This window comes from Cricetulus griseus, chromosome 2 (genome assembly GCF_003668045.3).
Source record: "Cricetulus griseus strain 17A/GY chromosome 2, alternate assembly CriGri-PICRH-1.0, whole genome shotgun sequence".
NCBI classification, from domain to species: Eukaryota; Metazoa; Chordata; class Mammalia; order Rodentia; family Cricetidae; genus Cricetulus; species Cricetulus griseus.
In genome coordinates this window covers 398,825,231-399,111,026 of record NC_048595.1, presented here as the reverse complement: position 1 = coordinate 399,111,026, position 285,796 = coordinate 398,825,231, and the positions used below count along the sequence as shown (strand labels likewise).

At 43.5% G+C, this 285,796-nt stretch overlaps 9 protein-coding genes, 1 long non-coding RNA gene and 1 pseudogene across 55 annotated transcripts in view; 5 read left to right on the top strand and 6 right to left on the bottom strand.

Moving 5' to 3' along the window:
• Positions 1-8,170: 8,170 nt before the first annotated feature.
• LOC100768405 (calcium-binding and coiled-coil domain-containing protein 1) lies at positions 8,171-23,630 on the top strand. Of its 3 annotated transcripts, XM_027396747.2 has the most exons (16): positions 8,171-8,297; positions 10,690-10,869; positions 11,154-11,256; positions 12,275-12,465; positions 13,958-14,116; positions 14,425-14,573; positions 16,919-17,009; positions 18,988-19,143; positions 19,313-19,567; positions 19,822-19,947; positions 20,230-20,325; positions 20,681-20,789; positions 20,958-21,157; positions 21,498-21,604; positions 21,803-21,874; positions 22,652-23,630. In XM_027396747.2, the coding sequence occupies exons 2-16, from the start codon at positions 10,714-10,716 to the stop codon at positions 22,827-22,829; spliced, it is 2,148 nt and encodes a 715-aa protein (XP_027252548.1). In that variant the 5' UTR covers positions 8,171-8,297; positions 10,690-10,713; the 3' UTR covers positions 22,830-23,630. The 3 variants fall into 3 exon arrangements, with proteins under 3 accessions (XP_027252548.1, XP_027252549.1, XP_027252550.1); XM_027396748.2 differs by lacking the exon at positions 21,803-21,874; XM_027396749.2 differs by lacking the exon at positions 10,690-10,869 and having other exon boundaries at positions 8,178-8,297.
• Positions 23,631-55,777: 32,147 nt separating this feature from the next.
• Positions 55,778-65,818, top strand: Atp5mc2 (ATP synthase membrane subunit c locus 2). The gene is made up of 5 exons (XM_027396746.2): positions 55,778-55,873; positions 59,235-59,303; positions 61,832-61,909; positions 62,483-62,676; positions 65,552-65,818. The coding sequence occupies exons 2-5, from the start codon at positions 59,265-59,267 to the stop codon at positions 65,664-65,666; spliced, it is 426 nt and encodes a 141-aa protein (XP_027252547.1). The 5' UTR covers positions 55,778-55,873; positions 59,235-59,264; the 3' UTR covers positions 65,667-65,818.
• Positions 65,819-95,045: 29,227 nt separating this feature from the next.
• On the bottom strand, positions 95,046-95,849 carry LOC107977169 (annotated as a pseudogene).
• Positions 95,850-100,910: 5,061 nt separating this feature from the next.
• LOC118238417 lies at positions 100,911-113,507 on the bottom strand. The gene is made up of 3 exons (XR_004768646.1): positions 113,174-113,507; positions 101,894-101,992; positions 100,911-100,969 (listed from the first exon to the last, which is right to left on the bottom strand). It is a non-coding gene; the product is annotated as an uncharacterized LOC118238417 (long non-coding RNA).
• A 57-nt stretch (positions 113,508-113,564) lies between these two features.
• On the top strand, positions 113,565-199,487 carry LOC100764874 (cyclic AMP-dependent transcription factor ATF-7). 5 transcript variants are annotated; one of them, XM_027396715.2, is made up of 12 exons: positions 113,565-113,688; positions 137,300-137,368; positions 170,587-170,683; positions 176,002-176,120; positions 181,981-182,118; positions 186,429-186,586; positions 187,691-187,790; positions 188,291-188,404; positions 188,990-189,142; positions 192,201-192,398; positions 195,219-195,327; positions 198,269-198,486. In XM_027396715.2, exons 2-12 carry the CDS (start codon positions 137,321-137,323, stop codon positions 198,484-198,486), a joined length of 1,452 nt encoding a protein of 483 aa, XP_027252516.1. In that variant the 5' UTR covers positions 113,565-113,688; positions 137,300-137,320. The 5 variants fall into 5 exon arrangements, with proteins under 5 accessions (XP_027252516.1, XP_027252517.1, XP_027252512.1 ...); XM_027396711.2 differs by lacking the exon at positions 113,565-113,688 and adding an exon at positions 113,705-114,013 and having other exon boundaries at positions 198,269-199,487; XM_027396714.2 differs by lacking the exon at positions 113,565-113,688 and adding an exon at positions 114,120-114,142.
• A 7,121-nt stretch (positions 199,488-206,608) lies between these two features.
• On the top strand, positions 206,609-209,374 carry Npff (neuropeptide FF-amide peptide precursor). The gene is made up of 3 exons (XM_027396745.2): positions 206,609-208,729; positions 208,967-209,088; positions 209,198-209,374. The coding sequence occupies exons 1-3, from the start codon at positions 208,403-208,405 to the stop codon at positions 209,298-209,300; spliced, it is 552 nt and encodes a 183-aa protein (XP_027252546.1). The 5' UTR covers positions 206,609-208,402; the 3' UTR covers positions 209,301-209,374.
• A 157-nt stretch (positions 209,375-209,531) lies between these two features.
• Tarbp2 (TARBP2 subunit of RISC loading complex) lies at positions 209,532-214,740 on the bottom strand. 5 transcript variants are annotated; one of them, XM_027396742.2, is made up of 9 exons: positions 214,306-214,436; positions 213,849-214,018; positions 212,638-212,740; positions 212,019-212,111; positions 211,436-211,508; positions 211,132-211,249; positions 210,689-210,816; positions 210,170-210,371; positions 209,532-210,037 (listed from the first exon to the last, which is right to left on the bottom strand). In XM_027396742.2, exons 2-9 carry the CDS (start codon positions 214,006-214,008, stop codon positions 209,880-209,882), a joined length of 1,035 nt encoding a protein of 344 aa, XP_027252543.1. In that variant the 5' UTR covers positions 214,009-214,018; positions 214,306-214,436; the 3' UTR covers positions 209,532-209,879. The 5 variants fall into 5 exon arrangements, with proteins under 5 accessions (XP_027252543.1, XP_027252541.1, XP_027252542.1 ...); XM_027396740.2 differs by lacking the exon at positions 214,306-214,436 and adding an exon at positions 214,547-214,740 and having other exon boundaries at positions 209,533-210,037; XM_027396741.2 differs by lacking the exon at positions 214,306-214,436 and adding an exon at positions 214,547-214,740 and having other exon boundaries at positions 209,533-210,034.
• A 3-nt stretch (positions 214,741-214,743) lies between these two features.
• Positions 214,744-233,180, top strand: Map3k12 (mitogen-activated protein kinase kinase kinase 12). Of its 7 annotated transcripts, none has more exons than XM_035440901.1 (14): positions 214,744-214,940; positions 227,192-227,670; positions 228,093-228,276; positions 228,443-228,634; positions 228,875-229,033; positions 229,121-229,279; positions 229,895-230,003; positions 230,202-230,311; positions 230,416-230,532; positions 230,619-230,756; positions 230,882-231,506; positions 231,658-231,728; positions 231,808-232,081; positions 232,428-233,180. In XM_035440901.1, exons 1-14 carry the CDS (start codon positions 214,891-214,893, stop codon positions 232,521-232,523), a joined length of 2,763 nt encoding a protein of 920 aa, XP_035296792.1. In that variant the 5' UTR covers positions 214,744-214,890; the 3' UTR covers positions 232,524-233,180. The 7 variants fall into 7 exon arrangements, with proteins under 7 accessions (XP_035296792.1, XP_035296793.1, XP_027252511.1 ...); XM_035440902.1 differs by having other exon boundaries at positions 230,392-230,532; positions 231,808-232,073; XM_027396710.2 differs by having other exon boundaries at positions 230,392-230,532.
• A 543-nt stretch (positions 233,181-233,723) lies between these two features.
• Pcbp2 (poly(rC) binding protein 2) lies at positions 233,724-259,982 on the bottom strand. 30 transcript variants are annotated; one of them, XM_027396717.2, is made up of 15 exons: positions 259,827-259,981; positions 257,246-257,385; positions 256,613-256,636; positions 256,492-256,524; positions 255,925-256,041; positions 253,340-253,471; positions 249,529-249,657; positions 248,579-248,665; positions 246,713-246,805; positions 245,644-245,685; positions 244,409-244,481; positions 243,864-243,902; positions 242,892-242,947; positions 242,165-242,334; positions 233,724-234,162 (listed from the first exon to the last, which is right to left on the bottom strand). In XM_027396717.2, the coding sequence occupies exons 2-15, from the start codon at positions 257,312-257,314 to the stop codon at positions 234,126-234,128; spliced, it is 1,101 nt and encodes a 366-aa protein (XP_027252518.1). In that variant the 5' UTR covers positions 257,315-257,385; positions 259,827-259,981; the 3' UTR covers positions 233,724-234,125. The 30 variants fall into 30 exon arrangements, with proteins under 30 accessions (XP_027252518.1, XP_027252521.1, XP_027252522.1 ...); XM_027396720.2 differs by having other exon boundaries at positions 242,892-242,944; XM_027396721.2 differs by having other exon boundaries at positions 233,729-234,162; positions 248,579-248,653.
• A 6,274-nt stretch (positions 259,983-266,256) lies between these two features.
• Positions 266,257-269,623, bottom strand: Prr13 (proline rich 13). Its single transcript, XM_027396703.2, has 4 exons — positions 269,507-269,623; positions 268,681-268,719; positions 268,110-268,459; positions 266,257-266,863 (listed from the first exon to the last, which is right to left on the bottom strand). Exons 2-4 carry the CDS (start codon positions 268,697-268,699, stop codon positions 266,819-266,821), a joined length of 414 nt encoding a protein of 137 aa, XP_027252504.1. The 5' UTR covers positions 268,700-268,719; positions 269,507-269,623; the 3' UTR covers positions 266,257-266,818.
• Positions 269,624-278,838: 9,215 nt separating this feature from the next.
• Positions 278,839-285,796, bottom strand: part of Amhr2 (anti-Mullerian hormone receptor type 2) — an 8,993-nt gene continuing 2,035 nt past the window's right edge. The window contains exons 7-11 of the mRNA XM_027396699.2: positions 281,444-281,558; positions 281,134-281,306; positions 280,791-280,938; positions 280,540-280,676; positions 278,839-279,414 (exon numbers count right to left, since the gene is read on the bottom strand). Coding sequence (XP_027252500.2) covers positions 279,118-279,414; positions 280,540-280,676; positions 280,791-280,938; positions 281,134-281,306; positions 281,444-281,558 — 870 coding nt within the window. The 3' untranslated portion in view covers positions 278,839-279,117. The remainder of the gene's footprint in view (positions 279,415-280,539; positions 280,677-280,790; positions 280,939-281,133; positions 281,307-281,443; positions 281,559-285,796) is intronic.

The window sequence follows — 285,796 nt, the reverse complement described above, 5'->3', positions numbered from 1 at the left end:
GTTAGTAACATTCTATGGGCTCAGGGCCCTGGATTGAATAAAAAGGAGAAAGCTGGACTGGAGTGTAGCTAAGCAGCCCAGTGTTTCCTTATCAGGTGTGAGTCCTTGGGTTCAATCCCCAGTAAGGTAGAGAGCTGGGAGGAAGGGAGAGGGAAAGGGAGGGAGGGAGAGAGGGGACACACACACGCACACGCACACGCACACGCACACACACGCTCAAGCTTTCATCTGCTCTGCTTCCTGACTTGAGACACAATGTATCTAAAGCCTCTCTACCTATTACCTACCCCACCCCATGATGAACGTTCATAGAAGTATAAACCAAAAGTAACCCTTTCTTCCTCAAGTTATTTTTGTAGGTGTATTTATTCGCAACGACAGGAAAAATAACTAATACTAGGACCAAAAAAAGAAGCCATTCATTGGATAACAGTCCAAAGCTGGCCAAGGAGGACAGACAGTAATCTCAGCATTCAGGAAGTGGAAGCAAAAAGAGCAGGAATTCTGGGTCATCCTCAACCAAATGCTGAGTTCAAGACTAGCCTGAACTATAGGAGACCCTGTCTATAAATAAACCCATACACAAATAAACAAATGTCTGAAAGACAAACTTTGAACTAAACTTTGTGTCTGGGTCCCCAGTGACATGGAAGGCTGAGGCAGGAGAATAGCTTGAGCCCAGAGATTGGAAATCAAGCCTGGGTAACATAGTTAAGACCCTGTCTCAAAACATTATGGTAGCCTGGCGGTGGTGGCACCCGCCTTTAATCCCAGCACTCAGGAGGCAGAGGCAGATGGATCTCTGTGAGTTAAAGACCAGCCTGGTCTATAAGAGCTAGTTCCAGGACAGCCTCCAAAGCCACAGAGAAACCCTGTCTCGAAAAAAATAAGAATAAGGCAAAGAGCAAAACAAAACATTATGGCAATACTTTTATTTTCCTTAAGAGTCTACAGCTGGAACTGGGCAATGCCTTTAATCCCATCACTTGGGAGGCAGAAGCAGGCAGATCTCTGTGAGTTCCAGGCCTGCCTGGTCTACATAGCTAGTTCCAGGACAGGTAGGGCTGTTACACAGAGAAACCCTGTCTCAAAAACAAAAACAGAGAGAGAGAGAAAGAGAGAGAGAGAGAGAGAGAGAGAATCTGCAGCTGGGACACATTAGCAGTGTCTGTAATATCTGAGAGGCTGTTTCCCTGTGTCTTACTTTTTCTTCCTTTCTTTAAGATTTATTTATTATGTATGCACTGTTCTGCCTACATGTATGCCTGCCTGCCTGCCAGAAGAGGGCACCAGGCCTCATTGCGGATGGTTGTGAGACACCATGTGGTTGCTGGGAATTGAACTCAGGACCTCTGGAAGAGCGGTCAGTGCTCTTAACCTCTGAGCCATTTCTCCAGGCCCCTCTTCCTTCCTTTCTTTCTGAGATAGAACCTTATTCTGTAGACTCAGGCGGCCTTTTAATTATGCAGCCCAGGCTGGCTTCAAACATCCAGTAACTGTCCAGGAGCTTTAAAGACCCATGGCTCCTCTCTTTGACTATCAGACAATTCAGACAATGGTCCCAAAGCCCCCAAGAAACTGGAATTTTCCAGGAAAACTTTCCTGCTGGGAAAGGAAGGCTGGTGCCAGCCAGAGGAGGAGCTTGCCTCTCAGAAAGAGATTAGCTCAGTTCTGACCTATTGTCAGATCTCCTTGCGGAATAGACTGGAGCCAGATGAGGACGGTGAGCAGGGCCACCACTTGACCCGGACTTAGTTATGAATAGCTTTTGCTCTGTGTTTATGCTTCATATCAGGACCCCAAGATGGTGATTGTTTCTCTATTTGTTTCTCTTCCCAACGTGGCCACATTGAATAAATCTCCTTTCTCTGTTCACTGTTGCTTATCTCTCTTGCCTCTTAATTGACTTATTGAGCACAGGCTGCCCAGCCCAGGCTCTGACCCTAACAACTCTGGTACTAATCCTCCTGTCTCAGGCTTCCAGGAGCTGGGTCTGTAGGTCAGGCTGGCCTTGAACTGACAGCAATCCTCCAGTCCCACTTTCAAGAGTGCTGGAATTTCAGGTGTGCACCGCCACACCCAGCCCAGGTTACTCACAGTCTGTCTTTTTCTGTCTTTGTGGAACTCAGACTGTACCTGGCATGGGATTGAGATGAGAGGGCACCTCCCACGCAGCAGGCACTCGAATAACAATGGCTCCTCACTGCTTAGAGGCCAGAGCCAACTTCCATTCAACACACATCATGTTGGTACAGGCACTGCGCTAGATGAGGCAAAGACCAGAGTAAGGAATTTTACAAAAGAGATATAAAAGTTCAGGAAAGGGGTTAGAGTTTGGCTCAGTTGTAGAATATTTGCTTAGTATGTATAGTACCTTCATTCTATCCCAAAACAGGAGGGATTGGGGAGGAACATACTTCAGGAAAATGTGATTTGTTTCACAGCTGCCCCCCCCAGCCTCTAGAGAGCCCACCAATGTCACCTTTCCCCTTTCCCTTTGTCAGAAGTTAATCCCAAGACTGCATCCCAAGAAAATAAAAGACCCCAAGTCTCCGTCCTTACTCAGTATTCTCTGTTCTTCACAAACTCCATCTGTCCTCAGAGAGTCTCTCTCTGTCTCTGTCTCTCTCTGTCTGTCTCTTTCTCTCTCTCTCTCTCTCTCTCTCTCTCTCTCTCTCTCTGTGTGTGTGTGTGTGTGTGTGTGTGTGTGTGTGTGTGTGTGTGTGTTAGGGTTTTCTTTTGCTGTAAAGAGATACCATGACCATGGCAACTCCTCTAAAGGAAAACATTTAATGGGTAGCTTACAGTTCAGAAGTTCATTCCATTATCATCATGGTGGGACATGATGAAGAGCAGCAGACATGGTGCTGGAGAGGTAGCTGAGAGTTCTACATCTTGTGCAGGCAACAGGAAATGAACTATCGCACTGGATGTGGCTTGAGCATATATGAGTCCTCAAAGCCCTCCTCCATTCCAACAAGGCCACACCTCCTAATAGTGCCACTCCCTTTGGGAGCCACTTTCTTTCAAACCACCACACTCTTCCCCTTAAAAAAAAAAATCCAGTGGTGGGCATGGTAGCACACAGTTTTAATCCTACCACTGAGAAGGCAGAAAGATCTCTGTGAGTTCAAGACCAGCCTGCTCTACAAATCGAGTTCCAGGACAGGCAAGACTACATAGAAAGCCCCTGTTTCAAGAAATAAAAAATTAGCCGGGCAGTGGTGGCGCACGCCTTTAATCCCAGCACTCGGGAGGCAGAGGCAGGTGGATCTCTGTGAGTTAGAGACCAGCCTGGTCTACAAGAGCTAGTTCCAGGTCAGCCTCCAAAGCCACAGAGAAACCCTGTCTCGAAAAGCCAAAAAAAAAAAAAAAAAAAAAAAAAAAAAAAAAAAGAAAAGAAAAGAAATAAAAAATTATTTTAGTGAGTTGTTGGCTTAGCCTAACTTAGTGGGTAAAGGCAAGCCTGATGACCTGAATTTCATTCCTGGGAGAAAACTGACTTTTCAAAGTTGTCCTCTGACCTCCACATGTACACTGTGACCCACATTAAATTAAAAAAGAAATCAACTGAGCATGGTGATGCACACCTTTAATCTCAGCATTCGGGAGTCAGAGGCGGGGAGATCTCTATGAGTTCTAGGTCAGCCTGGTCTACATAGTGAAGGGACCAGGCCCCTGCTTTAGCAGCCATGACAGGCTGCAGGAAAGACTTAACATGTGCTTGCCTGACCTTGCCCCTCCTGCCCCAGTCATTAGATCAGATATCCTCCTCATGGCAAGGAACCAATCAGAAGTTAGCTGGCAGGGCTATGCTTTATGGCTCTATGCTTTATATACAAGTGCACACCAGTGATATGCAGAGCCTAGCAACCGCCCTGGGAGGACCTATGGGCCATAACAACCAGTTGACCAATCAACACAGGACAGATCGCCCAAGCCCAGAAGCGTACCAATCCTGAGACTGCTGCATGCCCCTAGACATTCCCCTTGCTCTACCCAACACCCCCACCCACTCCCCCACTCTCCCATCCCCACCCCCCACCCCCATTTCTCAGAGCCTTCCCCAAGCCTGGATGAATGGACGAAGGGACCAAGCTAATGGGGTTAGCTCGTTAAACAACAATAAAAGACTCTTTGCTTTTGCATCGAAATGGGTCTCTTGGTGATTTTGGGGTTTCAGAGTTCCAGGACAGTCAGGAACCTATGAGAACCTGTCTCAAAGAAAAAAAAAAATCATTAGTAACTTCTAAAACGAATGATTCCAAACTTTTGATGAATTAAGAAAACATTTGCTACTACAAAAAATAGTTCCCAAATCTTTAATCTTATAACAAAACAGAAATCAAGGTCAAGTAATGTCCCAAAGCATGGGCCCGAATTAATAGTGACACAGGGAACCAGAGTCCTTCTGTCCTGAGACTGTACTATCTTCAACATGTGAGTTTTCTTATGGTGCTGGGGATCGAACCAAAAACTTTGCAGTGCAAGCTACAACCCCAGCACTCCTTTCCCTTTTTCTATTTGGAGACAGAGTTTCACTCAGTTGCCCAGGCTGGACTTGACTCACTCTGCCTCCAAGTCAGGTTGTGAACTTAAGAGCCTTAGTCTCCTAGTAGGTGGAATTATCCGCCTGTCTAATATATGGTTTCAAAGGTCACTAAGCTTAAGGTCATCTGTAGCAAGTTCAGAAGCAAAGGCTATGAAAAATGCCCCTCAAAATGTTTTCCTTGATTTTGTTTTTAATATTTTAAAATATTTTTATTATTATTATATTTTATTATATGGCTATTTTGTCTGCATATATGTTTATGCACCACATTTGTGCCTGGCACCCTTGGAAGCTAGAACAGGACATCAGAACACCTGGAACTGGAGTTGCAGACAGTTGTTAGCTACTATGTTGGTGCTAGGAATTGAACCCAGGTCCTCTGAAAGGGCAGTCAGTGCTCTTAATCCCTGAGTCATCTCTCTAGTCCTCTTGTTTTGTTTTTGGTTGTTTTGTTGGTGGTGGTGGTGGTGTTTTTTTTTTTGTTTGTTTGTTTGTTTTGGTTTGGTTTGGTTTGGTTTTTGGTTTTTAGAGACAGGGTTTCTCTGTGTAACTTTGTAGACCAGGCTGGCCTCAAACTCACATAGATCTGCCTGCCTCTGCCTCCCAAGTGCTAGGATCAAAGGCATGCACCACCACTGCCCAGCTTGATTTGGTTTTTGGAGGCAGGGTTTCTCTGTGTAGCCCTGGCTGTCCTGGAATACTTTCTGTAGACTAGGTTGGCCTCAAACTCACAGAGATCTGCCTGCCTGCGCCTCCTAAATGTTGGGATTAAAGGCATGCATCACCACTACACGGCTCCCTTTTTTTTAATTTAAAAAACTTATTTACTCTTATTTTATGTGTATGGGTACTTTGCCTAAATTTACATACATATGTAACTAATGTGTACTGGAGTTTACAGAGGTCAAAAAAGGCCATCAATACCCTGGAACTGGAGTTACAGACAGTTGTTATTGGTCATGTGGGTTCTGGAAATAGAACCTGGGTCCTCTGGAAGAGTAGCCAGTGCTCTTAACTTCTAAAGCATTTTCCAGGCCATATTTGAATTATTCATTTATTTATTAGTTTGTTTTGTGCGTGTGTGTGTGTGTGTGTGTGTGTGTGTGTGTGTGTGTGTGTGTGTGAGTGTGTGTGAATTCAAGTGGCATGGTTGCCATCTTATGTGGAGGTCAGAAGATGACTTTCAGTTTTCCTCTTGTTTTCTCCACCTGTGAGGGTCAGGGCAATTCTCCTGTGTCCATTAACCATCGTGACATACAAATGCTGAGATATACATAATCAGCTGTATGTTATCACATCCACCTTTTTCAAATGGCTCCCAGGGGTTGTGCTCTTATTGTTAGGCTTGCTTGACAAGTGCTTTAACCTGTTGAGCCATCTTGCTAGCCCTGTTTGTTTTGTTTTGTTAAACAGGGTCTCCTATAGCTAAAACTGGCTCCCAAGTGCTAAGGATGACCTTGAGCACTTGATAATCCTGCCTCTAACTTCCAAGTTGATTCCAGGTGTATGCTTCCATGCCCCAGTTTATCCAGTGCTGGGGATCAAACCCAATGCCTCGTGCATTTTATTTATTTACTTTTGTTGTTGTTTTTCAGTGTGTGTGTGTGTGTGTGTGTGTACTTTGAAACTAATGTGCTATTTTGAGTATCTCTCTAATCTCTGGTGACCATTATCCAGGCCCTTTTCTGAATTTTGGCTTCATCCTAGAGTAAGCTTTCTCTTCCTGGTCCCATCTTGACAAACTATCCAAATCAAATATATCCTTCAGTGTCTATATTTATCCTTTCAGTGAAATGTATGGAGCATCCAGCATAGTCCTGGCACATGCTTGTTGAGTGATGCTGCTTCCTGTTGCCACGAGCCTTCACCGAGAACATGAAAACTCCATGGATATTTATCCCCTGACTAACGCCACTGCTCCTTACAACAACAGAATTTAAAACCACATTAATATGGTGTGCTGACTACTGAAACTTGAACCCCTGTTCTACCACTTACTGGCTGAATTAACCCATTGAGTTACTCATCTGTCTGTGTCTCATTCTCATCATGTGTAAAACAGGGGTGGTAATAGGGCCTACATTGCATGGCTATTCGAACACACTGTAAACACCCCCAAATGTGAAAATTGTTATTATTTCTAGCTCTTCTTGAGATTGAAATTTTTACAGGCTTTAATTCTGATGGAAGACAAAATTAACATTTGAGACTTGAGTCAGTCTTTGGACAGGCTTCATTCTTAGCTCATCCCAGGACCTTGAGCCATCTCCCCATCCAGCAGCTCGTGCTCTAACTCATAAATCCTGACTAATGACACAGACGTGTCGCCTTAATGTTTGTGCGGCCCAGTGACTTAATGCTTGAAGATCTTCAAATGAAAGGCACCCAAGGACAGCACCAAATACCCTCTTCAGTCTTAAAATTAAAAAAGTACCAAAAACATGGGAAAGGCAGAGATGCCAGAACCTACTGCAGCTAAAACAGGCAGCTAGGAAGAGGACAGCCATCCTTAGAATGTATTTATTTACTTATTTATTTGTGAGACAGGATCTCCTATGTAGCCCACATAGGCACTGAAATCTCCAGGATCCCCCTGCCTCTACCCCTTCAATGCTGGGACTACAGATGTGTGCCACTGCACCTCACCTAATCCTCTAATATAGACATGGGGAGAAGTTTGAACTCTATTCAAGGGTAGGAGGTGGCCCACAGTGGTAAGGAATGTTCAAGTCCTTAAGTGACTTGGGGTGTGGGAATAGTGTGAATCTTTCACCTATTCCAAATAAAAAACATAGCAACAACTTGTATTGTTACTCTAATTAAGCCAGTTTAAAGGCTTGGGCAAAGAGGCCTCTCTAAGTAGCTTGTTTGTGAGCTGTGGCAAGTCCTGCATCATGCCAAGCTCCCTTTTCAACCGCATGCTTCTCATTCCATAGTTTCGGGCCACCACCTCAGGCAATTCTATTCCTAGACTTAGAAGCCACTCTAGAGTGAACACGTGCAGGTGTGTGTTATCAGACTCTTGGCACAGAAATCCTCAAGCTGGAACAAAAGAGTAAGCTGTGGGACTTTTTACAAGATCTGTCAACCCTGAGGTCAGAGTAAGTTAAAAATAAATAACCACTACCACCACGGTGAGTTCCCCATCCCCAACGTGGTGACCCTGGTGACCAGCCAGGGTGTATGTATGTAGCTCATAGCTTGGAATGAGCCCTTGCAGAGTTCTACAGTTTCATAGCCTTGTCACTACACGATTCCCTTAAGCAACTTTTTCTTTTGTATGTGGATATAACACTACGACCTATCTAATAAATAACTTGTAAAGCGAACAAGAAGGCTGTGCTGGAAGCGTTCTGCCCCGCTGAAAATAGCTATGCAGAACGCGTGAGAGCCCTCAACCACCAAGCACGCTACGAACCGGCAGGCACCACTGTATCAACCCGTCCTTCCTGAGGAATTATGGGCCGGGAAGTTCTTTGGTAGCCACACCCTCCTGAACTGCCACGGAAGTGAGAACTACAACTCCCGGGAAGCCTCAATGAGCCCACCCTGGCCCCGCCCTCTTCCCCGCCTCATTGTGCGAAGCCTCTTGGGACTTGTAGTTCAGGAGGTAGACAACTGAGTGGTTTCAGGTCACAGAAGAACCACACGCCCCAGAAGCTCTCGCGCCACTCTTCCCTCCTGCAGTCCGGTGCTGTTTTTGTTGTTGGTGAAAGGTGAGGGGAACAGCTGATCCGTCTGTGGGGTAAGAAACTTGGCCTAACTGAGGGTGGGCTTACGCGGGGGTGGTCAACCCGATTCTCAGCCTGCGAAAGGCTAATCCGAGAGAACTGTAGAAGAGGACAGCAGGAGACTTTGGGTTTTAATACTTTACGCACTGAAGAAGCCAGCCCCATGTTTCGGGTGTTGTTGGTTTCAAGGGGGCCTTGAGGAGGTAGCCCCCGCATTCTTACGGCCTCGCTTTCTTACGAGGCCTTCTCTGTAAAAGTTCGATCCTCTAGTGGAAGCTTGAAGGAACTGAAATATTTGCTTAATCTTTTCCAGGCAAGTCTTTGCCCTCACAGACCTTCCCTCTTTCACCCCAATCCAAAGATCTAAAGGCCTTTACTACGCTGAGAGGAAAACTTGCAACTTGTGGAATGCCAGAACATTTAGAGACCAACCGCGGCGAGGACACACACACACACACACACACACACACACACACCATTTGAAGTATACTTTAGATGGCCAGGACTACCAGACATAGAGAATGTTTGCAGCTGTTACAGATTTTTGGGGGGAGGGGGAGGGGTTCGGAGGTTCTCGACGCGTTGAGCTTTGTAGACAGTTCACACTCAACCCTACCCTCGAAAGAATTGTATTTGAAGAAAACAAACTAGATGTAACGAGGGATTTTTCAGAGATGAAAATAAAAAAAAAAAAAGACATTGAAATAGGGCTTACTCCATCTCTTTTCAAAGAAGAAACTGTTCCCTTTTTCATTGCTAGCCCACCTCTCTATTTACATGGAGTATCCAATACCTTTTAAAGTTTCTCCCCGGCCATCTCAGCCTGGTGTGGGTTTGTGGTGTTTGGGGGCGTGCATATGACTAGTGATGGCTGATTGGACACATCAGCTGCAGCTGACACAGGAAGCAGATTGGCCGGCTGGAGAGAAGAGGGCTGCCTCATAGCCCTGGACTGAGGAGTGGTTTATTTTTAAGTTAACATACAATGAATTTCATTATGACATTTTCTAACACGTACATCATATGTTCTTATTCATCTATGAGTACTGTTTTATGTTTTATTTTACGTGTGTGTGTGTGTGTGTGTGTGTGTGTGTGTATGTATGTGTATGTAGATATGCAGAACTCTGAGAACAACTTAGGGAAGTCTGTTTTCTCCTACTAGGTGACTCCCTAGGTGACTAAGTTGAACTCAAGTTGTCAGGTTTGGTGCCAAGCACCTTTACCCACCAAGCTATTCCACCCCCTATCCTGTACTCTGGATTGTTGTTATCTGTTCTCACCCAATTCATATTTTCCATATTAACTCTTGGCACTTCCCTTTCAACTCCATCCTACCTTTGTATCTTTTGCCACCAACCCAAGCATATGGCAGGATTTAGACAGAATTGAGGCTAAGTGGTGCCAGCAGGAAATAGGGAATAGAGCTGAGTTAACATCCAGTCAATCGCTGGGTTTCTAGTTCTGCTCTGGGCAAGATGGGGCGGGGGTGGGGGGGTGGGGAAGAGTGTTCCATGTTGAACTCTGTCCCTTTTCTCAATAGTGAATGTACATTTCACCTTCTCAGGGCCCCTTATTTACCCAATTTCCAACCTGTCCCCTGCCTAAGGGTGGGGCTTTCCTGGCTCCAGGCCCCCACATTCCATCTCCCCACACCACCACCTTCCTGCTGAATATTTCACTCCACCCTTGAACTGCCACCTCCAGAATTTTTGACTTCCTGGAATAGAACTTGAGGGACAGAACCTGTCTTTCCTATCCTCCTCCTCTTCTCTAGTTCTCAGAGGAGAGCCCAAGCTTGCTTTCTTCTGCTTCCCTGGAGTTGATCAGGATGGACAACTCAAGGGCAGGTATACTAAGAGCTGAGGAGCTAGGATTAGGCTGCTGGTCCCTGAACCTATTCCATCTCTGAAGACTCATTGTCATCAGAGATTAGTAGTTGTTTTGGGGCATCTTACCTGAGTACAGCTTAGGCATATATAAGGGAGCCCTGCTGAGACTGAGAGGGCCCACACATCAGGTGAGTTTTGAATTTTGGAGCCAGAAGGTGGTATGTGGTGTTGGATGGGAAACCAAGAGAATTTGGAATTCCCAAGGATGTTGAGAGATGAAAAGGAGAGACACCTGGAACAGAGACTTGGTCAGTGGGGCAGTAAAAAGGAGTAGAAATTAGACAAATGAGGGCCTATAAGCCAGAGAGGGTACAACATGACAGAGTGGGAAATAGACATGGAAGGTCAGACCTAAGCCCCAGAGATTTAGAGTGATACCTTAAAAAGGTCCCACAACCTTAGGGGCTGGAACCAGGCGTGTCCTGTGTAGACAGGGACTGTGGATGGCTGCATATATGTCAGGGGAGGGAAGCAAAGTGGACAGACAAAAGTCTGACAACCCTTTCTTTCAAAGGAGAACAGGCATCTTGAGGGCAGGATGGAAGAGTCATCACTAAGCCGGGTACCATCCCGGAGTGGAGTCAACTTCCTGAATGTAGCCCGGACCTATATCCCCAACACCAAGGTGGAATGTCACTACACTCTGCCTCCAGGCACCATGCCCAGTGCCAGTGATTGGATTGGCATTTTCAAGGTATCCTTAAACCTTCTGGTGCAGGCTTATGGGACACAGGTTGGTTAGAATATGAGGAGTGACTAGATCCTTAAGATTCTCAAGTTGATGGGAGAAAGATGACACAGATGCCAGAGGCCTTCTGTATAAACTTCATTTCTCCACCTTAGCCTTTCTCTCTCTTGATAGTATAATGTCCCCCAACTTTACCTGAGTCTTAGCATCCTTGGTACCACTCATTCAGTCATGCTGACCCTTCTGTCACAAATGGATGGTGATTCTGTCACTGTAACATTCTCTTTCAGGTGGAAGCTGCCTGTGTTCGGGATTATCACACATTTGTATGGTCTGCAGTGCCAGAAAGTACAACTGATGGTTCCCCCACCCATGCCAGTGTCCAATTCCAAGGTATAAAGATAAATTGGAAACTGGGATGGAGGAGCCACAGAAGTGGTGGTTTAGCCTACAAGGTGGTAGGCTAATAGGCATAAAAAGTACAGAGGATAGCCAGGCAGTGGTGGTGCAGTCCTTTAATCCCAACACTTGGGAAGCAGAGGCAGTGAATCTCTGTGAGTTCAAGGCCAGCCTGGTCTACGGAGAAAGTTCCAGGACAGGCTCCAAAGCTACAGAGAAACCCTGCCTCAAAAAAAAAAAAAAAAAAAAAAAAAAAAAAAAAAAAAAAAAAAAAACCAAAAACAGAAACAAAAAAACACCGAGGATAAGGAAATGTGAATTCGAATAACTCTTAACTGCAGGCCTAATGGTACTCCAGTGTCATCCCAGCTACTGAAGAGACTGGGGGTAGAGGATAACCTGAACCCAGGCTATCAGCGCTGGCCCGAGCAACATGCCAGACCCTGTCTCAAAATAAATAAATAAATAAATAAATAAATAAATAAATGGACCTTGTGAGACATTTTAGCAAGTTATCACTGGGGTGGCACCAAGCACTTGAAGAATCCAGTAGAAGGATGGATTTAGAGGGTGTTAACCCTACTGTTTACCCCAAAGAAAGAGAAACTCCAGTGTAAAACAAGGAAAAGTGTGTGGTAATGTCCAAAAAGAGTGGTCATAGCAGTATGAATGCCCTGGATTCAGATCTCAACAAGCTGTTTAGCATTGAACAGGTGACTTAAAAGAGGGTCCCTGCTTGTAGGAACAATGGAGGTATTTAAAATGATCTGGTTAACACGGGTGGTGCAGTGTGTGGTACATGTTGGCACTCAATAAGTGGCAGCTGTAGTCCGTATGATGAGGAGGGAATGAATTTGAAAAAAAGAAGGTAGCTAGGCAGGGAGGAGGAGGATTCATATCTTAAGGACCAGTCCCAAGGGAGTGGACAGTAGGTAACTTGGTAACACCAAGGGACCTGCTAGCACTTGAGAGCCAGAGGTAATACTGGGGTTCTGGACCATTCTTCCCACAGCCAGCTACCTGCCCAAACCAGGAGCCCAACTCTACCAATTCCGGTATGTGAACCGCCAGGGCCGGGTGTGTGGGCAGAGCCCCCCATTCCAGTTCCGAGAGCCAAGGCCCATGGATGAGCTGGTGACCCTGGAGGAGGCTGATGGAGGCTCTGACATCCTGTTGGTTGTCCCCAAAGCCACTGTGCTTCAGGTAAGAATAGCAGACTTGCTCCTCAATCAGGGATGCCAAGGACGGTATTAAAGGGCCCCTTCTTGCTTCACTTTCCCTCCTCTGTCACCTCAACTGAAGACTTCATTGGGAGTTACCAAAGGTCTGCTCTCCAGAAACTTAGGCTTCACATAGGCACAGTCACATAGGACAGTAGAGCAAGCCATCACAGGCCGGTGTAACTCAAGGTTCCTAGAACTGAGCCAGCCTTTTCAGAGAGACACTGCCTGCCCTCTAAGTCCTAAAGGAGGTCCACAGGGTGGAGAGAAATTGCGCCAGGGAACAGGGGAAGAGGGAGGCTGAGATCTGCTTCTAGCACGGGTAAGGCAGGGCTCTGAACTACCCCATCCAGTACCAGAGGTGCTGACCACATGTGGCTCTTTGGCACTTCAGGTATGACTAATGTGATTTGAAGTATAATCACAGGTAAGATAACACACTAGATTTTGAACACTTAGTATTTTACATTTATTTATTTATTTATTTATGTATATCTGTGTATGTTTTCATATATATATATGTATATATGTGGGTACATATATGCTGTAACACATGAGAAGGTCAGAGATCAACTTATGGGAGTTGGTTCTCTCCTCCTACTGTGTAGGTTCCAAGGGTTGACTCAGGTTTCCAGACTTGGCAAGAAATACCTTTATCTAATGAGCCATCTTGCTGGCCCAGCCATGGGCCACCATCCCTCAGTTACTTTTCCCAGCCTAGGTATATGTACCTGTATGTACATGCAGAGACCAGAATGGAGGGCCGTAGAGCACTCTGGAGCTAGAGTTATTGGTGGTTGTGAGCCATCTGATGTAGTTGCTAGGAACTAAACTCTTGTCCTCTACAAGAGCTGTTTCTCTAGCCTTCCTATCTTACTAAAGTAGATACTAGAAAATTTAAACTTAAAAAACATGCCTTATATAAATGTTTCCACTAGGCCAGAGAGAGTCGTCTTAAGAGCAAAGAGGCAGGTATGAGGAAGAGAGCCCGAGGGAAGGTGAGGGACAGGGGCTGGTGGGGAAGCAGTAATTTCTTCAGAAGGGAGAGCAGTTGCTCAGAAGGTGGAAGTGATTATCTCCTCAGCGATTTAACTCTCTAGAACCATAGTCTGATAGATACATGGATCCACGTGACAGGAAGATGTTTATACCCAAGTGAGAAATAGTGCAAGCTGCTACTGCGTATTCTGTTTTACATCGATTACTCTCATTTAAACCTCACAGATGACTGGTTCAGTGGTTTGGCTAGTAAAAACTGCACTGGAGATTTACCCAGATCTGTGTGACTCTAAAGAGAGAGGCTAAACTTAGAGGAGCCCCCCTTGACACTGAGCCCTGTCAGAGGAAGGTGTCAGGCCTGGGCTGACAGTTAAGAGAGAACTATAGCTGCGCCCTACTGACTTGGTATCTCTACCCTACGATGCGTCTGGAATGGTGCCTCACAGATACACCCCCTTCTCCTCATGCTCATGTAGAACCAGCTGGATGAGAGCCAGCAAGAACGGAATGACCTGATGCAGCTGAAGCTGCAGTTGGAGGATCAGGTAGCAGAGCTGAGGAGCCGAGTGCAGGAGCTGGAGACCACTCTATCCACAGCCAAGCGGGAGCATTTGGAGCTCACAGAGCAATACAAGGTGGGAGTTGGGGCTGGTGGGGAATGGGGCCTAGACCCAGCAAATAGGAGAAAGGAAAGATGTCATTGGAGTTTTTAAGATGGTCCTTGCATCAAAGAAATGGGCTTAAGGGTAACAAGTGAGACTGAACTTTATATGATAAGAGGGATGTTCCTAATTTGTAATAAGACTCAGTTCTTTGGACCCAGGAATACTGGCATAATGCCAGGTAACAATATCTCCATTCAGCTTTTTCAAGGAAGGTGGCAGGACAGAGGTTGGGAATATAATGTTAAGCCTGAGTCTTGCCTTCACCCTCTGTCTTCCAGGGGATCTCTCGGTCCCATGGGGAACTCACAGAAGAGAGGGACATCCTGAGCCAGCAGCAGGGAGAACATGTGGCCCGTATCCTGGAGTTAGAGGATGACATCCAGACCATCAGTGACAAAGTGCTGATGAAGGAAGTAGAGCTGGACAGGTATGAGTACCTCGCCAAGGCCTCCACTCCATCCCCATGTTTCAGATGGACATACCTTCTGTCTGTCTCACTGGTTTCTCTGACCCTTCACAATCTCATACAGGGTATTCTATTTACTAGGGGTTTCTTTCTGCCAGCCCTTGTCCATCTTTCCTAATGCTATTCTATGTTTTTCATCTTCAGAAAGATAAGTTGTATATATTATATGGCAGAAGCTAAGCAGAATTAGAGATGGAATATTTACAAGAAAAGATTAGAGAGGACAGTCAATGAAAGATAAAAAGGTTAATTTCAGACCTTACTACAGGGCATGCATGTGGGTAGCTGAGGCAAGAGCATCCCTTGAGTCTAGCCTGGGAAACATAGCAAGACTCATAATGTAGTCATATAAATAAGTTGTGTATGTATATGCAGTGAATAAATAAATTAGATATTTAAAGCACAGGAAAAGAATTAGATTCCATCCTTGCTATTGGAAATGTTCATTGTCACAGCTCAGCGGTTAGAACACCTTTTGAATGTGTGCAAGGCCCTAGCTTCAGTCCCAGCACTATAAAAAAGAGAGAGAAATGTTAAAGCTCGTGATCTGGGAGTATGACAAAAGGTATAAATCACAGAATCTTTTTATTGGTTTGTCTGTTTCTTTGTTTGTTTTGAAACAGTCTCACTGTGTAGCTCTGGCTGTCCTAGAACTCACTATGTAAACCAAACTGTCCTCGAATTTACAGAGATCTTCCTGCCTTTGCCTCCCAAATGTTGAGACTCAAAACATTGGTCACCATGCTTAGCTAAATCACAGAATCTTAACACTAAGAGTGACATACAGTGTATAAGAGAAAGCCACTCTCAGGACATCAAACAGCTGTCGTTTCTGTGCCTCTTGTACAGAGCCAAGCTCTACCTGTTGAAGATGCGGAGACAGGAAGATCACAAGTTAGACCTTCCTAAGCAACATAGTGATTTATAGACCAGTCTGGGATACATACTGAGTTACAGACTAACCTGGGCTACATAGTGAGTTATAGACCAGCCTGGGCTACATAGGGTATTATAGACCAGCCTGGGCTACATACTGAGTTACAGACCAGCCTGGGCTATGTAATGACTTATAGACTAGCCTGAGCTACATAGTGACTTATAGACCAGCGTGAGCTACATAATGAGTTATAGACCAGCCTGGGCCCTGTAACAAAGAAGTCCCTGTTCTTTAAAAAAAAATGAAGAAAGAAAGAAAAGAAAAAAACACAGTTATCATAGTTATGTTTATCAAATAGTTTAAATACTGATTGACACCCATGCCTGTCTTTCAGATTCTTTTACTATGTTCAACATCCCAATTCTTTTGTTCATCAAAGAACATTATTAGGTTACTTTCATTCAGCATTGTTGGATCTTTTTTTAAAGCAACAACAAAAATCTTTGTAAAGGAAAGAGAAATTCTGCCCAAGTCTTAGGGCAGTAAGTAAAGCTATCCCAGAGGTTGCTCCTTAATGTACTACTAACCTTGCCCTAGGTCAGTACAGAGGTCTATGTTCTCAGAGGCATCTGGACCAAGAGCCCACACACTATGCTTCACGTGCCTCATCTAGCCTACCACCTGTGTTCTTACGTGATTTGGAGGCTGATGATGAGATAAAAGAAGAATGATATTTTGTAATAATGAACATGATAAGAAACTCAAATGTCAGTGTTCACTAAGTAAGGTTTTATTGGGCCATGCACATCTGTGCACACACTGTCTATGGCCTCTCTCAAGTCTGCCCCATCTGATCTACAGCAAGTTTAGAATCAATAGTGATTGTACATTGTCTTTGAAAGATTGGATTTTCATCTCTTAATTGAGTGGAAACAGGGAGCCATTGCCACAACACCCTGTACAATGATACATAAAGAAGGAAGCGGGGGGGGGGGGGGGGGCCTGGAGAGATGGCTCAGTAGTTAAGAGCACTGACTGCTCCTCCAGAGGTCCTGAGTTCAATTCCTAGCAACCACATGGTGGCTCACAACCATCTACAGTGGAATCTGATACAAACAAAAACACATAAATAAAAATATGTACTTCTTTAAAAAGAAAAAAGAAGAAGAAGAAGAAGCCAGGCATGGTGGCACACACCTTTAATCCCAGCACTCCTGAGGCAGAGGCAGAGGCAGGTGAATCTCTCTGAGTTTGAAGCCAACCTGGTCTACATAGTGAGTTTCAGGACATCCAGGGCTATATGGAGAAACCCTGTCTCAAAAAACAAACAAAAAAGGAAAGAAAAGCAGTTTATGATTATGCTCTAGAAAAACATTGGTCTGAGGTCTTAGTATTTCAGTCCAGCACTGTCGTTCCTCTATGTTGACAGGGTTAGAGACACAGTGAAGGCCCTGACTCGGGAACAAGAGAAGCTCCTGGGGCAGCTGAAGGAAGTCCAAGCAGACAAGAAGCAGAATGAGGTAAGAGATCCCAAGTGAGTTTGCTTTCTGTTATTCAGCCAGTGTTCATTGAGTCCCTTCTGAATGCTGGGCACCCATGAAGGTGGAAATGTAGAGGAGACCCTGTGTACTCACTACTCCACAGTACAGTACCTGCCCAAACCACAAAGTATCGACAGAGAAAAACCTAATCTACTCTTACAGGGTTCCAGAGAGGTAGATGAGAACACAGCTCATTAGACTTTAGAAACAACTGTCAAGTGCCCACTTACAGTGATGGCTGGAGAGGATCCCTGGGACTTGGTGACCAGCCAGCCTAACCATTTGGCAAGTAGAAACAATCGAGGAAGACAACCAATGTCAAGGTCAGCCTCTGGTCATGGGTGCACACATGCACATACATGCACACACACATGAATGCAAAGGCTATCAAAAGGGAAACGTAAGGGCCAGGCATGATGGTATGCTTGTCATTGTGATCTAGCATTCAGTAGGCTGAGGCAGGAGGATTTTGAGCTCAAGGCCAGCCTAGGCTGAGACTATCTAGGTAGGAAAGAAAAAAGGAAGGAATTCAAACTTTGAACACCTTGAGTCACAGCAAGTGGGAAGTAAATGATAACAGTTTTTAAGATGTCAACCTTATAGTCCCAGTTTACTCTTAAATTTGATAGAAAATACAAAAGAGATTTCATTCTGAGGATTACATAAAAATAAATTAACCTAAAAGCACACATCAATGGATCGGTGCTCTCCAGTGTATTGCCTTATGTTTTCATGTGCTTCTAAAAACAGTTTTTAATAATTTAGAACAAGGTTAGAGCCAAGATTATAGTTCAGTGTTGGGCAAGGCAAAAAAAATATAATGAATTCAAATAAAGTATTGCAGAACCTTCAGTGGTTTTCTCAGAACCCTGGGATTCTCTAGAAAACTCTCCAGCAGTGAAAAATGGAATTTGAGCAGGGTGTAATGATACTGTAATTCCAGCACTAGAGAGGCTGAGGCAGGAGGATTGCCACAAGCTTGAGGCAGCCTGGGCTATAGGAAGACCTTGTCTTAATAATATAGAACAATACAAGCGAAGAAGTGGATTGAATTAAGTAGAACAAAAGAAAGATGCAAACAGTGTGTGCAGAGTTTGAAGTAAGGTGTACATCATATTGTGGAGGATCTGGAGTTGAGCCTTTTTTTTCTTTAAGTGGTGAAAAATGCCTAAAGAGTTGTACTGAGAAGCACTGATCACCTGCTAGAAAATAACTAGTTACAGCACTATCCAGTCATCCCATGGGAACAGCCACGCCTGAGCTAATGTGGTAAAGGCATAATAGACAGTAGAAGATGGCTGTGGCTATGATGGAGAGTGGAAAAGCTGTTGCTTTCTTCTGTGAACTGCTAGGGAGAGAAGAGAACCAAGCATAGCACTCAAGTGTCCAATTAGATGAATTGAGAATTGCTCAGTACAGCAGACAGAAGTGACAGAGGTCCCAGGAAAGGCTAGGCATAGTAGCATGCATCTGTAATCTCAGCATGCAGTTAACATAAGCAGGCAGAGGATTGTGCATTCAAGGCCAATTTGGACCAGCTACATAGTATGACCATAGTGCAGGGAGAGGGACTAGAGACAGAGACTCCAGGAAGGGAGAGGAGGAAAAGGAAAAGGTCTGTGGTGAGAGGTGCAATATTCCTAGCTTTAGAGGCCATTCAGACTGTTGTGATTCAAAGGAAAAGTAGGAAATCAAAGTGGGTTGTGGGATGTCTCCATGTAAGACCCCAAGCTGTGATGCTCTGGACACTTCATTTGGGACCTGGATACTAGAGGTTCAAGATTGAGAGCCTTTGAGCTGAGGACCCAAGAAGAGCTGGCAAGAGCTGAATGCTTCCGCTTGTATTGAATCTCAGAAACAGACCTTGCCTTCTCTCATCCCAGGGCCAGGAAGGCAACCTGCCCCTGGTACACCAGCACTCATCCCCTGCTCCCTACCTTCTTTCCACTTTCGTCAGGTTGAGCTCCAGATGATCCAAGAGGAGAACCGTCGCTTAACTATAGAGCTGCAGGAGGTCAAGGGCCAGCAAGAAGAGCAAGGTGCTCAGGTTCAGCAACTGAAGGACAAGGTGGCACACATGAAGGATGCCCTGGCCCAGGCACAGCAGAAAGTGGTGAGTGAAGTCATGTAGATGATAGAGAGCAGTGAGAGTACCAAAGTAGTCTAGAGAAAGAGACAAAGATGGCTAAAGTAAACAACACAGTCCTGGGTCCTGATGAGTGGGCCCCCTAATTCACAAGTAGTTGCCTAAGGGATCTGATTTCTGTCCTTTTTCTCCGGAGGCTGAGCTGGAGCCCCTGAAAGAGCAGCTTCGAGGAGTCCAGGAACTTGCAGCCTCAAGCCAACAGAAAGCTGCCCTTCTTGGGGAGGAATTGGCCAGTGCAGCAGGAGCCAGGGACCGCACCATAGCCGAGCTACACCGCAGCAGGCTGGAAGTGGCTGAAGTCAGTGGCCGACTGGCTGAGCTCAGCCTGCACATGAAGGAGGAAAAGTGCCAATGGAGCAAGGAGCGTACAGGGCTGCTGCAGAATATGGAGGTAGAGGGTGACCCTTCCCCCTACCTCAGAGACTCTAACCTGTAGTGAGGTGCTCTGGGAGGAGGGAATAGGGGACGTGATCCTAGGAGGACTTGAGGAGAGGTACTCAATGGAGCAAGGAGCGTACAGGGTTGCTCAGAAACCGTTTAGGCCCCAGACATACAAGAAAGGGTCCCAGTGAGTACAATGCTATTTCCCTGGCATCCCTTGCCACTTCACCTCCTCCCTCCCATCTTTCTTTGTACCATCTCTAGGCCGAGAAGGACAAAATCCTGAAGCTGAGTGCAGAGATCCTTCGGCTGGAGAAGACAGTACAGGAGGAGAGAAGCCAGAGCCACATATTCAAGACTGAGCTGGCCCGAGAAAAGGACTCTAGCCTGGTGAGGTGCTCACAGAGTCACATCTGGGCTGGAGGTATAACATAGGGGAGTTATGGGGTGGCTTCTGGTATTACCAAAGCCTCTTCATCCAGCCTAAGACAGTTACCTGGGGCCATATTGGAGAGAGAGAGTCTAGGACTTGACCTGAGCCCCGGGGGCCAAGACAAGGGCCTTGTGGAAGAAGCACTTTGTGTGTGGAGCAAGAGAGAACCTAGTTTACTTTTGGGCCAGTTTCTTGGTGGCACACTGCAAGCTGCAGGATCCATGACCCTTTCCCCTCAGGTACAGTTGTCAGAGAGTAAACGAGAGCTGACAGAGTTGCGCTCGGCCCTCCGTGTGCTTCAGAAGGAAAAGGAGCAGCTGCAGGCGGAGAAACAGGTGAGACTCACCTGTAGTTCAGGCCCTGGATGCCAAAGCCAAGGGCTTGGAGACTCAAACTTCTGTACCATCTTGGTAATCCCTTGGCTCAGAAACTGGAATCTCTTTGAGAATGCAAAAGCTGAAAAATGGCTCTGACTCCTCTTAGGAACTAACTTTGTACAGGGGAGGAACACCAGAAGGGATCAAGGTGCAGGGTAGAGGAGAGCTCTCAATTAAAGGGATCTGCCATGTGTGACTCCACCCCATGGCGAAAGCATCTACAATGATGTCTGGGAGCAAGGAAAGCCCAGGAGGCCAGCAGGGTTGTCCTCTTACAGGCTTTGACACCTGCCTTTTTCTTCCCCAACTCCAGGAATTGCTGGAGTACATGAGGAAGCTGGAGGCCCGATTAGAGAAGGTAGCAGATGAGAAGTGGAATGAAGATGCTGCCACAGAGGATGAGGAGGCCACTGCAGGACTGAGTCTGTCCCCAATCTTGTGACACCTCTTTCCCTTCCCCCTCTTTGAGGAAAGCTATTGAAGCAGCCTAGCCTTCCCTTCCCATTCCTGGGGCCCTCTGCAGTTGAACCGTCTCCCTCCTTAGATTCCTATGGCTGACCTTTCTTCTCTATCTGAATGCCCTCCCATAGGCTGCCCTGCAGCTCTGACGGACTCTGAAGATGAGTCCCCAGAGGACATGAGGCTCCCATCCTATGGCTTGTGTGAGCATGGAAACACAGGCTCTTCTCCTCCTGGGCTCCGGGAGGCATCTTCCCTTGTTGTCATCAACCAACCAGCACCCATTGCTTCCCACCTCTCCGGGCCAGGGGAGGACAGCAGCTCTGACTCAGTGAGTAGTGAGAGCCCACATGCACAGCTGTAAGCAGGCAGTAGGGTCACACATGAGCCAGGCAGAAAGCATTTTTACTCTGGGCTGCAGGAGGCACATCTGGCCTCCTTCAAGACTACTAACAGAATGATCCCAAACCTAGGCCAGCTCAAGAATCTCAATGCTTCCAGGTCCCCTTCCCCTCCCCCACCAGCCCTGGCAAAACCCTATTCCTGACTCACTCTTCTTACCAACCCTCTGTCCGGCATCAACCTCGGCTTCTCTGCCCTTATCTGCCCCAAGTGCTGCTTCCCCACCTCAGAACACCACCCACATCTAGCCCTGTCTCTCTTGGTGCCAGGAGGCTGAAGATGAGAAGTCAGTCCTGATGGCAGCTGTGCAGAGTGGGGGTGAGGAGGCCAATCTTCTGCTCCCTGAACTTGGCAGTGCCTTCTACGACATGGCCAGGTGAGCACAGCACAGAGAGGGAAGGAGGTCAGTGTGTGCACAGCCACCAGGCCCTGCCCCCAAACCCCTCTTCTTGGCTCAACCAAGAAGAGAAGGTCACAGTGTGGTTGACAGCGATGTCAGCTACCTCCACAAATCCCAGGTGGCTTCATGTTCTCTCACTCTCCCTGCCTTTGACTGGCTTCTATGTTGTTCTAGCGTCATCTTCCGTGGAGCCCAAATTGCCCTGCTTCCCCTCTCTCCTGCCCCTACCCCCTCCCCAACCACCAGGTAGGTACCTAGGTCTTCAGGGAGGAAGGTGTACAAGGCCTCAGAGATGGAGATGGAAAAAACCACCATCCAGCACCTGTATGGCTGTGCCTGAGTTGTTCCTCATCTCTGACTTCCTGGGAGACTCTGGGAGGGAAACCTAGTGGGGGCAGTTGGGGGTGGGGGTCAGGTATCAGGTGGTGCCTTCTGCCCAGCTTTCTAGTCCTAGTCAGGTAGCAGATCCTTAGGGAAAAGAGCATTGTCACCTGACCATGGCTCTGCCTGGAGTGAGTGGGGCTCAGGACAGAAAGGGCCGATGCTGTCATCTCTCCCTCCACTGGAACCAGGATGGAGCAGGAAGATGAAGAACAGTGTCAGCCTCATTTTCAGCCTCATTAGCCAGCAGACAGAGATGGAGGGTGGAAAGTGGGGATGGGTTATGTGCTATAGACACCATCGGGGACTCATGAAGAGAGGACATGGGCATCTGAAGAACTAAGGCATCTAGTATCGTGAGCAGAAAAATGTCATAGGAGAGGCTTAAACAGGGGTGACCAGGATGGCACTTTAGGGACATCATGGATCTTGTTCCCTGAGATTCCCCAGATCAAGAAGGCAACAGAAGTTGGGCATTGTGGTGCCTGCCTGAAATATGAGCCCTTGGGAAGGAAAGGGAGGAGAATCAGGAATTCAGGAGTCACCCTCTGCTACATGACAAGTTTGAGGCCCTATATCAAAGATAAAAATAAAGGCACCAGAGCACCCTGACCCTCTCAAATTTTCCTGCTCTCTCTTTAGTGGCTTTGCAGTCAGTTCCCTGTCAGAGGCCAGCACTGGGGTCTCTGCCACCCCTCCATGGAAGGAATGTACTATCTGTAAGGAGCGCTTTCCTGCTGAGAGTGACAAGGATGCCCTGGAGGACCACATGGATGGACATTTCTTTTTCAGCACCCAGGACCCTTTCACCTTTGAGTGATATCACTCCTCCCTAGTATGTATGTATACACACACACACACACACACACACACACACACACACACACACTTATGTACGTTTGGGCTCGTGCCTATTTTCCATCACACTGGGCTCTGTAATGTTCTGCTCCTACAAACCATGCCTACGTCCCACGCTTTATAACCCCATCCTCTATGCTGACTCCTCTGTCCCAGGCAGGGATCTGTCTTGGAAGGAGTGGCTGAGTTTACTCTGGAAGACAGTTTGGAGGAAACAAGATGAAGGGGGCTTTCCCTTATGGGAACAGAATTATCCACTGCTAGCTCAAGTACATAGCTGCATACCACACACAACACTCCCTTCTGATGCCCCAAAGCCAACTCCTGGGGCACCCACCCTCTCTTAGTCAGAATTTGTTTGTTTACTGAGTCCTTCCCCCCCCCCCCGGGCCTGCATGGAGGCAGCAGCATGACCTCATCGGGTCTTTTTCAGTTCTTGGCTTCACTAGTTCTTTCTGTTACCCACTGCTTTTCACACCCACCCCAGCGTTCCCATAGCCTTAGGTCATAAGTTTGGAAGTTTCTTTTGTATTTTTATGGATTCCTATACCCTCTTAATGCCACCCCACACCCAAGTCCTCAAATGGAAAAGAAAATGTATTTGTGCCTTTTGTGAGGGATGGGGGGACAAGGGATCCCAGGTACCCCCATTTCCCAAACCCTCACCTTCTGCAGGCCCCCACAGCAATAAGAACTCCCCCTTCTCCCTTAAATTGTCCTCTCACCTGTAGTTTGGACAAATATATTTATATGATACGTGTCACTGTTGTCATAGTGTGTTCTGGTCAAGAAGCATTATTACAAAAAAGAGGAACATCAGGATCAACACTGGTGGAAGGGAGGGAGGGGGGATGATAGGTCGGTACCTTCTTACTGGGCCTTCTGGACAGGGAGCTCAAGTGTGACGTAGGCAGAGGAGCAAGTTCAAACATCTGCAGAAGTCCCAGTGTGGACATGCACATCACAGAGAAAGAAACACATGGGTCCAAAAGGAGGAGCAGCTGGACATGCCTGATGTCCACGTGGGGGGCATCAATGTCTCAGTGGGGTCTGGCCTGGAGCACACTTTACGAAGAGAGCATCTGGTGGGATGGGAAGGGAAGAGATATGCAGGAAAGAGGCCGTGTTTCCACTGTTCATGCTTGCATCCTCTGTGATCACCTTTGCTACACCCTGGGCCAGTAGACAGGTGTTACTCCCGTCAAGTGTACACCTTTGAGTAAGGTGTACCCTAAGCTCCTGCTTCTGCCAAGTGTCAGGATTTTATCATCCCTACCCACCTTATGTTCCATCTTCACATACCCCCAAGCACTCTTTGACTGTATAATCACAGCAACACATTCATCTACCCCAACCAGCTGTCTGGGTGACACAAACATCCACAGCATCATAAAGCAAATATTAAGGATCTGTGTGCTCCCCAAGGCTCTGTGTGCCCTGACAGACATAACCTACAGCTCCCTCACTCTGACCCCAAAGCACCCCTTCTCAGCACCTTCAGGTTCACTCATTGGACCACCCCCACAATTCCCTGTCTTCATCCACCCCCTTCCGACAGCACCTGGATGACATCTTACATCCTTCCTTCCTTCTCTCACGTCTCTGTCTCCTAGCAACCACATCTCATTCCCTGAATCCTTTCCAAGGAAATTGGAGATAATGGATCTCTTTCCTTTCTCCATCTCAACCTCTCTTTATTGATCCTCCTTTAATGAAAGTTAATTATAACAATGATTTAATTAATAGAATCCCTCTCTTCCTTTATTGCTTCCCGTATTAAGACTATTAATAAATACGAGCTGGGCTGACAGAGGCATTCATCACCCGCCCGGGATTCCCCCATCCCTCCTTTTCCCCTCCCTTCTTCCCCTCCCTCTCTTGGCCTATAAACTTGCCGGGGTAGTGGGGGTTAATCAGAGAGGAATTATGAGCCAACATCCCCAGCAGGAGGTGCATTTAATGAAATCATTTGTGATTTATGTCTGGGGGAGGATAGGAGGGAAGAATCTAGGACCTACACATTCTGGCTTCCAAGAGCTTGGTCCCCTAGAGCAAAAGGAGAAGGGAGACAGAAAACAGGGATCCAGACCCAGGCTGCCTGCTCCCTGCCAACGTTGCACTGCACACAAAAGCCACATGGCTAACCAAACCAAGCCATTGACACATACTGCCTCACTAGAGGTAGTTTCGAGAACCATACTGTGGGCTTTGTTCCCTCTCTCATTCCCTTCCTGTCTCCCCAGCTCTGTTTCACCCTCCTACAGCTGCTCCACACTTCTCTATGAAGCACACCGCCCCCCACATGGACATCAAGCATGTCCAGCTGCTCCTCTTTTTTGGACCCATGTGTTTCTCTGTGATGTGCATGTTCACACTGGGACTTCTGCAGATGTTTGAACTTGCTCCTCTGCCTAAGTGTCACTTCAGCTCCCTGTCCAAGCATCCCTTTGGAGCAGGGAGAGGGACAGCTGGGCTCTGGTTCCAGCTCTGCTTCTATACAATGGGTGGTGTTAGGCAATTCACCCTTTCAGTACCTCCGTTCTGAAATGGACGGGTTCTTATCTCCCTGTTTCCCAGCTTCTGTGCAGAAGCTGAGAGCTGAAGGCCCTGGAGTGAGAAGCCAGGTGAAGGGGCAGCAAATAGGTCAATGCCTGTCAGTATCTGTCATCAAAGGATGGATCCAGATGCCAGGGCTGGCCTAGCTTGTGCAAGCCCTGGTCAGATCTCCTGGGAACCTTGGTGGCTGCTCCATCTACAGGAACTTGAAGTGTAGATAGCTTAGTGTGCCAGTGCAGGGTCTTCATTAACTAGTCCCAGTGTGCTCTTCCACCTCCCAGCCTGCTCTGAGGAACCCTGTGCTACAGTGGAAAAGAACCGTTTCACAAAAGTATGCACTGTTTTTAAATGACTCTGAGCAGCTGCTTTTCTGTCCACCCAAAGGACGCTTCAAAGCCTGCTTGACTTCTCAGTATATCCTCTGAGAAGAAGCATAGAACATATGTGGCATGTTTTTAAAAATACACTATGTCAGTTTAGCATTCCTGGAATCTCAGGAGCTGGGAAATGGATAATTTCAAATTCAAGGTCAGCCTGAGGTACATCATGGCATCCTGTTTCAAAGGACCAGAGGCTGGTTACGTGTGGTGTCTCATACTTGTAATCCTAGCATCCAGGAGGCTGAGTCAAGAGTATGTTTTCAGGGTCCAAGCCAGCATAACTGCAGATTGAGACCTGTCCTAAAAAAAAAATCCAGGCAGTGATGGCACACGCCTTAATCCCAGCACTCCTGAGGAAGAGGCAGATGGATCTCTGAGTTTGAGGCCAGCCTGATCTACAGAGGATAGCCAGGACTACACAGAGAAACCCTGTCTTGAGAAGGAGGAGGAGGAAATGGAAGAGGAAGAGGGAGAAAAAGAGAAAAGGAGGAGAAGAGGAGGAGGAGGGGGAATAAGGGCTAGAGATAGAACCCAGTGTTGCAAACCTTGCCTAGCTTGGGCAAACCCTGGTCTTATCTACAGCACTGCAGACAACAAAAGTCCATCCTCTATCATGTGCACAAGGTTTTCATCTTTTTGTAAGTAACATGAGGGTAGACTCTGAGTTTATATGTCCTTGTGGCTCCAAAAATCTAACATAGGAACTGGCACAGGAAATTATTCCTTAATATTTTTAATTATAGTAGGGAAAAGGCTACTTCATACATGAAAAATGATACATAAAGAATAAAATGAACATTACACTGAACTCAACAAGCAGTTTTCTTTTTTGTTTTTGTTTTCTAGACAGGGTTTCTTTGTGTAGCTTTGTAGACCAGGCTGGCCTAGAACTCACAGAGATCCACCTGCCTCTGCTTCCCTAGTGCTGGGATTAAAGGCATGTGCCACCACTGCCCGGCTCTTTCTTTCTTTGTTTTATGGATTTTTTTAAAGACTGGGTTTCTCTATATAGCACTGGCTGTCCTGGAACTCTCTCTGTAGGCCAGACTGACCTTGACTGGATGAAAGATATGGAGTACCACATCTGGCTAATTTTTTTCCTCCCTCCCTCCCTCCCTCTCCCTGTCTCTCTTTATTCCTGTCTTTTTTTATTATATTTATTTATTATGTATACAACATTCTGCTTCCATGTATATCTGCACACCAGAAGAGGGCACCAGATCTCCTAATGGATGGTTGTAAGCCACCATGTGGTTGCTAGGAATTGAACTCAGGACCTCTGGAAGAGCAGTCCGTGCTCTTAACCTCTGAGCCATCTCTCCAGCCCCTATTCCTTTCTTTTAAATGTGTATGGGTGTTTTGCCTGCATATATGTCTCTGAGTATGCATGCCTGGTACTGGAAGAGGCCAGAAGAAGACATCAGATCCCCTAGACCTCGAGTTATAGATGATCATAAGCCACCATGTGGGCTCTGGGAATTGAATCTGGGTCCACTAGAAGAGAGGCTAGTGCTCTTAACTGCTGAGAGTTAAGCACCATCTCTCCAGCCCCCATCAATCAGGTTTAAATCACCAAATATCACTATATCACTGAAGTGCTATAGATTGCTTGACAAAAACAAAACATGGTCTCAGTTACTACTGAGATGTTTCTGTTAACTTAAGAAACATTGTAGAGCATTCTTGATGAGTGGAGTGCAATATGCCAGGTGGTGGTGGTGCATGCCTTTAATTCTAGCACTCAGGAGGCAGAGGCAGGCAAGTCTCCTGAGTTTGAAGCCAGCCTGGCCCAGGATAGCCAGAGCTACACAGAGAAACTCTGTCTAATCCCTCTAAGAAATTGTTATTGATGTAATCAGAAAATACAAGAAACAAGGTAAGTGTTACTTTAAAAGCTAGGACCCTAAAGCACATGTGTTTAACCAAGCCTGGGAAACACAAAGGTTCCTGTGGGTGACAAAGAGGGGCCAAGTCTTGAAGGATGAGTAGGTATGAGCCTAGCATGTGTAGGCAGAAGGAACAAAATACACAAAAACCTAACTTCCTCAGGAATCTAGGCACAGGGAAGGCGGCTGAGAGGAGCTCATTGTGGAGTTGAGGCTGAACTGTGGCCTGCTTCTTGTACATTCAATCAATAAATATTAATATTGGGTATCTAGTATGTGCCAGTTGCTATGTTTGGCATTGGAGAAATACATGTGCAAAACAGGAATGCTTACTTGCAATATATACTCTATTGTTGGATGATCAAGGCCCAGAGAATCCAGCTAAAAGCCTACTATAATAATCCAGTTGAAAATTAATATGACCTGGGGATAATTAAATATGAGAAGTGAGCAGAAAGAATCAAGCTGATGCTGTATTTCTGGTATTAAATGACCAGATAGCTGACAATGCCAGTCACTAAACAAATAAGTGGAGAAATATATATAAAGAAAAGATGGATTGGTGCAATTTTGGCTTATAGGAGTCCTTTTATTTGGGAGACCTTCTGAAGGAGAAAGTGTCCTGGTAAGCAATTGGGTAGTTATTCAAATCCTGAGGTTAAGAGAATTCAGAGCTGGAATAGAAGATTAAGATCCCTGACAGTACCAGGCATCAGTGGCACACGCCTTTAATAAACCCAGCACTCGGGAGGCAGAGGCAGGTGGATCTCTGTGAGTTTGAAGCCAGCCTGGTCTACAGAGCAAGCTCCAGGACAGGCTACAGATCAATACAGAGAAACCCTGGCTCAGAAAAAAAAAAGATCCCTGACAGAAAAGTCAGTCTTCCAGCCCCCTTGCATGGAATGAAAGTCAGAGATCCAGGGACAGAACAGAGAACATCACCACGAAAGGGAGGACACAGAGTGATGGAGTAGATGGAAAGGACCAGAGAGAGGTAGGCACTCAGGAGAGGTAAATCAAGGAGAGGGCCCAGCAGAAGCAGGATCAGCACAAATGCCAGGAAAATGACTCCTGGAAGCCCCTGAACTAACAGCCAGGGATCACAGGCAGCAGGGACAATTGACTTTGAGGAGAGTCCTGGGTGACGGTGGCCTCATAGCTGAACTTCACAGAGCCTGTAATAGAAACAGAGTTCTGACCTGTAGGGATTTGGGAATATCTCCAGACTCATAAAAAATGAGGGCTGAGCTAGCAAAATAGCTCAGCAGTTTAAAGCATTGCTGCCAAGCCTGACCAGCAAAGTTTGATCCTTAGGACCCACACAGTTGAAGAAAAGGAACCAACTTCTATAAGTTGTCCTCTGATGTCCACAATTGCAACATGGCACATGCAGACATACATATACACACACAGAATAAATGAAACTTTAATCCAATAAAACAAATGAGGGCCCCTGAACCAAAGTATAAGAAAAAGCAGGAGTAGAAATCAAAAGGTCTAGCACTCCAACCTCAGAGATTCTTTGGCCTCCTGCCAGCAGGCTGTGAAACACTAATTTTTTTAAATCTTTGAAACAGGGTCTGGCTGTGTTTAGCCAGACTGGCCTTAGACTCCTGAGCTCAAGTAATCTTCCTGCCTCAGTCTCTAATCACCGGGACTACAGGAACCACCAAGCCTAAAAGCTAGAGTGATTTAACACCCTGCTCTGTTCACTAGGGAAGCTTCCAGCCACAAATTGCTACATTACTGAATGCTTGAACTGTAACAAGTCCACATTGACATGCTGTGTGTGTAAGTATGTAGCAGATTTCAAAGACTTTAAGAAAATTAATGTCTCAAAACGTCATACCAATTTCAGATTGAAATGATGCATTTTGGGAGTACACACCTTCAAACCATAAGAATAATCAATCATCCATGTGAATCACAAATGGAGCTGATAAACAAATGTTACTCTGGATTATTTTTACTTTTTAAACGAGGCCATTAGGAAACTTTACATTGTGTGTACATCTAGGGTTAAGTTTCTACGACATAGCACTGGCCTAAGTTCTTCCACAGAATAGGACCCTTGCAATCTGGACATGCCTGGACTTCCCCATGTCCTCTAGGCTAACCCTAAACTATCATCATCTTCCTTAGCAGGCTGGAATTCCCAAGACTACAGTCTTTCTTTACGTCTTTTCTCTCTCTCTCTCTCTCTCTCTCTCTCTCTCTCTCTCTCTCTCTCTGTGTGTGTGTGTGTGTGTGTGTGTGTGTGTGTGTGTGTGTGTGTGTGTAGTACATGTGAGTGTGCAAATGTGCCCACTATTGGGTACTTAGGCTCCAGAGCCGGATGCCAGGTGTCTTTGTCTGCCAATCTTCTCCTTGTTGCCTTACAACAGAGTCTCACACTGAATCAGACACCATTTTGGTAAGGCTGGCTGACCAGTGGGCTCTCAGAATCTGCCTGTGTTCACTCACTCTGGGGTTTACAAGCATATATAACCTTTTACTTGGGCTAAGAATTCAAGTTCAGGTCTTCATGTTTGCATAGAAAACACTCTTACCTACTGTCTCTGCCTCCGTGAGGATTAGGATTGCAGACACACATCACCACATCTGTTTTTATATAGTGCTAGAGATAAAACAAAACAAAACAAACAAACAAACAAAAAACAGTTTCTTGCATGCTCAAGTACTTTTCCAACTGAGCTTCATCCTAAACTCGAAAGACTGCAGTCTTGACACACCCCTGAACCACATAACCCAACCTCACAATTGGAGCAGAGACATCCATCTACCATATGCTGTCCCTGGGGTTCTCCTATCCTGGTCCCCCAGACTTTTCTTCTTCTCACTTGTTACTCAGGTGAGAGCAGAGATGTTTTAATTCACAAACATGAGTTTTGGCTAACTGTGGTAGTGCACATGTCTAATCCCAACTGCTCAGAAATCTGCCTGAGGCAGGAAAATTGCAAGTAACTTTGTGAGATCCTGTATCAAAATAAAGTACAAGGGAGCAGTGGTGGAGGACTGCCTAATATGTATGAGTGTCTTATACACCCCCAAGTATCATGTGTTTTGTGTGTGTGTGTGTGTGTGTGTGTGTGTGTGTGTGTGTCGAACACTCTCTCTCTCTCTCTCTCTCTCTCTCTCTCTCTCTCTCTCTCTCTCTCCTGACTTATAGACCAGAATTGGCCCTGCAGCCCTGAATTTAAGAAACATGTTTCCCTGTTTCCTCCATTTCTCTACTCCCTTTTCCCCTTTCCTTTTCATCCTTCCTGAAACTGAAAATTTCCCAATCTGGTAAAAACAAGGAGTTCAGGTCTTAAAGCCCTAGACATGCCCAGACTCCCAGGATTCTGATTCACACCCCAAACTCCCAGTGTCTCCCCTATCAGGAAGACAAATGCCTAGAGCGCATAAGGCTTCATTCTTTTTGGCTTGTTTTAGTTTTGTATTTTGAGACAGTGTCTCACCAAGTTGCCCAGGCTGGCCTGGAGCTCCCTCTGTAGCTCTAACTGGCTTTACTTGGGATCATCCTGCTTCAGTCTTTCAAGTGCTAGGATTACAGGCATGTGTCGGCACGCTCGTCTCAGGCTGCATTCTGGATACACTTCTGTAGCCCACATATGTCATACTTCCTAATCATGTGACCTTGAAAAAACATTCATGGCTCTAAAGCCCTCACCTGAAAAATGCAAATACCACCCCCATGGAAAGTCACTGAGAGGATGAAAGATATCACACAGGCAAAGCTCCTTGTTGGAGCCTGTATCCCAGAAGACCCTTGGTAATTCTGGGCTTCCCACTTTGCCCCTTAACCCTGCAGGTTGGGAGAAGTAAGGAAAGCTGCAGAGTAAACTCTACTCTGTGCAAGTGAACTGGCAGAATCTCAAAACCAAAAGGCTCCTCAAGATGTATTCACAGCTTCTCATTCAGTGTAGAAATTCCTTGGACTAATTCCTCATTGGTAGCCATCCAACCTCTGCTGAAACCTCTCCAGGGGCCATTCACGAGATCACTTAATAAACAAAAGCAAGACTCTGTAGACATTGCAAAGAAGGGCAGACACTGATCATACAGCTAAGGAAGATTATATTTTAGCAAAATCACAGAAGTAACTAAGAAGGTATATATGGTATGTGTCAGCAGAGGCCTTGACAAGCCGTGTTACAACCTTGCAAGTTATTCATGCTCAACAAAGGGAGGCAAAGGGAGGCTCTAATACCCAAATCCCTCCAAATACCATAGCAGTTTCCTATTCATTTCAAGGAACATGAAACAAGATGTTTCTACACTAAATCCAATTGCTCTCAAGGAGGACATTTCTGCAGTAGCTTTAAAACCCCAGGAAGATGTGCGTGGAAGAAGTTAACATGGGGATAACTGAATTGCAGCGCTCTTGTGGGGGGGAAAGTGGGATCCACTGCAAGATAATGGAATGACCTTAAATACATACAGGGACCTCCTACTGGCCATTCCTGAGCCCACCTTGGGAAGCTTGGCACATCCCTGTCCTTGCGGCTTATTCAATGCTCTTCAATCTGTTTTCCTTTCCATCCCTCTATGTAGTCTTCATCTTTGTATCGGCATCCCTGCTTCAGACTGTCCCGCCCAGCATTTTGGTATTTTGGTTTCTAATATTCTTGGTCTCTCTCTCTCTCTCTCTCTCTCTCTCTCTCTCTCTCTCTCTCCCTCTCTCTCTCCATTCTCTGTTTTCTTGGTTGATTTCATTTTTCTATCTCTGGCCTTGCTCTCTTCCCAGCTGCCGCAAAGCCATAAACCTAGGCTGTTCTGCAGCAGGCAGCCGCCAATCACTGGGCTCGAAGAGTTTAAGGGAGGAGATCAGCAAAGAGATGGCGGGTGGGGGTAGCCAGGGCACTGTTGCTACAGCAAGGGAGGGGAGAGGAGCAGAAAAGAACAGAGATGCCCCTCCCAGCAAGCAGTCAAAACTGTCTACACAGCCCTTCTTTGAGTCCCTTTCCTGCAGAAAACAGACACCTGGCCCCTCTATTCCCTGTGACACTGAGTGTCTGATCCTCTTCCTCTACCCCTCAATGGATGACTTCCCATCTAGAACCACTGACCACAGATAACTCCCTGAAAGATTTGCCCTTCATCCTTAGGCACTCTTGAAATGAGGGGAATGGAAGACCTTAGAGGTTTGAGGGGGTTGAAATAGATGGATATTGAGACAAGACAAAAATGGTCAAGGCTGAGTCTAGTGGATGATGCCAAGACAGGTTTGGGGAAACACTAAGGAAGGAAGCATTAGTAGCCTTCAGCCAAGGCTGAACCAAGAGACTGGGGGCGTCAGACTTCTTCTCTGCTATGGGGCCACTTCTTCTCTGCTATGGGTTCCTGGTCCCTTTACCTGGATTGAGGTTCGGGAATATAGGGTGCTGTACTGGAGGGGTAACTGCTCAGTTGTTTGCTTAGAAGTCTCAAAACTATAAAAGGCTGGAAGGGGAAGGAGGCGGGGAAAGGGGAGGAGTCAGCCAGAGATTTTAGAAGAAGAGCAGAGGAGGAGAAACATTCCTGTCCTTTTGGTGCAGGAGACAGACTGGGAAAGCAATAATTCCTGGTGTGCTGGCGACCCCTACTGGCTGCTCACATCACCACCATAGAGCCAGGGAGGTACTGGGGGTCTTCCTGAGACCTGCTGGACATCACACGGCTCTAAGTGTTTTGTGACTGCATCAATGTACAATATTATAGTGTGTATGGCACTGCACATGATAGTGTGTGGGCACCCTGGGTGAAGGCAGTAATGTGACTGATCAGAGGACGCACGAACTTCAAGCTCTTGAACTCCCTGCTGCTCCCTAGGGGACTCTGGGTGTGGAACAAGATCATTGAGCCCAGTCTGTCTCACCACCAGTGCCATGTCAATAGCAGAGACCCACTCAGTGTGGCCCTGGATCCAAGTTGTATTACCAGTCCATAGAGAGTAAAGAATTCCTGCTTTGGAATCAGACTAGGTTAAGTCCTAATTGTCTGGTCCCCACCCTGATGACCTGCAAGTGACTTACAGTGTTTGAGACCAGCTTCCTCACATAAGGGGTGTGTTACGCACCTAACAAAGTTAAGCATTTAATAAATGCTAAATTCTCTCTTCCTTTATCTACCTCCCACCCTCAAGGTCGGGCAGAAATTTCAAAAGGCAAATAAATGGGAGATGATGTTGACCATGAAGATGGTGGTTTATATTTATACCACTCGTGCAAATCATTTTCAACATATTTTAATACAGGGCTTTTTTCCTTTTTATTAGCCACGCGCATCATGATCATGTTTTATTGGGATAGAAATATCCCGACGTTATGTCAGGTATCTAGGAAGGATGGCCTTATGAAGTGATAACAAGGCATGACAAATCTTCCTTTATTGTGATACATTTTCATTACTCAGGTTAATCAGAAATTACCCATTAGAACAAGGGCTTGAGATAAGTACATGACAGTCATCTGTGGAGATCAAAATCTCTGAGTTTCCAATGGGTACCTAATTGTTATTGCCATTGTGGGGGGACGATTAATGCTTAGATTGAACCGGTCTTAAAACATTAGAATAACTCAAAGAGATATGACAGGTAGTTAGAATTAGTATATTCTGAAATTAAAGAGAAGACAGATTTCAATTCCACCGAACGATATCCTCACCCCTACAGCTGTCCAGTGACAGGGGCAGACTGCGCATGAAGTACAGAGCTGCATTTCAGCAGGAATATTGAAACAGGCTGGCTGACTCCCGGGCAAGCTTACCATGAGAGAAATTCGGGCTGCAGAGGGAGATTGGGTAAGAGGCCCTCTGAGGTCCCTCTACACACATACTTGAGTGGATGATAAATACTTAGCACAGCACAAGCATTGCTCCAAACAGCATTACTGCCATAGCCACCATCCTTGTTTGTCACCACGGGGTGAGGATGGGGCACGGCAATATTAACAGTGGTGTTCTCTCCTGAGATTTTCTCCCTCCCAAGGAAAGGCAAGAGTCTGGGGACATTCCCACTCAAACCATCCCTGTGTTTGTCTTGATTTCTTTTGCAATCCTCATCTTTTTCTCCATAAGATCCATCTTCAAGTGCCTTAAAGAAATCTTACTTAAGAGCCTTGTTTGTCATTTAGTGTCCTTGAAGGAGAGAGTGACTAGTAAGCAGTGGAAGAAGGATTCACATTTGTTTAGCTCCTATTAAGTGTAGGCCCTATAAATTTTGCTCTTGATTAAGAGAGGTGTGTATATGCTTTTGTGCGGGTGTGTGTGTGTGTGTGTGTGTGTGTGTGTGTGTGTGTGTGTGCATGAGTGTGTGTATTATGGATGCAAATGTGGGTGGATCTGAAGGAATTCTTTGCTGCTCAAGCCTTATGAGAGGTCTTGGCATATGTGTAGCGTTTTGGGGTGCTGCAATACCTTCTGTTCTCCCACAGGCTAGCCAGGAGACAGCTAGTGCTGTCTTCCCATTTCTAGATGTTTGTACATTGTCCAGGGTTTCTCTGCTCCTATCTTGCATTTTACTGTGTTGACACATCAAGATTTAGCTGCTTCCTTGTCTCCATGTATGCATCATTGCCTTTCTCTTCTCTGTCACAGTGCATGCAGATCCATGTATCCAGCCCCGTATGAAGCCAAGTATGTCTAGTAGCCTCTTCTCAAGGAAGACTCTGCAGAGAGTCCTTGGCACCCTCCCCTTCTGGATGCCCCCACTTCCCACTTTCCATGCCAGGAGAGATCTAATTACACAGAAATTAGTACAGAGAAGGATCGTTTGCTTTTATGGCATCAGCGCCAGGGCAGCTGTAAATCTGGAGCCGCTATTGCAGCAGCCTCTGGGCACTGTGCAAACTCTGAGGGGGCTATCACCTCTCCACCCCCTCTCCCTCCAGGCCGTTACCCCGTCCAGGACTTGACAACCCTTTAAGGTACCCATCTCAGCAAGGGACAAGGTGTGAAAAGGGAGGTAAGTCAAAAGACACATAATAGGTGCTCAATAAATGTTACCTAAATGATGAATTCCAGCAATGTGAACCACTGCCTAACTACCCAGACCCATGACCATAAAAAGAACACTCCTAGTAAAATTCCTTAGAATTTTCAGGTTCTTACCAGCATTCCATACTTTTGTGTGGAGCCAGTTAAAGCTGGTAGGGCAATGTCTCACTCTGACTTCTACTTCAGAGGCCCCAGATCCCTTCTTAGGCAGCTTCGAGTAGTGAAGACAGACCAATCAGATTTTGATTATTCTCTTAACTATATGAGTGACCTTTAACACACCTTCCAGCCTGAGCCTTGTTTTCCTCATTCGTGAGGTAATAGTCAAAAAAATCTCAGCATGTGAGACATCAGAAGCAAACACTGGGCCAACAGAAAGGCCCTCTATGGTCATTATCAAAACACTGTTATTGTATTTCTAGCTATTTCTCTGTCAGTACTTACCATCTTCTGTCGCACAGCTCTTCAGTGTAGCCTTTATCACAACCAGCCCCCAACTCAAAGGTCATCATAGACTTTGGGACATTACAACATGTAGGCACTGTACTCAAACAGAAATAAGTGTTCCTTCATGTTAGAGTCTCATCGGATGAAAAGAGTGAACATAGAAGACTCTAGCAATCCCTGGGCACCTGGAGGCAGCGTTTCACCCATTGCCAACACACTCTAAGCCCCTACCGTGGTGGTGGTTATTTGTGTTTCTTTTTGTTTATGGTACTGTGGATTGAACAAAGGAGTTCATACAATGTAGACAAGTGCTCTCCCTCTGAACTACCTCCCAGTCCCAGCAGTGGCTATTTTGAGCTTCATTATTTCACGGAAGGAATGAATTGGGTCCTTGGGGTACTAGAGGTCCTGATTGTAAAGAATTGAGAAGAATTGAGGATTTAGAGATTTGAGAGGGAAGTGGGAACTGGGGAATTGGGATAGAGATGGGGCTCTTTCTGGAGTAGCAGAATCAGAAGAAACCAACACCAAGACTCCAGACTTCTTGCCTACACAGTCCCCAACCAAGAGGCTTGAGGTCCCCTTCCTCTTGTTCTTTCTAACCATGATGCCTCCACCACAAGGCACTTGAACAAGAAGTCCTGAATTTACTCCTATGTCGATGATTCTGGAAAACTTCAAGGGGTGTGTAGGTCAGGAGAGGATGGGTGGATACATCAGTATTCCCAATGCCAGCCCACCAAGGACTTCAAGGACCATTTGGACAGGACATCCTGTTGCCACCACTGAGGCAAGGGGAGCTGGCTAGAAAAAGTGGAGGTACATTCTGTGTCCTGCTCACCCCCGGATCCGTGTCCCAGAGAGGGTGAGGATTTGGCGTGAAGGGCAGAGTGTGGGTAGGGGGAACTCTGGCCCCCGCCTCGCGCCGCCCCCAACCCCAACTCAGGCTGCAGTCTCTCCTCGTTGTAGCAGAGCGAGAGCAAAGGGACGGGCAGTAAAGATGAGTGATGGCGCGGAGACAAGCAGAAATACACCATCATGAAAATGCTAATGACTCCTTGCTCTCTTTCTTTATGGTTGGAGTAATACAGACTTCAATCATAAAAACAATCTCCCAACATTTTAATGGGCTCCATCATGCCCGCACTTGTCGGTATATTTGAAGAATAAATCACCCTCCCTGCTCGGAATGAATTCGCTGTCAAACTCGGCTCCCTCGGAGAAAATGGATGGGGAAAGAGGATGGAGGGTTGGGTTTTTTTTTTTTTTTTTGGTTCTTTTTTTCTTTTTTAGGGGAGGGTGTCGTCTCCCCCCTTTAACTCCCTCCTAAGCTGGACTGTTGTGAGGGCTGCAAGGTACTGTTGGAACTTGGGAGAGCTGAAGCTATAGAGATGGTTTTAACAATAGTGAGGGACTCCACATGGAGAGAATTCACCCTTAGGATGGACGAGGAAAAATGATAAGGGGTAGGAATAGTGCGCATTGAAGAATAGCGCAAAATATTAATACTGAAATGAGGAAAAAAAGATGCCAAGATTCTGCACATCCATATCATTTCTGCATTATTTGGTCGAATTTCTCTCAGATTGGGCCCCAGCTGGAGCGCAAAAGGAAAAGAGGACGGTGAGAGATCTCTTTTGTGGGGCAGAAGAGCTTAGGGCAAGAAACAGGTTCGGCTCTGAGCTTGTAGGTTTCAGTGCAGTAAGCCACAGGTCTGCCTCGCTGAGAAGGGCCTCGGAGTCCGGGGTAATTCTCATTTCCATACAGGTGGCTGTCAGCCAATGAAAACTTGGGATACGCATACTGCGAACAGCCAATCCCGGTTAAGGATGAGCTGACTTGGCAGGTTTAATTGCATCTTGATTGGTTGAGATGTTGCTAGGCAAAATTGGGTCCTGGAGATTGATGCAGGCCAGACTGGAGAGGCAGGTGAATATGAAAATATCTGGGAACCTAGACTCCTGGGTTGACATTTTTTTCTTCCTGAGTTCTTTCATTCGCAAAGATTTGACAGGCTCAGGAGAATGACCGTCCGTTTTCTTCTCTGGAGTGGGAGAGCCAAGTATAGCTCTAGACCCCCAAAAAAGCTTTCATTAAAATCTGGCTATTTGTAGGGCCTCCTAAACGCGACAGATCCCCAGGGAACTTTACTTGGCCTGCCTTAAGCTTATCTGCAAGCGTTTGAGCTGTAATTTAAACCCAACTCTCTCTAATATGCTCGGGAACTGAAGAAATTGTGCCCCACATTCACCACCATGCGGCTCCTACCTCCTTGCCACTAGGGACCAAAACCCCTGCGAGGGGTCCGATTCTCACCCCAAAGTCTGGGAAGTGGTGTTCCCAAGCCAGCAGCTTCTGAGCCTTCATCTGCATCTGGTTTGCATAAAACGTCCTCCCCTCCCACTTTGAACCACGCACACCGGGTCTCTCACCACCACAGCACCCACCCTGCCCCCCCCGCCGCCTGCAGCGCCCCCTGCCGGCGACAGGACCCGGCGCGCTGCGGTGATCCCGAGCTGCAGCCTCCCGGGAGGCCGAGAGGACCGGGGTGGAGGGGCGGAGGGGCGGATGTGCTCGCCCCGCACGGCGAGCCCGCGGCTCTGACCGACACCGTGCGCGAACAATATGCCACCATTTAAGTCTGAACGCGCGCCAGCAGCCGATTGTGATGTTAATTCGGCGATGATTTAGGGGGGCGGGACAGAGCGGGGCCGGCCGCCTCTCTGTCAAAGTGCTGTCCAGGGGTCTTAATATTAGTAATTGAAGCTGATGAGGACTCCGTCTCTGTTTCTACTGATAAAAAATAAAAATAAAAAGGCAGGGAGGGAAAAGGAGCAACTAAATTATAGGGCCGGGAGAAAAACATGATTAATCAAAGGTTTGAACTGTCGCCGTGCTCGAGGCCCAGTAAATCTCGCCGGCCGGGGCGCGTGGAGGCCGGAGGATAAATCTGAGCCCCGTGGAGTTTGCCGCCCCTTTCTGTTTGCCTCTCGTGTCGCACGTCAATTAATTCGATAATTGGATTTGAAGAGATGTCAGAAGATTATCCAGGGGGAGCGGGAGGAGCGGTTGCCAGGGTCTGTGATGGGCAGCGGAGGCGGGCGAGCGCGCGCCGAGGCCGGTGGAGGGACCGGAGAGCCAGGCAGGCCTGTCCGGATCCTTCACCCAGCTCGCCTGTGCTCAGCTCTGCAGCAGCCCCCGGAAAAGGCGGCTGCCTGAGCTGGGGCCTCAGGTTGGTACCAGTCCCCAGCTGCTATTTGCAGCTCACCTCCAGCACACTGTCCTCTAGCGCAGTCCCTAAGGCCTGTCCTGTGCCACCACAGGTTTGTACCACATGTCTCTTGTCCCACATGTCTCTTGTCCAGCGTTTGTATGTAGGTTTGTAATTGAAGTGTCTCTGTTTACCCAAGCTCTTGTGAACACCTGGTTCACCCCATCCGATTTCTGATATTTTCCTCAAAATGTTGGGAGATCCCAGGAAGACAGGGACCAAGACTTCTCTTTGAATCTGCACTCTCACTGGTGGTAATTATTCTTTCCTTCACTCCCCTCCCATACACTTAGATCATAACCTTTTTTTTTTTTTTAAGGAAAATGCCTTCACACATACATACACCCCAGACCCCTAGCTTCAGTCTGACAAGTAAATGCCACAGAACTTCAGTCCTTAAGCAACTTTAAGTGGATCCCCCAAAAGGCTGAACAGGGGAGTAAACTTGTTTCAATATTGGGGAGCATGGAACTGTCAGTGAGACCTGAGATGAAATCAGCCTACCAGTGTGTGTATGTGTGTGTGTGGGGGGGGTTCAATTATGCTTTCCCCTATGGTGTCTGTAGAATTCTATTCTGGGATAAGGGAAGGAGAGGGTAGAAGCTTACAAGCCAATCAGGAAAAGGGTTCTGGGGGAAAAAATGACAAGATGAGATTGAAGGCTCAAGAAGGTGGTGGAGGCAAAGCTCACAAAAACTGCCTGGCCCGCTGCCTGCAGTAAAGAAATCCTAGGGGAACCACCCAGCAAGACCCTGCAGGAGCCAGCATCCAGAAGTGGCTAGCCTTGACCCTTGAAAGTCAAGCAAGAGCAAGAGCTGTCAAGTAACAGCATGAACAGTATGACAAAGCCAGATTTTGCTTAAGCATGCCGATTTAAAACACTGGCTTGTGCCAGCCAGCTATGCACCCTTGTTCAGATAATCATTCCTTGTCTGCATAAGTGGGAGGCAATATTCTACCTATAAAGGGACAGTGTGGAAGATTTTAGGCAGCTTTTGTTTCTATGTGGGGGCTCCTCCAGGAAGTTAACTTTCTCTGCTCTTCCTCATGACCTGGTCCCATCGGACAGTGGTGATGCATGCCTTTAGTCCCAGCACTCAAGAGGCAGAGGCAGGTAGATCCCTGTGAGTTCGAGGCCAGCCTGGTCTACAGACCAAGTTCCAGGACAGGCTCCAAAGCTACACAGAGAAACCTTGTCTTGAAAAGACAAAAGAGAAAAGAAAAGAGACGAGAAGAGAAGAGAAAAGAGAAGAGAAGAGAAGAGAAGAGAAGAGAAGAGAAGAGAAGAGAAGAGAAAAGAAATTGATCCCATCATCGGTGTTTCAGTCATAGCCTGGTTTTGGTTATGTACTTTCTGAAGGGACCTTTGGTGGCAAGCATTCTGTATGCCAGAAAATACTTTCATTTAAACCAAGAACTGAGAGGTGAAGCCACAGAAGTCTGGGTCCATCTGAAGTCGGCCTATAGCTCTCTCTATTCTCACCTCATTGAAGCCTTGCATGAAATCTCAGCCTGTACATATTGCTCTCAAAAAAAAAAAAAAGACACCCATCTTATAAGAGACAATACAGAACATGTCCCTGGTGCCACTGGGGCATGAAAGATGAGACTTGGGGGACCACCACCAAGATTGGTGGAGGAAGCATTGGACCTCAACTTGGAGGAATTAGCACCAATTCCTGCACTGCCCTGTGACCAGAGGGGGCTGAAGACTGGAAAGTTGAAATGACTTCTGCATATCACATAGTGATGAATGGCACAGCCCCTTGAAGACCTCTATTCTCCACTCTCCTCATCTAAAGTAGACAGCATAATGTAGAATCTGACTTCCTGGGTTCGATACTGCCTCCACTTCCTATCTTTCTCTCAGCTTCCTCTGTAATGTATTGGTAGCAATAATGTCCACCTCATAATCTTCCAGATTGAGTTCATATGGGAGGCATCTGAATCTGTACCAGCGGTTTGTTATTTAGTTGTTCATTAATTCATTCATAGAATGTCTATTTGAAAAGCAATGTAGTTCATTGGTCCATCAAACCTACATTTAAGGCCAGTGTGTTAACATCAATGTGTGTTCAACATTGATAAGCAGTTATGAAACCATGAGTTTGTTACCTCATTAGCTCTAACAGTGGCTCTTAATTGTTTGTTTTCTGACACAGGGTCTCTTTATGTAGCTCTGGCTGTCCTGAAACTTGCTATGTACACCAAGCTGGACTAGAACTCAGAGATCCTCTTGCTCTGCCTCCAGAGTGCTGGAATCCAAGGCATGCACCATCATGCCCAGCCTCAGTGGCATTTCCTTGTATCCCTAGGAATTAACATGTTTCAGGCACATGGGAATATGTTTATTGAATGAATGCACAAACACTACAAGAATAAATGTAGAAAAGAATTTGAACTATGGTTCCTGCCTTTTTTCTTAAAGATTTGTTTATTTTATATGCAATAGTGCTTTGCCTGCATGTATGATGTGTATTACATGTGTCCCTGGTGCCCAAGGAGGCCAGAAGACAGCATCAGATCTCCTGGAACTAGAGTCACAGAGGGTTGTGAGCTGCCATGTGGGTGCTGGGAACAGAGCCTGGATCCTCTGGGAGAGCAGCAAGTGCTCTTAACTACTAAGCTATCTCTCCAAGCCCTTTTTTATTATGCATGTATTTTTACTTATTTAAATAAACTTTATTGTAAAAGCTTGCAAATAAAAAATATCACATATAAAAATCAACCAGACCCAAAGTCTGTATATCTCTTTTTGTTTGTTTGTTTTAATCTTGTTTGTTTAAGACAGGGGTATAGCTATGCTTTTCAATCTGTCTTGAATTCCCAGACTCAAGGGAGCTTCCTATCTCTGATTTCTGATTAGCTGGAACTAGATACATGCTGCCTTTGGTAAGCTTAAATTTCCACTGTGGATCTGTACATACAAAAAGAAAGAATACTAAAAGTGAACACATTTAGACTGTATTAAGGAGATATGAGGTTATACCTTAGTGGTAGAGTATTTGCCTGACATGCCTAAGATCCTGGGTTCAATATCCAGAATTACCAAAAACAAACAAACATATTAAGAAAATATGTCGAGGCTGGAGAGTCAGCTCAGCAGTTAAAAGCACTTATTGCTCTTTTAGAGGACCTAGGTTCAATTCCAAGCACCATATGGTAGCTCACAACAGTCTGTAACTCCAGTTCCAAGGGAATTCAACACCCTCTTCTGACCTCTGCAGACACCAAGCACATACGTGGTGCAGACAAAACATTGACATGAAATAACTCTGAAAACATAAGTACTTCCAGGTATGGTGGCATATGCCTTTAATCCAAGCACTTCACAGGCAGAGGCAGGTGACATCTCAGTGTGATGCTTGCCTGGTATACATAGTAAGTTCCAGGCCAGCCAAGGCCATATAGTGAGACCTGTTGAGAAAGGGAGAGGTGGAGAGAGGGGAGGGGGTGTAATAAAGACTAGGAAAGAGCTCAAGAAACAGGATCTGCATTGGGCAAGGACGCTAACATGGAAGAAATGGATCTAGACAGACTTTGGAGTGTTAGGAGAGAGAAGAGCAGTGCAGCTGCAAGAGTAGTGAGCTTGAAAACAGGGTCCAGGTGTTTGAAAACATGTGCTTCTATGTATCCCTGGTCACTGGATGGGCTGTCGATATGGCTCAGTAAAGTGCTTGCCACACAAATGTGAGGACCTGAGTTTAGATCCCCAGAAGCCACATAAATTCACAAGCAGTAGAATATGTCGGCAATCCCAGAACTCTAATGGCAAAATGGGAAACAAAGACAGGAGAATCACCAAGAAGGAAGCTCAAAAGCCTGCTAGCCTGACATACAAAGCAAGGAGCAACAAAGAGACTCCATTGCAAATAAGGTGGAAGGCAAGGACCAACACCTGAGATTGCCCTGTGACCTCTGCATGAACACTGTAGCACATGTGAGGATGTGCAGGAACACACCACACACACACACACACTGCATGCAAGCATGTGCATGCGTACCTCCACACAGATTTCATGCACATCCTGTACATATGCACACACACACACACACACACACACACACACACACACACACACGCACGCACGCACACACTCCACACATACACACACATTCCACACCTTCATACACACCAAGATTAAAAAAAAAAAAAGATGGTGTTCAGATTTGCTTATTTTAGATTATCCATACTCTATCTTAATCTGAAAAGCAAGAATCAAAACAATAGCCAGCTGCTACCCTCTGCAAAGCAAACAGATTGTAAAAGCAATTACGTTCCGTGCCGCTGTGCTAGCTAGCACCACTTCTCATTTGTCGGCATCCAAGACAACTTCTTCTTCCTCCCTCTCCCACATGGCTCCAGTCTGAGCTAGGATTATTGATGTCTAGATTATTATTGTCTTCTTTTAAAGTGCCCTTTTTTATTTCCAGAACCCTCCTTCAAGGCAGTCTTAAAAAGAAAAAGAAACTCCACGTGCACTGCAGGCATGTGATGTACAACACAGGCTCACATATACGCACATAAATAAAAATAAATAAGTCTAAAAAAATTAAGAGAGAAAGAAAAAAGAAAAACTCCTTTCCCCTCATCTTGCCATGGCTAGTCTGAGGGGAAGGATAGGAACTAGGAAAAGATGAGTCTTGAGTAGTGTGCTGAGTCCTGGAAACCTTACTGGGGCTACTCAGGAATGACAGACACACAGACAGAAAAGCTAGGATGGGGTGGGACATGTTCACTCTGATGAAGGGGATCTACTTCCAACTGGAAACTCAGGGCTTTTCTTATGACTCGAGGAGGAAGGGTTAGGTGGTCTAGGTGGGTGGGCTCTACATGGAAGCAGTCTCAGGTTGTGATCCTCACAGAGGAGAAAGCTGCAGCTGCTAGTTTTTGCACACAGTATAGTCTTTAGTAAACACTCATACTTGAACCAGAGGAAGACGTTGCCATTCCTCTGAGCCTCACTGGGGGAAGGCTTTGTCATTCCCACGGGTCTGGGGGCATTGGGACCCTTGGCTTGATCAGCGCAGACAGTTAACCAGGCCAATGGCTCAGTCTATGTCATACACCTGGCCAGAGAGAGTATCCTGGCATTTGTCTTAGGAGGCCTCTGCCTCCTCCACAGTGAGAATAACTTTAGGCCAAGTGGATGTGTCCACTTAGAGCTCATACTTCCCCTCATACTTCAAGACCATGACTTAGTTATCAGAATCTCTGTTGCCTAGCAGCTGGGAGCTCATTTCCAGAGTTTCTGAGATCACAGCCTGGTCCTGGTGGCCAGAGTGGAGGGCATTCAGATGTGTAGTTACATTGAACACATGCTTCTGTCTAAGCAGGAATGGAATGATAACCTGGGTCAAAGGGCTGAGGTGAGTCCAGAATCCTAAATATAAACCTTCCTTTATATGTCTGATTTATCGGGTAGGGGTAACAGGGAGTGTTTGCCTGCATTGGTACACATGTGGAAGTCAAAGGACAATTTTCAGGAGTCAGTTTTCTCTTCCCACCATGTGGCTATGGAGAGCTAACACACACACTGACAGGTTCAATGGCAAGAACCAATTTTCTCTAACGGCTCCTTAGCTGTGTGATAAGTTCCTACACTTAGACATTTGTCCTGTAGGCCAAGGCTTTTATCTTCCCCTGGGCTCACATGAGGGGTGAGTGGACTCTCTCATGGCTTCCTTTCCTGTCCTTCGCTCTCTGTGCTGCAGGGACAGGCCATCCTTAGACTTGGATGCCAAGCAATCCCCCCCTCTTTATCCTCACAGCTCCAGACATCAATCATCTATCTGAACTTCACCGGCTGTTGCTGACTTCTTCCGTTTGGCCCTTTGACCTTCACTGGATGTTACAGCCTCTGCCATCCTGACCTGAAGAAGATGTAACTAAGTTACAACACATGGCTACATCCCTGTAATCCCTTTTCTTCTGTCTGTTAGGGTCTTTGGGCTGCCTAGGATACTCACTGGTAGCACATTTGAGCAATATTTTGTTCTGATCTCTGTAGGAAGAGCCTTAGGGCTGTTTGGGAGGATGGGGGGTGGTTTAACTATTTTTGTTATTATTTTGAGCACTTTAGGCAAGTGATCTACCGCTGAGCTGAACCTCCAGCCCTATATCCTTATTATTTTCTTTATTCGCTTTTGTTTCTCAAGACAGGGTTTCTCTGGGTAGCCCTGGCTGTCCTGGAACTCTATCTGTAGACCAGGCTGGCCTCGAACACACAGGGATTGCCTGCCTCTGCCTCCCAAGTACTCCAAGTACTGGGATTAAGGGTGTGTGCCACCACCACCACCCCCGCAAGATCCTTATTCTTTGGGACCACCCCCACCCCACCCCCCCCCCCCACCCCCACCCCCCACCCCCCACCCCCCCGCCGCCGCCGCCACCGCCGCCGGTCAGATTTAAAAAGCAATGCATAGTGACTCAGGGAAGGCTGGGAAAACAGGAACAAAAAAATAGGGATATCTAGCTGAGGTTTCTATTTCATTTAGAAGGAAGAAAAACTGAAGTAAAGAAAAGATTAGACAAATACAGAGGCACTGAGGACTGAAATACTGGAAGTTCAGCAGAGGCACACAGGAGGTTATGGAGCCCCTGGGAGTGATTCTTAGAGTTTGGAGATAGGAGGACTAGGTTTGGAGAATCAGGAAATGGCACCACTCAGTGGCCCAGGTCAGAAACTGCACAGCACCTCCACCCTCCATCACAATGAGTCCCTGAGATCTATCATTCCTCCCTTCTAAGCCTGAGCTCTGCCTACATCTTTATCTGGCTATGACCTGAGAGCTCAGGCTACCATCATCTCCCTCCTGGATATGGTAATAGACTCTTATTCCTCTTATACTTGTCTTCAGGTCTTTCTAAAATGTCAATCTGAGGAATTGTGTTATAAATAGCTCAATGTTAAAGCACTTGCCCAGCATGCTCAAGATTCTGGTCTTGATCTCCAACAAGTTTCAGGCTAATCTGGAATATGCAGTACAGTGAAATGCCCTCTTTGAAAAAGAAAGAAAAGAAAATGACATTCCAATCTCCATAACCTCCTACAAAAAAAACGCAAGCTTTTATTTATTTGTTTGTTTGTTTATAGGCAAGGTCTCATGAACCCCAGGCTAGCCTGGAACTCAATATGTACCCAAGGGTGATCCTGAACTTATGAGCCTCCTTCTCTCAAACACTTCGATCAGAGACATGTGCTACCATACCCAACTTATGTGGTGGTTGAGCTCAAACTTAGGGGTTCACACTTGCTGGGAAGCACTCTACCAAATGAACTACTGAACTATGAATGTCCTTGACCAAGTTTATATAGATTATACACTATGTAAGAATAAAAACTTGGGTTGGAGAGATGGCTCAGTGGTTAAGAGTACTGCCTGCTCTTCCAAAGGTCCTAAGTTCAATTCCCAGCAACCACATGGTGGCTCATGACCATCTGTAATAAGATTTGGTGCCCTCTTTGGGCCTGCATACATACATGCAGGCTGAACACTTTACACATAATAAATAAATCTTAAAAAAAAAAAGAATAAAAACTCACCAGGCAGTGGTGGCGCATGTCTTTAGTCCCAGCACTCAGGAGGCAGAGGCAGGCAGATCTCTGTGAGTTTGAGACCAGCCTGGTCTATGGAGCAAGTTCCAGCACAGGCTCCAAAAGCTACAAAGAATCCCTGTCTTGAAAAAACAAAAAATAAAAAAATAAATTAAAACCCTGAGCCAAGTGTGCTGGCATACTCCTTCAATCCCAGTAGTCAGGACATTCAGGTAGATGAATCTCGAGTGTCAAGCTAGGCTGGTGTGTATAGTAACACCCTGTCTAAAACAACAAAGCAAAAATGAAAGGGAAATGGACTCTATATTGCACAACAGGCATTATTTGAAAAACTTCACTGGATAGATTGTCTAGTAAGTACCAGATGTTACTCCAGTACTAAAGAAACAGTAATGAACAAGGTCACTGCCCTGGGGGAACTTATTCTCCAGTATAGAAGAAGAGCAATAAAAATGAAAATAGAAGCAGTGGAGATGGGTCAGTCAGTTAGATGCCTACCATACAAACATGAGGATCTGAGTTAGGAGCCCCAACAACCATGTAAGAAAGCTGCACTGGATGGTGGTGCAGCTTTAGTCCCAGCCTTCGGGAGGCAGAGGCAGGTAGAGCTCTGTGAGTCCTAGGACAGCCAGGAATGTTTCATAGAGAAACCCTGTCTCAGAAAGAAAAAAAAATAAAGAAGAAAAAAGAAAAAGAAAGAAAGAAACCTGTATATGGTGCATAATGTAATCCCAGCTCTGGGGAGGCAGATTTTTGAAGCTGGCTGGCCAGCCAGGCAATAGCTAAATGTATAAACTCCAGGTTTAGAAAGAGACGCGCACGCACACACACACACACACACACACACACACACACACACACACACACACACACAGGTGGAGAGCAAGCCAGAAAAATGTCTGACTGTAACATGAGTAAGTAAAAGACCCAGAGACAGTTATTGGGGTTCAAACTTCAAGCTAAATATCTGAAAAGCAAAGCAGCCAGCCACTAGCTCTTAGCTTACCTCAGGCTGAAAGGGCTGATTCACACACAAGCTCTTTACCAAGTCTCAAACTGCTGCCTCTCCTCAGTGTGGCTGGAGAACAAATCCTCCTATCTTCAGTGTGGCTGGAAAACAAATGCATCTACCAAGACCTTGCTTCTGTCTTATATACTTCCCCAATGTTAGGATTAAGGTGTGAGCTGTAATTCTCACTCTTGTGTAGATCTGGGTGGCCTTGAACTCACAGAGATTTGTCTATCTCTTAATTCTGAGTCCTAGGAATAAAGGTATGTACCACTACCTCCTAGCTTCTGGCTGTTGGGATTAAAGGTATGTGTCTGGCTTCTAAGACTTGTGTCTGACTTTGCTTTTCTGAATCCTCAGATAAGCTTTAATAAATCATATATAATATATCACTATATCTGACATTGACTTCTGACCTACACACTCAACCATACACACACACACACACACACACACACACACACACACACACACACACACAATCCCTAAGTAAACAACAAAAGCAAAGAGGAGCTGGAGAGATGCCTAGAGCAATGGTTCTCAACCTTCCTAATGTTGTGACCCTTTAATACAGTTCCTCCTGTTAAGGTGACCCCCCCAACTATAAAATTATTTTTGTTGCTACTTCATACTGTAATTTTGCTATTGTTATGAATCATAATATTAATATCTGTGTTTTCTTTTCTTTCTTTTTTTTTTCCCAGTTTTTCGAGACAGGGTTTCTCTGTGTAGCTTTGGAGCCTATCCTATCCTGGCACTCGCTTTGGAGACCAGGCTGGCCTCGAACTCACAGAGATCCACCTGCCTCTGCCTCCGAGTGCTGGGATTAAAGGCATGCACCACCAATGCCCGTCGAATCATAATATTAATATCTGTGTTTTCTGGTGGTCTTAGGCAACACCTGGGAAAGGGTTGTTCGACTCCCCCAAAGGGGTTGTGACCCACAGGTTGAAAACTGCTGGCTTACAGGTTAAAAGTACTTGCTGCTTTTATAGAAAATCTAGATTCAGTTCCCAGAACCCATATGAAGCATTAATTCTAGCTCCAGGAGAAGCTGATGCCCACTTCTGGTCTCTGTGTGTACCTGCATTCAGATGATACATACACATAAGCTCATAATTTTTTGTTTGAGAAAAAGTCTATCTACATAGCCCTGGCTGTCCTGGAACTCCAAAACCAGGCTGGCCTCTAACTTACAGATGTGCCTGTCTCTGCCTCCTGAGTGCTGGGATTAAAAGCCTGTGCTCCTGCCTGGCCATAAAACTTTTTAAATTAAAAATAAAGGCTGATGGTATAGTTCAGTGGTATAGCACTTGCTTAGCATGAACAGGGCTCCAGTGTTCAGTTTCCAGCATACAATAAATCAACATACAAGCCATGTATGATGGCTTGCACTTATAATACCAGCATTTGGGAGGCTGAGGCAAGAGGACCATCCATCAGTTCAAGGCCAGCCTGGGTTACAGAGTGAAACACTGCCTTAGTGAAACAAAGCAAAAATAACCAAAAAAGAAAATTTATGAAATCCTAGTAAGTGTTAAAAAAGAAAGCAAAGGAGTTGATAATGGGCTGAGAAGGAAGAACAGTAGTTATTTAGATAGGGAAACTCTGATGAAGTGATCATTGAGATGGCAGTGACTGAAGCATGAATTCAGGGAAGAATGTTCCAGACCCCTTGGTTTGCTTGTGTGTGTGCCTGTTTGTTTGTTTGGCAGAAAACTTTTATTATTTTTCTTCTTTATCATTATTATTGTGTGTGCATGCATGTGCATGCGTGCATGCGTGCGTGCGTGCGTGCGTGCCTGTGTGCGTGCGTGCGTGCGTGCGTGCGTGGTGCGTGCGTGCGTGCGTGCGTGTGTGTGTGTGTGTGTGTGTGTGTGTTGCTAGAGATTTAATCCAGGGCCTCAGCCCCATTAAGAGGCTTAAAGTTGCATGATTTAAGCTTTATTCGGGAAGACTAGATTAGTTACTCATGGAGGAGTTCATGCTGGAATCTAGGCAACCAGCTATGAGGCTGATATTGAAGAGGCCCAGGAGATGTCAGTGGTTTGGACCAAAGTAGATTTTGGAAGTAATAAGGAGTAGTCACACATAGGATGTGTTGTGGTGTTGCACAGACACACATTCAAGCAAAATATTCAGACACACAAGATTTTTAAAAATCTTTGTAAATAAAAGAAAGAAAAGGTGACTAAGGAATGACATCCAAGTTTGTCCTTTGGTCTTCATGCACATATGCACACAAATGCACTCATGTTCACACACACACACACACACACACACACACACACAAATATTCTTCATGATCTGGTTAATGCCTAAAAAAAAAAATCAATGAGGAGATGACAAATAACCCAATAAGAAAACGGACAGCAGACATACATGACTAATCATTTCACAGAAGACAGAACATGAATAGCCAATAAATACATGAAAAGATGCTCAATCTCATTAATAATCAAGGAAATATAAATTCAAACCACCATGAAATCCCACTTTATGCACAATAAATTGATTAAATACCAATGTTGACATGGATGGTGTAGCAACTCAAATTATTTTATATTCTGGAAGATATAAATATTGAAAAACAAAATGAGGCTAGTTAGAAAAGTTAAATTAAAAAAATAATAAATAAGTTTTGTTTTGTTTTCTTTTCTTTTTGTTTTTTGCTTGTTTGCTTTTTTTTTTTTTTTTTTTGGTGGTCCAGGGGATTGCACATAGGATTTTTTTTGGTAGACACGGTTTCTTTGTGTAGCACAGGCTGTCCTGGAACTTGCTCTGTAGACCAGGCTGGCTTCCAACTCAAGAGACTCAGAGATCTGCCTGTCTCTGTCTCCCAAGTGCTGGGATTAAAGGCCTGTGCCACTATGCTTTCCCTGTAACTGGGATGACTGATTTGTACCACAAGGTTCTGCTTGTTTGTAGTTAATACTGGAGATTGAACCAAACATGCCAGGAAAATTATCTACCACTGAGCCACATCTCCAGCCCAATAATTGCATGCCCTGAAAAGGCTCTTCTCCATGTATACTAGGAGACATGTACGGAAATTCTAAACGCAACTTTTTTTAGTGCAAAAATCAGGGAACAGATTTAAATATTGGTCAACAGGAGAAATCAATAAAGTACAACTATGTACATCAAAGTGGAGTGGTCTTACAGAGTGGAATGGAAAGAGTAAGTGGACGAAATTACACTGTATATCACAGCCAGAAAGGTTTACAAAAAAGGACAAAATACAGTCGGAACCTGAGAATGACTAGGAAATGACAACTATGAAATTCAGGGTTACTATAGGAAAGACACACGCGACTCAACAGGACCAGCGACTTGTTGTCTTTGTTTTTGTTTTTCTTAAGCTCAAAGATTGCTTATAGGTGTCCATTCCATTTTATTATTATGTCTCATAGTTTATATAACATTTCAGCTCTCTGGGTGGATAAGGGCTTTTGTTTTGTTTTGTTTTGTTTTGTTTGTGGTGGTGATGCTGTGACTTAAGCTCAGGCCTTCACACATGCTAGACAAGTGCCCTGCCACTAAGCTGTGTTTCCAGCCTCTGGTAAAGATTTCTTTTTTGTCTTTCTTTGTTCACCTCTGTGTTCTAAGCACCGTGAAGAATACTTGGCACATAGTAGATGCTAAAAAAAAAAAAAATAGTGTCTGGGGTACTGGATAGAGAACTTTGCCTGGCATTTGTGAAGCCCTCAGTTCAACCTCCAGTATTGCCAAAAAAACAACCTGTTGAATATATATATATATGTATATATATACATATATATATTGTTTTCATTTTTATAATTTATAAAGAAAGACAATGCCACACTCTACAGAACAGACTGGCCTTAAACTCACAGCAATCCTCCTGTCTCAATCTTCTAAGTTCTAGGATTACAGGCATGAGTAGCCTAGCCTGGCTTATTTTTCATAATTCTTTAAGACAAGGCCTCACTATGTAACTCTGGCTGGCCTGGAACTTGATAGATAAACCAGGCTAGGTGACCTTGAACTCGTGGAGATTCACCTGTCATTGCCTCTTGAGTGCTAGGATTAAAGGCAATCATGACTGGCTCATAATTTTTTAAAGAAGGCAAAAAGCCTACTTTAATCATGATTCCCATTTGGTTATCTGGGCTGGAATTCATTCTTCTTTTTCAACTCCAATTACCCATATACCCTTATATGTAATAAACATATCCTATGCATATTATACACGTATGAGTGATTCTTGGTGATTATAAATCCATAAAGACAAGGTATTCCATTCTCTCTCTCTCTCTCTCTCTCTCTCTCTCTCTCTCTCTCTCTCTCTCTCTCTCTGCCTCTGAAGTGCTGGGATTAAAGTTGTGCGCCGCCATGCCCAGCAATTTTCTTTTTTTAAATATCCATTCACAATAGATGGTACAATAGCTTATAAAGTAGATGTTCAATAAGTGCCAGTTAATCACTTAATGTCACAGGTGACTAGGGCAAATGAGAAATCAAACCTGTGCTCTATAGCATGCATGTAAAGACGAAAAGGAGTTGGGGGACCAGTTGCTGGTTTTCTGTTTTACAAATGAGAAAACTGAGGTCAAAGATGTGTTTTTCTCAGAGTCACACAATAAATTAATAACATCTCCAAATTAGACTTTGCTTGTAATCCCAGCAAGTAGGGGTATTAAGAGTTCAAAGCTACAAGAGATCCTGTCTCAAAAAGGGCATTTGGGGTGAGATTACACTTGAGGGACTTATTTGATCAAAATCTTCCCTTTTTCCATCTCATCACCTGACAACCCTTATTTTTTTTCCCTTCGCTCTGTCTTTCTCTTTTATGTTTCTTCCTGTGAATCCTTCTGTCTGAGGTTTCATATTTAGCAGTGGCCTGCCTGCACGATTTTGATTTTTCTTCTCTGAACTACTGTGTCTCCTGGCCAAAGGCAAATATATTCAAGCCTATCAAGATTCTTTCTTGGTGACCTTTGTGGAAAAGAACTCGTGGAATTTCGATATGAGGGACGCCAAACCTCCTTCTAGCCTACCAGTCAATTAAAAAGAGTCTGTGTCCCCTGAGGGTGGTTAACCAATCCGAGGAGAGGAAAGATCAATCTCATTTCTCCGTCACTCTTGTGCAGGAGGCTGCCAGCCAGTTAGAATCTGCCACTAGAAGTCATTAGGAAAACTGGCCAATCAGGCCAACCTTGTTACATGGCCTGGTCCGAAGAGACTCGGACTGATTGGAAATGATGGTTCTGGCTCCACACCCTTTCCTTCCTGGACCCCAGGTCCCTGGCTGTAGTGAAGACCGATCCTTCCCAAACTCAGGGTTAAGAAAACCCTTAACCCTGATCTTCTCTGGAATCACCCCTCCCTCACATGCCTCAACCCACTTTTTGTCAGGTCCCTGCTCTTTTTATTATCTTATTTCTTGCTTCAAACCTCGTTGCAGGGGCCCTCGGGATTCTCATCCTCCTCACAGATTACCCATTAATATGTCAACTAACTGGTTTTGCATGATTTATGTGATTGAAAAGGTTTTTTTGGTTTTTTGTTTTTTGTTTTTTTTTTGCGATACTTGAATTTCTTTCAGGAGATACTGTGCAAGGACCTTACAATAAACAACCTCACGAGAACAGGGCGAAATTGAACTGCAATGATCCTAACTGTAATGCTGACGATAATGATTATGGCGATTATTGAACTTTTACCGAGTACCAAGCCCTTTGCTAAAAGCTTCTTGTGCATTATATTCTTAATATTGGCTGCAGAGTAAGCGCTGTTATTATACCCAATCTTAAAAGGAGAAAAAAATGATTTAAAAGGGTTAAACAATTTGCCCAAGGTCGTACGGCACGCGATTTGGGAACCCAGGTTTGTCTGAAGCCCACCACTGGGGCTAAGGAAATATCAGACTGCAGGATGAAGTCACTTCTCGGAGGAGCCGGGGTTAGCCCCTCGCAGGCCCCTTCTCTGATCCATCGTCCTCTGAGATTTTTGTTAGCGATATACGAGATTCTCTAAGTTGTCGCAACCAACAGCTGCAACCCCTTTTGGCGGTGGTGGCTCTAAGAACAGTGGGTTGTGCCACTTGGGGTATGAAGGTGAGAGCTGAAAGGAATCCAGTTTTGGCGGGGCGGGGTGTCCGGGGAACCTCAAAGGATCAACTCCTAAACCCTAGCTAGCCGGTCTTCCTTCGCTCACACAGCATCTCACACTACTTAGTACTTGGAAAATACCTGTTGATTCCTAAAGATCCCGCCCCTGCCGGGGTCAACAGCAGGCTCTGGAGGGAGGTTTGGGGACTTCAGGAGAACCTGTGAGACTCCTAATCCAGATGAAATGGAGGGTTTAGGAAAGGCGGGGAGTCACCCCCCCCCAACACACACACACCCTCTTCTTCCATTTCTCCCCACTCTTTCCCTCCCTTTCAGGAGCTCAGGGCCATAAAAATGCAGATGGAGGATCGGTGTGAAATAACGGGCCCATATAAATCCCTCTGCCGCCCGCCTGCAAGATGGATTGGCCGCATTGAAATTCCTCCGCGAGGATAATTAAACTCGGGGCCTCATCCGGGCAAAATTACATTCCTGTAATGGCGTCGCTCGGGGTCCCGGGAAATTGCTCCGTGGGCTTTCAGCGGCGGTTTTTATCGCCGGCCGGGGTGTGCCTGGCTGCGGCTCGCCTCTCCTCCGGGACCGTAAAGCTGCTGCCGTGATTTATCCTCCCCTTCTCCCAAATCCGATTAAATGGAGGAGCTCGGGGCCGGGGCGCCGCGGGGCCGGGGGCCGGGAGGAGGTGGCTGCTGGAAGGACGGGGCCAAGGAGGGGAGGACAAACGGCCCCTCAGAGGGTGGCGGATTTGCCTTTATTTACAGCCGAGGCTTTCTTTTTATTTATTTATTTATTTATTTTTATATGGGTTTGGTGAGCTCTTCCCGTCTTTCTCGCGCTGCGTCCAAGCACCCTGCCCGGACAGCTAGGCTTCGGGGCTGGGTCGGCCTTGCAACCCTCTTCTAGGCTTGGCTGGCCTTGCGTGGTGGACAAAAGGCCTGCTAAGGGCCTGGCGCTGGCAAGCCCCCGCCCACTGCCACCGGGGAAGGGACGGGCGAAAGAGCACTAGAGAAAGCAGGAGCTTGGGGAGAACACCTTGAGGATGACTGATTGTTTCCAGCTCCCGTCCGAGCAAGCCTGGCAGAGGCAAATCGGTTACCTAGGGTGACCTCGCACCCCCTACTGCAGGTCACGGGTGCGGTTATCCCTAGCTGGCTCCAGGACTCACAAGAGGGAGCTTCAGGCCTTGTTTACCCCGTATCTTCTGACTCGCACTTGCTGGTTTTCTCGTGCTCATCAACGAGATAAGAAAAACAGAAAATAAGTTAAAGCCAGCAGAACAGCCGTGGCATTTTGCTATTAGCCCATTGGGTCAGTGCTCATCTCCCACCCAATGATGCCAGGGTCTCCAGGGCCACAAGAAACCACGAGTTCTGTGATTTTATTCCCCTGTCCCCCGCTACATTTTAGGAACCGAACCCCAATCCCTACTGTATACTACAAGCAATTTCCGAGTAGCCTGGGTTTTTTTTTTTTTTCCAATTGCAAATGCGCGTGCTCAGAAAGGGGACTCGAGTCCAAGACTCCAAATGCTGCACAGTTCGCACCGTCCGCCACGTTGCGGATCGGTTTTCCTGGTTGAGTTGGCCGCTCTTGCACGCTGGACGGGCTCCTTTTGTAGTTTCTCCTCTTGAACGCCAGGTGGAGAGCTTGTCCGGAAGGCACCACCAATCCGACAGAGGGTGCTGTGGCGCTGGGACCCAGCCCCGCGCTTGTGCTCACTCTATCCGCGGCCGCGCAACTCGTTGGCTGTGGTCGCGCATGCGCAGAGCCTCCCTTTGCGCGCTCTCCCGCGCCCCCGCCCCTCTCTGTCTTCTCTACCCCGGGAGCAGGTAAGGCCTTGAGGCCTGGCGTCCTCTTCGTGCCGCGCAGGCGCGCGCAGCAGTGTCCCTGGCGAGGACGCGTGGCCACCCTGACCTTGCTAGCTCCCACCCAGGTCGTCGTACCCTCGCGGCTGCTGGCATCCCCGCGCCGAGAGCGAGCGGCCCCTTCCTCGTGTCGGTGACCTCTAACCGCACGGGCCTGGCGCCATCTTGGGTGTCTCACGGGGGTTGGGGGCTCTGCGGCGGGCGGAAGGCCAAACCTGGCGTGCGTGTTCTCGTCGTGCGCGAACCAGGCTTTATGGACGCTCTTTGCTCGCCCTCAGGCCTTTTCACCATTGTCATGACCCCACATTCTCCCCTCCTATCTCTCCTTCCTCCTGTCACCCTGAATCAAAGTAGCCTTAGTTTTTAGAACCCCGCAGACTTTGAACGTCGGAACTTCTGGTGTTCGAAGCAGTCAAGCTAGCTCATCCTTAATAGCCTCCATCACCTGTAGTCACATTCTTCAGTTTGAAGTAAACTGAACCTGGTAGAAAGGAGAACGGCTCTGTGGACAGACAGGCCACGCGTGGCATGGGAAAGCCAGGGCAGAAGAGGGGCCTGTTTCCTTAAAAGCTGGTTGTTACCTGCCTCTGATGAAAGCCCTGACATGCTAGTGAAGTTGGAATAAAATCTTAAATGGTGGGTAGACATAGAGGTTTCTGTTAAGCATTAAGTCTAGAAGAAAGTGGGAGAGGTCCAGGTCTTTAAGAGTTTCTACCTGCCAGGTTTCCTGTCTCGTGCCATTCAGATTTTGGCAGCAAGACAGAAAGGTTTAAAATATGGAATAGTTAAGTGGATACCCTTCTAACTGAAAGGGCAGGCGGGAAGGGGTTACTTAGGATTTAGCTCAGGTGTGGGTTTGCCCAGGTTAAGTGACCATTGGAAGTGTTGTTCTTTTGCTTAAGTTTCCGGCGCACGATGGAACACGAACCAAGAGAGACATTATCCATGGAGTTTATTAAAGGGGGGGGGGTAAAGAGGGAGAGAGCATAAGTGGGCTGGGGTCTGTCTTTTAAAGGGGTCATTTGCACCTGCCTGCAGACTAGTACTCATGGAACCCTGGGCTGACCAGAGTGCTGTCTGAGTTCATTCTGCCAGGTGACAGGGGCAGGCCTGCATAATGCCTGAATCCTTACAGGAAGGAAGGGCTCACCAATTGATACTCTTGGATTTATTACAAGCCAGCAACAGATTATACTATTTAAAAATGTTAGTTTGTGAATTGACAAATTTAATCCCCTTTGGGCTTTTTTTTTTCCTGTTTTTTATAGAATAGTTTATTGAGTACGCTGCAAGCAAGCAGTTGGCTGGATAGTAACTAGAATACTGCCAGAACTACACTTTATAAGTGATAAAGTTAAGACTTAACTGTTCTGAAAAAATGTCTTCCCTCTTATTTTGGTGTTTTGTTGTTGGTTTCGTACCCCTCCCCTCCCCCACAGCATTTCTCTGTGTGGCTTTGGATCCTGCTCTGGAACTCACACTGTAGACCAGGCTGGCCTCAAATTCACAGAGATCCACCTGCTTTTGCCTCCCAAGTGCTGGAATTAAAGACCTGTGTCCAAGCCTAGTTTGATTTCTTGAAGACTGTCTATAAATAGCCCATGTTGGCCTCGAACTCGTGACCCTTCTGCATTAGTCTCTCCAGTGCTAGGATAACATGCATCCATCACCATGCCTGACTTCAGACTTCCCTTTATTCCTGTTAAATATAACGCTGAGAAGTTAACATGGGGGGCATTGCCACTTCACCTTCATTTCTTGAATCAAGACGTTTTTCATCTCTTCAGCTAGATTCCAAGCCAATGAGCTTCAGGGATCTACCTGTTTCCATACACCCAGCTCTGGGGCTTATAGATAGGAACTAGCCCCTGCCTTGAACATGTAGTCTGGTGTGGCAGACACTATCAACTGAGCCATCACCTCAGCTCAAGCCGCCCTATATTCTGGAAGCTTTAAAGAAGTCTTGGGTTTTGACTCAGTAAAACCTGAATGGTTGAATAGCAGATTTGGGTTTAGGTTGCACTGAGGTTCTGGGTTCTACCTCCTGTGCTCTCCCCAAAAGTGAAATTACAGCCAGGTGGCAGTGGCACACGCCTTTAATCTGACCTTCTAGGCACTAGGCATAAATGTGGCACACATGCATTCAGGTAAAACACTCATACATCCAAATTTTAAAATGCCTTCAATTGTTTTATTGTGTGTGAGCATGCTCCATGGTGCACTTGTGGAGATGAGAAGTCTGCTCTTGGAAGTACCTTCTTCCACATGTACTCTAAGGATCAAACTTGTTTTGTCAGGTTTATAGGGCAAGTGTTTTTACCCTCTGAGACACATTGCTGGTAATTCTGGTTCAAGTGGGCTTTTTACTTCATTTGGTAAAAAACATTGTCCTAAATCTTTAACTCGATTTTTCTTTCTTTGGGTCTTAAGGATGCAAAATTTAATACCCCTTAATGGAGTGATGAAATGACTTTATAATTGATGCTGATTCGAGTAATGCCAATGTTCCTTATTGATTGGCTGCATCTTGTTAATATAGAAGTCAGTATTTTTGTTGTTGTTGTTATTTTATTTTTTTGGTTTTTTGAAACAGGGTTTCTCTGTGGCTTTTGAGGCTGTCCTGGAACTCGCTCTTGTAGACCAGGCTGGTCTCAAAGAGATCTTCCTGCCTCTGCCTCCCGAGTGCTGGTATTAAAAGCATGTGCCACCACCACCCAACAGAAGTCAGTATTTTAAGGAGTCAACTGCTTCAGATAATCAATATAAAGATTGTGGGAAAACTTCCAAAAGTATGGGATTCTAGTCCTTAGGGGGCTGGAGATATAGCCAGCACTAGGCTAGTATGATTAAGGTCTTGGGTTCTAGCCCTAATACTCCCCATCCTAAGGTCTTACTCTGTAGCCCAGGCTGTCCTCAGACTTCCAGAAGTCCTGCCCCGGCCTCCTGAGTTCTGGGATTACAGGTGTTAGAGCCACCACACACTGCTAGGACTCTAGTCTTTAGGACGTGCCTTTTCTAGGTCCAGACACTGAGACCAGGAAGAGATGATTTTGAACCTAGAGGTACAAAAAAAAAAAAAAACCAAGGGACACTGGGGGAAATTACTTTGACAGCACAAATCATGAGGCTGTGGAAATGGAAGGTGGTTTTTTTTGGGGGGGGGCGGTGTTGAAACGGTTCTGATGTCACCTGTAGTGATGACATGAAACCCATCATTGTGTTCTATGAGCTAATTATAATTAAGCTTCCTCAAGCCCCTTCTCAGGTATAAGGATGAAATTTAGTGAGCAGGGAGAGTGTTTACAATGCTGCTGCTTATTTCCAGCTCTCCTGCCTTGGCCCCTCACCCCCGAAAATGTATGCCTGCTCCAAGTTCATCTCTACCCGCTCCTTGGTGAGTACATGTTATGGAAGAATCTTAAAAGGAGAGTGCCAGAGGCTTCCAACCTTTTAATATGGGACACGTGACGTTATCAATTATAAATGTGTTGGCTGCTTTCATAGCTACCCTGAGGTGCCTGCAGTCTGGGGCCAGCCATAGGTTGGACATGCCTATTAGAACTTGTTCTTCGTAGATGGGTTGAGGAAGGTGATGAGGGTCTCTGGAAAAGAAGGCCTTTTGCTATGGTTGCTAGCAGGAATGAGTGTTTGCGAGGTATTCCCCTGACCTATACTCTCTGGAGGCCAGTTAATTTACATTCAGATCATGTAATTTCACTGTCATTCCTGGTATTTGAACCTAGCCAGACATGGTGAGCAAATTGTTTGTTACATAGCCTGGACAGAGTACATTGTATGTGGGTTCTTGTCTTGAGTGGGCCTCTGCTAGGACTTTATTCTGGGGCTATAAGTCTTGGAAAGAAACTCAAAGACACTGTGGAAAGAAGTTGGGCTTGGATGCATCAGCATGTAAGAAATTTAAAACTAATAAGATAATGGAGGCTGTTCATTCATCCATAAGTGAAAGGTGCAATGATGTTAGTAGTTGCTGTTACTAAGCACCCTGTGCACCTAAGGCTGTTTACCAGTTTGTATACTTCCCATTCATTCCTCCGAACCCTGAGAGATTGTTCCCATTTGACAGGTGAAGAAATAAGCTGAAGACCATTAAGTAACTTAACCCTCATATTGCATACCTGATAGAAAGTTAACATTTGGGGTTTAACATGGCTCAACAGTTACAAGCACTGTTGCTGTTGCAAAAAACTTCGGTTTGGTTCCTGGCATCCATGTGGCAGCTCATAGCCATCTGTAATTCCAGTTTCAGGGGATCCAGTGTCCCCTCTGGCCTCTGTGAGTACTAGGCATCCACAGGGTACATGTATATACAAGTAGGCAAAGCACTAATACACACAAAAGAAACTTTTAACATTAGAGGGCTAGGGCTATATATAGCTCAATGGAGAGTGCTTGCCTAACATGTACAAAGCCCAGGGTTCAGTCCCTAGTAAAAAAAAAAAAGTCCAGACATAGTGGCTCATGTCTGTAATCTAGAACTTGGGAGTATGAGGTAAGAAGATTAGTTGGCACAAATTTAAGGTGGTCTTGGGCTACAGTGGATCCTGTCAAAAGAAAAAGTATGTATCTGTAAAGGCCTGGCTGTTAGCTACCATGTATCTTGGTCAGAAAAGGCTACCAGGTAGAGATAAATTTTTTTGTTGTTTGTTTTTCAAGACGGGGTTTGTTTGTTTAGCCCTGGCTGTCCTGGAACTCACTTTGTAGATCAGGCTGGTCTCAAATTCACAGAGATCCTCCTGCCTCTGCCTCCCAAGTGCTAGGATTAAAGACATGCACCACTACCCAGCTGAACAAGGTGAATTTTGAACATGGTTCTTTATGTCCATTTTCTAGAGAAGGAGATATGTATGTATGTATGTATGTATGTATGTATGTATGTTCAGGGAAGACTACCCTAATCCTTGGCTTTCTCCTTATGAACTGGCTATTCTCAGTAAACATCTCCCTTGTTGAATGAAGCAGATGCTTCTAGGACTTAGATTTCTTCTGATTCTCAAGAGGGCAAAAGAATATAGCAGAAGTTGTGACTTCCTATGGACTCCTACAAGGAAGTATACTTTCTTTCCTTAAAGCAAAATCTGAAAAGCAAGAGGATAGCGTGACTCCTGAATTCAAAATTTGCTGAAGTCAGGAATGGCACTGCGTGTGAAGTCCCAGTAGAGATGCTGAGATGCTAAAGCAGCAGAGTTGGTGGGTCTGGGGCTTCAAGGCCAGCTTGGTCAATGCAGCGAGATTTTTGTTTCTTTTAAGATATATTTTTTTAAAGATTTTATTTATTTATTATGTATACAACATTCTGCCTCCATGTATGCCTGTAGGCCAGAAGAGGGCACCAGATCTCATTACAGATGGCTGTGAGCCACCATGTGGTTTCTGGGAATTGAACTCAGGACCTTTGGAAGAGCAGTCAATGCTCTTAACCTCTGAGCCATCTCTCCAACCCTTAAGATATTTTTGTAGAAAATTAGTTTATGTATATTTTTGCCTGCATATATGATGTGTACCTCATGTATGTCTTATGTCCAAGGAGGTCACAAGAGGGTGTTGGATACCCTGGAGCTGGGGTTGTGAATGATGGTGTGCTACCGTGTGGGTTCTGGGATCAAACCTGGCATCTCTCCAGTCCCTCTATTACTGTTTTGTTGCTGCTGTTGTTTGAGATAGGGTCTCACTATTTAGCCCTGAAACACTTAGTGATCCACCTTCCTCCGCTTCCTGAGTGCTGGGATTAGAGATGTCTGCCTGTCTCTTAAAATTTGTTAAAGAATGATTCAAGGTTCTGATAATTTTGAAAGAGTGGAAGAAGCATTCAGAGAACATCCTACTATATGCAGTGACCTGAAGTGGTTCTGAAAGTTACCTCCGCAGCTTTCCTTGACCTTCCTGCCCATGTTATTCCACTAGATCAGGAGCACCTCTCAGCTGCTGAGTCGTCCCCTGTCTGCAGTGGAGTTGAATCGACCACAGACATGGACGGATGAGGTGAGGTACCTTGAGGTGGAGTTGGGACTGTGGTTTGCTGGTGAGGTGTAAAGAGGGTTGCCTCCCAGAACCAGTAGGGGGAGTGCTGAGGACAACCACCACAGACTGAAATGCGCCACAGATGGAGATGGAAGCAGTTAATATTAATACTCATATGATAGAAATTGCCACTGGCAGTTCCTATTTTGTCGTGCCACTCTCAACTTCCATCACTCAGCCTCAGCGGAAGAGTTGGCTCAGCAGTTAAGAGCACTTGTTGCTCTTGCACAGGACTCTGGTCCATTACTCAACCTAGTCTACTGACTAGGCATGGGAGTCAAGAACAAGAACAAGCTCATGTCTTGGACTAAACACTTCTAGACTCTACCTGAATCATGAAGGCATTTGAACTCCACCTCTTACATTAAAAAGTCCTCATGCCAGCATTTCAGGAAGGTTTCCAGATTACATGAGTTTCTGTTGAGGGAGAAACATTGTATTAGACAGCCCAGCAGTTTAAAATAATACAAATGTTTCCAAAGCAAAACAGGATTGATAACAAAACCCTGCCTTCTGTCTGCCTCTTCTTCACAGGGCCTCAGCAGCTTGGCAGCCCCTCGTCCTCCAACTTCACTCATCCCTAGCCGCAGCTTCCAAACCAGCGTCATTTCCAGAGACATCGACACAGCCGCCAAGTTCATTGGGGCTGGGGCTGCTACAGTTGGGGTGGCTGGCTCTGGGGCTGGGATTGGGACTGTTTTTGGGAGCCTCATCATTGGTTATGCCAGGTAAGATTACCTGGGCCCTCTGTTAGCTCTGCTATGTGTTTCAAAGGTCAGGTCTAGAACTGCACTTTCCTATTCAGAAGTCCCTAGCTGTGTGTTGTTATTTTTTATTTAAATTTCTTTTGTTGTTGTTTTTCAAGAGAGGGTTTCTCTGTAGCTTTGGAGGCTGTCCTGGAACTTGCTCAGTAGACCAGGCTGGCCTCGAGCTCACAGAGATCCACCTGCCTCTGCCTCCTGAGTGCTGGCATTAAAGGCATGCACCACCACCGCCCAGCTTTATTTAAATTTCTATTATTTTGTTTGTTTTTCTTTTTTGAGCTAGTGCCTCACTCTAAGCAGCCCTGGCTGGCCTGGAGCTTGCTGTATAGACCAGGCTGACTCGAACTCACAAGGGTCTACCTGCTTCTGCCTCTGCCTCTTGAGTGCTGGGATCAAAGCCATATAAAACCATGCCTAGCTTTATTCAAAATTTTTGTTTGTTTTTAGACACAGGGTTTCACTGTGTAGTCCTTGCTGTCCTAGCACTCATTCTGGCTTCGAACTCCCAGAGATCCACCTGCCTCTGCTTCTCAAGTGCTGACATTAAAGGCATATGTCACCATTGCCCTGCCTCAAATTTTAGTTAATTAAAAATACAAGCTAAGAAGCCGGGCGTTGGTGGTGTACGCCTTTAATCTCAGCACTCGGGATGTAGAGGCTGGCGGATCTCTTGAGTTCGAGGCCAGCAAGTCTACAGAATGAGTTAAAAAAAAAAAAAAGAAAGAAAGAAAGAAAAAGAAATACAAGCTAAGGGCTGGAGAAATGGCTTAGGGGTTAAGAGCACTGACTGCTCTTCCAGAGGACTAGGGTTTAATTCCCAGCACCTATGTGGCAGCTCACAACTGTGTGTAACTCCAGGATTCAACACCCTCACACACATACACATAGGCAAAGCACCAATAAAATAAGAATATATTAATTAAAAACAGAAGCTAAGCTGGGCCTAGTGGCACACACTTTTAATCCTAGCGCTCAGGAGGCAAAAGTAGGTAAATCTCTGAGTTTGAGGTTATCCTGGTCTATAGAGCTAATTCCAGGATACTAGAGATACACAGAGGAACCCTTTCTTGAAAAATTAAAGAAAAAAAAGTAAGGGGCCAATAAGATGGCTTAGTGGGCATAGGCACCTGATAATATGATGAAGGAATGAGCCAACTTCTACAAGCTGTTTTCGGACCTCCACATGCATGTAGTGGCACACACGTGAGCACACACATGCATACACACCCACACCTAAACATTTAAATATTCCCCCCTCATTACATCACACTAACTGGCCTGGAATGCACAGAGCTCTGCCTCCTCAGTGCTGGCGTTAAAGGTGTGTACAGACACCCCCTGCTTTAACATTTTTTTAAATAAAGAATACAAGCTAGGTCTGATGGCATAGTCCTATAATGTCAACAGTTGTGAGATAGTGGCAAAACAGTCAGCAGTTCCAGGTTAGCCTGGGCTACATGGTGAGTTCAGGACAGCCTAGGCTATACAAGACCCTGTCTTAACATAAAATTGAGGTTTTCAGTTCCTTTGTTCTGTGATTTCTAATGTATAGAGGCCTTAGTTAGCAGCATTGCTTTAGTGCATATGCACTATATAGAGTAGGGACTGGCAAGTCTAAGCCTGAGGGCTGTATTTGGACCACAGCCTGGTTTTTTATGGTTGAGTTAAAAATGGTTTCCACTTTGTTTTTTGGGGTTTTTTGTTTTTGGTTTTGTTTTGTTTTGTTTTGTTTTTTTGAGACAGTCTTAACTGTAGCCCTGTGTGCCTCGAACTCCTGCTTTCCCAGTGCTGGAATTAGAAGTAGGATCACCACCTAGTTTCTACATTCTTTAAAGTATTTTTCAAAGCAGCAAGAAGTTTTCTGTGTTCTTGCAGAGAAGCAACAGGGTTTTGAAAGAGCTGGCTTGATATCTTTCAGTGTGTTCTACTGTATGCACAGTTATGCTTGCACTCTGAAATAAATTTAAGACAAGAGACTCTGTGGTCCAAAAACCCTAAAGTGAAAACCCCCTGGCCCTTTACTGATAAAGGTTGCCATCTGAGGGCTAGTGCTCAGGCAGTACCGTAGCTTTACTGCTGTTTTCTCCGACTCTGGGAGTTCCCTTTGTTGCTCCTGGGACAGTGGCCTCTGGTCTCTGGCACCTGGGACTATTTGGTCTCCACCACCTCTGGACAAGTCACTGAAGAGCTAAATTAGTCCTCTGGGGGCCAGCAAGTTACCCTAATGTCTGGGGAAATAGGGTTATTTTTTTTCAGAATCTGCTTTAAACAAGAAGCTTGATTACTTTTGTGTCCATAATTCTGCTCAGAATTTGTATTCATTTACCTTGCCCATAAGACTTCCATAGGTACCAGGGTAAGAAAATGAAACATATATTGACTTTCAAAGTTAGTCTGCCAGTGTCCTGTTAGATTCACACCTGCTCTCTGGAACAGTGTTATGCCCATAGAGTCCTGGGACCCTGAGGGTGTGAGCCACAGCCCATCTGCAGTTTTGCTTCTGTGTCTTGTTAGGGTTCTGCTGCTTGAGAAAAACTGTCACTTTGAGTATCCCTCCTTTCTGTTCTGGCCCTGAATGTTAAGTATTCAGGCCTGAGGTCTTAAGTTACTGGGATGATAGGAGTGTATCTACTAGAGAAGGTAATGTTTGCACATGGGCCATATAACAGCTTCCTAGATTCTAGTTTACCCCCTGTAGAAACATTATGGGGAGAATCTGGGTACAATGGTGAGTCTTAGATATAACATGAGCTGGAAGACAATTCTGAGAGTCCACCTTAGACATTTGGCCTTTGCCTTGTGTAGACCACAAATTCAGACTTCTCTCCTCTTTCCCCAGGAACCCTTCTCTGAAGCAACAGCTCTTCTCCTACGCGATTCTGGGCTTTGCCCTCTCAGAGGCCATGGGGCTCTTTTGCCTAATGGTGGCCTTTCTCATCCTCTTCGCCATGTGAAGCAGCTGTCTCCACTTCCACCTCCCATAGTTCTTTCGTGTCCCGTCTGCCCTGTGTGTTCCTTTTCCTGTACCTCCCCAGGAAGTCTGGGGAAAGTGCTTGGCTCAGGGTTTGACAGAGAGAAGACAAATAAATACTGTATTAATAAGATGTTTCTTGAGTCTCCTGTGTATATTTCTTTTCCACTGTTGGCTGAATGCCTTGGTAAGAGAACAAGGCCCAGTGGTGATGGCTCTAAACTCTGCAGGGATCTGGCGGGCTCATTCTTTTAAGATTTATTTATGTAAATATTATGTATGGGTGTTTTGTCTGTGTACATCTGCATAGCAGAAGAGGGCATCAGATCCTATGGGACCACAATTGCAGACTGTTGTGAACTACCATGTGGGTGCTGGGAATTGACCTCTGGAAGAGTAGCCAGTGTTTGGTTTTTTTTTTTAAAGATTTTATTTATTTATTATGTATACAATATTCTGCTTCCATGTATATCTGCACACCAGACGAGGGCACCAGATCTCATAATGGATGGTTGTGAGCCACCATGTGGTTGCTGGGAATCAAACTCAGGACTTCTGGAAGAGCAGTCAGTGCTCTTAACCTCTGAGCCATCTCTCCAGCACCATAGCCAGTGTTCTTAACTGCTGAGCCATCTCTCCAGTCCTTGGGTTCATTCTAGTGTTTTGGGGGTTTTTTGTTTGTTTGTTTTGGGTTTTTTTAACCTCTGAGCCATCTCTCCAGCCCTGCTTTGGGTATTTTGAGACAGCCTTGGAGTCTGTCCTGGAACTCGTTTTGGGACTAGGCTGCCTCTGCCTCCCAAATGCTGGGATTAAAGGTGTGCGCCACCACTGCCCAGCTTTGGGTTCATTCTTTGTTTCAGGGAAGTTCTATTCAAAATAACAGCTTTTCTGTTGTGGAATAGTACTTTAACTAAGCAAAGATGTATCACATCTGTTTATGCTTCAGAATATTACTTTAACTGTGTAAAGGTGTGTTACTTTTTTATGTTGCATTCGTTTAATTATGAAAAGCTGTTTTACCTAGCCTGCCTAAGGCACATGATTGGTTTAATAAAGAGCTGAACAGCCAATAGCTGGGCAGAGAAAGGATAGATGGGGCTGGCAGGCAGAGAGAATAAATAAAAGGAGAAATCAAGGAATGGAAGGAGTAGGGAAGAACCAGGGAGATGCCCAGGGCCAGAAGCCAGGGAGCCTCCAGCCAGTGAGACAGAGAAGGGTGAAAGTAAGATATACAGAAGAAAGGTAATAAGCCCTGAGGCAAAAGGTAGCTAAAGAGAAATAGGTTATGTTAAAAGAGCTAGCTAGAAACAAGCCTAAACCAGGCATTCAAAACAAGTCTCTGACATGATTGGGGAGCTGGTTGGTGGCCCAAAAGAAAAAGCCTGGTATGGTATACTTTTCAATAATTATCACGTGGTATGACTGATTGAATATTATTTTGTTTGTGCTGCATTGCTGAATCTGTGATTCTTTGCCAGTCTAAAACACCTAATGGTCTAATAAAGAGCTGAACAACCAGCCAATAGCAAGGCAGGAGCAAGGATAGGCCAGGCTGGCAGGCCGAGAGTGTAAATAGGAGAAACTAGGAAGAGAGAAAGAGAACAGGGAGAGGAGGACGTCTGGGGCCAGCCATCCAACTACCCAGCAATCCACAGAGTAAGATTAAGATTTACAGAAGTAAAAGAACAGGGAAACCCCAGAGACAAAAAATAGGCGGGATAATTTATGTTAAGAAAAGCAGGCTAGAAACAAGCCAAGCTAAGGCCAGGCATTCGTTAACAAAGAATAAGCCTCCGTGTGTGAATTATTTGGGATCTGGGTGGTGGGCCCCCCAAAAAGCCAAGAGAGCCAAAGAGTAAAAAACAACATATGACCTACTTGCTTTGTAATATTGGGTCAATGATTACTAGAAGGTTCGTTACTTGTCACTGCCACAATTTTGACTCAGGCCTTCCTTGTCACCCCTTTGATGTAAAGCCTCTTAACTGGTGGTCTGCTTCCTGTTTCTTCTCAACACTTACTTATACTGACTGCCAGGTAAATCTTCCTTTCAGGACAGGACCAATTTTGTCATTTACCAGTTCAAAAACCAATTCAAAATTTGTACACATCACATACCCCACTGGCCTGAAACTCTTCATAGATTAGGCGTGTCCCAGCCAGAATTCTGAGTGCTGGGACTATGGATATGAGCTGCCATCCCCATCCTTTTTTTTTTTTTTTTTTAATTTAGTTTTTGAAATAGTGGGGCTAGCCCTGAACTAGACCCAAGTGTACTTTTAAATGCCTTCCTGGCCTTCCCACTTCTGGCCCTTGCTCTGCTCATCTCTGCTTTTTTAATCTTTGCACAATTTCCTTTTTTTCAAACTTGTGTTTATGAAAGCCTCGACTGAAGTGCTCCCTTCTCTATGAAGTTGTTTCCTGTTACCTAGCTGCTCTCAGTCAAATGAGCATGAACCCCTGCAGAGGGCTACAGAATACATCCTATCCCCTTTATAATCCGTATGTACGTGTGATAAGTTGTGGGTTTGTGTGCATATGGACTTCTACTTGAGTGCACATACAGCACAAGTCATTTTTTAATAGGAATGACAACCTAGTTGACAACAATGCTTTAACTTTTAAGTCTGGCTTAAAGCCTACAAGCAGAAAGCCAGGCATGTTATTGCAGGTCCATAATCCTAGCACTCTGGAGGTTGAGGTAGAAAAATCAGAAGTTCAAGACCATTTTCAGCTACTTGGGGAATTTGAGGTTAGCCTGAGCTATATGAGACCTGTGTCAGAAACTAAGGTTTTTTTTTTAATGTGGTCTTCTGGCCTCTACATGCATGCACATACAAGTGTATGCAAAAAGGCCACCAGCAGATCTTTTTCTGTCATCCTTGACTTTAATCTGTGTTCAAGAGTTGAGGGGAATCTATCCAAAGTTTGGTTCCAGATTACTATACTATCTTCAGGTGACTATTTTCTGGGCTATTAACCTGTCTTAGAGCTTCTATTGCTGTGAAGAGACACCATGACCACATCAACTCTTTTTTTTTTTTTTAAGATTTTATTTAGTTATTATGTATACAGCATTCTGCTTCCATGTATATCTGCACACCAGAAGAGAGCACCAGATCTCATAATGGATGGTTGTGAGCCACCATGCGGTTGCTGGGAACTGAACTCAGGACCTGTGGAAGAACAGCCAGTGCTCTTAACCCCTGAGCCATCTCTCCAGGCCAACCACATCAACTCTTATAAAGGAAAACATTTAATTGTGTGGTTTAGAGTTTCAGAGGTTTAGTCTGTTATCATCATGGCAGGGGAACATAGTGGCTTGTAGACAGACATGGTGCTGGAGACAGAGCTGAGAGTCCTACATCTTGACTCTCAGGCAACAGGAAGTGGACTGACTTGCTGGGCATGGCTTGAGTATATATGAGACCTCAAATCCTGCCTCCACAGTGACTCACGCCCTCCAACAAGACCACACCTACTAATAGTGCCATTATTTTAGGGAACCATTTTCTTTCAAACCACCATAGGACCTGACTTGTCTCGAACCAAAAGTTGGCAGGAAGTATCTGCATATTTAGAAGTAAGAATAGACCTCCTTTGCTTTGGTCACCTGAATTAGAGCCCTGGTGGAAGGCTTTCCTGTCCTGTTTTTCCTTTGGGGCCATTGCTCAATATGCTTTTTCCCTTCTTGATCCTGGAACTGAGTTGAGCTGACCCTTTGGAGAGAGCAAAGCTTTGTGGCCCATGTGTGCTTTTGTTCTAAGGTAAATGCTGAGATGGTTCCATAAGACTGAGGTTCCAAGACACACTGATTGGTTACCCAAGTTGCCAACAGCTTGGGGCGAAGGCATGCTGTCTTTAGTAGAGAAACGGATTTAAGAGCAGATTTTTCTGAAGATCTTTACAATCCTGGTTTCTGCTTGGCCTGGTTTTTAAAAATCACCCTTGATTTGAAATAAAGAAGCTTGAGAAACTCTGATTTCTCTGTAATACTAACCAGTTCTAACCAGTACCTTTCTAGGAGTAGCAGTTCTCATCCCAGAGATTATGCAAGGACATATAAAAGATAGTTGGGATATTCAGAAAGGACAGCATTGTCAAGATACAATATATGCTTATTTTCATTTGTTTTCTCATTCTTCATGAGTCTCACAGTCGATTTGAGCCATTTTCTAGGCAGCCTTCCCTTCTGGTTGGCATAAAGAAGGGAATTTTTTTAATCTATCGGAAAAGCTTCTTAGGAGTAACCCAAAGATGCTGCAGGCAGAAACATGCTTTCCTGTTCTTAAAACCTCAGTTTTCCAAGAGTTAATTGTGTTTCCTCAGCACCAGGGAAGGAGGGTTTTATGCCCTCCTAATTGGAAGTAAATGATGCCCTTTGAAAATCATCTAAATGGGGCTGGAGCGATGGCTCAGAGGTTAAGAGCACCGACTGCTCTTCCAGAGGTCCTGAGTTCAATTCCCAGCAACCACATGGTGGCTCACAACCATCTGTTACGAGATCTTGTGCCCTCTTCTGGTATGCAGGTATACATAATAAATAAATAAAAACTTTTAAAACAGAAAGAAAGAAAATCATCTAAATGTTAAACTGGTGAGTGTTGGTGGCGGCAGCGGCACATGCCTTTAATCCCAGCACTCAGAAGGCAGAGGCCAGCAGATCTGAGTTCAAGTCCAGCCTGGTCTACAGAGTGAGTTCCAGGACAGTCAGGACTACACAGAGAAACCCTGTTCTGAAAGAGAGAGAGTAACTCATCCAAATGCTTCATAGCAGTGAGGAGGAATCCTACCCCAGCCCTTCTCAGGATGGCTTTATCCTGCCACGGTCATCAGCATGGGAAAATTAACAATAGCCAACAACACTTGTGATTTAGCTTGAGTTGATATCTAGGAGGCTAGGGCAGCTGTGTGTGACCTTCCATCAGGGAGCTGAGAGGAAGAACATTCTAGTTGAATTCTGCAAGAGAGAAGAACTGCCGTAGTTGGGGAGTTTTCACTGTAGTCCTCCCAAGTTTTGAGCAATAAAACTTTCTATTGAGCTATATCTCAAAATACCTTGCCTTTTCCCACTCTGTGTTCTGAGCACACACCCTGGGTCTATCCACCTGGTATTTTCACCATTTGGTGACGAAAAACTAAAGCCTGAGAAAACCTTTTAGTTCCCAGGCATTCCTTAAAATTTCCTTATTTTTTGAACATTTACTTCAAAACACTTGGATATTAGCAAGTTGTGATCAAGTGGCCATAAAACAAATGGCAGAGAGAGAGAGAGAGAGAGAGAGAGAGAGAGAGAGAGAGAATATGATTCCTGTAGGAAATGAAGAAATGGGAACAAAACAGCATCTCTAACTGATTTTATAGTACTAAGACAGGCCAAACAAATCAGGCCCCAGTGCATGCCTAGGATTCTAAATGGCTTTTGCCATGTCTTTTTGTTGTTGCTGTTTTTTCTTTTTGTTTTTTGTTGTTTTTTTTTTTTTGTTTTTTTGCTTGTTTGTTCCTTTGTTTTTTGTTTTGTATTGTTTTGTTGAGACAGGGTTTCTCTGTGCTGCAACAGCCCTGGCTGTCCTGGAACTCACTCTATAGACCAGGTTGGCCTCAAACTCAGAAATCCACCTGCCTCTGCCTCCCAAGTGCTGGATTAAAGGTGTGTGCCACCACTGCCCTGCTTCTCTCATCTTTTGAATAACTGCTGACGGGCAGAAATTTCTGCATTTTTTACTGTGTGGGTGTGCACTTAGGTGCCGTTGCGGCATGCGTGTGGCGTAGTTCTCTCCCTCCACCTTGTTGAGGCAGCACATCTTTTGTTTCTGCTGCCCTGGTGCACTCCATGTTGGCTGGCCCTCAAACTGCCAGGCTGTAGAAGAACTGCGATTATAGATGCATGCTAAGACTAGCTTTTTTTTTTTTTTTTTTTTTTTAATGTGGGGTGGGGCGGGTGGTGGTGGTAAGTGTGTACCATAGCACCAATGTGGAAGTCAGAGGACACCTTGAAGGAGTTAGTTCTCTCCTTCTACCATGTGGTGCCTTAGGATGGAATTTAGGTCATTAAGTTTGTTTGGCAGCAAGCGTCTTTATCCTTGAGCCATCTTCCTGAATCCAGCTGTTTCACATGGGTTCTGGGGATCAAAGGTGTTCTGTTAACCATTGAGTCATCTTGCCAGCCCTAAGCAAAATTCTTTTAAAAGAACCTTTAAAAGGAGCTAAGCCAGGCATCATGGGACACACTGGGAGTCTGAAACGGAATGATCTTGAGTTTGAGGTCTGATAGGGTATAATATAATATGACCCTGCTTCAAAAACAGAAGATAAAGTAGCTGAAGATGTAGCTATGAGGTAGAACACTGGCCCAATATATGTATGCAGGGCCCCTTGTTCCAGTCTCCAGTACCTCAAAATAAATAAAGAACTCCTTAAGATATGCCCTGCTGTAAACCCACCACTCCCTGGTTAGGGTGCCTGGTACTGTTGACTTAGATACTGGGAGACTGAATAGGCCACATCCAATGACAATAACAGAGAGCTTTCTCATACTGTTAGCATTAGAGGAAATGAGATTTGAGGATGGACTTGATGGACTATTGCTGCTTTGTAGCTAAAAAGGGCCATTTGCAAAGATAAAGAGTAGTCTCTCTACTGAAACTGACATCCTAACTAGTGGCCAAAAGAAGTAGAGTTCATCTTACAACTTCAAGAAGAGACTTCTGTCAACACATACATCAAATTCCTTCTTCTCAGAACCTTCAAAGAAGGCCCAGCCCAGAACTTAGGCAAGTTGCTGCCTAACTTCATCGGATCTAACGTAGCTCAGGAAAGCTGAGCAGAAAAGATATTTAACCCAGAGGGGCATATGCTTCAGAGCCTTTTCATCTGTGTGACATAGGTACTTTTTCTTTGGTGTTTAAGAATCAAGACTTGTCTACGCATGATGGCACACGTCTGTCCTTGTATTATACAACTCTGCCTCTAGGATGTCATTGGAGGCAAGGAAAAGAAATTGGATAATTTCTAAGGCTTCTTAGTGAAGACGTTTCTTAATTTACTGTCCCCTGCTGCTATCTTGCAAACAGGTACATTTTTCCAGCTCCCAGGTGGGTTTTACCACCCTGATAATTTTCCTGGGGTTCTGAGCAGGCTCAGTTTGGCTGGCATGGCTCTGACCCTATGGTAGATATTTTTAACCATGGTGGATTATGGCCTTCCAGGAACTGCAAAGCTGCTTTTACAGAAAGTCACTCTCTGCACATCTTGTTGAGGTGGGGGTGGGGATGGGGGCGGGGGCGGAGGCAGGGGTAGATTGGCTGGAGTGAGGTGTTTGCATACTGTGTAGGAATGGTTTCTGTGTTAGGCAGACTTGTGGCCTTTCTACACTCCCTATGGCTTCTCTATCTACAACTCCTAACACCTGGAGCAGGAACTTCAAGTTTCCAAAACATAGCTGCAAAGTAACAAACAGCTAGCCCTGGCTCCCTTAGCAACAAGGGAACAGTCAATAGGGATTTGAGGGAGGGAGAAAGTTTATAGCAGGGAAAGTTTACTCAGTACAAAAGACTCAAGGGCTGAGGGATGTTCTCTAGCAGCTTATGTAGCACGAGCCAGGCCCTAGGTTCAATCACCAGAACTACAGGGAACTAAAACCATAAAACACTCAGGCTATTTTCAGAAAATAGCTTAACCCTGTGCAATAGTCTAGATAGAAAGTTCCAGAATCCTCGGTTCAGGTTACTCACTGAGCTTTTTGTTAACTTTGTGTGCTGTGTGTTCCTTCCCCTGTGAAATGAGGTTGCATCTGCCTCTCTGAGGTACCAGAGAAATAAATGAAATTAGTATTTTTTTTTTCTTAAATCTGTTTTTCTTTTTGCTTTGTTTTAATTTTTGGTTCTGGAGCTTGAACCCAGGGCATCCCCATGCTAAGCATATGTTCTACCCCTGACTACAGCCCCAGCACAAATTTAGGTCCTAAAATGACTTGTTGGAAAGCTAGTCTGTAAATTCTCTCTCTCTCTCTCTCTCTCTCTCTCTCTCTCTCTCTCTCTCTCTCTCTTTCTCGTTTCTTAGTTACCAATTTACCAAGAGTAACTTAACACTAGGATTCTCTGCCAATACTAAATTTAGACTCTAGCACTCTTCTTTTCCCTTCTTGCTTTTGTTTAGGGGATGTGTGGGAGAGACATCTGCCCTCCTAGATCAGTTAGTAGTACACTGAAGGCTAAAGAAAATGTTCTAGAAAACACTTTATCCAATCTGCTATCATCTTTTCAAAATAATCCCAGTCTTCCCTGGGTTTTGATGATTTGACCTCTTGTAGAAATGTGCCTAAGAAAACCCAGGGAATGGGAAGAGCGTGGAATAAAGAGAATCTGAATGCTGAGAAGGAAGCTGGTCTGAGTTCTCCCAGCTCCCTCCCTTTCCCAGCCAGATAGGCTTTCTGCCACTAGAACTAAACTACCCTATCACGTCACAAAAGGCCTAGAGTTACTCCTAAGCATGCTGACATCTCTAGGGGCTGGAAGGTCAAGTATGGGCACTTTTCCTGCCCAGAGACATGGGAATAAGGAACAGGCAGGGAGGAACTCAAATCTTTTCCAGCTGCAACTTAGAGAGAAAAGGAACAAATTCTTCACCCGGGAAGATTGTGTAAACAGCGTCTTTGGCTGCAGCCATAGCACTGGGGAAGAAAAGAAAGGGATCTTTGTTCTCCCCTACCCAGGCGGAGCACAATCTGGAAAGCTGGGATTGTTTGCTTTGGCAGGGGACTCCTTGCCTGGAAGGACTGGTGAGGCCTCTGTCGGTTTCCCGGTGGTGCTAGAAAGAAGACAATCCCCAACTTAAAGCCTCTACTAAGGAAGTAGCTGGGGAGCTGGAGGCTTCTGGCACGCTCTCTGGCTTTGTTTACGGCCTTCCTTCTGGCCCTCCTCTCAATATAGTTTGTTAGTTTAGTTGACTTCCATCTTCCTGTCTTTGAGGGAGCTTTTGGTTCTTTTACTAATGCTGGATCCCAATAGAAATTACGTTTTTGCTGGGCACAGTGGTTGCAATTCCAGCTTTTGGGAGGTAGAAGCAAGAAAATCAGAGGTTCAAGGCTAGGCCTGGCTACCTAGACAGTTTGAAGCCAGCCTAGCTGCAGTAGACCTTGCCCTGCCACCTCCCCCACAAAAAACCCACTACATTTTGATAGGGCAAAATGATGCCAGGTCTCCTCTCTAAGGAGTCTACCAGTAAAAGGGGAGTCTAAGCCCAGCTGATCATAGTGTCACACACCTAGGATCCTAGCACTAGAGGTCGAGACAGGAGGAACCAGAGTTCAAAACCAGTTGTGGATACATTGTGAGTGTGAGGCCAGCCTGGACTACATGAGGCCATGACTCCAAAAAACTAAAATAAAAAAGGGAGATTCCTGGTCATCTTGTCCATCCTATGATTTTTAAGTACTATTACATATGACACTGAGAGTTGCAGGAGCAGAGCTACACCTTCATCTGGCTTTATTTCTGAGAGTTTATCTATGTCCACATTCCCACTTGTCATATTTGGAGGCACAAAGGGTTAATACTTCAACATATGAGTTGTGAAGTGTGTGCAATTCAATCCATAACAAATGGTAACACTGTTATGAGAAGGTCTCGACTTGGCTGAATCCACTGTACTACTCCATCTCCTAAAAACCAGACAACTATGCAGAGTGTCTTCTGACTTCCAATGTCACCCATTGTCAATGCACACTCCATATTACTGCTTCTAATTATGTTTGGAAACATGGGCTTGATTAATTGCCCTCCTACTAAAAAATCATTTAATGAGTTCCAGTGACAAAATAGACTACAAAGTCCACATACCTTTTAGTGGAAAATAGGGATATTCCAAGGGGTTCCTTTCTTGCCTCTTTTCTGTCTACATCATATCACTCCCTTGTCCGGCCAGCACAAACTCCAGATCCCTCACCCTCCTTCACACTGTACCCACATACTCCTTCAGGTCTCATCTTCCTCCATGACTTCTCCCAGTCAGTTCCTTTAATACTTCTCGTATTCCAGAGAGTCAAATGAAATCCAGCAGGCACTCTTGGTTCCTCCACTCTACTCAACCATCTGGGTGGCAAGCCACTCTATTCTCTCACCCGGTACTGTAGTAGCCCCCTCAGCCCCAACGCCCTGTTCTCCTTGCTTCTGTCCATGCCTACTCTCTAATATAGCCATCTTAGAACAAAATTGTATTATTCAGGGTAAAACTACCAATGAGATGGCTCACTTGGTAAAATGCTTGTAGCATAAGCAAAGGGACTTTCATCTGGATCCCCAGGACCCCCATAAAGCCAATATGTAGCAGTTCACACCTATAATCCAAGAGCTGAGGAGGCACTTGAGCACTGGTGCCTGCGAGAGTGCACACACACACACACACACACACACACACACACACACACACACACACACACGCACACACACACACCTTGTTAACATCACAACTGTGTGATTTAGACTTTGTTTTGTTTTGTGTTTTGAAACAGGCTTTCCTCTGTGTAGCCTTTGCTGTCTTTATAGATGGTTATGAGCCACCATATGGTTGCTGGGAATTGAACTCAGGACCTCTGAAAGAGCAGCCAGTGTTCTTAACCATTAAGCCAACTCTCTGGCCCCAATTTATACATTTTTATTCCAATGAGTTCCCATGAAGCCCTTTGTAGTCGTCCCACCCCACCTACCTAGACACTGATCTGATTTGTGTTCCTGAAGTTTGATTTCTCCAGAATGTTCTTTTTTGTTGTTGTTGGTGGTGGTAGTGGTGGTTTTTTGTTTTTTGTTTTTTTGAGACAGGGTTTCTCTGTGGCTTTGGAGGCTGTCCTGGAACTAGCTCTGTAGACCAGGCTGGTCTTGAACTCACAGAGATCCACCTGCTTCTGCCTCCCGAGTGCTGGGACTAAAGGCATGCACCAACACCGCCCGGCTCAGAATGTTCTTAAAGACTTTTGAGAGTCATACATGAAAAGGTAATGCATCCATGTTTTTGCATGCATTGCTCCTTATTGCAAATGCTGTCTCATTGGACAGTCCTCTGTAATGTCTTTATCAGCTGATAGGCATTCAGGTGGATTATAATTCAGGGCTATTACAATACAGCTGCTGTGAGTATTCATGTGGAAGTCTTTGTGTGGATATGTTTTTATTTCTCTTGGTATTTTGGCATATGTGGTAAGTGTGGGTGGACCTTTATAAAAGATTGCTAAACTTTTATCCAAAAGGGGTTTATCACTTTGCACACCTACAAACAGTATGTGAGAGTTCTAGCTGCTCTAGATCCTTCCTAGCACTTCTTTAGACTGTCTATATTTAAATGTTAGCCATTCTAAGCCTCTTTGATAATTTTCAATTCTGTTTATTTTTTTAATTTGGTGAAGTGCCTAATCAAAACTTTTCTTGATACTTACGGCCAGTCTTCTTCTTTTTTTTTTTTTTAAGTTATATTTATTTATTATGTATACAACATTCTGCCTCCACATATGCTTGTAGGCCAGAAGAGGGCACCAGATCTCATTACAGATGGTTGTGAGCCACCATGTGGTTGCTGGGAATTGAACTCAGGACCTCTGGAAGAGCAGCCAGTGCTCTTAACCTCTGAGCCATCTCTCCAGCCCCAAGGCCAGTCTTCTTATCATTAAGTAATGATAGTTTCTTGTGACAGGTCTCACTCACTATGTAGCTCAGGTTAGCCCTGGTCTCTCAAGCTCAGTAATTACACATTCGTACCCATATTTTTAATAGTTTATGTTCTTGTGTTCTAAGACATTTATGTGTTCTGAGACATATACTGGAGATTATAAAGATTTTGAGTTTTAGCTGGGTATAATAGTACATGCCTTTAATCCAAGCACTATAGGGAGGCAGAGGCAGGTGGATCTCTATAAGTTCAAGGCAAGAGTTCTAGGCCATTAAAGACTACATACAGAGACCCTGTTTCAAACAAAATAAAATAATAAAAAAGACTTAAATTCTATTTTCTTCTAAAGGTTTTGTAGTTTCAGGTTTCATATGTAAATCTATCATCAATTTCAAGTTGCTTTTTTTTCAATGTGGCTTTGTTCTAAATCTTGGAATCAGGTAGTATGAATCCACCAAGACTCTTTTTATTTAATTTGTGTTGCTATATTTATTTAATTTGTGTTGAGGGGAGGTACAAGTACTATGGCATACATGTGGAGGTCATAAGACAACTTGCAGGAGTTGGTCCTCTCCTTCCACCATTGTTGGGCTTAAAAAGGCTGATGTGGACAACCCCCTGTCTCTTCAACAGAGTCTGCCAACCAGCTGCTTCCCCATTTCCTGAATTCCCTTTTTGCTTTTGACTAGAATTTCAACTCTCTTGGGTCTCTAACTGCGTCCCAAAGTCAGCAGGAAGTAACATGGGAAAGAATACATCGCCCATTTTCCCTGGTTGAAATGCTAAGTCAAAAAGAAACTCCCTTACATAGGGGATGCCAATGTCCCTCAGAAAAAAATCGGTCAGCTAATGGTAGGGCCTGTTACACCCCTTTGAGCCCCTAATAGGCAGGACTCAAGATTGAGTCCTCTCACGGGTACTTCAAGAAGGAGAGAATGAAGGGACCAATCAGAAGTTAGCTGGTGGTGCTATGCTTTATGGCTCTGGGTGTGTTTACAGACAAGTGCACAGCAGAGATGTACAGAATATAGCAACCACCCTGGGTGGTCCTATAGGCCATAACAATACAGGGCAAGCCTGGAGGCACACCAATCCTGAGCCTGTGCATACCCCTACACACTCCCCTTATACTGTCCTATAAGATCTCTGTCCTGTGGTTTCTCGGTGTCTTTCCCCAGCCATCCACCATGGTGGATGGATGAAAGGCCGGAGCTAATGAGGTTAGCTCGTTAAACAACTGCAATAAAAGACTCATTGTTTTTGCATTGAAATGGGCCTCTTGGTGATTTGGGGGTTCAGAATTTGGGCACAACAGTGGAACTTCCTGAGCCTGGCTAGAGTTTGGCAACCTGTCTTTGGCCTATCACTCCTATGCCTATCACTTTGGCATAGGAGTGACTGTCTCTGCCCAGCTACTGATAACATGGTGAAATATTATCAGCCCTTACACCTGATGCCATCCTGTGGTCCCCACCCTTTGTCTCAATGCTATATAAGCGCATGCCTGTTACAATAAAATGAGACTCTGCTTTGACAAGTCTCCTGACTCAGTGTGGTTCTCTCCAGCAGTTGTCAACACTCACCATCCTGCTCAGCCCCAAGGAAGGACAGGCTGGACCGGCCCTTTCACAGCCCTATCTACCAGAGGACCCTGCACACCGTATGCATTCGAGAGATTATGCCTGGGTCCCCAGGCGTGGCCAGTGCCTTTATCTGCTGAGTCATCTTGCTGGCTCAAGACACCATCTTTTTAGAAACTGTTTTGAGGGGCTAGGGATATGGCTCAGTTGGTAGGGTACTTTCCTAGCATGCACAAGGTCTTGGGTTGGATCTCCATTGGGGATCTCCACACATACCATCCACGGACAATAATATTTAATTTTAAGAAAGAGAAGAAAGACTTCCTTTTGGATCAGAATGATGGCTCAATGGGAAAGATACCTGTTACCAAGCCTGACTGAGTTCAATTCTCAGTCCTCACACAGTGAAATAAGTGTCCTCTGACTCCACACGTGCACCATGGCACATACATGTTCACACACCTACCTATACACACAAACTAAATAAAAAAGAAAGCAAGGAAGGAGTAAAAGGCCTTCTCTTACTATTTAGTTTAGAATGGACACACACAGGGCTGGGGCTGCAACTCATGAATGCTTACCTGGCATGGGCAAGGCTCTCTATTCAGTCCCCAGCACCACAAAACAAGCAGATGAGAAATGAGAAAGGATGGGCATACATGGGTGTTGGGTGTAGCTCAGTGATATTGTTCCTATTATGTTTGCCTCCCAACACAGACCCTCACATAAAGTTGGTCACGTCACTGTATTTCATGCTCAGTATAGGCTTCATGAAAGGCCAGTCTTGTCTGGCTACCCGCTATCAAATTTGTACGGTGAATGGCTTCAAATGTGGTCGGCAAGCTACTAGAATTGTTATCATGGACACAGATTGGCCATACCTGCTCTCATGATGAACCTGATATTCTATCCCACCATTAGCAAAACGGTAGCCAACAATACTGTGTGAATGGTAATCACAATGAAAAAAATCGGTGTTTTAGGCAAATGAACTGAACAGATAGATTTCAAAAGAAGAAAGAAAAAGAGGCTGGGCATGGTGGTGCATGTCTTTGATCCTAGCAAGCACTTGGGGGGCCAGCCTAGAAAAAGATGTTTTTTGCTTTTCTTGTTTTGTTTTGAGTCAAGGTCTTGCTACATAGGCTGGCCATAAACTCACTGTGTGAACTAGTGTGGTCTCAAACTCATGATCCTCCTGCTTTACCATCACAAATACTGAGATTACTGGCTCATACCAGCATGCTTGACTTTTAAATTCTTTTTTTTTTAAAGATTTTATTTATTTATTTATTATGTATACAGTTATCTGCACATATGCTTGCACACCAGAAGAGGGCACCAGATCTCATTACAGATGGTTGTGAGCCACCATGTGGCTGCTGGGAATTGAACTCAGGAACTCTGGAAGAGCTCTTAACCTCTGAGCCATCTCTCCAGACCCTGACTTTTAAATTCTTTTAAAGATTTATTTATTTTATTTTGTGTGTGGCTCTTTTGCCTGCTCTGTGTTCATGCAGTACCTGAGGAGGGTAGGATAGGGCATCCTCTAGAACTGGAGTTAGAGTTGTGAGCCCTGACATGAGCGCTGGACATGTGCTCTTAGCCACTGAGTCATCTCTCCAGCCAGCCATGGCTTTTTTTATTTTTGACTAAAGAATAATTTCAAACATATCTGCTGGTCTTTCTTACTTTCCTCCTTCCATTCCTTCTTACCTCTGTCTCTCCTGAATAATTCAGTTTAAACGGTTGATCTGAGAGAAATATCCATAGTAGAGTGTTTGCCTAGCATGCACAAAGCCTTGGGTTCAAACCATAGTAACACACACACACACACACACACACACACACACACACACACACACGGCTATTAGGAATTCAGGAATCTAGGAGTCCAGTGAGTTGAACAGCAATTGTAGCTCACTTGCGGAGGTATCAGAGACTTAGAAGAACTACACGATTTCTAAATATTTATGGGATTGGCTCCAGCATGTGAGGGGTGTAGGGGTAGGGTGGCTCTGTGGATAGAGATAAAGAAAGACATCTGTGGCAGAGGTAGGGGCAACAGCAACAGCATCATGAGACTGTTTGCATAAAGAGGGTACTGATCAAATAAATGAATATACTAAAAATAAATAAGATTTCTTCCTGCCAAAGGTCTCAACTGTTAAAAAAAAAAAATTAGAAGGGCTGGAGAGATGTCTCAGTGGTTATAAGCACTGGCTGTTCTTTCAAAGGACCCAGGTTCAATTTCCAGCACCCGCATGGCAGCTTACACCTGTCTGTAACTCCATTTCCAAAACTTCTGACACCCTCTCACAGATATACATGCAGAGAAAACACAACAAACATAAAATAAAAATAAATTATGCATAAAATTAGAATGAACTATTTACTCTCAGGATAGAATTGGAACTATCAATGTGATATATAATGAACTATACAATGGAACATACATTTCCTCCCTCTAATTCTGTTTACTGAGGGCTTAAGAATCCTAACAATTTAATATTATCAATCACACCTGGTATTGGTTTCTTTCTTTCATTCATTCTTTCTTTCTTTCTTTTTTCCGAGACAGGGTTTCTCTGTAGCTTTGGAGGCTGTCCTGGAACTAGCTCTTGTAGACCAGGCTGGTCTCAAACTCACAGAGATCCACCTGCCTCTGCCTCCCGAGTGCTGAGATTAAAGACATGGGCCACCACCGCCCAGCCTGGTGTTGGTTTCTAAACAACTTGCTCCATTAAAAAGAAACATTGCCCCTTGAAAGAGATTGATTCCAAGACTGGGGATGGGAAATAGAAGATGAACCTACAACACCTGGTTGAGCCATAGAGTATAGTACTTACTTAAAAAACAACGGAGATGTCCAGACAGGAGCCAGACTAAGGGCTGACCAAACCTGGAATGATCCAAACATCAAGAGAGATGATGGCAGTAAACAATTACAGGCCACAGATGTCACAGGAACCTGTAAGCCATTCTAGTCATAAAAAACTAAAGGAGACGAAGCTTCCCCTTAAAGTGATAACTAATCAATAAAGCAGGAATGGGGGGATTCAAGAAAACATTTAGGGAGCTGGAAAGATGGTAAGTGCTCCTGCAGAGGATCTGGGTTTCATTCCCAGCACCCACATGGCAGCTCACAATGAGCTGTAATTCCATTTCCAGGGTATCTAGTGCCTACTTTTGGCTTCTGTGGGCATCAGGCACATAGTACCCACAGATACACACAGAAACATCCATACACATGATTTTTTTTAATTTGAAAAGAATACATCATTTAGTAATAACATCATAGTATAACAAATCTTAGAAGCCACAAAAATCTACAAATGCTAAACCAAATGAGTGAAAATGTGATGAGAAATTGAATATACCTGGGTCTCAAAATATTTTCAAGTACTCATTAGTTACCAAGGAAAAAGTAATTTTATGGCAGAGACACTTGTTAGACATTGCCATTATCTATGGATCAAAGTAATAGGGCACATCAAAAAAAATTTTTTTTTGTTTTGTTTTTTGAGACAGGGTTTTTCCTGTAACAGCCCTGGCTGTCCTGGAACTTTCTCTGTTCCAGGCTAGCCTCAAACTCACAGAGATCTGCCTGCCTCTGCCTCCAGAGTGCTGGGGTTAAAGGTGTACAGCACCACTGCCCAGCTATCAAAGTAATTTATAGTCTTATTGGATATAATCAGAACATCACTTCTGAGCCGGGTGTGGTTAGCATGCACAAAGCCCTGTGTTTGGTCTCCAGCACTGAATTAACCAGGCACAAACAAGTGGTACTACATACTTGTAACCCAATCACTTGAGAGATAGAGGCAGAAGGACCAGAAGTTTAAGGTTTAACAGCTACATATTTAATTTGAGGCCACCCTGGGGCTACATGAGACCCTGTCTCAAAATACTTAGGACTGAATTTGACAAAAGATACAAAACCATAATAAAATATATGAAACACTTGGTGATTCATTAAAGGCCTAAATACAGGCTGGTGAGGTGACTCAGTGGGTAAAGGCACTTGCTGAGCAAGTGACACTTGCTGAGCTCAACACTAATTTGGACTGTTGTATGTGTGGTATCGAGGGTCCAATCCAAGGTCACACATGTTGGGTGAGTGTTGAACAGTGATACATCCCTAATCCTCCCTTCCTCTTGTTTAAATTGCCTCGACAAATTTAATTGATTGCGTCGGGGGGAGGGCAGTACAAAATAGAACAGAGAATGTACCTCTCAGCAAACGATTCTGGAGCAATATGTGAAATGAAATCACCTTGCTGTTTGCCTCATGATAAATACAAAAGTTAGAGAAAGGAGGGGCAAAGTGGAGGGGGAGGAGAGCTTAAGGGATCAGGAAGGTCAAATTGGGGGAAGGACTGAAAGAGAAGGAGAGCAAGGAAAGAGATACCTCGATAGAGGGAGCCATTATGGGGTTAACAAGAAACCTGTCACTAGGGAAATCCCCAGGAATCCACAAGGATGACCCCCAACGAAGAGTCTAAGCACTAGTGGAGAGGGTACCTTAAATGCCATTCCCCTATAATGAGATTGATGACTACCTTAAATGCCATCCTAGAGCCTTCATCCAGTAGCTGATGGAAGCAGAAGCAGAGATTCATAGCTAAGCACTGAGCTGAACTCCTGGAGTCCAGTTGTAGAGAAGGAGGAGTGATGAGCAAAGGGGTCAAGACCATGTTGAGGAAACCCACAGGGACAGCTAACCCAAGCAAGTGAGAGCTCACAGACTCCAGACTGACAGCTGGGGAACCTGCAAAAGACTGAACTAGGCACCCTGAAAGTGGGTGTCCATTTGGGGACTTGGGCAGTCTATGGGGCCTCTGGCAGTGGAACCAATATTTATCCCTAGTGCATGAACTGGCTTTCTGGAACCCATTTCCTATGGAGGGAAACTCTCTCAGCCTAGATACAGGGAGGAGGGCCTAGGTCCTGCACCAAATGATGTGACAGATTTGATGATTCCCTATGGGAGGTCTCACCCTCTCTGAGAAGTGGATGGGGGGGTGGAATGGGGAATTCTCGTAGGGGGAGTAGAAGGATGGGAGGGAGAGGGAACTGGGATTGGTTTGTAAAATAAGATTGTTTTTAATTTAAATTTTAAAAAGACAAAAAATGTTAAGATGGAGCCAGGTGTGGTACTATAATCCCAGTACCTGTAATCCCAGCACTTGGGAGGCTGAGGCAGGAAGATCCCGAGTTCAAGACTCTCCTAAGCTATATATCAAGACTCTATCTAAAAGATGAAGAAGGAGCTGGAGAGATGGCTCAGAGGTTAAGAGCACCGACTGCTCTTCCTGAGGTCCTGGGTTCAATTCCCAGTAACCACATGGTGGCTCACAACCATCTGTAATGAGATCTGATGCCTTCTTCTGGTGTGCAGATGTATATGGAAGCAGAATGTTGTGTACATAATAAATAAATAAAATCTTAAAAAAAAGATGAAGAAAAAGAAAAGAAAGAAACTGTGAAGATGCAGTGGCACATTCCTATCATCCTAGTGCTTGGTGTCAGGGGCAGGGTCACAGAAAGCTCAAAGCCAGCCTGCTCTGTGTTATGGTTTCAGGACAGCCAGGGCTTCATAGAAAAACTGTCACACATCCACCCAAAAACAACAATGAAACAACAAAAATGAAAACACAAATTTAGAAAAATTTAAATTGTAAAGTTGCTAGAAGAAAACATTAAAACTCAGCCGGGCGTTGGTGGCACACACCTTTGATCCCAGCACTTGGGAGGTAGAGGCAGGAGGATCTCTGTGAGTTCGAGACCAGCCTGGTCTACAAGAGCTAGTTCCAGGACTGGCTCCAAAGTTACACAGGGAAACCCTGTCTTGAAAACCCCCTCCCCAAAAATGAAAACATTGAGACTTATAGTAACTTTGAGTTTGGCAATGATATTTATTTATTAGGGTGAGGGTGTGCGATCGTGTGCACACATTTGGCACATGTGTATCAGAGGACAATTTTATAGTCAGGGATCTCCTTCCACCACGTGGGATACAGCTCAGGTCATCAGACTTGGCAGCAAGTGTCTTAATAGCTGAGCCTGGAAAAGATTTCTTAAAGAGAACACAGAGAGGACTACAGAGATGACTCAGTTGTTAAGTGCTTGTGACACAAACATGAAGACCCAAGTTCAGAAAAATCCTGCACCCACAGAAAAATCCAGGTACACTCATGCACTAAATTCCTGATCTGGGGAGGCAAAGGCAAGAGGATCCTTGGGCTTGATGTCTAGCCAGTGGAACCAATCAGTGAGAGAACCTGTCTCAAAAGAACAAGGTCAAAGTTGGAGAGATGGTTCAGGAGTTAAGCATGCATCCTCCTCTTGCAAACCCAAGCTTGCAATGTCCAACCCAACCCCCATGTCAGGCAGCTCACAACTGCCTGTAACTCCAGTTCCAGGAAATCTGACGCTTCTGGCCTCCTTGGTCCCCCTCACATACATGTGCATACTCCCTCCCCACACACATACATAGTTTAAAATAATAAAGGGCTGAAAGGCTACCTTAGCAAAGCAATTGTTCTTGCAGAGGACCCAGGTTCAGTTCCCAGCACCCATGTCAGGCAGAGCACAACCATCTCAGGAGGAAGACCCACCCTTATGTAGGTGCCACCACCATCTCACAGGCTGATATCAGACTAAATAAAAAGGGAAGAAAGGAAGCCAGCGGAAGTACCAGCATTCATCACTCACTGTTTCCCGACTATAGGACATAATGAATTGATCCACTTCCCACTCCTGCCACCCTTTGTTACCTCCCAAGTGGTGATAGTTTGATTGTAATTGGCCCCCATAAACTCATAGGGAGTGGCACTATTAGGAGGTGTGGATTTGTTGGAGTGGGTATAATCTTTTTGGAGGAAGTGTGTCACTGTGGGGGCGGGCTTTGAGGTTTCCTATGCTCAGGGCATTGCCCAGTGTTTCAGTCAACTTCTTGTTGCCTGCAACTCTCAGCTACAACTAGAGCAACATGTCGGCCTGCTTTCCAACATGCTCCTTGTCATGATGATAATAGACTGAACCTCTGAACTGTAAGCCAGCCACCCAATTAAATGTTTTCCTTTAGTGATGTTTCCATGCTCATGGTGTCCCTTCATGGCAATAGAAGCCCTAACTGAGCCACAGGTAGACTTCAGTTAGTTGTGAGCCGCAACTAACCTTCCACCCTTCAGCTGCTTTTTGTCAGGTGTTCCACCACAGCAACAGGACAATAACCAGCATGTGTGGAACATGTCCTCTCCCCTGGACAAGGCTGTGCCCACTGATGTTTGTCATGGCAGAGAGGGGCTCATGAGGTAGTTAACATGCTGGAGGGCAGAGACATTTTCTCCTTCAGCGATGTCACCATGCCTACCTTGTAGGTTAACCCCTCATGCTCCTGTAAGTAACCTTAGTTAAACTCACTGATCCACCAAGTCAGACTTGCATGGAACAATTTCTTTGGTCTGTCATTGGTGCTCTGTCAGGGGTGAATAGGCATTTGCTCATCTCCTCAGCAAAGACTTTTGCAATACAAAACAATAAGCTGTGGGTTATGCAATTATAGAGATGGAGAAGTCCTACAATCTCTCATCTGCAACTTGGAGCCCCAGGGATGTTGGTGGTATAATTCCTGAGAACTGATGACGCTCCCTTAAAGGGCCAGCACATTTGGATATGTCTTAACTTTCTGTGACTCTGAGAGAAATTTACACCCATGCTTTCTGCTATGTCTTACTTTCTTCTCCGCACCTCCCTTTCTCTTAACCCTCAGGCTTAAGCCTAAATTAAAATATTTTTAAGCCTTAACTCTACCTCTTTTTTTTTTAAGGCCCCTGTGGTAGTTTGAATGTAATTGGCCCCCATAATTTCATAGGAAGTGGTACTATTAGGGGTTGTTGAAGTAGGTGTGGCCTTGTTGGAGGAAGTATGTCACTTTGGGGGTGGGCTTGGAGGTCTCTTTTGCTCAAGCTTTGCTGCTCAATGTGACCCTCAAACCATTTCCTGTTGCCTGTAAGATGTAGAAGCAAGCTGAGCAAATAAAAATACAAAATGTACAGGTTGAGAAAAGGGGCACCAGGAAGAGGAATAGAGCTAAATCCTGTGTTCAAGAAGATAAACGGATTAAGAAATAGAATAAAGGGAGTGGTGACTTCAGGGCAAGATCCGACCCAGCTAAGTTTCCAATTTATGAAAAGGAATTAAAGAACAGCTTAGGTCTAGGTGTGGTGGCCTTAAATCCCAGCATTTGGGAGGCAGAGGCTAGCAGATCTCTGAGTTTGAGGTCAGCCTGGTCTAGAGATCCACTTTTAGGACAGCCAAGCTTAGGCAGTGAAGGACAGAAAGCTGGAGAAGATGTAACTGAACAAGGGGGCCATGTTCAGCCCCAGCAAGCAGCAGAATTTGGCAGCTTTGGCCACGTGGTTCTGGAGGTAAGGATAAAAGAAAGGGAAGAAGAAGAAGAAGAAGAAGAAGAAGAAGAAGAAGAAGAAGAAGAAGAAGAAGAAGAAGAAGAAGAAGAAGAAAGGAGCTGTGGAATTTGCCTCTGTGACTAAGGAAAGCTGCTGAGGCCAAGAGTGTGTCAGGGTGTCCCTGCATGGAGGCCTGGAGAGGCCATTGAGTAAAGCTGTGAAAGAGAAACCTAGATTGTCTTGGAGACTTCAAGATGTTAGAGATGCCAGAGCCATGGGACACCTGCTGAGGAAAGCTGCTAACAGGGAGTGGAACCAGCACAAGAAAAAGAAGTGTGTTACAGTCAACAAAGCTGAAAGGAGTTGGAGGTCTGAAGAGAATTTTGACATCAGACAGAGCTGCAGAGTTTGGAGTTTGCGCAGCTGGTTTTTGGTCTTGCTTCAGTCCAGTATGCCGTCACTATTCTCCCTTCCCTACGTTTTGGAATGGTAATGTATATGCCGTGCCATTATATGTTGGAAGTATCTGATATGCTTTTTGGTTTTTATTTTATAAGAGATTATGGTTAATAGATTGTATGAGTCTCAGAAGAGACTTTGAACTTTGGACTTTTAAACATTGTTGAGACTGTAATAGACTATGAGGACTTTTGAAGTAGGACTGAATACATTTTTACATTATGATATGGCTACAAGTCTTTGGGGGCCACAGAGTGAAATGTGGTAGTTTGAAAGAAAATGACCCCCAATGGAAGTGGCACTTTTAGGAAGTGTGGCCTTGGAGTAGATGTGGCCTTGATGGAAGAAGTGTGTCACTGTGGAGGCAGCCACATTTTTAAGCATCTTGAGTATATCAAAATAATCACAAGGAAGATATCTAGGCCACATATTAATATTCTTCTGCTCTGTAACTTCTTGACCCAGGCACTCATAGTTTAAATCACACTCAGCACTACTGTCTTCCATGTTCCTACTAGGATGACACATTAAGCTATACTTAAAGTGTTCAACTTCTTTTCTTTTTTTGCAGATTTTTTTATTTGAATTAGAAACAAGATTGTTTTACATGACAATTCCAGTTCCCTCTCCCTCCCATCCTTCCCTGCCACCCCCCCCAACTAAAACCCTACCTATCACACATCCTTTCTGCTCCCCCTGGATGGTGAGGCCTTCCATCAGAGTCTATAATATCTTTGGTATAGAGCCTAGGCCCACCCCCGTGTGTCTTGGCTCAGGGAGTATCCCTCTATGTGGAATGGGCTCCCAAAGTCTACACCTATGCTAGAGCTAAATACTGAACTACTACAGCAGATCCCATAAATTTCCAAGGTTTCCTCACTGAAACCCATGTTCCTAGGGTCTGGATCAGTCCCATGCTGGTTTCCCAGCTACCGGTCTGGGGACCAAAAGCTCCTTGTTGTTCAGGTCAGCTGTTTCTGTGGGTTTCACCAGCCTGGTCTGGACCCCTTCGCACTTCACTCCTCCTTCTCTGCAACTGGATTCCAGTTCAGTTCAGTGATTAGTTGTGGGTGTCTGCTTCTACTTTCAACTTCTTTTCTAATCCACAGTCCCAAGGTCCATATTCCTTCAAACAAAAGCATGATCAGACCTATTACAACAATACCCCACTCCCGGTACCAACTTCTGTCTTAGTTAGAGTTTCTATTACTATGAAGAGACATCATCACCACAGCAACTCCTAAAAAGGAAAAGTGTTCAATTTGGGTGGTTGGCTTACAGTTCAGAGGTTTAGTTCATTATCATCATGGTGGGAAGCAAGGCATCATGCAGGCAGACATGGTGCTAGAGCTGAGAGTTCTACATTTCTCAGGCAACAGGAAGTAGTTTGAGGCACTGGGTAGTGTCTTGAGCATATGTGAGGCCTCAAAGCCCACCTCTACAGCAACACACTTTTTCTGATAAGACCTCACTCACTCCAACAAGGCCAGACCTCCTAATAGGGCCACTTCCTTTGGATGCCATTTTCTTTCAAACCACCACACTTTGGGAAGCAGCTATGCCCACCACCTCATCACTAACTCATACAGTTGTTTTTTTTTTTTGCTTTGATATCCCATAACTTAAATAACATGCTATAAAAATAGCAATTCTTGGGCTAGAGAAATGACTTGACCATTAAGAGCACTGGCTGCTCTTCCAGAAGACCTGGGATAAATTCCCAGCACCCACATGGTGGCTCCAGTTCCAGGCAATCTAGCACCCCCTTCCGGCCTCTACAGGTACTGGCATGCATGTGATGCACAGACATGCTTGCAGGCAAAACATAATAAAATTTAAAAAAAAAAAAACAATATTTAAGCATCTTAAGTCTACAGTTCCTAAGTTGAATGAAAAGGAACAAACGAGAGGTGAAAACAATCAGGCAGTGGTGGCGCAGGCCTTTGATCCCAGCACTCGAGAGGCAGAGACAGATGGATCTTTGTGAATTGGAGGCCAGCCTGGTCTACTGAGAGAGTTCCAGAACAGGCTCTAAAAAGCTACAGAGGAATGCTGTCTGGAAAAAACAAAAAGAAAGAAGGAAAGGAAGGAAGGAAGGAAGGAAGGAAGGAAGGAAGGAAGGAAGGAAGGGAAGGAAAGAAGAAGAAAGGAGAAGAAAAGAAAAGAAAAGAAAAGAAAAAGGAGAGAGGTGCAAACAAAGATATCTGCTTACTATACATACGCCCATCCATCTAGACCTAGATAGATATGCATGTGTACAAGATAAGAACTTGAAATAATTACAGTCCTCCTGTCTGCAACTGCTACTTATAGCTACTATATTCCATTCCTGCTTCATATTCCTTTTGACTTCAGAAAGTACCACAACTGGTCATAGTTGTTGCTATTTGTTGTATGTGCTTCCTCACAAGTATGTGTGTACATATGGAGGGGACCAGAGAAGGATCCATGTGTTCTGCTCCATCACTCGTCACCATATTCCCTTGACACAGGGTCTCTCACTGAACCTGGTGCTAGGTTGCCACCCAGTGACTCTCTAGTCTTCAACCCCCACAGTGTTGGGTTATAGACATGTAACCAGCCACATCAAGTTTTTTATGTGGGCTCTGGGTATTTGAACTCATATCCTCCTACTTCACAGCATGCTTTCTTGTCCATTGAGCCATCTCCCCAAAACTTACAATTCCTAAAGCATCTGGGCCATTAGTATAGCCTGGCCTGGATAGGCTGTTGTGGTTTCCCACTGATCTTAATCACTAGGCATAGTGTAAAAAATGAGACACCCCAAGGTCTCTTATATTCTAGACATACTTTTTCTTAACATCCCTTGTTGAGTGACAGTCCAGTTTATCCCATGGTAGGCAAGATCAATCACCTCAAATGGCATGGTAACTTTGTTTTTGCCTGCTGATTCAGAGGCATAAGTGGCAAGTGACCAGTTACATTTTTAACCTCCAATCCAATTGAACTAATTGCTATGCTTCTCAGTGGGATGTATGTAGATAAGGAATATATTGCTTCTAAAATCCTAACAGATATGTTAGGCATTGTGCTTTTGCCCACCTGTAGTAAGGGCCAGGTAACCAACTTAATCCTTTAGCTTAAAAGGACTATTCCTGTATACCCTATGTAGTGAGTCCCTAGAAATTTTACTGAAATATAAGGCCCCTGCATTCTTTTAAAGATTTATTTACTTGTTATGAATACAGTGTTCTGCCTGCATGTATGCCTGCAGGCCCGAAGAGAGCACCAGATCTTATTACAGATGGTTGTGAGCCACCATGTGCTGGGAACTGAATTCAGGATCTCTGGAATATTATCCGGTGCTCTTAACTGCTGAGCCATCTCCCCAGCCTCAGGCCCCTGGATTTTTCCCCAGTTTCTCCCTGCTGTCTACCATGCAAACGTCTTATTTATAAGTTTTGAATAGTTTTCTATTTCTTTCTCATAAATTCAATCAACAGAACATAACATCATCAATGTAATCGGTGGGCATGATTTACTCCCTGAACTTGGGAGGAATTCAAGGTCACTCACAGTTGCATGGCGAGTTCAAATCAGCTTGTAATTTATAAAACTCCGCCCAAACAAACAAACAAAAGATCCTCTGAACTAAATTATAGCATAAGGTTTGAGAGCTGCTGTTGTGGGATAATCTTTCTGTACACTGTGAAGATGTGTCTCTGCCTAAGGCACCTTCCAATTGGTTTAATAAAGAGCTGAATGGCCATTAGGTAGGCTGGAGAGGATAGGTGGGACTTCTGGGGAGAGAGAGGAACTCTGGGAAGAAGAGAAGCAGAGAATTTGCCAGTGAGATGAAGAAGGAATCGAACATACAGTATAGAGGAGTGGTAACAAGCCACATGGCAGCATGTGGATTCATATAAATGGGTTAATTTAAGTTATAAGAGCTAGTTGAGGACAAGCCTAAGCTAAGGGTAAGCTTTCATACTTAATAAGAAGTCTCATGTCATTATTTGGGAGCTGGTGGTCTAAAGAAAATCCAACTATAAGCTGGTACGCAAGTTCATATACTACCACATCCTGCTCCACTCCAGGGATGAACCTGACTAGGACAATAAGGGAATAAAGAAAACATAAGGACACACAGACATGCTGGGGTCTGGTGGACTAGGCTGTCTGATAGAGAAGCTGCAGTACTCTGGAGTATGGTGTGTTTATTACATACAGTTAGTTGAACAGGGAGGTGGGGTTATTAAATAGAGCTGAACAAAGAGGCAGGCTTTCAGGTGCACAGCCGAATCAAAGACATAGGTTTAGCTAATCTCAGTAGGGCAGCAGTCTTCTTGCCACAAATATCCAGGCAGAGAAAGCTACAGTAGACATTCCCTGCACACATTGTCAACATTTACACACAGACCAAAAGGCTTTGCCATCTTTCTGAGGTTCACTCAGGGAAGGGTTTGCCATTCCCATGGGACTTAGGCATTGGGGTCCTTGACATGGCTGTGCCCATATCAATGGCATATCTTACTCCCTACAATATAACCCTGAGGTAGAGGTAGAGTACATTACTAGCCTCGCAAGCAATCTGCTTGCTGAGCCAGTAGCTACACAGCAGGTTCTGGATAAATTTTCATTTTCCCAGACGATGAAGTTGTATTTGGTATAGCAGTTACAACTGGCATCAACACCTGGTTAAACTTGCAGCCATCCCCTGCCATTCTCTTCTTCGGAGGCCAACTGTTTTTGATTGGCAGCACCATCTCTATAATCCTTCCAGAAGTTCGGTGCTCCATTTGACTTGTGATTTTTCAAAACAAAAGTTCTGGGTTCTTGTGGCTTCCATTTGGCATGTGGTGTGTGTGTGTGTATTCCAGGGTTTGAATTTGGAGCTCTGAGTGTGCTCCATCACTGGACTACATCCCCGGCTTCTCCACTTTCCCACCATAACCATCCTCAATTCACAGGTCAGGGAACCTGCTGAGAATATCTACTCTAAATATATATTCTCAAAATGGGGAAAAATAACCTGAAGACCATTTTAGAGACCCACTAGATACATAACGAGACCTGTCTGTCCTAGAGCTCCACTGATCACCTCACCTCCATAAGCCCTAACTCTGACTGCTGAGCCACAGTGACATTTGGTCCTCCTAGAATCAGTGTCAGCCTAGAAACAGTGTGCAGTAGTCTCTAAAGGTCTTCTTATTCCCCTTTCCTCAACATATAGTTACCCTGGTAAAGGTCATTCGTTTTTCTGATAAAACTAGAGAAAAAGATCAGAAGCATAAATTTTTGCCACTGTCCGGGGACTCTCCATCATTCAAGGGGGTTCTGGGTCTATAAACTAGCTCAGGTCTGGGGATTAATTGGGGGGCTATGATTTCTTATGACTCAGGCTAGACTTTTGCTCATTTCTGCATATACAGATCAAATAAGAGAGTCTGGATTTTGGAGGCTGGCAAGGTGGCTTAGCAGACAGATATGTGTGTTACCAGATCTTATGACCTGAGTTTGATCTCACAGCCCTCATGGTAGAAAGAGAGAACTGACTTCAAAAAGTTGTCCTCAGGCCGGGCGTTGGTGGCACACACCTTTAATTCCAGCACTCGAGAGGCAGAGGCAGGCGGATCTCTGTGAGTTCGAGGCCAGCCTGGTCTCCAAAACAAGTGCCAGGATAGGCTCCAAAGCTACACAGAGAAAAACAAAACAAAACAAAAAAGTTGTCCTCAGACCTCCATATGTGTGCCATGGTACAAACAAACAAAATGGAAAAAGATATTTTTGTAGACTTCCTATCTATTTCACTTTTAGGAATAATGGTCAACAAAGTTTCATGAGTGTACACACACATAAAACCTAGCAAACCACAACAGATCAAAGCACAGAGCTGTGGGGCCCAGCCCCAGCTAAGACATCTACATCACAGCTCCTGCTGTGGGATCATTGCAGAAGATGGGGGTGGGAAAATTGTAAGAGACAGAGGAACATGGGTGTAGTCAGAAACTACAGAAGTAAGTCAGAAGACTTACCAACATGGCTGTCTAAACAAGACCCAGAAGACTTACCAACATGGCTGTCTAAACAAGACCTGGACAAGGGCAACACCAATAAACATGGTAAAGTGGAAGGGGGGATCCCAGGATGCTTCAAACATAGATGAAGAATTACAGGCAACCAAGGAAAGCTGAGAGCACGAGGAATCGTCTTCCCCAGAGAAGAGTGCTCCAATTGGTTATCTAGTACCAAAAACATTCATTCAAGTAACATCATGCAGGCTGAGCAGGTAATATTTATGTATTTAGGAGAGAGAGAGAGAGAGAGAGAGAGAGAGAGAGAGAGAGAGAGAGAGAGGTTAAAGAGAAAAGAGGACTTTGGTAGGAGAGATACACAGGAGGGTTTGAAGGGAGGAAAAGGAAGAGGGTAATAATGCATCATCTCAAAAACTAAATGGCTTTTTTATTTTTGGTTTTTTGAGACAAGGTTTCTCTGTGGCTTTGGAGGCTGTCCTGGAACTAGCTCTTGTAGACCAGGCTGGTCTCGAACTCACAGAGATCCACCTGCCTCTGTCTCTGCCTCCCGAGTGCTGGGACTAAAGGCATGCACCACCACCGCCTGGCTCTAAATGATTTTTTAACCATACCAAATTTTATACTTTAGATAGATGTAGTTTAGTTTATATCAATTGTTGAGAAGCTTCCCCAAGCTGTTTCACCCCAAATAAACACACAAAGACTTAAATTAATTATGAAACTGTTGACCAGTGGCTTGGGCTTCTTATTGGCTAGCTCTGTCTTAATTATTAACCCATTTCCATTAATCTAAGTATTTCCATGTGGTCTTGGTTTACCGGAGAATGCCTCATGCGTCCTATCCTGCTGGGTATACATGGCGACTCTGTCTGCCTATATTTCCAAGAATTCTCCTCATCTTCTAGCCCCACCTATCTTCCTGCGTGGCCAATCAGTGTTTAATTTATCAACCAATAAGAGAAACATATATACAGAGGGACATTCCCCATAAATCAATTATACCTCAATAGATCTAAAAAATATACTTTGGTTAGGATGTAAATGGATATAAAATTATATTTTTATAGTTTAATGTATTTTAATAGCAAGGACACAGAAGACAGCAACATTAAAAACATGTACTTGCATGTAGGACAACTCAGTTAGAAAAGTACAGTGAATGGATGGAATCTACTGTATGATAAAAATGCTACAAACACCATTTAGTTGCCGTCAATAAGAAATTTACTTATTTAAAAAAATCCAAATGCTGTCGTTGTCCAGAAAATTTTAACAGGTTTATTTATAATTGTTATAAAGTTGAACTGTTGAAATGTGTTCACTGAAACATTTTGCTTGCATTAGTGCTTTACATCTTGCATTTATATTAAAAATTCACATACAAATGAAAATGGAAAAACTGCCAATAACTGATTTCTGTCCCCTATTTTTCCACTCGCAATCATATACTTAGGTACCTTTTGGCCCCATGGAAAAAAATATCTAACATTCAGAACTACTGATAACAGGAAGAGGAAAAAAATTTTTGAGAATGAAATGTTTCCCCTCATAGTGGACTCTTAAGCACGTTCTCCGAGTATGCAGCATGCTAGCTGGATATCTTTTAGCGTAATTGTTACACGTTTGGCGTGGATAGCACACAGGTTGGTATCTTCAAAAAGGCCAACCAGATAGGCCTCACTTCCCTCCTGCAAAGCACCAATAGCTGCACTCTGGAAGCGCAGATCTGTTTTGAAGTCCTGAGCAATTTCTCGAACCAGACGCTGGAAGGGGAGCTTGCGAATCAGAAGTTCAGTGGATTTCTGATAGCGTCTGATTTCACGGAGTGCCACAGTACCAGGCCGGTAACGATGAGGTTTTTTTCACCCCTCCAGTAGAGGGCACACTCTTGAGAGCAGCTTTTGTAGCCAGTTGTTTCCTGGGTGCTTTACCACCGGTGGATTTGCGGGCAGTCTGCTTTGTACAATCCATGGAAAGAGCACCTCCTTACTTATTCCCCTTCTCCTTCTGCTGGAGCTCGGCAAGCCAGAGGCGGCGCTGGAGTTAGAGAGCGACGGCGGTGTGGCGACGGCTGCGAACACCTAAAATAAAAATATTGATAAATGATTTTAACAATTGGATTTGGGCACAGCCTTACCCACTAGTCATTCACCTCATTTTGACATATAGAGTTGATACTTATCATTGCTGTGCATGTTTTACATTTTTACAACATATGTGAAATTCGGATCTGGAGAGATAGCTCAGTGGTTAAGAACATTGGCTGTTCTTTCAGAGGACCAGGGTTCAATTCCCAGCACCCACATGGCAGCTCACAACTGTCTGTAACTACAATTCCAAAGGATCTGACACCCTCATACAGGCATACATACATGGAGGCAAATCACCAATCAATGCTCATAAAATAAATAAATTGTAAAAAAAAAACATGAAATTCATAAACTACAATTCTATAAAAATACATGACATATCACTCTGTACACTTTTATTCAATAATTATAACTATACCATTTTTGTTTTGCTTTGAGTCTTGCTTTTTTAATCAGACTAGTCTCAAGCTAGTCTCAAACTCACAGCTCGGCTGTGATGGTGCACGTCTTTAATCCCAGCACTCAGGAGGCAGAGGCAGGCATATCTGTGAATCCAAGGCCAGCCTGATCTACAGATTGAGTTCTAGGACAGCTAGGGCTACACAGAGAAAACCTGTCTCGGAAAAACAAAACAAAAACAACCCCAAACCCTCACAGTAGCAGGTTTTCTTGTACTGCCAGCCCCAAATCATGACATGAAGACTTATTATTAATTATGAGTGTTCACTCTCAGTTTAGGCTTGTTTCTAACTAGCTCCTTTTTTTTTTAAATTTAAATTAACCCATTTCTATTAATCTAGGTGCTGCCCTGAGGCTCATTTACCTCATCTTTGTACTGTCCATCCTGTTTTCCTGCTTCCTCTGTTTCTGGCTAGACCCCTACTGGCTGACACCCAAGCTGGCTGGCTGGCTCCTCTTTTCTCTCTGCCTGCAAGCCCCGCCTATCCCTCCTCTGCCTAGCTATTGGCTGTTCAGCTTTTTTTTGTTGTTGTTGTTTTGTTTTGTTTTGTTTTGTTTTTTCGAGACAGGGTTTCTCTTCTCTGTGTAGCTTTGTAGCCTATCCTAGCACTCACTCTGGAGACCAGGCTGGCCTCAAACTCACAGAGATCCGCCTGCCTCTGCCTCCCGAGTGCTGGGATTAAAGGCGAGCGCCACCACTGCCTGGCCACTGTTCAGCTTTTTATTAGACCAATCATGTTAGGAAGACAAGGTGAAACAGCAACCTATCTTTATGTAATTAAACAAATGTAACATAAACCAAAGCAACACACCTTTATATAATTATACAAATGAAGCGTAAACAAATGCAACACATCTTTACATAGTTAACAATTATTCTGCAACACAAATGCAACACATCTTTACATAGTTAAACAAATATTCTGCAATGCATCTTTACATAGTTAAACAAGTATTCTATTCCACACTTCACAGCTCAGATTATTCTCCCAATTCAGCCTCCGAAGTACCTGGAATTACAGGTGTGCCACCAAACACACCAAGCACTTATATTTTGTTTTTTTCCTCATCTTGCTTTTTGACTCAATGATGTTTTTTTGTTGTTTTTTTTAGATGGATCCAAGTAGATAAATGCAAATGTAAGGTAGACCATTTTCCCAGTGAGAAACAGTTGAGTGTTTTCTTATTTCCTTTATTACACTGAAATGAAGCAATGAACATTATCAACATGTCTCTCTGTGAACATGTGAATGTTGGATTCCTCCATAGAAAATAACTAGGTCCCAGAACTCAGGGAGGCAGAGGCAGGTGGATCTCTGTGAGTTCGAGGCCAGCCTGGTCTACAGAGTGAGTTCCAGCTAAAGCTACACAAAGAAACTCTGTCTCGAAAAAACAAAAAAGAAAGAAAAGGAAGGTAGGAAGGAAGGAAGAAAAGAAAGAAGGAAGGAAGAAAGGAAAGAAGGAAGGAAGAAAGGAAGGAAGGAAGGAAGGAAATAACTAGGTAATATGGTGTGTGGTTTGTGTAGCATTGGTTTTATCGACTGTCATTATTTTCTGTGCCAACAAAGTAGCTGAACCAACAATTCCTCTAGTTGCATCCTTCTAACACTGACTATACTTGTTTTTATTGCCAAATATTATATTGTAGGATCTTGTACTTAAACTTCCACTTTCCTAATTACTAACTTTTAGGGATTTCTGGGAACCCAACCCAGAACCTGGCACATGCCAAGCAAGTAGTCTACTACAATGACCATGTGAAACATTCAGCTCTGAGCAGCTTTTATGTATAACCACATGAATTTCTTCTTCTGTGAATTCTTTATCTTTTGTTGGGGACACTCAGATGTGGAGGTCAGAGGTCAACCTCAGATGTTGTTTAGGAGCCATCCATCTTGGTTTTCAAAAATATATATATGGTATGGCACACATACTATTGTGCCTGAGTCACAAGGATCTCCAAAGAGATCAGGGAGACAGACCACCCAGGCAAATGAATGAGGTTTATTAAATTGTCTATCCTACCAAGGGAGGGACCCTATCTAGCAAGCTGACGCTGCAGCCTCCAGAGAGGGTGAAGAAGTTTCCTGTCTACTGCTAGGTTTTAAAGACAAAAATTACAGGATTGCATCAGTAGGTACGGGTTGGTTTCTGGTTGGTTGACATTTGGGAACAATCAGGAAATTTTCTCAAAGTCATATTTGGGCATGAAATTCCTGTGTACCAGGTATTCTCGTTGGTCAGTGCTGAGAGGGAACATTTTGTGGTTTCTATGGCTTTGTCTGGAGTTTCTTTTGTGGCCAAACAGTTCCCAGGAACCAAGTACCTGGGGGGGGGGTAGTCTGGAGTTTCTTTTTGTTTAGTTTTGGCCCTAGGCTCCGGGAGGCCAGAGGATCTGGAGTTTCCTTGTGTTACAGGCCTACATGACTGTTCTGTAGCCTGTCACAGCTTCTAAAGCAGGGGCTGAGTGAGGGTCTGGTCTCTTCATTCCTAGAAGTGAAGCCTTTTAGTTTAGTTTACCCCTTTCAATACCATTGCACATGAGCAGAGGTTCTAGGACAACTTTTGGTGAGGTCCTTTCATCTTTACGAGGGTCCTAGGTATAAAACTCAGGTTGTCAGGCTTGAGTGGCAAGTACTTCTTGTACCATCTCGTCAAACCATTCCATCTCTTTAAAGTTTTACTTTACATCTATCTATCTATCTATCTATCTATCTATCTATCTATCTATCTATCAGTGTGTATATACATGTGTGTGTTTGCATGTTCAGACCTCTTGCAAATGCCATGGCTAGAGAACACCTTGTGGGAATCAGTTCTCTTATGCCACCAGGTGGTTCATGGGGATTGAATTCCCACCATCTGACTTGGCAGCAAGCACCTTTACTCACCAAGCCATCTCATTACTGCACATATACTGGTCAGAAGACAACTTACAAGAATTGGTTCTCTCCTTCCACCATGTGGGACTTCCATCAAACTCAGGTCATCAGGTTTGGTAGCAAGTGTCTTTACCATCTTCTGCCTCCCAAGTGATTCCCCCAACCTCCTCTTTGGAAACAGGGTTCCTAAGTGGGACCTGGGCTTGTCCCGTATCCACCTGTCTCCACTTCCCAGCACTGCTATTATAAGCAAGTGCCTCCAAGACCATTTTATGTAACTAATGCAAGTGCCAGGGAGGAAACAGGTTCTCTTGCTTGTGTGGTGAGTAATTTTTTGTTTGTTTGTTTGTTTTTGAGACAGGGTTTCTCTGTGTAGCACTATGCATGCCTGCCTGTTCTTAGGGGGCGGGGTCAGCCAGGTCTAAGTCCTAACAGTGTTGCCTCACAAGTTAGGGTTAAAGCAAGATTTCAAAATAAATACATGTCACTCTCAAGTTAGGATCAAGTAGGAAGGATACATTTACAAAGGTATGGGGGTGGTCTTTACAGGACAACCTGGGATAGTAACTGCACAGTTTTTCTTGTCCTGAGAACAAAATTCCAGGTAGATACAAACATCTTCATGAGCTTACATTCTGATGTGAAGAGACAGATGAACATTAGCAAATACAGCATGTCAGACAGTGTGAGTACTGGGGAATCATGAGGCAAGAAAAAGAAAACAGTGAGGAGATATGAAATGTAGGGTGCTCAAGGAGTGATTTCCCTGAAGGGAAATCAGGGTTAGACAGGTTCTATCTAGCTAGGGTCCTGTGATCACTATATCAATCTCTTGCAAGGGTGATGTCCCCAGTGATCTAATCACCTTCCTTTTAGCCCCTCCCCTCAAAGGTTCCACCATCTTCACCATCCTTCAGGACCAAGATTCTAGGACACTGAACCACAATGAGGACCACAGAGAGAAGTCTGAGGGAAGGGAAGGTTTCATTTGAAAATGCTAAGTGATTTGAGAGCTGTGGTTTGATGAGGGTAAGTGGCAATGCCATTGGTGAGGACTGGTGACAACCCCATGATTCTGGATATGTTCCACAAGTATCCTGTATACACGTTTGCTAACCTCTACAGGATTTTCTGATGATGAGTGTTTGAGATAGACATTGGTGGTGATACTAAAAGTCTTAGCCTAAAAGCAAATGGGAGGAGTTGGTGAGGTGGTATGATGGCCATTTTTGGTTATTATCAACTTGACTACATCTGGAATTAACTAAAACCCAAGCATCTGGCACATCTGTGAGGGATTTTTTTCTTGATTGAGTCCTTTGAGGTGAGGAGACCCACTTTTAATCTGGACCATACCTTCTGCTGGCAGCCTATATAAAGGACTAGGAAGAAGGAAGCTGTGGTAGCTTGAATGCAATTGGCCCCCCATAATCTCATAGGGAGTAGAACTATTAGGAGGTGTGGCCTTGTTGGAGGAAGTGTGTCACTCTGGGGGTGGGCTTTGAGGTCTTATAGATGTCCAAGCCAATATCAATGACCCAGTCTACTTCCTGTTGCTTTCTGATCAAGATGTAGCCAGCACCATGTTTGCCTGCACGCTGCCATGCTTCCCACCATGATGATAATGGACTAAACCTCTGAACTGTAAGCCACCATCTCAATTAAATGTTTTCCTTTATAAGAGTTGCTGTGGTCATGGTGTTTCTTCACTGAAGATGGAGGTTTCTGTCCTGCCAGGGTACACCGCTCTTCTGTCCCAAATAAGCACACAGAGACATATTAATTATTAAACTGTTGGCTGATGGCTAGGACTTCTTATTGGCTAGTGCTGTCTTAATTATTAACGCATAACTACTAATCTATGTATTTCCACATGGCCTTATCTTACCAGAGAACGCCTGGCGCATCTTATCTTCCCAGTCTCTACATGGCATTTCCTCACAGTGTCTGTCTGTCCCGCATTCTCCCTCATCTCCTAGCCCTGCCTATCTTCCTGCCTCTACTGTCCAATCAGTGTTTTATTCATCAACCAATAAGAGAAACATATATTCAGAAGAACATCCCCCATCACAACTAAGACAGAGAACTTTTCTTTTTGCCTGCTTGCCTTCACTCTCAATGGCACGTTTATCTTGCTCCTGAGGAAGGAACTACTTCTTCAGGATCCCAAGGCATTCTGAGACACTCAGCCTTGTAGACTGAACAACTATTAGATTCTTGGACTTTCTGTCAGAAGACAGCCACTGGGGGACTAGTAGGAGCACAGCTTATAGGCCACTCTAATAAATCCTTTTTATGCATATAGATTCATTCTATTAGTTCTGTTCCTCAAGAGAACACTGACTTAGTGGGTGGAGTGCTTGCCACCAAGCAACCTGAGTTTGATCTCTAAGACCCACATTGTAGAGAGAGAGCTAACTCTGAAAAGTTGTCCTCTGACCTCCACACATGTACCATGGTACATGAATAACACCTCCTTGCCTTGTCCCAATGAATAAATATGAAAAAAAGCCCACAAAAAATAGGAGGGAAAAATAAGAAAACAATTGGAAGCAGTAGCATTAGCAAAAATGGTGAAGAACCCTCTAAAAAACATCTATGGAAGTAATAAAATTGTCAGGATCAGCTTTTAAATTAAAAAATAAAAGTATTATTTTTGGTAGAAGGATACATACCATGGTGAACAGGTAACGGTTGTGAGTTCTGTGGAATCTATCTCAGATCATCAGGCTTGTGTGGCCAGTGCCTTTACTTGCTAAGCAATCTTGCTGGCCCTGTAAGGATCAACTTTTTCAGAATTTTGGAAATTAAGCTGGATGTGGTGGCTCATACCTGTAATTCCAGCACTCAGGAGGCCTGGGCAGGAAAACTGTGAAACATTCAGAACAGCCTGAACTACATAGTAAATTCTAAGCCTGTCTGTACTAGAGAGTAAGACCCTATCTCAAAAGTGAAAATAAAACAAACAATAAAAGCAGAAAGTTTGGAAAATATCCAAAGGTTTACACCCATGAGTGTTTATTCAAAAAAATGGAAGATGTTAATAAGAATAGTGAGTTTGCTGGTCGGTGGTGGCGCACACCTTTAATCCCAGCACTCAGGAGGCAGAGGCAGGCGGATCTCTGTGAATCTGAGGCCAGTCTGGTCTACAAAGCAAGTTCCAGGAAAGGCTCCAAAGCCACAGAGAAACCCTGTTTTTGGAGAAAAAAAAAAAAAAAAAAAAAAAAAAAAAAACAGTGTGTTTTGAGGCATTTTAACATTCCTTCCATCTTTCTTCCTCCCAAGTTCTGTAGGAGCTTTGAAAACCAACATCCTGAAGCAGATGCAATGAAAGCCAGAGGCTTGGCAGCCCTGAGAGGGATAGAGTAGGCTCAAAGTTCCTTCAAAGCCACGTTTACAGTAAGCTCATTGTTTGATCTATTTAGTGGCTTCTCGGAAGATCTACCTTAAGGGTTTCAGTGTTCATTGCAAGGAGCCCTAAAACAGTTTTTCACCAAACCAGCAGCTTCAACTGCCACATTTCTATCTTCAGCTCTTTGTTGTTTCCCTTGGCTAAAAAATGCACTAAGTTGCTTACCTCCAACTTTGAAGCATTTGGCAAATGGCGGCAATGCCGACTCACCAGAAACATACACCTGATTTCCAATAACAACTACAGCAATCCTGTATTAGAGTGAAACTACCTTCTTCTTCTTGCCATATGGATAGCAACAGTAATAAAAACTGGAACGGAGCAGAACCAGGCCCTGCTGGCAGAGTTGCTCCAAAAGAATGCAGAGATCAGTAACCATGACAGCTGCTGAAGTAACTCTTTCAAAACCAACTCAGGATCATGCCAATTCATGTCAACAGCCCTTCGTACCCACCCATCCAAATACAACATGCCAAAGAAATAGAATACACGTGAAATCTGAAAAAGAGGTTATTTTTATTTGACTTGCAACCTGCAGAGAGCAGATGTTGTTTATGGACTGTGGGGAGTGGAGGAAGTCCTGAGTCAATGTGTGTTGCCAACACGGGGCACAGTCATGTCAAGGATCCCATAGCCTCAGACCTGTGGTAAAGTGGTAAAACCTTCCCCCATGCCAGCTCAGAAGACTGAAAAGACTTCCTCTGGTCCATGTGTAGATATTAATAGTATGTGCAGAAAAGGTCCACCACAGATTCCTCCCCCTCCAGAACCCAAGACTGCTCCACTATAGAAACTGCTACAGAGATTAGCTAAACCTGCCCCCTAGATCCAGCTGTATACCATAAACCTTGACTCCTTGTTTATCTGTAAGTTGATATTCTGACTCTTTGTTCAGTTGTATACACCTCTATGTTCAGCTGTATGTTAATAAACACGCTGAGCTTCTTTCATCAGAGAACCCAACCCACTGGATTCCAGATTTTCCAAGTGTGTGTTTGTCTTTTCTTTATTCCCTCGCTGACCTGGAACCATGCTGGACATGGCAGGGACATTTGTCTAAACTATGAGAAGTAACTATTTAACATGTTGGCATTCTGTGATGGTAGATAACAATGGGGGCAAAGGATAAGTTAGTTAAAATGCTTACAAGGAAACGTGAGGGATTGTGTTATCTGTATGGGGCTTTGGAGAGTTTTGGAGATGTTCCTGGGGATCTAGAACAAACACCTACATTAACTATGTGCCTACTCAGGGTTGTGTGTGGGGGCAGGAAAGACCGGAGGAAGTCTTACTTTCTTACCATCAAACTTGAGGCTCTATCCAGACAGGAAGTGAAGTAGTATAAACTATCTGGCTGGAAATTGAAAGCATGCCTCAGCAAGTACTGAGTCCCTTGGCAAAGACCGAGTGACTTTTGGTTCTATGCATTTAAGGAAATCTCTGTGAAATAAGTCGTTGACCACCAAGCTCACTGAGCAGAGAATTCAGTAGGCATAAACATGAAATAATGTTTAAAAACATTCATGCAAAGAAAATACGGATCCCACATAATTTTTAAAAAATTAAAAAATTAGCCAGCACCAGGTGGTGGTGGCGCACGCCTTTAATCCCAACACTCTGGAAGCATAGACAGGTAGATCTCTGTGAGTTCGAGACCAGCCTGGTCTACAAGAGCTGGCTCTAGGACAGCCTCCAAAGCCACAGAGAAACCCTGTCTCGAAAACCAAACCAAACAAACAAAACATTGGCCAGGCATGGTGGCACATGACTTTAATTCTAAAGTCTTGAACGAAGAATTTTTGTTTGGTTTCTCTGTGTAGCTTTGGAGACTATCCTGGCACTCGCTCTGGAGACCAGGCTGGCCTCGAACTCACAGAGATCCACCAGTCTCTGCCTCCCGGTGCTAGGATTAAAGGTATGCGCCACCAACGCCCGGCACATGAGACAGGGTTTCTTTGTGTAGCCATGGCCATCCTGGAACTAGTTCTGTAGACCAGGCTGGGCTCAAACTCACAGAGATCCACTTACCTCTGCCTCCTGAGTGCTGGGAGTAAAGGCGTGTGCCTGTCATTCCTTGGGAGCCTTCCATCTTGTTTTTTGACACATGAACTCTTATTGGTTGAAGCTCACCTAGTAGACAACACTAGTTAGCCAGAAAGCCCTGGGACTCCTGTCTTCTGTTCTCTGGCACTGAGATTGTAAGTGGGACACACACCTTGCTTTTTTACATGGGCCCCAGGGACCTTCGGTTTTTGTGCTTGTAGGGCAACACTTGACCAACTGAGCCCAAAGACATTTTTATTTTTATTTTAAATGTTTTTTTAATTTTTATTTTATTTGTATTGGTGTTTTGTCTGTATGTATGTCTCTGTAAGGGTGTCAAATCTTGGAGTTACATACAGTTGTGAGCTGCCATGTGGATGCTGGGAATTGACCCAGGTCCTCTGGAGGAGCAGCCGGTGGTCTTAACCACTGAGCCATCTCTCCAGCTCCAACATTTTTATTTATTTATTTATTTATTTATTTATTTATTTATTTATTTGGTTTTTTGAGACAGGGTTTCTCTGTGGCTTTGGAGGCTGTCCTGGAAGAGCTATCTTGTAGACCAGGCTGGTCTCGAACTCACAGAGATCCACCTGCCTATGTCTCCCAAGTGTTGGGATTAAAGGCGTGAGCCACCACTGCCCAGAAAGCCCCGACATTTTAAAGTAAAAGAAAAATAAAAGAAAGTTTCACTAGCAAATTGTTAAAGGGTTCTTTCTCTGCCTCCTGTCAGAGATGTGAACTGTATAATGTGAACTGTTCTGCACTGCTATGCCATTCCAACTATGATGGACTGACATCCCTGAGATCATGAACTAGAATGTACGCTTCCTGCTTTAAGTTGTTTAAGACACAAATCTTGTCACAATGCTAAGAAAAATAACACACTGAAGCAGTGAAGGTCTTTGCAGAAGCTATGCAAAGCAAAGCTGCCAGGATACAAGTACAGTCAACTCCATGAGAACAGACCTCAAGGGAGATTCGTAGAAATGCCCTTGAAATTGAAAGCAGCTCATCCTAAGCTGACAGTTCCTCACTGGCTGTAGTAGGATCAACGGAATAAAGGGGGACAGAAGTACTAGAGGTATGCAAACAGGAATGTCCTGAAGAACACCTTCTTTCTACACCATTCCTTCCCAGAATAAATGTAGGCACAATGCACACTGGGGACCTGAAGTGTGACAATGGCACAGCTTCTGATGGCACTTGTTGCTAGACCAAGTCTATATGGCTTACTATTCAAACTCCAGTACTCAGAGGGAAGTGGGTCAATAGAAAGAAAATCAAATTTATTCAAGAGCTGACCTTGAGAAGATGGAGAGGGTAAGCTGCTCCATTTCTGGGCATTGAAGTAGTACTTACTTATTATTCACTTTTGTTTTCTTTTATGCGTGTGGGTGCTTTGCCTGCATGTATGTCTGTGCACCACTTGAGTGCCTGGTATTTGCAGAAGAGGACATCAGATCTCCTGGAACTAGAGTTTCAGATGATTGTAAGCTACCATATGTGGGCTGGAAATCAAGTTCAGATCCTCTAGGAGAACAGGCAGTGCTCTTATGTTACTGAGCCATTTCTCCAGACCTGGGGCAACTACTTATAATAGCCTGAAATATTAAATTAATGTAGATGCACATAAGAAATGAATGGATAAAGAAAATGTGCTGTACATACACGATGGTGTTTTAATCTGCCATAAAGAAGAATGAAATTGTGTGATTTTTCAGGAAAATGGGTAGAACTGGAGATCATCACATTAAACAAAATCAGCCAGACTCAAAAAGAAAAGATCACATTTTCTTTCATTTGCAGAATCTAGGCTTAAATGCATGTATGACATGAAGGCAGGAGACTCATTGCACGAAGAAGGGGACCCGAAGGGAAGTGGGGAGGGGACAAGAGATGGTAATGAGGGAAGAAAGACAAATATAATATGCAGAATCTAGATTTAACTACAAACATACAGATATATGAATGACGTAATAGCAGAAGTGGGGATCACTACTGGGGATGGAAAGGACTAGCGGGAGGGGAGACAGGAACAGATGATGATATGCATGTATGAAAATGGTGCAGTGAATTCTTTTCTTTTCTTTTTTTGAGACAGGGTGTCTCTGTATTGCTTTGTAGCCTGTCCTGGAACTTGCTCTGTAGACCAGGCTGGCCTGGAACTCACAGAGATCCACCTGCCTCTGCCTCCCAAAGTGCTGGGATTAAAGGCGTGCACCACCAATGCCTGGTGGTGCAGTGAATTCTAACTAGATAAAAATTAAAAGCTCCATCTTGGAAAACTCTGGTCCACAGTTGGGAAAGAATTTTACTTGGTATGATGTACATTCCAAAGGTTCTCATTCTTTAGGTTGGCCATGTTTATGCAGCTATGATGAGGTGCCTGGGGTAGACAATGTAAAGAAGGAGTAGTTTGTTTTGACTTCCCACCTCTCAACACTGCTGCACTAGGGACCAAACACATGAGCCTCACAAAGATTGTCCACATTGATCGAAAGTAAATGTCTACATGATTCAGATGAAACTGTAAACTTTTGAATAGATGCATAAATGAGTCATTTGGATTGAGTAAAATAGTTTTGTGAGAAGGATATGAATATTTGGAGGTCAGGACACAAAGCTGTTGTTTAGATACTTAGGATGTTAAGGTGGGAGATCATAAATTTGAGATCATCCATGGCTATATATTGGAACCCCGGATGAAAAACCCAGGAGAATAATCACAACCATGAATGGAAACTAGGAAGGTAATTGAAAAGAGTATATTTTGTCTAGTGTAGTTAGGTATGCCTATAGTCTTAACTACTTGGGAAGCTGAAGAAGCAAGATCCCATGTGCCCAGGAGTTTGTAGCCACTCTAGACAACATAGCCTATCTCAAAAAAGAAACACAAGAGTCAGGAGTATTAGCACATGACTGTAATCTTAGCTCTTGGGGAGTACATGTAGAAGGACTAAGAATTCAAGGTCATTCTCTGCTACAGATAGTGTTCAAGGCTATCCTGGGATAACCAAGGGCCCATCCCCCCCCAAAAAAAATATATAAAGAGTCCACAGGATATAGAAAGATCACTCAATAATTAAGAATTCGTTCTTCTCTTCCAAAGATTCAAGTTTGCTTTCCAACATCCATATCAACTGCCCTTGACCCAGCTATAAGGGGCTTGATGCCTTCTTCTGGCCTCTGCAGACACCCTTACATGTGTTCTTTACTCACACAGACGTAAGTAAAAAGAACTTTTTTTTTCCTAGACAGGTTTCTCTGTGTAGCCCTAGCTGTTCTGGAACTCATTCTGTAGACCAGGCTATCCTCCAATTCAAAGGTCCGCCTGCCTCTGCCTCCCAAGTGTTGTGAGTAAAGGTGTGTGCCACCATGCCCAACTAAATAAAAGTAAATCTTAAAAGAGTATACAGTAGGGGCTGGAGAGATGGCTCAGCGGTTAAGAGCACTGGCTGCTCATCCAGAGGTCCTGAGTTCAATTCCCAGCAACCACATGGTGGCTCATAACCATCTGTCATGAGATCTGATACTCTCTTCTGGCATGTAGGCATATATGCACACAGAGTACTGATACCTAAAAAAGTACATAAATAAATAAAAAGTTTTTTAAAAAGTACATAGTAAATGGAAATGGCAAAAGCACTTCACTATTACTTGGTTACTAAAATGAGAGCTGGTAAGGGGCTGGAGAGATGGCTCAGAGGTTAAGAGCACTGGCTGCTTATCCAGAGGTCCTGAGTTCAAGTCCCAGCAACCACATAGTGGCTCACAACCATCCATAATGAGAGCTGGTGCCTTCTTCTGGCCCGCAGACATACATGCAGACAGAACACTGTATACTAAATAAATATTTAAAAAAAGTGTTGGTGAGGATGTGGAGAAATTGGAACATATATTGTTGGTAGAGTACACAAAATGGTATAATTGTTTTAGAAAATAATTCGGCAGTTTCTAAAAAAATTCAAAACACAGCGGTTGGAGAGATAACTCACCTATTAAGAGGCCTCTTCCAGAGGCCATGGAGTAAATTCCCAGCACCCACATGGTAGTTCACAACCATCTGTAACTCCAGTTCCAGGGGATCCCAAGTCCTCTTCTGATTGCCTATGCACTGCATGAACACAGTGCACAGACATACATGCAGGAAAACATGCAGAAAAACCACTCATATACATAAAAATAAATAAATATCTCTTTTTAAAGTTAAAATACTGTCTCAGTTAGTTTTCAATTGCTGTGACAAAACACCTGACCAAGGCAACTTACAAAAGACAGTGTTTAATTGGGCCTCGTGGTTCTAGTCCAAGACCATCATAGCAGGGAGCACGACAGCAAGCAGGTTAGCAGGGATGGAGCAGTAGCTGAGAGCTTACATCTTGATTCACAAGTACCAGGCAGAAAAAGCTAATTGGGAATGGTATGGGCTTCTGAAACCTCAAGGCCTGCCCTCAGGGACACATCTCCTCTGAAAAGATCATACCTCCTGATCCTTCCCAAACAGTTCCACCAACTGGGGACCAAGTATTCAAACATATGAGACTATGAGGGACATTCTCATTCAAACCACTGCAAAAACAGACTTATTATATGACCCAGCAACTATACTCCTAGGTATTGGAAGCAAAACGTAGTAAGTTGTTCAAATGTTCAAAGCAACATTCATAATAGGCCAGAAGTGGGAGCAATCTAAAACTATATTATCCGGTGAATGAATGAGTAATCAGAGTATGGAATATCCATTCAGTGGGATATTATTCAGTCATTAAATAAATGAAATACCAAGACACATTATCATATGAGCTTTCAAATATTATGCCAAGAGAAGTCAACTTCAAAAGGCCACATATTGTAAGATTTAATTCATATATAAAAAGTGCTTAAAAGGTTAAAAGAGAGTAGACTAGTGGTTGCCTGGAGTTGGTGGGGTAAATAGAAAGGGACTATTAGTGGCTATAGGGCTACTAGGGGTTTCCTTTAGGGCAATGAAAACATTTTGGAATGAGAAAAATGTCATAAATAAGTAATTGGCTGCTTTAAAATGAGCGTCTACCCAACAGGTAGGTGTTCTTGGTTATCAAGGTTGGTTTGGGAGGCCCCAAGCTTACTGCAGGGATTCCTGGACCCATCATTCAGTGAAGTTTCCTCAGGGTAAGAATGATTGCTATCAGTTAGTTCCATGGCACTCTGGAGTTTAGTACTAGAGAGAAAGTGTCTTTGAAGACTTCACCCCACTCTATCTTCTGATGCAGAGAATGGCAGTGTTTTCACCAGCACTCCAAAGATAGAGACAGGAGGATCAGATATTCAAGGCCCTCCTTGGACACACAGTGAGTTTGGGGCCAGCCTAGGATACATAAGATTCTGTCTGAGCTGGGTGTTAGTGGCACATTCCTTGGGAGGCAGAGGCAGGAAGATTTCTGAGTCAGAGGCCAACCTGTTCTATAGAGTGAGTTCCAGGATAGCCAGGGCTACACAGAGAAATCTTGTATTGAAAAACACACAAATAACAACAAAAACAAAAAACCAATCAAGCAAACAAATAAGACTCTATCTCAAAAACAAAGAGAGTAAATAAAATGGCTTGTTAGGTAAGTATGCTTGCTGCTAAGCCCAACAACCTTATTTTGAGCCCCAAGATCCACATGGTAGAAGGATAAAACTAACTAGATGTCCTCTGATGTCACATGCATGTAGTGTAGGTCACAAACCTGCCATCACACATGCACATCACATACACTAATAATTAATAAAATTTAAAAAGAAAAAACAGTGATGTATTGATTCACCAACATTGGGAAAAGGGCTTATGTGGGAGAGAAAGGAGGGATTTTGTTTTGGATATAGTAAATGTGAAATACTTAGTGGACATCTTCATGGATTTGTTAAGTGGGCAATTGGAGATATCCACCTGCAGTTCAAAGGAAAGCTATAGATTGCAGACATAAAATTGGGGAAAATAAATACACATTAACATTTAGAAGAAGACATGGAACACAGGATTCATAAACATTAGCTATTATATGTCCAATCCTTCTCATCTGAACTGTGATGCCATCTCTGTTAGACACAACTTTCCTTATCTACTGAACCTCAGTTTCTGCCACAGCATTCCCTAATCTAAAGATTAGAACAGAATAACTTGGAAGCTAACAGTGTCTCATTTCTCAATTTACAAGTATAATAGTATTTTTAAAACCTACTCCTCTTTTGCTATCTAGGGAACAGTCACCTGGATTATTCTGCCATTCAGAGGATGCTAAGAAGCTAGATAAGATCACAGACAGGAAGTTCAGGAAGCTGAGAAACAAAGACCTGCAAAGGGCCAGGTCTGGTGTGGCACACCTGTAATCCTAGCACTTTGGACAGAGGCAAGGGATGAGAAGCACACATTCTAGATCCCCTACATAGCCAGACCCTGTCTCAAAAATGAAAAAAGAGGGTGTTGGGTGTTGGTATTTAGCCCCGTGGTGTACTGAAAGGCCATGGGTGCAGTGCCTAGCACTAAGTGGAGGAAAGCTTCAAAAGGAGAAGGGAATCCACCACCAGCTGGTTCTTCTGCCCTACTCCAGCCAAATGCTGAGCAGAGGCTATGGCCACCACAAAGCTACCATTAACTATAAAGATGAAAACACAACTAGTCGTCTTTCTGGAACCATAGAATCCCTTAACTTATTAGTTCTACTTATAATCTGTTCCATTATTAAGTTTTTATTCTTACCAAAACACAAAAAAAAGTCTGCCTCTTCCTCATGATAATTTATTATTATTCCTATTTTTGAAGACACGGTCTTTCTGTGTAGCCTTGGCTGTCCTGGAACTCTCTCCGTAGACTTGGCTGGCCTCAAATTCAGAGATTCTCCTGCCTCTGCTTCCCAAGTGAGTGCTGGGGTTAAAGGCATGTACCACCACTGCCTGCCTATTTTTTAATGTAGTTTTTACATTTGATGTTCTCCTAAAAACCTTAGGGTTGCTTCTTAATAATTCAACTCCTCCCAGAGCTACACAGAAAAACCATGTCTCAAAAAACAAACACAAAATAATAATAGTAATAATTCAATTCCTCAGGCTGGAGAGATGACTCAGCAGTTAGGAGGACTGGCTCTACTTCTAGAGGACCTGGTTTCTATTGCAGCCTCCACAGGCAGACACCATGTACATACAAGGTGCACAGACAAAACAATTGGCTCAGTAGTTAATTCAAGTACTTAGGAGGAAGTTGAAGCAGGAAAATGAGTTCCAGGACAGCTTGCAAGACCCATCTCAAAAGAAAAAAATTGCTTTCTCAAGAGGCCTTCTCTTAAAACTAGCAGTAGTTTCTTCCCCTTTTAGAGTTGTTTTCTGCCATTACCCCGAAGCACTCTTTATTTTTTTGAGACGGTGTGTAGGCTTTGGAGCCTGTCCTAGAACTTGATCTGTAGACCAGGCTAGCCTGGAACTCACAGAGATACAACCGCCTCTGTTTCCCAAGCACTGGAATTAAAGTGTGTGCCACTACCACCAAATGTACTTACTGATTTATGACCTAGCTCCCCTTTACCTCTAAAATAAAAATTCTGTCAGAGGAGGACTAGGTCTGTCTACACTTCTCCATATACACATATATAGAATGTGCTGGTGGTGTTTTAGTAAAAATACTTGCTGGGTAATAAATACATATTTAGAAAATTTTTGCCATGCTGTGCAGACTCCAACCTAAGGCTTCCCACTGAGCTACACTAAGAGTCCTACAGTGCTTTGGGTATGTGTGTGTCGTTCATGGGGTTGTTCAAGAGAAAAGAGGACAACTTCTGCTGTGGTTCCTCAGAGCTGTCCCCCTTATTTTTGTTGTTCATTTGTTTAACACAGGATTTCTCACTGGCCCAGAACTTGTCAAGTAGGCTAGGCTGGTGAGCACCCATGTTTTAACGTGGGGTCTGAGGATGAAATTTAGGTCTTATGCTTGCAGGATAAGCACTTCAACGACTCAAGCTGTCATCTCAGCCTTTCCTTTGTGTCATAACAAATATGAGTAAAATGGGATTGCTAGCCCATTGTATAGCCTCAGAGAAATATCTCACCCATAGGCATTGGATTTGTAGAAGAGAGCGCTGACATGGTAGAGCAGGTGGACTGTCTTTTTCCAGTGGATTCTCTCCAGTTTCACGGCTACAGGCATTTAAAACTACTTTGACATTAAGGAAATACTGACCCTGAAGACGAGTAGCATCAACCGGTATGTAGTTTCTAACCCTACGAGATGGTTCGACAACCTAAATTCAATCCCCTGAACACCCAATAGGAAGGGAGATCTCCCGTTCTCTGACCTCCACCGGCGCCCCACTCCACTCCCTGCTAACAGACAAGTGTAAGAACGTTTATTATTCTTTAAAGTAGTGTCTGGAGTTGAACTCTTCTCCCAACTCCCCCTCACAACTCCATCCTACCGCATGCAACCAGACACGGGACAGAGGTGATGATCATGTTCAATGTAAAGAAGAAAATAAAAAGCAGTCACCTGTTTGGGACGCTGAAACCCCGTGTAACTTGCTTCATACAACTAGTCACCAGCGTGGATGGAGCCCTGAAGACCCTCCGTTTGCTCTGACTCCCTTCACGCTCCTTTAACCAGGGTGTCTGTCATCTTTTCACAGCTGCCAGAGATAACCTCATTCCCTTCTTTTGCTCCGCCTTGGGATCTCCACACCTAGGGACAACCGTAGATCTCCTCGCCGCTTCCTCCCTCCCCATCGTCACCCCCCGATTCTGCAGCGGGACACGTGTGAGCCGTGTGTACAGCACTCGCTCAGCCTTCCACTCACGCCACGCTCGCAGCAAGCCCCGCCCCCCCGCCCGGTCCCGTTCCAACTCAGCCCCCACGAATCGCGCCTTCACCCCCACTTCTCGCGAGAAGTGAACACGCCTGGCCGGACGGGAGGAAAGTATCTGCTCCGCTGAGGGGGGAAAGGAGGAGCAGGAGACAGATTGTGGGACCGAGCGCGGGCGGGCGGGAGGCGCCGGAGCTACCAGCGGGTGAGTCCTGTTAACATTAGCCGGTCCGTGGTCTGACAGAAGTCTCCCTTTCCACTCTGGCCAGTCCCAGCGTCCCGGGCCGGGGTCTCCCCTCCCAGTCTGTGTTGGACGGGGGCGCTGAGGCGGTGGCCGGGCCTGTCTGAGGAAGAGGGTGGGGCCTAGTGTAAAGACAACCAATAAGCGAGAAGGAAGCCACAATTGGCGGCCATGAGCGCTAATGGGAGATCGCCTTTACCTTGCGGAGTGCCGCCCTCTTCTCTTCTCCCGCCTCCTTCCTTTTGGAGGAAGGCGGGGCCAGAGGACTGAAGTGTGGGGAGAACTTGGGGTAAGTAGCCCCGGGGGGCACAGGGCGTGGCGAGGAAAAGGGGGGGTTGAATCCCGAGGGAAGCCGAGTCTAGTGGAAGTCTAATGGAAGGATCTTGGACTAGAAGAGAGAGAAGGACTGCTGAACTAGGTTGAAGTACTCAAGGTTTCCCTAAAAGTGGGGTTAGGGCTTGGCACTGGAAAAGGCAAAGGTAATGGGCAGTAGGTAGGTTTGGGTGACATGGAGAGCCCGCTCAGGTGGAAGCATGCGTTGTTCGGCTGAAAAGCACGTCGAGGTGGAGCGTTGCAACCGAGGGTCCTGGCGTCTCGATTGAGCTCCTGAGAATAATTTGCAGAGACGTGGTATCAGAAAGTCTGGATTTGGAGAGAGTGAGTGGATGAGTGTAGGAAGACAGTGTTGAGTGGATTGAGTTGCTAGAAGGCATCGCTTCAGTCATAGTCTGCAGTCTAGAGGTAAGGGGGGTATTTGGAGAAGAGACAGCCGCTGACATACTCTTAGCCTGGGTCTTTAGTCGGAAGGCGGTCCGGGATATTGCTTAGTGTTTTTGGTGGATATGGCACCCAGTCTGGTGACCAGCCAACCAAAATGCTGGCATAAGGGTTGAGATGAGGAAAAATAGTACACTGCTCTTATTTTCTTTTTTTTCCAGTATTCCGTTTCCAAGTTTCATTTCTTTCAAAACACAGGGATGTGGGCCTGGGACTTCGGCGGCCCAACTTGGAGACCCGTAGGGAGTTATATGTTTCTCTCAAATGCTTGTTATGTTCTCTCACTGGGGTGTTTACTACCCAGGCACCTCCTACCCAGATTCCCGTGCTACTACTTTACTAACTTTGTTTTCTGCAGAGGGTGTTTTAGTATCTCTCATATGAAGAGATTTGTGGAGATGTGTAGAAATTTTTTTTTTCAGGAACTCATTTGTTTCCTATGTTTTTTCAGTAGTATAATTTCTTTAGAACCTGTATAGATCTCTAAACACTAACAAAGTTTGTTTCCTTAAATGTGGCTTTTCCCTTTCATTCATTAAGAGTTATTTAATTCTTAATTAAATGATTGAGCTTAGTCTTAATTATCTTGTTTATATAAGTTCTTATTTATTAATTGAGACAGGGTCTCATGCAACCCAGGTACACTGCAAACTGAGGTAACTGAGGATGACCTTGAACTCCTGATCCTCCCTTGTCCATCTCCCAAGTGCTGGGGTTATAGGTGTGTGTCACCATGTCCAGTGTATGTTGTACTAGGGACTGAGCACTCAGGGTCGTATGAAAGCTAGGTAAGCACTCTACCATCTAGGATACATTCTTAGCCGCCCCCCCCCCCCCCCCCCCGTGTTTTATGCAGCATGTCTTGTAGCCCATACTGGCTTTGGAAATTACAGGCATTCATTCCCATGCCCAGTTTATCAGTTTATGTGGTGCTGGGGATTGAATCCAGGGCTTTGTGCATGCTACAAAAGCACTGCACCAACTGAGCTACATCCCCAGTACCCTCTTAATATTTTAAATGGTGTGAATAAAATTGAACATTTCCCCATGCTTTCTTTGCATCCAACTTAGACACTAAAGAGCTATCATAATATTTTAAAGCAAGTGTTGAGTAACTCAAACACAATTTATTTTTTAACATGGGGGATATAAAGTAAGTGGAAGCTATTGCGAAATTTAACATGACTGTAAGAAAAGAAGCTAAAGAAAAGTTTGGCAGTATACGAAGTAGTATTACCAGTTTGTTCTTAATTCTGTACAGAAAAGGAACAGGACATTGCCCTTTGTTTGGTAATTGTATATCATTTTGATAATAAGCTAGACTCATAAAGCTAATCAATAACTTCTTTGCTAACGCACAGACTGTATTCCTTCTGTCTGTCTGACCCACCCCTCCATTTTTGGCATGAGCTAGAAAGAGTGTGTGTGTGTGGGGGGGGTCGTAATGGTGCTGGAGTTGGAACTTTCACCTGGGCTTTGTGCATGCCAGGCAAGTACTCTACCACTGAGTTAAAACTCAGCCTCTTTTGCTTTTGAGAATTGAAGTACTACTAATAAAGAAATCTCAGACCATGTGGTTTTGTATTAACCTTTGTTTTTCAACAGCCAGTTGAAGCATTTTCCCCTGGTTAGAAATTGTCCCTACAAAAACATTGAGACTAATCAATTGCTACTGTACATTCAGAAGAATTTTCAGTTTTCCAGGCAATAGTCTTCCCCTCCTCCCTCAAAAGAAAATCCAGTGAGAAAACAAAGTTCCTTATTTTGTTTTTCCAATCTAGAATTTGAGATGGCTTTAAGTTGAACACTCTTAAGTGCAATATTTTTTTTTTCTCTCTTGGGCAATGTTCTCATCTGGGAGAAAGATAGACATTAGGTCCTGGATATGTAGATCAGTAGGTAGAATGCTTGATGAGCAAGTATGAGCTCTCTTACTACATAAAATTAGGCATGGTGGTGAACACTTGTAATCCCATCACTGGAGAAGTGGAGGCAAGAGCCAAAATCATTTGTGTCTACATGGCCTGTAAAAGAGAGAGAGAGAGAGAGAGAGAGAGAGAGAGAGAGAGAGAGAGAGAGAGAGGGAGGGGGAGGGAGGGAGAGAGAGAATTGAAAAATTGATAGAAATTGTTAAGTTATGGCTTAAATTTAAAATCCCACTAGTCAGTAAGATTATTTTCCTTCATTAATATTGAACTGGGCAGGTATGAATTGTTGGATTTAAGTGGCTTTTATTTTTATTTTGCCAGGAAAGTTTGATAGAGGCAGAGGAAGCCACCAGTATCTTGAACTTTATAGTGGATCTAAGTTTTAATTTATAGAATTTAAAAATATTTTGCTTACAAGAGCTAAAATGTTACTGTTATTGTATCTTGTCGTCATGGCCGCCCCTGTCCCCCATGCCCCCACAAACAGGGTTTCTCTGTGTAGCCCTGGCTGTCTTAAAACTTGCTGTGTAGATCATGAACTCACAGAGATCTGCCTGCCTCTGCCTCCCAAGTGCTGGGATCAAAGGTGTGTGCTACCACCTCCTGTCCCTTTTCCTTTTTTTTTTTTTTTTGGTTTTTCAAGACAGGGTTTCTCTGTGTAGCTTTGGAGCCTATCCTGGCACTCGCTCTGAAGACCAGGCTGTCCTGGAACTCACAGAGATTCGCCTGCCTCTGCCTCCCGAGTGCTGGGATTAAAGGCATGTGCCACCAACGCCTGGCCCTTTTTCTAACTTCAAAAATAACCAAAGTTATTTTTGAAATCAACTCTTACACTACTCTTTTGCCTAAAGTAAAGTCCCTGGCTGTGCCTGAATGCAGCTGTTCTGAAGCTCTCAGAAGATTGTTTTGTGAATATTAAGGCTTAGATTTTCCTGGGCTGTAGAGGGGAGAGTGCCACCATTTCCTATCCAGGCCTGGTAAGGAGGAGTCTTTACCTTATAAGGGAGTTTTAGGCAGAGCAAATGGCACTGTCTTTCAAGTGTTTAACAAGACAACTCTTCTTTGGACAGACTGGAATATAATTGCCTCTATTTCTTGATGAAGGTCCTGACATGAAAGTGCATCTTTTGTTTCTTTGAGAAAAACAAATGAGACTTTTGCTAAAAAAAGAGAAATGTTTATTTTTTTAAATGCTAACTTCTTCAGATTTTTTTTTTAATGTTTCTGCAATTTTGGAGTTCATGAAAAAGTCTTCCTTTTACTTTAAGAACAAGCTAAAGAAGGGCTAGTGAGATGGCTTCAGAGGGTAAAAGTGCTTGCTGCCTAATCATGCAAGCCTGATGGCCTGAGTTATATCAATTCTCAGACCTCACCTTAAGATAAGGCAGAAAGAGAAAACTGCACAAAGTCATCCTCTGACCTCCATGTGTGTGCTATGGCACTTAGGCCTGTACACACACATCATACATCCAGATACATAATAATAAATACTTATAAAATATTAAAGCAATGATTTTTCTTGATTTATTTGCATTTTTTATGAATTTTTAAAAATATTTACTTCTATTTCGTGTGCTTTGGCGTTTTGCCTGCATGTATGTCTGAGTTACAGAAAGTTGTGAGCTGCCTTGTGGGTGCTGGGAATTGAACCTGGCCCTCTGGAAGAACATCCAGTGCTCTTAATTGCTGAGCCATCTCTCCAGCTCCAACAGTTTTTAAGATTCTCTGATATGTCCTTATTTTTAAATGTTGCCTTCTCCTTAGTAGATTTGTTTGGTAATGTATTCATATGTGAAAACACCTCATATTAAAAATCCTTAACAGATGATCGTGTTTTAATTTTTACTGTGTGTGGTGCATGTGAGTGTGTGTATGTGGTAGGGTATGTGCACAAAGGCCACAGGAGGGCACTGGGTATTTGTTCTATCACTTAACTTCTTTTCCACTTTAAACTGGGTCCTCTGAGCCTGGAGATCACCAGTTAGCTAGGCTGAGTGGCCAGTGAGCTCCAGGAGTCTGACTCTTCTCAGTGCTTAGATTATAAAGGCATGATTCCATACCAGGCTGAAAAATCTCAACTCAGGTTTTTTTTGTTTGTTTGTTTTGTTTTTGTTTTTCAAGACAGGATTTCTCTGTGTAACATTCCTGGCTGTCCTGGAACTCACTATGTAAACCAGGCTGGCCTCAAACTCAGAGATCCACCTACCTCTGCCTTCTGAGTGCTGGGATTAAAGGCGTGTGCTGCCACCACAGGGCTTCAGCCAGTATTCTTAGTCTAATGTGTAATTGATTTCCTCTCTTCCCCAGTACGGAATTGAACCTAGCCTTAGACCTCTTTTAGTTAATTTTTTAGATGTAAATAAAAACTTTACAAATACAATTATTTTCTGTCTCAGACATCCTTGAATTCCTAGGCTAGTGACCGCTGGATGGGGGCAGAGAATGAGAATATAAAGTTAGGTATTGTAATTACTGTTTACTTTTTTTGTTTTGGTTTGTTTTTTTTGTTTTTGTTTTTCAAGACAGGGTTTCTCTGTGTAGCTTTTGGAGCCTATCCTGGTACTCGCTCTGGAGACCAGGCTGGCCTTGAACTCACAGAGATCCGCCTGCCTCTGCTGGGATTAAAGGTGTGTGCCGCTACACAGCCTGGCTACTGTTTACTTTCTCTCTCTCTCTCTCTTTTTTTTTTTTTTTTTTTTTTTTTTTTTGGAGACAGGGTCTCACTCTGTAGTCCTGGCTGGCCTGGAACTCAGAGATCCACCTACCTCTGAGTACTGAGTGCTAGGTTAAAGGAGTCCATATGCCACCAAGCCTAGCTTTATACTAACGTTTATAGATCACTGTATGACTTGCTGATAGAACTGAACAATCTGTTCAGTTCTTTTTAGACTCTTCCTGGGAAATAGTATCTATTCCATCAGTCTACAGTTTCCTTATTCTACCTCCCTTGTGTCAGTTTCTTTTTGATTGTGTAATGACTGAAAGTGTTAATTATAGTAGCTTTTAAAATCCCACCCCTCCACCTTGTCATTAAATGTAACTCTTGAAGCAAAACTTTCCCCAGACATTTTAAGTTAGAAATCAGAAAATTAAAAGCTCTTGTCTGTGGAACAGTTAGTTACTTGCATCTTCCCTATAATTTTAACATTTCTAGTTTAGACCTCTTGTTATCTTTTGTTTGGAATATAAACTAGCCAGCGATGAACACAAGCATACATAGTTTCCATTTACAGTTAAAGTTTCAAGGTGTGGTAGTCCTCATTCAAGAGGAGAAATGGTGCTACACTCCAGCTAGATCATCAGAGACTATCTAGATAATAAAGTCTTTATATTGGCAGCCAACAACTTTACTGTGTGTTAATTTTAGACTTGACAGTTGAATTTATGTTTGAGCAATTTTAGTTGATGAATACATCTTTTAAGTACCTTCCTCTTTTGGGGTTTTAGTTTTCACTTTCATTATGTAAAATTACAAATTGTACTGGGAATGTAGCTCAGTTGGTAGAGTACTCACCTAGTATGCAGGAATCTCTGAGTTAAATTCCCCACGCCTCATGAACTAAGAGTATGGTGGTACATACCTATGATCCTAGCACTCTAGATGGTGGCAGGAAGATATGAAATTCATGGTTACTCTAATCTACATATCAAGTTCCAGGCCAGCCTGGACTATATAAAATCTTGTCTTTAAAAAAAAAAAAATGTGAACTGAAATGTTTGTGCTAATTTCAGTAGAATGCCATAAGGGATTGGAATTGGGAATGTTTTCAGAAAGTATGTTTCCCTGTTCATCCTTTGAATACAGTTTGTTCTGGATTCTCTTGGAAAGCATGGTAATCTTGGTCACATTTCAGGTCTTCTTTAGTCCAAACATATATAAATAGAAGCTCAGATCAAAGAACTGTTGAAAAATCAGGAAGAAAAACAGATTGTAAAGGAAATGAAATTGACATGGTTCTGCTGACCCAGTGGGAGTGGATTAAAAAGAAAAAAAAAGGAAAGGAACATAAATAATAAGGAATAATCATGTCTTTGAACTAAAAGCAAAACAAAATCCAACAACAAAGATTTTGCATTGGATCATTTCATGTCTTAAAAATATTTCATCATGATATTTTCTTTTTAGTATTTCCCTGGTGGACACTTTTGTTTTGAAAGGATGTTTGGTGGTTTTATTTTCCTGTTAAATCATAGTGTTTTGTTTCCTTACCTTACTTGTTCTTTTATTTACAAACTTTTCCGTGTGTGTCTGTGTGTGTGTGTGTGTGTGTGTGTGTGTGTGTGTGTGTGTGTGTGTGTGTGTGTGTGTCTGTGTGTGTGTGTGTGTCTGTGTCTGTCTGTCTGTCTGTCTGTCTGTCTGTCTGTCTGCCTGTGTTTGTGATGAAGCAAAAATTAGTTCAGTTTTTGAAAGTAAGCATTTGCTATCTTGCTTCCTTGGAGAGGGATATGATGAGTGTTACAAATTGAAGGTTAGCCAGGCAGTAGTTGACACATGGCTTTGATCCCAGCACTCAGGAGGCAGTGAGTTCAAGGAAAGCCTGGTCTACAAAGCTACACAGAGAAACCCTGTTTCGAGAAAAAAAATAATAATAATTTAAAAAAAATTAAAGAAGGTTTTATGGAGCTAGGGATGTACTGAGCTCAGTCAATGCTTGCATACATTAATGAAGCCCTGAGTTCCATCCTCAGCACTGCTAGCTGTACATGCCTATAATCCCTGAATTTGAGAGGTGTAGACAGGAGATCAAGGTCATCCTAGGAGATCCTAGGTCAAAACAAGACAGAATTGCTATATGAGAAGATAAACATTTTATTCTTAAAACTTTGTAAGCTGGGCCTGGAGAGATGGCTCAGTGGTTCAGAGCACTGACTGCTCTTGTAGAGGACCCAGATTAAATCCCCAGCACCCACTTAGTAGCTCACAACTCTCTGTAACTACAGCTCCAAGGGACCCAACACCCTTCCACAGGCAAAACAAACACCAATGCACATAAAAACAAATAAATTTTTTTTACAAAAGCTTTGTAAGCTGGCATTCAGGAGAGGTTCCTAACAAAACCCAAGGTCAGTATTCTAGTCTTATAAAATGTTGTGTTTAAGACAAAACTCATTACAAACTTAGAGTTCTGTTGCTTTTTCTCATCTTTTGTCAACTTCAACCCTAAATGTTCTCATATATTTGAAAACAGAGGTGGAGAAGTCTTTTTTTTTTTAATTTATTTTTATTTTATGTGCATTGGTGTTTTGCCTTCATGTTTGTCTCTATGAGTGTCAGGTCTTCTGGAACTGAAGTTACAGACAGTTGTGAGCTGCCATGTGGGTGCTGGGAATTGAACCCCGGGCCTCTGGAAGAGCAGTCAGTGCTTGTAACCACTGAGCCATCTCTCTAGCCCTGGCTTGTCAGATTTTATTTGGGACATATGTTACAGTGAAAACAATGCTTTTTGTTTTTTCAGATTAAACAAAACAGGGAAAGTCTGGGAATGTGTCTCAGAAGGAGGACCCATTGCGTGGCATGTACAAGGTCCCATGTTCAGTCTCTAACACCAAAAACTACCACCACCACAAGCCATCTTTTAAAAAAGTTGTGTGTGCATGATGTATGTGTGTAAACATCAGATGTCCTCCCCTATGACTCTCTGCCTTATTCCCTTCAGACAGAGACTCATTGTACTAGGAGCTTACCAGCAAGCCTCTGCTATCTCCCTGTCTCTCCCTTCTTCCAGCTTAGTTTATCTCCTCACCACTCTCTTTGTATAGGGGTTGCAGGCTCATGGCTATATCCGGCTTTTTACCTGGGTGCTAGAGATCCAAACTTAGGGCCTTATGTGTATGCAGTTCTTTTTTTTAAAATATAACTTATTTAATTTTTTAAACTTATTTAATTTTATGTGCATTGGTGTGAGGGTGCCAGATCCCTTGGAACTGGAGTTACATAAAGTTGTGAGCTGCCACATGTATGCTGAGAATTGAACCTGAGTCCTCTGGAAGAGTAGTCAGTGCTCTTGACTGCTGAGCCATCTCTCCAGCCCGTGATTATGCAATTCTTATCCACTGAAGCTTCTTCTCAGTCTAACAACCTTTCTTTTTGGAACAAGAACATGTTTGACTATAAAATCAAGCTTTATTGAATAGAATGGAGGGTTGCTAAAAATGGTTTGTGATGAAACCAGATTTCCTGCCAGTATTTATTAAACCATCAAACTGAAGTAATATTTCATTGGTTTTACTTTAATAAATTTCTGATACTAACATAGATTCAATAACACCATTTTTAATGAACTTACTTTTTAAAGCTTTGTTCAAGCATGGTTTGCTAATACTGTGTGAAACTGGTACATGCTAGTCATTGAGTGTTGAAATATCCCCAGGTAGATCCTGTGCTACAAATGAATGTGTAGACTTAGAGAATATTAATAGATCATTTCTCTAGAACTTCTGATCTCCCTAGTTATCATTGTGCAGTATTATGACTTTTTCCTACCCAGAACAAAACTTATATTGAGGTCTTAAAGTCCAGGCCAGCTTGATGGCTCAGGCCTATAATTTTAGCCTGTAATTTTAACTCAGGAAACAGGAAGAATTTGGGGGGTTTTGAGGCAGCCTGGGCTATCTGTGTAGTGAGCACAAAACCATCCTGTGCCTCAGATTGAGACCTAGTCAAACACCCCCTCCAAAAAAAAAACCCACAATGGGCTAGAAAGATGATAAGCAATTAAGAGCATTGACCGAGCTTCCAGAAGACCCAGTTTTGATTCCTAGCACCCATCTGGTAGCTTAAAACAGTCTGTAACTCTAGCTTCAGGGGATCTGATGCTGTCTTTTGGCCTCTGTTGACACCAGGCAAACATGTGGTACACAAACATACATGTAGGAGAAACACCCATATGGGACTAAAGAGATGGCTCATCAGTTAGGAGCACTTGCTTTTGTGAAAAACTGGCTTTGATTTCCAGCACCCACATGGTGGCTCACAACCAAATATAACTCCAGTTTCAGGGGATCCAGTGAGCCCCTCTGGTCATGTGGTATACATTCATACGTGCAAAACACACACTAAATAGAAATTTAAAAACATATACATAAAAATAAATCTTAAAAAAACCAACTTCTGTGTCTGGCACTGTTGGCACACACCTTTAATCTCAGCACTGGAGAGGTAGAGGCAGGTGGATCTTTGTGAGTTTGAAGCTAGCCTGGTCTATAGTGTGAGTTCCAGAACAATCAGGGCTATACAGAAAAAAACCCTGTCTGGAAAAGCCAAAAACAAAACAAAACAAAACAAACAAAAAAATCTCTACAAAACAAACAACCCCCACATAAAACAACCCAAAAACTGTTATGTTTGTTTGTTTTTCTTTTCTTTCCTTTTTTTTTTTTTTTTTTTTTTTTTTTAAGTTTTTCAAGCTAGGGTTTCTCTGTGTAGCCTTGGCTGTCCTGGAAGTCACTCTGTAGATTAGGCTGGCCTCACACTCACAGAGATCCATCTGCCTGCCTCTGCCTCTCAAGTGCTGGGATTAAAGGCATGTGCTACCATGGCACAGGTGTTTCTTTTTCTAAATCATAAGAATTTAAAATTGGTCCTTAAAGATCAACGTTTAGAACCTGACACAGTGGTCCATGCCTATAATCTCGGCTACTTGGGTAGCTGATGCTTCAAGAAGAATTCAAGTTCAAGACTAGTCTAGAAAATACAGCAAAACCCAATCTAAAAGGGGGAATGGATGGAGGCAGTAGCTTAATTGGTAGAGTGATAGTTTATCATGCTTACAGGCCTGGGTTTGTTCTCTAACACAGAGTGGTAGGGATGCCTATAATCTCAGTACTTGGGTGGTAGAGGCAGGAAAATTAAAGTTTGAGGCCACCCTGGGCTTAGGTAATGAACTTGAGGCCATCATGGGATACTTGAGACACTGTGTTGATTATTTTTGTTTTAGGGAATCATACTTTATCTGAAAATGGATAGCAAAACAAAACAAATTTTACTTATTTATTATTTATTGAAACAGGATCATGTTGTAGAGCCAGCTCAAGCTATCCTGGAACCTCCTGTGTATTCCAGGCTAGCCTCTTAAGTTGGGATCCTTCTGCTTTTGTCTGCCTAGTACTGGGGTTAGTCATATGCCCATATGCCACCATACCTGGACAGGACAAAGTTTCTGTATAGTTTTTATTTGTGTTTTGTCTGTATATGTGGTGTATGTTTGTGTTCCTGTGTTTGCAAATATGCCTGTGGAGGTCAAAAGTCAATGTCCTTTATTGCCCTCCACTTTATATTTTGAGGAGGAATGTGTCTCACTGAAACTGAAGCTCACCAGTTGTCTAGACTGGCTGGCCAGTGAGCTCCAAAGACCTGTTGTCCCCAGTTACCCCTCCCGCCATGTTCCCAGAACTCTGGTTACAGACATGTAGTGCCTCACCCTGCTTCTATGTGAGTGCTGGAGATCTGCACTCAGGTCCAGGTTTGCCCAGCACTCACTTTACCAACAGCACCATCTTCCCAGCCTGTTTGTGTTTTTGAGAAAGGATTTCACTGTGTAGCCCAGTCTTGTACTGAACTCATGATCCCCTTGCCTCCACCTCTATTTAGGATTATAGGCTTGTGCCATCACACCTGGCTTTGTATTTTCTTTATTAACATTTTACCAGTTTCCAAGAATAATTCTACCGCTAAATGCACATTGAGAGAACTAGAAGTATAGCTAGACAGTGAGCATTTGCTGAGCATGATTGAGGCCCTGGGTTTGCACTTCAGCACTAAAAATAAATTAAAAATTTAAACTGGGAACTGGAGAGGTGGCTTGGTGGTTAAGAGCAAGTTAAGTTGCTCTTCTGGTGAACCTGGGTTTGATTTCCAACACTGGCGTGGTGGCTCACAACTGTCTGTAAATCCAGGTCCACAGGATCTGATGCCCTCTTTGGGCTTCTGTCAGCACCAGGCATGCACATGGTATCCCAAGTGTACATGCAAGCAAAATACCTCTACACATTTAAAAAAAAGTTAAACCACATTTTAAAAAACCAAACAAACCCCAAAACACTAAAATATACATTGAAGTCAAAGATGAATAAATGTTCTTTGTGTCTGTCTCCCCCCCCCCTTTTTTTTTTAGATGGAGTCTTACCATGTGACCCTGGCTGGCCTGGAACTTGCTATGTAGAAAAAGCTGGCCTTGAACTCAAAAAGATTTGCCTTTTTCTGCCTCCCAAGTGCTGGAATTAAAGGTGTGTGCCACCACATCCAGTTTGTTTCTACTTTTGCTTCTTGCTGTCATTTTATTAATTATTACTAATTAATAATAATGGTGTGGAACTTACTATTGCTATGTAGACCACATATAAGTCACCAGGCCCAACTGCCATTTTAACACAGTGTAGCTCCCCGACCCCATTATCATTTCTGAGGATAGCTCAAAGTAGTTTCCTGAATCTTAAAATTTCTAGTTAGGGCTGGAGAAATGGCATGAAAGTTAAGAACACTTGTTCATAACTATCTGTAACTCTGGCTCCAGGGAGTTCAGTAACCTCTTCTGGTCTTTACAGTTACTAGAGACACATGTTGTGCAGACAAAATACTCATATACATAAATTAAATGTGTTTTTAAAAATTAAGTTTGAAAACTTAAAAAAACTAAAAAACCTTGAGTCAGATCTTTGACTTTTATAAACCTGCTTCCAGATCAGCTATAAGCATTGACCATGAATTACATAACTTCTGATTCAGCCTATTAGTGGCATCTCTTTTCTGTCATCTGCTACAAAACTGTTTGGTACACTTAGCTGGCTGTCGTTAAACCTGTCCTTACATGTCTGAAAACCAAATGCAGACATTAACTTAAACATTCTGTTGGTTATTCTGTGTTGTTACTGCACTACTCTTCTGTTTTTTAAAAATACATTTTAATTTATTTAGTGTCACAATGTGGAGGTCAAAGAACAACTTGGTTCTCTCCTTCCACCATGTGGGTCCTAGGATTAAACTCAGATTGTCAGGCTTGGTGCAAGTACAGTTTCCTGCTGAGCCATCTTGGAAGACTTCTGTATTTCTTATGGCATTGTATCTGCAACTTTTTTGTCTCAGTACAAATCCTTTCACCTGGACATGATGGTACATGCCTGTAATGGGAGATTGAGGCAAGAGAAGCATTAAGAGCTAAAGACAGGCAGTGGTGGCCCACACCTTAAATCCTAACACTCAGGAGACAGATGCAGGTGGATCTCTAGGTTCAAGGCCAGCCTGGTCTACTTAGTGAGTTCCAGGACAGTGAGTGCTACACAGAGAAACCCTGTCTTGAAGAACCAAAAAAAAAATTTTAAAAAAGGAAGCTGAAGGACTGGAGAGATGGCTCAGAGGTTAAGAGCACTGACTGCTCTTCCAGAGGTCCTGAGTTCAATTCTCAGCAACCACATGGTGGCTCACAACCATCTGTTATGAGACTTGGTGCCCTCTTCTGGTGTGCAGATATACATGGAAGCAGAATGTTGTACACATAATAAATAAATAAATAAAATCTTTTTTAAAAAATTAAAAAAAAAAAAAAAGGAAGCTGAAAGCTAGCATGGGATACGTAGTAAGTTCCAGGCTATTTTGGGCTACAGAGTCAGACCTAGTCTCAGTCACGTCCCCTTCCCTGTAGCCCCCCCCCAAAAAAAAAATAGTTACTGAGGATTTACTATCTACTGATGCTTATTAGAGATTAAAATATAATTTTTAAAAATAATAACAAACTCATTATACTATAACAAAAATAATTGTGTCTGTATTGTGGGGGAGTGGGAGGGGATAAGGCTGAAGATGAAACTCTGTAAAGGACTTGCCTAATTCCATAGCACTGAATAAATCTAGTTGGTGGCATGGTATCATCTTTAATTCCAGCACTTGGGAGGCAGAAGAAGGTGGATTGAAAGGTTGTCCTCAAGCCTCCCCATGCATGTGTGTACACCATACACCGATACATAAAAAGAAAAATATAAGAGAAAAGCTTCAGATTGCTTTAATATCTGGCTTCACAGAAAACATCTGGTTTCTCATACTTGCTTCTGCATTCAGGCTGTTAAGATATGTTGTTTTGCTTTAAGTATATGAATAACAAGATCATACATATGTGTAACAGAAAAAGTAAAGATTATTTTTAGGTAGTTGTAGCTTCCTTTGATATGGTGCCAAAATAAAGAAAATTATTTCTTAAATTTCTTAAAAGTTACAGTGTGTGACCTGAGACCACTTCTGTGAACTTCTAATACTGCCTCATTGAAATGTGTTAGTCTGTCTTGCTCTTTAAGTAGATCTTTTACTTATGAGCTTTTTTTTTTTTTAAAGATTTATTTATTATGTATACAACACTCTGCTTCCATGTATATCTGCACACCAGAAGAGGGCACCAGATCTCATAATGGATGGCTGTGAGCCACCATGTGGTTGCTGGGAATTGAACTCAGGACCTCTGGAAGAGCAGTCAGTGCTCTTAACCTCTGAGCCATCTCTCCAGCCCCATACTTGTGAGTTTTTAACTGCCATGAGCTCTCTGAAAGAATCTTGGAGAGCCATAAGTGACCCTGGAGCCACTTGGAGAACTGCTGCCTTACAAACTTGAGAATACAGCTGCTTTTCAAATGGAAGAGTTAGAAGCTTTTCAACTTGCCTAATAATTCTCAAACAGTGGTCATCAGAATTTCCCAAGGTATTTTTATTTTTACTCCAGTTATTTTTTTTTTTTTTTTTTTTTTTTTTTTTTTTTTTTTTTTTGGGTAGTCCCAAGCCATCCTCAAGTCCCCATATGTAGTTGAGGATGAACTTGAACTTCCTGTTCCTCCTGTCTCCAACTCTCAGGGCTGTGCCACCACATCTGGTTTGTGGTTTTATGAGGATTGAACCTAGAGCTTTTTGGTATGCTGGGCAAGCACTTTGCCAATTGACCATCCCTGTTTCATTTTATTTTTTGATGAATTAGGGCCCATCCTAGTTATGCCTCATTAGCTACACCGAAATCATACACAATTTTATTTTCATTTGTATGTTGTTGGTGATTGAACCCAGCACCTTAGAAGTGCTAGGTAAGTACTCTACAACTGAGTCACATTTCTCAACAACACTCCCCACTCTGTATCACATAAGAAGGACACACAGACTCACTTTGGTTTTGTTTTTTGTTTTTCCAGACAGGGTTTCTCTGTGGCTTTGGAGGCTGTCCTGGAACTAGCTCTTGTAGACCAGGCTGGTCTCGAACTCACAGATATCCGCCTGCCTCTGCCTCCCGAGTTTGGTTTTGTTTTTAAGTTATATATATATATTTTATGATGCTGTGTATGTACATGCATGCACTACAGTGCATTTACGAAGGTCAATGGACAACTTTGGGGAGTTGGTTCTCTCCGATATGAGTTCTGGGGATTGAACTCAGGTTGTCAAACTTACTCTCTGTTTTAGTTTAATTTCTGTTGCTGTGATAGATACTTTGACTATTGTATCTTGGGAGTAGATAACACAGTTACTCATTGAAGTAAGTCAAGGCAGGAACTTGAAGGGTGGCATGTTTGCTATTTCACACAGCATTATCTCCAACCAAGCAACTTACTTCATAGCCAAACGAGTGTATCAGGAACCATGAAGAACACTGCTTGTTAGCTGGTTTGCAAACCAGCTTGCACCCAGCTAATTTTCTTACACAGTTCAGGGCTACTTGCCTAGGGATGATACTTCCCACAATGAGCTATCAAGTAACAGTCAAGACAACCCTGACCCCAGACATACCCAAAGGCCATTCTGATCTAGGCAATTCCTTAGTTAAGGCTGTCCTCTCAAATTATTCCAGGCTGTGTCCAGTTCACAGTTAAAACTAACCAGAATACCTGGCAAGTGTTTTTGCCCAAAGAAGCGTCTCATGGGCCCCCGAGGACTCACTTTGTAATCCAGAACAACCTCAAACTTGTAATTCTCCTGCCTCAGGTTCCCTCCTAAATCTTGGAATTACTGTGTAAGTTCTTGGGCCTCAGTGCTAAGAACAATAAAGGAGTCCTAGGAATCTATATTTCTTCACAAGGTACCCAAGTGATTCTGCAATGCTAAAAAACTATTGTGTTATCTCAACTTTATTTAGTTAGTTATTTTCAGATTTATTTTATGTGTATGAGTATTTTCTCTGCATGTATATATGTGCATCATGTGCATGTCTAGTGCCCATGGGGTTCAGAAAATGGCGTCAGATCCTCTGGAACTAGAGTCACAGGTGGGTGCAGTGAGCTACCATGTGGGTATTGGGAACTGAGCCTGGGACCTCTGCAAGAGCAACAAATGCTCTTAACTGCTGAGCCATAGTGTAGCCCTCTTAACTTTACAGAAAAACAAGCAAACATGTAATTTTAAAAATTTGAAAATTCAAACAAAAAGAAGTTAATACTTAGATACATTATAAATGACTTAGTATTTATGTATTAATAATTAACATATAAATTCTGATATTCTCCCTAGTTAAAATATGTTATTTAACCATGTATTTTGGGTTTAGGGGACAAGGGCCAGACAATAAATATGGTAGACTTTGTGGCATGAGGTCTGAGTTATACTTACTCAACTCTGCCATTCTAACACAAAAGTAGACTTGGATGACATATTGATGAATAAGCACAAATATGTTCTAATATAATTTGTGGGAGGGGTTTCTGGAGATCAAATATAGAGCATTGTGTAGGCTGGGCAATTTTCTACACTAAGATATGTCCCCAGCTCTATAACTTTTTTATAGGCACTAAAATTGAATTTCATATAAATTTCATGTATCATAAAATAGTCTTTCTGATTTTTCAACCATTTAAAAATTATTCTTGACTTATAGACCATACAAAGATAGGTGGCAGACTGAAAGATTAGGTCCATGAGCTGAAGTTTCCTGGTATTTAATATATGCTGTTGATAGATCTTGAATTTTAAAATAGTTACAAGAAAATATCATGCTTAATTTTAAAATATAACATTATAGTATCTATTTCCTTATTCATAATTTTGGTTTTTTTACTGAAACACAGTTATCTTTATCAACTGAATATATTAAGGAAAATTCCAGAAATAAACAATTCATTAATTTTAAATCAAATGCTATTATTAATAGTGTGAGGAAATCTATGTCTGTACTACTCCATCCTCTTTAGGACCCTGGGATGTGAATTATCCCTTTGGTTACCCAGAGGGTAAGGTGCTAGGTTAGGTGCTAAATTGTTGAAGTACACAATTCAGCTATAAGTAAGTAGTTGTATAACATGCACATTTCATATAACTTTCAGAAGGTACAAAATTTTTGTTATTCTTGTTTGGAGTATGTGAGAACAAATACCTTCCTAGCCTCAACATCTTTGTTCCTTATTTGCTAGTTTTTTATAACTCTCTGCTTTTCCCCAAAAAAACCTTCTAGCAAAGAATTTCACAAAACCCAGATATAGGAAGGATGTAGTGGTGCAAGCCTGTAATCCCAGTGTATGGGGGGCAGAGACAGGACAGATTGCAAATTTTAGGCCAAATGGGGAGACCCTATCTCAAACAAATGAAAAATAAATACAAGGCTGGGTAGATGTCTCATTTGGTAAAGTGCCTGCTGTACAAGCGTGAGGACCTGAGTTTGGATCCCCAGAAACTGTGTAAAAAGCCAGGTGAGACAGCACACATCTGTTACCTGGCTGGGGCTTTGGAGGAGGACACAGACAGAGGAAACTAGCAGATCCCTGGTGCTCACTGGCACTGAAGTCTGGCTTCCACATGCACACAGGAACGTACACACACACCCCACATGAGGACATACATACACAACTCCCATAGACATATGTACATACAAATGTAAAACTTTGATATGAAACACTAAGACTAATTTGTTTAAGATTGTAGTAGTATTTGTGGTTTTAAATCATCCTACTAGTGAGATAATCTATGGTGAACTATGGTGATGATAAATAATACAATGGAAAATTAGCCCAGAATTAATAAGCTGAAATTTCAACTCCCGAATAATCTACTGCCTAGTAAAACTTGTATATACTCTGTTTAGAGGCTCACATAACCTGCATTATAATTTCACAGTTTATATATGTTTCCTTAGGTGGTTTTCTAGATACCATGCAGACCAGAGCATTAGTGTGTCCTTTTGGAGGATAAATTGTTAAGGCTGCAACTGGAAAGATGGTTCCGTGGGTAGAGATACTTGCCACCAAGCTTAACAATCTGAGTTCTGTCCTCAGGACCCACATAGAAGAAGGAGAACCTATTCCCAAAAGTTGTCCTCTAACCACCACACATGCATTATGGCATATATATGTAATTTTAAAAAGACTGTTGAGATTGATTAAGATGTCAGTGTTTGTAAGCTTTGTTTACTAACAGCTAAATTCTCTTTTGTCTGAACAATAGTATACTGTTGTGTTTTTTCCCAGAGAACTGTTCTCATATATACTTTTTTGTATTAATGTCATAAAGGAATGGAGGTGTAGAGTTGGAACCTGTTTTAAAATTTCCAGCTTGTTTAAAACTAAACTAAATTGTGTTCAGTACCTGCTAGGCTTAGTTTTAGCTCCCTTCATTCCCTTAGAGATTCATGTCAGGGACAGTTTCTAATCATTTCTGATTAGTTATTACTGTAAGTAATAATTTCTTACCAGGGATTCTGAAATGGGTAATAAAGGGAAGAGCTGCCTGGAACTGCTTGGTTGTTTTCTATATGAAACTGATAGTATATAATTTTAGACTTTTTTCATGGTCCTTTTTGAACTTATTTTTCCAGTTGATACTGATGCTTTATAGAACTGTATATGACTCTTTAATTTACTATTCAGTGCTTTAGAATAGTTTAAGAAGTAAAAGGCCTTTTTTTTTTCTTTTTTAACTCAAAGACATGCTTTTTATTCAGTCATGCAGATCAGCATTCTTTTACTATTAGATTATATTATATATTTGTAATTTTATTCCAGTTATATTATTATGTGTATGTATAATACATGTTGAGGGGCACATATGCTATGGTACACATGTGGAGGTCTGAGAACAACTCTATGAAGTTGGTTTTCTCCTTCCACCTTTACATGTGTTCCAGGATTCAAATTCAAGTTTCAGGCTTGAGTGGTAAGCACTTTACTGCAATTAAAAGCAATTTCTGATCATTATAGACTTGAGAATACTAATAATACAAAGAAGAAGGTAATCTAGAATACAGTTCTGTTAGACTTATTATTCATTTTGTATTGATTTCTTCATCTATTTTTTAAAGAATTATTTATTTATATGTATGAGTGTTTTCCCTGTGTATATGTATGTGTCCCACTTGCATGCATGGTTGTGAGGCACCATATGGATGCTGGGAACTGAACCTGAGACCTCTGCAAACAAATGTTCTTCCCACTGAACCATCTTTCCAGTCTCCATTCTTTATCTTTTTTTAAAAAGATTATTTATTATGCATACAGTATTCTGTCTGCATGTCTGCCTGCAGGCCAGAAGAGGGCACCAGATCTCATTACAGATGGTTGTGAGCCAACAAGTGGTTGCTGGGACTTGAACTCAGGACCTCAGAAAGAACAGCCAGTGTTCTTAACCGCTAAACCATCTCTCCAGCCCTCTTTATCTTTTTTTAAACATTTTTTTTTGCTTGCTTCTTTTCATGCATTTGGAATTACAATGCATATGAAAATTTATCTAAATTTTTTAAAAAACATTTTATTTCTGTAATTTTTTAGGTATCAGTGCTCTGTCTGCATGCATGCCTACATGCCAGAAGAGGGTATCATATCTCATTACAGATGGTTGTGAGCCACCATGTGGTTGCTGGGAATTGAACTCAGGACCTCTGGATGAGCAGCCAGTGCTCTTAACCTCTGAGCCATCTTTCCATCCCCCATATCTAAATTTTTATTCATTCATTTTGTGTGTTTGTATGAGTGCCGACACTTGCATGTCACAGCAACCTTCGGAAGTCAGAGTTCACCTTCCACCTTGTTGAGACTGGTTCTCTTTTGTTGTATTGGTGTCCTCCAGACTGGTTGACCTTTGAGCTTCTGGTAGATTTTCCTGGTTTTACTTTCAATCTTATAAAAGGTTGGGATTATAGATGTATGCCACTGTTCTTTTCATATGGATTCCAGAAATTGAACTCAAGTTGTCAGGCTTGTATGGCAGATACTTTTACCTTCTGCAAGCCATCTCCCTAGCCCCATAATTTTATATTATTTTTTCATTTAATGGCTTTCTCATGTCATTAAATAGTTCTCAAAATGTTATTCTTAACATCTTAAATATAGTCTGTTGTAGTATCTTAATTTATATTTAGCTTCCTTCAGCACTTAATTCCTATTTTTTGTTGGTCATACTACTATGACAAATATTTTAGTATATAAAGATCCCAGCTCCCATGTTGGGTGGCTCACAACTGTCCCTCGCTCCACCTACAGGGGAATCTAACACCTCTGGTCTCTGAGGACACCTGTACTAACATGCAGACAAACACACACACACAGCATACACGAACTCACATACATAAATACTATTTTAAATCTTTAAATTTTGGCTTTAAAAAATATTTTATTAGCATGTATATTTGAGTGTGGATGTCCAAGGTGTGCGTATGGAGGTCAGAGGACAACTTTCAGGAGTTGATTTTTTCCTTCTACCTTCTGTTTTGGGGATTGAGTTCAGATTAAGTGCTTTTACTGACTGAATCATCTCACTGGCCTTAAAACTTGATTTTCCTTAACTAGTCTTCCAGCATTCAGATGAGTTTCACTTTTAGGCAAATCCTAATTGTATCCTTTACTCGTTTGGTTGCTCTCAGTGCATGAGCCTTTTTCCCTGTAGACCTGGGCATCTAAGGATAACCTTTTAATGCATCTTTGTTTTTGTTTTTGTTTTTTTGTCCTAAGCATCTTACTTATTTTTGTTAGTATCTCTCAGGCTGTATATTCCTCCCATCATTTATTGTTTAGTCCTATAAAGTTCTTACATTTCATCCTGAAAAATAGATCAGGAAGGAGACAATGTACTCTGAGTGTCATGCCTAGACACATGATCTGCTTGTCAAGCAGTAGAATTACAGATGAGCTGTGAGTTAAGTTTACATTGAGTGGCAGCAGCATCATTCAAGATTTCACTTTTTGTCTCCATCTGTTTAATTCTATTGAAATATGTTGCTTTTTGTTTGTCATATAGAAATAAACAAAAGCATTCTTTGTGTGTCGCAATTGATGTAGCAGATGGAGAATGAAGGAAAAAATTAAAAAGGTGTGAGTGGAATTTTTTAAATGAAGAGAGATTATTCTTAACATTGTTAAATATTTAAATTTTCTTGAATGCAGAAATGATGAAAATGACAAGGGACCTGAGAATAGGGGGATGATTTAAGAATAACTAGGCATTTAAGAAATACTTCTTCCTCCCATTGTGATCGCTGTTGGGTAAAAATGGTGAAACAAAAGCTTACAAATTGGGACAGAAGCAGGAAATCCTATTAGTGGCTGCCAGTTTAACATTCAAGACCAAAGAAAAGCTTACTTCTGTTAGATTTTAATGCTTTTTGTCCTAAATGCTTTTTTAGCAAGGCACAATTTTCATATCATTCTTAGTAAAGATTCCAAATTATAATCATCCTCATTTTTTTGAAGGTTTGAAATTTGTGGCTTGAGGAAAATTGTTCCAGAATTTATGTAATCACTTCCTGCTCCCCTACCTTACCAGAAAGAACCCTTCCCTCTAATAAATCAATAAAGGAGAAAATTTAGCCCCAAGTGCTATAATCCATATAATAGTAAGGACTTCTGCCTAATTCTTGTGTCCATTTGTATCTTGATCAGAGTAGACATAAGAGGAACCCTTTAAGCCAAGGTCTGGTCTTGTGGCTATGTTAGGAGAGCAGATTCTGGAGCTAGGAGTGAAATTATTCACGGCACTGCAGTTAGGGATTCCTCATAGAGGAATGATCTGCCTTCCAAAGATGATCTGTGTTTTCAGCCATAATGACCATAGTTTTTATATTTATTTGCTTTTATTTAATTATTTTTTGATACTGTGTTATGGTTTCGGAAAGTACTAAGAAATAATTTGGTTTTTTTAAATGTATTTAAAACAAACAAACCAACCAGAAAACCTTGTTGTCCTGGGGCTATGTGAAGAAGAATGAAGCTCTCATTTCCCAGTACCCAATCATCGGCTTGAGCTGGCCTCTCCTAGGAGCAGAATTTATTGAAGCAATTTATCCTGGCTAAATGTGATATAAATCTGTGTATACGTATGTACATACAGAGTCTATTCCATTACAGCAGGGCTGAAGCATCAGTTTCCTTCATAGTTAGACCATGTTCCTATCACACTGAAAGATGGCCAGGCAGCCCCTTCTATTTCATGGGGCACCTTACACTTTTAAACACCGATTAGTTGTGGAATTACTGATTAGATAACCAGAAATACTGGTTTCTAACCCAAAAGTAACTCATAAGAGAATAGGAGAGATATTACCTCCTTGCCCTCTATTGTAAGCTTGGTTTTCTGTTACTAGCTTCATTCTGTCATGTTAACATTTTATTTTAATGCAAGCCTGACTGAGATTGACCTCACATTTTGGTTTATCTTCAATATGAAATTTGAAATTTGCTTACAGTTCTGAAGTTACTTCCAGGCATAGTTCAACAATCATTCCTTGCTCATCTTCCATTGTTCACATCTTTTTATGTATTGTTCTGTGTTACAGATAGTTGTGTGAAAATGTCCTTAGAACCTTGTTCTATAAGACTACTTTTATTCTTCCAGTTTTCTCTTTGACTCTTCCAAAATATTGTTTATTTTTTAGAATATTTTATTGTGATTTGCATTTCTAGTCATTATTCCATCTCTGCCTGGTTGTTATTCTTAGTTGGAATATGAGAAATTTCTACAACATATTCAGATTGTATTTATTGTTTTTGACAAAGAATTTTGATAGGCATTTCAAGAGATTAGCTTTAGTCATTTAAAAAAGCAATATAAATTCTGTTAAATTCTTCAGAGAAATAGAGGGGATGGATGGTGGTGCCTTTAAGTGCATTTCTTTTATCCCCTGCAGCAGCACACATCTGTTGGCTGCAACAGAGCAGCCTAAGAACTCTGGCCGAGAGCAGCACAAACAGCCGGAACATATTCACCCAGTAAACCCCCAAAGAGTCGACATTTGTTTTATTGCTGCTTTTAAAAACCTAGCCATAAATAGAATCAGAGGGGGGGAAGGGCACTGATATTTCTTCATTTGCCACAGACGGCTGGTGGGGGGAGAGGGAGGAGGCTCCCAGTGGGGAGGGGAAGTTTTTATTTTTATTTTTTTATTAATGAAAATAATTTCCCATGTAGTTCAATAGGATGGGTGCTTTGTTTTCTTTGGCAATAATCTGGGATAAACGACCCTTGCCAACAGTGTCGTAGTTTATACACCAGGGAGCCAGATTATAGCCTTGTAAAATGGAGCACCCCTCCTATAATCCCTTAATTAATTAAATGACAAATTTGGTCTTCTCTAGTTCAGAAATATGGCTTCCGAATCAAGCGTTAGGTAAATTTATTGACAGAGAGAGCTGCACTGGTTGTAATTCAGTAGACTGGAGAAATGTGTTATATACTGTAGTAGAAAGAGGAAAAACCTAGCAAAGGTTTAAAATTCTTGGACTATTTAAGTCTGAATTTTCCTAATTAAAAGTTTCAATTGAGGCACAGTAGATCATATTCCACCTGTCTAATGAGTCTCCCCAAAGTAGCCTGTGTTTACAGCTTTGATAGATGGCATTCTTGGAACACCTGTTTCTAGGCTTGATATTTTTGAAGCGCATTTTTTTTTCTCCAGCGTATTTAACATAACTTTTCCCCTACTCCTTCCCCCCCTCAGCTCTGCTCTGCTTTATGAAATATGGGAGACGACAGACCGTTTGTGTGCAATGCCCCGGGCTGTGGACAGGTACGTTTACAATATACTTTATTGTGAATGTCTTGTTGTGAATCAAAGTGGCTGTTTTATCACTAAGGCAAAGAGTTTAAAGCCGGTATTTTACGTGATCACTGGAGGTAATCAGATCAGAGGATTTGCAGTGTGTAAATCCAAGTTATGAGGAAGTGTAGGCACTCCGCCGTAATGAAATCTGCCTTGCTTTCTTCCATCTTGTTATTCTACTGGTGTTTGTTTTCCAACACACACTGTTAAAGAATACATGTTACTTTCTCTTCCTTTCTAAAAGTATCCATCTAAACATACAAGATTAGAAATGTCTTCTTCTTGACCTTCAGGTATATAAAAGTCTGCTTAATATATTTAGAGAGTCAGCTAAGAATGTTCCCATTTATTGTAAGCCTCCAATTTCTGAGTCTCTGAGGGTTTCTCAAATATGAAAAAAGAAATGCTTCTTTTGATTGCTGATCCAGAAAAATTGAGTTAACAGCTAAGGCAGGTACTTCCATCAGGAACAGCCAAGCCCAACATAGAACTTGCGATCCCTCCAGTGGTATTCTACAAACATTTCCCTGCCTGATACCATGACATGTGTTGTTCTATATGTCAGCTCCCACATAATTGTATGTGTGTGTGTGTGTGTGTGTGTGTGTGTGTGTGTGTGCATTATATGTCAGATGTGTTTCATATACTTTTTTTTATAAAATAATTCTGTTGAAATTGCCTTGTTTTTCATTTAATATATTAACTTTTTTCCTAGATCTTTTTCTAATGCTTCTACAAATGATGGAAAAATGGATAAAAGTTTTATTTGCCTTCCATTTTATAGAATCTCAACTATCTAACTAATCTCAGTTAGCGTTATGTCATCTAACTGTCCAGTGACACTTACTGATGTTATGTGAGATGGCAGACTGGTTCTATTACAAATTGTAAATATTAAAAAAAAAAGAGCTTAGAATTGGAATTTGAGAGGTAGATGAGATGATGATGGATCAAGAAATAGAAAGAATATTCCATATTTCAATAAATGCTGAAACTTTCTGGTAAGATACCTAAACCAAAACATTGTATTCTGCAGTATTAAGCATCCTAGAGTATATTTTCTTCCTTGTTAATTTTTTTTTAACAAGTGTAGGTATATTTCCATTTTCAAATAGTATATTAAGGTAGAATATGTGAAATGATCCCTCCAGATTTATGTGTGTGAATTTCATGATGCCTTTGCTGTGAGTCCAGCAGCTGACATAGTGGTGCCCTGTACTGCTTGAAAATTAGGTGAATTTACTTTCCTCATGTGTGCTTTTTTTTTTTAATTTTTTTTATTTTATAAGACAGGATCTCACTGTGTAGCCCTGGCTGCCCTGGAACACCTTATGTAATAAACCATGCTGACCTCAAATCCACAAAGATCTACCCTAAGGGTGTGTGCCACCATCTCTGGACAGCCCAGGCTACATGAGACCTTGCCTCACAAACAAACCCAAAAAAAATTTTTTGTGAACCAGACATGAGGGTGCACACTTTTAATAATAGTACCCAGAGGCAGAGAAAAAGTGATCTTTTCAGGGTGGGGCCAAAATGGTTGAAAGGGTAAAAGTACTTGCTGAACAGACCTAACAACCTGAATTTTATATTGGATCTCATTGTAGAAGGGTAAAAAGAAAGAGTGAACTCTCAAAATTAACCTCCAACCCTCCATGTGTGCACCTGTACTTACAATATATATATATATATATATATATACATATATATATATATATATATATATATATATATATTTAAAAAGCTTTAAAGTGCACCGTGGCTCATTTCTTTATTCCCAGCACTTGAGAGGCTGAGGCAGGCAGATCTCCTGAAGCCAGCCTGGTTTACAGAGCAAGTTCCAAGACAGCCAGAGTCACACAGAGAAACCCTGTCTCAAAAAAAAAAAAAAAAAAGTTTAAAATGTATTTAGTACTAGAAAAAAAAAGTAGTAAGGATTTTTACTTTGGTTTCTCAGTTTTGTTGGGCTTTGTTTGTGAGCCTTTCCCCACATTTCCAAATTGTGTGTTGGTTTCTATGACTCACTGTAAGGTCTTTAGGGTTTGGATAGCTTTTTCCCCCTAGTGGGAAGTTGAATATGGCACTTGGAACTTGACATCATCACTTCTTTAATAGGTTAGAAAACCCCATCTTAAGAGTTTGGTGGAAGTGTGACTCATCCCTTTACCCTCTTTGCATATCAGAAACTGTTCATTTAGGTAAGATTATTGTTCTCCAGCTATATTTAGTCCATTCTTTAGATTTCTTCTGAGATCTGGTAACAAATAGCTCTAGAGTAGGATTTTCAGCAGACACTTGTGATTACCTCATACTGTGTGAAATAGAGAAAATGTGGCAGAAGATGAAAATTTGGTAAAACCAACAACCAGTTGGCATGCCATTGAACGTCCTTAAATCTTGAAACAGCTTCATTTTAGAACTACCCAGAGGCCTTTAAGTTACTTGTAAGCTACTTGTTATTGACTTCGAATATTTATTCCAAATGTGGTAGAAACAAAAAAGGCTATGTAAATCCCAGGAAAGAATCTAATCTTTAGAAGGCATGGGTTAGGACCTGTCTTAGAAAAGTCTCAAAAAACAGTGGTAAGGAGAAAGAGTTGGCTCCAAAGTTAAGAGCACTGTCAGTGTTGCAGAGCACCCAGGTTTGATTCTGAGTACCTATATGGCAGCTCACAAACATGTGTAACTTCAATTCCAGGGGATCCAACACTGTCTTCTGACCTTCATGGGAACTACAAGCACACAGAGCAAAGCATACTTGCAGACAAAACAGTCATACATATAAGATAAAAAACAAACAGAAAAACTTTTTTTTAATTGTGGGGTTGGTGATTTAGCTCAATAGAGCTAAATGTACATGAATTTGTATAAGGCTCTGGGTCTTCAGCTCCCAAAGAGAACTATGGGAATTCTACTTTGTTTCTATATCTATTCCTTGTGCAGACTCTACCATATGCATCTTTAAACTCAGAAATTACCATTTAGTTTAATATTAAGGGAAGGTGAAAGGAAAATTTACCTAAAATAGACTAGTTGATTATACCCTCCACTATATAATCAAAACTACCAGGCTTTCAATGGATACATAAACATGTTTTGGTTGCTAGGTTTTTAATGGCTGTTATTTTTGGATTGTGTTCATGATCTACTTCCCAACAGTCAGTCTGATGTGACACAGCTGAATTCTAAATACACTACATGTACTTAAAAAAATGGCTACTGAAAATTGTGCTGTCTGCATTCCTGTGTGAAAAGACAGATGATAAGCTTTTTAGTACCCTTATTCCTATTGGCCCATTGAGACTGTTTCTCCTGAGGCCTCATCAAGCTCATGAAGAACTTAGGAAAAACAATATTCTTGCTAAAACCTCTCTATGGAATGTGGTACAAGCAATCGTTAATAGAGCTGAGCTACCTCCTGAGAATGGGTTAGTGTTGTTAAGGCAACAGTCCCCCAGATATCCCTTTGACAGAGGCCTAGTTGAATGGAGTTGTGTGGGATTTTGAAGCAATTATAAGGTAGCATCTATTTAAGCGCCCTGTGCACTTAAACATACCTGTAATTCCAGACATCTGGTAAACTAAGGAAAGAGGATCACAAGTTCAAGGACAGTCTAAGCAACTTTCTGAAACCCTGCCTCAAAAAATAAAAGCCCTGAGATGTAGCTCTGTCTCCGAGTGCTTGCCTGGTGCTCTTGAGACCATAGTTAAGGGGCTGGAGAGAGATGGTTCAGTATGTACTTCTCTTGCAGAGGACTTCAGTTTGATTCCTAGCGTGCACATGGTGGCTCTCAAGCACCTGTAACTCCATTTCTAGAGGATCTAACATTCATATACATATATGCCTATAACATTCATATACATATATGCATGTGAATTAAAGCTGAATCTTCTTGTTTATTTGTTCTGACACAGGTTTTCTCTGTGTAATCCTGGTTGCCCTGGGACTCGCTCTGTACACCATGCTGGCCTCAAACTCAGATCCACCTACCTCTGCCTCCCAAGTGCTGGGATTAAAGGCATGCACCACCACCACCTGAAAAATCTTAAAAAATGTGAAGAAAAAAAAATGAGACTCTGGTTCAATCCCCAACACTGAAAAAAAGAAAAGAAAAAACAAACAAACAAAAAGCTTCTGTTTAAAAGTACTTATTGGCCGGGTGTTGGTGGCACAGGCCTTTAATCCCAGCACTCGGGAGGCAGAGGTAGGCGGATCTCTGTGAGTTTGAGGCCAGCCTGGTCTCCAGAGCAAGTGCCAGGATAGGCTACACAGAGAAACCCTGTCTTGGAAAACTAAAGCAAATGAACAAAAACATTGCAATTATAAAGTAGACTTGCCTTTTTGTTTCTGTTAAGATAATAGAGATATAATTGATGCTGAATCTAGAAAGTCTTGTAAGGAAAAGTGGATCTTCATTATATTGCCCAGGCTACTACAGAACTCCTGGGCACAAGTGATCCTCTTGCCTCAGCCTCCCAAATAGCTGGGAATAAGTACATTTATATACCATCATTTCCTGCTAAGTCCTGTAAGTTTTTAATATTTTGGGGTGCCACTTTTACTTCAAAGTCTATTATAAAGCCAATAGAATGGGAGCAAGTTTACTATGTCATTATCAGAAATCCTAAATTTGAGATGTTATTTCATGTGCAGCTAACCTACTTTAGGTTGCTTCTTTGTGTGTGTGTGTGTGTATGCAAATTCATGTTTATAGATGTGTATATACATGCATGTGTGTATATGCATGTGGAGGCAAGAGATCAGCCTTGGGTGTCATTCATCAGGATCCATCATCCATCTTGGCTTTTTTATTTCCTTTCCCTCCATTTCCTTCTCTGCCCCCCTTTTCCCTCCTAACTTCGAGTGCTCTTTTTTTTTTTTTTTCTTAAATCCACTGAATCTACTTATTGCTTTCTGTATTCTTGGGTGTAGTACCATCTGCTAGAGCATGGGTAGCCTTCCAGGGCCATATTCCTAAAAACACTGATTCTCCCAGCTCCGACAGTCACCAGTTGTCAATAGCTCCTCAGCTAGGGATAGAACTTCATGAGCCCCTCCCCTATCCATGCTGGAATTTTGGTTGGCTTGATCCTGTGCATATTTTGAGCATGCAGTTACAGCCACTTTGAGTTTGTGTGTTCAACAGTCTGAAACAGGATCTCTCACTGAGACCTGGAGCTTACTGATTAGGCTAGACTGGCTAGCTGACCAGAAAACCCTAGGAATCTGCATTTCTCTGACTCCTCAAGTCTGCAATTGCAAGTGAGAGCCACCATACCTGGCTTTTCATGTGGGTGCTGGAGATCACACTCAGATCCTCGTGCCATCATGGCAAGCACTTTACCAATAGAGCTGTCTCCTCAGCTTTTATTGCCAAGGAATCAAGAGATTCCATACTGCTGTGTCTTCCTCTCAGAGCCATATGCTGGTTTATAGAACATATTATGCAGATTTAAATAAAATTTCTGGATATCATCAAGTCTTCAAGTAGAAGCTGGTTGTTTCTGTTTATTGTGTAGGTTGTTGCTGAAGAACAGGACATTTCCTCTGAGAACAGTATTTTATTGTCAACCACTGTTGTAACTATGTTTATCAATCCTGTCCTTAAGGGAAATTATTTCTCTGTCCAGTGTGACCCCAGGTATCTACTCTGAAGATCTCTTTTCTCCTTGAGTACACAGACCTCCAGGGCCTTAGTTGTATAGAAAGTTTGAGATCATCTGGATTAAATGAGACCTCATCTTTAAAAAAAAAAAAGAGTAACAGTGTCATCCAGTTGTAGTGGGATTGAGAGCGGCTTCTTGTACCTCCATATCTTGTCATGGTAGGAATGATGTTTATGGTGTTGTAGGCCTGGCTTCACTTGGCATTTAACCAGCCTCCAAAGCTGTTTATTGCTTTGTATCCTTTGCCTCCATGAGCATTATCCCTTAAATCTCTATTGCTTTGTAATAGATGAGGCAACAAATAGCTCCTATGATTGGTTAAATGCTGGCATGCTACAAAGGTATATGTTTTATTGTCTGTATAACACAAATCTATAGAGATTATTTCTGTTATCCTCGATTTCCCATTAAAAGGGCCATATTGATACTATGAGACTCTGGATCTTTCATCCTATATCCCTTTGGCAAGTTTCCCAATTACTGGCATGAGCAAAAAGAAAAGCAAAGAAGAATGACATGATGTTGATTACTCATGCTTTACGTTAGGGGAGCATCATGAATTGAAAAATAACCAGGAAACAAATGGATCAGGTAGGCAAATGCCATTGTGGTGGTGTATGCTGTGTTTACATGCTATGACAGGTGAAAGCAATTTCAGGCAAACAAATAAGCTTTTCTTTCTTACCCCCTGCTAAGAGTTTTTTTAAAAAAAAAACTCAAATTTTCATTTAATAATTCATATTTCATTCAATAATTCATCTAGTTCCCATCTGGTAAGAGTGACTACATGCTGTCAGGCAGCTGAAAATATACTACACACAATTGCACAATTAGGCCAAATGTTAACCTTATTTTTTGTAAAATGTTGATTTTGCAACAACTTCCAGTCTGCTTTGAGAATTCTGTGATTTTATGTAACCTGTGGTGGAACTAGGCCATTTATGTATTATATACATAAATTGAGACTAGGATTTAAAAATCTCCAGAGGTGTTAAGAGCAAGTAATTAAACTCTGGTTTCTTAATGTCAGATCTGATCTCTTGATACTTGCCTTAAACACGTATAATTGGTTAATTTTAGCTTTGTTATTATTTATTATGCTATTATTAAAAGAATATATTAAAGTATCCTTGCTTTAGCCTGTTTTCCCTCTGCCCCTCCCAACAAACAAATAAAACCAAAAGTGGAGCTGTAAACAGGAAATTAAAGTGAAATTTTTTATTTATTCACTCTTGGTTTTCCTGTATACAACCAAATGTTACAAAATGGGAGTGTTGGAATTGTTCTGAGCACATTCCTTCTAGAATAAAGTAAAATAAAATACTGTATCTTTCTATCTCAATAGTTCTTTCCAAGCCTACACTCCTCCCCCACACCCATTTATTTTGCTATTTATTTATTTGTTACTTTTTAACAAATTGATAAGTTTATAAGGTGCCTTCTGGATCTGATAGTCTCTTCCTTCACTATTTGCAAAATCACATACAGCTAGATTTTTGACTGGCAGGATACTGTCATTATATAGAACTCATCATTCTTTTACCAAATAATCTTCCAGGTAATTTGTCATATTAAAAAGAGAAAGCCAGTGTTCTGTCTCTTTCTGGTTAATGCAGTTCTTTAATGCATATTGACTTGCTCAGTAGTCACATTGTATCAGAAGTCCTTGTTAGGGCTTCTCTGTATGTGGATTCATAACACATCTGTGTGTACATCAACTGTGCTGTATAAATAATAATAAGTAATCACCAGATGGCCTATAACTGCTCCTCTGGACCCGCTGGGTCTCTTGAAGCTATTAGTAAAGTCTTCTGGCATTTTGCTGGTGAAAACTTGTCATAGATTTATTTCTAAAAAAATTCAAACTCACAACTGGGTGTTTAGGACTAGATATTGCTGTCTGTGTTGTAAATATTTAACAGGCTTTGTACGATGACAAGTAAAAGTGCCATTACTAACCACACACAGTGACTATGGCGCTCTTCTTCCCTCCCGGCCATTTAGAGAGAAAAAGAAATATCAATAAAGTATGCATTATGAACAAATGTGAGAGGGACTTTCTGGAAGGTCTTTCTTAAGAGAAGAAAGAAGATACCAGCATTCTGCTCACAGGGTTGTAATCTGATTAATTTAAGCAACACACTATGTTGTTTTGTTTTGGTTTTTTAAATGAACTTGATAATACTTTGAGAAAAGCTCCTTCAGGGGGAGTTTGGTCAAATCCTGGTTTGATCTTGAGGTTTCATCAACAAATAACAAACCTTTTTGAAAGAGTTACAGTGGCCAAGGTAGTAGAAATTTAGCTCAGTTTCAGGCCTTAAACTTAAGACATGTATTGTTTTGCTAATATTATTTATAAAGCAAATCATCTTTATTTTGATCCTCTTTCAATGTATTTTTTGGGGGAATCTTGAACTGCTTATCTGTGCAGTGTTTCATTATTACTGATTCCTTTACTTCTATGCCTGTTACAGAATAGTTGTTCAGCATAGTAATGCACATTTACAAACTTAAAATAGACTTCAGTATTACTACATTTTTGGTTTCCTTTTTCTGTGTTTGTATGTTATAGATAACCAAAATATTTTAATCAGAAATTCAGCATCTTCTCTCTCAAGTCTCACTTTGACAGTTGGATCTGTTTAATCAAAGAGGTGCACTGTCCTTTAAATTGTAGCATATGGCTATTATTTTCTAGTTTGGATATTTGAAAGAAAGCTTTTCTTCTTGAGTTCTCATCCTGAAGAGATAATAGGAGTTGTGTGGGAAAATGTTGTTAATATCTTATTCTAGTGAGATTTTGCTTTTTAAGGATAAGATTTTAAGAAGGGAATTATCGTGAAGAAAAAAATTGAGAATAGTATCTTGGTGATTTGATTTGAATTTCTTTGTGCAGCAAAATTTGCTGTCTAAGATTATGCTTGATAAGAATCTGGACTGCTTGAAGTACAAGAGAGAAGAGAATGAGTTTTGTGAAATTAGCTTGCTCCCAGTCTGGCATCTCCATGTGCTTTGTGTGGCTTCTGATTTTGCTGGCAGATTGAAGTGCTGAACCAACTTCTGTTCTAAATGTTCAAATTGCCAGCCATCATTCCAGCTTTTAAATCGTGTTCACATCCACGATGCCAGATTTTGAGCAAGCATAGCTGTCTTTAGATCCCAGACAAAATTTATAATTCCCTGGATTAGAAGAAAGGAGTTTTTCCCTTTTGCCTTTGAAAAACCCAAGTGGCTCTGCAGAATAAATCTAGCTTTGCTTTGTTCTTTCAGTCACTGTATCGAAAGCTAAGTGCTCCATTCGGCATTCAGCAGACTGGCGGTCAAAATTGAAGCTCCGCTTATGACAGACACGGCATCTTAAAGAGTCATTTATACTTTTCTAGAAAAAAATCGTACTGTGGCAGAAGGAGCAGCTCCTTATCCTCCCAAGGGCCAGATCTTTGATACTAAGCAATTATCCCTTGATTTTCCTGAAAAATAGCTCAATCTGCCTTAGAGATTGGCATCAGCACAAGTTAAAATGACAAGCTGATTTCTTAGCCACATGGAGAGGCATCAGGGTGACACCAGAGGCTTAATGGTGGTTATTTTTCTGCTGAGAATCTCAGTCTCCCCTATAAGCCTCTTGGCTTTTTTTTTTTTTTCCTTCCTGAATGGGAAATAAGTTTTCGATGTTTAACCATTAATCCCTGTAAGTTGTCATTGTGAGAGCTGCTTTTTTTTCTCACACATTCCTCCTTTTCTCAAGCTTCATTCCTTGTCTTTGGTTGCTTTCCTTTCTGGATTGAGAACAAGCTATAAAGTTTTTCTGTTTTTTTCTTTTTTCTTTTCTTTTTTTCTTTTTTGCATTCCTCTTATTTTGGTTCTTATTAGACCCTTGTACTGTGAAAACATTATTGACCAGTGTTTCCTTTTTTGAAAATTAATAGATTTTGGGGGGCATTTTCTGTATATACAAAACCATTGAGTGTGTTCACAGAATTCCATATATCTTTTTCTTCTACCTCACAGTTTCTCTTTTTAGCATCTTAAATTAATATGTCACATTTGTGATAAATGGTTAGAAAATATTTATATATTGTTACTGACTAAAATCTATGGATTTCATTAGGGTTCATTCTTTGTGTGTACCCTCTGTGGATTTTGACAAATTTATAAGGATATATATTTTCCATTACAAAATCATACTGAATAGTTTTCACGGCCCTAGAAAAACCCCTTTTGCCCTAAAAAATCCCTTGTGTTCCAGCAATTCACCCCCCCATTCTCCCTCCCTCCTCTTGTACCCCTAATAAATGGTCATTTTCTATTTCTATGCCTGCGTATGTCTGTGTTTTTGTGTATACCGAGTTAGAGCCCAGAATCCATGTAAAATGCCTGGTATGATTGTATGCACTTGTAATCCAGTTGCAGAAATCCATGCAGATTTCTGGTCTTCCTAGTCAGTCAGTATACCCTGTTTGGTGAATTCTAGGCCAATGGGATACTTTGTCACAAGGGAGAGTGAAAGGCATCAAACCAATGGCCTCCACACATGCATACACATGTGTTCATCACATGCCTGTACACACACACACGCACACACACGCACACACACACACGGACACACGGACACACGGACACGGACACACGGACACACACACACACATGGACACGGACACCGGGCGGGGGAGCAGGTGGTGGCTTACAATATGAAACCAGCCTTGCCCACATATCAAGTTCCAAGACATCCATGAATATATAGTGGGACCTTATCTCAAAGACAGAGGGGGGAGGGAGAGAGGGAAAGAGATTAATTTTTAACCAACTAGAAATATAGACAGAACTAGAAAACTAGAATCTAAGAGTCATGACTTCACTGTCCTTTGTCAGTAGGACCAAAGAAGCATTGTAGTGTCTGTCACCTTTGTGAATGCTAGGTCTTGTTACTTCCTTTGTTCTCTTCTTTCTTACCTTGATTTTGAAGCCTGTATGTTCCCAAAAGGCAAAAGAAGGTATCTGGGTTCTTGCCTTTGTAGTAATGGAGTTTTTGTTCTAAAAACCGCCAAACTGATAACAATTAGAAGTATTCAACAATGTACTGAGTTGTATTTTCTATCTAGTAATCACTATTAACATTCTTTTCATAGATGTTTTGGCTTGTGATTTTGTGGAGGATCTATTCTGTGGAATAACAAATTTCTTTTCTGCTCACATATCACATCTTCCTCTTCTTTGACATCATAGCATCTCTATAGATATGTTTTTTTCCTCCTGCATTACAAACTGTGGTACACAAATGCATTTTCCATTGTTTGAAAACAAATAACTAGGTAAATACATGGAAATATTTATGTATAATAATTTCTGACAAAAATGTATAGAAGTAGAAATAAGAGTCTAATGGTTAATAGTTACCATGAAGGTTGTGTGTGTTTTTTGTCTGAATGTCCTTAGCTTCTCTTGGAAATGCTCTTAATATGCATTAATTTTATTCTGATAGTTCCTCAACTTACAAATATAGATTATGTTAACTCTGCATGTAACAGTAGGAAATATCTAACTGGAGCCTGCAATACTATGTGTGCATCATTTGACAGGATCACAACCTATCAAAATCATCACTCTGGGTGACCCATACTGCCATTTTGTTTATTTTACTTGGTGCTTCTGATAGACCATTTAGTTGTTTGAGAATGCATCTGTCTATATCTTTATGTGTGTAGGGGCAGGGCATGTTGGTAGAAGTATACTGGTGATACAGACCTGTAATCTTAGTACTGGAGGCTGAGGCAGGGAGATTGTGAGTTCAAGATCAGCCTGGACTGCATACAAAGATTTTGTCTCAAAAACAAGAAACAAACTAAGGTTGTAGCTGACTTCGTAGAGTGCATGTCTAGCATTCATGTGATCCTCAGCATTATAGTACTACATCATAAACAGGCATGGTGGCACATTCTTAAGGTCTCAACACTCCATTGGTGGAGGCAGGAGGACAGAAGCTTACAGTCCTCAAAAATTCAAGGTCAGCTTCAGCTACATGAGACCCTATCTTTAAAAAAGAGGGAAAAAAAGCTAAATACAAAGAAAAGATAAACAACTTAAAAACAAACCTGCAAACTTGTCTCCTACGAAGTTATCAGGTAGACAGTGGCCATCTAATAGGATATTTGAAAGCTCCTTAGAAAGATCATTTATGAGCCAGAGGTGGTAGCGCATGCCTTTAATCCTAGTACTTGGGAGGCAGAGGCAGGTGGATCTCTGAGTTTGAGACTAGACTGGTCTACAGAGCGAGTTCCAGGACAGCCAGGATTACACAGTGAAACTCTATCTTGAAAAACCATGGATGGGTGAGTGGATGGATGGATGGATGGATGGATGGATGGATGGATGGATGGATGGATATTGTTTATGTATTTATTAATGTGTGTGTGCTATGTATATGTAAGTACAGGTGAACTTTATGGAACCAGCTGTTCTCTTTTTTTCCAACTTTTGGGTTCTGAGGACTTAATCAGATTTGAGTAGCAAGCACTCTACCTGCTGAGCCATCTGGCTGACTTGAACACTACAATTTACTATGTTTAAAAAATTTTTTTTTTTGAGACAGGGTTTCTCTGTGGCTTTGGAGGCTGTCCTGGAACTAGCTCGTGTAGACCAGGCTGGTCTCGAACTCACAGAGATCCACCTGCCTCTGCCTGGAATTAAAGACGTGCGTCACCAATGCCCGGCTGAAATGTGATATTGTTAAAGAACTTGGTTGTGGTATGTACTCATACTTGACAATCTAATACCAAACTGGGCAAATTGTGTCCATCACTCTAGTGATAGCACTTTTTACACAATATGTTTATCTTTTTACTGTATATGGTCATAACTTCAGTCCTTTGCCATTTTATTTCATTTTCCTGCGTGCTTTTTATAATTAAGGTAGAGACTATAATTCCCTTAAGCTGTTTTGAAAAAGGAAGATGAAAATAGTTACTTAGCATTTTCCTGGGAACTAGATTTTGGTTATGTTTAATGAAAGGCCACATTAGATTCAACAGTTCGCTCTTACCTCTTCAGTCTTTCCTTTACATTTTACCTGGGTAGTTGCAGTAGTAGAGAGTAGGCTTTATTTCAGCACTCTTTCCCTTCCTATGAATTTGAAACTACTGCTAAAGAGGGCTTTATGGAGGCTGCTTCCTGTTAACACACATGACTGCCCAGAAGAAAGAACTGTGTACGCATATACCCAGTAGCTCTTGACAGAGCAGTGGTTAAAGGTTTGAACATATTGTATCTTGTTGACTATTCTTGTAGTCCTCGGGGACACATTTTGCTCTTCTATAGCCAATAATCAGTCTTGTCAGAGTTGAATGGCTTTTTGTTTTTTCTTTTATCTAATAAAATGCAATGGGTTAAGCCTTTCTTGGAAGCCATTTCTTCCCACCACATAAACAGAAGGTTGTGAATACTGTCTGAAACAAAGAAGAAATAGCAATAGAAAAATCAGTGGCTATAGCATGATTTGATTGGAGCTCTATCAAGGAAAAAAACAATTATTTCTTAGAAGTTGGTTTTCCTTTTGTGCTTTACTTTGTGTGTTTGTTTTTTGAGCCGGGGTCTTGCTGTGTAGCCCTGGCTGACCTGCAATTCACTGTGTAACCCAGATATTGACCTTTCTTCCTCCCTTCATTCCTTCTACCCTCCTTCCCTTCCTATTGTTGTCCCCCTTGTTTTTGAGGTAGGGTTTCCTATAGCCCGGGTAGCCCAGGCTAACTTCAGATTCTCAATGAGACTTTGGCCTCAGTCCTTCAAGTGCTGAGATTTCAGGTGGGTCCTACTACACTTGGCAGGAACTTTATTTTTTTAGATTGTGTGTGTGTGTGTGTGTGTGTGTGTGTGTGTGTGTGTGTGTGTGTGTGTGATATAAGTGTGATGCATATATGCAATTGCATGCTAATAGAGGTCAGAGAATAGTTTAGGGAGTCAGTTCTCACTTTCTGACTTGGTAAGACAGGGTATATATTTCTGATTGTTTCTGCTGCTGTGCTGCATAGTCTAGGTTAGCTGACTCGGGAGCTTCTGGGTGATTCTTCTGTCTCTGCCTCCTATCTTGTGGTAGGGGTGCTGGGATACAGATGTTCACTGTTGCAACCAGATTTTTATTCAGTTCTAAACTCAGGTCACCAGGCTTATATAATAGCAATCTCTCTTACCTGCTGAACCATCTCTCCAGCCCTGGTTGTTTATTCTTGAAAGAAGGTCTCTCATAACCTAGGCTGGCTTGAACTCTTGGTACACCTGCTTCAGCTTCCAAATTAATGGATTATGTGTTTGTGCCATTTTGCCTAGCCCCCTCAAGCTTAATTTTCACTCTTTTCAACAATTTAATCACCTCTATTTAGTTGGGGCCTTGATAGTACTTGGGGTCAAATCCAATGCCTTGGATATGTGAGACCAAGCATTCTACCACTGAACTATATCTCCAGTCCTGTTTGGTTTTTATTTTGAGACGGAATCTCACTGAATTACCTGCTGACTTTAAACTGGATATGTAACCCAGGTAGACCCTGAATTTGTTCTTCCTGCCCCCATTTCCCGAATAAGTGGGATTATAAGACTATGCTACTATTTCTAGCCTTATTTGGTAGTTTTTAACTTTTTTCTGTTCCTATATTAACTTATATTAGGTGTTTTGTGTGTGTGTTTTACTTTACTTTTTTTTGATATTTTGAGATTCTCATATATAGTTAAGGATGACCTGATCCTCCTACTGCTATTTAGGATTATAGGTGTGCTAGCCAGGCCTGTGTTGCACGTCTTTAATCCCTGCACTGAGAGGCAGAGGTAGACTGATCTCTGAGTTCAAGGCCTGTCTGGTCTACAGAGTAAGTCCCAGGACAGCCAGAGCTATACAGGGAAACTGTGTCTCAAAAAATTACAGGTGTGAGACACCATGCTCTGTTTATGCTGTTCTGGAAACTGAAGAGAGGGCCTCCTGCATGCTAGGCAAACACTGTACCAATTGAACTAAATCTTCAGCCCTATTAATAAAAAATTTAAAGACAATTTTAGGTTCATACAAAATTAAGTAGGAAGTAGAGTCCTCATATACCCCCTGTCAGCACAATGTACCACCCTTCTCACTGTAAGCATACTGAAGCACTGTTACATTTGTTACATTTGATTAACCTTCACTGACACATTATCACAGTCTGTAATTTATGTTAGAGTTCACTCTTGATATTGCACATTCTATAGGTTTTAACGAAAGTATAATGACTTGTTTATGTCATTGTCATATCAAATGGAATAGTTTCTAAAAATCCTCTGCACTGTGCTTACTCATCCCTCCCTCTCTTGGCTACCGATGTTCTTTATTATCTTCATGGTTTTATCTTTTCCAGAACAGAATTTAGATGGAGTCATATAGCCTGTTACAACCTTATCAGATTAGTTTCTTTTGCTTACCAGTATATATTTATGTTTCCTTTGTAGCAATTTTTTGGGTAACTCTTTCTTTGTAGTACTGAATAGTATCCCAGTTTTCGGATGTCACAGTTTATTTATCCATTCACCTAATGAAGGACATCTTGGTTGCTTCCAGTTTGTATAATTATGATTTCTAACATGTGCAGGCTCTTGTATGGACATGTATTTTTAATTCATTTAGGTAAATACTCAAGAGCACAATCACAAGATCATTTGGAACAAGTATGTTTACATTTCTGAGAAATAGCCAAATTGGAGCCTTCAAGAAGGCTCAGCAGGTAAAGGTGCTTGCTTCTAAGCCTCACAGTCTGAGTTCCACATGATAGGAGAGAAAATGGACTCCCTAATGTAACATGAAAATTAAATGACCCAGAGACTGATACTTCGAGTTGAATATCAGAAAAGCAAAGTAGGCGGTCACTAGCTCTTACCACTACCTCAGGCTGAAAGAGCTGATCCACACTAGAGCTCTTAACCAAGTCTCAAACTGCTGCCTCTCCTCGGTGTGCTCAGTGGGCTGGATTATGAATGCCCTTACTCTCAGTGTGGCTAGAGAGTGAATGCCTCCCTGAGACCTTGCTTCTGTCTTATACACTTCCTTAATTTTGGGATTAAAGGTGTGAGCTGTAATTCTCTTTTAGACTGATTCACTCTTGTGTAGATCTGGGTAAAGTCGGTCTACCTCTTAATCCTGAGTCCTAGGATTAAAGGTATGCACCACCACCTCTTAGCTTTTGGCTGCTGGAATTAAAGGTATGTGTCTGACTTCTATGATTTGTGGCTGACTTTGCTTTTCTGAATCCTCAGGCAAGCTTTAATAAATCATAATACACCAGTACACCCTAACGTTGTCCTCTAACCTCCACATACCATAGTATGCGTGTGCCTACACACACACACACACACACACACACACACACACACACACACACACACACACACACGTTGCCAAACTGTCCTCAAAGTACCATTTTGCATCCCTCCTGCAAAGAATGAGAGTTCCCAATGTTCAACCTAATGAGTATTTGTTGTTGTTAAGGGTTTTGGATTTTTGAATGTCTAATATGTGTGTGTGTTGGTATTTCATTATTGCTTTTATCTTTCTTTTTAAATGATTTACTTATTTTTATTTTATGTGCATTGATGTTTTGCCTACATGTATGCCTGTCTAAGGATGTCAGATCCTCTGGAACTGGAGTTACAGTTAGTTGTAAGCTGCAATGTAGGTGCTGGGAATTGAACCCAGGACCTCTGGAAGAACAGCCAGTGCTCTTAACCACTGAACCATCTCTCAACAGCCCCTGTTTCAAACGTTCAGTTACCTGATAGCATGTAATTCCCCCCACCATTTCTTCCTTCCTCCCTCCCTCCTTCCCTCCCTCCTTCCTCCCCTTCTTTCCTTCCTTCCCTCCATCCCCTTCCTCCTCCCTCTCCCTTGTTGTGTTTTGTTTTTTTGATTTTTCGAGACAGGTTTTCTCTGTGTAGCCTTGAAACCTGTCCTGGAACTCACTCTTAGACCAGGCTGGCCTCACACTCACAGAGATCCACCTGCCTGTGCCTCCCAAGTGCTGGGATTAACGACATGTGCCACCATCGCCCGGCAGCTTCCTTGTTGTTTTTGATACAAGGTCTCACTGTATAGCCCTGGCTATCCTGAAACTCAGTATGTAGGCCAGCCTAGCTGGCCTTGAACTCTCAGATCCACCTGCCTCTGCCTCCCAAATGCTGGGTTTTAAAGCATGTGCTATATACAATCCTTGTAGTTTTGTTTTGCTTTTAGACTTAAACTTTATTTTTAAGTGTGTGTGTGTGAGTATGGTTATGTGTGGTTATGTGTAGTTATGTGAGAGTTCAGGTGCCTGCAGAGGCCAGAAGTGTTAGATCTCCTGAAGCTGAAGTTATAGGCAGTTGTGAGCCCCACATGAGTGCTGGGAACTGAACTCAAGTTCCCTGTAAGAGCTCTTAATTACTGAGCCATCTCTCTAGCCCCTGTTACAGTTTTTGAGATAATTTCTTGTAGTCCAGGCTGATCTGGGCTGATCTGGTATATATCTGAGGATGGCCTTGAATTCTCAATCCTCTTGCCTGTACCTCTAAAGTGCTGGGAATATAGATGTAGGCACTTCTAGCTTGGTGTTGAACCTCTTTTTGTATGCTTATTTTCTTTGGATAGCTATTGATCAGGTAATTCTAAACTTAAAGCTCAGTTCATCTACAATCACTAGATGACTTGCTGGGATTTTGAGTAGGTTGTGTTGAACCTGTAGATCAAGTTTGGAAGAACTAGCATAACAGTATTGAGTCTTCTGTGAATAGACAGAGACTGTCTCTCTGTTCATTTAGTTTTTTAAAATATATTTCATTAGTTTTGTAGTTTTCCTGTGTAGATATTGTACTTATTTTGTGAAATTTATTCCTGAGCTTATGTGTAGTTATTATGTGTATGCCTAACCCAAAGGACAGCCTTCAGTGTCATTCTTCAATTGCTGGCTACTTTTCTCAACCTTAGTAGGAAACCTTCAAGTTGCTTAACACTCGATATGGTGTTAATTATAGAGTTTGGGTAGATTTTTTTTTATTTACTTCTGTTTTTGTTTTGAGAGAGGGTCTTATTATGTTACTCTAGTTCTTGAGCTATGTAGCTCAGGTTAGTATTGAACTTGTAATCTTCTTGTCTCCACCTCCTAAATACAGGGATTACAGGTATGAATCACCATGCCTAGCTAAATAGATTTTTAAAAAAATCAAGTTAAGTGTCTCTCTGTCTCTCTCTGTCTCTGCCTCTCTCTCTGTTTCTCTCTCTCTGTGTGTGTGTGTGTCTGTGTGTGTGTGTCTGTGTGTGTGTGTGTTAACCATGTACATATGTGCTAGGTATAAAACTTAGAGCTAGCCCGGCAGTGGTGGCCCACGCCTTTAATGCAGAGGCAGGTGGATCTCAGTGAGTTTGAGGCCAGCCTGGTCTACAAAGCAAGTTTCAGGACAGCCACGGCTGTTACACAGATAAGCTCTGTCTTGAAAAAACAATATAAAACAAAACAAAAACTTAGAGCTAAGTATATGCTAAGAAGATACTTCATATCAAGCCTGTATTCTTAGCCCTAGTGTACTAAGAATGTTTTTTATTATTAAAAGGCATTGATCAAATGCTTTTTCTGCATCTGTTGATATGATATGAATTTTCTTTAAATTATTGTTGGTATGCTAGATTATATTGATTTTTCAAGGGTTGAGTCAGGCTTGTATACTTCAGATAAATTCCATTTAGTCATGTTATGATTCTTTTTATGAGTTATTGGGTTCAGCGTGCTAATAATTTTGTGGCCTTTTGAATTTTTGTTCATGAGGGATACTGGTCTATAGTTTTCTTGCAATGTTTTTGTCTAGTTTTGGTGTTAGAACAATCTGGTGCCGTAGAATGAGTTAGGAAGCATTTCTTTTACTTCTGTCTCTGGAAGAGGTTGTAAAAAACTGTTATGATTTCTTCCTTCAGTATTTAGTGGAGTTTACCTGAATGCCCTCTGTGCCTGGTACTTTCTGCTTTGGAAAATTAACTGTTCAATGTCATGCTGTCCATTTCTTATTGTGTGAGTTTTTATCAGATTGTATCTCTCAAGAAATTAATTGGTTATTTCATTTAGATGATCAAATTTGTGGATATACTATTCCTTTTTATTCTTTTTGTATGTATATGTGTGCATATGTGGTGTATCTGTGTGTTTATGTGTGTGCACATGTATACATAGGACCCAGAGGTTGACATCAGGTAGTTTCCTCTGTTGTACTTCCCCTTATTTTTTGAGTTATACTTGAGATTCTTTCTCTCTGTCTCTACCTCCCTTCCTCTCTTCTTTTCTTGCTCTCTCCCCAAACATATATTTATTAAGGAAAGATAAGAAAAAAATCCTGAGAGTGGGAAGGGCTCCATGGAAGTAATACCTGAGGCAGTGTCTTACCCAATTTGGATCCCACTAATTTGGCTAGACTTGCTGGCCAGCAAGTTCCAGTGTCCTACCTGTCACAGCCTCCCAAGCTGTGAGATTATAGGCAGATGCTACCACACCTGGCTTTTACATGTGTGCTGGGGATCCAAACTCAAGTCCTCAGTCTTGCATGGCTACGCATTTTGTCAGCTGAACCATCATTCAAGCCATAACTCAAGCTTGGTGGCAAAAACTTCTTTACTACTGAACTGTCTCACTGGCCCTCAAAATACTTTGTTACTTTTCCAATGATTTCTTGGAGTATGTATTTGTTCCTATCTTTTTTATTTTGTAAATTAGCATACAAAGTAATATGTTTCACTATGTAATTTCTCTTTGTTGATCCTCCTCCCTACCTCTTTCCCCCATTCCCATCTCCTTCCCTTATAGTCTTTGTATACTCAGTAGTTCTGCCTTAATATTCTATTGCCTTCCTCCTTTTCCTCAAAACCTTTCATGACTTGTGCCCACACTCATATCTACATATATACATACAAATATATAAATTAAAAATTAAGATCTGTGTATGAAAAAGAACATATAGTATTTGTCTTCTCAAGTCTAGGTTTCTCAATATATTATTTGCTTGTCTTTATTTTTTTAATTTTGTCTTGTTTTGTTTTGTTTTTCAATACAGGGTTTCTCTGTGTAACAGCCCTAGCTGTCCTGGAACTAGGTCTGTAGACCAGGCTGGCCTGGAACTCACAAAGAGTGACTGCACCACCACCTCCCAGCCAGTTGCTTGTCTTGTTGCTGAAGCAAATACTTTAACCAAAGCAGTTTAAGGAAGAAAGAATTTAATTTATTTTGGATTACAATTGTAATCTGTCATAGCAGGAGTTAGTCATGGAGACAGTATCTGGTCACATTGTATCCACAGTCTGTGTTTACCAGAGTTGGGGATTATGGAGAATAGCAGTTTGCACTGTGATTCTACTTCTCTGATAGACCAAAGAATTATTAGTTTTTCACTTGTTCAGCTTTTTACTTGTTAGGATCGAAAGATGCTCTGAACCCCTTAGATGCTAGATCACAAACCAGAAATGCCAATCATTTTGGTTTGTGAATAGAAGAAATATAGTTTAGACCTGGTGTAATAGCACATGCCTGTAATCCCAGATGCTGGAAGACTGAATGAGCAGGATCACAGGATTTTACCATTTCCAGACCAGCTTGGGTAACATAACAAGACTTCATCTCAGAAAAGAAAATAAGTCAGGGCTGGTGATCTAGCTTGGTTGTTAGAATGCTTACCTAGTATGCATAAAGTCCTAGGTTCATTTCCGAACACTACATAAACTGAGTGTGATTGTGCAAGGTTATAATCACAGCATTTAGGGAGGTGAAGGCAGGAAGACCAGAAGAAGTTCAAGAGCATCCTCATTGTACATGTAATTAATGTGAGGTCCTATTAGAGTAGATCGGGTTTCAAATCCATGTGAAAGAGAAAATTGGACACAGATACACACTTAGGGAGAACACCATGGGAAGGTTGGCTCTATGCTGCCACTAGCTAAGGAGTATCAGTCACATGGCTAGCAAACCACCAGAAAACAGGCTAGAGAAGCTTGGAAAATATTCCTGATATCCTTAAACATTTTTTAAAATTAAATTTATATGTGATGGGTTTGTACACATGAGTACAGTACGCTCAGAGGCCAGCAGGTGGCATGGGATCCCCTGAAGTTGGAGTTATAAGGTGGTTGGTTGTGAGTGCTGGGAACTGAACTCAAGTCCTCTATAAGAGCTGAAGAACTCTTAACCACTGAGCCATCCTTTGGAAGGGAGCAACCAGCTGAGTATGGTGGCACTGTCCATTTGTGAGGTATCTCATTACATCCTAATAAAAATTTGGGACTAGATAAGATTGCGAATAGTAGGAATAATGTTAGTAAGAACTTTTATAGAACTGTATGATTGTATTAATTTTTTTTTAAAAGTTTCCTTGCTTTATTAAGAACTCAAGTTATCCTTGTGGGGTACCATTAGAGTCCCCAAAACCATGGAGAATGCAATTAACCATGCAACTGACACAGGACCAGACCTACTAAATTACTTCTGGGATTTCTCCGGCGCTAGGAACTGGTCCTTTAAAGTTGGTTGAGCTCCAGGCGTTGGTGGTACACATCTTTAATCCCAGCACTTGGGAGGCAGGCAGATCTCTGTGAGTTCAAAGCCAGCCTGGTCCACAGAGCAAGTTCCAGGACAGGCTCCAAAGCAATACAGAGAACCCTGTCTCGAAAAACCAAAAGAAAAAAGGAAAGAAAGAAAGTTGATTGAGCGTTTAATCCATCTTTACATATAACTACTACCATCTAGGAATAGATAACAGATCTGCCTTTGCTAATTCTTAAGCATAGTTCCCAAGAAGGCTGTGGAACCTAATAAAGAACATACAAGACACAGCCAAATGTAGTTAGTGCTTGTAATCCTAGCCCTTAGGAGGCATTCTTAGGAAGACTTTTAAGATCAAGACCAGCCTGGGCTATATAGTTCTAGGAGTAGAAAGAAAGAAGAGAAGAAAACCAAACATTACATATTACGGGAGAGAAATGGCCAAGAATAAGAGAAGATGGAGCTCTAATTTAAAACTCCATCTTTAGCGAAGAGTGATCTGTAACAGCTTCAGTTTCAAGAGCAACATCATTTAGTGTTGTATTAGCAACATCTCTCTCTCTCTCTCTCTCTCTCTCTCTCTCTCTGTTATGTTCTTCCCCAAAGTCTAAACAGTTTTTAGCCATTGTTTCCAAAGGACCTTGGGGCCATAAGTGATGATGAGATTGTCTTTGGTATGTTTTACAGATGTGAAAATGTAATTTCCATTAGTATAAAGTTGATACTCATGAAGATGTAAAATAATATATTTTTTGGCACATCTCATTTCTGAGTTCCTTAAATAGAAAATGAAGAAGACTATACATCCTGAAACTTACCTTGTATTAGTTGGGGATTATTTTTACCTGTAAGTATCTAACAATAGCTTAAAATTGTCTGAGTGTTTATAACACAATGAATCCAGAAATAGGAGTTTGAGCACCTAAGGAAGTATTAAATATTTCCATTCTTTCCCCTCTCTGCTGAATCATTTTTAACATTTACTTGTTAATACTCCTGCTTATTGCCTCACTGTCAGAGAATGAGAAAGTGTGGTCCCAAGACTGCCTTTTTATGAGGGAGACAAAGTCTTGCCCAGAAATACTATCTCCCATTCTACCCCACTGAAGTTGTGTGTGGGAGACAGGGAAAGTGAATATCTAGCTTTTCAACCTTTATAGAAGAGGCAAACAAAAAAGAAAGGTTCAGAAGGGGTCAAGAGACAAATTATATTTTCCTTGAACCTGTGGTCTTACCTTTGCCATACCCCCAAGCAATCCAGTTATGCAAGGCATTGTTTGACAGTAGTTCATTGGGCACAGACTTAGGTTTTACTGAAAAATATAACAATGTTATTAAAAGGAGAATGGAGAGCCAGGTGTGGTAGCACACACCTTTAGTCCTAGTACATAGAGAAACCTTATCTTAGAAGAAGAAGAAGAAGAAGAAGAAGAAGAAGAAGAAGAAGAAGAAGAAGAAGAAGAAGAAGAAGAAGAAGAAGAAGAAGAAGAAGAAGAAGAAAAAAAAAAAAAAAAAACAGCACCAACAATAACAACCACAGAAAACCTGCGCTCAAAGGTTCTCTTAGCTGTCAAAGTCTTTTCCTTCTTCTTATCACGTAACCTTCTCAAACAGAAAGTCCCTTCACCTGTAGACAAATGAATTTACCATAGGTGTTTACGTGGGGCTGTTCCCTCTAGTTTTTTCCTCCTTCATTTCTCTTTGAATATTTTGGGAAGGAGTTTCCTGTCCATATTTTTCCTCTATAAATTACCTTGCTCACAAAGCCACATATAAGCAACTGCTGCTATGGTTGTATTTATTTGTTGAATAATCCTGTCCTTTGAAATGATTCATTCAAAAGCCATGAAGCATTCAGAGCAGGATGTATGACTCACTTTGCAAACAGCATCTTGAAGAGAAAGCAGGCATCTCAGAGTGACTGAGGTGAAAATGAAAGCCATCCTGGCTTCAAGGTGTCTGTATGTGTATGTATTCAGTCACTTCCTTTCCCTTCCTTTCCATGTTTTCACAAACTGGCCATATGCATTGGGATACGAAGCACTTCAGCAAGGATGAGAAGCCCTGTCAAAATCATGCTCTAAAAAAGAGCAGTGTGCCTTCTGCTCAGTGCTTGCTCTCCAGTTTCTCAGGGTTTCCATAGATTTTCTTACCACTTTCTTTTACCAAAATGTTCCCATTTGAAGATACTGTAATAAAATAGAGCTCTTCTGTCCATTTAGTACCACCAAACCTAGAAACTTCAGAGAAAGAGATAGTTAGATTTTAGTACAAGTGATTTTTCAGATCATTACAAATGAAACTTAATTCATTGTATTATCCGTGATGGTTTATGTATTCAGGGTTCAAAAAATTTCCTAATTACAAAAGAGCTGTGATTGTCCTCTCCCTTCAGTCTGCTCTTCCAGAATAAGGCATAGTGTAGGTCTGGTGTCAAAGGCTACAACCCCATCTATTATTCAAGAGGTAGAGGCAGGAGGATTACCAGTTTTAGTCTGGATTACAGAGCAATTCAGGACTAGCCTGGACAATTTATTGGAACCTAACTAAAAAGCAAAAGGGGCTGGCAAGATGGTTTATCAATTGAAAGCGTTTTCTGTTCACACCTGGATCCCTGGAACCCATTTAAAAGTAGATGGAGAAAACTGACTCTACAAACTGTTCTCTGACCTCCACAAATCTGCCATAGCACAATGCCCCACCACCACTAATAATAATAATAAAGTCTTAAAGATTAGAAATTAAGAGCCAGGCGTTGGTGGCAAACTCCTTTAATCCCAGCACTTGGGAGGCAGAGGCAGGCGGATCTCTGTGGGTTCGAGGCCAGCCTGGTCTATAGAGCGAGTGCCAGGAAAGGCTCCAAAACAATACAGAGAAACTCTGTCTTAAAAAAAAAAAAAAAAAAAAAAACTTGGTTGAGTATTTAATCCATCTTTACATATAACTACTACCATCTAAGAATAGATAACAGATCTGTCTTTACTAATTCTTAAGCATAGTTTCCAAGAAGGCTGTGGAGCTTAATAAAGAACATACAAGACACAACCAGCCAGATAATGTAGGGCTTTCTTAATGTAGCTCATTAAGAAAGTGCTTCTGGGGCTGGAGAGATGGCTCAGCCATTAAAGGCCAGGCTCACAACCAAAAATAAAAGAAAGTGCTTTTTAGTTGGGCAGTGGCGGCACATATCATTAATCCCAGCACTCAGGAGGCACAGTAAGTTCAAGGCCAGGCTGGTATACAGCACTAGTTCCATGACAGCTAGGGCTGTTACACAAAGAAATCCTGTCTCAAAAAACAAAAACAAAAAGACAGGACTGGAGAAATGGTTCAGCAGTTACCTGTTCTCCTAGAAGGCCAGAGTTTAGTTCTTAGAATCCGTTATTGGACAATTCATAATCACTTGTAATTCCAGCTTCAAGAAATCTAGTGCTTTCTTCTGAACACACACTTTTTTTTCCCCCTTTAAAGAAAAGAACAACAGTCAGATATGGTTTGGGCATAGTGGCATACATGCTTAATTCCAGCACTTGGGAGACAGAGGCAGGCAAATCTCTACAGGTTCAAGGCCAACCTGATATATTGATGTATAGAGCAAATGTCAGGATATTCAGGGCTGTGTAGAGAGACCCTGTCTCAAAACAAAACAGAAACCAGCCACCCTATTAGGTGGTGTAAGCTTGTAGTTCCAGTACTTTGGAAGCTGAGGCATGATGATTGCCACTAGTTCAAGGCCAGCCTTAGCTACATAGTTCATGACCAGCCTGATCTAAAGAACGAGACACTGTCTCAAAAGGGGGTGGGGGATCCAACAAGGTGTAGTGGCACACACCTACAGTTCCAGGATTCAGAATGCTAAGACAAAAAGGTCACGAGTTCAAAGTCAGCCTGAGCTACTTAGTTCTTGTTTCAAGAAAAGAAAAAGGAAAGAAAAAAAAAAAAGGAAGAAACTATTTTCCTTGTCTATTCATTCTGTGTCTACTATCAGTTTTAAGACTGGCCACCTTGCATTTTATGCCTATTATTTTTAATAGTAGTCTTTTGTAAAATTAGAATTTATATATTTTATTTTATGTGCATGAATGTTTTTCTGACATGTGTATATGTGCACCTTGTGCCTGCCTGGTGCTTGCAGAGGTTAGACGAGGAGTTATGGATGGTTAGGATCCAACATGTGGGTAGTAGGAACTGAACCTGGGTCCTCTCCAAGAGCAACAAGTACCCTTAAACACTGTGGATCATCTTTTCATCCACAATATTCCATAAACTGAAAAAGAAAAAGAAAAAACCTTCCCTTTTGCTGTGTGTGTTTTTTTTTTAATCCATTAGAGAAGGAAAAAATCAAAAGCAGCCAAAATTGTTTTGACTCACTTTTTGTTGTTACTAACAAGGTCAACAATGAGAATCCCATTTAATCTGATTTCCTAATTACTATTCCTTCTGTATCCATCTTGCCGGTTTCCCTGCCGTAAGTGTTTGAAGATTACAACATTAATTTGGGAGGTTTTTGCATATAATTTTTTCCTAAGTTTCATATACAAAAACCTATGTTGACAGTTTGTCAAGACAAACTTAAAAATAGCCTTTTTTCTTCTTCCTCTCTTTATTACTCTGGAGTAGAAATTTTTAACTAATTATTTTATGTGTATGAGTGTTTTGCCTCATATGTATCAGTGTACCACATACATGCCTTGGTGCCTGAGGAGATGGTAAACCTCCATGTGGGTGCTGAGACTCAACCCAGGTCCTTTGCAAGAACAAGTGCTCTTAACCACTGAGCCAACTCTTCAGTCCTAGAATTCCTTTGTTTCTTTCTCTTTTTTTGTTTTTGTTTTTTCAAGACAGGATTTCTCTGTGTAGCTCTGGCTATCCTGAAACTCTTTGTGTAGACCAAGCCGGCCTCAAACTCACAGAGATCCCACCTGCCTCTGCCTCCTGAGTGCTGGGATCAAAGGTGTACACCACTATGGCCTGACTAGCCCTAGAATTTCTTAACAGAGACACAAGACATCTGAAGCTAGATAATTTTTGGAGGATGCTGTCCTGTATAGCATACAATATTTATCAACATCCCAGGCCTTTACCCTCTAGAGCTAATTTCATGCCATCAATTGTGACAAGCAAAAATATCTCCAAACATTACTAAATGTTTTTTCTAGGAAATATAATTAGTTGTCAATGGTAGAGAAGCACTGTCATATATGAGCTGCATTTAAAGAAAACAGCTTTAAAAGGAAAGAGTGAAGACTGGTGTATGATTAGAATTCTGTTGGTTGGTTGATTCATTGGTTTTTGCAGTGCTAGGGGTTGAAGCCATGGTCTAGTGTGTGCAAGGGTTTTCACTTGTGCTGCCTGGACCAGCATCAGATCCTGGTCTCATGCCGTCCTCTACTACAGCCTCCCTACTAGCTGGGACTACAGGAGTATGCCATCTTGCCATGGTGTCTTTGGGTATATTATCTAAATCATACATATAAATGATGACTTAGCAGTGAAGATCACATGCTGCTCTTGTAGAGGTTCCTAGTTTGGTTCCCAGGACCCACTTCAGCCAGATCCCAACCACCTGTAACTCCAGCTTCAGGAAGGATCCAAGGCTTCTGGCTTCCACAACCACCTGCACTCACATACACATACTCACACACAGGCATACACACATATACATAGTTAAAAATAAATGTATATATTTTTTAAAGAAAAAATTGCAAGGCAAACCACAAAAGCAATTCACACATGTAATTTTAAGTGTCCTACTGGCAATGTTAAAAGTAAAATAAATTAATTTTAATGTAGTCTCTTAACCCATTATATTCAAAAGAGTATCATTTCAGGAACTGAAGAGATAACTCCATAGTTAAGACCATTGGCTGTTCTTCTAGGGGACCTGGGTTGAATTCCTAGTACCCACATGGCGGGTCATAACCAGTAACAACCATCTGTAACTCCCATTCTAGAGGATCTGATGCCTTCTTCTGGCCTCCGAGGGCACTGCACGCATATGATGCACAGACATACATATATACAGGCAAAATACCTATAGACATAAAATAAGAATAAATACAGTCTTTAAAAACTGAAAAGAGCCGGGTGGTGGTGGCACACGCCTTTAATCCCAGCACTCGGGAGGCAGAGGCAGGCGGATCTCTGTGAGTTCAAGACCAGCGTGGTCTACAGAGCGAGTTCCAGGACAGCCTCCAAAGCTACACAGAGAAACCCTGTCTCGAAAAACAAAACAAAACAAAAAACCTTAAAAGGAGTATAATTTCAACATGTAATCAAGAACTGTAGAGGTTAAGAGTGCATACTGCTGTTGCAGAGGACCCTGTAACTTACACATGTAACCAATATAGAATCACAATACTGTGTATTTCTTTGGTATTATAAATTGAGTAACAATGCATTTGATTCAGATTATTGCAAAGCCAAGCATACACTTGTGATCCCAGAACTCAGGATACTGAGGCAAAGGGCTTGGAAATTTGAAGTCAGCCTGTGCTACACAATGAGACGCTTTCTTTAAAGGAAGAGAGAGAGAGAGAGGGAGGGAGGGAGGGAAGAAGAAAAAGAAAATGTACTATTGCGTAGTACAGCTCAGATCTAAAGGATCTTGGTCTCTGGATGGGGTGCAAATTAGCATATGATGCCCCATTGTTTTTACCAAAAAACTATTTGCATTCATTTACTTGAGCAGGCAAGACTTAAGTCTGTACTTGCACACAGATAATATACTAAGCAAATAAATTGCCTTCCTAAGCCAGCATGACTCAAATTCTTCAGACCCTGTTTTGAACAATATTGGTTCTCTGCTATCTAGAAGGTGTTTATATTTGTACATTTATTGAGAATAATTATCCTACAGTCAGATTGTTTCCTGAGTGGCTATTTACTGAAACTTTAATCAAAAGAACAAAGGAAGGCTACTAAGAATATTAACAATAGTAATAGGGAGTAGATGTTTAAATAATTTTAAAAGAAAATCTTTTGGGGAACTCCCAACTCATTTTAAATTCAATGGAAAAATGAACATTCTTATTAATCCCAGATTTTTTTTTATCACTCAATAATTTTTACTATTCTATTTGAGAAATTGCTTTTAGAAAGATTATTTCCAAAGCTTGAAGTTTAGAATTAAATCCCTGGAACAGGGGGTAGGCCTTGGTTGACAGACTAATCTAAAAAAAATTTTTTTCCAGTGGTGAAGAAAATCCAGGGACTCATGCATGCTAGGCAGATGCTCTACCACAAAGCTATATCCTCTAGCCTGTGGCCTAAAGAATTACTAAAGTATTAGCTTCTAATATATGAAAGGAAATAGGGCTGGAGAAAAGTTCCAGTGGTTAAGAACACTGGCTGCTCTTGCAGAGGATTTCCGTTCCCAACACTCATGTGGCAGTTCACAGCCATCTATAACTCCAATTCCAGGGTATCCAAAGCCCTCTTCTGGCCTCCAGGAATACCAAAGACACACGTGATAAACATACATGCATGTAGCCAAACACTCATGCACATAAAAATAAAAAAAATTTAAACTTTCTGGAAAAATGAAAGGGCCTGGAAAGATGGCTCATTTGTTAAGAGCACTGGCTGCTCTTGCAGAGGACTCAGGTTCAGTTCCCAGAACTCAACATGGCTGTTTACAGCCATCTGTAGTTTCAGTACCAGGGTATATAACGCCACTTTCTGGCCTCTGCAGGCATCACCCATGCATATGGTGCACAGACAAACATGCAGGCAAAATACCCACATGCATGAAAAGTAAGTAATTAGAAATGAGAGAAGATAAAAGGATGATGATGATGATGATTTAGACAGGCTTTCACTATGCAGCCCCAGCTGGCCTGGAACTTGATAAGTAGGCCAGGCTGGATTCAGACTCACAGGGATCCATTCTCCTTTGATTCCCAGATGCAGGGATTAAAGGCTTGCACCACTGTGCTCAACTAAGGAATATTTAAAATAGTATCCAGGCCAGGCAGTAGTGGCACATGCCTTTAATCCCAGTGCTGGGAAGACAAAGGCAGGCAGTCTCCACGAGATGGAGGCCAACCTGGTCTCATCACAAGTTCCAGGGCAGCCAGAAGTACACACTGAGAACCTGTCTCAAAAAAAAAAAAAAAAAAAAATTAAAACAATGGCCAGATTGACTCTCACTTTCAAGAAGCTTCAGTGAGCTGCTGCTCTGTCCTTACCATAATTGACAACAACTATATCAGAAACAGCAGAAGGCAGAAGGTAGGTAATCAGAGTCAAGACCAGGCTAGTTCCCTGCTTCTTAAAATTAACCCTGTAGATTCCTCTTCCTGAATTGTACTATATTTTGTTATGTCATGGGGTTTTGCTTTTTTTTTTTTTTTTTTTTAACTCTTTCAGTAGTTTGGTGAAGGCCACAAACCCTCTCTCAGGGTCTGTAAGTTAAGTGTTTTCATCATAGCAGGGGGATCTGTTTTGGCTTGCAGTGTCAGAAGTTCCAGTCCTTGGTCAGCTGATCCCATCACTGTGCATCTACAGTGAGGTAGAGCATCATATCGGAGAAGACATGGTGAAGGGCACCATAGGGTAAAGCTGTTCTCCTCAACCATTGCTGGGAGACAGAAAGACAGAGGTGTGTGACAAAATAGAGTCCAGTGACATGATTCCTTTCTCCAATGAAGCCTTACTGCTGATAGTTTCAGTCACTTCCCAGAAATGCCATCAAATTATGAATCCGTCAGTGGATTAATTCACTGATTAAGTCAGAGCCTCTTCCTTTACTGCATTTATGAGCCTGCTAGAGAGATATTTCATATCCAAACTATGCACAGAATAATGTTTGTTTGTTTTTGCTTTTTTCAAGATGGTGTCTCACTATGTAGACCAAGCTGGCCTTGAACTCATACCAATATGTCTGCCTTTGCCTCTGAAGTGCTAATACTAAACTCAAACACCGCCACACTGAGCTCAAAGTAATGTTTTTACATTCATAGTATAAAATACATAGAGGAGTGTATAGTACTTTAAAGTCCTTTTCCTAGCTTACACAAGGCTCTGAGTTTTATCTCCAGTCCAACACACACACACACACACACACACACACACAGGTAGGAGAAGCAAGGGAGGGTATGAGAGAGAACTGAAAAATCTTAAGCCAAAACAAAATCTGAAAGAAATTTAAAATCTTTTTGTTGTTGTTTGTTTTTGTTTTTGTTTTGTTTTGTTTTGTTTTTTCCAGATAGGGGTTCTCTGTGGCTTTGGAGGCTGTCCTGGAACTGGCTCTTGTAGACCACTCACAGAGATCCGCCTGCCTCTGCCTTCCAAATGCTAGGATTAAAAGCATGTGCCATCACCACCGGGCTCTCTCAACTTCTTTGGAGTGAAAGGAAGAGGATTTCTAATAGAAGAGGACTGCTTAGTTAAGAGTTACTCTTCTATAATCCCAGCACTTAGGAGGCAGAGGCAGGCGGATCTCTGTGAGTTCGAGGCCAGCCTGGTCTCCAGAGTGAGTGCCAGGACAGCCTCCAAAGCCACAGAGAAACCCTGTCTTGGGGGGAAAAAAAAAAGATGGCTCAGAGGTTAAGAGCAGTCTTCCAGAGGTCCTGAGTTCCATTTCCAGCAACCAGATGGTGGCTCACAACCATCTATAATGAGGTCTGATGGCCTCTGTTGGTATATTGGAATGCATGTAGGCAGAACACTATATACATAATAAATAAATCTTTAAAAAAAAAAAAAACTGCCCCTCCAGGTTCTAGAACACTGTGCAATTTTTTTTCAAGTAGACTACGTGAAATTTCCTTTTTTTTTTTTTTTTTTTTTTTTTTTTTTTTTTTTTTTTTGGACAGGGTCTCACTAGCTGGCCTACAACTTGCATGAAGACCAAACTGACTTCCATCTCACAGAGATATGTTTGCCTCTATTGCCTCCTGAGTGCTGTGATCAAAAGTGTGCACCACCACACCCAGCTTATAAAAATACTTTTAAAATGATTATTATAGGGAGGCAGCAGAGGCAGGTGGATCTCTGTGAATTTGAGGCCAGCCTGGTCTCCAGAGCGAGTGCCAGGACAAGAATGATTATTATAGTAGAACATTACTAGAACCTATAAGCCTATTTAATGTTATTCGTCATATCCATCATAGAAGAATGTTGCTGTCTCCATTGCCAACTAAGTTTGACTGCTTTTCTTTTTCAAATACATGGCAGATCCAGATCCTTACAGTGACTTTTTTTAACCCAGTTAACAGACTATTTCTCACCTACCCTATCCCTTAGGGGTAAATCTATATTTGAAAAAGCTGGTGCACAGAGCTTCTTTAGGGAACTTTCTGTGTCCATTTTGTCCTAGATCTCTTACTTGAACCATGCTCCTCAGGCCTGTTTGCTTTACTGGAAAGGATCTTAGGTCTTAATGCTGAGTTTAGGTATAAATTGGGTAAAGAGGCAGGCTCCGAGGTTAAGAGCACTGGCTGTTTTTCCAGAGGACTCCAGTTCAATTCTCAGCATTCCCATGGCAGCTCACAACTGTCTGTAACTCCAGTTCCAGCACATCTGACACTCTTAATGCCCTTTTTACCTTCTTCTGACTTCTGTGGATACCAGGCATACGCATGATATACACACCTGAATACAAAAACAAAATACAGCCATACAAATAAAATTTTAAAAAGCTTTAAAATTTGGGTAAAATGAGGGAGACAAGACCAGTTTGATGATGTTACCTGACCATATGGGAGCTAGGATGGGACCAATTCCTTTGTGTTTGTTTTGTAAAGGGCCATGTGAAAAGGGCTATAGGTATGCTATTTAGTGGTAAGTTATATGTCTAATGAAAAAGGTAAAAACAAGAGACTAAGCAATCATTGTTTTTAGAAACAAGACAACTAGAACCATGTTTCAGAGCCTTTATGCTAAGGGGCTGTGTAAACCTGCATCGTCCAGCCGTTTCTGTGGCATGGATTTTCAAATGAAAGAACAGGGCCAGTGGCCTCAAAGGGACTTTGAATTACTGCTATTCATCTGTTCCTTTCACCTCCTCCTTTTAAAGGAGTAGCAACATAAATTATTGTCCAGTAACCTTGTTTTAGTCATAAACTGGGGTAGACTTTGCCTTACCTCTTTCTTGTTCTTTCACTGAAACCTCTACACAAGAGTCTGTAATGTCTCCTTTTCTCTCATCCTGCCTACAGGCTCCTCTCTACCTTTTTTTTTTTTTTTTTTTTTTTTTTTGCTTGCACTTTTATTTTGTCATTATACAGCCAGCATTGTACTGGCCCCTTTATGGCTGCTGGAGCCTAGGCAGACTGCCTGATGAAGGAAGACAGCATTTGGCCAATGGGGCTGGTGTGTGCCATTATTGCTGGCCATTGGGCCTCTGTCATCCACAGTTCCATCCTGGCTCATTAAAACTGTGAGCCAAATAGCCGCAAAGGCGCCTGCTGCAGCACTGTGGGGGCCAGGAAGTTAAATGGTTCTCCTAATCCTGCATAATTTATCTCCCTGTTAGTCTGCTCATAAAATACTCCAATTCAGCCCCACCACAGAGAGTTCTGAAATTTCCTGTTTTTGTGATGACCACTGAATTCCCAGTCTTTCTCTTATTTTCTCTTTATTGTTAATATTAAAAGTTGTTTTGCTCTTATTCACAAGTTTACCTTAATGTTTTTTTATGCCTAGACTGTACCTTAGCAACAACAATCTGTCCACTCCCCTAGTTTGTACCTAATGATACAAAACAGTTGGTGCTGTGGTCTCTCTCTTCTCTCTTCCCTGCCTTCATTGCCATTATTTTTCATCTTTTCTATCATTTTCATCATTTTTCTTCTTTTATTTTTCCATTCCCTCTTTCCAGGGAACAGTGTCATTGTAACATGTTTCTGTTTGGTAGGTCCTTTTGAAAGAGCACTGAATGGAAGAAGGGTTGGTTTGGTTTTTTGTTGTTATTGTTTTTTCCCTTCCTTTCTTCACATCTCCATTTCTGTTTCATTTCAGAGATTTACAAATGAGGACCACCTGGCAGTTCATAAACACAAGCATGAGATGACATTGAAATTTGGCCCAGCCCGAACTGACTCCGTCATCATTGCAGGTATTTGCTGCCCCTGAAAGTCACAATCTTTGCTATCACCAAGCAGTTAAGATTAACTCCAGGACGCAGATGTCCTGGGAGCTGCACCCCTTTCTCCTGTCAAGACCCCTTTTGTGATCTGCATTTAATCAAGAATAGGCAGAACTAACAGACCCCTGGTTCCTACTGCACCTCCATTCTATTTTTAATAGTGTACTTGTAGCTACTTCTGTAGCTTCTGAAGACAGGTGTTGTGAGATCTTGTCTCCACTTTTTTCAGTCTATTCTCTCCTTGCCTTCTATTTATTAAGATTTTGGAAGAGCTACAAACAAAAAAATACTGTTGACATTTCTTCTTACCCACTGTAGAAGAGGTGAACAAAAGAAAGCAAAAAAGCTCTTTTAGCCTGGCTACTTCTCTTCCATTGGGTATCAGTTTTCCTCTAGCAAGCAGATTATCCGTTCAGAAATCAACTTCCCTTGTGAACTCAGACAACATTGAAGGTGCTTTTCCAAAACACAAAGAAGACATTTAGTCATTGGGATTTTCCTAAACCAATTTGGGTAACCTGGAACCTCTTACCAATTGCAAATATCGTTTGCACCATACTCAAGAGAGCATTCTTAGCACTTGTTTCCAAGCCCTGCAGTAGTTCTTCTGTGCAGTTTACAGCTAGATAGATGTGCAGAGTGGGCTTTTTCTTTGGATGCTCTAAGAGCTTCTAATTTAACCTACGCTAAACAGATTTAACTTAATATTTAATTAGTAATGTATTTAGTTGATGGTCATTACATCAATTAATAAACTAATTAAGTTGTAATTTTAATTACTACTTGCAAAAATGTTACTTTCGACATGGAAAAGGAAACAAAACCTCCTCTCCCTGTTAATGCATATGATGAAAAAGACTTGGCCTTTTATGTCTCCTACTCCTTATTAATTCAGCATGTATTGAGTATCTACTGATTTACTGTGTGGCTAGTCACTTTTCTAGGAGTTTATAGATTTGTGACTTGTAATCCCTGGGAAAAGGATATGAGCAGGGACAATATCAATGATTTTTTTAAAGACAGGGTCTCACTATATAGCCTTGGCTAGCTTTGAATTCAATATGTAGACCAGGTTAGCCTGGAACTTACAGAGAGCCACCTGCCTCTGCCTCCTGAGTGCAGCTATTAAAGGCATGCACCACCACACCCTGCTTTATTTATTTTATATTATGAGGTCAGGGAGTGTCTATGAGTGCAGGTGTCTGTGGAAGCCAGATCCCCTGGAGCTAGAGTTACAGTTGGTTATGAGCTGCCTGCTATGGGTTTAGGGAACCAAACTGGGGTCTTCTTGAAGAGCAGTATTCACTCTTAACTGCTGAGTCACCTAGCCATCCACCCCTTTTTGAGACTGGATCTCACTGTAGAGCCCAGGCTCACCTGGAATTTGAAATTGTCTTCATTTACTTCCTGGAAGCTGGAATTGTAAGTGTGAGCCACTGTGTTTGACAGAGAAAGTGTTTTTTACTCCTTGCATTCAGTTCTGGAGTGTTCAAAACCAGTGCATAGGTCTTTAACTTTCCTATGTAGGCAGGTGATTGTATCTCCCATTAAAGACACAGTATAGGTATGCCAAAATATCCCAACCCCTTGATTGGATTGGGATACCTTGAGTTAGCTATAATTCAGATCTTCATTGCAGTGACTGAACATGCCTCCTAAAGCAGCCCTTCCTCTCTGTTACTCACTGTTCTAGTCCTTCCATTTAACAGACAGCATTCTATCACTGAACAAAGATTGAGAAAAATCAACTTGTAAATAGAAAAAGTTTGAGCAAGGTGTGGTGGTGCATGCTTGTAATCTGAGCACTTGGGGAGTAGAGGCAAGAAAAAGTTCTAGACCATACTCAGCTACATAGCAAGTTAAAGACTAGCCTGGGCTGTATCAGATGATCTCAAAAAGAAGAAAGAGAGCCAGGCATTGGTGGCACACACCTTTAATCCCAGCACTCGGGAGGCAGAGGCAGGTAGATCTCTGTGAGTTCGAGGCCAGCCTGGTCTACAGAGCGAGCTCCAGGACAGGCTCCAAAGCCACAGAGAAACCCTGTCTCAAAAAAAAAAAAAAAAAAAAACACAAAAGAAGAGAAAGAAAATGAGAGACAGAGAGATGGGGACTACTTTCGCTTAGTTTTGGAAGCTTCTGTCCATGGTCAGTTGTCATATTATAGTGGTGAATGTGTGGAAGAAAAAGCTATTCTCCTCCTGGCTAGGACACCAAAGAAAAAAACAGCAAAAGCCCATAGTTCTCTTCAAGGAAATGCTCCTAATGACCTAAAATTACCCCATTGGGTTCTAGCTCTTACAGGTCCCTTACCACCAAGGACTGGGGAGCCAGAATTTCACTAATGGGTATTTGGGTGGCATTCAAACCGTAGTAATCTTCTTCTTTGCACCAATCCCGTTATGTTTGTATTCATTCTTCTCCATCTTGCAAGCTTTTAAAAAGCTAGTCTTTTTATTCTGTTCTTATGGTCACAATCTCTCATTATGTTTTCTCTTTAAGGTTAACTTATATCTGGCTTTTCAGACTTTCCATATACTAGCCCTATGGTACTTACCCAATTTTATATGCAAGTTACATGCATAAAATGCCTATCTTTTCACCTAAACATACTGTTTTTTCCTAATCTGTATGTGATGACCATTCCCTGCCTTTCTCTATGCCTTCACCAGCATTATTACTCTTAGCTCTTAAAATTTCTCTTTTCTCTACAGTTCCAAACCATTTTCCAAGGATCTCAAGTCCTGCTTGAAATCTTTCCAAACAACCCTAGTAGTGAAATTAATGTGTACTTACTTTTATAATAATTTTATTCTGCATCTCGCCAGGTGTTGGTGGCACATGCCTTTAATCCCAGCACTCAAGAGGCAGAAGTAGGCGGATCTCTGTGAGTTTGACGCCAGCCTGGTCTACAGAGCGAGCTCCAGGACAGGCTCCAAAGCTACGCAGAGAAACCCTGTCTTGAATAATAATAATAATAATAATAATAATAATAAATAACTTTATTCTGCATCTCAAATAGCACTTATTTTTGTACAATGTGGTGCTATCTACATTTATTAGTTTTATTTCCTTAACTAAAAAGCATTCTCCTAATTCTCTGTAGAAAGATCCATGTCTTATGTTTGGCTTATACTCTTATCTCCTTTCTAGATTTGCATCCAAGTTCATGATTGTAACATTAAAACATACAGAAGTATTCACTAAACACTTGGGAATCATCAGAACAGACTAGATTTGTTTATATATTTTCAGATTGTTTGTTCAGAAACCAGAAGCAGTTGAAGGTTAGAAACCACCGGGAAGAGCCACCTGGAAGATGAAGAATTAGGTTTAGTACAGGGGAAATTTTCTTTTTTTTTTTTTGTTTTTGTTTTTGTTTTGTTTTGTTTTGTCATTTTGTTGTTTGTTTGCTTGCTTGCTTGTTTGTTTTTTAAGACTGGGTTTCTCTGTGTAGCTTTGGCTGTCCTGGAACTTGCTATGTAGACCAAGCTGGCCTCAAACTCAGAGATCTGAGTCACCTGCCTCTGCCTCCTCTGCTAGGATTAAAGGTGTGTAACACCACCACCCGGCCAGGGGAGATTTTAAAATTAAACAAAGAAATGAACATGGGCAGCACGATATAAGAGAAGTTTGTATGACTCAGACCAGAAGTCTCAAAGCTCTTCTTCTGTCATCACTGTATCTTTAGTTGCCCCTTCTGTCCCACTTGAGTTGTGATTTATGTGAGTACCCTTACTGAGGATGATACCACCTCTCCTAGTGTGACAAGCAGCTTTATCTTTAGCCAGCCAAAGCAACCAAAGAACCTTTTAGAACTGTTTGAGGAGGTAGTGGTAATTTTTCTAAACACTTTGATTCAGAAGAGGTTTTATTTAAGTTTTAAAAAGAAAAATGTTTCCATGGAATATCACTCCTAACTATTTGCAATTAATCATGCTAAAAGGAAAAATTTTAACCCCCATATCTTCCTTTAAAATATAATTGAAACATTATTCTATCAGTCAGTCTAATTGATTGGAAGAGGAGATGAATTCTTGAGGTGATAAGCACATCAAAGAAAACCATCATAATAGAATTAGTGGCCAAGGGAACAAGACTCAACTTTAGAAAGCAGGGGAGAGACAGACAAGCTAAGATCTGAAGTTTCAGTTCCTTGAAAAGTTCCTATAGTTTATGAAGAACTATGAAAAGTTCTTATACCTCCTTAAGAACAATGAAGCTAGTCTTTGTGACACATTCCTGTAATCCCAGCACTTGGGAGGTAGAGGCAAGAAGACTGTAAATTCCAGGATAACCTGGGCTTTTCTCCAAAAAAAGAAAAGAAAAAGCAGAGGCAGTGTGTTGAGAAAAAGTTTTGCACAGCCCCTGTGGGGATATTTTGACCAGCAAATCTAAACCAAATAGCCTGATTTCCGGAATTTGTTCTGGGCCCATGTCTCTGTGAAATAAGTGCTATTGTTTGTAATTTCCTTTTGTAACTCATGATATTACTGTCTTGTTCCCCAGTCCCTAGATTTGCTTAGAATGGCTTCAGAAAGGAACAGACTTTGATGAAAGGCAGGCACCATTCCTTATTAGGTAGCTTGAGTGAGCAAACTGAGCAATCTGATCCTTAGTTTGTCCTCTCTGTCAGATTTTAACACCCATCTGTTTCTTTTTTCTTTCTTCGTTTTTATTTTTTTTATTTTTATTTTTTATTTATTTTATTTTGGTTTTTTGAGACAGAGTTTCTCTGTGTAGCTTTGAAGCCTGTCCTGGAACTAGCTCTTATAGACTGGATTAATCTCAATTTCATCAGAGATCTGCTGCCTCTACCTCCCAAGTACTGGGATTAAAGACGTGTGCCACCACTGTCTGGCACACCCATCTGTTTATATCTACTCCCTGCAGACCTGGCAGAGTGTGTATTTAGAAGGGAAACATTGCTTAACTAATTTTTAAACCTAGAGGTTTCGTGAATCTTTGCTTTCATAAATGGTCTGTTTTATTGGGTTTGTGTTTTCATTGGGGGTGAAAGATGTAAGTCCAGCACTGAGAGAAGGTGGGTTTGTAACTAGTCACACAGAACATTGTTCTGTCTTCCCCTGCTGGCCCTGAGACAGCACAATACAGACACTCTCTGGTAGACTAGAACCATCGTCCATCCATTAAAACTCCCAAAAAGCCCATTTACCCTAGCATAGACTTTCCATGTTCAAACAGAAGAATAAAAATACAATCCCAGTGCATTCTTGTTTTAATCTTATATTAAAACTAAAACACATTTTCTTTTCTTTTTATGTCTACAGATCAAACACCTACTCCAACTAGATTCCTGAAGAACTGTGAGGAGGTGGGGCTCTTCAATGAACTAGCTAGTTCCTTTGAACATGAATTTAAGAAAGCTGCAGATGAAGATGAAAAAAAGGTAAGTGTGACTAAAAAAACTGGTAGTGGTTAGACATAGGCTATTTTCATTGTGCCTTGAGATAATTTATTTGCTTGTCTGGTTAAAATCCCAAATCATGGATTAGTTCTATAAAATCAGATAGTGCTCAGTAATCCTAGTCCTTCATCCAGGTCTTTTAGGGGCAAGGGTGAAATGGGTCTCACCACATAAATGGGGATAGCCTAGCTTAACCTCGAGCTCATGGTGATCCCCTTTCTTCATTGTATTGAAGCCTGGACTGACAAGCCTGTGCTACCACATCAAACACCCAGCATCAGGTAGAGGTCTAGCTGTGGTTGCTGGGTTTTTAACTCAGATCATATTTAGTTTTCTGATAGTCCCCTCAGTAATCTATTTGTTTCCCTTTTAAATATGTGGAAAAAGTTAAAAGAATATGGGGGGGGGGCTTCTGAGAGATGGCTCAGTGGTTAAAAGTGTTTGTTGCTCTTACAGAGGACCCAAGTTCAGTTCCCAACACCCATGCTGGTAACTCACAACCACTCCAGGAGATCTGACGCACACTTCTGGCTTCCTGTGGCACAAATATACACATGTTGTTCACATAAATAGTAATAAAAGTTGTGAAGACTATGAATTGGGAGGTTGAGGCAGAGGATTACAGAAGATTCAAGGTCAGACTGAGCTATATAGTAAGTTGCAGGTCAGCTTGAACTACAGAGACACTAACTCAAACAACCAAACAAAAGTATGAGTTACTCAGATTTTGTTAGGTAACTTTTATTTTTTATTTTTATTTTATTTTATTTTTTTTTTGCCACTTATCTTGCGGGAGGGGAAGAATAGAGATAGAGCTCAGTGGTAGAGTGCTAACACATGCTAGGACCTGAGCTCACACACTCCCCACCCTCAGTATAAGAAAACAAGTACTACTGTTTATAAACTGATTGGCTTGGACGTGGTCAGTGATACCTATAATCAGGGTTTCTCCCTACAGTTTGGGCAGTTTTTATTTATTTACTTATTTTTTTATTATTAATTAATTCACTTCTTTTGAGACAGGATCTCACTGCTAAGTAGCCCTGGCTGGCCTCAAATTCATAGACATTTGCGTGCCTCTGCTTCCTGAGTACTGAGATTAAAAACTCACTTATGTTATTTTTATTCATTTTCCAGCCAATAAATATGTTGAATTTCCTCTGTTTTGTTTCCATATGTGTGGTTTTGTATTCAAGTAGCTTTCTAGTGCTACTTGAAAATACCTAGGGCAGTGGTTCTCAACTTTCCTAGTGCTGTGACCCTTTAATACAGTTCTTCATGTTGTGGTGACCCCCAAACATAAAATTATTTTCATTACTACTTCATAACTGTAATTTTGCTACTGTTATGAATTGTAATGGAAATATCTGATATGCAGGATATCTGATATGCAACCCCTGTGAACCGGTTGTTTAAGCCTCAAATGATCCACAAGTTGAGATCCACTGACTTAGGGCATTAAAGAGAAATGTTTTTAGCTGAGTGTGATGGCACACAACTGCATTTGCCACACTCATGAGGCCGAGGATCACTACAAACCACAAGTTTGAGACTGTTTTGAAATCAAATGAGGTTGTTCTTATTACTTTGCAAAGATCAGTCAGGATGATGAAAGAAGTTAGGTCACCTTAGGAACATTTCAAGAAATTGAGAAAGTTTTTGCTTAGAACAAAGATTTAATATGAACAAAAAGTGCAGTCTTTAGGGGCTGGAGAGATGAATCAGTGGTTAATAACACTAGCTGGTCTTCCAGAGGTCCTGAGTTCAATTCCCAGCAACCACATGGTGGCTCACAACCATCTGTAATGAGCAGATCTGGTGCCCCTTGTGGCCTGTAGGGATACATGCAGACAGAGCACTGTATACATAATAAATAAATAAATCATTTTTTTAAGTGCAGTCTTGAAAGACTTCAAAGGTTTTTGTATAAAAGAAGGATTACATGGCAGGCATGGCTGTATACAGTTGTAATCCCAGCACTCAGCAAGCTGAAGCAGGAATATCTTAAGTTTGGCTGCTTAACAAGTTCTAGACTGCCTGGTAAAACTCTGTTTCAAGCTAAGCAGTGGTGGCACACACTTTTAATCCCATCACTTGGGAAGCAGAGACAGGCAGATCTCTGTGATTTTGAGGCCGGCCTAGCCTACAGAGCAAGTTCCAGGACAGCCAGGGCTACACAGAGAAACCCTTTCTTAGGGGAGTGTGGGGTAGGGAGGGGGGTGGGACACAACTCTTGTTTCAAAAGAAAAAAATTTTTTTTAATTTATTTAGAGGCTGTCTCAGTTGGTAAAGTACTTAGTTAGCACACACAAGTCCTCAACACTGCATGAACTGGGCTTGGTGACACACACCTGCAGTCATATCATTCAGAAGGTAGAGGTAAGAGGAGCAGGTTCAAAGTCATCCTCAGCTCTATACCAAATTCAAAGCTACCCTGGCATACATGAGACTCTGACTCAAAACAAAACAAAGGTGTTAAATTTAGAGAACTGGGAGCTGGAGAGATGGCTCAGAGGTTGTTCCGCACTGATGTCTTTAGGACCGTGGACGGAACCAGCCATACAGTCCCGGGTCCGTTTCTGAGTGGAGGTGTGTGGACTAGGGAAGTTTAATTACCCAACGATGCTAATGATGAGACAGGAAACGCCATATCATCTCAGGAGGGCTCCCAGCTGACCGAGCGGCCCCAGTTTAATGAGAGGTCTATTTAAATAGTCCTCTAAGGGCAGGGGTAACATCAGGAAGCATCTTTTACAATACATATCGCTAACATCAAGTGATTCTGTTGCCTAAACAACTCTTGGTCAAGCAGGCAGAGTCTTGAGTCCAGGTATGGGCCTACTCAAGGCTTAAGCTACAGAGATGCAAATTAGGAGGCATATCAGCCTGGTGTTAATTAACAATACAATGGTGACGGGGGTGGGGGGGGGTTCCCTGGCGCCACCACTGTTTATGTCAGCCAGGGCCTGGATCCCAGAATATTCCATAACAGGGATATTCGGTCCCCCACAATTCCTCTCTCTTAAATTAATAAAAAGAAACCTGTGCTCCCCCACAAGAGGTTAAGAGCACTGGCTGCTCTTTAAGAGGTCCTGAGTTCAATTCCCAGCAACCACATGGTGGCTCACAACTATCTATAATGAGATCTGGTGCCCTCTTCTGGCCTGCAGGCACACATGCAGGCAGAACACTGTATACATAGTAAATAAATCTTTAAAAAACAAAATTAGAGAACTGGAGAGATGATGGCTTAGTGATTAAGAGCACTTACTGCACTTGAAGGCAACAGGGGTTTGTTTTTCAGTACCCACAACCGTCTGTAACTCCAGTTCCATGGGATCCAAAACCTCTTCTAACTTCCTCAGGTTCCTGAACGTGCTGCATATATACCCTTAGGTACATATACACATGTGAAGAAGAGGAGAAGAAGGAAGGAAATTAAATTTATTCTTTTATTTTCTTTTTTCTTATTCTTCTCATATATACATCTCAACCACTAAATTTATTGTGGCCCAAAGACTGAAGCAGAACAACTGTGTAAAAGATACCATAATGTTCAGATACATGAATATACTTAGTAAAATACTTTAGTAAGGACTACAATGTTGGGGTTCCTTCTGATTCTAAGATACTGTGATACTAGTTTTAACTTTTGTATGTCCTATATCCCTAGAGAGTGTCTTCATTTAGAAGACTAAAAGATAGTTTTGAAAAATCAAAATCAAAAGAAAGTGATCTCAATGGAATAAGGGGCTTGTAGGGGAAAGAAATATGGAAAGATCAAATCAGGTGTGGTAGTGTGTCCCTGTAGCACTTATGAGGCAGAAGCAAGAGTGTCACAAGTCAAACCAGCACTTGGAAGGCAGAGGCAGACAGATTCCTGTGAGTTTGAGGCCAGCCTGGACTACAGAGTGAGTTTCAGGACAGCCAGGGCTACACAGAGAAACCCTGTCTCAAAAAAAGGACACAGGTCATAGGCCAGTCTGAACTACACAGCAAGACCCTGTTCAAAAGTAGGCAGGGGAGAAGAATGATCAGTTTACTCTAGAAGTCAGGGTTATTAGCCACTGGTTAAAACTAGGTCTAGGTTTTGGGGCCTAGAGAGATAACTGGTCCAAATACTTCTAATCAATTCCCAGAATCCATGTTGGGCATCTTATAGCCACCTGTAACTCCAGCTCTAAGAGATCTAATGCTTCTAGCCTCCACAGGCACCCACACACATATACACATACCCACACAGAGACACACATATAAACATAATTAGTAATAAATCTTTAAAATCAGGTCTGTAATTACATCATACTTCTATATATATATATATGTGTGTGTATGTATATATTAACGCATGCACCTCACAGTTGTGTGATATAAGTAGAGAACTGACTCTCAAAAGTTGTCCTCCAACTTCTACATGCACACCGTAGCACACACTTGATCACAGATATGTACACACACTAAATAAATAAGATGAAGAAAGAAAGAAAATTAAAAATGTTTACATTTCCTACTTCACTGCTTTATCTTTCCTGCTGCCATTTTTAGCTCACTTGACACTTTCCTCAGTGTCATTTGGTGTGTCTCTCTGGCCATCGAGGAGTATTTTACTTTCCCTTGATGAGAAGCACAGATGTAGAATATTATCTCCAGGGGTAGTTAATGATCCTGAAACTTTGCTGAACCACAATTTTTATAGCAGATGTCTCTTGGGAATTCTAAAGGGAAGTTGTTTTATTTATTCTTTCCCTAGAGGCATCCCTTCCCATCAATGTGTTGTCTTCAGAGATCTCAGAATGAGCTAAATTGGCTCTGAAAAAGTGAATCAGAAATAAAATCATTTGATGTTTCTCACCCTTATGAAATGTTACTTCTTTAGTACAGTACACTGAATTAGTTTGCTACTTAGGCTTCCAGGGGTTAAGGTAGCAAGTGATGGTGTGCATCTGTCATCCTGACACTTGGGACATGGAGGTAGAAAGATCCTAAGTTCAAAGCCAGCCTAAGCTACATAGTTGAGACCATGTCTGGGGGAAGTAGCAAAGGAAGCAGTAGGAACAAACTTCCCTTTCATCAAGAAGCCTAGGAAGAAGAGAACAAAGGATCCACTTTGACATGAGACTGAACTGTCATGTACAGCATCAAGGTTGTTATCTCAGATGGTTTACTATTCCCTGCAAAGCCCTTTATAGCTCTAGTTCAATCACGTAGTTGTACCTCTGCCAGGAAAGTTCTCTACTTTCTGGTTTCACTGGTACTGCCTCTAAGGCCAAATTCTAATTTTTTCATTGATGAGATGACCAGCCTTTCCTTTCTTTATTATACCCAAACCCTGTATGCCTAAAGTTTCTAGCCTCCTGCCCTAAACTGATTTTGACCACCATCTAGCATGGTAGGTTCCCCATAAAAGATCTTTTCTATCTTGTTTGCAGTACTTTAATATCTAGTTTATCTTCTGTTGCTTTTGGAAACTGGTTAACTAAGGCATTATGGTTGGCAAAGAGTGTTCACAGCTCTTCAAAGACCAGCAAAGCTGGTTGGGAATTGATTAGTAATTGATTCTTAAGTCCCTTTACTTTGCTGGGGGAAAATTATACATGTAATATTTGCATGGATTTAATTGGCATTTATTTTGCATGTTTTTAAGCATTATAAGTACTTGCTTGCAACTGATGTTATCTTCATTTCATAGTTAATGAACAGAAACTCCAAGAAGATACAGTGACTTGGCCAGAGTCTACATGAAGCAGTTCAGTGCTTTGACCAAGAGCTGAACTTGGTAAAGCAAATGCCCTCGTCTCATCATGAGCATCAAGAAACTGAATTCTATTTACTGTTTTCCCAGGGTGCTGCTGGGCCTCTTGACATGTCTCTGCCTTCAACACCAGACATCAAAATCAAGGAAGAGGAGCCAGTGGAGGTAGACTCGTCACCCCCTGACAGTCCTGCCTCTAGTCCCTGTTCCCCACCACTAAAGGAGAAGGTAAAATTTTCTCCCAGAAGTCATCCCAAATGTTAATTTTGATTCATAAATGGTGTAAGAAGGATTGACTAGATTCAAAAGAATGAATGTTCTTTTCCTCATTTCGTTTCTTCTCTCTCTTCCTCTCTCTCTTCCTCTCTCTCTCTGTCTCACTCTCTTTCTCCCTCTCTCCCTCCCTCCCTCCCTCCCTCCCTCCTTCTTTCTGTCTCTCTCTGTCTGTCTCTGTTTCCTGCATCTCATTGATGTAGCCCAGGCTGGACTTCATTGAACTCAGTGCTCCTGCCCTAGTCTCCAATTTGGATACATATTTCTATACATAGTTTGAAAGGAATCTTTTTGTTTGTTTGTTTTGGTTTTTTGAGACAGGGTTTCTCTGTGTAGCTTTGGAGCCTATCCTGGCACTTGCTCTGTAGACCTGCCTGGCCTCGAACTCAGAGATCTGTCTGCCTCTGCCTCCCGAGTGCTGGGGTTAAAGGCATGAGCCACCAACGCCCAGTGAAAGGAATCTTAAATATTTAAGCAATGTAAATAAATTATGCCTATTCAGTCATCCATCAATCCCACTTCTAATTTTAAACTGAAGAGAGTTTAGTTTGTATGTGTACCAACAGAAATAAGTAAGACTGTTAATAGAAATTTTATTCATTTAAGAAAAAAATGTATCTGGGAGCTGGAAAGATAGCTTAGTGGGTAAAAGTGCTTGCTGTAAAAGCATGAGAACTCAAGTTCAAATCCAGAAAACCCAGGTAAACTTACCACCCAGGCACAGTAATATGTGCCTATAATTCCACTGCTCCTACTATGAGATGGCAGGTACAGATAGATAGAAAAATACCTAGCCTGGTGTTTACAGTGGTAAAAGAAAAGCCCCTGTCTCGAAATAAGATGGAAGGGGAGGACCAAACTCAGTAGTTGTCCTCTGACCTCCACATGACCACACTCACACACAAACATACATATACCACATACATACTAATTTTAGACGGGAGAATGAAAACATTCCAAGTATCAATCAACCAAAACAAATGATCAATTGTGAGAGGCTGGTGGTGTGTCTCAGGATAGTACTTGCTTAGTTAGTGTTCATAATGCCCTGAATTCCATCCCAGCAACAAGCAAATAGTGATATATTTCTAAAGTGGAATATGATATACATGGCATTGGATGAACTAGGCTGAGGATGAAATTTAGTGGTAGAGTACCTGCTTATCCTGTGTAAGGCTATGGGCTCAATCCTGAGTACCACAAAAAGAAAGAAAAAAGAAGGGGGAGGGAAAGGAGGGATAAAGGAAGGGTGGGTGGGTGGATGGATAGATGGATGGAAGGAATACATAGCAATATGCATAAATTTCACAAACAGTAACAAAAAAGAGACAAAAGTACATATTATATGGTTCCATTTATAGGAGGTTCAAGAAGATGCAAAATTATTTGATGGAAGATCTCAGTGTGGTGGTGTATAGCAGTAGTGGCAACTGCTAAGGAGGCTGAGGTGGGAGGACCAGCCTGGGGAGCACAGCAAGATGCTATCACAAAGAGGATCCCACAAAGGGGACAAAGAGAAAGAAGATAAACAGAATAGTGGGTACCTCTCATGATGGAAGAATGTGAATTAGGAAAGGACACAGGAAAACCTTGGGTGCTGGAAATGGTCTTCATCCTGATTTTGCTTGTGCAAAAGTAATTTCATTGTAATGCCTTTAAATAAATTATATATACTTCAGTAAGTAAAAAAGAAGTCAGGTATGGTGGCACATGCTTTTAGTCATAGCACTTGGGAGCAGAGGTAGGTAGATATCTGAGTTCAAGGCCAGTCTTTTATATAGTGAATTCTGGGTCAGGGCTACATAGTAAGACCCTGAGTTTTGTTTTTTAAAAAAGAAAAAAAAAGAAAGAAAGAAAGAAAGAAAAGAAAGGAAAAAAGAGAAATTAGGCATGGTGGTGCACACCTAACATCACTTTGGAGTTCCAGGTGAGTTCAAAGCTTGCCTGGACTGGATTGCATAAAAGCTTGTCTCGATTTTTTAAGAACTACAATTCCCAGAATCCCAGGAGGTTACCTGGTCCTTGGGCAGTGCTCCCATTATGATTACTACACAAGTGGGCAAGCCTCCTGGATCTCCTGAGAGAATGCCCAGAGATGCAAAGCTTGCACAGACAATCCCAGTGGAGTGTGCTCAGAAGGCTGCAGAGCTTCGGTGAGAGCTAGCATTCAGTGCCTCAACCCATACTGAGCAGAAACAGTTAAGGATTTTGTTTTGTTGGATTTTGACAGCTTTTCTTCACCCCTGAGGAAAAGAGATTTTATTTAGAAATAGGTTCAGTCGGAGACATTAAAAAAAAAAAAAAAAAAAAAAAAAGCTTGTCTCAAAAGAAAAAATAAAAATGGCAGCAAGATGTCTCAGTAGGTAAAGGTATCTTCTGACAGCCTGAGTTTGATCCCCAGGACCTGCCTGCATGGTGGAAGGAGAGACCTCTGATTTCCACAACCCTCCAACCACAAATAAATAACTAAATGTATCTTTTAGTAAAAAAAAAATAAATAAAACCATATAATTTGTTAATTAGACATGTCTTTTACTTAGGGTTACTATTGCTGTGATGTTTGACTTACACTTCCACATCACAGTTCATCAAGGAAGTCAGGACAGGAACTTGGACAGGGCAGGAATCAAGAGGCAGGAACTGCTGCACAGGCCATGGAGGAGTGTTGCTTACTGGCTTGCTCCCCATGACATGCTCAGCCTGCTTTCTTATAGAACTCAGGACCATCAGCCCAGGGATGGCCCCACCATAATAGGCTGGTCACTCCCCCATCAACCACTAATTAAGAACGTGCCCTAAAGGCTTGCCTATAGCCAGATTTTATGGAGGCATTTTTCTCAGTTGATGTTTCCTCCTTTCAAATAACTCCAGCTTGTGTCAAGTTGACATAAAACTAGCCAGCACAAGACATTAAACTATTAGGAAAAAAAATTCTCCCAGAGGGAAATAACTTAAAGGGAATATTTGTTAAGAGTGTTAGCTTTTGGTTGTTGTTCTGTTTTAAACTTTTTTTTTGGGGGAGGGTTTCGAGACAGGGTTTCTCTGTGTAGCTTTGGAGTCTATCCTGGCACTCCATCTGGAGACCAGGCTGGCCTCGTGAGTTCGAGATCCACCTGCCTCTGCCTCCCGAGTGCTGGGATTAAAGGTATGCTCCACCAACACCCGGCATTAAACTTTATTTTTCTTGAGACAGTCTCATAATGTAGCTCAGACTGCCCTGCAACTGACAGTAATACTCCTGCCTCAGCTTTCCAAGTGCTGTGATACAGGTATCCTCCGCCACACTTGGCTCATTTTGGTTTGGTTTGGTTTTTCTGTGTAGTGCTCGCTGTCCTGGAACTCACTCTGCAGACCAGGCTGGCCTCAAACTCGGAGATCCGCCTGCTTCTGCCTCCTGAGTGCTGGGATTAAAGGTGTGCACCACCACTGCCTCCTATACCTGACAATTTTTAAAGACCACTTTTTTTGACATATAATACATGTACATAGTGGTACATGCACTGTAATTATAGAGCTCTCTGACTTTCCAGAAAGTAAATAATCTTAGTAATCAGCACCTAGATGAAAACCAGATGATATCAGAGCTTCAGAAGCCCACTTACATCTCCTTCCAGACTCTACTGTCTTGCCAGTGGCTAATTTTAACGTGTACTATGGACAGAACATCTGTACCTCATCTTGCTTGGCTTCAAATTTGACATGCTAAGTTCTCAAAGCTATTGTCTCCACAAATATTAGCCATCTCCTTCCCTCCCTCCCCTTTCTATAGGCAACTAATTTCTGGAGACTAGAGATGTTTTTAAGGCCCGTATGGCCACTGATGGTCTAAGACCCTAACTAATTAACAATGAGAAGCATTATGTTCTATTTCAATCTGATAGCTGCTTAAGTTTCTATAGACCTTGTTTAATCAAGTCCATTGGAAACAATGGATTGTCCCACCACCAGTAAACCTTGCTTTTCTCATTGGAGGTCATAGGACACTTCAGTATTATTTAGAGTGAGAGTATTTGTAGGGTAGAACACCCCTAGAATTTATATGATACTATAGTGTTACATGGTACAGCATTTCTCCAAAGATTTCAAATGATTTTCCAGATGATCTTAAATCATTGTTCCTACTGAATGGGTGAGGTATGGGTGCATGATTGTGATGGAATTGGGTCATTTATTTGTAACTAATGCTCTTTCAGTGAAAGTACCAACTGTGTATTTCCCTATACACAGTTCTTAACATTTTGAAACTTGTTGTCTCCTCTCCCTAGGAACTTGCCACAAAACCTGTTTTGATTTCTACCCCTACACCCACTATCGTACGTCCTGGTTCTCTGCCTCTCCACTTAGGTTATGATCCACTTCACCCAACTCTTCCTTCCCCAACCTCTGTCATTACACAGGCTCCACCATCTAACAGGCAAATGGGGTAAGTAGGAGAGTAGGAGAAACTGTGAACCTGGATTTCCTTTGGTTTTTTGAAACAGAGTTTCTCTTGTAGTCCTGGTTGTCCTGAAACTCATTCTGTAGACCAGCCTGGCCTCGAACTCAGAGATCCGCCTACCTCTGCCTCCTGAGTGCTGAAATTAAGGTGTGTGCTACCACCCACTGGGCTTTTTTTTTTTTTAAGATTTATTTTTATTACCTTTTAAAATTATGTGTAGTGTGTGACTTCCTCTGAGTATGTTCACATAAGTACAGGTGCCCTCAGAGTCCAGAGGTGTTGTCAGATCCCTAGGATCTGGAATTATGAGCTACCCAATGTGAGTGCTGTAAACAGAACTGGTCTTCTATAATATATGAAGAACCATCTTGTGCCCTTCTGAATCTCTGTGCTTTGAAATTATTTGATAAAAATAGAAACTGTTGTATTGTTGTTCTCAGATTTGTTGTTGTTTTGAGACACAGTCTTTCTAAGTGGCCTCAGATTCTCATGATCCTACTTCTGCCTCCTGCATGCTGGGCTTACAGCTATATGCTACTGAAGCTGGCTCCAGGCATTTATTTAGTAAATTAGTTACTAAGATTGTTTCCTAAAATAAAACATTTTCAGGAAATTGTTTTGCCAAAGGAGATGTCTGTTTAATATTCCCAGATTCCTAGTAGAGTTACCTCCTGGCCATTAAATTCAATTAATTTGAAAATTATAAAGTTTTTTTGCTAGACTGTGTGGCTGGAAACATAGCTCAGTAATAGAGCACTTCCTCATCATGTCCAAGGCTCTGCTAATCCCCAGCACCAAAAAACCACCAAGTCTTTGCCAGGCTAAAGCAAGTAAATTAGGACTTGTCTGATGTGTTCTAAGGTAATTTTGTTAAAACCCTAGGGGGGTTAAAAAAAAAAAAAAAACAGACTGTCATTTCTCTTCATTTTTCTAGTGTTCTAGAGAATGTCAAGATTTTATAGTGATGCTCTATGCCTTCCCTAATGAGAAAACTATTAAAAAAAAAAAAAAAACAACCTTCTAATTATAGGAGGAAGACCAATGAGCAAAAGGTCGAGATTGTGATATTTCCTTTCATGTCTCCTGCAGATCTCCTACTGGCTCCCTCCCTCTCGTCATGCATCTTGCTAATGGACAGACCATGCCTGTGCTGCCAGGGCCTCCAGTTCAGATGCCTTCTGTTATTTCGGTAAGCTTTGTAGTTAGGGCAGCCAAACCTGCCAGCACACTGATCCCTCCCTTCCACCTGAATGATCATAACCAGAGGACCCCCAGGGAAATGTGGGCCTGGACTGTATTAGTTGTATGTGGCAGTCTGCCCAAACTCTTCACTAACCTCTGCCAGTCCAACACTGTGAAACACTAGACAAAGACTCATCTGGACAATTGGCTTCTAGTCAAGCAGTTAATTTTGCCAACCTGCTGATTGGTTGATTTCACTTGGCACATAGCTTCTCCAGCATTGCTCACCACTTTCCTAAAGATATACCTCCAGCCCTTCCCACAGAAAATGTCCCACACTAAAGAATGAAATTCTTTACTCTGTCACACTCCTTAGGTAAGATATTTCCCAGGCTATTCCTGCATGTCCTGTGAGCAGGTTATACAGAACAGGCCCTGACATGCCAATCTCAAAACCACTTAATTTAGGAAAAACCAATACTACCACGTCTCTTTCTCTTGATTTAGCTGGCCAGACCTGTGTCCATGGTGCCCAACATTCCTGGTATACCTGGCCCACCAGTTAACAGTAGTGGCTCCATTTCTCCATCTGGCCACCCTATGCCATCAGAAGCCAAGATGGTGAGTACATCCTGGCCTAGAGCAATACTGGCCTTCTAAAAGTAGTAGTATCAGACTAGATTTTTCAAGTGAACTGGACAAAGGAGCCTTCTGAAGCTTGCATACCTAAAGACATCCTGCTGTGAGGCTTGGGAAAGAAAAGACCTGATTCCTAAGTCTCCTGTCCCTACCCTTGCAGCCTGGCACAGGTCATGGGACAGGAAGAAACAGCACAGATTGTTTGGAATGGAACAGTTGCCATTTCAGTTCCAGGGTGACAGATGGAGGGGGTGAGTAGGCAGGAGAGCTGGCCAAGTGGTGAATAGCTGTGTAACCAGCATCTGGCCAGGTTCCAGAAAGGAATTTTCATCTGGGTCCTATTGCTTCCACAAGCCCCCATCCCCAGCTGTGTCAGGATGACAGCCAGGGAACAGAGTAGGCATTTTAGGGGTCCAGGTGCACACTTTCTCTCCATCATTGTCTTTTAGTTCCTCTGTTAAGAGAAAATTGGAGTGAGAATTTTAAGTATAAGGTCAGTAATAAAATATAAGTTCTTTTCCTTGACAAAATCTTACCCTTACCCTTTAACACAATCTTTCCACACAGAGACTAAAAGCCACTCTGACCCACCAAGTCTCTTCAGTCAATGGAGGTTGTGGAATGGTGGTGGGTACTGCCAGCACCATGGTGACAGCCCGTCCAGAGCAGAACCAGATCCTCATCCAGCACCCTGATACCCCATCCCCTGCCCAGCCACAGGTCAGTTGTGCCCTTGGAGGGGAGAACAAGATGTGTTGCCCTTATTTTTTATGTTGTATCTGTTTGCAAGAAGCATGAACTGAGAGAAGAATGGATTTAACTTCCCAGGTATCCTGCTACTTTGGATGTTTTTGGTAGGATGACTACAGTGAAACAAACTATTGTTTACCTACCTTTGTGTTAGACATAAATGCAAGCAGTGTGAATTATGCAGGGCTGTTACAGAGAAGGCCTCTATATTTTTTCCCACATGAGTTATAGCCTAATGTAGATGCTGAGCTGATGGAGACTCACATGAAGCCACATTGAGCACTTAACAAAGGAGGCTTCTGTATCTCTTGCTTATCTACTAAGTCATAACAAAATAAGTTACCAGTTACCGGATTAGATTTTAGAACACAAAGTACATTATAAGAATATATTAGTGGTGGCACACGCCTTTAGTCCCAGCACTCGGGAGGCAGGGGCAGGCGGATCTCTGAATTTGAGACCAGCATGGTCTACAAGAGCTAGTTCCAGGACAGCCTCCAAAGCCACAGAGAAACCCTGTCCCAAAAAACCAAAAAAATCAATACAATATTATGTTACAGTAGTAAAATAGATAGCTCATTAAAAGTAAGGAAACATAGAAAAAAACCTCCTCAATACCAATCCAATAGTCCCTTTTTATCAAAAAGAAATGAAAATTTAAAAAAATTTAAAAGTCAGCAGAGGTCCCATGTAGTTGCCCAATCTCTTCCCAAAGAGGGATTCTTTAGGAACTGAATGGCTTTGGTTTTCATAATTGTCCGCACTGGACAGGTGATTGGTTTCTAGAGTTACATTCATTGCCGAGTCTCTCTTGTACTGATGTCACCACCTGCTTCATCAGCACTGCCACATGTCCAGGCATTCCATGGCCATATGCTGCCTTAACCCTTGGCCAACAACATGAGCTTTCATTTGTGTTTTCTTCTTGAAAGCTAAGGCTTCTGACCATTCTGACCCCCCTCCCCCAAGCCAGCCAGTCTCTGGAGATAAAGTAGTATCTCTTGCCTGAGCTGGGCTTTTCCTTTTTTTATATTTTTGGCTTTGACCCCCCCCCTTTTTTTTTTCTTTTTTTCTTTTTTTTTTTTTTTTTTTTTTTTTTGAGACATGATTTCTCTGTTTCCCTGGCTGTCCTGGAACTTTGTAAACCAGTCTGGCCTCAGCTTTAACCTCAAGAGATCTACCTGCCCTGCCTACTGAGTGCTAGGATTAAAGGTGTGCACCACCACTGCCTGGCCTACCACAGCCTCTAGATAGCTGAGATTAAAAGCAGGTACCATGCCTGCCTGGGTTTCTTGAAGAAAGGCTCTCCTCAGTACTAGGATCCAAGCAGGACCTTTAGTTCATTCTGTGAGTTAGAAACTCCCTAATTTTTTCTTTGAAAAGACAATACCAGTCTAAATAAAATCATGTCTTTATTACTGGAGAACATAATTCAGTAGAGCCTAAAGTAGATTTTCTTTTGTTGGTTTTGGTTTTTTGAGACAGGGTCTTACTATGTAACTGAGTCCTAAAACTCACTCTGTAGCCCAGGCTGGTGTCAAACTCATAGAGATCTGCCTGTTTCTGCTTCCCAAGCGCGCCTTTCTTGTGGTTGTGGTAGCTCCTGCTTGTCTTTATGCAGCTGATTATTAGCATTAGGAAAATACTAACCTAGATACTCAAATTAAAAACTAATTTAGAGGCTACAAGATGGATCAGTGAAAAGAGATGCTCACCACCAACACTGATAACCTGAGCTCCATCTTCCAAACTCACATGAAGGTGGAAGGAGAGAACTGACTCTACAAACGTGTATTCTGACATCTACAAACACCATGACATACACACATGCACACATATAAATAATACAAATTAATAATAATAATAACATATGATTTTTTTTAATTTTAAAAAAGAATTTACATGTCGGGCGTTGGTGGCACTCGCCTTTAATCCCAGCACTCGGGAGGCAGAGGCAGGCGGATCTCTGTGAGTTCGAGGCCAGCCTGTTCTCCAGAGCGAGTGCCAGGATAGGCTCCAAAGTTACACAGAGAAACCCTGTCTCGAAAAACCAAAAAAAAAAACTTACTTTCGGCATTGTCATGAAATTGATGTGCCTTCTCTGTATATATGTCAACTAACAGAATGGAAAGATAATCCAAAGTGCTTTAGTGCAAAGGGAGTTTAAAAAAACAAGACCGTTGGGCAATGGTGGTGCACACCTTCGAAGCACTGGGGAGGCAGAAGCAGGACGTTCTCTATAAACTCAAGGCCAGCCTGGTCTACAGAGCGAGTTCCAGGACAGCCAAGGCTACACAAAGAAACCCTGTCTCACAAAAAACAAAAAAGACAAGCAAACAAAAAAGGACACTGAGTCAAAAAAGGAAAGAGGAGAGACAGGAAGAGAAGGAAAGATAGCAAGTGGGCCTTGTTGCACAGGCCTGTAATCCAAGCTGTTTAGAGTAAGACAGAGGAACAGCAATCTCAAGAGTTCCAGCATTTGGGGATAGAGCAAGGAGGAGCAGGAGGTCAAGGTTATCTGGGACTCTGGAATGAGTGAAGACCAGACTCTGGAGTGAGTGGAAGACCAACAAAGAGGTAGCATTGTAGGTTCAGTTCCCAGGCCCAAAAGAAAACAAAGCAAAACAAACTCCTAAATGATCTTAGTTTCATTTCTGTGTCTCAGAAATAATCAGTTTCCAACAGAACTGTGGCTAGTCTGCATGTGTACTGAGAGGACTGAGAGATGGGAGGTGGGATAGGAAGCTAGTAGACATAGTGATGGGACTTGGTGTGATTGCCAGATCTTTACCAGCCCTTACTAATCTACCTAGCTCAGCTTTGATTTGGAAAGAATTATTTTCCTATCAAGGACTTCTCTATTCTGCCAAGGGATGAAGTTAGAAATTGGTGCCTGTGAATCCCAGCACTCTGGATGCCTAAGCAGAAGGACCAAAATTCAGAGTCTGCCTGGGCTGTATACCAAGAATGTTCAAAGACAAACCAGAAAAAGGAAAAGAAAAATGTATTCTTCTTTCCTGGTCAACAGGTCTCTCCAGCTCAGCCCACCCCTAGCACTGGGGGACGACGTCGGCGCACAGTAGATGAAGATCCAGATGAGCGTCGGCAGCGATTTTTAGAGCGAAACCGAGCTGCAGCCTCCCGGTGCCGCCAAAAGCGGAAGCTGTGGGTGTCCTCCCTGGAAAAGAAGGCAGAAGAACTTACTTCTCAGAACATTCAGCTGAGTGTGAGTGGGTGATTGTTGGGATTGTAGAATCTGGAGAGCAGGGCCACATCTGGAAACAGTGCAGTAGTAGAACAGAGGATGGATGTTATTTAATTAGGCTAGATCCAGAAGTGTTACAGGAAGTGTAAACGTCCCATAATAGTCAGGATTGAAACTCTTCCCCTAGCAATTGAGAAAAAGACTATCTCCTTCCAGATCTTCCACTAGCACAAGTCATTCAGAGAGCCATTTGGAGGCTAGGGTTATAGCTCAGACAGAATGCTCAGCAGTCAGAATGGAGAGAAGGCAGGAGTGGAGACATAGACCCATCTTGAAGGAAATCAGATTAAGTACCCCCAGGGTGTGCTCTCTTAAATCATCAATAGAACCTGACTGGAGAGAACTGTTAGAGAACACCTGATGAGAAATTAGTTCACTCCAACTATTGTAGCTGTCTTAATTATAGTTTCTATTACTATGAAGAGACGCCATGACCACAGCAACTCATAAAGGAAAACATTTAATTGGGGGTATCTTACAGGTTCAGAGGTTTAGTCTGTTATTGTCATGGTGGAAAGCATGAACGGCACCCAGGCAGACATGGGTGGTGGAGGAGCTGAGAGTTCTGCTTCTGGATTGGCAGGCAGGAGGAAGAAAGAGTGAGCCACTGGGCCTGGCTTGAGCTTTTGAGCCTCAGAGTCCACCCCCCACCCCACCCCCACACACACCCCACATACACTTCCTCCAACAAGGCCACACCTCCTTATAGTGCCACTCCCTATGGGCCTATGGGGGCCATTTTTATTCAAACCACCACAGTAGGTTAGTTAATAAAAGAGAAAAAAAAGCTGGTTGTGGTGGCACACGCCAGGAGGATTTGCTGAAGGAGGCAGAGGCAGGCGGATCTCTGTGAGTTCGAGGCCAGCCTGGTCTCCAGAGCGAGTGCCAGGACAGCCTCCAAAGCCACAGAGAAACCCTGTCTCGAAAAACCAAAAGAGAGAGAGAGAGAGAGAGAGAGACACTTGAATACAAAATTATAATCCAAGCATTCTCTTGAATATTATTTTCCCTTCTTTGGTTTTGTTTTCTTAAAGTTTCTTTTATGGGACAGTGAGATGACAACCTGAATTCTACCTTTGGACCCACATAGTGAAATGAGAGAACCTACTCCTATAAGTTGTCCTTTGATCTCCACACATGCACAGTAAGGCATGCATGTGCCCACCACATACATATATACACATAATGTATAAATACACACAATAAATAAAATAAAATTTAAGAAGGGGTCAGGAGAATGCCTCGGTGGAAAAGTGCTTGCTGCCATGTCTAATGACTTGAATGTGATTTTTCAGATCCCACTTCTTATCCTGATTCTCTCCGTCTCCCTCTCCCGCTCCTGCTCCCTTCCCCCTCTCTCCCTCTCCCCCCTCTCCCTTTCTCACTCTCTCTCTCACTCTCTCTCTCTCTCTCTCTCTCTCTCTCTCTCTCTCTCTCACACACACACACACACACACACTGTGATACGCACATGTGCACACCCATACACACAAAATAAACTTTAAAAAAGAATACTTTGTATTTATGCTTTGACAATTTCCTGCATGTATACAGTGGGGTTTTTTTGTTTGTTTGGGATTTTTTTTTGTTTTGTTTTGTTTAGGTTTTTTGGTTTTTCAAGAAGGATCTCTCTCTCTCTCTCTCTCTCTCTCTCTCTATATATATATATATATATATATATATATATAGTCCCGGCTGTCCTGGAACTCACTATGTAGACCAAGCTGACCTTGAATTTACAGAGATCCACCTGTCTCTGCCTCCCAAGTGCTGGGATTGAAGGCATGCATCACCACCACCCATCATCTGAATTTTTTTTTATTTCTAGTTTTTGTAGTAGAGTTGGAGGGATTGTGAGTTGGTTTAAACATGAATGATTTAACAGTATCTCATGGAAACCTGGCAAAGGAGAGGAAGGATTTGCCTTGTTTTTTTTTTAAAAAAACAGCTGTATAGTATTACACTCTGAGTGTGTTAGGTTTTATGGATCAGTGGACAGTAACACTATTATAATTGTTCATTAGAATAGTAATGCTCCACCAGGTGGTGGTGGTGGTGGCGGCGGCGGCAGCAGCGCATGCCTTTAATCCCAGCACTCGGGAGGCAGAGGCAGGTGGATCTCTGCCTGGTATACCAAGCAAGTTCCAGAATAGCCAGGGCTATTACACAGAGAAACCTTGTCTTGAAAAACCAGAGAGAGACAGAGGGAGATTTCTGACGCCAAGTTGATGACTCATTCATTAATCCCAGTACTCAGGAGTCAGATGCAGGTAGATCACTGTGAGTTTCAGACCAGCCTGGTCTGTATAAGGAATTCTAGGCCAACGAAGGTTACAAAGTGAAACATTGTCAAAACAAACAAACAAACAAGAACATATTTCCAGAAGCACACTTTCTTCTTGGTCAGAAAACCTTACATTATTAATTTGGGAGTAGCCAGTCTTATCCCAGATAAGTCATTTTTCTTTTCCTGTTATGGGTCCTTACTTTTCATTGTAGGCAGTTTCTGTCATTGACTTCATGACTGTCCTGCCTCTGAGCTCTCTGAAGATTTGCCAGATCATGTCCCAATTTGGGGAGGAAAATCTAGACAGCATTCTGCTGTCACACTAAGATGGTCACAGTATTGTAGTCAACATTAGAACAGTACTAAACTTAATATTACAATAAATGGTTTGCTATGGATACCAACAAAATAATTCTAGTAAGTCCATACAAATGTTTGCTGTAGTGTTTTAATATAACATTGTCTTACTATTCTTTTCTTCCCTCCCCCTTCAGAATGAAGTCACATTACTACGAAATGAAGTAGCTCAGTTGAAACAGCTGCTGTTAGCTCATAAAGATTGCCCTGTCACTGCACTACAGAAAAAGACTCAAGGCTACCTAGGTGAGTGGTTCACAACCTAAGCAAATCCAGTCAGTTGGTAACCACAGGAACTGTGTTTCGTTTTGTTTGTTTGTTTGTTTTTTTGTTTTGTTTTGTTTTGTTTTGTTTTTTTGGTTTTTCGAGACAGGGTTTCTCTGTGTAGCTTTGGAGCCTATCCTGGCACTTGCTCTGTAGACCTGGCTGGCCTCGAATTCAGAGATCTGCCTGCCTCTGCCTCCCGAATGCTGGGGTTAAAGGTGTAAGCCACCAACACCCAGCCCACAGGAACTGTCTTGGCTGCTTATAATGCCATTCTATGTGGCGCATCAGTTCCACCAAAATAAATAAATAAATTGTTTTTTGTTTTTTTTCCCCTTATCTATAGTCCTAGTAAGCAAGAGGATCAGTTCAAGGTCTTCAATTACGGCCAAAGTTTGAGGCAAGCCTGAGCTACATGAAACTTTCTATCAAACAAGCAAATAAAAAATAAAACTTTGACAGTAATGCAGAATTATCCTAATTATCTATAATAGTTGGAGAGAAGCAGTAGCAATATTTCTTGGGCCCATTTTATCTGCCATCCTCACAATTCTCCCATGAAGCAGCTAGTCCATTTATAAGTGAGAAAACTCAGATCATTTACCAGAAGTCACACACAGTGGGAAAGTAATAGAAGTCTTCTGATCCCAAACATAGTCTTGGCCTGGAGAAAAGATGAACAGCTGACAGTGCCTAGGAGTTGAAGAATGGGGACTTGAGGGCAGATTTCATGTTTATAATGGTCTTGGTTTCAGTCTGTAACCAGAGATGTCCATAGAATTGGGCTCAGCATTAGCACTATTATAAAGTAAATATTACAATGAATAATTTGTTGTGTATAATAAAAACTAAAAATTTCTAATTTTCCTTTACAGATTAAATAAACACATAGAAATATTGGATATAGCAAATAGTTTTTCTACTAGTTGTCTTTATCATTTCAGAAATGTATTCTGAGAAAAATTTTAGGAATCTTTATTGAATTATTTATTTAAATTTTAATATAGCCGGGTGTTGGTGGCACACATCTTTAACCCCAGCACTTGGGATACAGAGGCAGGTGGATCTCTGTGAGTTCAAGGCCAGCCTGGTCTACAGAGCAAGTGCTAGGACAGGTTCCAAAACTACACAGAGAAACCCTGTCTCAAAAAAAAAAAATTAATATGTACTTCAGGGTGCAGGTACTGAGTTCCTGATTAGGTTAGATCTCTGTCCTTGAATAGCTTGTATTTTAGTAGTCAAGAACAGTAAAAGAAATAAGTGAAATATGTGATATATAGTAAGTGTAAAAACAAAAAATAGTACAACTGGGAAGTAGAGTGATTGTTCAGTGGGTAAGAGCATTTACTGCTCTTGCAGAAGACCTGTGTTTGGTTTCCAAGACTTGTGTGGTAGCTCATAACGGCTTGTAACTCCAGTTCAGTTGATCTGATGCCTCAGTGTTAGGTGCCTCGGGCACCAAGCATATACATGGTTTATAGATGTGCACATAGCTCTGGCTGCCTTTAAACTCTCTGTGTAGCCAGGCTGGCCTTGAATTCACAGAGATCCGCCTGCCTCTGCCTCCCAAGTGTTTGGTATTAAAAGCATACACAACCATAACTGGCATAAATCTTAATAATAATAATAATAATAATAATATAGCTGGAAATGGTGCTACGAGAATGTAATCCCCCCACCAAAGAGTTGGAAACAGGATGTTCATAAATTCAAGGCCATCCTGACTATATATACAGTGAGAGACCTTGTCTAAAAAACAAAACAAAAAAAAAAGAAGGGAGGAAAGGGTCAGGTATTGTGGCCCACACCTGTAGTCACAACACTCAGGAGGCAGAGGTGGGAGGACTACTGCAAGTTCAAGGCCAACCTGATCTACACCATGAGTTCCAGGTCAGCCAGAGATACACAGAGAGACCTGTCACAAATACAGAGAAAGGCTAGTGTGGCTAAATGGGGACAGCAACATTGAAATGAGATGGAGAAAGAAGTATTAGGAGCATTTCACATGCAGTCTTGGTTCTAACAATGGCTTCAGCTTTTATATTGTAGACATTGAAGGTGCAACACGAAGGATCTGATACTCTCCAGGAGACATCAGGGGTACAGAGGCAGTCTACCTAGATCAGTTGTTTCAGATCCTCTTCATGAGCTAAGGAGGATAAGTGTTCCTCAGTGTGCAGTCAATACTTAGTTTTCCACTCAATCCCTGCAGGAATTCTGACTGGTAGTTAATCCACTAAACTACTTATTTATTACAACAAAGATGCATTTAATTACTACTTTGAGGCATCCACATTATATAGGTACTTGACATAAGATAAGGCATTGTCCCTATCTCTCAAAGACTCATTGTGAACCTGTGAATGAGGTAAGGATAGATATCCTGTAAATGGGCCCTGGGCTGGGAGCTTCTGCTGTATATTCCAGTGCTCTCCCATGTGGATAATGCTCAGTAAATGCCTGAGGAATAAATGAATGTCTGCTCTGAAAGCACAGAGGACAAGACAGCCTGGTCTACAGAGTGATCTCCAGAACAGCCAGGGATACAGTGGATCCATATCCCTTTAAAAGTTTTCCTTGGAGGAAACAAGTGAACTTCACTGTGATAATACATGGAGGACAAGGCTTTAGAAGGGGGCTTTTACCTACCTAGGAATGAAGATACAAGAGCTTCCTCCCATCACAGTGCATTAAATGTGATGCTGTGCCCCAGTTTGGCTCAGTTCTTGCTTCTTGTACCTTGTTGTTCTCCAGGTCATTCATGACTTGAGAAGTCAGGATTCTGGAGAGTTTTCTCCAAAAAGAAATATGAGATTCATTTTCCTTTGTATTCTTTGTAATTACGGCAAAACATAGTCTTTTCTGTTCCTTTGTCCTGTTTTTTGACCACTTGCTCTCTACTGTTTGTCCTCCTTCCTGGCAGAAAGTCCCAAGGAAAGCTCAGAGCCAACGGGTTCCCCAGCCCCAGTGATTCAGCACAGCTCTGCAACAGCCCCTAGCAATGGCCTTAGTGTTCGATCTGCAGCTGAAGCTGTGGCCACCTCGGTTCTCACTCAGATGGCCAGCCAAAGGACAGAACTAAGTATGCCCATACAGTCACATGTGATCATGACCCCACAGTCACAGTCTGCGGGCAGATGATGCCTCCTGTGACGGAGAGATCCCCAGCCAGAGCTCGCCCGCCTGAGCCAAGAGAGAGATCAACTTACCCTTCCCTTCTGCCTTGGATGTGGCAGTATGGGAGAGGAAGAAATTGTGTGTTGTGAGTATGGACAGATGTCGGGCTCTTCTCTTTAGCCACATGATCATGTATGCTTGACACCTGTACTAGGGGCTTCTGGCCCCAAGCCACATAGATTATCCCCCAATGGTGGGGTTTCTTATGTACCGACAGCCAAAGGCCTTTCCATATGGTCTGAGCAATCATCCCTGGCCCTGATGCATGTGTACCTGTCTCTTAACACTAACCCTTGCACTTGTAGGTTTGGGGTTTCTCAGTGTCCTCTCCTCCCAGTGAGCTGTGGCTGTTATCTCCTTATTCCTTACTAGCATGCCACTTCCTGCCAGATAGAGGGAGACTAGATTTGATGGCATGTTACTTGCTGTCCCAACCCCAGCCACCCCATGCACTCAGGACTTTGTCTCCCAATAGCTGCTTATTTATCTCTTTTCCCCCTTCCTAAATTGCAGTGAAAACATTCACTTATTGAGAATGTAATCCCTTTGATGTATGAAGTAGCAGTATTTTCCACTTCTTACATGTGCTTTATTCCTTATTCCTATCTGCTACCAAAAACAAACACAAACCAAAAAAAAAAAAGTAAAACTCTGAGAGTTTGAATCATTTTTCATTTCCAAATCTATTGGGTACCTCATTTTGTCTCTAGACTTTCCTTAGTCTAGTGGTGGGGTCTTTCCTACCTCCCCACTATGCCTTGGGAACCTCATCTTGTGGCCTTATTGTTAGTGGCAATGAAAAGGGAGAGAGCCTGGGATCTAACTGGGCTTCTCTGTCTCCTTCCTTACCCTCCAGTTCTAATCATCAGGGCAGACAGGAACAGTGTAACTTAAAACTCGTTCCATCAGGTTACTGGATTAACTAATTCTCTTATGTTTTACAATAGTTTACTGGCAAAAGTCTACATATTGTCATCTTTGGTCATCTGTGTGCTCCTTCCTCCCCATTTTGCTCCCATGTCCACATCAATGCCTTTTCCTACCATAGCTACTTTAGATCAGCCCTCCTGGAGGTTGTCAAACAGGAGCTGCTTTCATTCTCTTATTCCTTTTTTTCTTCTCACAGCTCTCAGCCTCCCTTCTTTTCTGAGGTATATCTTATAACCACCAGTGTCCATCACCTTTCTCTTTCTCGACCTGCTTTCTCTCAGCAGGTTTCTAGCCTAGCCACTAGGTGTCTCTAGTCCTGAAATTTCTTTGAACTTGTTTTTTTGTTTTCTGTCCTGCAAATGTAGTGCTTGTCCAAGGCACAAGCTCCAGGGCTCTGAAACATTGTGGTCAAGGTCCTGAGCGGCTTTTGAGTGTAAGAGTGAGTGGAGAGAAAAGAAGAAAAAGGATAACCTCAGCAAAGCGCTCAGGATATGGCCCATCTGCCTGGGAGACTGTTGCCTGTGGCTATTGGCTACCCTTATTTGGTGGGATACCGAGAGGGAGATACACCCCTCCTTTTCCTCATTTTTCCTTGGCTCTGAACTGTGCAGTCTCCTCCAGAGCCAGAGGCCTGTGGATAGATAGGTCAGCTTTAGTAGCTCTTGAATAGAAAGCCCTCCCAGTTGTCCGAGAGCCGCCTTCTGCCATCTGCTCAAGCCAAGAGTCTCCTCTCCTGCCTCCATCTTAAATGTGCACAGTAACTGCTCGCTTCCTTTTTCACTTTGTCTTCCAAAATTCATTGTTATGGAAAAATAGAGAAAATGTTCTACCTTACATAATTATTTCCTGAGAGCTTAGACTAGTGAGCCCACCCATCCAGTGACATGTTCTGCTGCGTTTTATGTAAGTTTTCCCTCCTCCTCTTTAGGGTCAGTGCTGACCAGGCCACACCCAGTGAAAACACAGGAGATGGTTTTCTCATCCTCTACCACCAGGGACTCAACAGGAACAGCCCCTGAGGTGACAAGGCTAGCAAATGTCACCAGATGGTCAGGGGCAGGTTACCATCCCCGGGGATTTCACTTGGCTTTAGAAATTCACAGCCATAGTTTGTGCTCAGGATTTCTTTGGATGGCTGCTTCTTGGGGTTTTCTGTTGTTGTTTTCCTGTTTATAAATTCTCTTCTTTTTTTTTAAATTTTTGTTTTTTAAAGTGGGGTTTCTCTGGCTGTTCTGGAACTCACTCTGTAGACTAGGCTGAACTCACAGAGCTCCACCTGCCTCTGCCTCCCAGGTACTGGGATTAAAGGAGTGTGCCACCACCTCCACCAGGCTTTTTTTTTTTTTTTTTTTTTTTTAATTGTCTTAACTTCTACTAGCAGCCTTGCACTAAAGCATGACTGAGTTTATGGCTCCCAAGGAGCCTTCATAGACCCTTGGCTATCTTTCTTCCCCCATCAGTCAAGGGTTTTTAAAGGGTTATGAGTCTGTGTTGCTTCATCCATACCCTACCAGCCTACCCCCATGTGGATATCTAGTATATGTGGAGGTTCAATGTCACTTCCTTTACTCTAGTGCCTACTTCTCTGGGGTCTTTATTTTCATAGCAGGAAGTTAGTATTGGGGACCTTAATGATGTCAAGCACAACCAGAACTGTAGTAGGGAAGCAATTTTTTGTTTACTCTTTAAAAAACAAACAAAACAAAACAAAAAAACAGCAACTGCTTACAATGAAGCTTCTTTTACAGTCAAGGGGATTGTCACCTACATTATTGCTGCCAGTGGTCACTATCCAGACCTTTGCCTTCCAGACTTATGTGAACCAGAACCAGGTATCATAGAGGGTGTCAATAAACCCTTCTTGACATCTTGTGATCTGTCATACAGAAGTCTCTAGCCATGGCTATTTGGGGTTCTATATGCTTCTTGTATTTGGAAATCAATTTCTGCCTCTAGGCTTAGGAAATTTTGTGCTTTAATTTCATTAAATAATTTGACTATTCCTTTTGAATTTATCTCAGGTCCTCTTTCTACCCCATGGGTTCTGAGGTTTGTTTGATCTTTTTTTGAGTATATCCCAAGCCTTTTGGAAATGCTGCTCATGTTAATTTATATATAATGTCTGAGTATATTATTGTCCTAGCTTTGCCCTCCATTCCCAAACTGCTTGATCTTATCTCTTGGTGATGCTTTCTGGTGAGGTTTTTCACTTGTTTCTTTCATGTTAATTTCTGTTTGGTTCCTTTTCCATGTTTGAATGCCCTCACTAAAATTTCCCTCCATATTTCTGACTTCTAACTTCCTCCAGCTTACTCACTGTTTTGTTCACTGTGGAGGTCTTTGTATACAATTCCTTACTTCATTCATGTGTATTTGAGACTTCTTTTTGGTTTTTTGTTTTTTGTTTTTTGTTTTTTCATTTCCAAGCCAGCCTTTGCTAGGAAATATTTGAGACAGTCATTTATCCTTCTTTAAAATGAGACTCTGAATTCTTTCTCGGACATTTCAGTCATCTTAGTAATTTTGGTTTCCATTAAGGAGAGGTTTGGAGTGTGTCCCTAGTGGGCTGTGGTCTCACAATCTTTGTGTTTCTCTGTGGTGTTTTATGCATCACGTTAGATGGACGTATCCTCCAGTTTTAACTCATGTTTTTTGAACTCTGTTTTGTTTTACATAATCCACTGAGCTCTTCTTAAGAACCTATCAGAAAGGAGCTGAGAATGTGATGTCTGAGGACCCTTCTCTGTGCCCTTGCTACCCCTGTCCCACATAACAAAGCTTGTTCAGAATTGGGAAGGCTGAAAAGCCTCCCAGCACCCAAGGAGAACTAGAAAGGACATGGCCCCTTACTCCTTTCCTGTTGATTAAACACTCTAAATCTGCCTGCCTCCTTCCTCCACTCCTGTCCATGGGTGTCAGCAACAGACCACATACTAAAGGGAGCTGTGCTGGTGAGCCTTGCCTTGCTGCCTGCCTTCTCTCTCCCATTCTGTAGCTCTTGAGTCCTTTTCTTGATTGACTTCTCCCATCTCCTCAGGGACCTGCCCTCCCACACCATCATCCTGAGAGGTGGAATGCTTCACTGTAACCTGTGCTATCAACAGCCTGAACTACCAAAAAGACACATACAATTCTCCTCTTGCTTCTGAGAGGCTCCTTAAAGGTGCTAACTCCTGAGATTATGCTTCCCAGTTTGTCCCTTTCATAACTTTCTTCCCATCCCCAGATAACATATCCATTAATATTATTTACTATATCCACAAAAAAGAAATACATTATAGTCAGTCTGTTTACACTCCAGTCTTCTAGCTGTGTCACACGTGCCTTTGCTGATGACCTCTTCCTCCTTTCTTTAGACATGTTTGTCCAGAAAGGTTGGAGGAGCAGGACAGATGAGGACCCTAAGGCCTATTAGAAGATCCTACCCCACTACAGTCCAGCTAGACATTCTTCTTACAAATTCTGTTCTCTGTATACACATGCATGTGCATAGACAAATCCTCCTACTCCAACCAGGGCGGTGACCCCACAGGAGTGCCCACAGTGCCTGCTGGCCAACATTGCCGCCTTCTGCACTGTTACTTTGAGGTAAAACCCTACCCCAAATGAACAAAGGCTGGTGAGAGTAGGGCAGGTTAAGGCAGCTTATGTCCTTGTAGATGCACGTTTCTATTTTAGCTACTAGGTGTTTTCTTTGGCAGCTGTTAAGTGGCTGTGAGCAGTAGTTTCATTGACTTTACCTTAGGGCAGTGGTTCTCAGAACATGGTCGAGAGCAGCATCAGCAACACCATCATCTGGAGCTTGCTAGAAATGCACTCTCTTGGCCATCCCAACCTTCTGAGTTGGACACCCTGAAGGTGAGCTTTAACAAGCACTCTGTGCTTCTAGTACACACTAATGCAGGAGTCCCTGGGGGACAGGCTAGGAGCATCTTAGTTTTGGGATGACAAGGATTACTTTAAATGTGTCCTATGCATTAGCATTGAGTTTTTATTTCCCTCAGTCCCTCCTAAACAGTGACCGCCATATCACTCATCTCAAATTCTAGGTTTGTCTTCCTTCCAGTCTGAGCTCTAAAATGTTTTCCTGCGTTGTTCTGGACAGGACTTACCATACTCCCTTGCAGGTTCCCACTCTGCAATTTTGGTTTCATTAAGAACTAGCAGAAAAGCCGGGAGTGATGGGAGACACCTTTGATCCCAGGACTTCAGAGGTAGAAGCAGGAGAATCTCTGAGTTCAGGGCCAACCTAATCTACACAGGGAGTTCAAAGCCATCCAGAGCTACACAGTGAGACCCTGTCTCAAAACAAACAAACAACAAAATCAGCAGGAGCCATAGTTGTCCAGTTTCTCCTTGTGTGTGTGCATGCGCGCGTGCGCGTGCGCACACACATACACACACACACACACACACACACACACACACACACACACACACACACACACACACACACACACACACACACACACAGACCTCTTGCGGGCAGGGAGATTAGCCTCCACTCCCACAGTGGGGTCTGCTACATCCTGATAAAGTATCTGTTGAGAAGAAAGAAATGTGTATCTATGAATATATCTCTGTTCACCTATATATTTTTGACATGTAGCAATACCTCTCCATCCTCAAGGAACTCAACCCAGTCTGGGTCTCCCCAGGCTCCAGTGGTAGACCCTGACAGGAGGGAGGATACAGTGCTATGGGCTGTTTTGTTACAAAACTGTCTTTTCTCCTTTCCTTCTACCCAATTCAGCATGACCCCTGTGAGCAGGTTCTCACAATCTCCTGGGGCAGGGCTGAGGCAGGGGCTTTGAGCTCATCTCCCTAACCATCCCTTCTTACTTCCCCCATGCCATTTAGTAGTTATCACCCAGCCTTGCCTTTTCCCTCTGTCCTTTGCCCTGACATATACTGTGCCTTATTTATGCTGCAAATATAACATTAAACTATCAAGAGAATCACTGGTATGTTTGGTGCTTCCCTATTCAGACCCATGGGGCCCCTGGCCACTCCTGGTGACTAACTGGGCTTTCATGTCTGATCATCCTCTCTCCCTTCCACTTCTTAGGGCAGAAAGAGCAGGGTTCTCATCTCTGCTTTCTGTAAGTAACATGGTATTACAAAGTTCAGTTCTTTGAATTGCCTCAGACAAGGCATCACCAAAATACTTTCTGGAGAACTTAATGTGTGTTTCATTTAAACGGGGAATGGGAGTGCCTGAAGACCAGGAAACTCTTCTCTTTCAGTGTTTTGTCATCACCCACTTGCAACAATTGAAAGGAAGAAAAGTTCATACTCTCAAGAAAGAGACTGGGTAGTGTACACAGAGACAAAGTCAAGCTTTCTATAGAAGGGAGAGAGGGTTGGAAAGATGTCGTTAGGACTACATACTGCTCTTGCAGAGGACCCAAGTTTGGTTCCCACATCCATGTTGGTTGGCACACAGCCACCTATAACTCCAGCTCCAGGGGATCAGATGCCCTCCCTCTTCTGGCCTCCACAAGCACGGCACTCACCTGCACAACTCCCTCCCCAACACACACGCACAATTAAAAATAGAAGGAAAAAATTAAAAATAGGGCCGGGCGGTGGTGTCACATGCCTTTAATCCGAGAACTTGGGAGGCAGAGGCAGGAAGATCACTGTGAGTTCGAGACCAACCTGGTCTACAGGAGCTAGTTCCAGGACAGCCTCCAAAGCCACAGAGAAACCCTGTCTGAAAAAAAAAAAAAGAAAGAAAAGAAAAGAAAAGAAAAAGAGGAAAAGGCCTGGAAATGTGAGATAGACTTTGTTTAAAAGTTCACAGGTAATGCTCAAGAAAGGAACAGATGGTCCACTGGTTCCTCTTGTGTCTGTGTATTCTTTTATAATTACCATTGAAAGTGAACAGTGAGACAGACTGAAGAACTCAACAAAAGACACAACAGGCACCTCTGAGTTTCCTGGTAGGACAGATCCAAGAAGTGAATACACTATTGTTGGTTCTTACTGTGTAGGGCTGGTAAAGGTACCACCAAGCCTAAAGATCTGAGTTTGATCTCTGGACCCATGTGATGGAAGGAGAGAACTGTCAAGGTGTTCTCTGACCTCCAGATATGCTCTGTGGGGCATGTGTCTCATCTCACCCCCAGGTAAATGAATAAATAAAAAAGGGGAACACACAGGGGACTCAAGAAAGAAAGAACACTTGGGAGAGGGGCCGAAGAGATGGCTCAGTGGTTAAGTGCTGATCTTCTAGAGGACTTGGGTTCAATTCCTGGCCAGGCAGCTCACAACTCCAACTCCAGAGTATCTGATTCTGGACTGGCCTTCCCAGGTACCTGCACTCACATACATGAGTGCAGACATCCAAACAACTAAAGATAAAAATAAGTCTTTGAAAAAGGCCATAGACCAGTCTGGTCTACATATTAAGTTCTAGGCCAAGGCTACAAAGTGAGACCCTGTGTTTATTGGTTGATGGGTTGATTGGTTGGTTGGTTTTCCAGACAGGGTTTCTCTGTGTAATGGCCCTGGCTGTCCTGAAACTCACTCTGTAGACCAGGCTGGCCTTGAACTCAAGAGATCTGCTTCCCCAGTGTTGGGACTAAAGGCATGCACCATCACTGCCTGACTGAGACCTTGTATTTCAATAAATAAGAAGTCTGGGAGTTGGGAATCCCAAGGTAAGACAATGAAACAGGTAAGAAGAATTAAGTTATGTTGAGGTAAAGGTACCTGCTCCACAGAAGTCTGCTGGCTTCTTTCAGAATGCAGGGTCAGCCCAGACCATGGTACCCCAGAGTGACTGCTTTGTTTGTGGTCCAGTGGGATTGCTGTGTATTCCTTCCATTTACTGTTCACCACAGCCTCTTGATGACAGGAGCAGTTAGGTTTGTTGTTGTTTGGGTGCTGGACATTGTACTCACAGCCTCCAGCATGCAGGTTGCTTCATTTTATTGAGAATGAATTGAAGTTTACTGAAGTCAGAGTGAATTACAAGAGCAAAGAGAAAATGCTAAACTCCTGTTGTGCAGTGGCAGCGCTCACCATTAATCCCAGCACTCAGGAGGCAGAGGCAAGTGGACCTCAGTGAGTTTGAGGCCAGCCTGGTCTACAGAGCAAGTTCCAGGACAACCAGGGTTACACAGAGGAACTTTGTCTCCGAGGGAAAAAAAAAAAAAAAAAAAAAAAAAAAAAAAAAAAACTCCTGCCAGGTGTTGATGATGCTCATCTATAATCCCAGCACTTGGGAGGCTGAGAACAAAGACCAGCATACTAGGCTACATACAGAGTCCCAATCTTAGAAAACCACAAACAAGCTGGGCATGGTGACACAGGCCTTTAATCCCAACACTTGGGAAGTAGAGGCAGGCAGGTCTACATAGCAAGTTCTAGCCAAGGCTAAATAGTGAGACCCTGTTTTAAACACAGAGAGACAGAGACAAGAGAGAAAGAACCCAAAACAACAAAAAGCAGTGAACTGTTAAGATATGACCATAAGGGCTGGAGAGATGGCTCAGAGGTTAAGAGCACTGACTGCTCTTCCAGAGGTCCTGAGTTCAATTCCCAGCAACCACATGGTGGCTCACAACCATCTGTTATGAGATCTGGTGCCCTCTTCTGGTGTGTAGATACACATAGAAGCAGAATGTTGTATACATAATAAATAAAATCTTTAAAAAAAAAAAAGATATGACCATAATGAATGACAGGTTCTATGGGAAAATCATGAGACAGAGCTTACAGAATGTTCACCCAGGCCTAGGTTGCACCATTAGATAGATGTATCTAGACCATCCAGATAGAACTGAGGGTACCCCTCTACAGTAGAGCACTTGCCTAGCATACACAAGGCCCTGGATTTGGATTTGATCCCCAAGACCACAAAACTAACTAAAAAGCACCTCTTATCTACAAAACTAAATGTAAGTAGATTACAATAAAGCACTCCCCCTTGAGCAAAAAAGATAGGGATGAATGGAATGTGTGGAGGGTTTTTACATATGGGATGAAAGATGTTCTGAGACTCCATGGAACAAACTAAGACGTGATGGAGGCCATCAAGAAGCTAAAGCCAGCTCAGCACAGGGAGAAGTGTGTCCAAAAAAAGTCTCTGGAGATGGTAAGTTCCCTGGGGCTGGAGTGGGGGGGAAAGCAAAGGTAATCACAGTTGACATTTGGAAAATACCAGCTCTGTGCTTTGCTACAAATAATGCTTCTCATATTAAGTAATTCACTTTATTGTTCCTGTATGTGAAGAAAGCAAGGCTGAGAGTGTGATGGCTTGCTTTGCTTATGGCTAAGTCAGAACCCTGACATAGTCCTGCTAGAGACATGGCACACTGATACCTGCACGCCAGGTAATGTTAGGACTAGCTCCTTTGAAGAGTCCTTCCCTGACCTGGAGTGATTCTGTCTTTCCCTGAAGCGGGACCCTAGTCACCAGCACCAGTAGCATATTAGAACCAGAGCCAGGCAGAGGCGGTGATGACGAGAGGGAAACCTCCAAAGAACTGTGTCCTTAAATCCTCCTAGATAAAAAGACTTGGAAAAGGGAACGGTTGGACCTGACAGTAAACAGTAGTGACCACAAGGTGGCAGCAGAGCTCAGCTGTGGAGTCCCAGTTCTCTAACAAAGATGGGCTGTCCACAAAATTTATAAGACACCTCGACTCAGTAAGACTCCCAAACCCACCTTGTCCTGTAACTCACTTTACTGTCCATAGGTAAATCTTATGAGTAGGGATTCCATGTTTAACCTCACTAGAAGGAGCAGGGATTCTAATGGGCTGTGATCCTACCCTCCCATCCAGGAAATAATACTCAATCCAGTCAGGAACAAGAGTTGATCAATTGAAGCTCTCCAACCTGTTGAAGGATTGGGGGTTCTTATAAGGCTCCCCCAGGGCCTAGCTCTGACAAACCATCTGCAATTAATGATGCTTCCTGAGCTCTGGAGACAGGATTTATGCATCTAATAAAGTCTATAACTCCAGGCTTAGGCTGGGGTAGGAAGCTGAGAGCAGAAAGTCCCCAGGGGGGTATGGGAGGGGGGTCCCAGGTGGCTCTTAATAGAGCCATGCATTTCTATTGCCTGTCTACATTTCCCTCCAGGCTGCTGATGAGGTGGGGGTGGGGGACAGCAGGTATAAGAGGATGGTGTGCCAGTGGGGAGGTGGATGGCAACATGGATTCTAAGCGGGTTGCTGTGCGGCTGCTGTTGCTGCTGCTGCTGCTGCTGGACTGGGGCCGCACTGAAGAACCAGGAAGCCGGGATGGAGACCAAGTCTTTGCAGTGAGTGGTCACCCTTCCCAGCACCATTTTCCCCTTAGCTGAAATTTGTAATACAGGGTTTGATATTTCCAGGCTGCTAAAGCCTTCATGAAGTATGGCTTCTAAGGGAAATGGCTCCTCAGCCTGTGCAAGTTGCCCCTGGAAGTCGTGTCGTCGTCCCCCCCCTCCCCCGTCCCCCACCCGCCGTGTCTTCAGTGTCCAGAGGCTTTTCCCCTCCCTGTCACCCTCTCATCATAGGAAGAAGATGGGGGACCCTATCCATCACAGTATGCCCAGACTCCTGGGTCCCTCTTGCGTTTTCTGCTCCAGGCCATGAAGAGACCTGGCAGGAGCCCAGCCTTCCTCTTTCAGCCCCAGAGGTGAGGTTTAGCAGGCAGAGGCTGGGAAGGGCGGAGGGCGGAGGGCGGAGGAAGAGGTGAAGGAAGGTAAGACACAGGGAGCTTCAACTGAGGATGAATCTCTCCAAAGGTTTGGCAGAAGTGCCTGGGGGTCCTGGAGCAAAGAACAGCTAAGTCCCCAGGCTAGAGAGTTCTGGAGCCTGGCTGCCCCTCAGCGCTTTGGGAAGAAGTAACACAGCCTCATCCTCTGTAATGTCTGCATGTGTGTGCCATGTGTCCCCCTAAATAAAATGGTCTGGCTTGTGAATCTATGTGTTTGGACAAGACTTTCAGGGAATGGGTGGAGCCCAAGGGCAAGAAGCATAGCCCCCTTCACCCCCACTCAAACTCCCACCATTCTGCTGAATGGGTCCCCAGCTCACTGCACGTAGCCTTCTGCTTGCAGCAAAAACAACAGGGAATCAGTAAAATAAACAAATACACCATGTTTATTTCTCTGACAACCACATGACCCAGGGCCAGAGAAAGCAGGGTTTAGGAAGCCAAAGAGCAGCATTTATTCTGGACTCTGGTAGAATTCCAATTTCCTTTTCATTTGTCATCCATAGAATGGAAGCAGATCCTGTGCTGGCTAGGGCCCTATGGTTCATGTCTCCTTGCTTGCCTGTGCCTTCCTCAGTCTCAAGGCAGGCAGTCTGTGCCAGAGGTAGAGATGGCACCTCTGGAGGGCTCCAGAGCATGGTTGATGTATAGGCTCAGGCTCAGGAGGAGCAAAAAGTAAAAGGCGTACATCCATCACTGCAGCCAAGGTACTACTTGCTACCCGCCATGATCCTGAGGTACTGTAGGGCGCGGCGAGCAGCCTCACCTCTGGCTGCCTCCCTGGTAGTTGCAGAACCATGACACACAGTAGCTGGCTGGGTGGACAGTTCCACTAGGCACTGGCAGAGCCCACTCAAGCTCAGTTCTTCTAGAAACCAAGAAAGAAGAGGGAGGCAATGGGGGAGGGGCACCAAATAGGGTGTATGTCACCCATCTCCTAACCCCTTTATACTTGATCTGGTCCTGCCTCCTCCACCCCCAATCCCCCAGCTGGCCATACCAATGTCCAGGTAGCTGACATGGAAAGCCTGCTCCTCAGAGAGCTCACTGAGGACACTGCAGCAGGCAGAGCCCAGAGTCCCTAGAGAGCCCACAGAGCAGCTCCGAAGGGACAGGATCTTTTCTCCCACAGAATTGCGCAGGGAATCCCAGGTGCAGCCTGGCCCCCGGTTCCGAAGCCCATCCAGGCGGGAGCTCACCCCCTAGTGAGACGAGAGTGAGAAAGTGGTAAGGACTGTGGGGCCTAAGCCTCTGGCTCCCACACTCTAACCCTGCAACCTGCTTCAGTGGCCACTCAGGCTTCCTCACCCCAGTCAAAGTTGCCTACAGGGCTTTGCCCTGGGCAAACTTTCACCAGTAAGTACAGAACAGGTTGAGGCGACTGCTGGGCTCACAAGTTCAAGAAGCCCTGGGATTTGGTAAGAAGCAGGCCAGACTCACTTCCAAATCACAGACCCAACCAAGTCCCCACCATGTCCTGTAGTGTGAACCACATGGAAAGCCCACACAATCCACTTACAATGGAAAAATGATCGTCATCAGGTTCTGCCTCGTTGCCATCCCGGGCGTCCAGGGGTACTGTGTGCACTCGAAGCAGCATTTTAGCTGCTGCATTACGCTTTGCCAGTTTTTTGGAAGTGCCACTGCCTGAGTGTGGGGAAGGGATTGCTGGACTTGGGGATTTTTAACAGACCAATGCTTCCCCTCCAAGTTATTCTTAGATTAAAGGTCCCTCAATGGGGTATCACTGTAAAGAGGAGCTGAAGGCCTGTCCTTTTAACTGAGAAGCTGGTGGGCCAGAAAGAGGGGGAAAGATAGGCAGGGGCAAGGAAGACACAGGGAGTAAGAGCTGAGCAAAGCAAAGAAAGCTGGGATAGAACACAGCTAGACAAAGGAGCACCTTATGCTCAGGGTCAGAGTGTGGCAGAAACAGATGATAAGTAAGCCCCACTGTCCCGTTACCAATTTCAATGAAGCGCTCCACTCGGCAGGTCATGGTGAATTCTTTGCGGTGAGCAGGCCCAGACTCCTGGGTCACCATGTACTCTGGCAAACGCCAGCCTTTTTGCACCACAAGTTCCTTGAAAGGGAGACATAGGGAGCCCAAGGATGAGCGAGGAAAGGCTCCTTAGCCACATGGCCTTCTACCCAGGAGCCTCAGTCTTTGGGTGAGAAGGATAATCACCCCTCCCACAGCACACACACCCATGCCTCACAGCCCTAGTCCAGAGAAGACAGCACACGAGAACCAGAAGACGAGGCACACCTGTAGAGCACCAACAGGGTTGCACTCAGACTGCTGAGGAGAGACAGGGGGCTGCATCTCCATGGGAGGGCTCCTGAAGGAAAAAGAGCCCAGACCAATGCTGAGGAAAACGGGTTCTTCTGGGCTGGTCATGGGCTCGAGTACCAGCCACTACCACCATCTCCCAATTTTCCCACCCAGCAGGCAGCTATATCTGTCCAAATATCTCCCCCCATGAAGCTAGCCCCTGCTAGTTCCCAGGAGCATTTTGATGTGGAAATACTTCAGCAGTATCCCTATGACAGAGGTAAAGGGTCTGTACAGCTAATCCTGGAAGTACCTTCTGGGTCTTAAACACAGAACCTGCTGTAACCAACTCAGAAAATGGAGCCTATAAAATGTTTGAACAATCCAACATCCTTCACATGGCTATTTAAATATCATAAATTACCTATCTCAAGCTTACCAATGAGCTGGTACAAATTTTTTTCAATTCTTCCATTCTGTGTTTACTTAAAGACTTCCTCATCCTAACCTGCCTGGGTCCAAGTGCTATGAGGCTAGGGGCCTGCCTCCCTCCGAGATGTCAGGGAACTCAAGGTACCTGGTTAGTATAGCAGATGGAACAGGGGCAGCAACTTCAGCAGCAATGACAGGAGTGTCCTCGGGCAGTGAAGACTCTAGGAGAGAAAAAGAACTTCCCAAGGGGAAGGGAGCCTTGGATTCACACCCATGTAGAAGGGAATGAGAGTATGAGGTCTTTCTGACCTTTCCATCCCCTGAGAGAATCCCTTCCCCCTGATCTAGACTCAAGAGAGCCTCAGCAACAGCTCTTCCTCCTGGGATCCTCTGCTGACCCACACTGGCTCAAAAGCACTGAGGGTGGGGTAGGGGTAGGGCTCAGAAAACAGAATTTCTTCCTACCCAACAAGCTCCAACCTGAATGTAGAAGAGGGAAAGTCATGTGGCTAGAAAGGGGGCGTTTTGGGACCATCAGCCTTATCAGCCTTAGTCTCCACCCTCTATGGCTTACCCCGGGCCCAGAGTAGCCACCACCCATCAAAGGGGCTATTACCCTAGAAGCACCCTAGAGGAAATTCTCAGGAAGGGGCCAGGTCAGGGTGGCCATGAGTCACCAGGCCTGGATTAGGAAGAGAAGTAGGTGGTGAGGAGGCCTGGTTCTCAGCAGGGCTTCTAGTGTCCCTTGACTGTTCCTCCCTCACCTGCTGTCCTCCAGGGCTGGTTCCAGCATGCTCCCCCCTTTGAGGTGTTTGAGGGCCACCTCAGCTGCCTTGTGCTTGGCTGCCTTCTTGCTGGGGCCCTGACCTAAGAAAAGGGGTGTGGGCAATACTGGAGGTCACCAGCAGGACAGCAGAGAAACCAGCCCCCACAGCCTCTCTCCTTACAGCCAAGGGATTGAACAGCTCGCTTACCAACCTCCCCTGCCAGACTAGAAGGGCTCTGCTGACTGCTCAAATAGTCTTTGTCCTAGTTAGTTTTAACTGTCAACTTGGCACAACCTCGGATCATATGAAAGGAGAGCCTTTATTGAGGAATTGCCTAGCTCAGACTGGCCTTCGAACATGTCTGTGGGAGACTGTCTTGATTGTTAATTGAGGTAGAAATGCTCAACTATTGTGGTACCATCCCTTGCAAGGCAGGTGGCCCTGAATGTGGAAGCACTGGGCATCTGCCATTGTTCCGCTGTGCTTCTGTGGCTGTGAAGTAAGTGCCTTGGTCAGCTGTAATGCTGTGTGGAACAGCAAGCAGGCAGCAAGGATGAGTTTATTCTCTTTGCTCTCTGCTTTGTGGATACCTTCCCCACAATGATGACTGTAAACCAATCAAGCCTTTCCTCCCCTATGCTGCTTTAGTTAAGGTGTTTTATCACAATATAAATGGGCCTAGAGCAGCCCTTAGCTTTCAATTATCTCCCATAATTAAGTCATGTAAGGCAGGATTTGAGCTCCAACACTGGGGAGAGGGGAGGTGTCTTCCTTTTCTCTGCAAAAGCACTTTCTTTTCCCTCAACAAATAAGCAATAGAGACAACAAAGGATCAGTTCTAAAGTCAAAGCTCTACTCTGCCACTTATTAGGGCCAGTCATTTAATTTCTGATACTAAGCCCTCTATGGTCAATATGGGTCAAGAGGCCAGCAAAGTGTGTGTTTGCTCCCCCAAATACCCATGGGTAGTTCAGTGTCTCATCTACTTTTCATCTAAGGTGGTAAGAGCAGCAAATTCCTGTGACATTTCCTGTTCTCACCAGTGAGTCTCTCGGGTCCTATCCACCTTCAGGCAGTGGTTTTTCCCCTGAAACCTCTCCATCCCTCCCTGGCCTTAAAGGAGAGGACTGTGGTGAAGCGATCCCACGATATTAAGCCACGGGCCCTGTGAATGCACACCCCAGCCAGGCTGCCCAAGCCTTCCTCACCAGTGCAGCTGGTGTCGCCAACGGTGACCCGGAAGGTGAAATTAGGCTGATGGGCTTGGCCCTCGGCTTTGAGAAGGTCGTACACGGGCGTCTTTCCTATTCTGGTCCCATACTCCTGAAGAAGGCTGATCGGGGTCTTGCCCGGGTTGGCGGCCAGCATTTGCTCTATGCTGGGAGGGAGGGGCACACACCAATATCACACTTCCCCTTTCGGCACCCACCTGACCAAGCACTGTCACATTAGACCTAGCACATTACTGGGTCCATGGATCCCCAGGCAGTATAGCATCCATTGACTGGGCTAACAGTTAAGTTGCAGGAGGGAAAGCAAGGTCCTCTACCCCAAGGCAAGTGGAAACTGTACTGTTCTCAGTTAAGGCGAGGGAGCCTGTGCCGTAGTGCTGGTTGGACGTGCATTTCCCCCTGGCACAATGGAATTCGGGAACCCAGTACCCACCAAACGCACTGAACATCAGGGCATAAAGCGTAAGGCTCCAGTGCAGTCTGGGAATCAAGCCAACCCCAAACTAGAGCTGGAGGCGGTGGCCACTGACCCAGTGCATGCCGGGAACCTCTGCCCACTACCCCAGTGCTTGCTGGGAACAACCCTCAGGCCAGGTGCATGCTGGGGCTGCGCCGCTACCCTCCGCACCGCCTCACACTTTTCGTCCTGCAGGAATGGAAATTAGGCAGCTCACCTGGGCAGCCCGCAGCCTGTGGTAGTGCCGGAGCCCTGCTCCTCTTCACTCATTCCCTCCTCCGTCCCCGCGGGCGCCACCGTGACTACAGCCTCCACGCGCCCCAGTACACCGCCGACGAGCTAGGGCCGGGGCCAAGCCCGGAGTCGCGGCCGGTAGGGCCCGCCGCGGGGCATGCTGGGATCTGGAGTCCCCCTCCCATCCGACTCCTTGTGTCTTCATCAGGAGTCGAGCTACCCGCCCCACAACTCTCCGCGTGGCTCGCCCGGGCGCCTGCGCCGCCCTCTGGGAGGAGCGGATCCTCCACGGAAGCTTCTCAACCTACCAGTGGTTTTAGTTTTCTAATGTCGTCCCGCCTTCTTCCTTGCGCACTGCCTCCTCCCAGGCCGAGACTGTGAGCATGCGTACTAACGGGGTGGAGGCGGCTGGGGGCGGGGCGGTAAGGCATGCCACCCTCAGAGAACTACAGAGCCCAGGTGCCCGCGCGCCGTCCGGTCGCCGCCGCAGGCTTCGCGGCTTAATCGGCAATGCCGAGAGCGACTTCCCAAGGCGCTTTTCGATTGGTCATCTGGCCCAGAGGGCGGGGACGGGGAAAGGGATAGGCTTCCTGAGGAAGGGTTGTGATTGGCGGAGGAGGCTGCCGGCGTGTTTCTTTTGCTGCCCCAGAGGGTGGGCCTTACCTGGCCGCCCCCGCCCCAGAGCTCTGGGGTTGTTGTAAGTTTTTTTTCAGACACTGTCTCCCCAGGCACCAGTGTGAGTGCCAGGCCCCTCGGGCCTCGTGTCAAAAATCCTGCTGCTTTTGTGTGTGTGTGGTGTGTGTGTGTGTGTCTTGTCCTTCGCCTCTCTTCATTAACTGCACGCAGCCTGTAAGGGTTTGCTACTCCTTAAATAGGCCCTACTGAACCTTTCTTTAACTCTCCGGGAATCTAGGGCCCGAGAATCATTAGATGTACCTTCTGCGGTGTTTTGTAGCCTCAACTGAAAGAACACGAGAGTAATTAACGAACTAAATTACGCGCAGAGCTAAACAAGTACTTTTGGATCCCCAAAGTCTTGATACCACCAGAGTGCAGAATGTGGGGGAAATCTTGTGACCTTGGATAGAGGAAGAAAGAGACAGATACCACGAAAAACGTGATTCAAAGAGTGTTTTCAGAACGGGTCTAGGAAGAGATGTCTTGCTAAGAGGGGATGGGGGCTGGAGGTGGAGGAATCTTGGGGTGATAATCAGGGGTCATCCAGGAGCTCTGAAGTGGGAAAGGCCGCACGACTGGGTGAAACAGAAGCAGTGACAAGGGCAGGCAGACCAGCTGGCGACTTTGGTATGAGAAGGGACCAACGCCAGAGCGTTGTGTGTGCTATCTGAGGAGCTGCTCTCTCGGGGTGTAGGAAAGAGTCTGTAAGACAGGTCACCAGGGGTTCTTACAGAATCTGCATGAGGCCCAAAGTGGGACTGCCGAAGGACACCTCCAGGAAGGAGGCACAGAGCCTCGCGAGCCAGGAACAAGCCTGGAGCGCGCCGGATGGCAGCCGTGGGCTCCTTTAAGAGGCCGGCGGCTCCAGCGCAGCATCCCCCGCTCAGGGCGTGTCCGTCCCGGGGGGCCAGGGGCGGGGGCCTTGCAAGGAGCGGGAGTTCAAGTCGAGAGGGGACGGGGCTTAGAGTAGGGGGTGGGGGGCAAAAGCTGGGGCTGACACCCGTGCACCTGCGCTCCACACGAGCATCGCCGGTGACAGCGCCCCGGGTCTGGTGGAGGGCAACGGGGGGAGGAGGGAAAGAGGAGGAGGAGGCGGGAGCAGCATCCGGAGCCGAGCTGCTGCAGCGCCGCCTTTTGTGCTGCGGCCGCGGAGCCCCCGAGGTGAGAGCCTGGGCGAGTTGTGGGGGTGGGGGGCAGAAATGGGTTCGGGTCTTGGGATCCTGGTGTGGAGGGAGAGTCGGGATACAATTGTGGCATGGTGGGGGAGGAGGTGACTCGCGGATGCTGAGGCTGTGGGATGGAGGAACTGGGGACCTGGACCCGACGCCTGGAGATTGGAAGGAGCGGGGCGAAGCTGAGGGATGCGGCGGCCCAGCTTGGAGACCAAGAGCCTCCAGAGCTGTGGTGGATTACGTGAGGGTGAAGGTGGCCAGGGGAAGACTTAAAGGACAGCGGGCAAGAGCACGTCCTCTTTTCTCCTCACCCTCAAGACCCAGAGAAGGAGAAGGAAGAGTTGTGGCCCTCTCCAGGGAAGGAAAGGAAGGGCAAGGCCTAATGTTCCCACTGTCCCCCTCCCCCACACCTGCACCTATCATGCTCCACCTGGAAATTAGGCTGCACCCATTCCTGCATGCCCTGGCGAGGTTCCTCTCCCCTTCCATTTGTAATGCCGCTAATTTCCAGCTGTGCATTCTCTACCATCCAGCTGTTGCACCCTTCCCCCATTTGTATGTGGCTTTCTCTCTCTCTCCAGCCTGCTCTCCCTGGCTTCCCTAACCTATTTCCCAGGTCAGGTGTTTCAGAAAACCCCTCCCTTTTTTCACACACTCACCAAACTCCTTGGCTTACAACAACCTTGATAGCCGAGGGTGGGCTCCATAAGCAGTAGTAGGAACGGAGGGAGGAGCCTTGCAGCTCTCTATTTGCTGCCTCTTTGGCTTTCTACGGGGAGAGCATGCACATGAGGCCCCGGAGCCACAGTGGGTGCCTCACGCTAAACCTCCTCTCTCTTCCAATTCTCTGGGTTGCCTCCATGGTTCTGGGAGCTCTGGTTTCCAGCCAGAGGGTCATCCCAAGCTTACAATCGCAGCAAGGTTTTGGGAAGGAAGGAACCAACTGCTCCCTGGGCCTTGGGTCCAGAGATTGAAGTTTCCAAGTTCAAAAGCCCTTCCCCCTTTTGTGTAACATTTAAGGAGGTGAAGGTATCTGGGCCCCAAGTTAGCCCCAGCCAACTGTTGGCTTCCAGGAAGACCCCAAGGTCCATCACTCATGAAGTCCTCCATCAGTGGTGGACAGAGGTGGAAGAGGTGTGGCCCAGGATTTCCTAGGCTTCATCACGGTAGCAAAAACCCTCTCAAAGGCGGTCACTGCTCTGAGGATCTGGGGAGGAGTGGTGGTAAGGTGATAGAGGCCCCTGAATTCTAGCGCCCACTTCTGCCTCTGCTGTCCATGTCTAAGGAGTAAGAAAATTGGGGGCACAGCTTTTCTGGGAGTCCTTGAATGGGCGCAAGTAATCTATTGAAAGGATGCCAGCAGAAGACATGGTGGCCTGGGAGAGCTTACCCACTTGCCCCTAGAAAGCCTGGTCATGTGTGCATTGGGAGAGTGGCAACACAGCAGCTCCAGGACAGAGCCCCTGTGCTTCAGCTGTCTTTATTTATTCAGGGTATCAGGAATTGATCCCAGGGCCTTACACGTTCCGGGCAAGCTCTCTACCACCAAACTACATCATCAACTTTTTTTTACAAATTTTATTTTGAGACAGAGTGCCACTAAGTTGACCAGTCAGGTCTTGAACATTAAATCCTTTTGCCTTTGCTTCCTAAATAGCTGGTTGAGGTCTGTACCTGGCAGGCTGCATTTCCTTTGTATTTTTTTTTTCAGCTCTTGTTTCTCCACCTCTCTTTCTTCCTGTATCTTCAGTATTACCTCGTGTTTTGAGGAGGTAAAGGAAGTAAGAATTGAGTATGTTGGCTGGTGCACGTCTTTAATCTCAGCACAATGGAGGCAGGTGGACACAAGTAGGTCTTTGTGAATTTAAGACCAGCCTGGTGTACACAAGTTTCAGGGCAGCCAAGGCTACATATAGAATCTGTCTCAGAAAACTTGAAAAGAAAACACAACTTTGTATCTGGGGGTGTGGCTCAGTTGGTAGAGTTCCTAACATGCATGGAAGAAGCCATGAACAAAGCCTTGAGCTTGATTTCTAGCACTGGGAAAAGCTTTGGTGTGGTGACTCACTTCCCTTACCTTACACTGGGGTAGTAAAGGCAGGAGTAGCAAGTTTAAGGCCAGTCTGGGTGACATAAGAAAAATTCTTCTTTGTACTTTGTGTGAAACATCCTGACTGCTGTTTATAGAGAGCATCCTGTGTGCCAGGTACTGGGCGAAGAACTTCTGGTTACCTCAGTAATTCATATAACACCATTAAGTTATACTGTTATCATCTTAGCGTTAGGTATAAAGACACTGAAATGAGTTAGTTATTCAAGACTGGTTAGCCAGTCTTGGTAGCTCATTTCAGGAATCAATGAGCTACATAATCAATAATGCAAGTAAGATGTAGAGTTTGAGGTCTAGCACAGCAAGAAAGCAAACACCTTTAATCCTAGGACTCAGGATGCAGAGGCTGGCAGATCTCTAAGTTTAAGAATAGCGTGGTTTCCAGGCTTTGGTGGCTCACGCCTTTAATCCCAGCACTCGGGAGAAAGAGGCAGGCTCATCTCTGTGAGTTCCAGGCCAGCCTGGTCTCCAAAGCAAGTGCCAGGACAGGCTCCAAAGCTACACAGAGAAACCCTGTCTCGAAAAACCAAAAAAAAAAAAAAAAAAAAAAAAGAATAGCCTGGTCTACACAGCGAATTCCAGACTAGCCAGGGCTACATAGTGAGAGCCTGTCTCTCTCAACACAAACAAACAGAAAAAGGAGTCATCATGTGACTGGAGCCAGGCCTGTGCTCTTACCCACACAGCTTGTAAACTGACATAGGTGCCACTGCCCCTTAAATGCAAAAACAGCTTTGTTAGCAGATCTCATACTGCACGGCACCCAGCCTGTCAAAAGCAGGAATGGGCGTCCCAACAGGACCTCTGTTGGTCTTGAGGCCTGTGGCTCCCCCGTGCCTAGGCCAGGGACAGGAATGGATGGGTTTACACAAGTTTCATTTCTTTTTTGCAATTAAAAAAATCATGTAAAAATAAAAACATCACATTTTGTATTAAAGGAAACTCAAAATTATTACTGAAGTAATATAGATAAGCCAAGGGAGAGAATTGATAACCTATGTGCGCTGATGCATGCCTGTAATCACAGCACTTGGGAGAAACAGGAGTTCAGGTCCAGCTTGGGCTACATGAGACCTTGTCTTATTTAAAGAAGAAAAAAGTTGAAATATCCATAATTTCACTGTCACCTTTTTTAAGACAGGGTCTCACTGTGTAGCTTAGGTTGACCTTAGCCTCTGTGTTAATGGCAGGTTTCAACTCACATGGTTCAATTCAGATATTTTAACCTGCAAATTCTGCTTTGGTGCTATTAATTACATCCAGCTACTTTCAGGCCTGGCTTACCATAGGGGAGACCCTGTGATCCAGGCCATGCTGCACCTGTTCTCTGCTTCTGTGATCTTCCTGAGCAAGGCTGATCAGAAGAGAGGTTCAGTTATGTCACTACTTAAGTAAGCAGACCCCTGAGGGAGCCAGCTAGGGGATGCGGATGAGGTGCAGGGTCCAGCCTTCCCTGAAGTATGCAGAGGCAAGACAGCAAAACTGGGGCCTTCAGTATGTCCACTGTCATATGACCACTGAAACCTGAAATTATCATTGCCCTGGATATCAGAAAGTCCGAGACCAAGTCTTTTTTTTTTTTCCGGGAGGAGAGCTGGCCTCTAGGTAGGTGGAAAGACAGCAGAGCCAGGATAGTGGCAGACATGGTTCACTATACCCCTACCTTCTTTTCCTAACCCTCCTCGACCACGTAGAAGTCTGTGAGACTCAACCTTCAAGGCCTAGCGCAAGGCTGCTGCCATGGCTCTTTCCCTCTAAACCCACAGCTGGCTCTTTGTCCCTAAGCAGCACTAAGCCCCTGCCCCTTCACTCCTTTTCAAGGACCCTAAGAGAGTGGGAGTCCTTTCCATCTTGAAAGAACTCTGGGGTAAGGGTTGTGGGTCCTGCCAAAAGGATAAGTCAAGTGTAGGCAGGCCAGAGGCAGAGCTGCATTCCATCAGAAACATCCATCCTTCAAGGGTCTCAAAGCCTTCAAGGTAGAGGACCAAGATTCCCAAGTCATGGTCCCTTTCTGCTCTGCAGCTCCTCTCTTCGAAGGTGGAACCTCTCAACCTGAGAGGAAAATGAGGTCCAGGTAGGAAGAGAGAGAGAGAATTCAAGGCATAGACAGATGGCCACACCTCTGAACAGAGAACCTCCAGGACTGACCACCAGACAAGCCATTGGGTTCTGTTGTTAAGAGCAGGAGGGAGCTAGAGAGAACTCAATAAAGTTCACCTGCCGCCTTGCAGTCTCCTCAGGCCTAAGAGGAATGAGTAGTAGGTGAAGGGGCTCTGAATGAACTGGTTGCCTCCAGAGCCTCTCACAGGATAGATAAAGTCAGAGACTATTCTGTTCCCTCAGTCGGACACATGCACAGGCCACATTTGGTCCTGAGGTTTAGAGTGACTGACAGAAATCCCTCTTCTATGCGCCCCCCCCCGGGGGGCGCTGCATAATTGATGGCCAGGGAAACCGGTCCCTCCCCCAGGGTGACTGACTGTCTGGGCCTGGGGCTTCTAGTCTGCCACCCACAAATCTCCGGCGCCAAGACCCAGCTGGGGGAGCAGTGAGACACAGCTGGTGGGTCAGGAATAAAGGAAGCAGAAAGGGGGGCATTTGCTGGGAAGGAGGAATCTCCAGTTTACCATGGCTCCCTGGGGCCTTCAAATCTCCCTATCTTTTTTCAGGTCAATCTAGAAGAGCTGTCATTAGCCTGAGGGGAGGTAGGGTACCCGATCGTGGGTCTCATCTCCTGCTGCTTCAGCTATTCCCACTGCCCTAAAAGGCCTGCAGGTGGAATGGCTTCTTGGCTCTCCCCAGCTGCTGGCCCTGGATACCGCCGGGTCCTCTGGGGCTGCCTGTGTGATCTGAGGGAGGCAGACTGCAAACGGATTCTGAGGATGTCATCCTCTATATGACTATAGCCCAGATGATGCCAAAACCATTTTAAAAACCTGACGGTTGTGGGGTTTGATAGCTAAACTCAGCTTCTAAATAGGGAACAAACTAGGAAAGGGAAAGGCTATCCGTGTTTTTCATCCCCTTTTCGTCTCCATCTACACAGGGTTCTCTTTTTCAAAACCAGCTTTTCAGGCCGTCCTCCACTTTTAACACTGTTCGCCAGTCTCGCACCCAGTTCCTTTGCTGCTCCTTTCTTGTCTCCCATAACTTCTGTGTGGTACTGACCCCCCAAGCCACCCTACGAGTCCTCGGCTTGCCATTCACTTTTCCTCCACCAGATGCCCAGTCCAAGTATCTGCGCATGCGGGGGGTCGAAGGACGACGGGCTTCAGGGGGCGCACCTGCCTCCGAGCCGCCAATATTGCCTCGGCTCTTGAGCCGGCTCAGGTCAGGGGCGGGCTTCGGCGGGGCCCCGCCCCTGCCTCGCGTTCACGTGACCCTAGGCTAATCTTGTCCCGGTGACTTCACGGGCCCAGTCGTCATGGTTACGCCGCAGCGCCCAGCCCTTCCCCCAGCCGGCTGTGCTCGCTTCTCCCCTCCTGGACCCCTCCTACCGCCGCGCCCCCAGCCCCGCGCCACGTGACTGTCGGGAAGGCGGTCGGCCGGGGAGGGGGAGCGGTGGCCGTAACCCCTTGCGCTCCGCTCCCCTGCGCTGCGCTGCGGTGGAGCGGTCACGGGGCCCCGCGGTCCAGCAGGTGGGACGAGAGCATGCGAGAGCCCCAGCCTTGGGGCCGCGGTGAGAGAGGCGGAGACCTCGGGGTCGTTTGCAGGAAATTCTCCTGTGTGTCGGCAGGCTGGTGTGTGTTTGTAATTTACGTTATCGTAGACACCCTCGCTCTCGAAGCCGAAAATTTCGTGGGATATATTGGCAGTTCAGAGACTGTGGTTGCTGATTTCCTGACCTCGGTTTCCTCTAGACCATAAGAGGACCAGTAATGCCTTATTTGCCAGGCTGTTCCGAGGATTCGGGGAACTGAGAGAGGACACGGGGCATGTGCGGTCCTGGGTGGGTCGAGCCACGAAGTAGGGAGCTCAGGGCCTTGCTCACTCAGAAGGGCATTAGCCAGATAGGGTTGGGACTGCACGGAAGACTTACCGGTGAAACTGAGACTTGGAAGACAAGAAGGGATAAACAGCGCACCTGGTGGGTAACCTTGATGGCCGTGGCACCACCAACAGGTTAATACTTCTGTGTCTGTGCTTTAGTAGGGCTAATAATGCCAACTGTATTTGTATAATTTTTAGTTTCTTAATTTTATATCTTTTATGTGTGTGAGAGAGCCTGCATGAGCTTATGGCACCTCGCGTGTGCAGGGCCTTGGATCCCCTGGAACTGGAGTTACAGGGGGTTGTGAGCCACCATGTGGATGCTGGGAACGGAACTCCAATCATCTGCCAGAACAGTAAGCATTCTTAATCCCAGCCATCTCTCCAGCCCCTTGGCATCTATTGATTATCATAATGATGGTTTTATTATGACATTTTACTATTTGTATATAATGTACTTGATCACCCATATTCCCCATAACCCTGGTACCATTTTCCTCCACATCCTATTTATCTCCTTCCCAAGCAATACGCCTTTGTCACTTTGTGTGTGTGTGTGTGTGTGTGTGTGTGTGTGTGTGTGTGTGTGTGTGTGTGTGTGTGTGTGTGACCCAGAGTTTAATTAGGTTTGCTAATAGGAGCCTAAATTCTGGTTAATTTACAATATCGTGGGCAGGTTACCAATGGCTATACCATCAAAGGTCTTTCCTCTCCCCAGCAACCATTAGCTGCATTTATAGTGTCAGTAATAGAGGGCCACAGGGAGAGAGAGTGTTTTGGTGTTGAGAGCTCTCCATACCCCAGGACTGCATATTGACATACCCAATATTGTGCAGGACTTATGCTAGTAATCACCATATCCCTATAGTGTATGGGATTTTTGTTTGCTTGTTATTTCTCTGTGTAATATCGTTGGCTGTCCTGGAACTCACTTTCCTGGAACTCACTCTGTAGACCAGGCTGGCCTCAAACTCACAGATACCAGCCTGCCTCTTCCTCTGGAGTGCTGGCATTAAAGAAGTATGCCACCATGCCTACCTGTTTATTTTAAAACAAAGTTTCACTCTGTAGCCCAGGCTGGCCCAAAACTTACTATGAAGCTAGAGATGACCTTGAACTTATGATCCTCTCATTGTGCCTTCACGCCCAGTTTATGTGCTATTGGAGACTGAACTCAGGGCTTCTTCCTTGCTATACAAACATTCTACCAGCTGAGCGACATTCCCCAGAACTCCTTCCTTATAGTGTCACACTGTGTTGAGGGTTAATTGCAGCAATACATTTATACTAAAGGCTGACATACATAGTAACTTTTGGAAAAGTTCACATTGTCTTTGAACACCGTAATTCAGAATCCTGATATAGCTTAGTACCCAAGCTAACAACATAAGGGAACCCCTAGGGGATCTGAAGCACGGACAGGGCTGATGAGTTTTATGTTTTGAATCTTTCAGAAGCTGGATGGAAAATTGACAGAGAACTTAAGAGGCATTTGTCCTAGGCCAGGTTGTGACAGCTAATGAGGTTTCAACTAAAGCAGTAACAGGACTAGAGAAAACAGAATGACAATATGTAATATTTAATCTTTAGTTCTTTTTAGATTTATTGAACTTCATGTGTATGAATATTTTGCCTGCATTCATGTATGTGCACTGTATGGGTGCCTGTTGGATCCCCTGTAACTGTGGTTACAGATGGTTGTGAGCCACCATGTGGGTACAACTTTTTGTTTTTCAAGACAGGGTTTCTCTGTGTAACAGTCTTGGCTGTCCTGGAACTCTTTGTAGACTAGGCTGGCCTCAAACTCAAGAGATCCACCTGCCCCTGCCTCCTGAGTGCTGGGGTTTTTAAAGGCATGCACCACCACTGCCTGGCCCAACTAGAAACTTTTAGCCACTGAGCCCAGCCCAGTAGGTAGAATTTTTAAGTGTGCTAGTCACAGGATAAACAGAGGTGCTTGTTACCTATGCAGATCCCGAGCCTACCCAGTGAGTTTTTAAGAAAAAGGACTGTAAATGGTGTTAGGCCATCTGAGATTGTTTCCAAATGCCCGTTACTTCTGCATTAGCTCTGAGCATACATAGCCCTCCACAGCATCCCCCTACACACTACATTCCCTGAAGACTTCAGAGACTGAAGAACTTGTCTCAGGAGCCATGAGAGGGATCTCGATCAGGAAACCCCATTTCTCATCCTTTGTTACCCAACAAAATGTGGGGCTGGGAGAACAATATGACTCTTGGTGTCAAGTTCAAAGTCTGAAAAGTTGGGAGAGTTTGCTGTGCCTGAATGCTAGCTAGTTCTGCTCTTTATATAACTGGAGAAGTTGGGACTCAGCTATAAATTGCCTGAATCAAATGTAAAATTTAGAGTTTGTTGCTATTGTTTCTATAGTGCCAGCTAGGGCCTAGACCCAGGACCTGTGCCTGTTTGTATGGCATTTTTGGTTTATTTCTGTTTCAATGAGGTAGGGTGGCTTCAAGTTCAGCATACTCTTGCCTCTGCCTCTCAAGTGCTGGGATATGGGGTCTACACCACTAGGCCCAGCTGAATTTGTGGTGGTTATTATTTTTGGAGACAGAATCTTATGTAGCTCGGGCTGGCCTCAGATTCATTGCTTAACCAAGGGATGACGTTGAATGGCTGATCTCTTGCCTCTGCCCACCAAGTGCTGGAGTTACAGGCCTGTGTACCATGCCAGTACCTTTGCTTTTTTGGCAAGTACTCTACCAAACTCAGCCACATCCTCAATCCATTTATTGTTTTTTTTTCCAGACAAGGCTTCTCTTTTTTTTTTTTTTGAGACAGGGTTTTTCTGTGGCTTTGGAGACTGTCCTGGAACTAGCTCTTGTAGACCAGGCTGGCCTTGAACTCACAGAGATCCACCTGTCTCTGCCTCCCGAGTGCTGGGACTAAGGGCGTGCGCCACCAACGCCTGGCCAAGGCTTCTCAATGTAGCCCTGGCTGTCCCAGAAGTCTCTCTGTAGACCAGGCTGACCTCAAACTCAGAGATCTGCCTGCCTCTGCCTCCCCAGTGCTGGAATTAAAGGTGTGCACCACCACCTGGTCTAGACTTATTGTAATGGTGCTATTTAAATATCACACGGCTATGAACTGGAACATATTTCTATTGCCTAGAAAGCTGGATCTTGGTTTGGGGAGCTGGGGAATAGAATGATAAGGAAATGAAAAAGGAGAGCCCTCTTTTGACCTCCAGAAAGCAGCTGATGAAGGTAGGCCTTGAGAGAATGAAGCTGAAGGCCATAGCCTCACACCAGCCCCATAAATAATCCCCCGCCCTTTGCCAGCTGTGATGAGGGGATAGCACAGTTCTGTGGTTATGGTTCTGAACATGATCACATCTCATGGAGAGAACTGAGTGGAAAGCACAGAGAAGAGAGAAGGGCCCAGATGTAAGTCCTGAATTGAGTGTTCCTGAGAAGGTTTCAGTGACTGTTGACTAGGGAAGCTCAGGAACATCTGGAGTGTACAATCCTACTAGTACCATATACAATTCAACATGTGTGTTTAGTTGTATTGCCACTGTGTGCCTGAGCCTGAGACCCAGGTAAAAGTGTCTGAAACCCAGACTGGATTTACTGGTGCACACCTTTAATCTAAGCACTGGGGAGATAAAGGCCAGCGGATCTCTGTAAATGTAAGTTCAAGGCAAGGTTAGTCTACATAGAGTTCCAGGACAGACACATTCTGAGACATTGTAAACAAAAGAAAAAAAAAAAAGTGACTCCTATGACATCTGTAACAGAACTTCAGCTGACAAACAAGAATGGTGCTACAGGGTTAGTAACACTTACATAGCAAGAGGAGATATTGCAGCTGCTTTCTTTGTTGGTTTCACTATATATGCCATGTGGTTCAGATACACCAGGCCCTGCCTCCCAAGTGCTAGTATCAATTTTCTAAAAGATTTATTGTGTATTGGTTTTTACCTGCATGTATGTGAGTGCATCATGTATATACAGTGAATGACTGGGAAGGCCAGAAGAATGTTTTAGATCTCCTAGAACTGGAATTTCAGATGTTGTGGGCCATAAAGTAGGTTCTAAGAACCAAAGCCAGGTTCTCTGCAAAACCAGCTCTTAAGTGCTGAGCCATCTCTCCAGCCCTTACTTTTGGTTTTGGTTTTGCACTCAAGTATATTAGTTAAATGGTGTATAATGAAACCTTGTTCCCACCACCACCTTTTCTTTTGCAGCGTGAGTTGGGTCCAGTACCATATACATGCTGAGTTTTATATTCTATTACTCTAGCCTTTGTACTTGAGTTTGATACAAAAACAAAACAAAAAACAACTTTTTTGGGCATCTGAATGTGTCATAGTGCACAGGTGGAAGCCAGGTCAACTTTTGGGAGTTGTCTCCTTCCATTGAGGGATTCAGGTCTCCAGGCTTGCACAGCAAATACTTTTTACCCACTGAGCCATTTCTTTAATCAGCACCTGAGTGGGTTTGCTATTTCTCTTTGCTTGGTAACAATACTGAAGTATATTACTGCATACCAGAGTACTGCTAGCATCACGAGTAGATACCAAGAGGAAGCTCAATTGAATTAGGTTTCCCATAGGCTACTGAGAGTGACACTCAGGCCAACTCTAGCTAGGTACTGTAAGCTCTTTGCAGTAATTGCAGCTGACGGCCCCTCCCTCAATTCCTCACAGGGCCCGCTGCGCAGCACTCCTGGCTCCAGAGGCCATGGCTTGCCTCCATGAGACCCGAACACCCTCTCCTTCCTTTGGGGGTTTTGTGTCTACTCTAAGTGAGGCTTCCATGCGCAAGCTGGATCCAGACACTTCAGACTGCACCCCTGAGAAGGACCTGACACCTACCCAATGTGTGCTTCGAGATGTTGTGCCTCTGGGTGGTCAGGGTGGGGGAGGGCCCAGCCCCTCCCCAGGTGGAGAGCCTCCCCCAGAGCCTTTTGCCAATAGTGTGCTCCAGCTACACGAGCAGGATACAGGTGGGCCAGGGGGAGCCACTGGGTCACCTGAGAGCCGAGCATCCAGAGTTCGAGCTGATGAGGTACGGCTGCAGTGCCAGAGTGGCAGTGGCTTCCTTGAAGGTCTCTTTGGCTGCCTGCGCCCTGTCTGGACAATGATTGGCAAAGCCTACTCCACAGAGCACAAGCAACAGCAGGAAGGTAGGCCAGATTCCCTTCGACAGTCCCACCAAACTTACCATCCACCCTTTCCTTCTCCACTACCCACCTATTCAGGTTTTTCCCTTTACATCTTTTCTAGTGCTGGGATTAAACAAACACTGCATGCTATACGAGTGCTTTACTGCACAGCTGAATCCTCAGCTCTTCATTATTTTCTCCCACTGTGTGGAGAAACTGAACCCAGAATTTAGGTTTTACACATGCTACCCAAGTGCTCTACAAATTAGCCACACCCCTAGATCCACCCAGCTAGCAACAAAGACCACCCCAATTATTTCCTTCACTAGTCTTTTCCGCCGACCTTGCCTCATCACTGACACATTCACCCAACCCTTGAGTGTCTCACAGGGCCTTCAGTGCTGATCTTTCTGAGCCTGTGGCACTATGCCTCCTACCCACAGACCTTTGGGAAGTCCCCTTTGAGGAAATCCTGGACCTGCAGTGGGTAGGCTCAGGGGCTCAGGGTGCTGTTTTCCTGGGACGCTTCCATGGGGAGGAAGTGGCTGTGAAGAAGGTTCGAGACCTCAAGGAGACCGACATCAAGCATCTTCGAAAGCTGAAGCACCCCAACATCATCACTTTCAAGTGAGGTCCAGGGCAGGGCTGGGAACACCATGCTAAGCCCCAGAACTGCACTCACCTGGGAATGTATCTCCCATTCTTTCTCAAAGGAGACCCCAAATGGTCTGGGTGGGAATGTAGGCCCCAGCTACATAAGGCAGACATTGAACTTTACCCGTCTGGCCCCCAGGGGTGTTTGCACACAGGCTCCCTGCTACTGCATCCTTATGGAATTCTGCGCTCAAGGCCAGCTATATGAGGTGCTCAGAGCTGGCCGCCCTGTCACACCTTCCTTGCTGGTTGACTGGTCTATGGGCATCGCTGGTGGCATGAATTACCTGCACCTGCACAAGATCATCCACAGAGACCTTAAATCCCCCAAGTGAGTAAGCAAGCAAGCTGATGTGCATGTAGGTGACCCACTCGTGGCTGAGTGAGCATATCCCTGAATTTTAGGTTCTGCCTTTAGTCCATCATGAAACTTCTGTCAAGCAACAGTCCTTTGGAGGACTGTGGTGAGCCTCTCAAGGTTAGGTGTCCCAAACAATATCATAAAAACAATGACAGCCACTAAATGGGTTGTGGAGGGATATGGATCCTGACTGACTATACTTTTTACCAGCATGCTAATCACATACGATGATGTGGTGAAGATCTCAGATTTTGGCACTTCCAAGGAGTTGAGTGACAAGAGCACCAAGATGTCCTTTGCAGGGACAGTGGCCTGGATGGCCCCTGAGGTGATACGCAATGAGCCTGTGTCTGAGAAGGTCGACATCTGGTAAGCACCAGGGTGGTACTTCCAGGACTCCAGTAACCAGAACCTCTGGAAGGAATCCTCCCAAATGATTTCCTCTCTTGTCCTCAGGTCCTTTGGGGTGGTGCTATGGGAACTACTGACTGGCGAGATTCCCTACAAAGACGTAGACTCCTCAGCCATCATCTGGGGTGTAGGAAGCAACAGTCTCCACCTGCCTGTGCCCTCCAGCTGCCCAGATGGCTTTAAAATTCTCCTTCGCCAGTGCTGGTAAGGATGGCCAGGCTGGCATATTGGTCTGACAGGGGGTGGAGATTGAGGGAAAGCTAGCACCTAGAACCCAGAATCCATTGCCAGCCAAAGCTACCTACCTAATCTCTCAAAGGTCCAGGACCCAGGATGTGTATCAGGGAACTACAACTGGGAACAGGATCTACTGACCAGCAGGAAACAGATTCAGACTTGCATCATGGTGTCCTCTTTGAACCTGTTTCTCAGCTGATAAAGTATGAGCATTATTGTGCCAGGTTGCTGTGAAGTAGAAAGGCATCACTGAGCACGACTGGCACACCACCAAGGACAGTGAGGAAGACTGAACTGTCACTGTCATTCCCAAAGTGTTCCCTTTGATGGAGTCATTTAAGACTTGTTTTTGTGTTTACCTGGCTGGTCTGGATGTTGCTATGTAGACTGGGGTTAAAGATTATGCCACCGTACCCTGCCATCAAAAGGTTTTATTATTTGGGCATACAGAAAATATTAGGTCAAATAGGTTTCCTTGGGAAGTATATTTTGACCTAAACAGATGTTATGATTCACTCGAAAGAGAGCTCTAGCTCTAATTCCTCCCAACCCCTGAAATTTTACCCACTCCATTCCTTATAGGAACAGCAAACCACGAAACCGCCCATCATTCCGACAGATATTACTACACCTGGATATCGCCTCAGCGGATGTGCTCTCCACACCCCAGGAGACTTACTTTAAGTCCCAGGTGTGCTGTGGGTGGAAAAACAATGGATCCCTGACCTTACAGACATGGCAGAGCCCTTGATAAGGCCAGAAAATGTGACGGAATGGATGAGTTCTCTTAGAAGTGTCCCCATTCCCTCTTACTACAACCGTGGTGGTACAGGCAACCTTCCAAGAGACATGGTTCTCACGTGCTCACCCCATGTCTCTCCATTCCTAGGCAGAGTGGCGGGAAGAAGTCAAACTGCACTTTGAAAAGATTAAGTCAGAAGGAACATGTCTGCACCGCCTAGAAGAGGAGCTGGTGATGCGAAGAAGGGAGGAGCTCAGGTGTGTGCCTACTTAGGAAAGACAATCTATAAACAGCAGGAACTGGGTCCATTGCGGCAGCAGGTAAACCCAGTTCACAGTGCAAAAATCATCTGCCTTTTCAGGCATGCCCTGGACATCAGGGAGCACTATGAGCGGAAGCTGGAGAGAGCCAACAACCTGTACATGGAACTGAACGCCCTCATGTTGCAACTAGAGCTCAAAGAGAGGGAGCTGCTCAGGTAACTGAGCCCCTTAACATACTCCATCACTGATTTTCATTAAGCTGCCCAACTTGGGAAACCTAACAAGGTGTCTGGATTTTCAGGAGAGAGCAGGCTTTAGAAAGGAGGTGTCCAGGTCTCCTAAAGTCACACCCTTCCCGAGGCCTCCTACATGGAAACACGATGGAGAAGCTTATCAAGAAAAGGAATGTGCCACAGAAACTGTCACCCCACAGCAAAAGGTGAGACTCAGAGAGACCTGAGGCTCACATATGCCTGAGGGATGCTGGCAAGGCAATGTGTATCTTTACTGGGGGACCATTTATTATTTGTTGATCTCAACCTTGTACTTTCCCTCCCCTACCAGGCCAGATATTCTCAAGACAGAGTCTTTGCTACCTAAACTAGATGCAGCACTAAGTGGGGTGGGGCTTCCTGGGTGTCCTAAGGGACCACCCTCACCAGGAAGGAGTCGCCGTGGCAAGACCCGTCACCGAAAGGCCAGTGCCAAGGGCAGCTGTGGAGACCTGCCTGGGCTTCGAGCAACATTGCCGCCCCACGAACCTGGAGGACTAGGAGGCCCAGGGGGCCTAGGAGTGGGTCCTTCAGCTTGGGATGCCTGCCCCCCTGCTCTCCGTGGACTCCACCATGACCTTCTACTGCGAAAGATGTCATCATCATCCCCAGATCTTCTATCAGCAGCACTGGGAGCCCGAGGCCGAGGAGCCACAGGGGGAGCTCGGGATCCTGGCTCACCTCCTCCACCCCAGGGCGATACTCCTCCAAGTGAGGGATCAGCTCCTGGTTCCACCAGCCCAGACTCACCTGGGGGGGCCAAAGGGGAACCACCTCCACCAGTAGGACCTGGTGAAGGTGTGGGGCTGCTGGGAACTGGAAGGGAAGGGACTGCAGGACGGGGAGGAAGCCGGGCTGGGTCCCAGCACTTGACCCCAGCTGCACTGCTGTACAGGGCTGCTGTGACTCGAAGTCAGGTAAAGTATGGGGAGGTTCCTCTCTCCTTCGCCCCTTTCCTTAATCTCCCTAGCAGTCCACCCCACTATGTACCCTTCCCCAATTCTTAATGACTTGCCATTTTTGACTGGCTTACACACACACATACACACACAACCATCTCTACTGTAGAAACGTGGTATCTCATCTGAAGAGGAAGAAGGAGAGGTGGACAGTGAAGTAGAGCTGCCCCCAAGTCAGAGGTGAGTGCTGGTTTGATGGCATCTTTTGCTTTGGGAACTGTAAAAACCACATAAACTGTAACCTTGCCTCAATGTTTAGGTGGCCTCAGGGCCCGAACATGCGACAGTCACTATCTACCTTCAGCTCAGAGAACCCATCGGATGTGGAGGAAGGTACAGCTAGTGAGCCTTCTCCCAGCGGTACACCAGAAGTTGGCAGTACCAACACTGATGAACGGCCAGATGAAAGGTCTGATGACATGTGCTCCCAGGGATCAGAAATCCCACTGGACCCCCCTGCTTCAGAGGTGGTCCCTGACCCTGAAACCAGCTCCTTGCCCATTCAACACCAGGACCTACTCAGAGGTGAGCAGGTGAGTTAAGCAAAACCACCAGACACTGACTATGAACTGGGAGCAGAAACCCAGTCATTTGAAAACCTTTAAGGAAGACAAACAGGCTAGCAAGAGATATTTAGTATCCAGTCTTCAAACTACTTCAAATATCAATGTAAATAGATTTAGAGACCACAAGAGCATGGAGTGTTGTGTCCAGTGTTTAACTTGTTTGGCAGCCATAAACTGCCATCAGCAAAGTATCCCAAAAGGAGTCTGTCATGACCTGAAGAGTAAGATAAAAACCCTCCAGTGTTAAGTTAAAAGCACCCCACTGAGAGATGCTGGGCTCCCCACCTCACTGCACTTCTACTCTTCCTCGCAGGGCCCCAATCCTGAGGACTCAGACTGTGACAGCACTGAATTGGACAACTCCAACAGCATTGATGCCCTGCGGCCCCCAGCCTCCCTTCCTCCATGAAAGACACTCTTATTCCTTGTACATAGAGAAATATTTATATAAATAATATATATGCGCCACATAATCAACAGATAGATGGGGCTTTCTTAAGCCTTAAAGTCAGGCTTCAGAATGAAGGACCCCCCCCTGACCAATTACCAAGTTCTAGGGACCCTGGCAGCTGTGGAAATGAATGATTCCAAGTAACACCCTAGAGCTACGAGGAAAGGAAACTGGTCCCTCCTTGCTTCACCCCATTCCTTATGTTCAGCAGGCAACTAGGCAATAGAAAAGCCAGGCTTGTCTCTACACTGTCTAACCCTAAACACTGGGGGACAGGAGAGGATCCACTTAAGACTGCACTTTTATTTTCCGTTTACTGTTTACACATTTTGCACTTGGGAGGAGGGAAACTAAGGCTGGGTCCTCCCCTCTGAGGTCTCTCAGGTGGCAATGTAACCCATTTCTTTGTCCCTCTGTTTCTCTGCCCAAGCCCTGGCTTGGGGCCCAGAGGCAAGTTAGAAGACTGATAGCATGTGATGGCTCAGGCTGAAGAGCTAGAAAACTGGGGTGCTGTGTTTAAGTCCCTACTGTTACCCTGGTGCCTGGTAGGGCGGGGACTATCATATTGTAACCCCTGTGAAAAACCCTGAAATATAACCACTCCATGCAGGCCCATCTGTCGAGGGTTTTCTTGATGAATGGATGGAGTGGAGCACATGGAGTGAAGAGTTTGCACAACTTTCCACATTCTAAACATGTTCAACTCCAACTTCATAAGGTGACTTTTCTCAATGATTTCAGGACACCCATGAGCTAACACATTCAAGTACAAAAGGCAGAATAAGGGGCAGTCAAGAGGTTTAACAAGCTTACTATCGACCAAATTGTGTGTGTGTGTGTGTGTGTGTGTGTGTGTAAAATGCATGCATGTTTACACACATCTTTCCTGACCCAGGTCCACAGACACACCTGTTGCTCTACAATCCTTGGGCAAATGTAATTGCCATTCTTCAAGAATTGACTTCCTAAAAGCCACCCAAAATCATGGAGGGGAAAGATCGAGGGCAATTAAACAAAGCAACAACAACAAAAAATAAAAATGGAGTGGTAAAACGGAAGAAAATACCTTAATTCTATTCAAACCCAACCAGGGCTCTGTGAAGGTTTAAAGGTATAAAAATAACATCAAGACAGGAATAAAACCCACATAAGTCACTGTGCCATCCAGTTTCTATTCACAAAGAAAAAGCTCCAGTCCATCTTTTAATTTTTTTTGAAAAATTCCTGACATTACAGAACTAAACTGAAATGTATTAATATTCCACTCTTACATTTCCATGACAAACAAAAATTCATGAGCCAAAAAAAATCCAAAAAAAAAGGAAAAAAAGGGGGAGAAGCTTATAAAACTAAATATGGATATCTCAGCATAACTGCTGAACAGAGAAAGGAATTAAAACGCTTTGAATTAAAAAATCATGAGTGGATGATAAAGTGTGTAGAAACTGAAAATTTACAAACTATTTAAAACCTGGAATCGCTGACTGTTGAGAAACTACACAGATGGATCATGGGTGGTGGTGAAGAGCAGGAAGGGATCATGGATGAACCTGCACTGCTCTAGCTGCTCCCCATGCCACCTGTCTCCGAGGAAAGCCTGTAAAACAGAAACAAGAGTCAAGTCAGTTTTCCCAGGTAGAGTCAGTACTTACTAACAGGGCATGCCAAGGTTTCTTACATTAACTAGTGTGGTGTGTTATGTGGGGGCTGTGTGTGTAACACCACTACAATCAACTGTCCTGAGGCATTTTCAGAAGAGGTTTAACAAAGTATGCCATGCTGGTCTCTTCTTTGTCAGTAAAGTTTCTAGAGATACACTACTACTGTTGTTGGCAAAGGGGAGACAACACTTATGGGGGGGTGGGGGAATGCACAGCTGTTTCCTTACTGTACTGCTTACCTCCTTCAAACACAAGTCTGGGGAGAACACTAGCCTTCAGGAAGTTAATGCTATTGTGTATTACAGCATATGTACCTCTATTCGTGTAAAGGTGATTACTTTGTGTGTTGGAAGCACATTTGAACACATTATGCAATTTAAAAGGGTGTTAAAGGGAGGAACCAAGTATAGGAACTGCAGTAAAGAATTCAATTATTATTTTCAGGCTTAGATTTCAGTACAAAAATGAACAGGAAAACAAACAGCAGGACTTCAGTTCTTTAGCTCACTCTTCAAAACCCAAATCATATACAGTTCCTTTATACTTCTGTTTTAAATAGGTCATCTGAAGTCATGGAACCAATTAAACTTTGAGGGAAAGGCATTAAGTATACTTCACTAAAATCAAGTAAGCAGCCAAATACGTCATTTTGAACTAAAAGTTTAAGTCTCAGTTGCAAGCTATAAGGTTAAACTTCATTAAAAGCTGACTGACATCCATTTGTGGTGTTTGAAAAATACTGTGTGCAATAATATACAAATACTATAGAGGGAGGGGGTTGTCCCAGAACCAAAAGGTCATCCTTCAATTAAAGACAGTGCTTTTTCTTAAAAGTCAGAAATGATTGCTCCTGTCTGCCTTACTACCCTGAATGTGTGTAAGTTAAATACAGATGTGAGATCTCCAAAGCTTTTGAGTCAGGCCTGCTTAGTATGCCCATAGGTGAAATTCAGTATGAAGGGGAATATCTCATTCTTTGCACACCGGTAATACCAATGCTGGGGAGGCTGAAGAGAATACATTTGTGATGCGTGCTAAATGAGTGAGCCCCAGATTCAGACAAAGATCTCATCTCAAAAAATAAATTCAGAAATGTTGTAAGTTGGAGAATGGGGGGGCATGTTTTTACTACATGCACCTGCACACATGTACACAGACTCACATACATGTGCACACACAAAACAGGAATACATGGGCTGTGGGGATGGCTCAGTGTATACAGTGTTTGTCATAGGAACATAAAGACGTGTTTAAACGTACACAGCAAGGAGTCCAGTGCATCTGTACTCCCAGCACAGCTACCACACATAACAAATAGAGAAAGGAAAATGCCTAGAGGCTGGAAAGATTGCTGTTAGCAAGAATCAAAAAGACCTTCTGGGCTCAGCAGCTAAAGAACAATGACTTATTCTTCCAGAGGTCCTGAGTTCAATTCCCAGCAACCACATGATGGCTCACAATGATCTACAGTAGGATATGATGCCCTCTTCTCACATAAAGTTGTACATGCAGATAGAGCACTGAAATAAAAAAAAAGCATCTGAAACAGGGTGGAAGACAATAACTTCCACCTATATGCACTACGACACACAACCACAAACATCAACATAAACAAATATATACACCAGTGAGCATGCATGGGCAGGTAAACAATGAGCTTTAGGAACTTAAGAGACAACTCAGGGTTAGAAGCATGTTACTCTTGCAGGGACCTGGATTTGGTTCATTTGCTGGCTCACAAGTTTGTGACTCCAATTCCCTGAGGCTCCTGTACACACACAGTGCACATACATACAAACACAAAACACTCATACAAATAAGTAAAACAAACTGAATGATAAAGCTCAGTAGGAAACAAAGTTTCAATGAAACTGGTTATTTTAAATCTAGAATCTTCAACAAAATACCCCACACCATATAGGGTGGTGGCACTGTGGCCATATGAAAAGCTTAAGAACTGTCCAGGACTCACTGTAATTATAGCCTTTAAATGATAGAATTGAAAGGGCAAGATGCAGTGGGTGAGGCACAGAATCTCAACCAGAAACACATCTGATTCATGTCAGGCCTCTTCAACATCTGGATTCCTTCCCAGCAATTCTTTTTGGGGACATTTGATTAAAAGGCCTTTCAGGGAGACAGTGGTGGCACACACCTTTAATCAAGAGACAGAGCCAAGTGGATCTCTGTGGGATTCACGGAAAGCCTGGTTTACAGTTTCAAGACAGCCTACACAGAGAAACCGTCTCAAAAATAAATAAATAAATAAAATAAAAATAAAAAAAGAGGCCTTCCAACAGACAAGATAATCAATATTAAGATAGTTATGAGTGTGGTTAATTAAGCTGTAACTATAAAAAGAGTTGAACCACACAACTTAGGACTCAGCTAACATCCAGACCCAGTCCTGGGGTATATTGAACACAAATGTGTAAGGTCAATCTGGAATAAAGGAGCCACAATAACACTACAGACTGAAAGGCAATTTAATACACACAAGCAGCTATGTCTTTCTGATGTTGTTCAATTTCACCCTAAGGATGTTGGGAAAGGTCGTCAGGAAAAAAAAAATCTACAAAGAAATCTTCACTGCCACCAGTAAACTCACAGCATGTCCCTTGGTTGACTGGAAGAGAATCAAATGGCATTCTAACAATGAGATATATTTCTCTTCCTTTTTGTTCTTCAACAATAGAAAACAAACCCAGGGCCCAGCAAATATTCTATCACTTCCTAAGCTGTAATCTTCAGCACTAGTACATCATTTTTCTCTTTTGTGTAAAATACCCAGAGCTCATCTTGATTAAAAAAAAAAAACAAAAACAAATGGCTGAGATTTACCTCTGGTAAGCTATACTGTGCAAGGTCCTGGGATCAAGCCCCAGTACCAGAAAAAAATAATTTAGTAAACACCAGGAGCTAAGAGCACAAATGTGTAAAAAGCACAGCCAAACAATTAGTTCTAGCTAATCACCCACGTCATAAAGTTTATATTCTCTTGGGGCTTTTTTTCTGTTTACTGCTACAGAACAGTTAATACCTAAACTTCACTCAAATCTAAAAGCATATTATCTATCATGATAGTGTTGCTAGAGAGAGAAGGGGAGGAAGGAAATAGAAGGTAAACAAACTTGCCTGACCAATTAGTTGGTTTAGAATGACTATTCAACATACACAGATCAAGTAAGTCCTCCCTAATTATCACAGAAGGATATTTAATGATCCATTAAAGGAATACATAGAAAAGCTACCTAACTTTTGACCCAGCACATTATTATGGATAAATCCTATGTATATGCCTTTGAAAGGACATGCTAGGCAAGGACACCCTTGTTATAGACTGGTGTTAGCAATGTAAGGAAAGCTGTTCTTGACTAAAAGTTTCTGGGCAATAAAATGAAGACTCAGTCTTGAAGCTAGTGATGGCTCTTCTACTTAGGAATACTGATTGACAAAGGGTTTTGAAATTCATGTGTGATGCAAAAAGGCCCAAGTAGGCTGTATAGCCATCCAAGCTTAGAAGGCACAGATCACAAGTCCCCACCCCTTCACCCGTCACATCACACAGTGAGCTACGGTTCTTACTGTGGCAACTTTATTATTACTAGAGACACAGATCTGACCAAGAAGGCCAGATGACAGCTTAACCATTAAATAAAGTTAAAAAAAAAAAAAGAAAGGATTAACGGAGAAGATTTTATTCATCAACACAGAGCCTAACACATTGTTTATATATTGCAAGGCAGAATAAAGCTACAAAAAAAGTGTAACAGAATGAGAGAGAGTAAGAACTGTGGCTCTAGATAAAGATTTCAATCAACAAGTCAGACTGAAACAGGCACTGATTTGTAAAGACCTAAACCTAAACAAGAATAATTACCCATCCCCACCCCCACCCAGTTATCCCCCAAAGTAGTAAAAAGAAAACGGTCACAAGCTCACAATAGTTTGGTTCTCACCAATGTTAACAAAGAAAAACAAAATGAACCAACACTTGAGGAGGTGCTAAGATAAGCACTCAGTAGGGAGAGAATCTCTGTTTCTCGCCTTTCAGTTTGTTAGTTACACATGGCACAGTAGAGGTGGTGGTGGTGGTAGCTGAAGCCCCGGTACCCTTAGCAGCAGACACAACATTTAGAGCCAGGAGAGGGATGGGTTTCATGCCAAGCAGACTGGAGACACAAGGGGCGGTCGGAAGAGGGTTGGGGAGGCTGGAGGGTGCGTCGGAAGTCCCCGCTGTGGCGAGCGAGGGGGTGGTGGTGGAGGAGGAAGAAGAAGAAGAAGGGGTGGAGGGTTGAGAGAGGTTGATGCTGAGGTGATCAGGGATCGTGACGGAGGCTGCCTGGGAGGAGGGTTTAGCGTTTTCTAAACTGTAACAGAGGAAAAAAGGAACAAAAAAAAGGGTGGGTGGAAGGGAAGAGCACAATAGGGAAAAAGTACAGGACAAAATCCGCTTCAGTTACATCAGTAAGTGCCTTGGCTGCCAATTAGGAAGAGCTAATATCAATTTATCCCGAACTTTTAGCTTGTGCCCCACCCTCTAAATATTTATACCATCACCTTCCCTCCCACATACAATGCTAGTTAAAACTACTTTGGTAAAGACATATCTGACAAGACTGAGAAAAGGAGCACATACTTCCAAGTATGACATATTGACCCAACCCAGAAACCAGAATAAAATGACCAGGCCTGGTGAGTATCACAGGTACTACAGAAGTTGGGGCAAACTATCAGAAGTCCACATCCTGCCTGGGCTACACAGTGAGTTTAAAAAGCAACTTTAAGACCCTCTTTCAATCTCTGTGAGTTTGAGACAAGCCTGGTCTACAAAGCTACACAGAGAAATCCTGTCTCAGTGGAAAAAAACAAATCAAACAGACCCTCTTTCAAAAAAAAAAGAAGACTAAGATGGCTGGGAATTAAGTACCAAACAAAAAGAACTTTAAGTTCAGTCCCGAACAGCTTAAAAAAAAAAAAAAAGACTTTAGAGTTAACTGTGTAAACAAACTATGATTTCTTACAACCAAATCATCAGTTTTCAGTTTAAGTAAAGGATCAATTATTCAACAATTATGTAAGAAACAATACATGTTATACTGCAGCTACTTAAAAAATTTCAGACAAGGGTCTTCCTTTGTAGCCCAGGCTGACTTGGAACTAGAAACTCTTGCCTCGGCCTCCTCAGTTGCTAGGATTATCACCATGCATACCTAAGAATAATTTTTTCCTGTAGTCAATAAATATTAAAGCCTATTTACAGCTTCACAGCAAATGACCCAAACCATTACAATGGAAGGAGGCAAAGAGTTCAAAATAGGTCACTGACTAACTTCAAAGAATCTAGCGTTTTCAAAAAAAAAAAAAAAAACAAAAAGAAGCTAAAAACACCGTGGATTAGATCCAGGGAAACGGCCAGACAGTGGTGGCACACGCCTTTAATCCTGGGGGGGGGGTGGTTCCCTGAGTTAGAGACCAGCCTGGTCTACAAGAGCTAGTTCCAGGACAGCCTCCAAAGCTGCAGAGAAACCGTGTCTTGAATACGCCTTCCCTCCCCCAAAAGATCTAAGGAAACCTTTCTGGTGGGAAGTTGTTTCCACATTTTAATTGATCATTCCTAGATTTTTAAAAATTATTTATTTATTATGTGTACAGTGTTCTGCCTGCATGTCTGCTTACAGGCCAGAAGAGGGCACCAGATCTCATTGTAGATGGTTGTGAACCACCATGTGGTGGTTACTGGGAATTGAACTCAGGATATCTGGAAGAGCAGTGTGCTCTTAACCTCTCAGTCATCTCTCCAGCCCCATTCCTAGATTTTAAAGTTGAAAACCTCAAGTACTATCAACATCTGTGTTTATAACAAAAATAATGCACGTCTATTCCTACCATAGGCCCATATATTCCTTATCTAAGCCAAGAACAGTTATTTGCTGAGCTGAGACAAACTTCCACAAAGCCACTTCCAAGGGCAGGAAACCTCCTAACTCCATTTTGTTTAGCTTGTTCAGGGTCATTTCAGTCATTAAGGAATTATCACAGCAATGAGCCACAAAGACACAAAACCCTACGACAACAGTTCAGGAAGTACAGCAGAAATGTTCTGAAGCCAACAATGAAAACAAAACCCGTTTTCAAACTGAGTCAAGAAGAGAAGGTTTAAAAAAAAAAAAAAAAAAAAGCAAATTTATACTTATCCTGGTGACAAGCCTTTAAAAAGTTCTGATCCAAATCCATAATTTGGATAGTTTCACTCACCAGTTTAAACAAATCTGCAGTTACTTCAAGTAGTGATGTTTTGTTACATACAAATATAGATACTAACTTATTAAAAACAGCAATCAGGAAGATCAAAGTTAAAGTTATAATAATTTGAACTACCTCACTCACTCAAAGTAAGCTTCCCCAATGCACAAGCTGACAATTTCTAGATTCCAAAAGCATTTTTTTTGCCACATAAAACTTCCCTCCAGGGCTGGAGAAATGGCTCAGCAGTTAAGAGCACTGGCTCCTCTTCCAGAGGGTCTGGGTTCAATTCCCAGCACTCACATGGCAGCTCACAACTATCTGTAACTTCAGTTTCAGGGAATCTGACACCTCACACCATAAAGTTAAATTATTTAAAAAAAAAAAAAAAAAAACCCTTCCCTCCAATGTGAACTAGAAACAAGTCATTACTCACAGGTTCTGTATAAGATTACTATTTTTCTAAAACAAAGTACATGTAGTTATAATCCTTTATTATGTATAGTGTTCTGCCTGCATGTATACCTGCAGGCCAGAAGAGGGCACCAGATCTCATTATACATGGCTGTGAGCCACCATGTGGTTGCTGGGAATTAAAACTCACAACCTCTGGAGGAGCAGCCAGTGCTCTTAAACATGTGAGCCACTTCTCCAGTGCCCCCACCCCCCATATAGTCCTTTCTATATGAAGAACTGCGGTAGCTCAAGGGGAATTAACAATGTTTTCAACTAGGGATAAAATACAGTTGTTGGCCGGGTGGTGGTGGGGCACGTCTTTAATACCAGCACTCGGAAGGCAGAGGCAGGCAGATCTGTCAGTTGAAGGCTAGCCTGGTGTACAAAGCTACACAGAGAAACCCTGTCTCAAAAAAACAAAAACAAAACTCTTGTTGGTATAAATACATAAGCACATGTATAACATGAATATAGACTTCATATTCACGAATTCCTTCAAGTATTAGATTCAGGAACTGTTACTTTTAATGCGGAAGAGAATGGGCTGCTATTAACAATGTGATTGAGTTAGAGCTAAGGAAAGAAAACACCCAGTAGGGTGCTCATTTGACTATATATATAAAATTGTCCTACAACAGAAAGTATAGCTACAGTACCTGCGAATAGGGAAATAAAACCTTAGGAAGTCACTTGAAGATGTTTGAGAATGGGGTGAGGAATAGGAGAGAAATATATGCTTACAGTATCTACAGCACTCCTAAGCCTGTGCTTCTTTTTTCCCAACAAATAATGGAACGCACTTGCCATTTGATAAATAAGTTTGCAGAGTAAATGCTAACAAGTATCTCCTAGGAGCTACTTAGATGTCTCAGTTTTCCTAAAACTTCAAGGTGCCTTGGACTCAAAATCCGTAAAAGAAATAACCTGTCTACATGATATGTAAAACAAGTAAAATACAATTGTGTTTCAAGTGTATCTGCTTTTGTTAGGGTACTGTCCTATTCAGCAGACATATACTGCCACCCTTTCCACTGTTCCAAAACATCAAAAACAAAAACCAAGCGATCTGGTTGGTTATTTTCCTCTGCTAAAGACAGAAGCAGAGCTCAAGGGGGAAAAAAAAAGGGGTTGCAATCTGTACCCACCTCAGGTAAACTCAACCCCTATTTCCATATGGCAACACCCTCCCCTCATTACTATTTGGTATTCATAAAGCACAGGACAGGACAGACTTACCTGACATTGATAAGGTACTGAGCCAGGCTAATGCTGGCAGCAGACCCAGTGATGGTGACCTGCCGATCAGTAGATCCTTCCACTGGGTTTGCAATTTTGATCTGCGCCCCAGACATCTGACGGATCTCATTGATTTTGGCGCCCTGACGCCCGATTATGCAGCCAATCAACTTCAGAAACAAACAACAAAAAAAAGCATACTAAATTAAGAGTTGAATAGCTACACACAAGAACATGTAACAACCAATTTCTACACTTTGTGCCTAAAATTACACTTTGTGATCTTCTGGTATACTACTATCAAAACCTTGATTATAGTTCCCACTTGAATTCCTGAACCATTCATGTGATTAACTACAAATCAAGGTCAACTCCAAGCCAATTTCTCAGCCCAACCATTAGCCTTTGTTCTTCTCCCCATAGTATTGCCTCCACTCCAAAGGCAAATTAACCACAACAGTACTTGATAATGAATCCAGCAAGACAGCTAGGAATAACCACTGGACCATCAAAATTCAAGAATTCATCCTGACATCATCCCTCCTCCCAAAGCATAGTTAAATTCTAATGCTCATTGAGGGAAACAGAGCTCCCCGAGTTCCAGATGCTTTAACAGAAAGGCAAATAAGAATTTCTACAGAGGTTCTGCATTTGAAGTTTGTAACAGTGAATTCTATCAATTCTCTCACAAGGTTTTCTTAGGAATTCTAACCTACTTTATACTTACATCATTTGGAATGGTGAGTTCATGAGAAGTAGTTTGAGCAGATGCATCCAAACCTGCTAAAAGACAGAAAAGAGCAAGAAAGTTTAATGGACAGCATCCAGAATCAGTGATCTGCACATTAAACTAACAGAAGGAAATAAACTGGAAACCCAGCATTGGCTGTTGGGATTCATCACTAACTCTGAAGCCTCCAAGGAGGAAAGATGGGAGAGGGGAATCAGAACAATGCTGGAAAGATTCTTCTGTACAATCAGAAGAGCTGATTTCATGCCATTTCCTGCAAAGCCCAGACTAACAGGTAGGGAGATAACAAGGGGCAAACAGTGTGGCACTCTAAAACAGGAGCAAATTCTAAACAGCAAGGCTTCTATACATCTATCCCCTTTCTGATTAAGATTACTGTTATACCCTAATTTTATTACACCCAATGCTCAATAGAATCAGTGCCAATTTCATTCCTGGTATGATACCGGGTATCAGAGACTCTTGGCACAAACACTGAGTTGCTTTAATTATACCTGTATTAGAGTTAACACCCTCCACAACTCTATCCTCCCCCAACTAGACTTAAAGATAAAATGGCAACCAGTTTGAGGGGAGTTTATTTCTCCAGATTTTTCTGTTCTTTTGCTCTAATTGTTCTGCCTTTTGTTTGGTTCTCCAAAGGAAAAAAGAAAAAGAAAAAAAAAATCCCATCATAAACACCCCTACCCTCCACAAGAACACCAGGATTGGGCCATTCCGGCTGGCTAACCCTAACAATTCTAGTCCTGCTCTCAACTACATTTTTAGAAGGTGGTTGGCCAGATCCATCAAGGGACCCTCAGGGGCACCAGGCCCACCCCTTTGCTCTCTCAGCTCCTCTCTGCCATGTGCATGTTGCTGATATGGTTTATGGGCAGTGAAACAAGACTCCCACCAGTTTATTAATATAACAGTAGAATACTACAGATTTTTTTTTTTAATCATTACCCCAATAGCCTTTCACCTCTGGAGAGCTGGATTCAATGCCTGTTAAGATACAAGTGAAAATGAGTTTGGTGGTCTCATTCTAACCCTATCGGACAAGTTATTCCTTATACAGAAAAAAAAAAAAAAGCCCCAAAACAAAACAAAAACGAAAACAAAAATACACTACATAATTTGGAACAAATGGATTGTCTCTACCCAAGTCTTGTGAGCACCTGGTGGAAAGAAAGGGGATGCTAATCAGAGCAAGGTGGCCACTATCAGATCAGGATGGGCTATAGAAAGAAACATCAGCCTACCCCTTTCTTGACAAGCATCCCCAGACCTCACCCCAAATCTTATAGGGTTTTTTATTCTTTTATAATTAACTCACCCCAAATGAAAATCATGTTAACAAACACATTACCTCCTTTAGCCACAGTAGGTCAAGTTTATACCAGCAGGTGCTGGATGATAATGTTTGTTTAAACAGTTGTCAAGCTGAGACCTTGGGACTGGCCTCTATCTTGTACTACACCTTACAAAAATAAACACTGAGGCATCCATACCACTGAATCCGGTGTTGCCATGGGTCATGGGAAAATGAGACTGTTGCATTGCCAACTGGTGCAGCTTGGTCAACTGTGGGAAGGAAAACAGGAGACCAGCATTAGAAGGGTAACCTAGCACTCAAGTACATCCAGATGTGAGAATGTACACAGCTGCTGACTCCCAAAATTGATTCTACTATTCCAACTATAACATAGGATAAGAATGGGGCTTACAGTACAATCCAGAGGACAGGCAGAATATGACAGGTAAGGGTTAGAAACAGAAAGGATGTCAGTATACAAGAATGAATGCATTTTGGGTTTATGAAAGGAAAGCAGGTAACACCGGCCCAACAACCATCCCCTCGGGACTTTTTAATGGTGTTCACAGCCATTGCCAACAGTTGCCCCAGAGACAAGCACAGACAGGCTAGATAAACAAACTGTGCAGTGGTGCTAGGGAAAACACACCATGCAGGGTTCCACCAGTATTAGGAAAAGGGAAGGAGATGAGGAGGGCAGGGACACTGCAAGGAGAGAGGCTTAACAAGAAACCAAACTGGGTGTCATCCCCAACTATTACTTTTCCAACTATCTTATTCATAATACACAGATTGTTCTATCTGGTGACAAAATAATCCCTCTCCTACTCTACTTCATACCTGTCCTAAGGGCTACCACTAACCAAGAACCAAACTCAACTTTCAAGTTTAATGATCGGCACCTGAAAGGGTTTTAATAAGTATGAAAGAAACGTGAAGGGAAAAAAATGTTCTTGGACAAAAATCTAAATACCAGTACTTTTAAAGTAGGAGGTTCTTAGTAAAGTTTGAGTTGAACTTAGTAAAGTCCAAAAATCAGTTTTCTAGTTTCCATATGTAAGCAAACCCTCAATGCTTTTTCTAACCTTTTTTCTAACCTCAGACTGAGGGGTGCCTAAAGCCAAACCCAACCTCCCACTCTCCCAATGGGAAGCACACTTTACTGACAGTTTGAATCGTGCCAAGATATTAATAGTGCACCATGGAACATTTCTTTTAGTGTAATCTGAAACACAGGGGAAAGAAACTAATAACCTGATAATTTCTAGGGTTACAGTCAAAGGCAAACAAGTTCATACTGTTCACCTTGAAAGCCATAACAACACTGAAAAGGTTCAAACACAACTTAATCCTGTCTACTAAGGAGAAAGAAGTCAGACAACTTTGGATGGAGAGGGAGTTTTTCAAACAAGAAGTGAAGTCAAAACTTACATCTGGCTGTGGAATGGCATACTGTCCTTGAATGGTATAGGCCTACAAAAGGAGGAAAACAGTTCCTATTAAAAACCAATCACGGACAGCCACCCAGTGTGGGAGGGATGATAAATTTTCAACTAGCCAGGAAGCCAGAGTTGAACTAGAGAAGGGGAGGCAGATTGAGGCAGTAGAGGAAATCTCACAAATAGTCAGGCCTGGTATGGCCCTTCTTTGAATCCTAAATACAGTAACTTTATTCCATGGATCCTCTTAAAAGGGTGTACAAGTTCTTTTTGATTAAGGCAAAATATACATATGTGCTTTTTAACAAAAATGTGGAAAATGAAATAAAAGCAATGGCTCATCTGACCAATCCCCCCACCCATGTATTCAAGGTAGTAATCATGCTATTATGAATGATTTTTATCTGCACAAACCTGCACCACATGTGCTCAAACATTGCCTGAGACCTTAAGTTTACTAGAACCTAGCTAGGTCTCTAACACTAGGGACCTGACCACAAAAGCACTGGGGGTGGGGAGGAAATCAATGTGCTAAGTCCTGTTCCCCCCCGCCCTCCCTTGTATAAAGGCATTTGCACTCCCACTATGCCCTCCTCCCCATACCATATCCTCCCAAAAAGGGAGCTGGGTCTTCAGGGTAATGGGGGGGGGGGAAGACAAGGAGGAAAGGAAAAAAAGAAGGGATGGAGGGAAGGAGTGGCTGGTTACTTAATAGAATGTGAAGTTTCTCACATCAGTCACAGTGGCCAATACCCCCAAAAACACATCCAGGTGGGGGTGGGAAGGTGAAAATGGGATGGGAAGAGTGGGAGAGGGAAAAGAGGGATTGAACAACAACAAAAAATTAAAAAAAAAAAAAAAAAAAAAAAAAAAGTTGGTGTTACCATCTGGTGGGCTACGAGGCCTGTGTGAAATGAGGTGGGGAGGTCAGTCCAGGTCCCCGTGGACAGGTGGTGTCCACAGCACAAAAATCACCAGCGCCACAGGCCCCCCGTGTGTTGGCAGTCTCGGCTGAGGCAGAAGGATTGAGTGAGCCTTGGAGACTGAACATCCCCTCTCACCTCTAGAGGTGGTCCCTCCAGGTCAGGGTTGAGGCACATGGACGGGGTGGTGTGGGGAAAGCTCGCACTGTCGCTGCCTGTGCTGTACCTGTCCTGTGGATAAATAGAGGATTTCAGTCTCCAGGGCTGTCAATCCGGCACCTTGTCACCAGCATGAAATTCACACCAAAAAAAGTTGTTTATTTTTTTCTTTTTTCCTTAAAAAGGAGCTCACAACACAGATTTGCAACGAGCTGTAATCAGTGAATAATAATAATAAAAAAAAAAGTTACCTAATGGCAGATGACACTGCACAATTGGGTTATTTTCAGTAAGAGTGAGGAGTGAGATAACAGCTGATGCCAGGTCTTGGTCACTGTAGGATTAAGTTGAACCTCTACAGAGCCCACTTTGCCACAAAAGACAGAGGCCCATCTGTGGACATTGTATGAACTGATCCATTTGTAAAAAGGCCCATGGGAATGTGACCCACGACAGGGCGACTCATGAAAGAAGCTGCAAGCTTTTAGAGGGCAGATTAACTGAATAAAGGGGAGGGAGGAGGGAAAGGAAGCAAGAGGTACAAAGGGAAAGGAGTGACAGGGAGCAAAGATAAAGAAGAAAAAATTGTAATAGAGGATTGGTGGTGACACTGCACTGGAGAACCTAGAGTTCCAAGGGAAAAGGGATAATTCCTGAGGCTAACCCTCCTGGCTACAATGATTGAGATGTTGCTTATCCTGCCCAAATACTTGTATTGACAGCCCTTTGACAAACCTGCTTAAACAAAGTTCATGCTAAAACAAAGTTCTAACACATCTCAAGGTAACACTGAAATATGACTACTTGTGAAAGCTCTCACCCAAGACATACACTTGTTCATTTTTATTTTTCAGTAAAATCTGATAGACTCCAAGCTGATGCTTTCCCTCTCAAATGGCTTTCAGACAGAATACAAATAAATGTATCTAGTTAAATATAGATGTTTTTAAATAGGACAGCCCCAAGTGGGAAAGGCACTTTAAGCTACGTACCTTCACCTACCAGAATGAAGGTGACTATTTCAACCTGAATTCCAGTATTCTAAAAACCTATTACTCAAAGTAAGCACCAACCATCAAAATACATTAGTACCATGACATTTATCAATGCTCTTCTCACACAACCCTAACTTTAGAATAAATTGTGTCAAAAGAGAAATGGTTTATTTAGGCTGGTGAGGAGGAATAGAGGCGCCAAGAGAATGTTCTGGTGTTCTCATACTTGAGTGCAGCATGCTCTCCCCATCCTAACCATGTATGCTCCTCTTACTCCAGCTGATTTCAATTATGTCATGGGGTTTCAAACCAGTGTTTATGAGGTTAAGAGTCTGGGGGATAACACACTGGAGTTTGGGGGTGAAAGGGTAGGAGTAGGGGAGGTGAGGTGAAGGGTAGGGAAAATTTGTAGGACACTCAAGTTCAGGACCACCCCATGTCCCCATGTCATTTGAGATTACCATCCAGAATCTCCAGAGGTCCAACTTCTTTGCTATCATTACTCAGACCTCTAACATCCCACACATACAAAAGCATGGATGGGATGTTGATATAGGGAGAAAAGTAGTAACACTGATGGAATTTAACTCTAGCCCAAACCACCTTAAATTACCAAATCAAATACTCTTCTGAGTGTCTACAAAACTTCCATTGCCTGCTAAAAATAAAATAAGATCTTGGCATTCAAAACTTTTTCCAGTACAAAAAAAAAAAAAAAAGCAACTCAAACTATGGCCAAAAGTACAGGTTTTCAGCAAGCATGCAAAATAGCTTGGTGTGCTGCTGGCAAAGTAGATTATTTAAAATATAATCTTTGTTCATTCTAGTCCACCAATAAAAAGTCTCTTACCTGACCACCTGCAAAGATGACTGGAGAACTCGAGGGCTTGGGCCGGTACGGGATGGTCACGCCCTTCGGGGGGGACTGGGAGAGAGTCAGAGGGGAAAAAAACAAAAAGAGATAAGGTTTCAAAGCTGCTTCAGCTGTGTGGCTATAGCACACACAGGTCAGTTAAATAAAAATTATTTCCATCCCCTCGATTTATCAAGTTGTACATGATTAGATGTTATTTAAAATATCTGACAGTATTTGTCTTTAGCGCGACAAGGAAGTTCATGAATTATATATAGCTCACACTAATTCCCACCAATGATGTTCTGAAATTATTTATCATCATTTCCACATGCATAAATTTAATTCACACACACAAAAAAAACAATGTGTAGATATACTTTAGCTGGTAATTTTTAGAATCTCACTTTTTTTTATAATAATAAAACCAAAGTTGGATATGAAACTTGCAAATGTTACATATGGCTCAAAGACACAAGCAAGACCTTTTCCTTTCTGATTCAATGCCATATAACTCAAGATTTAATTTGCCTTAATTTCTATATTAGCAGGACTTCATAATTCACTCAGAAACAACACCATTGATACTTTTTCTATGATACATAACTATTGTGTTGACTATATCCTGTTTCAAATGAAAAATGAAAGAATGTGTCAACGTCAAGCAATTCACAAGATCAATTAGTATTTTAGGAATCCAAGTCCTTGTAATCTTATCTTACCCACCATAATAGAATTGTTCTGAACCACAAGACTATTTAACAGATTCTATTTTTGTTCACAGACTAAGATAAGTCAAAACTGGGAAAAGAAAGTATGACTGCAGGAGAACTTACCCACCCCCACTGATAGCCACCAGCTTCACCTAATTCTAGTCTCACTAAATATAGATCAGTTCCTCTGTCCCCCAAATCAACCCCACCTCCAGCATGAGCCTGAGGGCTTACCTCCAACATGACCACGCAGATCTGTTTGACACACTCAATGATGGATTGCGGAATGCCAGCAATAGTGATTGCCCGCTCAGTTGAGTTGGGAAGCATATCCCCTGCCACCTGGACCTGAGCCCCTGTACTCTTTAAGGTAAAAAGAAATTAAAAATCAGAACTATGTTCAATTCTTCCCAACAGCAGCAACTTTCACATGTAATGCTCACTAGATACTTATAAACCCTTTCTTTCTCTTTTCCCATCTTTTACACTCTTTTTCATCAATCCTATTCTGTGTGTGAGGTACCATTCCAAGATTTAAAATATATGAGGGCTGGAGAGATAGCTCAGAGGTTAAGAGCACTGGTTTCCAAAACACCCAGGTTCAATTCCCAGCACCTGTCTGGTTCCAGTGGATATGGCATACTCACAGACATACATATAGGCAAAACACCAATGCACATAAAAAACCACCTCCCCCTGTGCCAAAACTACTAACAATCATGTACAAGGACTTCAAAAAAATTCCAACTAGCTTCCCTTTTTGGAACCATTTAGTACTTTTCATTCAGACATGAAAGAACTTCATGAAAAGTTGATAAAGAAGCTTGGGTGGGGGCTGGAGAGATGGCTTAGAGGTTAAGAGCACTTGCTGCTCTTCCAGAAGATCAGGTCAAGTCCCAGCACCTACGTGACAGACAGCTCACAGTGTCTGTAACTCCATTCTAGGGGATCTGGCTCCCTAACACAGACATACCTATAAGCTAATCACCAAGGCACATAAAAAAAGAGACAGACACACAGAGGAAAAGAAGCCAAATGGTGTTGGTGTACCCCTTTAATCACAGTGTCTGAGGGAAAGAGGTAGGCAATTCCGAGTTCAAGACCAGCCTCGTCTACAGAGTACCCAAGGTTACAGAGAAATCCTGTCTCAACACAAAGATAAATGAAATGACAAATGAGAAAATGATAAAAGAAATGGAAAATAAAACACATTTTGGCACATGCCTTTAATCCCAGCACTCAGGAGGCAAAGGCAGATGTATTTCTATGAGTCCAAGACCACCCTGGTCTATAAGAGCTAGTTCCAGGACAGCCTCCAAAGTCAGAGAAATCCTGTCTCAACACTCCCCACCCCCCAAAAAAAAGAAAAATGGAAAATAGACTGCTGTCTTAAAAAAAAAGCTAAGCCGGGTGCAGTGGTGGCCCACGCCTTTAATCCCAGCACTTGGGAGGCAGAGGCAAGCAGATCTCTGTGTGTTGGAGGCCAACAACAACAACAAAAAAAAACCAGCTAGCAAGAGGCCAGCAAGAAATGCTTGCTGCCAAGCTGGAGAGATGGCTCAGAGATTAAGAGCACTGACCGCTCTTCCAGAGGTTTTGAGTTCAATTCCCAGCAACCATATGATGATTCACAACCCGGTCTCCAGAGTGCCAAGATAGGCTACAAAGCTACAGAGAAATCCTGTCTCGAAAAACCAAAAAAAAAAAAAAAAAAAAAAAAAAAATTGGTTTAGCCAGGCATGGTGGTGCACACCTTTCATCTTCAGTGCCAGCACAGGTGATCTCTGAGTTCAAGACCTGCCTAGCCTACAAAGTGAAACCTAGCCTGAAAAAATAAATTATTGTTTTGAACGTACTGGAAAAATGGCTGAATGGTTCAGAGCATCTGTTGATCTTACTAAGGACCTGGACTTAGTTCCTGTCATAAACATATCGCTCACAACTATCTGTAACTCCTGTATTTCAGGAGATTCAACTCTTCTGAATTCCACTGACAACTGGCACATACTTGGTGTACATACATACAGGCAAGCAAAAAGCTCATTATATATATATATATATATATATATATATATATATATATCTTCTTTATTATAATTTTAGGACTAGAGAAAAGGCTCTGCTGTTTACAGCTTCTAATGTTCTTACAGATAATCTGAATTCTTTTCCTTGCAGTCATGTCTACTCACCTCAAACGCCAGCCCCAGGGAATCTAGAACCCTCTTCCAGGCTCCAAAGCACCCACACTTCCATGCAAATAGTCACAGAGATGTATATATATAATTAAATATAAATCAACCCAGGCCTGGTGACTCATGACTTTAATCCCAACACTTAGGAGGCAGAGGCAAGAGGGTCTAAATTGGAGGTCACCTTGTATAGTAACCTTGCCTTGAAAAATCAAAATAGATAAATACATAAATCTCAAAAAAATAAATAAAAAATAAAAAAGATGGTGGTTCAGTATGTAAAGTCAATGCCACTAAATCTAGCAACCAGTGTTAGATCCCAGTGAACCTACATGGCAGAATAAAACAACTGACTGCCACACTACAAGTCCTCTGACCAGTATGTGCTCGCGCCATGTGTGTGTGTGTTATACCAGTAAGGGGGAGGGGAATGGCTCAGTCTTTAATGTGCTACAGGGAGAAAACATGTCTTGAAAAGCCAACCCTTCCATGAACACACACACAAAAAAAAACCAAAACTAAAATAAATGGTATCTATATAGACATTCTAATTAACATTCATATTCTGACTCATTACTGAAACAAGCAAAGGCTATGTACTAAATGGGGGAGCCTCCACCTAGTATTTGTGACACCCACCTTGAACACAAAAATTGAAATATATGAATTTTTTTCAACACTTTTAAGTTCAGTATCATCATACTATAGTATTCATGGACTGCAAATCACGATGGGGAAATCAGTATGGGGTTAAACCCAGGGCCACAGGGCTGGAGAGATGGCTCAATGGTTAAGAACATTAGAGCCCTGTATTCCAGAGATCCTGAGTTCAATTCACAGCAAACACATGATGGCTCACAACCATCTGTAATGAGCCTTGGTGCCCTGTGTTCCTGCAGACAGAACACTGTATATGCAACAACAAAATAATAATCTAGGGCCACAGACATGCTAAACAACTATAGTACCACTATACCAAATCAGTATAACCTCCACTCCTTTTTTTTTTTTTTTTTTTCTGAGACAGGGTTTCTGTTTGTCTTTGGAGGCTGTCCTGGAACTAGCTCTTGTAGACCAGCTGGTCTCGAACTCAGAGATCCGCCTGCCTCTGCCTCCCGAGTGCTGGGATTAAAGGTGTGCGCCACCATCGCCCAGCAGGACACCCCTTTTTAATGCCACTTTTTTTTTTTTTTAAACTGAGAGGGTCCCATGTATACCTGGCTGGCCTGGAATTTATTATGTAGATAGATCATGCTGACCCTTTTGCCTATAACTCCATGTGGTGGGATTATTAAAGAAACGCACCACCATACCTGGCTCCATTCTTGTGTTTTTTTTAGAAAGGGTCTCCTAAATTGCCCTAGTAAGCTGGCCTTAAACTTTACAGAAAAGGCAAGACCTGAACTTGCAGTTTCCACTGTAGCTGAGATTATAGACTTGAACGACCACCAAGCCCAACTTAAATCTTGGCATCAAATGCTAACCTTTTCTAGCCATAACACAATCTGCTATGGCTATGACAGTGTATCCATTCATGAGGCAGAGGCAGAAGGCTCTTATAGAGATCCTTGTCTAAAGTCGGGCTTTTGTGGCACACGCCTTTAATCCCAGCACTCGGGAGGCAGAGGCAGGCGGATCTCTGTGAGTCGAGGCCAGCCTGGTCTTCAGAGCGAGTGCCAGGATAGGCTCCAAAGCTACACAGAGAAACCCTGTCTCGAAAAAAAAAAAAAAAAAAAAACAAAAAAGATCTTTGTCTAAATGGTCAGGCCAATCAAAGCTAAAAATGAAACTGAAGCTAAGGAGTGGTGGGTGGGCATGGATGGATGTACATGGGACTCAACATGAGACACACCAACCTCTCTTATTTCCTTGATCTTGCAACCACCTTTCCCAATGAGAGAGCCACACTGACTAGCAGGAACCACCAACCGTAAGGTGACGGGAGGTCTACTGGCAGCTGTGCTATTGGTCATAGAGCTGCTTATGTCCTGTAAAAAAGAAGAAAACTGCTTAGCACACCAAACGATAAATAAGCATACATGTACAGTCGAAAGTCAGTAAAAGAATCATGCTTGGACTTGTAAAAAACATACATGTATAACTATACCACACTAAGTGAAGGTAAGATTACAATTTCTGAGCCAATATGGTAGCACTGCCTATAATCCAGCACTCAAAGAAAAGTTAGATCCAGGGTTACAGGCCAGTAAGAGACAATCACAACATGTTGCCCCTTCCTTCCAAATGAATGAGGACTGAGGAACTTGCTCATTGGTAGAACGCTTACCCTTCCAGCAACACAAAATAGAAAAGTGCAGAAGTAGCCATAATCTTATTTTTCTTCACCATAAAGGTAGAGGAAAGTATCACTACTAAGAAGCCGAGTTGACCTTCCTTGCATATGGATTACAAACTAACTTGGTAGGAAAACATGCATGCATGAATCCAAAGGTTCTAATCCCAGTACCTAAAAATTTTTTTAAAAAAGTACAAAGTTAAGGGACTGGGAAATGACTCAGTGGGTAAAGAAAGCTTGCTGTACAAACGATAAGGACCCAGATCAGTTCAGGTCCCAAGCACACACACAAAATGCTGGGTATGGCTGTGCATGCCTATAATCCCACCATGGGGTGTGGGGATAGAAGTATCCAAGAAACTGAAAAGTTGACAAGATTACAGGTCAGCAAGAGAACATATATCAAAGCTATAAAGGGAATAATAGAAAGCATCTGATATCCTTCCTCTGGCCCCAATGTCAAGAGTCACACTCACATCCATATACACATACACAAAAAGTAGTTTAAGCAAGAGGGGGAATTTGTCAAGATTAAATCAAATGAATACACAAAACAGTGCAACCAAATTCAAACTGAAAGTCATTTTACGAAATTAATCAATACTAGAAAGCTAAAATGATTTAAGGTCTGTACTTCTTTCTGCAGAGTTGGACTGCTATATGCTTACCAAACACTATACCATGAATTAGATCCAATCTCAAATTTCAACTTCTCCCATGGCAGTTTTATTTATTGAAAAAATATATAAAGCACTATAAAGTCAATGAAAGACAATGAAACCATGTATTACATCTATAATGTTTGAGGGTTGGCAACTATCAATTTATAGGAATCCATGCTTTGTGAAGCATTGTGACACACACACAAGTTCTAGGACAGCCAGGGATACAGAGAACCCCGTCTCAACGTATGATGCCTTTGGTTCTATTCCAGCAAACAAAGCAAAACAAAAATCCAGTATTGATCAAAGGCTTTCCAATACACTGTATCCCAAACCATAGAATTTTCTATCGTTGTAACCTTTAATTTACAGTGAGTATGTGTAGGTCAGAGAACAGTTGTGGGAAGTTAGTTTTCTCTTTCCACAATGTGGGTCCCAGGCACTAAACCAACAAATACTATCAGTTGTGGGAGCAAGTGCTGAGCCACCTCAACAGCCCCCCAATTTTTTAAATTAATTTATTCACTTTTAAAAATGTTTTTAGAAACAGGTGTTGGTGGTGCATGCCTTTAATCCCAGAACGCAAGACGCAGAAACAGATGGATCTCTGTGAGTTCAAGCCCAGCCTGGTCTACAGAGCTAGTTCCAGGACAGCTTCCTAAGCTAGAAAGATCCTCTCTAGAAAAACAAAAGGCAACAAACAAAATAATTGCATGTATTTCTATTCTGGAGTAACAGGGCCCTACAGTTCAAAATATAACATTTCTGACCTGGACAAGGATAAGATTTCAGGATGCACTCTTTCTGCCTATATCGAAGGTACAATGAAGTGGCATTAAATGACAAGGTTGGAAAAGGTGACACATTTCTATGTAATCCCAACACTGAGGAAAGTAACACAGAAGTGTCAAAAAACATCTTGGACTACTAGTAGTGCCAGACTTACAAAATGAGACACTTATCAATAAATAAAAATACCAAATACAACCAAACCAAAGAGGGAGGGAAGGCTGGAGAGATGGCTAAGCAATTAAGATAACTGGCTGCTCTCAAGTGCTCTCCCAGAGGTCCCCAGAGTTCAATTCCCAGGACCCACATGCCAGCTCACACCTGTAACTCCAGCTACAGGGCTTCTGACACCCTCACACAGACATAAGCAAAACACCACCACAGAAAATTAAAATAAATAATACATTAGAAAAAAAAAAAAAGGCCAGGCGGTGGTGGTGCACACCTTTAATCCCAGCACTCGGGAGGCAGAGGCAGGTGGATTTCTGTGAGTTTGATGCCAACCTGGTCTACCCAGAGAAACCCTGTCTCAAAAAAAATAAATGAATAAAAATCAAAAAAAAAAAAAAAAAAAAAAAAAAAAAGGCAATGGCTGAGGGTATAGCTCATTTATTTAACAAGATTTTGACCTTGGTGTTGTTTTGTTTTATGCCTGGTATGGGACAGAAGGGGCAATCCTAAAAGAACAACAAACCTCTTCCAGTTTGTCAATGATCATAGCAAAGGCTTTGAAGATGGCATTAGTCGGGCCAGCCAAAGTGATAATTCTCTCAGGACAATTCCCTTCTGAGATGTTGATCCGTGCACCACTCTAGATAAGAAAAAGAAACAAGGAATTTTAATAGATAAAAAGAACTGAAATTGTACAGGATAGCCCGTCCTAGATAACAGAGGCAAGAAGCTGCCGACATAAAAGAGCATTTCAAATACTGTTCCACTTGTTTTCAAACAACTAACTGAATCTTATGTTTCTGGGACTTTTCACAAAACTCACTTCCTATCACACTATTTGTCATTACAAATTACCAGAAATGAGAGGTAGGCGGATCTCTGTGAGTTCGAGACCAACCTGGTCTACAAGAGCTAGTTCCAGGACAGCCTCCAAAGCCACAGAGAAACCATGTCTCGAAAAACAAAACAAAACAAAACAAAACATTACCAGAAATGCTTTTCCCCTTTGAGTTCTACTCTGTCATCTCTCACACAGAACTTTTACAGGGTTTTCCAAGGCTAGCAAATCCCAATGTTACTTGTAACTTACCTCCTCGCGCATCTTCTTAACGGATTCTCCTTTCTGTAAGAAGAAAAGTCAAGCATGAGCTCCAACTATGTCAGCCTCAACTGACTAAATAATAATTAGAGTTGAAGCGAAACTGTCTTACCTTTCCGATGATACTGCCAACTTCCTGCAATGAAGAAAACTAAGTATTGGTAACAGGAAATTCAGAGTTCATCATTATGAAAAGAAAATTCTAAGTGTTCAGCCATCCACTACAAACTGTGCTAATTACCAACCCAAAGAAATAAAAGGATTTTAAGATTCATGGGGGAGGGGCATTTATTCATTTCCTTGCAAAGTTCATACAGAAGCTATCAAAGAATTAAGACTCAGAGTGATTAAATACCATACCTTAGTGTAATATGCAAAATGAGGCCTAGGGATACAACTCAATGGTAGTGAGTTGTATCCCTAGGCCCTCAGTTCAATCTTCAGTACCACCAAAATCAAAGGCAAAACATAATCTTCCTTTCTGAAATTATAAGCTACAAGAACATCAGAATGTTTTACCAGCAAGCTAGGACTGTTTTTTGGCTCTAACTGCTTGTTAAGTCTTCCTTGCTCACTGAGGCTTCCTAGTAAAAGCTGTCCATCTTTTCACCATACTCCATTAGAGAGGAGTGCTAAAGCCAGATGTCCCACAGTGCTAATCTGATGAGCTCCAAGATGCCTGTCTGCTTTTCCTGGCCCCTCCCGTAGCAGTTACTATGACCCAATTTTCCAAGCTGCTGCATACCTTTCCATGCATAAGTAGCCTGATGGTGAGAGTGACATTTAATCCACCTTCAATCACACCGGTGTCCATGTCTAGTAGTTACAGGGAGCTGGACTTGGAGTGGTCAAGTCTTTGGTCACTGGTGGGAGTGAAAGCCAAAACTGAAATATAAGAATGACCAAAATTAAGGGTGGGGGGAGTAACTTTTTTTCAGTTATTTTCACTTCGCCTTTTCCACCTTTATCTAATTGACTCTTTGCCTTTAAATGTTAGCCTATCAGACTTGTAAACACACCCATCACAACTTCTTAACACTTACAGATCAGGTTTTGTTTCCAGTTTGCTCATTAATGATAGGGTTTCCACTGATGATTGGGATGAGAAAGATTCGTTCCTTCCACTGGCAATGGTTCTAAGGGAACTTTTAAGTGCAGGAAGTTGTACTTCAGCTGAGTACATTTTGAAAAGGACTGAAAAACAGCTGAACAAACTTTACAGTGAGGGCAAATTCAGCTTCTTCTGCTAGGCAGCAGTTGGAAGTGAAGGTAGAATTATCTATGTAAATGTTCATAGTCTTAAACACCAAATGTTTGTAAAGTAATTTAGTTCAGATCTGTGTATGGTGGTACATTACTGTATTACTCTCAGCATTTCAGAGGTTCTGACAGGATTGCTCTACATTCAAAGCACCTTAGGCAAGATATTGAGAGCAAAGTCAGCTGCCAGGACTACACATTGGGACAGTCAAAAAACAGCAAGAAAAATAGTTTAGTCCAGGAGTCTCACTGAAAAAAAGCATTAGCCAAGATACATTCCACAACTGATTGGGTTCCATATTCCTATTCCTCCTTTGAAATCTGATTCTGTACATCTCAGTTCTACTCTCCCATTCTCTCACTCTAATCAATTTGAGAAATCCTTCCATGTTTGACTACCACACACTTCTAAAAACTTTTAAACTTAAATTTTCTCCCAAATACAACAATAAAAATGGAACTGATAGTGGTAAAATTTTACTTCATATTTAAAGAATCCCTAGTGACATTACCAGGTTGGGTCATGTACTCATCCCCTGAAACAACTTTGGAATAACTACTCATATAAACATAGAATTTGGATTTTGATGCTTTTTGCCTTTAATAACCTTCCCATTTAGCACCAAACACTGATAGTTTCAAAAGAGTCAACTTTTCAAAGAGTCCTGAAGTTTCTCCAACAGCAGGTCAAGTATTCATCCCTTCATATCAGTATCAATAATTTCTCTGAATTTTGCCCCTTCAAAACACCAGTTTTCATTTTGCTGTATACACAATCCCCATTCCCTTAAGGTTTTGTTTGTTTGTTTGTTCGTTTGTTTGGAGTCAGGGTCTCTGTATGTAGCCCAGGACCGAATGGAACTGGCTAAACACCATGTTGGACTCCAAACTCGAAGACCCATCTGCCTCTGCATCCAAGTCCAAGCCCTAAACATTGAGAGCACTGAAGAGTGGCTGACACACCTCCCTGTGTATGACAAAGTGTCTTCTGGTTACTTCAGGATGGTTAAGTGATTATATAAATGCACCCCAAAGCACAGCAGTTACTTTCTGTCAAAACCCTCACAAATCAACATCACTCACGGAAAAACAAAACTTATTGATTAGGTCTGTAAGATTAATTTTCCCCCTCAAATATACGGAATAAACCTGGTAGCTTTAATTCCGTATCCCTACTAAAATGTAATAACCATTTTTCAAATACAGTAATACAAGTTCAAAGGGACAAGAAAACCTATCTACAAAACCACTTAGGTAAAACACGAAGATGCATTTTTTTTTAAACTCCAAGCCCCCTAATACGAGAAACCTCTGTGTCTTCCTCTCTTGAATAGGTCAATCTAAGTGTACCCCATCCCGGGAATCCAGCTGTTAATCCTGCAGTCAATTACCCCTCTATAAATAGCTCGGTCTGGTTTATAGCGGCAGGCATTTTGTAATTTCAAAATTCGTTACCCGAGAGAACGTCAGAGTAACTCGGTAACTGGGAGTCTGCCTACCCTTTAACTCTGCAGCCCCACTCCCCTCCCCCCGCCCCGGTCATCTAAGCATTTTCCACTTAAAAAAAAAAAAATAAGCCCCCCCCCTTCCCTTGACTACAAGGGGGGAGGAAATAAACGGTTCGGTCAGGGGGGGGCGCTGCGACCCAGGGGGAGGGGCCGGACAAGTAGCGCCTCCTCGTGTGGCTGCGCCAGCGCCTGACCCCCGCGGGGAGCCGCGCTCACCCTCCCGGCCAGCAGGCCGGCCATCGCCTCCCCCACCCCCCTCAACCAACAAATCCACCGCCGCCCCCCCTGCCGCGCGCGCGCCCTCCCTGACTCCTGCGCAGCCGCCACCGGGAAAAGGCGGGGGGAGGGGGGAAGGCAGGCTTTGCGCGAGGCCTAGTAGGCCGCACCAGAGCCAGGGCCTCGCGTGAATGGACGGCCAGGAAGAGAGAAGTAGTGGACGCTCTAGCGGGACTACGAAAGGCCGAGGCTCCAGACTAGGAACGGAGTCCTTCGAGAAAGATGTCACGAATAAGAGACAGAAAGCACTGCCGGGGGCAGAGGAGAAATTTTTAAGCTTACCTGGAGGCGCGAGTCGACTGAGGGGAAAAGGGGAGCGGGCGGGAAGGGGAAGGGCGGGAGGCCGGGGGCGGAACAATAGGGGCGGGCGGGAAGGCGAGGGGGCCCCGCTAGCGGGCGGAGGAGGGGGGGTGGAGGAGGAGGAAGGGGAAAGAGACCCCGGGGCGGGTGGAGGGCGGCGGAGGGCGGGCGGGCGGAGGCGGGCGGGCGGGCGGGAGAGGGCGCAGGCTGCGGCTGCTCCGGCTGCTGCCTCTGCTGGTCTGGGAGGGGGACGGGGCGGAGCGGGCCGCTTTCAACCCCGCGCACCCTTCGACCCCGGAAGCGCTAACCGCCCCGGGGGCCGGCGAGTCGACTGCGTCGTCCACACCTTCCCCACGCAATGCGGACGGCCTTCCCGGAGCCTAGAGCGGCTCCTCGGACAGCGTCGGCACCAGCGAGACGACGGCCAGTAATCAACGGCGAGATGTGTGATAGAGCGGCAGCATTGGGGTGCGGAGAAAACTAGTGGCCTCTAGCGGGCGATCTGGGAAACTCGGGCCTAAGTGCGAATTGAGGTGGCCATCGCCATGGATCAAGAACAGGAAAAGGGATAGGATAGAAGGGAAAGGAAAATCCAGTTGTCAAAGAAAAAAAAAAAAAAAAAAAGCTAATCTCCAGGATGAACTGCTTACTCTAAAAACAATAATCCCGTTTAGTAGGTGCAGAAGAAAAGAAAACATCATTGTTCTGCAGCCCAGAATACCGAGGCAGGCAATAAAAATTATAATGAAGAATTCAATTTAAGAAGATGTTTTTAAACCCAGAGGTGGTAGCACACTCATTTAATCCCAGCACTGGAGAGTCAGAGGCAGGCCGACCCGAGTTCCAGGCCAGCATGGTCTGCAGAGCAAGTCCCAGGACAGTCAGGGCTACACAGAAACTGTGTCTTTAAAAAGAAAAGGAAAGAAGAAGAAAGGAGGAGAATATTCTTAGATGTTCTTAGGGAATAGAGTGTGATGGTGGTGCTAAATGTCACCACACAGACTATTTTCAACTGTACAATAATAAAGTAACTTTAAATAGAGAGATCTGACAAGTTCCCGCCTTAACCAAGTTAAGCAATCAAACTTCATTAGTATAACTTTGATAATGTGAGATCCTCGATGAGATATGACTTATCTATTATACTACTATACTTCTTGAATATAATTCCTGCTAAAAACGGTTTATCTTGTTATTAGATCTAATTTGGCATTTACAGTGACAAAGGAACAAGTTAAACATCATCGGTACAAGAAGATATTCTGGCTGAGCGACAGTGGCCCACGCCTTTAATCCCAGAATCTGGGAGGCAGAGGCAGGGAGATCTCTTGAGTGGGAGGCCCATACCCTGTCTGGGGGCGGGGGAGAAAAAAGAAAGTAAGTCTTTGGGCAAGTACAGTGAGTGATGCTCTGGGGAAGTTAAGGAAGACAATGGTGAATCCCAGGACATCCAGGAATGCACAGCATTGCTGTTTTGTTGTTCCTTGCTTTGTTTTTGTTTCTTAAAAACGTTCTGAAAATCCAGAATGTTGCACACTCCACAATACAACTATTGTGGTTTCTTTAAAAAGGCAATAAACTTTTAAATGTTTATTTTAACTCATGTATCGGTTTTTGTTTGCATACCACATGTGTGCCTTCCAGAAGAGGATGTCAAAGCCGGTGATACTGGAGTTACAAATGGTGTGAGCCATCATGTGAGTGCTAGCAAGTGAACTTGGGTCCTCTGCAAGCACAGCAAGTGCTCTTAAGCCTTAAGCTATTTCTCCAGCCTGCAATAAACTTTTTAAAATATTATCTTGTATGTGTATACACAAACTGTGTGTGTGTGTGTCCACCACAGCATGAGGAAATCAAAGGGTGACTTTTAGGAGGACTCAGTTCTCTCCTTCAGTCTGGAAATCAGACTCAAGACATCTGGCTTAATGGCAAATGTCTTTTCCACCTTGTGGAGCCATCTCACTGGCCCTCAGAGCTGGAAAGATCTCAGTAGTTAAAAGCACTGACTGCTCTTCCAGAGGATCCGGGATCCATCTCCAAAATCAACTAAGGATCGGTCTCACACTGGCTATAACATCAATTACGTAGGATGGAATGCCCTCTTCTGTACTCCTCAGGCACTGCATGCAAGTAGTGCACACATATGGCAGGCAAAACACACACACAATAAAAAAAAAAAAGAAAAAAAAAAAAAGAACAGATAAGTCTGTCAGGAGTGGTAGCACACACCTTTAATCCAGCACTCTGGAGACTGAGGCAGGCAGATCTGTTTGAAGTCAGTCTGATCTACATATAGCAAGTTCCAGGACAGCAAGTGCAACATACTAAGATCTACTCTCAAAAAACAAAAAGTAATATTTGCTGCTCTTATAAATGAGCCAAGCTGGGTCCTTAGTAGATGGCTCACAATTCCCTGAAACTCCATCTTCAGGGATCTGACCACCTCTTATGGACTCAAGGGCACCTACACTCTAATGTGTGCATAACCACCACACAGACACACATACACATAGATATCTTATTCTTTTTTTGTTTGGTTGGTTTTAGATTTTTGAGACAGGGTTTCTCTGTATAGGCTTGGCTGTCCTGGAACTGATTTTGTAGACCAGTATACTAGGCTGGCCTCCAACTCACAGAGATCCACCTGCTTCTGCCTCCCGAGTGCTGGGATTAAAGATGTGCACCACCACTACTTGGCCACCACTGCCATTTCTAAAGTGGCTTTTAATTCCAGCACTTTCGAGGCAGAGGAAGGCTGATCTGTGATCAAGGCCAGTGTGGGCTATACAGGGAGTTCCAGCCCAGCACTCAGGAGGCAGAGGCAGGTGGATCTCTTGAGCGTTCAAGGCCAACCTGGTCTACAGAGTGAGTGCCTGGACAGGCTCCAAAGCAATACAGAGAAACCCTGTCTCAGAAAAACAAAAAAAAATTTTTTTGAAAGAATAGTTCCTGCTCTTGCACAGGTCCTAGTTTCTATTCTAGCACCCATACCAGGCAGGTGACAAGTCACCTGTAACTCAGTTCTATCGGATCTCATGCCCTTTGGCCTTCATGGGCACTTGCATGCAAGTGGTGTACATACATTTATGCAGGCACATACACATACAAAACACATCTTTTTAAAGTGAGGGGGGGAAGAAAGGAGATAAAGAGGGGAAGCAAGAGAAAAGTTAATCTGATAGCAGTATCTGATTGTGGATCAAGAAATTCTCCAAAGCCAGCCAGTGGTGGTGCACACCTTTGATCCCAGCACTTGGGAGGCAGAGACAGGTGAATCTCTGTGAGTTCAAGACAAGCCTGGTCTACAGAGTGAGTTCCAAGACAGGCTACAAAGCTACACAGGGAAAAACGTGTTTCAAAACACAAAAACAGGAAGGAAGGAAGAAAGCAAGTTCTCCAAAGCAAAAATGAATGAACTTGCCTAGGATCACAAAACATTTATCTATGGAAATTATTTCAACAAACCAGCAAACTGAAGATGAATAATGGCATAAACCATTATTCATGGTCCCTAAAGCTAAACTGTTACCTTGCATATTTTTTTAAGATTTGATTTTCTCTTATGTATGTGTGTTTAGCTGTTTGTATATGTGTACTGTGTGCCTTGTGCCTACAAGACCATCAGAGACTGATACTGGTTTTGTTTCTATGGTTGTTTGTTTTGAGACAGAATAGTATAACCCTGGATGTCCTGGATCTCACTCTGTAGACCAGGCTGGCCTAGAATTCACAGAGATCCACCTGCCTCCCAAGAGCTGGGATTTAAAAAGGCATGTGCCTATCTTGCTATAGTCTTAAGTTAGTACAGCAAGATTTACACTGAGTGTGGGAAAGAATAAGCAACCCACAAGATCTAAAAATACAAGTTCAGAGGCTAGAGATGGCTCAGCAATTAATAGCACATACTGCTTTTGTAGAGGATCAGAGTTCAATTCCCGGCACCCACATTAGGTGACTCACAGCTACCTGTAGCTCCAGCTCCAGGGGATATGATACACTTGAATTCATATGTACAAACACAACTTTGTATGAAACTGAAATAAATCTTACTTCAAAAAAGAAAACGCTTGAGAACTATATCCCTGTTGGGAGCATGGACTGATTCGAAAAGCTTGGGTGCAAATCCCATGCTTTCCGAAGCCAGGCCACTCATGGAATTGGGAAAAGCCAACGAAGAGTGGGGAAGACTAGAGTTGGGACCCATTTATACTAGGCACAACCAGAACTTACATCTTCAGGGGTGTAAACACATGCTAGAGTTTCAGCTGGAAATCTAAATCATTAGGAAATGATATTTTAACAAGACAGTGGTCCTTCCAAATGCCTTAGCCAGATATAGCCTACAGCTTCCATGGGTAGTGGTGGTGCATGCCTTTAGTCCCAGCACTAGGGAGGTAGATGGATCTCTGTGAGTTCAAGACCAGCCTGGTATACAAAAGCTAGTTCCAGGATAGCCTCCAAAACCACAGAGAAACCCTGTCTTGAGAAAAAAAAGAGAGAAAGAAAGAAATGAAGAAAGGAAAAGAAAGAAAGAAAGAAAGAAAGAAAGAAAGAAAGAAAAAAGAAATAGCCTCCAATTCCCTACTGTAAAGGAGCACTGCTTCTCTCTCCTAATCCCTGTAGGTGATGCCTGTTATTGGTTATCAACTTTATTACATCTGGGATTAACAAAAACCCATGCAGTAGGGTACTCCTGTAAGGGATTATTATTTTCTTAAATCATTTGAAATGGGAAGATATACTTTTTTTTTTTTCCAAGCTGGCCTCAAACTCAGATCCACCTGCCTCTGCCTCCCAAGTGCTGGGATAAAAATTGTCCACTGTCAGCACAGCCACCAGCCCCACCCTGACCCAGCAAGACCCACTTTTAATCCAGATCTTTTGAGGCAGGAAGACCCACTTTTAACCTATATACAGGACATGGAGAAAGAAAGCGCTCTCATTGACTGGTTGCTCTCTGGGAAGTCCATTCCTTCACTGGCATTAAAAGCCTACTTCTTCAGGGTTCTGGTGTATACTGAAAAGCATCCAGCTTTATGGACTGCACAAGTACTGGATTCTTCAGGTGGTAGGCAGCCATTGTTGGACTATAGACTAGCTGGACCACAGCCTATAAGCCATTCTAATAAAATCCAAATGTATCATATTTTTTCTATAAGTTCTGTTCCTCTAGAGAACCCGGACTAATACACTAATAAAATACTTTCTAAATTGAAAACAAACAAACCTGGGCTGGGGAGTCCAGTTATTAGAATGTTTACCTACCATGCACAAAGTCCTAGATTTAGGCCCCAGCACTATATAAAAACAGGCATGCTGGCACACAGCACATCTGTAATCCCAGCCCTCAGTAGAAACAAGATCAGGAAAGATGTCAATCCTTGGCTACATATTGAGCTTGAGGTTTGGGCTACATGAGACCATCAACTAGTTTTTTGTTGAAAATTAAACCAGGCAGTGGTGCCTCTAATCCCAACACTCAGAAGGCAGAGGCAGACAGAGTAAGAGACCAGCCTGGTCTAAGACAGCCAGAGGCTACACAGGGAAACCCTGTCTCAAAAAAAAAAAAAAAAAAAAGCAACAACAACAACAAAAGTGTGGAGATGGAGAGACTGCTCTTCCAAAGGGTCTAAGGTTGGTTGATTCCCAGACATTCAAATGGTCTGTAACTCCAGTATCAGGGGATCCTGTGCCCTCTTCTGGCCACCACAGGAACTGCACACATACAATGCATACACATACATGAAGACACCTGTAATATATATAGTCTCTTATTCAGTAGATCAATGGCAGAACCACAATTTCTCCCTTAAATTGATGAGCAGCCAAATATTGAAGACCTCTGTAGCAATCTGGGCATGGTGGCTCACTCCTTCAATCCCAGCCTTGGAGGCAGAGGAAGGTAGATGTCTGTGAGTTCCAGTCTAGCCTGGTCTATGTATTGTTCATTTCAGGCCAGCCACGGATAATACTGAGACCCTGTCTTGAAGAAAACCTCTGTAGCAAATGAAAATATATGCTATTGTTGGACAGTGGTGGCACACATCTATAATCCCAGCACTCTCGAGTCAGAGAGGCAAGAGGATCTCTGATATTGAGGCCAGCCTGGCCAGTTCTAAGACAGCCAGAGCTACACAGTAGTGTCCTTCTCACTGATACACTGGAGATGTAACTCAGTTGGTAAAGTATGCCCATAAGCAAGGTGTGGCAGCTCAAGCTTGTGATCTTAGCACTCTGAAGGTAGAAACAGGAGGATCAGTACACCAAGGTAACCTTTAACTATATAGTGTAGCCTGGGTGGTGTGAGAATCTCAGAGGAAGAAGGAAAAAAAAAAAAAGAGGTGATACACTTTAAAGAGTAGCAAAAGTAGCCCGGGGTATTGAGCCCAGTCAAGGTAATGGCACAGGTGAGCAGTGGCCAGGAAAATAGCTTTTATTTGGACATAAGAGCCATCTGAGATAACATATAACTAAGGAATAGACTAAGTTCCAAGAGCTCATCAAGTAAAGTGACTCCACTTCCCAGTAGCTCTGTACTTACTGCAATCAATACAAAGCCTGCTGGGAACAGAGTTGCCACTCAGTCACCCTAATGTGCCATCATTACAAAAGTACAGGTTTTTGATCATAAATTTTCACAATCCCCAGTCACAAGCATTACAAAAGAAAACGGAAAGATCACCATGGCGAAGATCTTAAAACTGTCTTCACCATTTAGTTCAGAGGTCTCACCATCTTCAAAAGACAGTTCCCCTGCTGACCTCATCAACTATGACATCAAGCAGGGACAGGCAGCTTTTGCCAGCCCATGGCAATCTTCTTCCCATTCTCCCTAGACAGCCGGGCTGAACAGCAGGGGAGGCACAGGGAGGAGTAGGGTGGGAGCAGAGGGTAATCTCCCTCAGTACAAGGTGACAGCTGAAGCTTGATGGGAGAGCTGGTGAGACGAGGGGAGGAGGGTCCAGGCCCTGCATTCAGTCAGAGTCACTGCTGGAGGAGGAGGAGGAAGAGGAGGAATGCTGCAAGGGGAAAGAACATAGCATCAGATCCAAATGACCTTTCATCCCTCCAGGGGCCATTCTTCGATGCCCCGCCCTTCCACCCAGGTATCTAGTAGGCAGGAGTCTTAGCCCATCCTGCCCCATAACCAACAAAATCAACAGTTTCCTTCAGCAAGGAGCATAATGGAACAGATTAAACTGCCCTCCACCACTGCACAGAACTGAACATATTGTTGCCTTCAGATGGAGTTTCTTCTTTCCACAGCTAGGCAAGGCCAGGAACATGGAATAAATAAACATAGCACCGATCTATAAAACAGCTGTTACCTTATAAATACCTGTTGATTGGCTGCAAGTAAGGACCATCACAAACTAGAATCTATGCACCTAAGAGAGGGCAGCTGTGTGAGGTGATGCTGTACCTCTAAACCCCACCAGGGGGAAACAGGAAAGTGGGAGAGACAGATGGCTGGAGATATCCCATTCAAGGACCCATACAGACACACCTCTATCAACTACCACTAAAAACATGTTTAGATTCTCCAGGGTTTTCTCCTTCATTTGGTCTCTCGTTCTTTGCTCCTGACAGTTCCACCAAAGACCTAGAATAGGACTAGAGCCTGAATCCACAAAGCAAACATTGGGCATAAAATCTAAGTGAAGCTCAGAGACCCAGGTAGGTCCTCTCCTTCCCAAGTCCTCAAGGAAACTTCTCCCACCCTCCCTAATAATAATTAGCATTCCTGCAGAAGGAAGATAAATACCCCAGGGTTTGTTGGAGGCTGAGTCACAGAAGAAATGCCTAGGTAATTAACAACACCCTGAGAATACGGAAGGAGATAAAGGAAACCCTGGAACCAAGTCCATGTTTACCATTCTGTTAATTATCATATGTGGTTTTACTTTGTCAAAAGACTCACTCAATTGACAATTAGACAACCTCAGGGGGTATGCCCAACTTGCCAAAAGATACACCTGGAGGGTCTTGGGTTGGGGATGTTTCTGGGAAAGAATTAGGCAGAGAAGGGAGAGGACTCTTGGTTCTGATAGCCACCAATGCTTAGCTTTTCCTTTTCAGAAACAGGAGAGATCTGATGCCTCGATAGTATTATTACACTCCTATCAGGAGAATTCTTTTACATAAAGGAAAAGTCACCTGCCATCTCCCACACCCACAAACCGTGAGCCCCTTCCCCAACCCCGCTCACTCCAGTCCCTCTGATGGACACCCCTTCCCTCCCCAGCCATGCTCTCAGAAACTGACCTTTCCATGCTTGTGTTGTTTGTGAATCTTTTTATGAGCCTTCTTCATTTTCTTCCGTGTCTTCTTGTCTATCACCATCCCTGGGCCTACCATTCCAGGAGCCAAAGGATTCACAGGGCACATGCCAGGAGCAGGTGGTGGGTACGGGGGAGGGTGGGGCCCTGAGGGTTGGTATCCTGGACACCCTGGTTGTGGTACAGGGTAAGGGGGGCGACATGGAGGGAAAGCTGGGTTTCCCTGGGGTATTCCTGGAGGACAGGGGCCAGGAGGAAAGGCAGGGTTGATAGGTGGTGGACAGGCAGGATTGGGAACTCCTGGGCACAAGGCTTGGGGTGGATATGGGTTAGGCCCTGGAAAAAGAACCAGGGAATAAAAATTAGAACTTTCCAGAACCTCTGTCAACAAATAACAAAATCCACTGCATTCCTTAACACTGTTGGAAAGGGGAAAGCTTGGTAGCAGTGGTCCAAGGCTTCACTTTTGCTTGCGGGTGGGGGCTGTAGATACAGAAACTGCCTGTTCCATTGCAAAATGGGCTGGGTGGGGCAGAGGCGAGCCCCCAGGTACTTACCAGCATTAGGGTTCCACATGTCCAGATGTTAGTTCCAGCCTAAGAAGGAAAAGAGGCAAAAATCTGAAAGTCCTAGGAGGGGAAGAGAATTTTCTAGAGTCTGAGCCCCACCCTCCAGCCTCCGCCTTACAAAGGCTCTAACTAATAGGCGTGTGGTAGCCCACGTCTTTAGTTCCAGTGCTAAACAGAGGCAGGCGGATCTCTGTGTTCAAGGCCAGTCTGGTCTACAGAGAGAGTTCTGGGACAGCCAGGCTTACCCAGAGAAACCCTGTCTCAAAAACAAAAAACAAAAATAAATAAGAACTTCCTCTTTTTAGCGCCCTCTAGGCCTACTCTAGCCCAGGGTCAAAACCACAGAAATTCTATGGGCCCCTCCCATTTTCACTACCTCAAGCCACACCTGGAGAAAACTAACTCTCCCCATCACTCATTTCCCTTTTCCCGGAAAGGAACGGGAGGTCTTTAAGCACAGGCAGTGCGAGAGAGAACCTCAAACCACCTAAACTCTGCGGCCCGCCCCCGATGAGGAGTTTAGAAAAGGACCCCGCCCTAGAGCAGCAAGAGGAAGGAACCTCCATGTCCTCAAACGCTTAGACAAGGAAACACACACACACACACCAAAAAAAGAGCAAATCCTCAAATGCTTAGACAAGGAAACACACACACACACACACACACACACACACACACACACACACACACACACACACACACACACGGGGGGGGGTGCGGGGGCAAACGGAATTCCTAGTTCCCATATATAAACAGACCCCTGATCCCTATTCAGAGAAAAGAAGGGAATTAGGGAGGCCAGAGGCCCAGTCACCTGTCACCTCCCGAAAACAGCTGGGCCTGCTACTGCCGTCCGCCTTTCCAGTCTGAGTTCGCACTTCCTGGTCACCCTATTCATTCTATGCCTCCGCACCGCCCCTGTGACCTAGTTGATAATTATGTGGTCACTCGGCATGATGATTGGAGAGCTGACTTGTCAATCGCTGTGGTCCAACTAAACTAGGAGGAAACGGTTGCTCAAGCCTCGAGGCGGAGCCTTTTGGGAAGCATTGCATGATGAAATACCGACACACAGGTGAAATACAGAAACGCAGCAGAAACGCTCCTTATGGCGAAGCCCGGGCAGAGCCAGCTGCAAGCAAAGACCCTGAGACACCGAGATAAACGCTCACTGGGTTACTGGTTTAATTAGGTTTTTAAATTTATTTTTTCATGAGTATGACTGTTCTGCCTGAATGTATGTATGTGCTTGATGACAGCGGAAGTCATCAAATCCCCTGGAATTGTAGTTGCTAATGGTTGTGAGCAACTATGTGGGTGCTGAGCACTGAACCCAGGTACTATGCAAGAGAAGCAAGTGTTAACTATTGAGCCATGTCTCCAGTCCCTGATATTGGTTTAAAGTTACAGTGATTATCTTGGGAGTTGTTTGGGGGGGGGCGGGGAGCGTGCAAGCCTAGCCTAGTGGCACTTGTCTGTAACCTAGCGCTTGGAAAGTGGAGGAGGAAAATCATAATTCAAGACCAGCGGTAGCTTCTGGTCGAGATTGAAGCCAACCAATTCTACTTAAAACAACAGAGGTAAGTAGAGCAGTTGGGGCGCACACCTTTATTCTCAGCACTACGGAAGCAGAGGCAGGCTAATCTCTGTTAGTTCAAGAGCTTGGTCTATATAGATCAAGTGATAGGACAGTGGAGGCTACACAAACTCTGTCGGAAGCGCGGGGTGGGGGTGGGGGGCCCGAAGGTGCTGCTGAGTCCCAGCCCCAAGCCTCGGTATCGCCAGCCTGTGAAAAGCAAAGACACATTCTTGAGGGGATTCCCTAATCTCTCACAAAACTCCATTTTATTGCTCTGTCATCTGTGGGGTTGCTTGAAACAAAAACTTAGGTCATCCCAGCCACCTCATTATGCTCTAGGTCACCCACCATGCCTCTTCTACCTTTCCCTTTCACCCTAACCCCAGTGCAACACAAGTTATATTTTTACCTCCCAAATACATCTGGAATTCCTCTACCTCTATCTTCCTTGTCCCCAGCCTGCCATAATGTCCTGGATTGCTACAATTGCCCCTTTCCTTCTATATATATATATAATTTTTATTTTCATTGTCTGTGCATTGATGTTTTGCCTGCATGTGTGTCTGTGTGAGGATGTCAGATCCCCTGGAACCAGAGTTATAGACTGTTGTGAACTGCCATATGGGTTCTAGGGATTGCACCCGGGTCCTCTGGAAAAACAGCTGGTTCTCTTAACCACTGACCGTCTCTCCAGCCTCACAAATGTCCCTTTCTTATTTGGTTGGTTGGTTGGTTTTGGTTACCCTGTGCAGCACACATTTAAGGATTGATCCTTTTTCCTAAGCACATTGAAAATATTTACAAGAAGAGTTAACAGAGCATGCATGGTGGTGCTTCCCTGTAACCCCTGCAGGGTTAGGCAGGCGCAGCAGAGGATGTGGAGTTCAAGGTCACCTCCCCTACTATTACATTTCAAGTTCAAGATTAGCTGGGCTATATGAGACCTGTATGGGGGAAGGGAGATCATTACATCCTCAGTCAACTATATTTAAATTAATGTAATCAATTACTAGAGGATTGTATAATACATACCATATATTATTTGGGGTCTTGGTTTATTTGAGACAGGGACTCCCTTTGTAGTCTGGACTGGCCTGGAGCTTGCTATATAGACCAGACTGTTCTCAAACTTTTTTTTTAATTCTTTAATTACTACTCATATTTACGTATCCATCCCCCTCATTCCCTTGCCCACCAGTCCCCCCCAACCCATCCCCCAACTCCTCCCCAGGGATAGTGAGGCCCTCCACCAGGGACCTTCGAAGTCCATCATATCATTTGGGAGAGGGCCTAGGCCCTCCTTGCTGTATCTGGGCTGCAATAGTATCCCTCCATAGGGAATGGGCTCCCAAAGTCCATTTTTGCTCTAAGGATAAAGACTGGCTCCACTGTTAGAGGTCCCATAGACTGCCTTGGCATCCTAGCTGGCACCCACATTTAGAGGGCTTGGTTTGGTTCAATGCTGTTTCCCTAGCTTTATGACTAGGGTCTCCATGCTATCAGCAGGTCAGGTCCACTGTTTCTGCGGGTTTCTCCAGCACCGTCTTGGCTCCTTTGCTCATCCCTCCTCCCTCTACACAACTGAATTCCAGTAATATGGTTCAGTGCTTAGCTGTGGGCGCCTATTTCTGCTTCTAACAGCTACTGGATGAAGGCTCTAGGAATGGTAACCAAGGTAGACACCAATCTCATTATAGGGGAAGGGCATTAATGGCATCTTCACCACCACTGCCTGGCTTCTTAGTTGGGGTCATCCCTGTGGATCCCCTAACATTTCCCCTGTGCCAAACCTCTCTCCATACCTGTACTGTCTCCCTCTATCAAGGCATCTCCTTTCTTACCCTCCTCTATTCCTCCCCTGTCTCAGTCCTCTTGTTCTCCTACCCACTCTCCGTCTTCCCTTCCTACCTCCTTCCTCCCCCCCTCCCACTTTGGTCAGGGGTTCTTGTCCCCATCCCCTTCTTCGAGGGACTATGCAATCTTCTCTTGGGGTCCTCCTTGTTTCCTAACTCCTCTAGCAGTGTGGATTGTAGACTGGTAATCCTTTGCTCTGTGTCTAAAAATCATGTATGAGTGAGTACATACCATGTTTATCTTTTTGTGACTGGGTTACCTCACTCAGGATGGTTTCTTCTAGTAACATCCATTTGCCTTCGAATTTCAAGATTCCATTGTTTTTTTCCGCTGAGTAGAAATGTACCACATTTTCTCTATCCATTCTTCAGTTGAGGGGCATTTAGGTTGCTTCTAGGTTCTGGCTATTACAAATAATGCTGCTATGAACATAATTGAACAGATGTCCTTGTTGTATGAACGCCCAAGAGAGGAATGGCTGGATCTTGAGGTAGACTCATTCCCATTTTCCTGAGAAACCGCCATACTGATTTCCAAAGTGGTTGTACAAGTTGGCACTCCCACCAGTAATGGAGCAGAGTTCCTCTTTCTCCACATCGTCTCCAGCATAGATTGTCATTGGTGTTATTGATTTTAGCCTTTCTGAGATAGTATCTCAGAGTGGTTTTGAGCTGCATTTCCCTGATGGCTAAGGATGTTGAGCACTTTCTCAAGTGTCTTTCAGTCATTTTGGATTCCTCTGTTGAGAATTCTCTATTTAGTTCTGCACTCCAACTTTTTAATTGCATTATTTGGTGTTTTGGTGGCTAGCTTCTTGAGTTCATTGTATATTTTGGTGATCATCCCTCTGTCAGATGTGGGGTTGATGAATATCTTTTCCCATTCTGTGGGCTGGTGTGGGTTAATAGCAGGGTTTTCAATTCGATTCCATTGGTCTACCTGTCTATTTTTGTGCCAATACCAAGCTGTTTTCAGAACTATGGCTCTATAATAGAGCCATCAGGGATGGTGATGCCTCCGGAAGTTCCTTATTGAACAGGGTTGTTTTGGCTATCCTGGGTTTTTTGTTTTTCCATATGAAGTTGAGTATTGTTCTTTGAAGGTCTCTTCCTTCTTCCTGGTCTCAAACTTATAGCAATCCTTCTGCCTCTGCCTCCTTGGCTATAGTCATATGTGACTATACCATGTTCTTTCTTCCTTTCTTCTTTTTATTTTTTTGTGGAGAGACAGAGTAAGAGAGGGTCTCAATATGCCCAGTATGTAACCAGACTCTTCCTTCCAGATGCTTCTATCAGAGTTTCATGCTGTTGTCCCTGTTGTAGAGTATTATTTTAAGGTGTGTCACATCTGTTTATGCTGTGGAACATTTGTTTTAATAATTCAAAGATATGTTGCATTCTTTTTTTTGAGACATGGTTTCTCTGTGTAGCTTTGGAGCCTACCCTGGAACTCACTCTGGAGACCAGGCTGGCCTCGAACTCACAGAGATCCGCCTGCCTCTGCCTCCCGAGTGCTGGGATTAAAGGTGTGTGCCACCAACGCCCAGCATGTTGCATTCTTTTATGTTGCATTTGTTTAACTCTGTGAAGCTGTGATTCTTGCCTGTCTAAAACACCTGATTGTTTAATAAAGAGCTGAATGGCCAATATCAAGGAAGGAGAAAGGATACTTGGGGTTGGCAGGCAGAGAGAAAAAAACTAGGAGGAGAAATCCGGGAAAAAGAAGAGAAAGAACAAGAGAACAAGGAGAGGAGGACATCAGGGGCCAGCAACCCACCTACACAACCAGCCACAGAGTAAAAGTGAAAGTAAGATATACAGAAGTAAGAAAAGGAAAAAGCCCAGAGGCAAAAGGGAGATGGGATAAATTAAGTTACGAAAAGCTGGCTAGGGGCTGGAGAGATGGCTCAGAGGTTAAGAGCACTGGCTACTCTTCTAGGGGTCCTGAGTTTAATTCCCAGCAACCATAAGTTGGCTCACAACCACCTGTAATGAGATCTGCTGCCCTCTTTTGGCCTGCAGGCAGAACACTGTATACATTATATAATCTTTAAACAAAAAAGAAAGATAAGCTGGCTAGAAATAAGCCAAGCTAAGGCCTGTTGTTGTTTTATAAAGAATGTTGTGAAATATTAATTTTTTTCTGGTTTTTCCAGACAGGGTTTCTCTGTGGCTTTGGAGGCTGTCCTGGAACTAGCTCTTGTAGACTAGGCTGGTCTTGAACTCAGAGATCCACCTGCCTCTGCCTCCTAAGTGCTGGGACTAAAGGCGTGTGGCTGTCGGACGGAAATAACAATTTTTTTAAAAGATTTTATTTATTTATTATATATACAACATTCTGCTTCCATGTATATCTGCACACCAGAAGAGGGCACCAGATCTCATAACAGATGTTTTTGTTTTGTTTTTTTTTGAAGAGGAAATATCAATTTTTAAATGATTTTATTTACATATTATATATACAGTGTTCTGTCCCCAGGTATTACTTCCAGCCAGAAGAGGGCACCAGATCTCATTTCAGATGGCTGTGAGCCATCATGAGATTGCTAGGAATTGAACTCAGGTCCTCTGGAAGACTAGCTAGTGTTCTTAGCTACTGAACCATCTCTCCAGCCCCAGGGCCTGGCGTTTATAAGTAAGAAAAAGTCCCCATGTGTGTGATTTATTTTGGGGGCTGGATGGCAGGCCCTCCAAAAGAGTAAAGAGAAAAACAAAACAAAAACAAACAAAACAAAAAACAACTACTACAGTTCCCAATAAATCAGTAAATTGATGTTTGTTTTGTTTTGTTTTAATTTTGGTTTTTTGAGACAGGGCCTTCCTACATAACTCAGGCTGGCCTTGGATGAGCAGCAACCTTCCCACTTCCGCCTTTCTTGGGTGCTAGAATAATATTAGTGAGCCAGCACTCTCAGAACTTTTTTTTTTTCCAAGACAGAGTTTCTCTATGTAGCTTTGAAGTCTGTCCTGGAACTCCCTCAAATTCATCAAGACCTGCCTGCCTTTTGAGTGCTGGAATTAAAGGTGTGCACCACCAAGCCAGGCAGTATATGGGTGTTTTTTGTCTGTGCACCATGTGCAGGCAGTAACCTCAGAAGTCTAAAGGGGGCATCAGATTCCCCTGGGACTGGACTTGTGAGCTGCCACATGGGTGCGGAGAATTAAATCTGGGTCTTCTGGAAGAGTAACTATTGTTCTTAACTGCTGAGCCATCACTCTAGCCCCCATAAACACTTTAAATGCCTGGAAAGCTATGCAACTTTACACACATTCTAAACTTTGCCAGTCTTTAGTTTCCTCTGTGTACAGGGAGCAAGACAACTGTCGTGGAAAACACAAGCAGACTGAGCAGAGGCAAGGTATAACAAGATTTCAAAGATTATTCTGAAAGGGACTGGCAAGATGGTCTAGCAGGTAAAGGCACATACTGCCAAGCCAGACCACCTCAGTTCAATCCCCAGGACCCACGGGATAGGAGAGAACAGACTCCTGAAAACTATCCTCTCTCTCTCTCTCACACACACACACAACACCTATAATTCTAGCACGTTAGAGGCTAAGGCAGGAAGATCTCAAATTGAGGTCAACTTGGACTACTGAATTACATAGCAATCCAGGCTACAAAGTGTGAGACCTTGTTATGTAAAAAATAATAAATAAAAACAAAGTGGTGTTTAGCTTAGGAAAGGAATAAGAATGAAATAAAGGGATTTATCTAGTTATCACCAAAAAAAAAAAAAAAAAAGGAGGAGGAGGAGGAAGAGGCGGAGGTGGAAGAAAAGAAGGAAAAGAAAAGAGAAAAAAGAAAAAGAAAAAAGTAGGTATGGTGGTCCAAGCCTATAATCCCAACACTTTGGTGGCAAAGGCTGAAGGATCAGAAGTTCAAGGTCACCCTTGATCTACAGGGAGTTTGAGGTCACTCTGGGCTGAATTTATAGCCCCTGTCTATAGATAAAATGATAAATGAAGCACTTCACAGCAAGGCACACAAGGCCTGGCCCTCAGTTCTCCACATGCCCTTGCCTCTGTTGCATTACCCCTTATATACATTTTTTTTTGAGACAGGACCTTACACTTAGCCTAGGGTGGCCTTAAGCTTGCTATGAAATGAAGGTGACCTTGAAGTCTTAGAAATATTTAAAACAAATTTTATTAGGTGTGTGGCTATTCTTGGTTGTTAACGACATCTGGAATTAACTAAAATCCAACAATGAAGGGCACACTTATGAGGGATTATTGCTTAATTTGAAGTAGGTAGATCTATGTCTAATCCAGATTGACGCACCTTGGAACTGGGCCACACTTTCTGCTGGAAACGTACATAAGGACATGGAAGGAAGCTTTTGCTCTTTGCCTGCTCTCACCTTGCTAGCAAGTCCAATCCTTCCCTGGCATTAAAGCCTAGTTCTTTGGGATTCCAGCGTATACTGAAGACCAGAGGAGACATCTAACCTCATGGACTGAGCAACTAACTAGATTCTTGGACATTCTGTCCACAGCCAGCCATTGTTGGACTAGCTGGACCCTAACCTGTAAGTCATTCTAATAAATTCTCTTTACATCTCTCTATATATAGATAGATGGATAGATTCATTCTATAAATTCTATGATAGAGAACCTTGACTAATACATTAGGGTAAGGGGAAATTTTACTTTTTTTTTTTTTTTTGATCTCTAAAGACAAGGTTTCTCTGTGTAGCTCTAGCTGTCTTGGAACTGGCTCTGTAGACTAAACTGGCCTCAAACCTCTCAGAGATCCACCTTTCTCTACCTCCTGAGTGCTGGTATTAAAGGCGTGTGCCACCATCACCTGGTCGAAATTTTACTTTTTTTAAATTCTTTAATTACTACTAATATTTACATATCCATCCCCCCATTCTCTTGCCCTCCCATCCTCCCATGTTCCCCACCAAACCCTCTCCCCTGGAATTTTACTCTTAATGTATAGAATCTGATGGAATATTTATCTTTTTTTGTGTGTGTGTGGTTTTTCCAGACAGGGTTTCTCTGTGTAGCTTTGTAGACCAGGCTGGCCTCGAACTCTCAGTGATCCACCCTCCCTCTCCCCCACCCCAAGTGCTAGGATTAAAGGTGTGTGCCATGTATATTTATCTTTTAAAAGAGGCCCTTTTGAAAATATATGAAATGTGTGTGTGTCAGCATTACATATGGACCATGGTAATCTCTGTATGGTTGTAAATTTATGTTACAGTTATATGTGCTGCTTGTGTGTCTGCTTGCTTGTCTGTGTGTATGTGCATCATGTGGTGCCCACAGAGGCCAGAAGAAGGCATTAGGTACCCTGGAACTGGAATTAAACTCCTAATAGGAGTGCTGGGAACTAAAAACCCTTGTCGTCTGCATGAGCAACAAGTGCTGGTGACTGAGCCATCTCTCTCCCTCCTCCAGCCTACAAATCCAGATTAGCCCCTGCCTCCACTTTCTCAGTGCTGGGATTACAAGCATGCACCACCCAGTTCACGAAGTGCTAGGAACCCAGGGCTTCATGCATGCTCTGTAAGTACCCTACAAATTGAGCTATATCGCCATAACTGCCCCCTACACTTTTGCTATATAACTTACTCATAGACTCTTCCTGTACTCTGTGCACTATGCTATCACTCCTTACAGGCCCTGAAATGCCTTAGTGCTGCTGATGATTTTGGGAAGCTCCTGCCTAGGCTGACCTTAGATCCAGCATCCTGTGCTTCATGAAGCCTCCCAGTGTTCAATGCTTTGCTCTTTCCCCTCTGACACTATACAGAACCCCACCATGTGAGCTTCAGCCATCTTAGCACCTTGAGGGCAGTGACTTCATTGGGGTCACTCTTCTTCCCCCACCCCGCACCCAGTGCCCAGCAGGTGATGCTACCATTTGAAAATGAATCCTGGTGGTGCTAGAGAGATGGCTTAGAGGTTAAAACACATTTATTCCTCTTCCAGAGGACCCAAGTTCAATTCTCAGCACCTATATTAGGTGGCTTACGACTCCAGCTTCAGGGTTACCCAGTTTCTCTGGCCTCTCCAGGCACCTGTGCCCATATGTACATACCACACACACACACACACACACACACACACACACACACACACATACACACACACACACGTACACATAGTTAAAATAATACAAATAAAATCTTTAAAAATAAGTGTTGATGCCTGGCATGGTGGCACACACCTTTCAGCCTAGCACTTGAGAGAGAGGTCGATCTCTGTAAGTTCTAGGTCAACCTGGTCTACAAAGTGAGTTCCAAGCCCACCAGGGCTACATAATGAGACCTTGTCTAATACATACTTACATACATACATACATACAATCATACATAAATGCTAGTGCCTCAAACCTGTAATCCCAATACTTGAGATATTGAGGTAAGAGCTGCATATTTAAGACTGGCCTGAGCTACCCATTGAGTAGTAGGTCAGCCAAGGCTACACAGAAAACCCCTGTCTCAAAAAATAAATAATAGAGCTGGAGAAATGGCTCAACAGTTAAGAGCATTGGCTGTTCTTCCAGAGGACCAGAGTTCAATTCCCAGTGCCCACATGGCAGCTCACATAAATTTGCACGCAGCCAAAATACCAAAGCAAATGAAATACAATAAGTAAATAATAAAGGGCTGAAGAGATAGATGGCTTAGGGGCTCAGAGCAATTACTACTCTTACAAAGCACCTGTTCCCAGCATCCACATGGTGGCTCACAACTCCAGTTCCAGGGGATCTGACGCCCTCTTCTGGCCTCCAAGGGCTCCTGCATGCACATAAGCTCACAGACAAACATACCGCAAATAAAATAAATAGACCTTAAAATAAATAAATAAATACACACTAGTGAAAAAAAAGAATAAAAAGGAGGCAAGCCCAAGGCCAACAGTGGGAAATCTTTACTCTCTTTACTGAGCACATACATGTGTCCCAAGGGGCTAGAAACCCACAGAGAATGACAGCAACAGATATGTGATCACCACATGTTCATGCCAACTGCTCATTTACACACGAACACTGGTACTGACAGGCTGAGGACTCCTAGAGCCAAGGCCCTGCTGAACACTGAGGTGGCAGGAACCCTGCTGAGGCCTGCAGGGAACAGTGGCAGAGGCAGGTGCTGAAGGACAATTTTCTGGGCAGAGAGGTGTGCAGGCCTTCGGACCACTGTCTGGGAAGCAGGAAGCCACCTGAGGGTAAGCCAGGGCTGCCAGGCGCTGCTGCACACACTCAGCCGTCAGTCGTGCTTCTGGGTCTGCATCCCAACAGTCTTCTAGGAGTTCCCTCAGTCCCCCGGGGTCCTGGAGGAAAAGACTAGATGGCAGGCCTGACCCAACCCAGAGGGGACATCTTCAGTGTTACTTCTCCACATGTTCTGCCCCACACTGCACAGAGCCCTTGCTAAGCTCCACCACTCCTGACTCCACACTACACTTGTGGAGCTCCCAAGTCCCATCGCCTAAAGTCCAGGCCCATGAGGTTTGTTCTCTATGACCTTTTCCTCTGAGGATAATTCAGGCTGACAACTTTTTTTTTTTAAGATTTATTTATTTGTTTGTTGTCTGTACAGTGTTCTGCCTGCACACCAGAAGAGGGCACCAGATCTCATTGTAGATGGTTGTGAGCCACCATGTGGTTGCTGGGAATTGAACTCAGGACCTCTGGAAGAGCAGCCAGTGCTCTTAACCTCTGAGCCACCTCTCCAGCCCTCAGGCTGACAACTTACATGCTAAAGGAAAATTAATCTCCTTCTTCTCAACCAGTATGTCCTGCAGACAAAGCTTGGCTTCTGTTAGCTAACCCAACAGAGATTTGTATGGTAGAAATTTCAGGCTGGACAGCAGGAGAAAGGGCATCTCCTCAGGAAATAATTTGTGAAGAGCTCTGCACTTTCACTGTCGGGCAAATTTTCTGACCTTGTTATACCTAGAACCTTGTCACACCTAGAGCCTTGCCAACCTAGAACCTAGTCACACCTAGAACCTAAGTCATACCTAGAACTTTGTCACATCCAGAACTTTGTCACACCTAGAATCTTGTCATACCTAGAGCCTTGTCACACCTAGAACAAGTTTAATCACTCCACAGCTGAAACATAGCTTTATAGTACAAAATGATGGGGCACTGGATTGAATTCTGGGGCCCATGGGACCAGAAGAGACACTGACACAGGGACAGAGATCTGTGTAGGAGAAAAGCCAGAGAGGACTTCCTGGAGGAGGAGATAGAACAAAGAGATAGCTGATGAAGTGAGGGGGTGTCAATATAAAAGTATCCAGGTGGGTGGAACCAGTTGTTTGAGACTTAGAGAAGAAAAGGTAAACTGAGGACAAGTATGGGAATAGGATGTTTGGTTGTAGCAGAGAAGTCCTTGATATCCATACCCATCCCCCAGGGCCCCATCTAGCTAGCCTGTGGCTTCTTACTGTGGCAGAGCAGCTCCAAGTGGATGGGATGTTGGGGCGCCTCCTCTCCTCTACTGCCAATGCCCAGAGCTCACAAGCACTGGGATTGCTGCCCAGTTCAGCCTCATAGGCCAATTGAAAAGGTGGTGGTCTGCGGTCTGGGAAAAATACAGGCATTATGTCAACCTACTCTGGTTAGGGGGCTCCCAGGTAGAAAAACTAGGGAAAGTCAGGCCAGGAGGTAGATAGGATACTGGGGGTGGAGACTTTACCAGGCCTCAAATCGGAACAGCGGCTCAGGATCTCCCACAGGAGCAGAGCCAGAGAGTAAACATCTGCTCTCTGGAGGGCTGTGCCCCAGTCCTGTAGATCTAGTGTCTTGTCCAAGAGCTCTGGAGCCATGTACCTCTGTGTGCCAGCCTGGAGAATAAGATGTGGAGTACCAGGAATCACCTCTCTGGCAACCTGCTCTGCAGCTCTGGTGCACATTTCCCCCAATTACAGACTCAGGAGTGTTCCATGGACTAGCAAAGCTGCACCATTGTGGTATCCATGGTTGTATGCTCATCAGCACTGCCATCGCCTTGGACCTCACACTTATCAAAAAGCACTCACCTCCAAAATGGCAGCTGGGCCTCGGGGTTGAGTAGGTGCTGAGGCAGGGGTCCGAGCAAGGCCAGGGAGCACCAAGGCAAGGCCCAGGTCTCCAATAGCACAGGACCTATCTTCCCGAATGAGGACGTTCTGGCTGCTCAGGTCTCGGTGGGCAATACCGGGTTTATATTGGCCTGGGGAGAAATCCAAGGTTTAAGGAACACAGACCATCTGTTTTTCCTTGACCTGGTCCTCCTTCTCTAAGAGAAGAGGATTGGATGCAGAGATGTGACTCCCGACTCTCCTGCCTCCCTGTTGCAGGCTCACTTACCATCCTGCCAGCGCTCCTCATGGAGAAATGCCAGACCCTCAGCCAGGGACAGAGCCATCCTCAAGGAACTTCCCCAGTCACTGGTGTACTGGGTCAAGTAGTGGCACAGGGAGCCCTGGAGAAGAGCGGAGGCAAGAGCAGTGCACACAGAACTAGGGGTGATCATCCCAGGAAGCCTGCACCTCCCCAGCAGATAGAGACACCCTGACAGAACCAGGTCAAGACACTACAGACAGTGGAGGCATGAGAAAATGTATCAGTCACAGTGACAAGAAAAATATAGTAACTCTAGTTGACATGATACTATACTAGACGACTGTCACCCAGCACTTCAGAAGTAGGAGGAGGAGGATCAGGAAAAAGCCAGTCTGGGTTACAGGCCACCCTGCCCGAAAGCACAAATGCGAGTGCGCACAGGCAGACGCAGACACACACACACACACACACACACACACACACACACACACACACACGTAATACTTTCAGCCAGACATGGTAGCACTTGCATGTAATCTCAGCACTCAAGAGGCTGAAGCAGGAATCTCCTACATTAAAGGCCCAATACAGGGCAGGGGAGGGGGAAGTAGCTTAATTCAGTGGTACTGAGTACTTACAGTGACACAGGCCCTTTGACTGTAGGGTTTCCTACAGTCCTCATGATGACCCCAGTGTGAAGGAATTCTGATCACCCTGATTTTTGTGATTTTTTTCTTTTTTCCTCTTTCTCGCCTCTATTTAAAATATTAGTACACTTCCTTATTTGTGTGTGGGGTATGTGTCTGTCTGTGGTTGTCCACAGGCTACATGGGGGCCAGAAGACAATGTGATGGAGTTGCTCTCCTCCTTTCACCACATAGGTTCCAGGGCTTGAACTCAGGTCCTCAGGTTTGGTGGAAGCACCTTTACCTGTTGGACCATCTTGCTGGACCTTTTACCTTCTTTCCTTTTTCTCTCCCACTCTCTGTCTCCCCCCACAACCTCCACCCCCACATGCCACTCCCTCTTAGGCAGGATCTCACTATGTACATATCTGTAACCCTGGCTGACATGGAAGTCACTATGAGGATGAGGCTGCCATCAAGCTTGCAGTGACCCTCCTGCCCCTACCTCCCAAGTGTCAGCAATACAGGAACAAACTACCACACCTGGTTAGAGCTGGAGCTTTAGAGAATGTTGAGTAAGCTTGTTTGGGGTCAAATGATGAGATAGGAGTGGAGTTTTCAGAAACCAATCAGTCTGAATCATGAGTCACTGTCATGTGCTGACTCAGATAATTCAGGACAAGGGTAATCAAGGGTGTCCCGCAAACCACCTGGCCTGGCGTATCGGGCCTGCATAGACATGGATGGGTAGAGCTATGGGAGGAGCAACAACTAGGGATAGGCCATTCATTAAGACGCTGAGCACCTTCAGGTGCATCAACAACTGTGCCCAGGCAGCGCTGTGACTAGAAATAGGTGATTATGATATAAGCAGAGAATATAATAGATGCCACAATATAACAATAAACAAAATGCCATGGCTGTAAAACAATCATGTACTTGTGACAGTCAGAGGAAGCTAAGCAAATAAGAAAGAATTGTATATCTGTACATGTATTTTTGAGACAGGTTCTCGTTTTTTTGTTGTTTTTTTTTTGTTGTTTGTTTGTTTGTTTTTTTGGTTTTTCGACACAGGGTTTCCCTGTGGCTTTGGAGGATGTCCTGGAACTAGCTCTTGTAGACCAGGCTGGCCTCGAACTCACAGAGATCCACCTGCCTCTCCCCAAGTGCTGGGATTAAAGGCGTGTGCCACCAATGCCTGGCTTAGGTTCTCTTTCTAACTGGAGCTCACTCAATAGACTAGGCTGGCCATAAGCCCCAGAGTCCTGTCATAATACAAGGGTTTCTCTGTGTAGCCCTGGCTGTTCTGGAACTAGCTCTGTAGACCAGACTGGCCTGGAACTCAGAGATCCACCTGCCTCTGCCTCCCAAGTGCCAGGATTAAAGGCATGTGCCACTACCGCCTGGCAAAAAGTAAACTTAAAAAAAAAAAATTAAGTATGGGTAAGTGTGTCTATATGTGTGAAAGAATGTGAGTTTTCAGGTGGAGACTGGAATGGAAACTGGAAGAGAGCATTGGATCCCCTGGAGCTGGAGTTACAGGCAAGTGTGACACCTAGCATAGATACTGGGAGCTGAACTTGGGTCCTCTGGGAGAGCAGCCAGTGTTCTTAACTGTTAACCCATCTCTCTTGCCCTACTTCTGTTTTTTTTTTAAATGTAATTTCTGAGAACTGAACTCAGGTCCTTGTGCTTGCCAGGAATCACTGTATCAACTAAGCTATATCCCCAGGCTAAAAGCTTATTTTTCATTAGGGTCAGGAAGCATATGATTAAAAAAAAAAAAGGAACTTTCCAGAACTCAAGGTCTCAGCAATGAGTTGTAAAAATTGATAAAATCTGGGGAAGGGAGAAGGGGCCTAGAGAGATGGCTCAGCAGTTAAGAGCACTGACTGCTATTCCAGAGGTCCTGGGTTCAATTCCTAGCAAACCACACATTGGCTCACAAATATCTGTAATGAGATCTGGCGCCCTCTCCTGGCCTGCAGGCATACATGCAGGCAGAACACTATACACTAAAATAAATAAATATAAAAAAAAAATCTGGGGAAGGGTCACTGACTGCCTTTAAGCAGGTTAGGAGCTGAAGAACGATTAGGGCAAAGAACTGGGAGGGGGGGTCTCACCTTAAGGAACAGATAGTGCTGATGGCTGATAAACCGGAGACAGTAGCTGCAATGAGGAGTCAGACTCCAGTCACAAATCCTGGGCAAATGACTTTCCTTTTCTCATCTATGGATAGTGATTTCTACCTCATAGCATGCTTATACAGGTAAAGCATGCAAATGTGTTCAAAGTGCCCAGAGAGTGCACAAGACTTAAAATGCCTCCCAGTCTTCATCAGGCCCAGGCTCCAGGTGGCCCTACCTTTGTCTACTTCTTCCTCTTGGCTATGTTTGGGGTTTGTTTTCTTCTGTGAGTGTTTTTTTGGGGGTGGGTGTTTTTGTTTTAGATAGGGCCTTACTATGGAACCTTGACTGGCCTTGAACTCATATAGATCCACCTGCCTCTGCTTCCCAATTGCTGGGATTTAGGGTTATACCACTGCACTCAGGCCTGTTTTATTTCCTTGAGTCAGCATTATGTAGCCCAGGCTAGCCTGGAATTCACTTCAGTCCTCCTGTTTCAGCCTCCCAAGTGCCGGGATTACAGTCGCACAGCACTACACCCAGGTTTCTTCCTCCTCACATTGTTCATTTCCTACCTCAGGTCACATACATTCATTTTATTAAAAAAACAAAAATAGAAAACTAAGGGATGTAGTGATGGCTTAGCAGTTACACTGCCTGCACGTCCAGAGGACTGGGGTTTAATTTCCAGTACCTGAATAGCAGCTCATCTGAAACTGCAGCCCCGGGAGATCTGGTGTCCTCTCCAGGCATGCACTCGGTGTAAAGCATAATATATGCATGTGAAACAATAAATTTTTGTTTGTTTTTTGAGTCAGGTTTCTCTGTGTAGTCCTGGCTGTCCTGGAACTCACTCTGTAGACCAGACTGGTCTCAAACTCACAGAGATCCATCTGCCTCTTATACACATAATTTTTTGAAATTTATTATTATAGAAAGGGGGAGTCTTTGGGAGCACATGCTATAGTGCGTGTGTGGGGGTCAGAGAACAACTTTGTGCAGTTCTCTCTTTCTATTTTTGCTTGGGTTCTGGGGACTGAACTCAGATCCCCAAGGCTTGCACAGCAAGCATCATAGCTGAGCCATCTCACCATCCCTCAGGGCAAATCTTTCTGTTTGTTTTTCGAGACAGCGTTTCTCTGTAGCTTTGGAGGCTGTCCTGGAATTCACTCTGTAGACCAGGCTGGTCTCGAACTCACAGAGATCCTTCTGACTCTGCCTCCCGAGTGCTGGGATTAAAGGCATGTGCCGTTACCACCTGGCTTTTTTTTTTTTTTAAGAAGTTTATATTTATTTTTATTGGTGTTTTGCCTGCATGTATGTCTGTGTAAGGGTGTAAGAAATCCTGGAACTGGAGTAACAGACAGGTGTGAGCTGCCACATGGATTCTGGGAATTGAACCCAGGTCCTCTGGAAGAGCAGACAGTGCTCTTAACCACTGAGCCATCTCTCCAGCCTGCCATATTGTTTATAAATATTGGTTAAATAAACACATGAATGAGTTGGACAGCTGTGGTTGGATATTATTTATCCAGTGGCTCATATTTAACAGTGGCTCATTTCTAGCTGGGCAGTGGTGGCACACAGGACAGGCTCCAAAGCAATATAGAGAAACCCTGTCT

What these genes read in the sequence shown, in the direction of transcription:
- LOC100768405 (XM_027396747.2), top strand. Translation starts at nt 10,714, where the DNA reads ATGGAAGAGTCATCACTAAGCCGGGTACCATCCCGGAGTGGAGTCAAC. An exon ending in GAGAAAAGGACTCTAGCCTG is followed by an intron (nt 19,948 to 20,229) that starts GTGAGGTGCTCA and finishes CTTTCCCCTCAG; the next exon opens with GTACAGTTGTCAGAGAGTAA. An exon ending in GCCTTCTACGACATGGCCAG is followed by an intron (nt 21,605 to 21,802) that starts GTGAGCACAGCA and finishes ATGTTGTTCTAG; the next exon opens with CGTCATCTTCCGTGGAGCCC.
- Atp5mc2 (XM_027396746.2), top strand. Translation starts at nt 59,265, where the DNA reads ATGTATGCCTGCTCCAAGTTCATCTCTACCCGCTCCTTG. An exon ending in CACAGACATGGACGGATGAG is followed by an intron (nt 61,910 to 62,482) that starts GTGAGGTACCTT and finishes TCTTCTTCACAG; the next exon opens with GGCCTCAGCAGCTTGGCAGC. An exon ending in CTCATCATTGGTTATGCCAG is followed by an intron (nt 62,677 to 65,551) that starts GTAAGATTACCT and finishes CTCTTTCCCCAG; the next exon opens with GAACCCTTCTCTGAAGCAAC.
- LOC100764874 (XM_027396711.2), top strand. Translation starts at nt 137,321, where the DNA reads ATGGGAGACGACAGACCGTTTGTGTGCAATGCCCCGGGCTGTGGACAG. An exon ending in TGACTCCGTCATCATTGCAG is followed by an intron (nt 170,684 to 176,001) that starts GTATTTGCTGCC and finishes TTATGTCTACAG; the next exon opens with ATCAAACACCTACTCCAACT. An exon ending in TGCCATCAGAAGCCAAGATG is followed by an intron (nt 188,405 to 188,989) that starts GTGAGTACATCC and finishes CTTTCCACACAG; the next exon opens with AGACTAAAAGCCACTCTGAC.
- Npff (XM_027396745.2), top strand. Translation starts at nt 208,403, where the DNA reads ATGCATCTAATAAAGTCTATAACTCCAGGCTTAGGCTGGGGTAGGAAG. An exon ending in ATGGAGACCAAGTCTTTGCA is followed by an intron (nt 208,730 to 208,966) that starts GTGAGTGGTCAC and finishes CTCTCATCATAG; the next exon opens with GAAGAAGATGGGGGACCCTA. An exon ending in TTCCTCTTTCAGCCCCAGAG is followed by an intron (nt 209,089 to 209,197) that starts GTGAGGTTTAGC and finishes ATCTCTCCAAAG; the next exon opens with GTTTGGCAGAAGTGCCTGGG.
- Tarbp2 (XM_027396740.2), bottom strand. Translation starts at nt 214,599, where the DNA reads ATGAGTGAAGAGGAGCAGGGCTCCGGCACTACCACAGGCTGCGGGCTG. An exon ending in GGAGCGCTTCATTGAAATTG is followed by an intron (nt 210,817 to 211,131) that starts GTAACGGGACAG and finishes CCCCACACTCAG; the next exon opens with GCAGTGGCACTTCCAAAAAA. An exon ending in ATGACGATCATTTTTCCATT is followed by an intron (nt 210,372 to 210,688) that starts GTAAGTGGATTG and finishes TCGTCTCACTAG; the next exon opens with GGGGTGAGCTCCCGCCTGGA.
- Map3k12 (XM_027396704.2), top strand. Translation starts at nt 222,459, where the DNA reads ATGTGCGGTCCTGGGTGGGTCGAGCCACGAAGTAGGGAGCTCAGGGCC. An exon ending in TCTGAGAAGGTCGACATCTG is followed by an intron (nt 229,034 to 229,120) that starts GTAAGCACCAGG and finishes TCTTGTCCTCAG; the next exon opens with GTCCTTTGGGGTGGTGCTAT. An exon ending in CTGCTGTGACTCGAAGTCAG is followed by an intron (nt 231,507 to 231,657) that starts GTAAAGTATGGG and finishes TCTCTACTGTAG; the next exon opens with AAACGTGGTATCTCATCTGA.
- Pcbp2 (XM_035440903.1), bottom strand. Translation starts at nt 257,314, where the DNA reads ATGGACACCGGTGTGATTGAAGGTGGATTAAATGTCACTCTCACCATC. An exon ending in TCTGCGTGGTCATGTTGGAG is followed by an intron (nt 248,666 to 249,528) that starts GTAAGCCCTCAG and finishes TTTTCCCCTCTG; the next exon opens with ACTCTCTCCCAGTCCCCCCC. An exon ending in AGAGGTGAAAGGCTATTGGG is followed by an intron (nt 242,948 to 243,863) that starts GTAATGATTAAA and finishes TCTGTCTTTTAG; the next exon opens with CAGGTTTGGATGCATCTGCT.
- Prr13 (XM_027396703.2), bottom strand. An exon ending in AACAACACAAGCATGGAAAG is followed by an intron (nt 266,864 to 268,109) that starts GTCAGTTTCTGA and finishes TTCCCCTTGCAG; the next exon opens with CATTCCTCCTCTTCCTCCTC.